General features: G+C 42.5%; 3 protein-coding genes across 6 annotated transcripts; 1 reads left to right on the top strand and 2 right to left on the bottom strand.

The window, feature by feature from the left end:
- Positions 1-41,820: 41,820 nt before the first annotated feature.
- Positions 41,821-127,868, bottom strand: PCNX1 (pecanex 1). Of its 4 annotated transcripts, none has more exons than XM_084287680.1 (36): positions 127,567-127,868; positions 119,582-119,790; positions 113,663-113,768; positions 110,764-110,809; positions 109,761-109,850; positions 106,351-108,051; positions 94,830-94,962; positions 89,686-89,870; positions 82,425-82,515; positions 80,621-80,678; positions 78,322-78,539; positions 77,097-77,250; positions 76,506-76,538; positions 74,984-75,155; positions 73,365-73,475; positions 72,812-72,903; positions 71,574-71,683; positions 70,023-70,128; positions 67,639-67,731; positions 67,091-67,241; positions 66,362-66,503; positions 64,815-64,992; positions 64,318-64,426; positions 63,601-63,730; positions 63,251-63,309; positions 62,343-62,558; positions 61,685-61,938; positions 60,516-60,746; positions 59,117-59,217; positions 58,139-58,289; positions 55,888-56,118; positions 55,268-55,542; positions 53,410-53,651; positions 51,947-52,383; positions 50,412-50,552; positions 41,821-46,805 (listed from the first exon to the last, which is right to left on the bottom strand). In XM_084287680.1, exons 1-36 carry the CDS (start codon positions 127,717-127,719, stop codon positions 46,665-46,667), a joined length of 7,050 nt encoding a protein of 2,349 aa, XP_084143806.1. In that variant the 5' UTR covers positions 127,720-127,868; the 3' UTR covers positions 41,821-46,664. The 4 variants fall into 4 exon arrangements, with proteins under 4 accessions (XP_084143806.1, XP_084143807.1, XP_084143808.1 ...); XM_084287681.1 differs by having other exon boundaries at positions 78,322-78,524; XM_084287682.1 differs by lacking the exons at positions 89,686-89,870; positions 94,830-94,962.
- Positions 127,869-149,694: 21,826 nt separating this feature from the next.
- On the top strand, positions 149,695-203,878 carry MAP3K9 (mitogen-activated protein kinase kinase kinase 9). Its single transcript, XM_084288564.1, has 12 exons — positions 149,695-150,044; positions 171,370-171,550; positions 178,048-178,196; positions 181,661-181,836; positions 184,313-184,553; positions 185,356-185,478; positions 186,212-186,365; positions 190,019-190,131; positions 190,755-191,570; positions 192,771-193,108; positions 197,305-197,424; positions 203,774-203,878. Exons 1-11 carry the CDS (start codon positions 149,813-149,815, stop codon positions 197,314-197,316), a joined length of 2,535 nt encoding a protein of 844 aa, XP_084144690.1. The 5' UTR covers positions 149,695-149,812; the 3' UTR covers positions 197,317-197,424; positions 203,774-203,878.
- Positions 203,879-225,493: 21,615 nt separating this feature from the next.
- On the bottom strand, positions 225,494-252,129 carry TTC9 (tetratricopeptide repeat domain 9). The gene is made up of 3 exons (XM_084288240.1): positions 251,689-252,129; positions 231,224-231,406; positions 225,494-226,579 (listed from the first exon to the last, which is right to left on the bottom strand). Exons 1-3 carry the CDS (start codon positions 252,086-252,088, stop codon positions 226,500-226,502), a joined length of 663 nt encoding a protein of 220 aa, XP_084144366.1. The 5' UTR covers positions 252,089-252,129; the 3' UTR covers positions 225,494-226,499.
- Between the last annotated feature and the right edge of the window lie 19,906 nt (positions 252,130-272,035).

The raw sequence follows: 272,035 nt of genomic DNA, 5'->3' as shown, positions 1-272,035 counted from the left end.
CTCTCCCTAGTTATCACTTTACAGCTGATCAGGAGCTTGGGAGAACTTCATCCCTTGGAGGAGGCTGCAGCAGGATGGAGCTCTCCTCCAAGACCTTCCTGGGCTATGGGAGCTCCCTCCCCAAGGACCTATAGACCCTTCTTAACCCGATACATCAGCAGCTTTCTGCCCCATTCTCTCCCCATTGCTGGAGTGAATGCACCATGAATATAATAATACACCAATGCTATGGAAGAGAGTGAAGAAGAAGGGGAGTAATGGCAAGAGCGAAATAAAGCCAAGCAGCATCACTGCAGGCAGAGCAGCAAGGACCTAGGACTATTGCTGTAGATATTTTGACAGAATATCCTCCTAGCTTTGGTAGCAAATCCACTACTGTGGGCATTTAGAAGGCTGCTAGCGTTACGGTGCTGGTACACCACTGCATCCACTATCTAAAGCATTCAGTTCCCGACAGTATGTCACACTTGGACATAATCCAAAGCCAGTGACAGTCTAAGACCTGTGAGTTATAAAGCCGATCCCTGCGTGCTTATTTATATTAGAAAGCTCACATTTCATCCCAAAGCCCAAAAGCAAGATATATATACCTCAACGTGCAACAAATTACAGATGACTCATGGAATCCGAGTTCAAGTCTTTTGGACTGCAGCACAAATGCTACCACCAAAGCAGCTGCTTGGCAGAAGAGTCCCTTTCTTCTGTCTTTAGGAATATCAGGAGCATCAGAAAACCCAGTGCTATTATTTTCAGCAACATCGTTTTGTTCAGAGAAAGCACAGCAAGTAGGGATTTAGCATCATCTAAAAATGAAACTTAATGCTGCAAGTGCAGTCTTTGTGGAAATCTGGAGTGCTCAGGTAACAACCTCACAGGCCAGGCTTGTTTTAATTACTTCTAAAACAGTGGAGACACATAAGGACACTTGACCAATGTACAGAACAGCTGATCCGGGCACCTCCAGAGATAAAAACATGAGTTGCTACAGTTTTGGTCAATGTGCTGTAATTATTAATTGCAATAAACATTCATCTTTGAAAACTAGCATATAAAAAGCTTACCAGGAGCATTGGTTCACAGCCTCTGATACCAATGTGAGCCAGAATTTGCCCTCAGGAGACCAAGGAGAAGGTACTTAAGAGAACATTGGGACTATGACTGCCTCATTCCTTCACAAGGGCAAAGAAAGAACAGGCTCTTCACAAGCCTCCTTCCCTGTTAAGCAGGGCACTGCTGGCAAAAACCAAGCCAGGAACATCAGGCTAGAAGGGGCTGCTGGAAGAGCCCAGCACTCTGGTTTCAGAGACATGCACCTCGTTACTCACTTCCCTTCCTGCCGAGATCAAATGAGGAATTGTCACACCTGTGGTTCCCTCAGAGCCTCACGTGAGCAACTCATTCATGAATTTCAAACCCCTCAAAGGGTCCCTGCTTTAGGCAGAGCCCGACACATGCCGCAGCCTTCCTAGTGTGTTAAAGCTTAGGGCGGTGACAACCCAGACTGACAGGGCTGAAAATTCTCCATATTGGTACCAGATATTTTTCATTATTTCTATAGCGTAAGAATTGAATTGTGAATACCAGCATTTTTGTATGACTGCACCTAGCTATGCACAAACAAAAGATCGTTTACATTATTACATTTTTTCCATGAATCTGTTGTGTAAGAGCTTCTATTCCAACAGAACAACAGTCTCTCGTCTGGCTTTTAATTTTGTGGAAACAATTAACTTAGCATACCATATTTTCTAAGAAATTTAGCCAAACCCAAGCCCCTGATTAAAATTGGATTTCCAGTCAAGCAAATTTTAATTATGTTTCTTCTATCCAGACATTTTCTATTAAGGCATATTAACTCCCTTTATTTTGCTCTCTTCCACACATAGCAATAATAATTGGGACCAAAAAAAAAAAAAAAGTATCTTAAGTTTTGCCTTTTATTGGAAATGTTTGTTGCTATGCTGATACCTCTTCATGGCCAAACTAGTAAAAATGCAGAGATTTTAAATATTTGTCAGTGTAAGTGGTGTCACTAAGCAGTTTGCATGTAGTTAGACATAGTTGGTAACAGATGTGCTTACATCAGCTCTGATAACATTCAGAAAATCATTTAACAGAGACTTCATAATGACTGCAAAATGATATTCAGAAGTAATTACTTCCCTTGCAGCATTCGGTCCATCTTGCGGCTGAATATAATCTTCACATATTAGTATATTACACATTTGGAGAGGAATTGGTGAAGTAATTGCTAGTACAGTGAGGAGTGATCATCATTCATCTTACAGTATGGCCTTGCTTTAAATAGCTATTAAAAGGACTAAGTCAAAAGAGGTAACCTACATGTAAAAAAAAAAAAAAAGTGTGAGAAATTCAGATATTTTATAATTTGGTTGGGTATGAATAACAAGTAGACTTTCTATTTGTAACACATTATTCACAGCTATGGGAAGTTATGGCACCATGCCTCCCTTTAATTTGTTGTTGCTGGGAAAGGCTGTGGAAGTTGGCTTAGCATTGATTTTTTAAACACTCTAAAGATTCAATAGATACAGATGCACTTTTTAGAAACGCCATGGGAAACGCCTGACTCTCCGTGTGCTTGTTGCCATTGCAAGAGGACGTCTCAACAGCGCAAAGCGCAGCACCGTGCCTGGTAATGGGCCTGAAAGATCAGACCTGCAGTTAGTTGCTGTGATCATTAGGCTGCTTTTTCACCTGTGTATCTCTTCTTCCCATATGTGCTCTGTAATGAAATGTAGCAGGCTGTTAAGGATGAAGAGTAATGGGAGCAGTTCTCGCTCTTTCATTTGTAATTTGGATAAAACACTTGTGACTGTAGCTCACTTGGCGATGCGGTGATTCATACAGATCATCCTGCTGAGCTTGACTCAACAGCTAACTCTTGAGCAAAATGAGCAGGCTCAAGCCCCTTTGTTCAGAGGAGAGAGCAGAGCGGTGAGGCAAAATTCAGACCCTCTGGGAACAGGATAAGGACCTGCTTAAGTTCTGTGGTGCTTTTGCTAACGCTCCTTGCAAGCAGGCTGCGGTGGCGTCTGTGACCTTGGCAGGATTGCAGAGGTCACCCATTCCTTCAGACAAACACCTGGGAACAGAGAGCTGGAGGAAGCTTTATGAGGGCTGTAAAAGCATCATAGCCTTTACAAAACATTTAATAAGATTTCAGAATGCCCCTTTTAAAAAAAAATAAAAATAAAAAATGAACCTTTAGAGGGAAAAAAAGTCAGAAATTACTGTTGTAGCTCTGGCTCCAGTTCCTACATATGAGGGTTAGAAAGTTGGATTCTGCTCTGCCTTCCCCTTGCTTGAAGCAGCAGTCTTGAATCCCATACCACTGAAGAGTTAATCCTTACTGTTTCTCCTTATTCTTGATTATTAGCTATTGCCTGCATTGCTTTTATAGTCTATCCTCTTCAGTTCTCCAAGTCATATTTTCTTCCTTCTGTGGGTGTGCTCCCCCTCCCCCCTCATTTTTCTTGCATTGCACAAGGATTTGCGTATTGTTAATATTATTTTTACCACACTTCTCCTTGTTCTCACTTTAAAAATAATTTTGTTTTCCAGAAACCATCTCACAAGGTGACCAGTCTAAGCTCTGGTTCTCTCTCCCAGATGATCATTCCCATCACCCCAACCCCATTGCCACTGCCCTGAGCGCTGGGGAGAGCAGGGCCGTGGTGGTCAAGCAGAGGTTTCTAGAGATTTTCTTGTTTCCCCAGGTGGTTTGGAGGCCCTCCTTGGGCCTGGCCTAGGATGCAGCTGTACACACATCCTGTTGCTGCCTGCCAGTGGGATGAGCAGGAGGCTGGACAGCCCCTCCTGGGCAAACAGCAGGGGCATGCATCGTGGCCTCATCTGGACTTGCTGCGGGTGGGCTGCAGAGCACAGAAGGTTCCAGCTATCCGCTCCCTAACCTCCCGACACGCACACGGAGAGGCAGGATGTAGCCCGTGGAAGGAACCGGCTGTGTTTTCACTGCACAAGGACATCACACGCTGGCCTGCGTTTCTCAGCAGTCAAGTATGTGCCTGGTGGGCTGGCTCCAAAGCTGTCTCTAGCAGCAGGGCTAGTCTGCTCCCTGCAGCCGCCGTGCTCAGCTCCTCCCCGAGCCCAGCCCTCCTCTCACGGCGTGCCAGGGAGCGCTCAGACAGCCACGCAGGACCTCACGGTTGAGCCTTCGTCCCAAAAACTCTCCTACCACCCACTCAGAGCAAACTCATTTTGTTTGCCTAACGAGAACAAAGGGCTGAGCCAGGTAACCCTGCCAAGCATACAGCCAGGATTGGAGATGTTCACATCCCATCTATAACACCTGAACCCACCCATTCAGCTAATCCCTACACAGCTATCATAAATCATCCTGTGTCACAGGCATTAAAGGGGCACTGCTTCACCTTTGCCAACTTACAAAATTAAAAAAAAAGAAGTTAAAACAGCCAGTGAAGGTAGGCACAGATCTCCTTTCTTCTTTGCATTCCAGAAAGATGTATCCTGGCAGGTACAGAAGATGCATAAGCAGGATGTGATGGATTAAGATACACTCCCTCTCCGTACTACTAACTATATAACAAAGGTATTTTGACTTAAGGAATAAAAAATAAAGGGATTTATTATGTGCTGTTAACTCAAAAACAAAACAAAGCAAAAACCTCTAGAGAAGTGTGAAAGAAAATGTGAGACAAGCTGGAGCTTAAGTCAGACATACAGCATTGCCTGCACACTGTATTGCCATTGAAATAACTTTTCTGCAGTTGTGAAAACCATATTTCCCTGAGGCTCAAAGCAGGGTGTCCAAAGCAGTGCAGGGGTGGGGACACCAAGGCGAGCAGGAGGCTGGCAGGCCTTACTGCACCCCGGGAAGCGGTCACCACCACGCTCACCACATCCCTATCTAGAATGATCAGTTAAATTCACTGACAGATCAGGTCTCTATTTAGACAACGTGCCTGCAGGTATCCCATAACACCACAAATAATCTCCTGAACATCAGTAATCCATAACGCTCGCATGCACATCACTTTACATGGCTCAGCACTGAAGTAGCAGCTTCCAAATGCAAAGGGAGAAACACGTGCTTCCAGACAAGATGATTTATTGCAGGTTAGCAGAAAAGAAACAAGGATGAGAGAAACAAAACGCGAATCTGGAGCAGAAGGAGCGGTGCCTCCATCTTGCACCCTCTCCCAGCCCCGCTGCTCCGCAGACAGACAGGCAGACTCTGCCTTTGGAGGCTGCTGCAGAGCGAGCACATGCCAGTCCCACGCAGAGATGACTAAGATCCCGACTGTTCAGTTCACTGAGCCCCTCAAAAAAAGCCCAAGTAAATACACTGCTTTCCAGAGCCCCCTCAAGGTCAAGAACTTCCCAGAGCCTCCCTTGCTGCCTGCTGCTGGCCACTTCCCTTCCAGGGGAAAGCTCGCTCCAGTAACTTTTGATCCAGCTGATCCTACAGCTTCAAAGGAGTTACTGGCATTTACGTGTCCTTGGGCCCCGTTCCCTGAGCAGTTCATTTTGGTTGTGATTTTCCATGTTTACAGTATTTTAAATGTTAATAATGCACAGAAATTGTTTACAGAAGCGAAGATGAGTGATAGCAAGAGAATTTGCAAACATGCTACAACCGAGAGTCTTTTCCGGCCTTTATCTTTTGTTTGGATGAGGGGGTGGATGAGGAATATTAAGGAAAAAGAAAATAACTTGCAGGTTTTTGTTCGCAGCTGAAGTCCGTGCTGTTACTGCTGCTCTGCTACTGGCACTTGCAGTGTTTGCCTATGGTGTGCCCGTGCTTCGAGCAGCAGCATAGATCTGTCCTTTATTTAATCACTTTGCTGTAAATTGGTTTCAAATCCACATTTTTCATTGCACACACAGAGAAGGGAGCCTAGTTCTCCCTCCTCTGTTGCTGATTGCTTCCAGCTCCCTGTCCTTCTGCCTGGCTTCTGGCCCAGGGAGGTTAGAGAACAGTCAGGGGCTGCACGTCCCCTTCGTGCCCCGGTGCACCACATGCAGGTATCAGATTCAGGTGCCATACAGAGACCTTTTTGGTCACCAGACAGATTTGTACGAATAGAGTCCATAGGAGACCCCAGATTCAAAGCTGGGAAAGAGATCCTCATGCAGAGGGCTTTCCAACACTGCATTCCTGGGCTGGATGCTAGCACAGGAGCTGGATTTGAATGTAACCTCAGCTTCCCTGGAGCTGAGGGATGCTGGTCTGTGGGACTTTGGCCTGACCAGCTGGGGGGCAGGATGCACGTTCTTACAGAAAGGAAAACATCCTGAGAGCCCAACCAGCAGGAACACAAGGCTCTCTTAAAATTTCTGGTAAATTCATTTTGGCAATAGAAAAAATACACAAACCCACCTCTCCTTGAAGGAAAGTATCTGTTAGAACTGCACGTCTAGTTCCTATGTGCTCTCCCATGAGAAAAAATACAGCGCTTCTTTCTTCCGCTCATCCTGAGGATATCTTCATTATGCTCCACTAAGAGCTCAGTATTACACGAGGATGTTGTTAATGAATGCCTCTAGGCTGCAAAGGGCAGAGTCTCGAGAGCTCTATGATTAAATGTAACTCGCAGTTCTGTAGTACCTGCCATCTGAAGATCTCGCTTGTTTGTACAGATGCCTGTGAATTAAGCTCAGTTGCTCACAAGTGAACTATTTGTGATAAACGCCAAATACCCTGACAGCAACAACACCTTCCCCAGGACTCAGAGACTGAATTTTAAGGACTTGTGATTGGGATGAGAATTGAAGCCAGGTGCCCACCATTGTGGGGAAGCCCTCCCTTCAGCAGTGTGCATGAAAGGGGGAAGAGGAGATGCTCCCACCGCACCCTGTGGCAGTTCACAAAAGAAAAAGGTGACCTCTTTGCAGCTGTTTCAGAGGAGGCCATAGGCAGTGGATCCCAGGCAGAAGAGCATGCCTTCTGGAAGACACCCAAGGAGCTGGGTTTAAGGCCTACCTACCCACAGTGCTTCCCAGCTGGTTCACTGCAGGCTGAACATGGGAAGCACCATCCTCAGGTTTGTTCAGGTCCCACAACAAAGGAAAATAAACTCCGTCCTTACACTGTATGTAAAACCCTCGCGTCTAACGCAAGGCTTTAGATTTTATGCAGTCCATTTGATCTCATTCTCCAGAGTTAAATAATTCAATAAAAGTTACCGGATGGCCTGGGAAGGCATGTCTCTCCTCTTTCTTTTGTGTCTTATTTCAGTGACTGCTTCACCTCCAGCAAAAGTGATTATTGGCAGAGTAATTTGAGACAGGAAAAATTAACACAAAGGGATGATTTTATTCTAATCAAAGTGACCAGTAAAAGCTGATAGGTTAAAAAAAACGTCACCTCTCATTATTTTAGCTGCCTTTGTTTCAGGAGTCAAAACCAAGCAGAGATTTAGCACTCAAATCCTTAAAGTAGTGGTGAAATGCCGTGACAACACTGGGCTGAAAGTTTCACTGCCAAATGCCTTAATCAAAGGTTGAAAGCCCCTGCATCAAGTAGGCTCCTTGTGCAAGTTTTTGTGAGCAAACGTCTTTAGTAGCAATGAGGTCATGGATCAAGTAGACACACGTTCAAGTTGCCAAGTTCAGATCCCTCTTTGTTCAGAGTTTGAACCATTCTAGTGTTAGCTGTTTTGAACAGGCAAGCCCACTGATCTGCAGGCTGTGGAGGTCCAGAGAAGCAGCATCACAGTAATTAGCAGGCTAGCTTTAATTAACGATGAGCTGTTCAGTAATACAATGAATCGATACAGTATATGTCATTCTTGAAGGTTTTTCCTGCATTCTTTCTAGCACTGTTCCATATACACTAGAGGCAAAATAACGAAATTTCTTTCAGCAAGATGGGAAGAGAAACACATGGTCTAGGCAGGGCAGCTGGTGAAATCCTGCCCGAGGGGGAGGTCTGAGACACTCCACATCGGCGGCTGCGGGGAAATGCATTCGCCCAGCCAATAAGAGAGACTATCCAAAGGTCATGAGGTAGCTAAGCAACAGAAAGGAAAAATCCTCCATTGTGTTACTTCCAGCTGGAAATAAAGCAAAAAAAATAAGTTGCTGGGATTTCGTGGCAGTATTGTCCAGTGGGTAGACAGCTTAGCTATGGGAGCAGGGGGGGTCTGGCTTTACTCTTTCTGCAGGCTTGCTCTGTGACACGAAGCAAATGAAGTATTTTGTATCTTGCTTTCCCCACCTGAAAAATGTATGTGGGATATCTCCATGTACATAATACACCATACCACCATAGCAGGGCTGGGAGGTCTACCTTGCTACACTCCTTTCAGATGCTCAGGTAGAAGAAGCTGCAGAAGTTGAGACGAATATAACTTTTTTCTGTTTATTTCTAATAGGTAGACACACAGTAGGAACCATTTTGACATGTGTTAGTGTAGGTGGAAATGACTCATTTGGCTGCACTGGAAGCTAGCTGCTATAGACTGGCTGCTGGTACAGTCCTAAATAAATCCCATAAAATAGGTCTTCAAAAATAAAGAGAATCTTGCCACTCTGTTACTAATCAACTTAATCTACTTAACATGTACGTAAGAGAATTTATACACATGTGAATATACATACATGTACACTCCCTGTATCGTATCCAGTCTTCAAATTGCCTGCACAATGTGCAAGAAGAGTGCCACAGAATGACCCAGTGTTTTCCTACTGTTTTTACAATATCATAAGACAACCTGGAAAACACCACACAAAAATTTCCTGAACATTGCCCACATGGTTTTTAAGAGATCTTTATATCCAGAATGGTCCTCAGCAAGAAATGTATTGTAACAGTGGGGACAAAAAATGTAAGTGACAAAACCAAGGGTCAGACCAAGACCAGAAAAGCTACAAAATCAAGTCCAGAGTTTAATTCCCACTTCTGTCAGACCTTCCTGACAAACATATGCGTCCTTTAGGGCCTTCCCCATGCTCCAGTCCGTGGATACTCCAAATTTATGCCACCCCGAATGTCGACAGAAGCAAAGCTAGTGGTGGAGGCAAGAACATTTTGATGGCAGCATATTAGTGCCTGGCTCAGGAAACAGGGCCTAACGTTTCTGTAAATTTATACAACCTAATTAGTCAATGTCTCAGAGAATGTTCCAGCTAGGAAAGGATTTTAAATGCAAAAATGTGCTTGGAGCCCACAGTTAGGTGTTGATGGCTTCCACCCCTCTCCTGTCCAGAATATCAGCATGCTACAGACAAAGCTGCTAAGCCCCCTTCCAGACCTCCTCCCACCACAGAGCCCAGAGGAGCTAACTGAGCAGACCTTCTTGCTTTGTCCTTGCCAGGAAGGAAAACTAACACTGCCAGCAGCCAGGCTACAATTATTGCATCGGTTTCACACTCATCCACTTTCAGCCTCATAGCAATGTCACCTGCCTGGGGAAGGATCTCAGAGAATTTCCCTGGCTGCAGAGCTGCGGTCGTGTTCACGTTTCGAATTCACTGTGAATCTTTCTGCAGCCCCAGGCCCCGCAGATTCTGGAAGCCACTTCATCAAAGGAGCATGGATAGCTGGAAACATAGGGCACGCAGTAACATCCTCTGAGGCACATAGCTTCCAGTCACATCAGCGGAAAGCACTCATTTCTTATAACCCACTCTTTCTTACCACTCATTTCCTATGACAAATCTTGCAGTAAAAGATAAAACCCCAAATATCCTGGAAGGGAAGGAATGGGTGTACAACACAGGTGTCCAAGGCCTACTCTAAAGGCAAGAGAATAATAGCAAAAGTCAAAACTAACCATAGCATCTGAGTGCTTCAGAAACTAAAGAACTACCCCACAAAAAGCTTGTGTCTGTGCTCTGTGTAACTACATCCCCAAATATTTTTTGTAGCAAGTAGGTCACTCCCATTTTGGCACACGAAGTAATCTGACCCACCTTACGGTGTGTGAGTAGGGGACAGCTGGGCACGTGCATTGTGACTTGCTAAAATAAGACATAAGCCCTTGAAAACAGCTTAATATAATCTTTCAGGGGTTCCATCAAGCCTTCTAATGGGGGGACTCTTATTTCTCCTTACATCTGGCTAGGACTGCACTCTTACTAATGATAAAAAAAATACCAAAAACCTTCCGTTGCTGTTTCGTTCTTGTGGAATGCATCCAAATAGAGGAGATTTCAGGCAGTGGCACTGTTTCCTCAGCCCACATTTGCCTTTTCTTCTCCAGGAAGATGCATGAGGAGGATCAGACAGGAGGAAGTGCCTTTCGCTCCAACGATCTGGGAGAGATAAAGAAAGAAACAATTTAGAAACAAAACGATCCCCAGCTGGAAAGCAGAGATTTGTCCCAAAAAGAGGCAATGTGAAGAGAAATTGCTAAACTTCTGATGGAAATAATGAAAAACACCTGCAATGTAGCTCCCTAAGGAGACTAATTAAGTGAGAAAGATTGGTGCTTATTGGAACTTACAGACTCTCAGCAAAATTTAAGGCTTTATCTCTCACATGACTGATTTGCTTCTATTTTAGGGAAACATATTTTTTCTTTTGTTATACTGATTAGGTGACAAGATTGATTGGCTTCCTATGCTACTTTGAGTGAATCATATACACCTATATCCTCCAAAACAGGCATGTGTTTAGTTACTTACACCTTCTACACATCAGTGTGCAAGAAGTCCACTCCTATGTTCAGCTGTGTGTCCAGCCTGCCACAGAAGCAGGATTGTCTGCTTATGAATGGCCTGGTTTCTTGTACAAAAAGATATGTAGATATGTGTGACCTTTTTTTTTTTTCAGGAAGGAAGGAAGGAAGGGAGGAAGGAAGGAAGGGAGGAAGGAAGGGAGGAAGGAAGGGAGGAAGGAAGGGAGGAAGGGAGGAAGGAAGGAAGGAAGGAAGGAAGGAAGGAAGGAAGGAAGGAAGGAAGGAAGGAAGGAAGGAAGGAAGGAAGAAAGAAAGAAAGAAAGAAAGAAAGAAAGGAAGAAAGAAAGAAAGAAAGAAAGAAAGAAAAGTAGGCCTTGTAGTTAATTTTCCCCTCTCCTAAAGGGAGATAGGTATTTACCTATCGCACAGGCTGTTTGAATCACTCAGAGCATATGCAGGGTGCTTTGCAAATACAGAAACCAACAGTCTTGACCCCAGGGGGTGCAATATAGAAAGAATTAAAACACGTAACAGGGAAGAGAAAAAAGACAAATCTGCAGGCAAGCAGAGCAGTCACATTGTTAATACATACCGAATTGGCTTGTTCTGTGGTTTGCCCCATTTATTTGGCAATTTATTTTTCTTTAAGTTCACTGTGCTGCTGCATTACCTGATACTTCCCTTGTGCCTGTGGCAGTGCATCTGGGACGCGTGCCACACGGTGGGCGAGAGCAGGCACAGGCCAATGTCACCACACGTCCACTCGCTGGGTGCCGTGGGACGTGCAGTCCCTCTGCAGTCTGGGCACTTGAACTCGGTGACTTCTCGTCAGCTTCTGCTCTCTACTCCTCAGCTTCGCGTTTGTGAAATACAGGTGGGGTCCTGCCACCTCGGAGGGGAAGTGAGAAAAGAGATTAGGTAGTATCTGTAAAGCAGGCAGTTACTATAGTGATAAGCAGCACAGGAAAACTCATGAGGAAAGTAATTGCCTTCAGCACGGATAGTATGCAGTCAATAAAGCGTGGAGACACGCTCCCAACAATGGAGCAGAAAACACTGAGCAGCTGCTCATTAAGTGCACGCCATCCATCTTGTGCGCTGGGTGAGGCCCGGGTCCCGAGGAGTGGTGTGTGATCATTAAATTAACAGCGGCCCCTCAGCATGTGCATGCAGGCGCTCTTAACCCTGGCATCACCAACTTTGGAAGGCTTGGCCCTCAGATCTTTTGTAGGAGGATAGAGAGGGCGCAGTGTGTAATTATCCAGGTTAGAAAAACAGAAATTTGGCATCGTGGCATCGAACTGACACACGTCACCCGAGCCACGAGGGTCCCCTACGCAGACCTCTGTCACTTGGGCCACGGGAGCAACCCACTGCAGTAACAATCCTTCATCCTCGAAGTGTGGAGCAACGGGGAGGTTCAGACACCTTCGCTTTACGTGCAGCTTCTGGGGAAGGTGATGGCTTACAGGAAAAGTCTCCTGCCCTACTTCCACCTGGTTTTGCTTTTCTCTGCCCCTTCTCTCCAGATTGTCCTTGCTTTTCTCTTCCTCCTCTCCATCTCCTGGACCAGACTTCTCCCGACCTTACCTGTGTTCCTGTGGTCAACTTCCCACCATATTCTGGCTAATGCCCTGTTTCCAATCTAGGGCACCTCGTACAATTTTGTTAGCCATCCCAGCCAATTTCTTAGTTGTCTCTCCTAACCAAGTGAACTCCGCCTCTGAATCCTGGCCTTTTGTAAGCTCTGTTTTCCCAGCTCCCAGTACTTACTATCTTTGCCAAGTCAGCTTCAGACTCCTCTTCCCCATCCCCTCCCCTGGTTCAGTTTTCATGACCACCCATTAGTTTCTATTTTCAGGAAATGGAGCTTCTCCCCAGAAGCCAATTGTAGCAATTCTGGCTAATGAAAATGCTCGGTATTGCAAGATGAGCTAAAGGTCACATGTACTGGCAACGCTGCAGACTTTGACAATTGTATTTTTTATGTGCTGAAGATACACAAATAAGTCCTGAGATCAACCCCTGTCACAGGGTGTTGTTGCGAATGCTGTATTATGGCAGTTTTCTGAGATTTTTGGTAGAACACTTCGCATATTTTGAGTATGAGGACAATCACCGCAGGCACTCAAGTCATTAGCTCTGTGTAGCTTTCCCCAAACACAATTTCCAGAAAGAAAAGAAGAGTGCTTTACTAAAACTGTTAACAGCAGTTTAGGCATGTTTGTTTTTATGTTCCCCGACAAAGATAAACTAACTCTCCCTGACCTGCCTCCTAGGAGCAGTCCTGGTAGCGGAGTGCGAGGGGAAAAAGTCTCCTTGTGACCGCCGCCTGCTTTCCACCTTCAGGACAAAGGCCTAAGGAGGTGAGAGTGGCCAGGCAGGGTGCCAGAAAAATCCAGTCTCTCAGGGCCACTGAGGCATGCTGAGGGTGCTCCAGGAAGGGCAGGCACAGGGTTATGCTGTCCCCACAACACTCTTCAGCAAGCTGCAGCTTAAGGACTTCTGGAGTTCTGCTGTGTCTGCATCCACTTAACGGCCCCTGACAGACCTTTCTACCACAAATGTAGCCAAGAAGTTGTTTTTTTCTTCTTCTTCTTTTTTAATAAGTGTATTCTTCTAGCATCCAAGGCAAACCAGAACTCAGAGCCACAAATTAATATGTTATGGGAGAAAGCACTGCGCTCTGTACATTTCCAGCGTGGCTGGGCTTGATCCTTCAGTGTGAATGCAATATTGTAAGGACTCAAGGGGGTCGGGGGAAGAGGGGTGCAGGGATCTCGATCTCATCTGGCTGTCCCACATAGTCACTGGTGTTCTCCTACCACCAGATGGGCATCCCCAGCTCTGTCACTGTTTTGCTGGGAGTTACCAGTTCTGTGTCTGTGCTAATAGTCTGCGGAGTCTCCAGGTTTCACGGCTCTGTGCAGACTCCAGGTCTCCCTCCACACTGATTTCCCTGTAATCCTATATTGGTCTTCCTCTCCTCGTCCCACAAGTATTCCAGTTACTGGCTGGACACTGACCTAAAAACCCATGAGGATGCCCACCACGATTGAATTGCTCATTACAACAAAGCTACAGAGAAAAAAAGGTGCTTGTGAGCACAGAAACAATATTCTGTGGATGCTTCCAGCCCTATTTCCATCCAGCACATCCTATCTGATGTCCTGTCCAGGACGGCGGTGTTGGGAGGCTGCAGCAGCCACCAGGAGGGTTTCGTGTGAACACCCCAGCTGCCGAATTCATTTTTGCAGTTTGCAGCTCACGATCAATCATGCGCTACTCCGCTGTTAACTTCTTTTGTTTAGATCATTTGGATAATTAAAGTACCACGAATTCCATGGTGTCAGCAGGTCTCACGCAGACCTCCTGCTGGCTCTGCAATATCTTTCAGAGATCAGAAAATAAAACAATGAATAATGCTGGAGTCCAAGTAACTCATATTTTACGTTTCATGTTTTCCTAATGACAAGGTCATATTAGCCAGCAGTGTGATCAATGCAAATACAATATGCCTTTGGAAAAAGGCCAACGTCTGCCTGTGGAAAGGGCAATTAAGGGGACTGTTTTGTAATAATGCACTTTATAGGTGGAAAGCAGAGATCTCAAAGCTCTTCACCAAAAGGAGCGAAAGACTAGTGATCCAAATTGCCAAGTTAAAAAACAAGTCAGTGGTAAGTCCCTGGATATGCGTACTTGGGCACGATGCCCTGTCCTTTGAACTCGCATCTTGCTATCACGCATGCTACATTTGTGTCAGCATCCTTTTGCTGCAGTTCAGGAACGCCTATCCTCAGCAAATATCTAGAGATAACAACTGTTCTGCATTTAGTTGACACACACATGGCTGGGCTAAGCCTGGCCAATCGCTGCTATCTCTGTTAATATGCAGAGGGGAAAAAAATATCCACAGATGTTAAATTGTGTCAGCTTTTCTAACCATTTGAAGTAGTTAATTCTGCAGAAGGTTTTTGACTAAATCTACAAAAACTACATCATCCTTCCTCTTGCTTGCTCTTTGCTTATTATGCACATTGTGTCTCTCAAGGTCAGAGAAAACACCTAAATGCTGCAGCACACACAACACCCTCAGCAGGCAAACTCCCTGCTTTTCTTAGTGCCCTCTGTGGATTTTCATGCCATGATTACAGGAACGAGCAAGGAGCTTCTCTGTCATCAGGAGTCTGTCCTTGTGATGAAGCTTTTGAAGGCAGACAGCATTTGCTTTTTCAAAACGTAGAATCGGTGAAAACAGCTGATGACAAAAGCAAGGCTAGGGACAAATAAGAGAAGGCTGTAATGAAAAGGAAGGAGCTAGAGAGAGATGGACTGCAAAGTCCACGGGAGGACCGAGGAAGCGGGAGCACTGCCCCCACGTGCCGGTGGGACAGAGCTCAAGTTTCAAGTGCTTTTAAAAATATGGATTCAATAACATACAGGCACAGAAGGGATTGTGAGTAAATGAAATTGCCCGTGCAGACAGTTGCTGAGGATTGGAGAGAAGGTAGGTGCTGGTGTTTTGTTTGGGATTTACTAACCATCAGCATGTTAAGGTGAGCTCTGGAGCCACATGGTTCTATTGGGGTTGAACATAAAACCTGCACTCTTTGCCCTCAATGTTGAGAGGATAGACTAGATAACATGACTCCTAAAAGCTCATGCCCAGAAACTAAATGCAGAGAATTTCCCTCCCTTTTCAAAATCTCTCCAATTCTGTCTTCTTTAAACATTTGGGTTTGCCACCAGCAAGCCTCATGTTCACTGGACTCTTCCCTAAAGGCCGGAAGGCTAAACTCACTGCCCAGCGAGCTGGAAATGGATGCAAAGGCCATAACTAATGCCAGAAAGGTAAATCACTGTCACAGGAATAGTTTGTGGTCAAGATGCAGTGCGCAAGTTGCATTTTAAAAAAAAAAAAAAAAAAAGAGGATGCACAAAGACTCCTCCTTTGATGAAGTGCTGGTTGAAAAAGTAAAGGAGAGTTGATTTTAATTATGAAAAAGTGAGGTTTGATTTCGATTTCTCTTTGATTCTCTCCACTGTTTTTTCTGGAAAGCTAATTTCCAGTCTTTAGCTCCAGCACTACCGGTTACCTCCTTTTCCTTTACGCTCTTCCATACAATTTCTTTTTCATATGGCTGTCTTCCCTCAGCTGCCTGTGAGCCCTGAAGCTGCTCACCCTGCTTCTCACAGCCCCATGGATGGTGGAGGACTCACATATGTCCCAGGAAATGATACTGCAAGCCTGCATCAGTCTCCTTGGGCAACTACAGAAAGACAGGAAGAGAGTGTGATGCTTGGTGAGCATCTCGAGAGGCTTGGTGTGAAGTGTATCTGCATATTTATAAATGTCTAGGAGAAAGATGGGAATGTGTTTGGCCAGCCAACCACCAAGAGGTGGAAAAGCACCAAGATACAGGTCTGCATATGGAAGCACAGCACAGGCATCGAACACAGAGGTTAAATAGCTACTGCTGATCCTCCCTGGCCAGCAGGAAAACAAAGAGATCCTCAAAAATAGCCCTGCTTTAATTATTGCATCCAGTCCTTTATGGGGACCTATCAGGAATGTGACACAGGAGAAGCTCTGAGACACAGACAACTCTGCAAAATTAAAGAAATAATAATGAATTCCCACCGTCCTTACACAGCACAAATGTCACCCTCCAAAGCCAAAGGGGTTTCATAACGCTAGTGCACATTCTCCTTGTGAAGGACTACTCACACACGGGGTATCACACTCACCCGTCCCTAGCAGATTGCCAAGCAGAGCCCAGGCCAAAACCTCCTTTTTTTTTTTCTGGTGGAAAAATCCATGGGAGAGGGCCAGGAAAACCGCGTGGCTTCTGCAACAGCTTTCTGTCTGGCAGCCCTGAGCCTCTCTCCCGAGGCCTACAAGGCAGGTTTTCAGCTAAGCGGGATTGCCACAAGTTCTGCTTCTGGCTGCTACCTTTTTGGAGGAGCATTTTAAGAGGACAAATAAGTTGGTATTAATTTGAAGCAGATTTTCAGCTGGTGTCCACAAACAGGAGCTCGTCGCAGGGTCCCCAGTCCCCACAGTGACTCTCTGGATCCCTTATGCTGCCCGGAGGGGCACAGAGGAGGAGGGAGAGCTGCAGAGGGTGGCTGAAGTCCAGCTCTCAGAGACTTAAAATTCCTCATTACAAATTATGCCTAGCAGTCTTGCATCCATTTGGAGTTCGTCCCTTTCCTGGTGAGTGTAGTTTTTCCACAGCGATGTAAAAAATGAAAATAAACAGCTTCAGGAAGGCTTTCAAGCTTCTTTTTATTATTAATATTATTTATCCCATTTGAAAAACAGCAGCACCAGAATAAATGGCCATATCCATATATCCCATGGTAGGTTTTTCAGGGAGTTTTGTGCTGTTTTGATAGCTGCAGTTCCATGCTATTAGTCCTGAAAAGTACACAGAGGTACAGACAGCCTCCAAAAACCACGAAGATGGTTGTGTCTCACCAGGCAGCGGACTGAGATCAATGCTGACGGTGACGTATTGCTGCGATATAACATCCCGGTGCCCCCACAGCAGTATAGTCACCACGTGCAGCTCAGGGCTGAAGGACAGAGCAGAACTGGGGAAGGGCAGCTAAAACAGCTGAGGGGATGGAGCCTTCTGAAAAGAGGCTAGAAAGGCTTGCACTCTCCTGTTTGGAGAGGAGAAGACTGAGGCTGAATTTGATCCAGGTTTATAAAACTATCGAGGCAGCAGATAAAACATGATGTTTGTAAAGCCTCACAATACAAGAAGCCAAAGGTCAGAGAACCCAATGAATCCAGCAGGAGGCCCATTTAAAGCAGACTTTAGAAAGTCATCCCTTACAGACAGGGCGGTGACCTTCTGGACCTCCCTGCCACAGCGGGGTGTGGAGCCAGAGAGCATCAGCAGGTTCAAGAAGGCACGAGACAAATTCGTGGACAACAGGTTCATACATGGGCACTGCAGCACCTGTGCAGGTAGATAACCTCCAGCACCCTGAATACGACAGCAGATACCTGACCAGGGGAACATTTCTCCTGTCCCTCACCTCCCTGGAGGTGCAAGCGCTGGTACGTGCTGGTATCACGGCATCTGCCTGCTCCCCAGCCCCTTGGCGCTGCCACCAGAAGGGACAGAGGTAATGAAGTTGGATGCCTTACCGCCAGCCTCCTCAAGGCTTTTAAGCTTCCACCTCACAGAAATTCATTTTGAATCCTTTTGCAACAAATAATTACATTTATAGATTTTAGCAGATGCCTTAAATAGTCTCTGTCCTCAGTGGGAAAATTACATGAATTAAAAATCAAGGCTTTTATAGTTAGGGGAAGATGTAATTGATATTAGGTTACTGAGTAAAAAGAGATCTTTTAGCATTCAGAGCTCATCTGAAATCCTGCAATTATGCAAGGTGGGGCTCTTTTGAAAGGTCTCAGAGGAACACATGCCATTCTCACCATGAAAATATGCTTCCAGCAAACAAATCAGAGCCTCTCTGCTGCTGTTGCTGCTCAGAAAGGGAAATAAGTGGAAGTCCTTTGGGGGTATTGGTGAGAAGGAAAAAAAAAAAAAAAAGAACACCAAAGCAGATGCCCTTGGAGAGACTTGTAGACAAAACCACGATCTCCATGAAGGAGCAAAATGAAAAACAGGAAGGAGTGAATCAGCAAGCCCCTGGGCCCAGTGCTCCGCTGCTGGAGCAGTATCGAGCCATGCAGGCTGTGCGGCTGAAGCCTATCTTCACCGGCTGACACGTCTCTAGTCTGTACATTTGACTAGTGTTTACTGCATCCTTTCTAATCACCTTGACAGCAGAAACGTGGGTTACATGTTGCTCTTATTCACTGGGGATGTCCCAATGAGTTGGGAGGGTAGAAGCTGGGCCTTCCAGCTGCATGCTTCGGGGCAGGAGCTTGTCATTGCTACTTGGCTCTAAAATGTCCTTCTTTGTTGTTGTCATGGTATTTTCCCAGTTGTGTGAGTAATTAGTTCCCTGTAGACATGGTATTGTTAACCCCAGCAATCTTTAACGGCTTAATTATCAGAGCCTTCCAACGAGAGGCATTGTGCTCTTTTCTTTCTGAGCCGCTGAGCTTCGTCTTCACTCTTCTCCACACTCAGACGAGCTTGGAAACAAGCACACGAGCTAATGGGCTCACCAAGCAGCTCTCTGCAGAGCCGTGCTGGTAAGGATCACCACCAAGCAGTGTGCAGCTTCAGATGTATCTTAACAAGAGAAACCATCCTTGCAAGCACAGATTCAGCCATCCCCTGCAAAACCTCTGAGCAGCCCACTTGTAGCTGGTAGGAGCCTCCTCTTCATCCCTCTGTGACTTCTCTCCCACCTCTCGGTGCTAAAAACCTGCCCAGATCTTGAAGGGTAAAGACCCTGGTCCAGGGACACAGGCTTACACCCATAAAGCCTTTAAATCACATTTACAGCGTGATTTAGAAACCTGAACCTCACTGACTTTCAGTATAACTTTGGCATCCAAACTATGTGAGAGCTTCTGAAGGTATTATTTGTTGGCGATATTTCAAAAGACTGATTTTTTTGTCCCCTAAGGAAAAGCAAGACAACTTCAGCTTATTCCTGATGCAAGATCTATGGTGCAAGTTATATCAATCCTTTAGTGATACTGAAGAGTTTGGATGAAGAAAAAAAGCAGGCATGAAAGGTATTATTATCGGATGGTATTCTGGGGCAGGTTTAATGGAAAAAGAGAAAAATGTGAACTTTTGGATCAAAATCAGAAAGAAGCATCAGAACATCCTCTATCTTATAAACAAATAATGTTTTAAAAAATATGTGGACTACAGTCACTTCATTACTGCCAATCCCTTTCTAGCTAATAAAGCACTACACGGCTAGTGCTGGTTTACAGTGACATATCTGTATGGGGTTTTTTGTGTGTTTTTTTGTTTGTTTTTTGTTGTTGTTGTTGTTACAGAGACTTCTGTAAAATCCTCCTCCGAAATTATTTTTAGCTTGCTATCAGCATGTTCATTACAAGCAGACTGGAACACGGACACCTACTTCATAAACAAATCAAAACAAAGAAAGGGGGGAAAAACACCCTGAGTCATCCCCTCGTCCTCCTGACAAGGTCTGAATGCAATGTTATGCACTGCTGCCTCAGTAAGGGGGGAATGCAGCTGATCTGTTTTTGGAGTAGGTAGCGTGGCACCGGGTTGTTAGCCGGCTGACTCACAGACAGCCAGCTGCAGATAAAACTGCGAGACCCCTCTGCTCCCTAATAAGCTCAAACGCCTGTTGTTTATTCCAGATAATTCATCTTTGTCTTCTGCAAAGTGCACGTCACCTATACCTCACTCGGGAACAGCAAACACTTACTCATTGTAATGAAGAGGATTGCCTCTGGCAGGCTAATTGCTCTCATTTCCCCCCTCACTCCTCAAGTGAAACCCAGTTTCTCTATTTTTTCTGGTTATGTTATTTCAGGGACTTCATCCAAACACTTGGCAGAAGGCAAGTGCCCCAGACACACCTTCAAATTCCAAGGTCAAGCACCTCATATTATTTAATACTTCTGTAGGCTCGGGTTAACAAATAAAGTGCTTTACAGAGCAATGTTTTCAAGGAATCCTGTTTCTTTTTTTTTTTTTTTTTCTTATTCTTTTTCAAATAGGTTATATAACACAAACCTTTCAAGGAGATATAGATATTCCTGTTCTTGGCTGTTGTATCTTTGTGAAATCCTCGCAGCAGAGGCCCCTGGAGTTTCTGGTGGTCGTAACACTTGAGTGAGCCCAGCACCCTCGACAGCAGAATGGTCGGTACCAGCCCTCTGCTCCCTTCTGAGTCATACCACGACTGCAGCTAGCACGAGCCTCAGCTGTGTCTCAGGCTGAAAGGCACAATACGGCTTCTCACAGTGCTGCAGGAGAACTTCTCCTTTCCAGAAACATGGCAGGGAGCTCTGGGATGGCCGTGGAGGACCACAGGTGGTCTATCGCAGCAGCCTGCAGCCGCTCTGTAAAGCAGTGCAGGGTGCCTGCTTGAGCACATAAGCCAACAGATTCAGGCTACAGAAGGGTTGTGTGTGCAGATGGCAGCTAAAGTAGGGCAACACCTGTGCTCTAGCTCAAGTTAATGTTGAAAAAAAATAAAAAATTAAAATATGGGTTTGAAGTAATAGATAAAGGAAGTTATATTTGAGAAACCCTATGGTCAATGATGACAAAAGAACTAGGTGATGGCTTTGGGATTATCCTCCACCAGCCCCCATTTGGATGTGCTTACTTTAGTGGTCTGCAGAACGGTGCTGTAACATTTGCAGGTCTTGCAAAGGAATTAGGGAAGGCTCATTCAACACTGCAGGATTTGCAAACCTCTTTGAAGTGTTTGGGTGGAACGGTGCATGTGCAGCACTTGCTTTTGTTCTCAATATCGCCAGCACATACTCATGAGCAGCCTTCATTGGTGGTGCTTTCTGCTTTCTGGTGAGGGGGCCCACAGCATGAGGCAGACAATCCTTTGCCTCTGGTCCCTCACGCTGGCTCGGACGTGGAGCTGTGTGAGTCCAGAAGATGGAACTGCACTCCGGGACACCACCTTCCACAGCATGGGAGGCTGGAAGGAGAAGCTGGGGTCTTACAGTTGTACAGACAACCTCAGGATCTGCAACAGTGCCTATCCCTTCCTTCTCTCTTCCACAGCTAGATAGCACTCATTTTGCTCCCAGCTTGTCTTTGCTACCTGCCAGAGCCTTTACTTTCCTGACTGTCTGTAGCCTCTGAACTTCACAGGGTTCAGCAGGGCATTTGTCTTCAGGACAGCAGAAACTGCCCCTGGTGGAGCAAGCTACGCCTTTTTTCTGGCAAAAGGCAGCAGCCTGCCACACACAGTGCAGAAAGCTGCCCGTGCTGAGGCAGCACATCTTGCCCCCGCCGGCAGCGGAAGGATGCCTCACACCTCTCTGTACAAGGCACCTTCTGTATAGTGTAACAGCAGTGTGATGAGAAACATCGCTATCTAATGATTAAAGAGACTGGAAAGGATGCTTCGTGTACCTCGAGGGCTACAAGTAAGTCGCTGCACGCTATGGGAAAACAACAAAAAAAAATCAGTACAGGAAAGAGACTGTAGGCTGCATAGGCTGTCTGTAGGATGATAGGGCTCAGCTCCCCTGGCTGGTCTGTACACAGCCCTGTGCTGCCTGTCAGTGCTCACGGTCCTCTCCCCCAACAAAGACACAGACATGACTGCCAAAACTGCCACTGAAAAGAAGGAAAAAGAAAAATGTAACTACTACTTGGGGGTCTGAGTGCCACAGGACGTTTTGAGGAGGCTCTCTTCAGGGGGTGGCTGGTCTCTGTGGGGTTCCCTGCCACCCGTCCCCAGGGCCACTGGTCGCACAGAGAACGGGACTGAAGTGCACAGGCAAGGGCACTGACGGTGATGCTCTCTCACAGTTGGGGCTGCTGCGCCGTGAGCGATGACACCTGGAAGCAGGCAAGCTCCCTGTGAACGTTCAAATCGCCTTATGAAAATAAATAGGCTTTGGAGAAAGCCCAAGGGCACATTTCAGAGCACTTTGGATTTTAGCCTGTTTCAGCCTCTCCTGCCAGCTGTCCATCTGTCCTGCTAATGCACTTCATTATGCAGCTAGGTAATGAGCCCACATCCATCTCCTTTACCAGCGGGACTGTAATTGCGAGGGGAAAGGGAGACAAACTTGTTATATAGGACTCGGGGGTAGGACCGTAAGGGGATTTTCTCATTTTGCATTCTCATTTCTCATTTTGCATTCAATCACAGTTAGAGTACATATCATTCCAGTGCAGTTACCCCATTAGTAAGAAATACATCCTTTTTCCTCGTCAGGAGGAAGCTGAACTCTGTCTCAAAGGACTTGCCACGGGGGCTCTCAGAGGTGATGTTTCATTGAAATGAATGGTGTCTGCGGATCCGGCTGTGCCACCTCAACAGTGTGTGGGAGCAGGTGGACTGACCAGGGCAAGAGGAACACATATTTCCTGTCATGTTTTCCCTACATGTTCAAAGACTGACTGTTTAGAGGCATAGCCCCGAAATGCTCCCAGTCCAGCAGTCACAGCTTGCCTTTTGTTCGTGCCTGGACACCACTCAGCTGGCACAGGTGGCTCCTGAGGTTCAGTGCAGCACAATGACACTCCAGCCAAGGGTCTGCTCCTCCACAGCTCCTCTCACCTTCCACCATTCCCCTTGCCTGAAGAGATCCCAGCAGATCCCATTTGCACAGTTCAGCCCTTCCTGGGCTGCTCCAGGAACTGTCCCCCTTGCAAAGCATTGACAGCAGGAGGCACGTACCTCCGTACCTCTGTTATCAGCCTTTACCATCCTCTACAATGGTTTGAAACTGATCTTCATGGTGGTTTATGGCTTTAGAAGCTATTGTGCTTTCAGTTAATGCCTTGATTTTATCTGCCTGAGTCATTGGTTACCCGATTGTTTTAAGCGGCTTCTATTTTGTCTTCCTTGAAATGGCATTGCCCAGCAGTTGCAGTTTACCATGAAAACTGGCTAAATTTTATAAAGGAGTCATTATATCTTGCAGTCACAGTGAAGAAAGAGGATTTGATTTATTTTGATCAGTAGTCTAAATATTTTTGTTTCAGATTTTGGCATTTCAATGCTTAAAGGGCTGCCTTTGAACTCCACTTAGCTACTGAGAAATGGTACTTAGGCTTCATGCTACTGAGGTGTCATCTTAAATAGATTTCTAATAAGTTTTGATCTGACCCACTGTGAAATCTCAATGTCAGAATGAGTTGAATGTTTTCAAGTACATTTCTCACATAGTTGCTTGCCTTACTTTAAAAGTAATAGTTAAGCTGATATTTGAGTAAGTTTACTTTAGTCTTTGATTATGAGCTTCTCAGGATTATAAAAGTCAACTAATATATTCATGGGAGCACAATTACACAAAGCTGGTGCAGCCAAAAATTAAAAGAAAAAAAGGATTAGACACACGCACACTTTTGGAAGCAGCCAAGAATAACAGAAGCTGAAAATTGTCGGCAACCTCGACAGCAGAGATCAGAGCCTTCAAGAGAGGCACACCAATACCAAGGCTTCCAAAATGAGAGGTTACTCATAAAGAGCTTGATCCAAGCGCTGTTCTCCAGGGCACGTACATACTGACCCCATGGCAGCTCGGGTCTCCAGACAATCAGCAGTGCTCTGGTTTCAAGGTAGGAGTCTCTTTCCCTTACACTATGGTGCTTCAAATGGAATCGAGTTTCCTCTAAGCGTTATGCTTGGTGGAGCGAAATAATGTTGTGATTGTTGAAAGACTGGCTATTGGCCATAGTCACTTGAAAAAATGAAAAAGGGACTGAGTTATAAAATTGACAAAAACACTTAGGCTGGCTTTAATGCCACCATCCAGGCAGACACGGTATTAGCTGTGGCTCTGCCTTTAAAAAATCACCTTGTATCCAACACTCTCAAAGAAATATTCCCCTTCAAAAGAGCCCAGTTCTCCAGCAGGACCACTCTGCTGGGAAAAATGCTGAAACAAGCATTCAGGCAAAAATGGGAAGCTGAACTGCTGTGGTTGCATGGATTGAGAAATAGAAGCCCACGCTGAAAGAACAAGGACTGCCCTGGACTGCTCAGACAGCTGATACCATACTGATAGCAGGAGGAAAAGACAAGGTGTAATTCTGCCATCAGCTGCCCGGTATAACAGCTTACAGTGGTGATCACATTCACTAAGACACAATATGTTGTATACCTTATTTCAGTCAGGACAAATACCTAATTTGGTTCATTTCCAGAGAAAATTATGACACTTATTTGTTACTTGGGTTAAGAAACAAATGTTGCATACTGTGTGTAGGCATCCTGAATGATTTATGTCACGAACTCACCACATGCTTTTGAACCTAGTTCTCTCTTCTCCCTTTGTTCACAACAAATCTTATGTCTAATGACCATCACTCTTCTGGCAGATGGTAAGTATCAAACGCCTAATGCCTAGGCCGTGATGGACAATGACAAAAGTGCCCACGTACCCTGCATTTGCATGCAGAAAGTCCCACCACTCATTCACCCTTGCTTGGGAATCCTCAGAAACCAGAGGCAGGTTGTGGGTGCCTCCCAGGGCAGCAATGTCTCTGCGTTACCAGGCTGACCTAATATTGTGGAGGACTCGGGGCACGTGAGGGACATGCAAGCTCCCACCTCTACCTACGAAGTCTCTGCTCTTCCTCTCAAATAACCCAAATCCGAGATAAGCTCTCAGGAGGGTTCTCTCTTTTCTCTGTGAAATCTCTCATGGTCCCAGTTCTCCAGGGTCTGTTTCTACCATGTTCCACAGCTATAAAAGCTTTTTCTTCATTTTTTCCCTATTTGCTTGGCTGTTTGACGCATATTTTTGTGCGCAGTGAAACCAAGCCACCACCAGCCTTCTGCAAACCCTGGAGACCAGTCGTTGTTCTCATTTGTGGGAGAGCAGAGGTGATGTTCAGCTTGGGCTCTTTATTGCTGGCACCTGCCACCTGTCCCGTCCTTGGGTTTTAGGGTCATTCCCGACAGAAGCAGGAAGGCAGCTCCAGGACATTATCATGCCACGTTGCACAAGTCCCAGCAGGGCAGCAGGCACGCGCACACTCGCTCGTCCCCTTCTGCAATTACTGTGCAAATTACTTCTCACCCCGCTGGGGCTTTGCGTGTGTTTTAACAAATGTCTCACAGCTTTAGCATTCTCTGCACATTAGGAGAGAACCAGCCTCACCTGGGAGGATGCAGCCTGGGACTGTAAGCTTTTGGATTTTCTTTTATGCTTTCAGGCTCACTTTCCACAGAAAGAATGGCTGACACACACACTCGCTGTTCCCTCAGCTCAGGTTGTCCTTTGTCCTGCCTGTGCTAGAAACAGGGACTGCAAACATGCCAGAGCAAGTTCCACCAGCATTTCCTTGATCCAGTCAAGCAGACTCGATCCCTATTGAGAATTGTTCCAGCCAAACCGCTTTAGACCCGTACTAAAGGCACCGATCGCCCTCAAACAAAGCACGAAGCTCCCTCAGCGCCAGCACTGCTCAAGTCTGATCTGCCACGGATTCGCACCCCCCGCCCTGCAGCCTTCCCCGCTGTCCCATCCCTGACCCTTACACACCCATCCACCTTCGTGCCTGCGAGGGCAAGTCCCAGCATGGGAGCTCGGAGGCTACAGCCAGGAATGGCCTCCCAGAGCGGCTGGGGCCAAGATTTTTTTGTGGTCCCACCAGCGTGTGACTCTCTCATCTACCCACACACCCAAATCACAAGCTCTGAGACCTCTGCTCCCTCTCAAATTTGTTTAAAATCATCTTGCAGATGTAGAAGGTACCAGAGCATGTGTGTGAGGGGCGGGGAGGGTAGGGCTGCAGGGACGTAGTTGCGTAAGCACAACTCCCTTAGCAAAACAAGCTAAAAATAATAAAGCTACATCATCGCATTCTTTCGCAATGCTTCAGGAGAACCAAAGTGGTGCCTGCAGCTGTGATGAGTCCCTGTTGAAACCGAAGGGAAATAGGTGAGGAAGGCAAAGCTACCTCAGTCCTGCTCCATCTGCCAGCAATGCCGAGTCAGGGTGCTCAAGCGATTTTGTATTCAGCTACACTCAACTTCAGCAAAGTTTATGTCTGAACAGTTCTCCTGTTCCTGTAGGCCTCCCTTCCCCAAGTACAAAATCATCTGCATATTCACCTCTAGTTCTCACTTTTTGTAGACAGCGCTGCTCTAGGGTGACTATTCCCTTATTGCTACCTCTCAGTACTCTGTGGTTTGGGCTCCACCATGGCTGGCACGCACAAGGCAGGCTTCTGCTGCAAACAGCTGACACAAGGCCAAGATAAGAAGTAAGGAAAGATAAGCAAGAGGCCACAATTAAATGTTCAAGTTGTATCTGTCCATATAATAGACTGTTGTCTGCCCTTTTTCTACCCACCGAAAATTTGCCGTACACAAGATGGGTAGACAATTTTAAGACACATTGCAATTAATTCCCTTCCTGAACCTAAGCTCTTCTGCCATTCAGCTGCTGCCACCTCCTATGCAGGCCCTAGCAGCAGGAGGTACTGCTCCAGACAGGGCACATACCCCTCATTTGCCTCCATCTCCTGGGGTGTCTTCATGGCCTTGGTCACTTCTAGGGGCCAGAGCACAATGGGGAGCTGAACACCGTGCCAGGGGGCTGTGCTGCATGGGGCATGGGGAAAACAGGGGAAGAAAGGGTGACAATCCATGTGGTGAGGGCTGGAGCGAAAAACAAGGCAACTCCTCTCTTTGACAGAGCCACGCTCCATCAGCTACACAGGCTTCGCAGCCAAGAGAAAGCCACATTTACTCTGGGGCAGAAAATAGCAGGCATGCACTTCTATTATCTCATTAACACCCCCTCCCTCTCCCCAGGACCATTTGGCTGCAGGTCCAGTGGCACCACGTCATGGTGTTGCCAGCAGAAACAGCTGGCACTGAGAGGGGCATGGTGTGAAATGGCTCCATCAGCAGGACACAAGCACCGTGCGAGCACGGTGGGCTGAGGAAGGGTACGTGCCCATGAAAGTACAAGAGAGGATTTGCAGCTACAGCTTCCTTTTCAGCAGCGATGGAAGGGGAGGGAGTAATAAACAGCCCCGTTAAGCTAGCCTGTTGGCTTTAAACCAAGGTAATGAGGCATGCGGGTGCTTTGACAAAGAGCCAGAAACTTCATTTGCCACCGATTTGACTTCTACCTTTTTTTGTCTCTCTTAAGCTGACAGTACATTCCTCACAGTCCACTGAGCATATCAAAATGGGGCTCAGGCTAAGTCTAATGCACAGTTAATTGGGTATATAACCTTTTAAAGTACTACTAGGAAAATAATTCACTTAATTAAATATTTCCAATTGTGGAAACCACCCTTTAGGCAAATTGCACCACCTCTTCCCCCTTTGCACACACAAGATGCAGACTGAAATTGGACTTACCCACTCTGTTCCTACACACGGCCTTTCCCACTCCTGGTCCCCCTCAGCTGTCCCTCCCACTGCTGCTTCCACAGGACAGAGATTACTTCAGCGAGGAGATCAAAGCGGGAGCAAGAGCTCCTGGCTCTGCCGCCCACGTGTTTTGAGGCCCTGGACAAATTTCTTAACCCTTCTTTGCAAGGGCTTCTGCATTTACATGGAGATGAGCAGCACCCTCCCACCTCACCGCTCTGCTCCTCGGCCTAGTGCCCGCAGAGCAGCTGAGGCCTCCCTTGGTTGGCGGTGTTAGACCAAAGAGAAGAGCACGAAGCGTTTGTACAGGCTGGCTCCCTGGGGAGGACGTCACCCAGCTGTGGGCACAGCACACAAAGCCCTGCCTCCGGGGAACCACGGCCAGCATCACCCCACCACCGGTGTGTGACCAGACCAAGGGGCCATGGAGGCCTGCACCAGCACGGTCTGTGTAGGACAGAAGCAGACAAGAAGATAGGCCCGGTTGTTCTGCACAAGGCTGCCAGATGCTTTAGACAACCTCACCACAAAAAAAAATAAAATATATTTGGTTTTGTACAGATGAGTCTCCTGAACAGGGAGCGTCAAATCTCATGCCCTCTGGCAGGAGTACTGCAGACACAGTAACATCACCGTTAGACCAAAAACGTCACCAGTGGGCTTCTGGATCCCTATCAAGGGACAAACACAAAGTTTCTACCAGAGAATAAAGCGTGTTAGTGATCTTCCAACAACCATCTCTACCTAGCTTGTGGTACTTGTCCTGTAGTCGGTAGACTCCTTACACCTAAAAGCTGCCCTGCAGGGAAAGGCTAAATCAAAACGTACCTGCTGCTTTCTGCACGGCAGCTGCTCGCTGTGTAACCCATGCCAGGTCCCCAGGCAGTTCCCAACAGCTGTATTTTGGCCAAGGGCACATCTATGCTATCACCAGTACCTGCTGGCAGTGCTTCTCTGTGACTGGAAATGTCCCCACCTCCGTGCATTTCACCTGCCTGTTGCTAGCCGTCACCACAAATATTTACAGACAACAGTTTGTAAGTGTGGAAGGCCCCACAAGTCACACACTAGATGTGCCCGTGTTGCTCACACACCCATCAGCTTGCTCTTCTGCCAGCCCACAGAGAAAGGGGAGACCCTTTCTCCAGCTATCCCTCACCTCAGCAGCGCTGGAGGCAGGTGAAACGGGGAAGCTGCATTTGAGGTCTGGGTAGAAATGTCACCATCCACTTCACCAAGAAGGGCGTTTTGTGACAGGCTCCTCACGGCACCTGCCTGTAGCTGCAGCGCGCCCTCAGCACTGCCTGCTCCATCGCTCCTTGGTGTGCCTGGACAAGGGGCTGCTTTCCTTCCCACGTCACAAGGTCACTAGAGACCGGGCTAATTTCCTCGCCTGACCTCCCGGCTAATGCAGGCCACGCAACAGCCCACATTCATTCACGCTTGAATTTATTCTACATGAAAATTAGTCTGGAGAACCACTGCAAAATTTACGCTTAGCAGCCCTCAGAAATAATAAGCCCTCAGAAAGATGTTCTAAGCCTGCTGCCGAAGCGTAGCAGTCGCTGTTTGGTTACACGGGCATATCAGAGCCCTTCATGTACGGCTATTAGGAGCTGTCATACCCGTGCCTGCTTCCAAGCAAGTTTTATGTCCATTAATTAATGCCGCATGCTGCCTCCATAGGGGAATACGAGAGTCAATTGGTGGACTCCGTGAAGAGAGTTGGTGGCTCTCAGCCCTGCTCGTGGCGGAGAGAGGTCGGCATCACCCAAAAGTCCACCCCCCAGGAGTGGCAGGGGGCCCTCTCACGTTAATGCAGACCCTCGTTACAGAGCTTTTTGTGGCAGCTGGGCAGATGTCTTTGATCTCTGCCCCCATCGGTGTGATACCTTGCACTGGCAATGAGCTGGAGCTATTTCAGGGATACAACGGGGAAACAAACCTTCCAGTGGTCTCCTTGCTTAATTGCTCTCTATTGCCTCAAGTACAATGGCTAACAGCTAAAATGGACTTCAGGGTGTTGCTTACAGAGCTCTGTAATGGTTTCCTGCTTTTTCTTTCTATTTGCAATCTATTTTGAGTTGTTTTACCTTGCCTGGGCTGCCCAAGAGGAGCTGCGCTGTGCACTTTCACCAGCTGATTCTGGGAAACGTCAGTTATGCTGTTCTTCTGTTAGCAATACATTTCTTGAACGATTTAAAAATAGCACGGTATGAAACATTTCCATCTTCTCTCTTCTGGAGGAGAACTGAGGGGGAGTTAACTCTTTTCTGCTTCGCCAGAGCAAGAAGCCTTGAAGTGCTCAGGTGCTCCTGGGCTGGAACAAGCTCCTAGTGCTGGCAGAGGCGATGCCATGAGGGCACCTGTGGCAAGCCCAAGCCGAGTGAGGCTGGAGCCATGCTGCCCCTTGCCAGAGCTGCTGGCAGTCCTGGTGTGCATGGTGGCTCACTCAGGGCTGCCCAGACAGCACCAGTACGTAGAAGCTCCTCTCTTTGTACAGCTCCAGCACATACTAGCCCCAGAGCCTGAACCTCAGGTGTATCCCCAGACATCCACATTGGCCCTAGAGCACCCATCTGCAGCATGTTGGAGCATCTCTGGCTCCACAAAGCAAGCAGGAGAAGAGAGACCCTTTAATCACCCCAGCAGCAGCAGAACGCATTCATCAAACACAACTTCCCCTATTCATCTGCACTTGCCGTGCACTTCTCCTCTGGCCTGTGTTGCCCCTTTGGGACTCCTCTGCTAACCGCGAGGTTGGGAAATAATCTTTCAACCACAAAATGCAGCTTCCTCTTTCAGACGGCAATTAACTTTTCCCCCATGCCTAAGGAAAGCCTAGAAGCACTAAAACAACAACTGGCCGCATCCTGCTCATGTAAGTACCACTGAAATGTTGGTGTAGCCCCTTGGGTCTTCTCCCTGGTGGTGTCACAGCAGCACCACCATGGTCACAGGCAGCCCAAGCAGATACAAGTATCCCCACCAGCCCCACATTGGGGTGCACTGCATCTAATTTCAGACAGGTATCATGAGTTGTACCAGGGCTCCACATTGCTTCCAGGCTGGTGTGCTGCCTTGTTTTGTTTTCTTTCTTTTCTCATAGGCAAGTATCAGTCTTGGGGAGTAACCCTTGCTTTCCTTGCCTGCCCATAACTGCTTTAAAGCATGGATTAGATATCCCAATGGTTATTAATCATGGGAGGTCTCTGATATTTCGATTGACTCAGATATCTGGCGTAATAGCTGTGGTCTTGAATGCGCTCTCCAGCAAATCCACTCGATATTGGTTTCTGTTTATTCAGCAGTGATGTCACATCAGCCTGTCTGGAGGGAGCACTCTGGCAGAGACTTGAGTTTATGAGCAAAAGTCTGGGTAGCAGAGCCAAGCTCAGCTGCGGGCAGGTGCTTGGTCAGACAGCAGGTCAGGCAGCAAAGCAGAAGGGTAACTCTCGCCTCTGTGCTCCTAGCCGGCACGCGCAGCCACCCAGTGCTCCAGCCTCAGCTCACAGGGATATGGCACCTCCGTGTTTCATTCAGCTCCACATGGAATTAAAACTGCCAAAGATCTGGTTTTCTGTTCCTCTTCCTCCTACCAGAACCGAATAAAAGTCTTACAAACATGAGGAGAAACAGAAGAAAATTATGCAAGAAAAAAATCTCTAGTAGGGAAAATACGATATTGCTAATATTTCCCAGGGGAAAAAAAAAAAAAAAAAAAAAAAAAAGAGAGAGAGAGAGAGAGAGAAAGAAAAAGAAAAGAAAAGAAAAGAAAAGAAAAGAAAAGAAAAGAAAAGAAAAGAAAAGAAAAGAAAAGAAAAGAAAAGAAAAGAAAAGAAAAGAAAAGAAAAGAAAAGAAAAGAAAAGAAAAGAAAAAAAACCACCACTTATTTTTCATGAATTTTCAAACAAGGTGAAGGAAGGTTTCCAAAGTTTCTTGGGAAGCAGCATTCATTGCATGAATACAATGCAAGGATTTTCCTGCAAGTCTACTTGCTCCCCGGGAAGCCACCGCTATTTGCCATCCTTCCACAGCCTGTGCATGAAAAAGATCAGCCAGCTGGGAACGCAGGGCTCTGAGCACCCCGGTGAAGTGTTCCTTGGGAGGCGTGGACTGGCATGGTCCTTTTTTCCACAGCTCCCTGCAGCTGAATACCTTCAGTGAATCCTCACCACTAACAGAGGAGATTGTGTCACCTTGCAGTAGCTAGCCTAGGGCTGTGAGGCATACTTCACCAAAAAGAAAAAAAAAAAAGGAAAAAAAAAAAGAAAAAAGAAAAAAAAAAAAAAAGAAAAGAAAATGAAAAAAGAGCTACATCTGCAGTATGAATTTCCTGTGATTTCCATTTCCTGGGCAATTCTGAAAACCAAATTTTCATGTAAGCACTGGAACAAAACCAAGAGTGAAGGCTGCATACAAACAGCAGCTTGCGAGGTTTAAGCATCCCTTTGCAGTCAGCTGCAATTCAGGGTTCATCCAGCACAAGCAGAACGTCCCAGGGCAGCATGAAATCGTTGTTTTTTTCCCTTCTTGGCACTCACAGGAACAGTCAGTGCTGGGCATGGATCAAGCTGACGACTCTGCCATTGCTCATCGTTTATCATCTATAGATCATTGAGGCTGCGTTATGATATATGGGTACCAGTTAGGTCTGTGCAAGGCACAGGGCTTGTGCAGCTCTTCCTGCCCCAAATGCACGATCCTCTGCAGCCAGTGCTGCCAGGGGCACTGAATCACATTGGAATTCCCTGCTGCTTCCTGCTATCCCTGGGAAACATGGTTTCTTTTTGTCTTGTACCAGAATGGGATGATCTTGCTGTAACCAAGCCTAAAAACAAGCTCTGGTCTTCTCAATGTAGCCCACCCATCCACTGTGAAGTCAAAAAGCTTATAACTAACATTCCTAACATACCCTAGCAGAGAGAAGAGTTTCTCCAGAAAGCATCTATTTATATAATCTCTGCGGTGCTCAGATACCATGGAAATAAGTGAAGGATAATATCTTGGGGGAGTCTGTAGCTCTGCAGACTTCTGCATCAGTTACTGCTTGCTGCCAAGCCTAAGCCAGTGCTCCTGCCACCAGGCCCGTCCAGTGAGTTGCCATGCTTTGGGATCATGCTGCATTTGGCTCGAATTTCCCCACGTTATTCCCAGCCCTACATCATTTTTATGAGCTCACAGGAGCCCACTGCTCCCTGTTCAGCACTTTGGGGACAGCAGTTGGATAAGAGCTATTCTCTCACCCAGGTCCTGCATGGGGATATCTGACCATTTCACACCACACATCACAGCACTGCCTGCGCTCTCCAGCAGCATTTGGCCACCAGCTATCCCTTATTAGTAGTGCTTTGGGCAGCCTTTAACATGGTAAGCCTCTGTTACAGCCAAGGCAATTTGAATGATTTTTGCAGAACTCTTTTTTAACATTTTACCGAGGCCCAAATATATTTCACCTCATCACATGCTCGCTGAATCTCCGAAGCTTGCAGTTCTAGCTGGTAGATTCATTTAAAATCCATTCTGCTGGGGCAAAACACACATTTGTCAGAGTGCTCAGCCCATACGCCGAGGCCTTCCAGGCCAGCTTCTGTCTCCGGGAAGCTGACAGCCCCGAGTCCAGAAGAGCTTAGTGGTTCACTCATTAAAAGAGATTTCATCTCCGTCTGCCGGCCGCAGGCGTCCCGCTGCCTCCTGATGGGTCCGGGGCTTGGCAGAGACGTCCACCTCCTGCTCGCTCGGCGGGACCGATGCGGCTGCCAGCTCCTGGCCCCGCTGACACTGCCAGAAGTCCGCAGAGGGACCCGTCCTCCTTCCACGCACACCTCCACACAGTGCTTACAGAGAGCTATCGTGGCTTCTTGGGGGAAAACAGCGCAGAAAAAAGCTGCGTGCTGTAGGCAGCAGCCAACGCAGAATCATTTGGGCCATTACCTGGCTGCTTGCGGACACCGCCAGCATTTAGAGGTTCGCCTGGCCAAGCAGTCTTTCCTCAGCTCGTGTCATGACAACTTGGTGGAGAGACGAACAAAGTGAGCAGTGAGCAATGGATGACTGCAAAAAAGATCAAGGCAAACTGCTATAAACAAAGCGGTTCTATTTTTTGCTTAGACCCAACATTTTGATCAGATCTTTATGCATGTATAATTAAAAATATTATTCCTCAGAAGGAAGCAAACTGCTCTATTCATGCTGAAATTAGTTTTCTCCTTGACTGTTTTTGTTGCACTTTTTTTTTTTCCCCTCTCCAAACAGTGAGTTGAAGAACAGCTTCCATCACTCCTCCTATGAGGTGGGTTTAAGGACTTGTAGCGTTGCTTCCTAAAGGCAGTGGCAAAACTTTAATTTGCTGCAAGCAGGAAAAGACCAAGCACAAAAAGTTACTGCTTGTAGCACAGTCAGCTGATGACAGGGAAGACCTAAGAGGGTTTAAATGTTATGAAGAGCAAGGAGCCCATTAGCAGAACAGACCAGGATGGAATTAGTATTCAAGGTTAAAGATAGGAGGGGAAAATGTGAAGTATGAGGCAGAGATATGCCAAACTATCTCTGAAGAGTGAAGTGGAAGAAGCTCCACTACTTGGTACGCTCAGAATTAAGTTGGACAAAGCAATATGAATACGTGTGAGATAACAGCTCTGCTTCAGCAGGCAGACAGGCTCAGGCTGTTTTCATCGGTTGCTCCTTGCAGCTGAATGTTAGCAGGGCTGTTTCTGCCAGTCCCTACTACGAATCCTGGCAATTTTAAGACCTTTTTCCAGACAGATCTTAAGAAGAACAGGAAGAACCACAAGTGCCAAGACCGCCTTTCCACTCTATGCTAAACCAAGGAAAATCCAACACAAAATTAAATTCTAAAATAGTGTGTCAGGGGCAGATATAGAAGGGGGTGGAACATGAAAAGGTGCCCACCTTTCCATGAAAAGAACATGAAAGGGCATTTATACGTATGTATTGTGAAATAATTCATTTGCTATGCAATAGACAGTCATGGAGCATCCCAGCTACAACACACACCTCTGGACTGCCGGCGATGCTCTCCCAGCTATCAGTAAATATTAGAGGCATGCACAGGAACAGGGACATTGGCAAAGAGGGCTTAGCAAAATCTGGTTAACGTTCACCATGGGGAACCAGTCACACGTGCACACACATCTATGTGTCTTTCTGGGAAAAGTCACAAGGTTATAACAGGAAAAATGGGAAAAAAAAAAAAAAAAAAAAAAATTATTTGTCAGATATATTAGCATTCTTGTTACTTCTGCCATTAATCTCATTACCTCTCCTGGCTAAGCTATTGCTTTCTTAAGCAGCTGCCTGTACCTAATTAAAGGGTAGGCTGTGTATTTCAGGTCTCACGTGCTGGCCTTTCCTTCCTTCTTTCCTGGTGAAATCATCAGGAAAGATGATTTCAAACTAAAGCATCTATTAAGTGAAGTTGGAAAGAAATTCATCCTGGCTGTTATCTTAATGATCCTTTGAATGTCACCTTTACGTTCAGAGCCTCTTGCGATAATCAGGGGCTTTCCACTGACACAGAAAGGTTTTGGCAGCTCTGCTCGTCATACCTGGCCCTTCAGGCAGCTCTAGCTCTGGGAGGCTGCACGGCCACAGGAGAAAAAGTGGCGCTTATTAGGAAGAGCATGCAAACTGATCCGCCCCGAGACTCCTGCGTCCTTCCCCGGTGACAAGGATTTCCATCTCCCCGTGACGGGCACGGAGCCTCATGAATACAGAAAACCCAGTGGATCACTCTGTCAGTCTCGCCATTTCCCTGCCCTGCCTGGAGGATAACAGAAAGCCTCCACCAGCAGCAAAAAGCCTGAGTGAAACCATCGGCGCAAACACTCAGACATCACGTATGAGAACTGATAATGAAGCACAATGAATTTGTTGTGTGTCTAGGAAAGTGTATTTGTTATTGTTACATGGAATAATCATTCCCTCCGAAACGCCCTTCTGGGCCTTGATAAAGCCTTCAGTTCAGTGCCTCATGGAAGTATGTTTCTACAACGAGCAGCAAGCGCTGTCTTATCTTTTAAGACCTGTTAGACTTACCGTACAAAAAATAAACTCCCAGGCAGAGGTGCTTACCCTGAGCAGTGCTGGGAGGCACAGGGAGAGGTGCCCACGTTGCTCCTTCGAGCACTGATGTGGCCACCACAGCTTGCCGCTGCATGGCCTCATGGTGGCCGTCAGCTTGGCTGCAAGGTGATGCTCTGGCCTAACACCGACCAGAAAGTGAGTGTGCTGAAGGGAAGGCTCAGGCTGAATTGCAACGTCATCCTCCCTCAGCGCAGGGCGCAGCGAGCTGCTGATTGAGGAAACAAGGCAGCTCTGATGAGCAGAGATGCCCGGTGCCTCCATCAGCACTTTGTCTGGGCGAGCTCTCAGCACGCGAGCGAACAGATGCCAGGTGCCCTCGGAGCAGCGTGGTGATGTCAAAAGAAATGCAGGTGGTGAGGGATAGCGAAAGCATTAAAAAAAAAATCAATTTATTTGCATCGCTTGGGAGAAATAAAGAAAGCATATCTGACACAAAAACTGGCCAGCAGCACCAGGGAAGTTGCGTTCCTGCCTGCTTTCTGCCCGTTTCAGCTAATCAGCGGTTTTCATGAAGGTCAACACGTCTTAATAATGTCAGCCCAGCCAGAGAAGCAACACTCTCTAAATTTCAGCTGTTACTTGGGAAAAACTCTGGCGAGCATCCCCGACCATTCACAAATTTGTCATCCCGTGGGAGAACCTTCAACTGGGTAGGAGGAGAGATGAAAAGCTCGTGATAAAAACTCATTAGAGCCTCCCCTCAAGGAGCAAAGCATTGCTCTTTGCAGGGAGAACAGAGCGTTTTCTGTTCCTTCCTGCTGCTTTGTTTTCATCACCATCTCACCCACGTAACTTCTTCAGGAGCTGGTGAGAAAAAGCCGGGTCTCAGGTGCCACGGCCAGGGGTTTTGCAGGTGGATATATCTGCATCCCTCGGGAGGGAGCAGCTGTGAGGGACTGCCCTCAGCACGCGCCCACGTGGAGCTCTGCTCGCCTTGGGGCAAGGGAAGGCAGAAGCCTGCACACCCGGACTAAAAGATGCCCAGAGGTGTTATGCTCCTACGGATATCCACACCTGACGTGGCAAAGCAGCCTGGCATTGTGCTGTTGTGTTACAAAGCACCACGCCAAGGATAAAACAGCTTTTCCCCCCTCTTACCTGGATCAAAGACATCTGGATTTCTTTAAATCTTTCCATCAGGTCAAACAAGCACGCTCGCCCAAGTCCCATTTACAGTGCAACCTGGGGGAAGAAGAGTCTGTATTATTTCACTGCACAGTTTACATGACGCTTATGTTGTATCTGAGTTAACCTTACAAATCCTCCTGCCTTCGGTTATAAGGTACTATATACAGTATTTAATCTAAATTGTTCACAAAATATGCATAAATTGTTTACACACCGTCATGCAATGGCCCATCCGAACTCATGCAAAACCACCTTCTCCATTAGCAGAACGATATGAGCAGTCTCACACAGAAGAACATTTTTTCCAATCTTTGCCTTGCAAAATCTGCCTCTAATGCAGCCAGCATAGACACGCACACGTACCTGCACGTGCCCCACCTCGCAGCCCAGCTGACAGAGGGTAGTTAACAGAGGGTGTGCGCATCCAGGGACAGGCCGACGGCTGTCTCTGCTGTCAGGCTGTCTCTGCTGTCATCGTGCTCCCTCAGCCTCGTTACAGCTCATTTGCAAGCCGTTGGTTTGGAAACAGAGCACGCTGTAAGGAGAGCTAAGGCAGCACTGGGCACGCTTCAGAAGCACCACGAGGGGTGGCAGAGGGGCACGCCTGGCGAGGGTGGGGAGAAGCACCCCCAGAAAGCAGCTGTGGTGAGGCTTTTGTCCCTTTACACGTGCTCTGTGCTGAGGGGCTGGGGCTGCTCAGAAATCCTTCCTGCCTCCCGGATGAGACGCTCTGAAGCTCCCATTTGCAGCACTACTGTGAAAACCCTTACAGCATGACAGACGTACATAGAAACTGCTTCCCACTGCGCTCCTCTCCCATGAGGTGGATAAAGCTGTTTTCACCTACGAGGAGGTATGACAACAGAGGTGCCAAGAGCCGAAATGATCCAAGAGGCAGCAGGGCAGGGGAGTGCCAGCTCCAGGCCCCGGTGCTTGGCTGCTTGTTCCAGCCTCTGCAGAGCAGAGCAGCCCCGGGTGCAGCAGCTGAGTGGCAGCTGGCCTTCCAGCAGCTCTCTGCAGCTGCCTGGCCCCTGCCCGGCTGCAGGTAGGCTCCCTTGGCTGCCAACATTTGTACCCTCCACAGCTTCAAGTCTGGTGAGGAAAACCATTTAGGGAAGCAGGTGGGCAGGTGCATGTTTCTGAAGGAGAGTGCAAGAGAGGCTGTGAAGTCGTGCGCAGCCCCAGGTGTTGGCTGGAAGTGGCCAGTGCCACCAGCAGGATGGCCACCAGCAATAGGGACACCTGCCCACGTGGGGGACAAGGGGACAGCAGCTGCCCAGGGGTGGGCAGGGGGCTGGCAGCGAGCGTGGGGGAGCAGGCCGCGTTACCACCTTCCTCCAAGGCTCGCTTTATTTAGCTGGTTACATAAAGCTGTGCAATTTGGCTCCTGTCGGGAGAGAAACATCGGTGTGGGCGTGCTGGTACACCACGCCGAACTGCAAAAGTCAGCTGTGTTTTTTCCCCTACTGCTGATCGCTGGCACAGCCACTGCTCAGTGCTGGGGCAGGAAAACAAAGCTCAGCTTCTCAGCATGCCCTGGCGAGCAGGCAGCCCGGGGTGGGTGCCTGGCATGGAGCCCCGTGCCATGATCCCCATGCCATGGTCCCTGCACCAGCCCGGCTTTCCTGGGCTGCCTCTGTGGCTCCCCCACGTGCAGAGCCTGCAGTGAGGCAGGGGGTGCAGTTCGCATCCATTTCTGTAATGAAAACCAGGTGTGTCAAGGATAGTTATGGAGTCACGCAGCACAGCATAACATACAGATGAACTTACAGTTGCAGCCAACGCTGCGTTCGGAGGCAATTACTCATTGCACGAGCTGCTTGCATTTGCTATCGTGCTGGAGAGGGGTTTCACAACACAAAGTGCCACAGGCAGTGACAAGGTCTGGGCAGAAATTTAGGAGGATTTCACCCAATTGCCAGTTGGCTTGATCCCACATGGTGGCTTAGCATCGGTCTCAGGCAAAACAAGACATGGAGAAAGCAAGGCCAGTGCTGGAGGCTCAGCCCAGGCTGGCGGGGGAGGCAGTGGCATGTAGGGAGGCTCGTGGCAGACGCTGCTGCTGAGCACAAAGTGCCAGGCTCTGCCCTGCAGCCAGGCACGGGGCAGGGATGTCAGCTTGGATCTTAATGGTCCTGAAGGTGTTTTCCAGAACAAAGCGCTCCCTTAACAGCGAACAACGCTGAGCCAAGGAGGATGGCAAGAGGGGAAGCTGCAGCCTGTAATTGCTCCTAATATACCTCAGAGCGCTTGTTCTTCCAGGGAAAGCTGTCGCCTTGCAATGCAGAGAGGGATAAGCTGCGAAGAATTTTGCTTTCCTCACATCTGAACTAATGTGCTCGCAACGGCACTAGCAACAAGAGACATTTCGGATGGAGTCGGCTTCCTCTCTCCGTGGGTGTCAGGGAACAATAAGGGCTAAGCACTCAGAGCGCTGGCAAATCCCAAGTGTGCGAGGAGAAGTTAACGTACCGTGGCAGCTACATGGCGGGGGGGGAGAGCTGCTTTGCTCCAAAGCCCTGATGCTCCCAGGGTGCGAAGAGGAGGACGGGAATTGCCCCTGGTGCTGGGGAACTTCCCTGGCTGTTGGTGTCACACGCGCTGCTGCCAAACTCTTGGAGTAGTATTGGCAAAGTATGTTGGAGAATGATGATGCACCATGAAATATAGGAAGCACTACGGTGAAGAAAAGGGCTTATTGTGACTTTTTTTTTAGTAGTTTCCAAGACTGGTGTTTGCTAAACCAGGATTGTATTCAAAATTAAGTGGCCCATTTGAAGAACGCACCCCGAGCTCTCTGAAACTTAGGGGTGTTGCTGTAAAGAGGCTGAGAAGCAACATGAGGGCACCTTACTTTGTCGCTTGCTGCTGCCAGAAAGATCACGGCGGTCCTCCCTCGCCTTTCGTGTCCCCATTCCTGAGATTTGTCTTCCCTATTCTCGCTGGCCCCCGCGCCTCAGCCCCGGCCGCCCTCTGGCGGCGGCTGCGCGGCCCCGTGAGGGCCCGGGCGGGCAACGCGGCCGGAGCCCCCAGCCCGCCGCCATCTTAGGGCCGGCCCGGCCCGGCGCGGTGCTGACAGGGGGCTGCGCTCTCAACGCTGTTCTGTGACTGAAACACAACCTGGCTTTACCAGATAGAAGTGCAGAGGCACACAAAAAGGACCAAAAAGCACCCGTGCAAAGCTTGCCCCTACCCACAGTCGTAGCATAACTCGGTGCATGGTTTACACAGCACAGCCCCGCAGGGTGACTCGCTAGAAAGAAGTTAAAAGAGAGCTGTTGTGCGAGGGGCTGAGCTGGGGGAGCTCATTTCCTGCAGGGCACTACCTTGAGTTTCCATCCAGCAGCAGCTGGGGACCTGGCCTCATCAATGCCATACACCCTTGACAAGGTGATCTGCAGCACTGTTTAGGAGAAAAAAATTACAAAAAAAATAAAAACAAAATGCTGCTGGCAAGGCAGAGCTAAATCCATTTAAGCTAATTCAACCTAGAGTGAAAGCTCTTAAGAAATACTAAGAGTATGTGTGATAACGTTCTGCTAAAAACTGTCACCTACTCCTTTGTGTACAAGAGTTATTTTTCATGGGAAGGCCGATTGCACACAAACTACAGGATGACCTTTGGTGCTACAAGGAAGGCATGTGATAGGGGTCATGCTAGCACTGCCCAGGAGGATGTTTTTGAAGCAATGTTCCCCCTTCCCAGCACCTTGGCTCCCACAGACACAGTCTTGGAGCACATGAATCAGGCTCTTCTCATGCAAAACTAAACCGGGACATAGGCTCCAACCACTAACTGGGATCCAGTCCACCAATTATTATCTAAACAGTTGCATTCTTTAGGCTGACACAGACAGCAAGAAACACCAAGCCACAGTGTAAATCTGTCTTCTTGTTTGCCACCCCTAAATCATTCTGGAACCTACCTCAGAAAGGAAGAAGTGCTTCTCACGTCTTCTTTTTCTTCCTTCCTTTTTTGATATTGTCACTGTTAAAAACACAGCTGCAACCTCAGGTGCTGTTTGCAAGTGTATCAGTTACAGATCTTTTGAAGTTTTCCTTACCCTTGCTCGCTTTTATTAGAAAGGACTCATGTTTCCCTACAAGCATGTGGGACACCACTTGTTACATTCGTACTCTCCCCTTTTATTGATAACCCAGAGGCCCAACACAGTTGTTGGTCAGACTACCTCATCTACTACAGGAAAACAGAAGCAAGTTCCAGGAGGTAGAAGATGATGTTTTGTTTCAGGAAAAGAGAAAGAAAAAAAAAAATCATTATTTTTCTGTAACACGTGGAGCTGTCTCTAATGAATAAATCACCGTTGTCTTTGAAAGATTCAATTCTAACTTGCAGGAAGACGATATTGTAATTCTCTGCGCTAGCATGAAGCAATTTGAGATGTCTGAGACCATACATTGTACAGATGGCAGCTGAGTATTTTTAAATTAGTATCACTGTATCAACAAGTGCCTCATGCAAGCATAGCATTCGCAGGACTTCACACAATGCTGCACTTGGCTATCAGATCAAGGACTGCAGAAAGTCTGAAGTCACCAATTAGAACACACTAGGGAAAATATTTTCCTGGGACATATGAAGAATAGAAAATTACTAAGCATAAAGCCAGTACTAAGTGTTCTATGACTTGAAAAAAAGATTCAAAGAGAAGGGAAATTACAGTAAATACAGAAGCTGCGCTTGAACAGAGACAAGAAAAACACTTTAACTGTAGGAACGGGTGCACATGGTACTCAGAATTTATGTAAGAGCATAAGAACAGGGATGGTGCAGGAGAAAAGGAACATCTGAAAAAAAAAAAAAAAACCTACAAACCAAGATTTTCCTTTCAGCTACAAAAGAAATCATTTCAGAAGAGAATCTTTCATTAAAGAGTGGTTTGAGTAAACTCAGTAGATCTTATAGGGCATCTGTGAGAATGACACCTTAGGAGAATGCAATATGCAATAAATGACAACACGTGAAAAAAGTTTTTTATTTCTCAGTGTTTCTCCACTGTCAATACTGTCCTTTTGCTGCAACACGTTGCAAAAAGCTCTCTGCCTTTTCCATTTTCAACAGCTACAATATTTACAGGCTGTTTCCAGTAACACACGCAGGCACATACACACACTCACAGACACGCAGGTACATATATCCCTATCCCTGGCAAGGTATCCATTTGCTGGTAGAGGCAATACATATATTTTTATTGTCCATTAAAACCAAAGCCATCCTCTCATTTACACTCTCCTCTCCTCTTACTCCTTTCTATTCAGCAGCTTGTTGTCACTTTTTGGGGGGTTGGTGTGAGGGGATCTTTATGCAAGTCATTAACATATCCAGCTATTTGATCGCCACCATTCAGCATTGTGGAGTAAGTGTACGGGGATTATCTTTTGAACCTGTACATACCAGAAGTCATACAAACTGCTCATATTCAGGTGTTTGTGACTGTGAGTGACGTATGTATACTCCCGAACCGTTTTGGAGCAGCCATCTTAATCACCTTTTGGAAATATGCATATCATGCTGGGGTGAAACAAGCCACATGCTTTACTTTCCACCAAGGTGTTATGTACCCACTTTTTTACTAAGGCACCAGTAATTACCAGTGTAACTTCCAAAAGAGTCCAGCTTCACTGAATGTACTGCATTAGGTTATCAAATACTAAGCCAGACAAGAAAAGAATAGACGCCTATATAATAGGTATAAAACTCCTTAATAAAATTAAGTACATAAAACCTGTGGTGGTATAACCCCAAATCCAATATAAGTAGAATAATATTTGAGTAATATTAATTGTAAGAAATGAAATCTATCCTGCTCCATTTTTGTTAATGGAGAGTCCTGTAATTGAGAAAGATCTTTAAAGCAGTGTTTCTCTATCTACACTCCTAGGTTGTATGATGTTGTGTATTATCAGAGAAATGATCTGAAGTTGGATCCGATTGTAAGGCATCTCTTCTCCCCCCTCACCCTATTCCAGGCAAAGCTTTATGGCCACTTGCCAAACAGCCAAGGGCACAGATCTGTGCCGCAGCAGTTTTCATCTTTCACCTCACCAGTCATCTAGGCTTCTCAGAAGAGTTCTTCAGTTCCCACAAGGGTTATGAATGCGGTGCTGAGGAGCGCCTTGGGGATACGTTACACAGCTGGTGGGAAAACAGAGGTCACCACTCAGAAACATGCCAGATGTCCCAGCAAAGTGGCTATAGGAACCATTCAATCTAGATGGAACTAAAAATATATATATACAATTCCTCCTTGTTCTCCTGCCTACTCTGCAATAACTTCAGAGATGCTGAATCACAAGGGAATTCAACACAATTATCACATACAGTGTAAGTGGCACAATTATAGGTATCCATAGTGTCACATACACATTTCAGTTTTTTGTTTTAAATTTCACACCATTTTTAAAAAGGATTTCACAGGCAAGTGAAGTATGAAAAGGCTTCAACAGCTTTTTTTTTTTTTTTTTTTTTTAAACTGATGGACACAAACCAATTAGTGGGGCTTTTAAGCACTTCTCTGCAATTGAGTATTTGTTGCAGGAAGCAGTAAGTATGTGTGTTTACCTAGATGCCACCTTTAAGGAAAAGTGAGAAAAAAGAGATGGGGATCTCTCTGAAAGCTAATACAACAGGACTTAACTGGAATGTTCTTATGGCAGGAGATTATCACACAATGAAAGTGGACAGAGTTAAAGCACTCATCCATCCATAAGAAGAGGTTTTCATGAAAACTTAGGAAAAAACAAACCCATTCTATGCTGAGCTCAATCTGGACTGATAGGACTACTTTGAAAATAGTCATCCTTTCTACTCCCACAACAGGAGAAAAATACCACGTGAAGACAGAAAAACAGAGAACAGAAAAAAAGACAACAAAAATATTATCTCCATCTAGAACAGTTTTCCAAAGACATCTATCCTGGGGGGGAGATAGAAGAAAACAAATGCTTTTGTCACTCTCACAATGGAACCAAGACGCAAACCTTGCACAAACCAACATACAATCATATCAACCTTGAGAGTTCTGAATGCAGGAAAACTTAGGAAAAAAGAAGTTAGTTTTCCAAAGCCTTACAGAAGAGTGAAATCACAAGTAGGTAACTTTCGTTGAGCAGATCCTGAACAGGTAGGAGCACTAAGTAAACCGCTGCACCTGCTTCACAACAGGTGTTTGCTGAATATCTGAAAGAATCTATTAACCTCGTAAGTGGCCACACTGAAATCCATCTCCTGAAGGCAACACACTAAAAGCCTTAAAGATTTTTTAAAACAGAAAGATCTATCAATTCTCTTCGTCCCTTAGGAAAAGGCTTTTTCTCATCTGCTGTTTGCTAATCTAATTCCAGGCAGTTCCACATTCTCTACAGTTGTTATGTTACCAAGTCATTAATTCCCTTCTCATCTATTACCAGCAGGACAGTGGACATTGTCATCATCCCACACTGAAGACTGTGAAATCATCACACTGAAGACTGTGAAATAGGTTGTTCAACGTCAGGGTTAACATACTGAAAGTTGCTTCAGTCAAGTTTGTAAGAGAAAACAAGTGTCTATTTTGTTTTTCAGTCATTTGTTTACCTCGAGGCTTCGGTACAGGGAAAAAACTTCTCTGCAACTAATATTAAGTGGGGGCCTATTTCCAAACAATCTCTTATTCCTAAAGAACCTTTATGAAGCAATATTCCTAATGATAAGGGAAACCCTGTAATTTACCTGTGGGAAAGGACACACAACAAAACCTTAACTAAAACATCTTCAATTTAAAACATACACATATTCTTTGTTCCTGACAGCAAGATTACCGGTCTGCTGAGCAAGGTTCATTTACAGTACTACACTTTCAGATACACAGGAGGTGAACTTAACTACACTATCATGTGCACATATGATAAACGATGTGGAACAGCAAGGTTATTTCAATGGTGGCAGACCCAGAACTGTGCATTTCTACCAGGGTTAAATACGACTGAATATACATAAGCCAAATATTGTATGTAATTGGAAAATGCACAGTACTTGGAGTATAAATTTGCATAGAGTACGATGTAAGCAAGGTCCCAGTATAATTCACTGGGAAGGTTTAACAACGGACCAGCTACCAGGCACACACCATTACCCTTTCATGGCTACAAAGCATACAGTGACTCCAGTTACAACACCAATAATTTCTAGGTAGCTGTTTTGTTTTTTTTTCCTCCTCATGCCAAATGATTTCACTCTTACATTAGGTACTTAATGGACATGGTTTCTCTGATGTCAGAGAAATAATTCCAATAACCTCTGCGGCACATCAGAAGTCTCTTCTACATTACTCAGAAAGAAGCGAAGGTGACTGGGAAGAAGATGGCTGCTCCCAAAAGCTGGTGAGGACTGTGTGCAGATTCTGCACAAAATCCTACTTAATTACAGATCAGAAACAGGAAACAATCACAACAGGTACATTTTTTTCTTATGGATTAAGAGAAGTGAGTCATAGGAACTGCAAGTCAAAACCAAACCAGTTTCCCTCTCACACTCCCATGATAGTTCTGAGTTACGTGTTTCCCTGAATACACACATTTAAAAAAATACAATAAAACCTAGGATATGTAACACATGAATAATTCAACTTCACAGTTATAAATACTCAAATTACACTTACATAGAATATATAATCACAGAAAATAAAATTCAAGTCATAGAAAAGAATGAAGACTAAAGGGAAAGAAAAGGCAAGGTGGTAAAAGTGATACAAGTTTAGGGCTGTGCCTTCTATAAAAGCCTTTTAAAAGATTTTATTTTTAATTGAACAGAATCAAAAAACCTTCAAGTATCCATGAGGGTCGTCATGGACCTGCACCTCCCCTACAAAACTCAGAGAACTCTCTGCCAGAGAAGAGCCGATGAAACAACACAGCCAGCTCTGGGTGTAAAGAAGCAAGGTAGCCAAAGCCAGCTAAGGGAGGACAGATGAAAGATAGTGTACTGGGGCCCACTTTAAAGCTGGACGTGTTGTATAGATTGGAGGTACCACTGCCACCACAATAGATTCTGATGTAGTACAGGGATACTCAGGTACATTTCTATATATTTGTTATTTTACCATTTATTGTGAAGAGAATGCAGCAAATGCACTTGTACGAAATACAGAACATAGAACCAAACCCATGGCACAGCCCTTACCATCAACATGTATATGGAGAGGGAGGGGATTAATCCCAAAGGCAATTTAAATAATGGTATTTTATATACTTATATTTATATATATAAATAAATGTTCTCAGCAATCTCAGGGTTGTTTTTAGTGCATTGCTGTAAAAAAATTAGTGCAGTTCTCATTAATGTTTTAGCTCATAAGGAATAAGAATCTATACATCTGTTCAGTCTCTTCTTGCCACTCCTGAAACCTTTACACTGTGTTTCACCAAACTGAAGGTTTGTAGTCAATTTCTTTAAAATAAGGTGGATGAATTCCACGCACTCTGTGACAAGACATGGCAATTTTTGGCAAAACAATTAGAAAAATATGAGGTGCTCTGATCTTAGAACCGAAAAGTTTGTTGATTTAAAGCATTACGCAATGCATAAACAAAATTTATAAACAAAAAGATATGTCTCAACAAATCTATCCTTCATGCAAATGTTTCTTCAGCAGCTAACAACTTAAAAATTTCTTACACTTGTTTATTTGGGGAAAGGGACTTAGACAAATCTGTGTTTCAAGTCCTTTCCTACAACTGGACCGAAGTTTTGTGTCCTGGGAGCTGCTGCTTCTGGACCCTTCTCTTTTCTGAACCGCTTGAGAAGGGGAAGTTTAAGTCTAGGAGTTTTACACTTCAGCCCCAAGTTCAAGGACTCCAGTTTCAACAACAGCAACGTATTTATCTTCAATCTGAACCAGCAGGATGGTCTTATCTATGTGGGACCGACTACTTGGATCTCTGCTGCAAGGCACCCAGCGGTGAATCACCTGGAAAAAATAAAATAAAACATGAGTTTCTTAGGCAGAGCTGCCATTTCAAAGTTGTGACTGGTAATTCAGGGCCCTTGCAGGGCACAGGGAGCAGTAATACAAGCACTGTACTGACTTAACCACTTATTTTTCAATAACCACATACCCACCGATAAGCTACTCATCTAGGTCTGGCTGGAAATCTGCAGTTTACCTGACAACAGTTAGCCTTGGATTTGAATTTCAACACAAACAACTTGACCCAAATCAGAGCCAAACAGGTCAAAGTGAATAACTGGAAAAACCGCACACAGTCATGATATTTTGAAGTAATAACCTCGCAGCTGTAGTATTTTGAAAATATTTCAGTGTTTGGCAAAACATAATGGCACATAACTGTAGTTTATCAGTAGTTAGGTGTAAAATATGTCTTCTCTAAGTCAAGTCCCTTGGTCTAATTTTGTTTCTTACCATGAATTTTAAGTTGATGTTTTAAATGATTTTTTTTAAATTTTAAAATATCTTCAAGTAGTTCATGTATTACAAAGGGGTAAGGTTTCAGAAACACTGCCACAAACTATCACCACATAGTTTCTCGGACCAAAAGAATTCAGGTATTGTGATCCAATGCCTCATACTGACCATCAGGTCTCTTCTCCATATAGGTTCTCGTATGACCAACTCCCCACTCAGCTCTTAACATACTTAAAGTCTGAATGTCCTAAAGGAACCAGAAGTATGTTCCAGTATCATAACTTTCAGTATTTCCACCTCTATAGAAATATTGAGATTGTCAGCTGTGGGAGAAGAACCCTAAATTCAAGCCAAGATAATGTAAAAAAAAAAAAATATATATATATATATACACATTATATTAAGTAAAACACAAAATCCAGGACAACAGAATTTGCAGAAGTTCTAATGATAGAGGTGGGGAAAAAAAGACAAAAATACAAGTAACCTACATCTTCCAAGATAAAATCTAAAAGAATCCCCCTCTCTCTCCCAGTCCTCCCTAAACCCAGCTGACAGCTGCAGATTTCTGACAGTGAGTAAGGAGATTCAGCTTTGTCCTTGGCATGTGATCTACTCTGCATCCATAGGGAGAACATTTCAGACAGGGAAGCACAGCATCTTTAGCTGCCCCTTGTTTGATGCAACAGCACAGTATTTAAGCAGTCTGAGTCTGACTTCATCAAATTCTGTTCAGATGAGCTTTATATGCTGTCCTATAAAGTAATATTCCATCCCAAGATGCATAAATCATTTCCCAATGAAGTCCAAGTACTATATCCTTGTTGTTCAACTTAAAACTGGTGCCTTTGAGATAGTCACGGGATGACTCCAAAAGCCTAAATATATAAAAAAAACTTTAAAATTAAGTGCATATATATGCAAAAGTTGTGCATAAATTATAACTCCCTATAACCATCCCCCTGCACACTCAGTTTTACCATCTGTTATATCATGATTAGCATTTATTTAATGCTGATAAAAGGAGCAACTCTGACATTAGTAAGAAGATTACGTTTTTAATATTTTCTATGACTGATAAAACATACAAAATGATGTCACTAGATAGTGAAGATGTGACAAGAATCTCCTGAGGGTTGCATGCTAGTGTCAGGAAAAAGAAAAAAAAAGCTCTCTAGCTCAAATATAAATCAGAATATACCTCAAAGTCCTGGAAAAAGAAGTAGCTCCAATCCAAAGACACCTGCTAAATTGAATTTCCTTGAAGAAACCTTATGATATCTTTGTGTAGTATATATACACTTGATTGTATGCTCAGCAAAATAAGAATTATAGTAGAGAAAGCATTTCTCTTAACTACGTAGAGAAGTTTTAAATAACTTAGACTACATACTGTTCACAAATTAAAAGCTTCCCCTGCATTATCACCCACAGATATAGATGAGTATTAAATAAGGGCCTTATCGTCACCATCAGCACTAACACAGCCTACTCCTCTAAATAGTTAAAACACATTTTGACACTTCAAGAAACCTGATACAGAACACACACAACTTACCGCTGTGAATCCCAACCTTTTGTTGTAACTCAACTGAATCCCTACCCTATGTTCCTATGACAAAACAATGTGTCTGTCTCTTCTCATCCATTTCCATTTTATTCCTGTCTTTTATCATTCTCTTCCCCTTCCTCTTTTGCCTACTTCTGCTTTCAACTACTGCTTCTTTTCCTTTTTTTATGCAGCAGGAAAATCTATATGCCACTCAGAACGTGGCTGTTATTATTACATAGGTAATACCAGGAAATGTATTTCTCTGCATCTGAGCTTCATACGAAGAGCACCGATATAATAACGCTCTTGCAGGTAAACAAGCAGCATTTCAACAGGTAGCAATCAGTTCTGCCTGTTTGCAGAAGGTGCGGGATCAGACAGGAAAGACCATCTTAAGAACTAATAGCTTTACTGATACTACATTCACTACAGGCAGCTGAAGCAGGCAATGGAAACTGTGTCATCAAGTTAAATCCGCTCCTCCTAATCACACATGGGATAATCCAGTGCTTTTCCCCTTTCTTCTTAGGTTAAAAGGCGTTATTCTAAAATCCTGCCACTATACTGCACCAGAAATAGGTAAGAAACATCCAGAACAGTAGCTTAATCTTTCAGTAACAATCATTGTACATGTCAACATGCTGCAGTTTGCACAATGTGCTACTGAGCTCTTAAAAAAACATACAACAGTTGTCCAGTACTAGGCAACATGATACATGATTCCAGGACACATTTCAGTATGACCTTCTACATTCATCATCTTCAGGACACTCTATCTGCAATAGCTAAAAAGGAAATCCCAGAAGCCTACTGTCTAAACCTAACTTAACTATGAATGTTCACAATAGCATTCTACTCCTAGATGTTATATACAAGTAAATCCTACTGTCTTACGGAGGGGATGTCTAAAAGCAGTATACCTCAGAAAAAAATACCCCAAGAGCTGCCTTTTCTTTTTTTTTAAACTTAAAGACAGACTAATCAGTGAATTTTTATTTCTCTATGCAGATGTAACACCCCTAGGGAAAAGGTGTCGAGTAACATGCTTTTGCAAGTTTTAGCTATAGAGTATTTCCTTGAAGGAAAGGAAACACCTATTATGTACTCATTATATAACAAATACATTTCAAGTTAATCTACTTGGCTCAATTTTCATCAGAATAATCTCAAAAACAAATACTGTTAACCATTCAAGACAACCATTCAGTCAAGGACTGGTTGGTAAATTGACCCTCAGTATTTGCTCAGGGATTAACAGTTTAAGGAAAGAAAAATGAAGGCTGGATGAGTAAACACAATGTCTGAGGTTAACAGTTCATGACAAGAGCTGGAAGAAGGCAAGGAAGGAGAGGTAGCTGACAAAATTTTAATCATCTTGTATCTTTTGGATGTAGTTACAGAAATATTCCTCTGCTCCAAATTAGAATTCTAGACTTGCTCTTCCAGCAACATTGACTTAGAAGACAGCCGCTGATCCAGCTTACTACTACATGCGTCATTGGCCTTGACATCTAGGCAGACTGCCATATAATCAAGACACTGCCTTTTTTTTCTTTTTTTTTTTAATTAGCTTGTCAACTTCTAAACAAAAAACTTACATGGCCTTCCATGCCTTCCTGAGGACTCCAATCTTTCCAGCTGTTTCTTCCAGCTTTTAGCCGTATCACCTCATCTGGCCACTGCAGCTCTTTCCTTTTTGACACGTTGATCCCTTCCAGTACTTGACTGGGATCCATTAACTATAAGTAGGAATTGAGTTTTGACTGTTAGTTCAGCCAAAATTTAAAAGAAACAGATTAACTGTAACGTTTTGCATACTTCCAGACAACTGACTTAACCCCACAAAAATGAATTTCTGATTCCAACATTGCAAACTCAAGCTCTAGACTACGAAAAAAATAAACTCGAGCAGCAGAGAATTTGGAGTTAGGCTATGGCTTCAGACAGAAACGACAATATATGGGTTTGCTGCTGTCTGGCACCCCTCCTCGCCCCTTCTTTCAGCCACACTGGTCCATGAAAGTGTCTGGACTATCACAAAACAACCATCAGCAGTACATGGTCCAGTAGCAGCAAAGAGTTTAGTGATGGCAAGCTGTTAGGACTGGCTCATTACTTCTAAGAGAATGGTATCCCAAACATGGGCTTGGAGAATTCGTTGGTATTATTGATCTGCTAGCATGGTTTGCTGAGACCCACACATTGCTTTGAAGTAAATGAGCATTTCCACAGGAGCAGCAGGAGAGAACTCCTGAAAACTTCTTCCTATTTAAGGACAGGAAGAACTGCTTAACAACCACTATACAAGGGCATGTCAACTTGGTTTAGTCCCTCTGTTTGAGGAAGATGCAATTTCATAAAAGAGTCCTCACCTGCAAACAAAAACTAAGCAGAGACCTGTAAAATCGGTTAACTTAATTTAAGTTAATTAACTTAGTTAACTATGCCTAAGGATGCAGCTTAATTTAAAATGAATGGATGTCAGCAAGGAAGCCAACTTTGTCACAATCTGTCTTATTAAATACTACTACTTGGTGTTTCCCTGCTAAATATACTGCCAAAGACACGTGAGGCTAAGAGAAGTTAGAAGGGCAAGTACACATTTCTGGATTTTGAAAGAACTAGTAAGGTTGCCAATAATTAACTTAGTAATTGGAGTACTGTTTGCTGCTCAGCAATCTAGACTTGTGGTAAAAACCCCAGAATACACATGTATGTAAAATGGAAGTGACAGCATTTTTACACATTTGTGGCAAACCTACTTGGTTTGAAAGAAAAAACCTAGTTGCTTTCAGCCCTGCAGATGAAAGTCTTCAGCTTTATACATCATCATAAATAAAAACAGACTAAGCATGGAACAAAAGTGAGTTCAGCTAATATTCTCAAAGCTGTACTACAGGAAAATAAAAAGGTAATGTCAACAGGGATGTCTAAGCATGCAGAAAACCTGCCTGTCAAGGAAATCTTTTCCTTACATTTATTCTCCAGTTGTAACTACACAACAGTTGCATATTAAGACATTCCAGGCTGTGTATGTATTTAAAAACACTGATTTCAACACCATACAAGGTAACACTAACAAAATCACACAGCTAAGGAAACACAGATTAACTTGTTCTTCCGGGCTATTCACCTGGATTCTGTAAATAACGTCATCCTTTTTGGCTTGCATTTGATTTGCAGGGCTTGCATTACCACCTGACTGAGTTTCAGTAGCATTACTTCCTCCTTCTGTCCCTAGAAAGCCCACAAGGGCATGCTGTTTACAGGCTGGGATGCTTTGGCTGGAGCTGCTAGAAGAGGGCAGGCCGTGCTGCACGCTGACCCCAGTCTGGCCAGTAGGTTCCATTTGGTTGACCATAGAGAGGCGGGACTGGATGGACGACGGGAGGTTACGAAGGGATATCTGGCTGGTGGAAGAGCGCCGACAAGGCACAAAGCCTGTTGTGGATGTGCGAAGAGATGAATGACGACTGCCGTAGCAGTAAGATGAATGGCTAGCTACTGAGGCACGGGCAGGGGAATGTCTGACAAGGCTTGACTGCACAGAGTGAGAACTGTGACTGGTGCCTAAAAATAAAGAGATACAGAATCAGTAGGGCTTGATAAACACATTAGATTTATGCTACACACAAGTTTTAGCACTTAGGTACAAAATTGATGGATTGAATCAATAGCTGAAACAGCGGTACTGCAGGAAAGGGTCCCTGCTGCACATATAGAGCAGACTATTTGAGTACATTTCATTCATCACACCTTGGAATCCCATATTCTGTTCTATTGGCAATCCCTGCAAGACAAATAGCTCAAAAAAAATGCTTCTGCCTTGCCCCTTCCACATTAACAACTTTTTCTTAGTGTTAGCATTCAAGTTCCCAATACTGAAGATAGTATAGCAGGTAGAGATGTTCATGTTTCAAAATATGAAGAGCATCTTTAAGATGCTCAAACAGACGTTCAAAAACTGGAGCACAGAATTTAATGCAAAACACAGAACATGAAGAAAACTTTAACGCTTATACTCAAACTGTTTTTTTTCCATGTAAAGTACTTTATTCCTATATTAAGCAACTGTATATACCTCTTGACAGCTGCAGACCTATATTACATTGTGTAAAAAAATTCCGAAGATTCCAGTACATTCAGCTCCATACACATACAGTTCTATTCTTTAAGCAAAGGCAGCATTTGTAAACTTTCTTCTCAGTTTTAGTGCTTATCATCTCACTAACTTCAGATCAGTACAGATTCAGCTAGAATTAGCTAAAAGACTATGGAAATAGACAATCCATTCTACTGTGTAAATAAGAACTACAAAGAATCACAAAAAGCGTCAAGCTAAAAAGTTACTTGAACTATTTTGGCAGTGTAACTAAGCTCCTCTTGGTTAAGTCTCTGTTTGGGAACTTTCCATTGCACAAAACAGCACTGTAGTTTGAGATGAGCCCAGCACGTGTTAATAATACATAATCAAGGTTGGTTTGCTTGGCTGGTTGTCTTTTCTTTTAGCCTAGGCCTGATCCAAAGAGCAGAAAAGACAGTTCTGGCTATAGCAATGCACTTGTAGAAAACTATTTTGTTTTATTTTAATGTTACCCAGAGTAGATGGATGAGTTGGTGGATGAGCTGCAGGAAGAGCTGTGGGATGAGGTGCAACAGGAGGGTGCTGTACTGCTCCAGGTCCCTGCCCTGTAATTGCATTCCCTCCTCCTTGCGACATGCTGCTCTGCGACTCGTTGATGGTGGCATTGTTACTTGTGCAAGAAGCCCCACCTCCAGCATCCGAATCTTCAATGTTTCCACCGCTGTTACAGCCAGCTCCACAACCTTTCCTTAGTCTGAAAACATAATGCAATTACATTAAGTCTGGTCACCTGAACATCAGGGTTCAAAAAAAAAGTGCTTTATGATGACAAGCAAAAGGCTTTACTCAGCACAATCTGTAGAGACAATTTTATCTGATTTTAGGGAATATTATTTTCTCAGAATAGGCTTTGTAAGTATAAATGTTGCTTTCTAGGAGATTGCCATTTTCTTCATGACAGCCATTCAAGTCACAGTTATGATAAGCCAAGAGTTTAGATAAAATAGCTTTTTAAAAAAGCCAACTCCGAAGTGATAAAATTCTAAATATAAAATGCTGGAAGAACATCTTGGTTATTTTATATCAGTTTAGTAAATTTATGCTCTTTAACATACATGTGGTCTTACACTGCAAAAGTCTTTTGTCTATTTAGATGAGCAGGAAAACAACTTTATTTTTGCTGTTTTTTGTTTTAGTTTATTTGGTTTCTTGTTACTTACAGGGACATGCAGTTGTTTGAAACATATTGCAATTATTTCAATCATCAAGTCTTGTGTGACTTTTGAACATTCAGATGATAGGTTAGCAAACATACTCCATGTATATAATCATACAGGCTTTTCACCATGTTGTTTGCACTAGTAAACCGCTGATGGACACACAGTACAGCATATTTGTTCGTCCTTTCAATTGTTACTTTTTATTCTTCCTTTCTTTCTGTCCCGCTCAAAATACACCAAGAAATCACTTCCAATTTTATTTGCCCCTGCGCTCCAGAAAAGCTTGAATCCAAACACTGTTCTGTGTTACTCTTTTACCTGCTGCTCTATCCACATGTCAGACAAGCAGATGCTGATAGAAGACATACACCTCAGACTGTAATAAATATGGCACATTCCAGGGTGAAGCAGCATGTTCTGTTTTGATGTGCTGTAGATGTCTAAGTGTACATAAGACCATCAGACAACAGCATCAGGACTGCTGCCACTGTTGCTTTTGCAGCCACTGTCGTAAGGGGCCAGAAGTGAAGTAAGAGTTCTTATGGCCTATGAAATGCATCGCAGCAAGAGTTTGTATTGGGCTACCAGGAGGTGATATGGAAAGTAGATTACATTATTAATAGTTACTTGTTCTAGCTCTGACATACAGGATATTTAAAACCATTCATACAATTTTGAACAATAACTAAAGCCTGAGTTACTATGTATAGGCATACTCTAACACCATTAATATTGGCACTTGCACACTGCACGTTTACCAGGCAGAAATTCTGCTTTTCTGATTAGACAGTAAAATTAACAGTACCAAAACAAAAGTAACACAAGTTACATTGTCTCATTATCAGATCTGACATTAGAACTGTAGTTGTAATTCTTGCACCCAGACTTTGTCCTCTGTTTTATTCTAAGCTGTCAGTCAGTTTGTAGCTTAATTCTTGTATGCCTTGAAGATCAATTCCTTCTGCCAGGGTTAATCTTCAGGTTAATCTCCACTTATCATATTCTACGGATGTACTCAAAATAAAAGTCAAAGCTTGCTTTTATGCAACTGAATACTATAAATCATGCCCTGCTGGCATGTATGAGACTAGTTAATGACATATAGCATCGTGAATACATAATGAGAATTCACTATTTTTCCTCAACTCACCTATGCCATGTAGACACTATGAAGTTTCTTATATTTCCTAAACTGATAGCTCCCCCAAGAATCTCCTTAAGCTGTTCATGACTATCTGAATAGGAAGTAGTCAAAGGTGAGACGTAGATGGGGTATCCAATTGGCTGGTCACAAGAAGAGTTGATCATATTCCTCAGAGCTTGTTTTGCATTTTGGATACTTCCTCTTTCTGGATTGCGATTGCGCAGGAAGACAAGTTCCTGCTGTTGTCCTGCCCACAGGCCACGCACACACTCCTTATTCACCTGCAAAAAAAAGCATGACAGAAGCCAAGTAAAAAAGCTGTGTCAAACTGAAACAGGGAGAGCATGAGCAGACTGCTCTGCCTTTTACAGGTTTCTACAAGTGTACATGTGAAAGAACTACACTACAGAGCTACAACCATTCATATTCACTAAAAGGCTGAACTGACAGACAGATTTCAAGTCAGGAACGGATTTCCTGATGAAATACTTCTATATGAGACAAAGCTGTCCCAGCAATGACAGGCCAGTAACAGTAAGGTAATGATCTGAGTTAACATAACAGTTTAGTATAATCAAGATATACCACAACATACTGTAATTTTGTGGAATGTACACAGAGCTTACCTTAATGACCCTGAAACTGAGATAGCGCTTATTCAGCATAATGATTTTATATTCGTTGGTGCCATCATCCATCACATGGCGCAGGGCAAGTAGGGAGGGAGAATTGGAAAGAACGGCACTCCTCCAAGCAGGGTCCCCTTCATGTGCTATAACTAGATTTTCTTCGTGGGTTGTTATGGCTTCATAGAGGACAGAAGGATCATCATATTCATCCGGAGAAGTGAAGTGATCCTGTTTCCAAGAACATGTTTGGTAAAGTATGATTGACATTTCAGATGTAACTACGTATAAAAAGAAAACCTCTTACACCTCAAAAGTTTGTTTCCTATAACATAAAACAATCATTGAAACAAGCTACCTATTATTTATTCAAGTAAATTTTAGTTCAGTTTTACACTGGATTTTATAGACTCATAGAATGATTTGGGGGTGGAACGGACCTTACAGATCACCCAGTTCCAACCCCCTGCCATGGGCAGGGACACCTCCCACCAGACCAGGCTGCCCAAAGCCCCATCCAGCCTGGCCTTGAACATCCAGACACTGGACATCCACAATTTCTCTGGACAACCCATTCTAGTTTATATTACATGTATTCATATTGAAACCAAAATGTTTTTGCAGGCAGCCTTTTAGCTTACTCATAAGCATTCAGCTGCAAAACTCACCAAGGTACTATTCACAAAGTCACAAAGTCACATACAAGTCACAAAGCACTATTAAGACTTATATGAAAATAGCTACAGGAGGAAACACGCTAAGTTTTATCTGTATTTTCTATTAAAAAGTTCGCATTAATTCTTAACGACAGACTATTTCAGCAACAGATACTATCACAGAACTTATATTACTGACAGTCAAGTAAAACCACCAAATTTGCAAGTTCAATTCAGTATTCAGGCGTGTTACTCTCAGATAAAAATGGACAGGCTAATAACTAAATTCCCAATCCTGCCCGAAGCCTCAATATGGTATTACACTGCAGGTGAATAAAATCCCATCGTAGATTAATAAAATGATGTTCAGAAAAGCTGCTTTTATTCTTCAATGTTTGTATTTTCCTCATTTTATTTTGTGACTTAAGCCTGTTCTGAACAGTAGCCCAAACATACTGAGAACATTTCTGAACTGTTCCAGGTGTACTTCTGCAGCTTTCAACCAAGATTTTGCAATTATTCCATTTTGCTACATGTACTTTTAACACTTATATGCATTCTGTTAAATTTGAGGAGTTCCTTGTGTTATGTGAAGGAGTTGAATAAATCACTGCTAACTTTGAGACTTTGAGAATGTGCAATGAAGGCAAAAACTGCAACTCTAATTACTGTTAAAAAAGACAGTTAATATTTACCTGGTTGCTGTAACTTCCAAGCACTGTTCTTCTAGAGTACCAATGCTTCCCCACACACACACCTCTAAGAACTTACTGCTCAAGTTTCTTGTACTTGCTAACCTTTGTAAACAGACTTGCTAGACAGAATTCAGGACTGTTCAACTTCACTCTCACTTACTAGAAGACCAACCCCAATTTCAGCTTATTGAAATGCTTCTTCCCACCTGAAACTTCAGACAGAATGAATGAATAACACTAAAGAGCCTGTTATTATAACACTTCAAAAGAAGAATTAAAAGCACAACTCTCCATGGACAGAGAGAGAGGGCTATGCAGCTTTGAATAGCATGATAAACTTGTAAGCCAGATACATATTTGTGGGGAGGGGAAGAGGGAGGGAAAATACCAGATAGACTGTTCATAACAGAATTATCTCTAGACAGATATGAAACAGGGTATGAAATATTCTCTGATCTACATTTTATGTAATTTTCAAGCTCTGAGCATAAACTGCATTCCCTTTTTCTCTATATCCCTTTCCAGATGAGCTGTAATAAAACAAAGGACAATATGGGATGTTTACTCATTTTCAATTGTCTGCTTCTGTAACGTGCACTTTTTTTTTCTTTTTGAGATTTTTATTTTTCTCCCTCTACTTTCCCTGGAGACTTGAATCTGATGTCTCAGTGGTAAGGTGTGATGATACAAGAACAAGTGTGCTGGCTGTCTTTATATACAGCACTACCTCCACCTACATATCTTCAGACATTAAGTTTTGGGGAAAATAGTCATCGAAGCCTGTCAATAAGAGCTGAGTGCCCTGAGTATCTCTCTGAACATTTAACCTTTAAAAGAGAGAATATACAGAAATAAAACTTATAAAAAGAGCTGGAGACAGTTTCCTGGCAAATCTCTCACCTGATGTAGTTTAAGTGACATTCGTATTCCAGGAACCACCACTTTCCTCAGCAATTCCATGTCAGCAAAGATCCATTCATCTCTAATTGATGATATACGGAAGTCACCCTTAAATAGGGCATGTAGGCCATACAAGAAGGATTCCAGATTACTGTTGAGAAGAAAAGTCAGCCCAAATATTAACACAAATATTAACATTTCCACAATTATTATCATCGACAAGAGTGCAAAAACTAAGCTGTACAGAACAACAAACAATTTTTCTCTATAGAGAAAAGAGAAGACTGGAGGAAGATGGAACATATGCATAAACATATGTGTAAACAAAGTCCGGACATGAGGTGTCTATGTACACTAAACGTGATGAAACCGCATATGCAACAGACTGTATTTATATGAACTAAAGTAAACAAACTCTGAAAAATGCCTGATTTTATTCTGGAGATTATTAAAAGATAAAACTTTTCAGGGAGTATACCATAGTGGACCAATCAAAAAGTAGATGGAGATGTAGCTTCACTTGTGGATGATTTTAGCACTGAACACAAGTTTCAACAGCTTCTTCATACTCAGTGAGATCATTTCCTTTTATGAACAGAGTGAAAAATCAAATGGTCCAAAAATTCTTGTGACTGTGTATCTACAAGACCTTCATGGGGCAATTCGCTGGTACTTAAAAGAAACAGTAAACTATTTCCATGAAAGTTAAGTAAAATAGTGATTATTTTTGTTTGTTTGAAGTCAGTATCCAGCTAACCAGTAGCTTCCACACCTGATTGTACCTATTTATTTTGTTTAAAAGCCATTACTTCGCAGTTTCCTGAAACACATAGCTATATTTACATTAGCTTTCTGTCCAGCTTAAGGAAAGATGACATTATATTTTATTTTCTTTCACAAAGAGGTATTTATCCAACATCTAACCTAGGAATCCGGAGTGATTTTGAGAAAGGCAAGCTTAGAACAAGATTTTATTACCTAGACATATGATGTGAAGCTGTTCCCAATGCTCTCCGCCCCAGAACACACAGTCCATAACAGAGTGTAACAAGGGGTGAATCTTTACTTGAATCCAGTGGCTTGCAGTAAGGAGGAAAAAAAAAACAAACAGGGTGAATGGAGTGAAAGAATTGCCACAGAACTGTTCTGACTGAAGGAATAAAAAGCCACACAAAAAATGTATCTATATGCATGTACCCACCCCACCCATCATTCTTACTCAGATTTTAATTAGAAATTCTTTTTTTAAAAAAAGTTGCAAATGCTCTGCATATTTGCAAAGGCAGATATCCATACTATATCTGAAAAAAGGAACGGTAAGATGAACAGTTGTAAGCAACTTTTCTCATGGATACTGTGTATGTTGTATGAAAACTTGTTGAATAGCAAGATTATTGCATTAAGATTAAATATTTTTAGTGAATAACACGGATTCTCATTTACTAGTTGGGAGTATATGATTGAGTTAATCCAAAGTTTCCCCAGACTACACCTTATTCAGGGAGACACTCACCCTCAGCCCAAAGCCATTTATTTGCAGCTCTTTAAGGTATATACTTACCAACAAAATAGTAGCATGCACCTAAAAGATTGAACCTGATTTTCAATACCTACACAAAATGCTTCACAAGATAATCACTTAATAGATGGAAAAGACTTTCTCTGGCTTTTTTTAAAATGGGCTACTTAAGCTTCTCACTCCAAAAGTAAAGCTCAACTCTGAAACCTCTGGCAGATCATTCAACAAGTGAAATCACTTTATATTCCTGTCCTTTAATCTCAATCGCTTCTTGCTCATTCTCAAATGCAATACTACTTAGAAAACGTTACATACAGCTTTTTGCAGAATCAAAGCATTCCTCTACTGACATACTAGTGTCCTTATTTAAAAGGTGGGAAGATTTGGAGAGAGGAAAAGAACAGGATATGGGATGATCATTCACAAGCTTACAGTTCCAGTGGTTCAAGGTAGAGGTATAATATGAATGCTAATAAAGAAGTAGTTAATCTTATAATCTGGTGACAGGTTTCTATTTTAGGGTTATTTTTGAAACACTGGCATCTGAACACCCAACATCAATTCTATAAACACACCTTTCTCTATTCAGATAAATGGCTGAGCAACTTTCAACTGATTCATTTGACTTGGTAACTGTAAAAGGCATTAGCGGACACAACTTCTGTAAGCAGTATATGATGTAGTTTAAATTCAAATCTCAAGAGCAAATGATCAAGAACAATAACCCATATACTGATGTTTCAATTATACAATCATTGCTTCAATTTTATGTATATATAAAACACTAAGTCAAGCCAACAAGGAAAAAAATGAGAATCCTCAAATAGCATATACCTTTCCTCACATATTCATACCTACCTTTTCTCTTCGAGAGCAGCAGTATTCTATCCAGTTCAAATAAATCATACAGAAACTCTCTCTTGAGATCCCTGCTAGACGGTGGTCATAATCCTCATCGATATTGGGGTTAAATGTTGGGTCTACGTCAACATAATTGCGGTCTGTGCACAACCGCAGTCCTTCCTGCATCGTCTCATTAGCTAACCATTCCTCTAACTTGGGGGAAGTTGTGACATAGTAGATGATTCCCTGAAACAGTAGTAAAAAAAAATACATGAGTCAGTATTGCAACAAAAAAGTTAATCTCAGATTTTTTCAACTCATTCATTTATTTCCTTGATAACAAACAGAAATTATACATGATAGCATTTATTTAGCTCACAGATGCAACAAATTTGGTGGCACAGAAAACACAATACAGGTTTGTATACATGCATATTTTTCAGAGACTATCAAGAGTTTGAAAACATGCACAAGGGAATAAGGAAAAACAGATTGAACAGGACTCAGGACTCACTAATTTTGAAGAAAAATAACTAAATTGGTGTTTTTATTTAGTGAATATCGACGCTTAGATAGTAAATTTCAAAATAACTCAAATATTAAAGACAAGACATTTCAATACATTTCTATTTGGAGGAAAAAAGCATTTGTGTGTATGTGTCTTGGAAATATGCCAACATGATTTTTTTCAGCTCTGAAGGAGTAGCTTACAACAGATCATGAGTAGCAGGTAAATAGATTATGTGAGGTCTACAGAAAAAATCTGCACATGTAATAGGACTTCTTTAAACAACAGAAAACCCACAAAGATGGCTATGGGCAGCTTTTGAACACTGAAGTTGCTTGGCTTTCTCTAAGAGTAACATACCAGTTACTTATCTTTTCTTTTACAACACAGCTATTGCATTTGACTAATAGCCTTTCAGCTTCTACTCAAGTCTCAGCTAGCAATAGCATCTTCACTTTGTCCAAGACTACATGGTTGTTTTCCTACTCATAAACCCAAATATGAAGTAATTATCATTACAGTGAACTCTGTCCTTTGATTAAGCTGTTTATACAACTATAACTTTTATCAGATTCTATGATTCTCTCACAAGAACTTTTAGAAGTTCAAGGCATTAAACAGCTCCTGGCTGTAATCTGGCTACCTCCACCCAAGCTTGTACTGAACTGAATTATACCTTCACGTAGTAGGTGGTGAGAATTTTCCGGAGATCAAAGACTTGAAGCATGGAAGCTGCACTGTTGTCAGTGATACTGTAACCCTCCAGAACATACTTTGTCACAAGCACTTCCCAAGCTAACCAGCGTTGCCCAAAGGCAGCATTAAAGGAAAGCATGTGAGGAAGGTGGCCAGGTTCACAGCAACAGAAACCTTCATCTTCTTCTACACCTTCAGTGATGGCCTCTACTTCTCTTTGCTGACAATAAGTTCCTTAGGAGAAAACAGGAAAAAAAAAAGTAAAAAGAGTTAAATATTTTATACAATTGTTTTAACGTTGACTTCTATTTAAAAGTGTTTAGAACCAAGCCAGTCTCCAATTATGTTTCTGTAACGACAGGTCAACTCCCTGCCAATGAACAAGAGGTGGAATGGCATATTCTAGTTAGGTTGCACTATGAATGAATTATCATAGCCATTGCACTAAAATTGAAAAAGATATAGCATCAACTCTGTTAGAGGGAGCTAGTTTTCCTCACAAGGGGTGGGAGGCATGAAGAGACCCTGAGGATCATTTTCAAAGCAATTAATTCAAAGGATGGAACTGAAAATAACTAGAGTTTCCAGAGAAGGCTACTTTGTGGCATAGATAGTTAATGATGTGTAAACACACTCACCTCTGAATTCAAGCCCTCTGAGCTGGAAGGTGACCAAGCCATTTCCTATCTCTATAAGGTGTACTAGTGCATTGAGGTAGTCAGAGGCTAGGATGAAGCAGTCCCCAGTACTGTAGTTTCCCCACCGACCCAATAACAAGTCTCCACATAGGCTGTGCTGAAGGGAACGGGTTAAGTGTTCATAGAAGATTGAATTCAGGTTGTTATCATCTGAGCCTGCAGAAAGATTCATTGAAGTTATCATTTCCATGTTCAGAAAAACTTCAAGCTTGGTTGTCAATTATCAATTCACTTCATGTGCTATGTTTTTCTTAACACTAGTGTAGTTTTCAGGTCATCAACTCCCTGTTCCTCCTTGCCCTGCCTCAAGCTTTGCAAGACAACTACTTCAAATTAATTCTAAGTGAAGCTTAAGATTTTTGACCAACATTTTTTCCTTCTTACTTCTCAATTTTCCAAATTATTATTTCAGTTTCACTCATACATTTCCCATCAATCTATTCCATATAATAATGTTCAAATGCAAATGAGCATAGAAGCTGCTCCATAATGACCGTTGTAGAGGTCTCATCACCATGACATTGAGACACTCTCAAATAATGTTTGGTTTTAGTTAACTTAAGAATAAAGAAGTTAATGCATACAATGATTATAAATGAAGAAGTAAAGCAGAGACACAAAAGTAGTGGGGAAACATGAAAAGCTTACAGGAAAGTAAAGAATAACGCAAGGAGAGATGATGCAGGAAAAAGTAACAGGAGACAACAGTGGTTTTGGAGAAGAATCACGTGACAAATTGAACATGAATCCTGTAAAAATCATCTATATCTTCGTTCCTCATGAAAGAGAGAGAAACTGTGTTGTGTATATATATAATAATTAAATAGAAAAATGACTGGGAAGGTTACCTGGATTTCGATCAAGCTGTGAAGCCAGCCTCGTATTTGAATGATCCACACGCTTTGTGCTGAAATAAAATGAAAATTGCACTTCACAATACTGTAATCTTAATGTTTAAAAAAAAAAACAAAAACTTAAAATTGCATATCTCTGAGCACAAGTTACCTACAAAGCTAAAGTAGATACTGATCAGCTTCCACACTATTTCAGAAACAAGTTCATTCAAAACATTCAGTGCTCTAAAATAATTTTCTTCGGGGAAAATAAAATAGCAGTTCTTGAAGATGAACACTTATTTTGACACAGTTACAGGTTTAAAAACAAAGGACACAAACTTTAAAGGTCTTATTTCACCTACTTGTAGTCTCTTTCCCAGAATTTGACAGGTCTGGCATAAGAAGTGATAAATATTGCACTTCCCAGGAAAGGATTCAGTGGAGTAGAGAAGAAAGCTGACACAGCTGCTTGGACAAACAACATTGCAGAATCTGTAGGATAAGGATTAAGGAAGGCAAAGCAGCAAAAACTTTTTTCAAGCTTCTATAATAGTACATTAAGTATACAGCAACACCAAGTAAACATAAAACAAACTCCAAGAATTTTTGTGCAGCAACATTTCTACAATCTCCAGCTATAGAGGGCATTTTTCTTGCTTTTACAAACAAACAGGTGACAGTTTGGCACTGGACATGCTGATAATTTTCTGAAAATTCTACAAAGAATGCTAACTTAATATTCCATTCAAACCAGTCTACACAAGCAATACTCAAAATCCCAGATCATATAGCTCATGACTCTTGAAAAAGGGAAATGATTGTCAGAAGAAAAGCTATGTCACTTTCAGAATGAAGTAACTCCTACTTTATGTTTCTTTTATGTTAGAATTCTGTTCCTGCTTTGTCTGCTAGCGTAAAACTCACATCATTGCAGCATGGTCAAAAGCATGTACAGTTTTTCATTAATGCTCATCGGATAAGCCTGCTCATTCAGTAGGTATAATACATAACCATTATAATGCAACACTGAGAATTCGTAAGACATGATTTCACAAAAAGTCAGCATTTTTAAAGGATACGTGGCACAGCAAAGGGTTGGGCAAAAGCATGGAAGGCAGATCCCCACGTGATCTGCCAGGGAGCAATGTAGGTATATACAAATCTCAACTTATAAAAGAGTTCCCAAAGCTGTGGAAAAGAAATAAAAGAAAAATAAGTTATTTTGCTAAAAATCAACATGCTTTGTAGTACAGCAATATATCCTGAGGAGTTTACTCATTCCCCCAGAGTTCTTTCCGGTCCACCAGAAGCCTTTAGACTTACAAAAAGGATGCAATGAGGAAGCAAGTGACACAATATGCACTACATCGTTCTACTAACAGAAACTCGTGAGATTTTTAGAAAGATGCATATGCTTTATCAAGCAAACAAATGCTTTGAGAAGTAGAAGTCTTAAAGGTCTTATACCATATAGATTAAAGTGCCAATAGGACTATGGATCTGGATTGGATCAGTTATCAGTTAAGAGCATAGCCAGTTTTCCCTTTTGGATGACCAGAAACAGAGAGTTAGTTACCTTGCTGAAGAGTATGGACATGAAGAAGAGATCTAGCAGCATGGTCTCAGTAAAACTTTTGTAATCAAAAGTAAAGAAGAGCACTGTGAAAATAACAGTGACATACTGGCACGTTGGGCTACTGAATGATGAACGCAGTAACTTCAAGCCAGCTATTGTGATCATTAAAGCACCCAACCTGTGAAGGAAATTCACAGAAAACAGTTATTTATCTGCTGTCTGAAGGGGTTTATAGACCACCTAAATTGTTGCTGTCTTACAATGCCAATCTCTTCAAACTCAAGGTTTAGACTTGTTCATTTGTCTTGCGTGGTGGTGGTGGTGCCTGTATTAGTTTTATTTATTCTTTAAAAGCAATTTCAGACTTTAAGAGGTTACTATCCAAGCCTGTCCATCAGCATTTTCAAGCCAATTTAGGTTAAAATAATAGTAAGTATTTGAAAGAGTCCTACTAAAGAAAATCAAAGGTGAAATATCCCTCTACTCTGAACATAAGGCCTTAAATTTAGGTCATCAATATGAAGATGCAAAAATGCTGGAATTGCTCTAGATTAATCAGCAAGAGAATGTTACTGAATACTGGGTTATTTCCAACACAACTATACTAATCTAACTTATAGTGGGAGAAACACAATGGTGATTCTTCCTCCACCTCCCAGAGCTACTGACAGCTCAGATGGTTATAAAAATAACATTATGTAAATGGCAATATTCCTACCAAAGCCCTGTAGAGTGACAAAAGTAATTAACCTAATGCTAGAACTTAATAGACCAGGGATTAAACTAAAAACAAAGCAATAAAGACCATCACCACCACACATACCTAAAAAAAAATGATTTTGTTTTAAGGTGTGTTTTTTTTTTTCCCTACAGTACGTCCATTTTAAATCAACAGAACTTCAAATCAAAAGAGGCCACCTGGTTACTGTTCTTGGACACAAAATCTGCAGGGCCTATTATTGAACTCACTTTGCTGAGACAGTCAGATACACTGCTTGAGAAATTATAATCAAGTCTCAATTTAAGAGGCAGTGTGCAATTCCATCTGGCTACAAATTGCATTAAGGGGCTGGAAGGTCCTGGGAATTTTATGATGAGTGTGGAAAGCTGCACAGGGACTGCTAGCTGGCACACCAACTGATGGGATGTTACACAAGTCTTCTGTTTACATTGGACAAAATACCTAAATGTATTGTCACTATCTTGAATTTGCAGTCTGTGTAGTTATATTGCAGACTCTCAAGATCAACGAGGAAATTCTGATATCGCACCCCTAGATAGATTGCAAATCGCAGAACTTTATTGTATACACTATGATTTGAGTAATTTATCTTTGCATTGATTCCTGATTTAAAACTGTAATACTCCATTCAGTTTAAGCCAGCATGGTGACTCGATTCTACATATGCTTTTATATAAAGAAAAATTGTATTTACTCCTTGCTGTATTTAAGGCAATAGCATCAATATCTTGCTACTGAGTCCAAAACTCACTATTTCCCACCATAGTAGACATACTTGGACTACTTCATAGCCTTTTCTACTTACTCAGTATCCAGTTTCTTTGGACTAGCAATATTCTTAGCGCTGCTACTAAGCTCATTGAGGACTATCAGTGGATAGATAACATTTTTCTCTACAAAAAGGAGCCAAATGTGAAGTTTCTCAAACCACATAACGTGTGCAGCATCTATCAGGAAATATTAAAAGGAAATCAGATTGTCAAATCAAACTCAAGTAACAGAATCCAAATTCTTGATCCAAGTCATTTATGATTAAACATTGAAGAAAAAAAATATTCATTTAGATAGAGTACAACTTTTTTGCCCAACAAGTGAACAGTATCAATAAGAATCAGGTCTATATCAAGCTCAAGTCTCCAACAGCATTAACCATATCTAATCCTCTAAAGCACTTGAAAACTCAGTATCTTAAAGAAATACCTAGTGAACAAACACTTCAACTTTGCTAAAATTCTTTAAGGCAATCATTACCACAAACTTTGAAACTTAAGATTTTGAAGACTGTGTGGAACTGCTCTGAAATACTGTAAACACATGTAATATATTTTCCTCATGCTTTGATTCCATGACACTTTATATATATATTTGAAATGATGATGCTCTGAGAAACTTAGACATAACTATATCATGTCATGAAATGCTCCACTAGAGTATAACAAATAATAAAGCAAAAATATGAAGCATATAAACAACTAATACAAATTAAGTCAGCTGCAACTGAAAATTCAAAAATAGTATCATTAATGATACTTACTTCGGACTTCGAACTGATAGTATTCCTTGGTTTTCAGCAGTGGGTGAGAAAAGCAATGCCAAGGAAGTTGCTTTCGGAGTTGAGGCAGAACATAATGGGTCACAAAGCCTACCGTACCCACCAATGCATAGAGAACATAACTTAAAATAGGCTAAACAAGAGAAGAATTGAACAAATTTAGGTTTGTGTTTTTTAAAAAAAATAAGAACCTTACATTAATAACGTAAGAGCTTTGAGCATTTTTTCCTCATTCCAAAATGATTCTGACAGTAACTTATCTGAGACAGATTAAGAAAGGGCATTTTATGTGTTAGAGACTCAAATAAAAATACAGAAGAAAAAAAAAACCCACACACCTGAGAAAGGGAAGAAGATTTCAAACACATAAAAGTGAAATGTGAAGATCTCCTGTCATGTACTTGGTACTTGTCAAATTATATATTTAAAGACCATCTAAAACTAGTCAGGAGAACGATGCATACAAGTACTACATAGCATTAGAACATTTGTATGCAGCAAACACTGGCAGATTTGATGAAACACCTTACCTGTAAAACTGTAAATACTGTACTGACATGAATTGCAAAATAGAGTACACCGATGACTATACACACAATCAGGTCAGACTGCAATCTTTCACTCTGGAAAGTGAAAACAAAATAATTTTAGAAAACACAAGCTTTGGTTTTTCTCTTCAGAATCTTAATCCTCACCAGCAATAACAGTGAAACTGCTTAAAGGATTTTCAAATGGTGCCAGTGTTAGTTACTTCCACTGAAGTTATCAGAAATTTCACAAGGTAAATCTTATGGCCAAGTGCATTAGTAAAAGGAAATTAATAACCACAAAGACACCTACTCAAAGTGGGACAAGAGAAGTCAATATACACAGTATCTTCTATCCCTCTCATTCTGGATGCTGAAGGGGTATAAGGACCCCCTCTATAGCACTAAAGAAAGAGCTAGAAGGGCTAACCAAATTTCCCATTTATGATCTACGAATTGCTACGCAGCAATTAAGAGCTCTGGAAGACAGCTGCCTAGACAAAGCTAAGTATCTGGTGGAAAAGCAATAACGCTCTCTTCCCCCCCCCCCTCCTCTACAGAAGGAGGAAGGATAGCTTTAAAATGACCCTGAGGAATGAGCTTGCATTTTCTGCTGTCCTTAAGAGAGGAATCTGTTTGTTGGGAATGGGAAGAAAACAACAAGCCGATTAGTGCCAGACTGAGTCACAAGAGGGCGATACATACTCAGGGTCACTTGAAGTCAGAATCTTCCTAGTTTAGACCTGTTCTCACTCTAAACACAGCATTAATATTTTCATACCAGGAAAACGTTACAGGATTAACTACTCTAAAACTGGCAAAATCAGTTACACGCAGCAGTTACTGCTTCAAGATCCTAAACTCTTGGCACATTGCTTATTTTTTCAGAAGACAAGAAATCCTGATTTTTAAAAACACCTAAAGAAAGAATACATCATCATCATCCTTCAGCCCTCACACTCTCCAAGCAACTAAGATATAGTTTGAGAGTTAAAGCTCCTAAGGTCTGTCTCTCAGAGTAATGGTAAAAAAAAAGACTGCAGTTCCTCTACTTTATATGTCTCCTTGCAGTTTCTATACATTAGATCTTGTTGTGCTTGTCTGCTGTATGAGGAGAAGCCTGTCTATACAGTTACTCCCCTAGAGACAGCACCCATGCAAGGTTAAACAACCGTTTGACCTTCCTTTGTTTAATTGAATTTCCTATGTCTTTTACTTACTATTCCACTGCATGTAAAATAATAATGTGCTGAAGCAAACAGAAGAGGTTACATCTGCTCTTTAAAAGCCTTTCCACCATTTCATGTTTTTGCCCTTCTGGAACACAAGCACACAGCTTTTGCTCACAATTACCAGAAATACTGAGGTACTACACTATTACTCCCATTAATCTTTCCCAGTGCACTTCCACGAGTATCTCTTGCTATTGACATGAGCTCAAAGAAAATTCAGGGATCCTTCACTGAATGTAACACTAGGGAATTCCAGCTGTTCCATGTCTTCATCTAAATAACTTAAATTGCACTATAAACATATTCTTAGTATAGTACATTGGTTCATTTGCAGATTTAAAAGAATTGTCACTTTTCTAGGTAGCACTAAAATTGTACAACAGTGCAGAGGAAGTTCTGCTTACAGAGGTTTACCTTTGTAACGAACAAGGTTTAATAACTAGATGCACGCATTTTTATACTAAGAAACTGACCCAGTATAATTCCTTAGGCTGAGTGAGCTGTGTCTGTCAAAGCAAGCATACAGTTGCAGTTTCTCTCTCAAATACTGAATTTTTAATTAAAAACAAACATTGCAACTAATTCCATTCTTAAAGATTTCTTCTCTCCAGTATCGTATACTGCATTTTCTTGCATAAAGTTCATAGGTTGCCTTTCTCAAATCTCAGCTCAGGAGTGCAGGCTTGTATATGCATGAATTCATGTATAAGTAATACAGAGCGAACTTAACCCTCTATCACAGCATGGACTAGGAGTCCTTTTTTCTGTTTTTCTTTTATATGCAATAGCATCTTTTGTGATATGGGAGCACCACCCTCCTTATCAACAAGAGTGAACTCCTCCCATAATATAAAATGAGTCTCTTTCCCTTGATACAGATTACCTGATTTTTCCAGAAATATCTAGTATTTTATCTAGAAATATCTAATATTTTCAAGAAATTGTTATTAATGGGTTGTGGGTTACATGAGCAAGATATATACTGCACTTAACATTCTTAAAGCTACTGAGACTTGAATATTATATTTGTGCTCTGATATCTAATCCTAATCAACACCATGGCAACTGACAAATGTGAGCCAAGTAAGATCCAGACTAATGCTACACTGATCAACATAAGTAAAGGCTTAGACAACAAAATGAATGTCTGCTTACCACAGAGTTTCTAAGCTTTTCAGGTAAAGGATCTTTCACTTCAGACAGAGGATCCTCAGGGTTTTTGTCTTCAGAATTAGGAAAAAATTTTGATTGCACTAAAGAGCTTAAAAAAAAAAAGGCAAAAAAAGAACCCATTGAAAAGAATGCATTGTTACTCTTTTAAAAATACATAAAGCAAAGTCAGAAGTTCTGTTAAAGTTTTATTGCAATAAAAAGCAATCCTAGCATATTAGTGTTTTTACATGGCTGACCTAATCTACAAAGATGAGATCTCAATTTTATAAATGAACCAGTTCTCTGGTTGCACACAATGGCCACCATTAGAGATAGAACTTAGATGAGCAGCCAGATCCTATTTAAACAGCAGTTTTTCCAGTACCAACAGGGGTGACTGGACAAATACTGAATTCATAAACTGACATCACACTACTCATGAAACTAAACTTCAGCATGCAACTGACAAAAAAAAGTTAACGTACTCCAAAGTTGGAGCTTATTTGTTAACACAAATCAGGGAATTCTTTGTTTCAGTTGAACTCCAATAGGGGAAAAAAAGTATTATCTGTGTTAGTCTGATTAAGTCAGGAATGAGTTACGCTGACTGAACTGTTACATTCTTATCAGACTTTGTTGGTACTAAAAACCCAAAAAAAATTGTACCTAAGTTTTCAGAACACCATATGCAGCACTGCTAGCCATACCTATATACTTCAAAGTCCCTTGCAATTATTTTTGCAATAATTACTACAACTAATTATTTATTTGCTCCCCCCAGTCTCCTTTCTGTATGAACACTCAGATAAAAACATGATCTCCCCATCCACAGAAGAGGTCCCTATCTGCTCCAGACTGCTACTTTTCTATTTCATCCAGCATTATGGCTAAATTTAAATCCAAGTTCAAGCTCTGCCTAATCCAAATACATGACAACCAAGCCTCTACTGGCTGTTCTATGGGAGGTGTTTTTCCTACTAGAACTATTTTGTTTTACATACATAATCATTAATTCAATCAGAAGTACTCTCATCAGTACTCCAACTAAGAAGAGCAATATGACTGCCTCCCCATCTTAGATGGGAGCACTAATCACCAAAACAGATTCTTATTGTTTTGTTTCCAAGATCAAATATAAATTAGTGCTTTGAGCACACATTCAACGGAAGAACACAGCAGTGAATTAAGTGAGAAAAGCACAGTTCAAAAAATCCACATGTGGCCTTCAGCTTAAGCTAGTGTTTTCAGCACCTCTTTAATTACAGAAAGGTTACAGGTTGTTCAGCACAAATGCAGCAGTAGAAAGATGGCGGCTGACTGGCAATTAGAGAAAATCAGACTTTGGCATATAAGTAACTCACCAGAAGTCACAAGGAAAGGTTGTACTTTAAAGGAGGAACCATGTGCAAATTTTGAGAATTTTTATTCAGTTACTGAACCAATATGCTATTTTTGATAATGCTGATGACTATCAGATTGGTATTTAACATCATAACTAATATCTCTTTGATAATTGCTTCTTCCTTAGGGAAAAGGGCACAAACAGTTACTTACAAAAGCACAGAAGGGTCACTACTTTGTCTGCTGAGATGATATGATATTGCCACTAACAAACCACAAAATATGGAGAAGAGAACTGGAATATGCTGCCCATCCCAAGAATCCTGGAGACAGAAATGAAATATTAATTAAAAATGAGATATGATATTTAACATTTATCTGCCATACAAGAATTACATATATCACAAAAAGAGAATGGAAAAAAAAATAACTACAACTCCACAAATACGGAACAGAAATTTCAGTCAAAAAATATTCAGCATTTACCCCTGCCTAACTATAGATCAGAAACTCTAACACAGTATACACTCCTTAAGCCCACACCATCTTAATCATTTAATAGTCACGACTTTTCATAAACCTCATGAAGAAGTTCATGCATTCCTTGAGAGCACAAGTCCTTAGAATTGCATTTTCGTCAATTATTCTGAAAATTCCCAGTGTATTTTCTAAATATTTTTTTTTCTAATGGGCTGAATGAAGATGAAACCAGTGTTTATATTTAATTTTCATAATCTGCACTGGATCTGCGAAGAGGAGACAGCGATTCTTTGCTAAAGTTTCTGTCTTTAACAGATGTGTTTACAAATAGCTAATGAGACAAACGGACAAATTCATAGAAAGCTAATAATCTGTGGGTGATAGTATCACTGGAGTATTTCCTCTAACAACTTTTTACTAACTGAGATCATTTGATCACTGTAAGACCAGAAATTAACATAGAACCAACACCACACTGTTTCAAACAATGTCCTTTTAAGGAAGGAAAGGCTTTTTTTTTTTTTTTTTTTTTTTTAAACACGTAGGCATACATCTTCACTTTGACACTACAAACCATTTCCTGGCTTCCTTTCAAGTAAATATTAATTTGAAAATGCTGTCTTTGGTTTACACCACTGGAAAAAAAAAAAAAGTAAGCCCTCTTGAGAGGTTAACACATCAATACATGTAGAGTCTACAACAAACAAGACAGTTACACAGCAGTTTTTCAAGAATCAACACAGAATAGGAGTTTTCAGCAAAAACCTGGCCTATTAGCACATAAACAAGTCACATCTTTTAATAGCAAACCTGCTTTGTTCTTACCTTCCATCTTTTCATTGACACCAGAACTAAGTATAAAACCCTACCAAATCAAACTAATATTCCTAATTCGCTTTCTGCACATTTAAGAAAAAAGTAAGCAAAGAACAAAAGACTTTAACTTATGTTGTTTTTATAGTATCACTCACCTTCAGGGCACCATAGCACAGTCCATACAACAACGCTACTGCCACAATACTACAGATAAAACTGTAAAGTGCTGCAAGCAGGCTTGTGGTAGCTGAACGGAAAAATATCAATAGGAATGTAATTAGATTAGAATATGGAAGAGGTCAGCCCCCCAAGTTCTAGCTCTCCTCTGATATAAAGCACCCAAACCATAGCATGTATTCATATTTATCTATATACATACAAAAGGGGAAAATATTATTCTTAAAAGAATGATTTATATGGCTTCATTTATCTCCTCATTTATTCAACAGCATTATCATGGGAAAGGTTAACAGCTGCAAAAGAAGCCAGTAGAGGAAGTATAATTTTCAACAGACTAATGAGTATAGTAATTCTATCTCAGTAATCAATCAGAAGAACTTTAGCCTTTTTAAAAAATACAGTAGTCTTCCATACATACAGGGCAGGAATACAGATGGTACAATCACTAAGTTGTTTTAACTAGCTTTTTAACCTGATGGCAGTTCCCAATCTAACACTTTTGCTGCTAATGTGAAAAAACACACTCACCATTGCCACCAAAGACATGAATATCCAGCTGTTCACAGAGATACATCACAAATGTATTCACCTGAGGCAGGAGACCAATGAAGAATACTATGGGGAAACATAGTGTAAACACTGTGGAAGAAAAAAATAGTTGAAAAAGTGGTGAATATGAAAAATATTACATTTTAACATACTCTTCAGTTTAAGTTCTATGGTACCACACACCATTCAACTCAAAGTGTTCCTACCATAATTTTAACGGAAAACATCCATTATGTAAATCTCTACTTCAATAACGCACAGAAGTGACTGAATATAGAGGTTACACTGACCAATATTCAGAAGTGTTTTTGTTTGTTTTTAAACATCAGCTTTAATCACTGCAATAATTCCTACAGGCCAATTCAAGCTTTTGGTTTTAGTTTAGCAAAGATCAGACAAGAATGCTTACAGATTACAAAACCAGTAAGTTTTCATTCATTGTACAATAGGTTTCCATGAGCATAGCTGTCTGTTTTTAATTACATAAGCAAACAACAGCCACTGATTTAAGAGAATCCAAGCATTTCACCTCTACATTTTCTACCACTAATATCATCTGACAATTTTACTTTTTTTTTTTTCAGAATTTGTGGAAAAATAATCAGAATATTAAAAATAATATCAAATATCTGAATATTAATATATTAATATTAAATTAATATTAGAAATAATCTGAATAATCTGAATGACCAAAAAAAAGTCTGCTAGCTTAAATAGTTTTTCCGTAACAGATACGGAACGAAGAATGGCAGTGCATGAGTAGCTCCACAAAAGCTATAGAAAAGCACCTTCAGAAATATCTGGACAATGCTGTTCCTAAATAAAAGACATTTCCCCTCTGGCCATTTAAATATAGATTTACTAACATAAAAGTAAAACTGCATGAGGCATGAAATTCAGAATGTTATTAATCAAATGATAAATATTGACTCTAGCATTCTGAGAATTAATAAGTTTGGTTCACCAACTAAGAGTTGAAAATAAAATAAAAATGTAAAGTAAGACCAAGATCTTCTTTCTCTTGGACAGAAGACTGTCCAAAACTAGAAGAAAGCAGTCAAAACAGTTAACTACTATATTCTTTCATTCACTAATATTTCCATACAGTTGAAGAGCTGCAGTGGAAAAGCAGGTGTGTTCAAAGTTACCCATTAAGATTTAATCTCTCTATAAGGTATTTAAGAAACGCGTCCATACTGTCCTATCCAACTGTTAAATGCAAATAGCCTGCTTTTAAGAGAGCTCCCGCTCATTTGTGACAAGCCCCTCTATAAAAGAGGGGGCTATGGGAGTCCAAATCAAAATATTTAATTACTGAGCAGCTAGCTCCAGGCACAGGGTAGCATATCCTGGTCCAAGTTAAGAACAAGGAATACCAGTTGCAAAGCTGAGGATGAATATATTTTATATACAGGAACAAATATATCATCTATTTCAGATTTTTAGAAAACTGAAGCTACTCTTTCCAAAGAAAATTAAATGAAGGGCTGTTAGAAAATGATGATGCAACAGTGTCACAAAAAGGTGACAACTGTAAAAAACAAAGTTATTCTACGGCAGAGAAGCAAACAATTCAAATCATTGAAAGAGTCACTCACCTATAACTAAGTCTCTGGCTGACAGCAGCAGCAATGGATTGGTGAAAGCCATTCCATACAACCTGAATCTTGTTGTAGATATGTTTCTGCTGCCATAATCCAACAGCCAAATAAGACCACAACATAAACAGAAATATACAGGCCTACTATAGGCTATGATACGATTATGACCCTGTTTATAAAAAAAAAAAAAAATTGTTTCATTATTTGCAGAAAAGTAATTGTTACCCTTCTGTTACAGGTAGCTTCAGAATCAAAATTAATTTCTATTCATGAAGTACTTCTACATTGAACAGAAGTTGGTGAGATGACAGCACAAAAAAATCCCTAAAGCCTTGTCAGGATATAAAGCAACATTTTTTTTGTGGCTCTGATATATACAATGAGTACACAATTATTAAACTAAGTTTTTTTTTACCCTTATTCCTCCCCTGAGTTTCAAAGAATGCTTCTTACAATACCAAATGTCATCAAAACTCTGCCTAGGCTTCATAAGCAACAGAAAATATATTAATTTTGAAAAAAAGCAATTGAGTTTATTACTCAGATACTGCTCCTGCTGAAAACCAATCTATATTTATGTGTCCATTAAAGCATACAACTGTAACACCTATAATATTTTGAATGACAGGCTTCAGAGAAATAAAGCTTTTTCGTACCTTAAGACTTTACAAAAAATATTGTTTTGGCAATCTAGCAGATGCACAATAGAACATAAACATATTATTCAATACAGATGCACAATAGAACATAAACATATTATTCAATAGTGGCACATTAACATTTCCATGCTCAAATGTTAACGCTCACTAGAGCATTGAATACTCAGCCTAATAGAATTGAAAAAATAAGGCTGTGTGCAAACTAGTACAACTGAGTGATTTACAAAAGACCAGAATCAAACATCTGCAAAGCTGCGTCAGTTCACGCTACCACAGGAAATTACAACATTAAGAATACCTTTCAGAATAATTGCTTGAATACTAAAGATTCATCCAGAAACCTAGAATGATAGGGCTCTACAGCACAAACCAAGTTTAAAGCTGGAGGTGGACTATTTGTTAGGGAGTACGTGATAGCACAAAGGATAATGGCTTTAAACCAGAAGAAGGGAGATTTAGATTAGATATTCAGAATAAATTATTTATTGTGCAGGTAGTGAGGCACTGGAACAGGCTGCCCAATAAATTGTGGATGCCCCATTCCTAGAAGTGTTCAAGGCCAGGTTGGATGGGGCTTGGAGCAACTTGGTCTAGAGGAAGGTGTCACAACAGGGGAGTTGGAACAGGGTGATCTTTCAACTCAAACCATTCAATGATAAAACAAAGGCCAGGATTCGCTAAATACAAACAGAAAGCATGTAAGTGAAAAATGTAGTGTGTGAGAAAGAAATCTAGAGAAAGACAAACTTCTTGTCTTATGAGAAGACAAAGATATGCCAAAACAAATCAAAAAGATCAAATTCTCTGTAGAAGTTTTACATCTGCAGGAACCGTACAAGCAGCACATGCCTATGACTTACATGTCGAGGGGAAGAAGAATCTGGCTGCACACTCTGAAACAAGAAAGAGGAAAAAGTTATCCACCCTACAGTGAGCGCATTTACCCCCTTCTCCCACCACTACTTTTCCACCTTAACAGTCCAATCACAGCTTAAGAAAGATCATTTCATTCTTTCTAACTTACTTATGCAACTGTTAACAGTAATTAATAAAAATAGCAAATAAGTAAAATTCTGATCAAAAACATGCTTAAATGCAATTGCTTAATGTGAATGCATTAAGGTGTACCCACTAAAAGAAGAAAATACACACTGAAGCTTGAAGTTCAGCTTGCAGGCTGTTTTTAACCAATAAGATTCTGTTCTTCTTTGGGAAAACAAAAAGTGCATGAGAACAACACATAAAAAGCTGTTTAACAAACACATGCAGAACTATTCTAGTAAAATGACTGAATGTGACCACCCATCAAACTGTCCATGAAGCTGAAATTTGCTCAGTCCTTTTTAAAACTATAAACAAACAAATTTTTCCTTAAAGCTCCAACTATCCTACAACTCCCAACCTAGGTTATTTCTACTGCTTATAGAAAGTGAAGATAGAAATTAAAATACCTTCAACAGTGAGTACTGACAACTGGCTATTACCAGGCAGAACTGGAAGACCCAAATATCCTTGAAAAAGCCCTCAATAAGAAGTACAGAGCCCAGAAATGCAACTAGAATAGCTAGGATGACAGCTAACACGTTTTCAAGGATCTCACGATTCCTGTATTAGAGGGAGGAAAAAAAAAAAAAAAGCATTAAAAGCTAACTATGTTTAGAAAAAGTTGCAAGAGAATAGCTAAGTCAGAAGTTAAGAAGTGATACACTGCTGTTAGCGAAGTATTTAAGGGTAGGTTTTAACACAGACTACATGAGCACACTTTTAGGCAAAGCTAGGAGGTACCAGGATTTCCAATGGTATCTGACAGCAATTACTTTCTTACAGAATTAACCTTTAAAAAGCAAAATACAAGTTTAGCATATTACTTTAGAAATAATTTAAACAATCAAAAGAAGCACGGTCTGTAATTAACCTGCATTCAAGCCCCACAAAGGATGGCTACAAGCCCATCCTCACATCCATGACAGCAAAAAATACATACATGATACCTTAGCAAAGTTACAGTATTTTTAGTTGCCTCATTATGAAGTCATGAACAACAAACTATATATATAAGCTATGTGAAGTGGGAAAAAAAATTCCATATGGCACTGATGGAACTGAATAATAAAATTAATAATTATTTCTGCCGGGACAGAATTACTACTGTATTGATTACCTCAAGGAAGGTCATTGCCAAAATTTGAATACTTAACATATTCCAAAATCTGATAACTAGAGGCTCATGTTGATTTTATTCCACTAGGTCAACAGGGCAGGGATAATAGGTTACAGTATTATATGACCCTCTGGAAAATTGCTTTGAAACAGCAAAAAAGTTTTCATCTACTTGCTAAAACAATGCAAGTGAATGCTAGTTTCTAGCACCTTTCGGTTAGTTTTTGGAGACGCTTATCCCCCAGCATTAAACATCAGTCAAAAAATGAATGATTTGTTGCTAAAAATGTCATTGTCCAACTCACACAAAGTGAGGGGGCTTTTTCTTTTCTTTTTAGCATTGCTGGAGAAAGAGGGAGAATATCTTTTGTTATTTTAGAAAAAAATGGATTTTATATTCTTCTTCCATCTTTCAGAGTACAGCGAAGTACGGTTCTCTAATGAGAGCTCACAGTTCAGTTACCATTTTATTTTTATCTTTACTTTCTGAAGACTAGTAACATACAAGGATCTCACCTATCAAATAAAGCCAGAAGAGTTAATCTATCAAAATTTATGCTAATCCAAAGTTTCGGCAGTATCCAAAAGCGATAGTACTGCTTGACTTTTTGAGCTGCTTCCTCTTGAGGTTGCATGTGGTCCTGAAGGTCAGGGCTCAGGTCAATATCTTGCTGCTCCAGCAGATCTGTATCTATGGTTAGCAGCCTGTTCAACCTGATCTGGGGAAGAGAAAGCTAAAAGAAAGTCAGGATTAACAAAATCTCGTTTTTATTATATAACTGTATTCTACTAAATATTGCTTTTAAGAACTTTCTAGAATTATTTAGCCTCCGTTTTAAGAAATTACGTTAAACAGTGTCAAATCTGTGGTTTCTACTTACTTTTCCTTTCCTCATTATGGCAAGTGAAAAGCAATAGCATACAACACAACGGTAGCACTTGCATATGCCTTATTTCAAGCAAAGTAAGGACTAAGCACATTATCCCATTTACTCTAAAAACTCCAAATCTGAAGACAAGTAAACTGATACGGAAGCAGGAATAATGCATGTAAGAACAAAAATCTGAATTAAAATAAATTATTGCCCCTTTCTTATAGTCACCTAATCTGCATGCACATCCATGCTGAATGGTTGGTTTTGCATGACAAAGCCACATATGCATGCACTGGTAGACAAACTTAAACTCGTTGAGATTAGAATATACTGAAACACACAAAAAAAATTTTTCCTTAACTAGTCCACTACACTATTTATGATTGACTGCAGTTTCTCAGGTATTCTGTAGTCTGCTACTCCACAGATCTCTGGAATTCACAGTAATACTAACCACCACACAGGATGTTTAAGGAGAGCACTCAGTTAAAAAAATTAGTATGGTGTGCATGTATGTGCTGTCTAACCATTTTATACATCTCATTAACAGGCCAAGAAACTTCTTAATGCACTGACCTTTATTCTTAAAGAGTACTATAATTAAAACATCACCATGAAAAATTGTCATGATTTTTAAAGCAGAGAGTAACATTTAAATACTCATGTCCTATTTTAAGTGTCAAAATTATACCGTTATGTATTCTATGATCTTAAACATTTTCATTTTTGAAGCTCTTTTCATAACTCCTTAAAGCAATGTACTGTAGCTATGCTCACCATGCTTTTCTTTCCTAGAAAAAAACTAATAAAAAAAAAGCAGGAACACTCACTTTCTACAGGCATTTTAAAAAATACAAGCCACCCCATTTAAGATGAGCTGTGTCAGAAAGCAGGTGCTTTTTTCACAACTTCTTAATTTTAAAAGCCTCGTGTCTTAAAAGGTAGAATCACTGTAACAGGACATTTCTCACACGAGTAATAAATTTAGGAAGTTCCCCTTTAAGCATATGGGCTAAGATTTTAAAAACATCACGAATTTGCCTTATACAGAATCACCCCCCTCATCTTCCCTCCCCAAGTGGAACCACACTGCCAAACCAACAGGTACACATTGGGGGCTGGAAATCAAAGTTCTGGCAGGCACTAGGTGAAGATATTTTTGATCAAAACCATGGTCAGGCAAACCGAAGTTTCTCATTCTTCTAAGAAATACTAAAAAAATTCATCTTTCCTCTTGACTAGGTTATTAGATACTTCCACATAGTTCACTTTAACTTCCTAATTTAAGGAATCATGACCATGTGCCATGTTTTTGTTACAGAGCAATACGACACTTCAAGCACATATACATCTGGACTCAGTAACAATATAAAAGGTTGACACCACCAAGCTAATGACATTCTAAAGCTACTTGCAGTATGAAACAGTGTAAACATCTGCTTTTCTTTTTCCCCCTCCAATCACTCCTTCCATGAGAATTCAACTTTGTACCACAGCTTGCAGTGGTAGATGTCTTAACTCCATTCAGGGAAATTGCTAACGTTTCCTTCGTTCAGAACACAAACACAAAGTTTATTCTTTCCATGACCTGCCTAACTTAGCCATGCACAGAAATACAACTCCATCCATGTTGTCCAGCAATTTCTGGAAACCACACTGAAGTATCTCAGCATATCCAATTTCCACGTGATTTAGATTCAAATTACCATGCTTTAGATCAGAAGAAGATTTATGTTTAAATTTTAAACTACCATCCAGAAATATGAATTTGCATGTACATACGAAGACAGCAAAACAGTAACAGTTTATCTCATTGAAATCCAGGCAAAAACCCTTCTTAAGAACGAAGAACTACTACATACAACGATTAATCAGTGATATAGAGAACTGGAAAGTCTTCTGATTTTTGGCATGCTTAAAAATAGATAAGAAAAACTTACTAGATCATGTGGGTAAAAGCGAACTGAGGTAGAACTCGATACGTGAGAGTCCGTGTCACTATAAGAACAGGGGGAAAGACTTCATATTATAAAACTACATTTGATTTCAAAAGGCCGCTAATTTACTAGTCTCCTAAACTAATTTTGACCACTTGCAAATTTTAGCAAAGTGTCTTCCTCTTTTTTTTTTTTTTTTCCCTTAGAACACATGTATTGTAAATACATGTATCCGGTTTGTAAAGGCCTAACAAACAACCAAGAAAGAAAATAAACCTTGATAATCATCTTGTGTACTAGGATAAATTTTGTAGCTATAGATCAGGATACTCTTATGCTTGGTATAACTTACTGAACATGTGATTTGACCAGGTAGTCCATTAGTTGTCTACAGGGATTATCATGATGGAAATTACTCCACTTTGAAAAAACAAAGATATTTTATAGTATGTTAGCTACTCATGTGCGAACACACATCACGTACCTCTAAAGGAGTGAGCTGTCTGCTGTATATTCACAGACAGTTTGTAAATTATGCTCTTTTTACCAAGTCCTAAAACTGCCAAAAATAATACATATTTAACACAAGCATACCAAGTTACTTAAACTTAAATAGCTTTAGAAAACACTTTAAGCAAAAGAAGGATAAAATTACTTTACAATTTCCATTTGTTAATGAGAAGAAATTTTTCTTGTTGTGTTATAGTCCATATCCAACTTTTTTCCCCAATTTTGTATAGCTTTTGGCTGTATGTTTTACATATAAATTACATGGCTGTAAGACTGGTATCAAACTTATGCAAGCTTCCTTCAGTTCCTTACCTTAATGTAAGATAAAAAGATCTTTGTTAATAATTTTATTTTACTCAAACTCAACTACTCTCTAAAACAGAGATCTGACTATTTGGACGTGACCCGTTTGTTCCTTCCATTAGCACGTACAGCTTCATAACAGCAGCCATCAGCAAAGCCATTGCATCTGGAACATGCAAGCAGCAGAGGCAGGCATTGGCAGCTTTGTGCAAGGAATACAGAACTTTTTCCTCAAAGTTCCACTCTACAGGAAACACTTGCACACTTTCACAGGAAAGATTTGAAGACGGGAGCTTTGAAATCCATTACTCCTTAAATCCAATAGCTATTCCACCTACATGTGGTAGGAGTTTTTAAACATTCAGCATGATGCAGTAATTTCAGAGCAGTTCTAGATAGTGAAGCAGATTTTGAAGGGAAGGCTTTGGTTTGTTTTTTCCTTCTTCTGCCTCCTGTCCCTACAGAGAAAGGAAGCGTATCTTTCCAAGAGCAGATGAACTTTCCAGTACGTAGCTGGCTATTTCAATTGTAAATCAAATTTTAACCACAGGCATGTTAAGACTTCCCTGTATTGTTTCATGCCATCTATGAACTCAAGAACAAATTTATCAGTTTACATTTGCTTCACAATTGGAAGTTCACTTTTAAATAAGTTAATAGCTCCCTACTTTCCACAAACCTGGGATAAATTCTTTAAGGAAGACTCCCATTAAGCCAATCAAAAATGCATTTGTCAAACTCTTGGTTTGGACATTTACTGCTGAAACTAATATTAATCTTCATTTTCCAGGATTTGCTTAAGTGGAAAAGATTATTTAGGCAATTAGTGTCATCTTCTACTAAAAATCACTTCGGTTTCAAAAGGAAGAACACATGGAAAACTCTTTAGACTTTTTTTTCCTGGTAGTTTGTACTAAATAACCTTTTAAAATTAAAAAAAAGATTTTGTTACAGTAAGACAAGAATCACCACTCTTGACTGGCTTCACACACACCAGATGTTAGATGCTCTTCTCGCAGCTGGCTCAAAGTTCACAAGTGACATGTCGCAGCCCCCTGTCTCGTAGAGCGTAGAACTGAACTTACCTGTTAAAGAAAAGGTCAAGAACAGGTCAAAATTTCATGGCGTTTAATCCCACTAGCACTACGTTTCTACACATTAGCTTACTAGACATTAATTTAGATATTTAAATTTATATCAGTGTCAGAATATAAAATGTGGTAACACATGAATGTGTCACCAGTGCAGACAAGATGTTAGCTACTCAGCCTTTTTTCACACAATTTTACACGACATATACACAGTAAACTGCAAAAGTTGAATTCAACTAAGAGTTCATATTTACAAGATGTCACCATTAATGCATCAGAAGTGCAATGCAAGCTCCCCCTCTCCACCCCTCCTTACAGGATAAGCAGGAAAACAACTTGCCCTGATCACCGCCTTCACTTCTCCCCCCCCCCACCCCAGGAGAACAATCAGTGAATCACACACTACTAGCATTTTGGAATCATAGCATTTAACTACAGCAGAGATTCCTCACATGTCCAAATTAAAATTCTTTTGAGGTACGTGTCTATTTGGAAAGAAACACAAAGGGTGGAAAAAAAAGTGAGCAGGCATGCTTCATTTAGTTATACCTCCAGAAAAAACACTTAAAAAAAAAAAAAAAAAAAAAAAAAGGAATGACAGGCAGAGATTTATTCTACAAACCAGAAGCAAACACTTCAGTGTAAGATCAGAAGACTGCGAACTAAGTTCAGAGATAAACCATGATGGTTAATGGAGTTCCAGAAACTGTACGTTTCCTAAAGTCATTAAAAGCTTTTTGACGGAACAGTATGAAGTCTACTCCTAAATATACAATTAACAAAGAAGTACCCTGAGATTATAACTCAAACCTTACTCACAATATGATGTTTTTACAGTGCCCTTCTCTCCACAACAGTCTGATCATAGAGATAAGCACTGCAATTTCCCCTGAAGGTCAGTTTAATATATTCCAGCTCCGAATGCAGGAAGCTGATTCTGAAGTTGTAATCACCTCATACATGGTGCCCTGCCAACTTCTCCATCTCTTCCAGCTCTAAAGCCTTCTTCACTCAACTCACAATGCAGAGTGTGCAGTATTTTAAGAACTGCTTACACAACACAAAAAAGAAATCCCACTGCGGAGCATCTCCAGCAAAAACCCTGTACATCTCTCAGCTGCACGTCCTGCAGCCCTTCCCCTTGCTGATACGGGATAACATGTAGTCCTAGGAGAAATACCCAACAAGCTAGGAGCTTCCAATCTTTCCACTGTCTGTAAGAACACAACCTGCTTCTGTTCAGTGTTGTTTTCTTTATGAAAAAGAAAAAACACTGCTTCCTACTCCAGATTCTCTTCAGACCCACAGACAATTAAGTTCCATGTATAGGAGAAACTAAACAAAAATACTGGCATATTAAAAACACCTGTACAGTTGGTTTTTTTGCCCTCAGAGGGGGCACTGTAGACCAGCTAGACACATACTGCAGCTGTGCTCAGAAAGAAAAGAGCGTTCTGACCCGAGAGCCACCCCGATCAGCAGTCACGTACACAAGGCAGTAACACAACCGCTCTCCCCCAATATTTACTTACGTCTGCTACAGATATTTGTAAGGACACACAAAGTAGAAAATTCATTTGTTAGGGTATCTGGGAGGGGGTTTCTATTTTTGACTAGTTAGGTATCCTTTGGTTTTTACAGTTGATACTGAAGTTCTACAATTAATCTAGTGCTATACATTAGGAACCTTCCTCCCCACAACTAAAAGCCTCAAAAATACAGGAGGTTTTCTAAACTGCAACAGTTAAAAAAATACAAATTCAACAGCAAACAAAGACTTCAGATAACACACTTCAGATTCTAGTCAGCACACAGTTACACATAAGCTATTAGGAAAAAGTCCCTAAAAGAAACAATCGTGTCTGGGTTATTTACATTCTTCGTGTTCCTGCACTGCTGAATTGAGAGCCTGGAAATTTAATTGATTTCTACAGTAATGAAGTGCTGGTCACAGAAACTAGACTGTATTACTTACAAGACAGAACTTCCTATTCTCTCAGGCTGAGATACATCAGCTATGTTAGTTTCAAAAGACATTTACTGAACTGTATCATACACAAAGGCTTGAAAATGCTTCAAAACTTGAACAGTTTAGCATAAAAAATCCCCATTAGGAAGTATCTACAGTTCCCTCAGACCCGATTCATTTGAGTCTATCAAAGTTTACTGCATTTCTGTTGCTGATACAAATGCTGCAGGGCTGTGGTAGGATAAAATAAAGCTGGTTAATAGGGATGTAGCAGATGATTCCAGACAGACAGCCAACTCACTTCTGATTATTCGCATTACAAATGACAAAGTGACTCAGGTTTGGCCATGCTCTCAATTCACCCCTCTGCTAAAATAGACTTCCTAATGAAAGTTGGCTCACTGTCATGGCTCCTCAATATAATAAGTGTTGCCCCCCACCTTTTTGAAAATCAAAATCCAGAAAAAAAAAAAAAATTAACTCCCCCAAAGCAGAAGAGATTACAGAACTACTCAGTGGTGCTGAGGAAGCCAGCCCTACCAAGCCATACGGTGTGACAGCAAATTGACTGAACTCCAAGTCCCATCAGTGGAACAGCTCTCACGTGGTGTGAGGTAACAGCAGCTTCCTCGCAGCAATCTCCAACTCTTCCAAGGGATCCCAATGCTCACAAAATGCACCATGCATGGATGTACCAGCATTTGTTAGTCACCCTAGTGATTCCTCTCCCACGGCATTCTCCGAAATATTTTTGACAGCATCACACTGAAGCAGCTTAAGGTTCTCTCTTTCTAAGGACTGTAGCTTTATCAAGTTGTGAACAGAGGCAGACAAAGCCATATTTTACAAATTAAGAAATATAGCCAAGGTTTGTATGCTAAACAGAAGTGCTTGTAAGTTCTCACACCCCCTTGAAAGGAGAGCTCTGAGTTCTTCCCAGCCTAAGCCACCCAAACGACGTTCTGCTTGGAGCACGTTACACAACTACCTGATGCTCAGGCACACAACCCTGAAATGCTCTTTCATTTTGACATGAGGTGAAGAAGAGATGAATGCTCTTCCTTTGAAACCAACTTTCTCGTTTCGAAGGACAAAGGTGCCTCACCTCTGAGCCCACAGACAGCCACATAACAGATCACACACTGCACACACTGATGTTCCTGCAGTTATGGGACTCCCTGAAAGCAGCAGGCTGGTGAGCGTACGGACAAAGAGGAAACCTGGAAGACTTCGGTGGCTCAACGTCTGCCTGAAGTGGTAGTCTGTTTTCAACATGTTTCCTGGTTTCCAGCTAATACATACTGCTGTTTCAAACCTCTCAAACAACTTCTGAATGTTGCTAACAGTATTTGCACATGTGAAGTCCATATCATCATTAGGATCATTAACATGTTGTAATAAATAGCGTGCAAATGTTTTTCAAATCCTATTCCTGACAACCAACAAAGCCATCCGAATTTGATTACTCTGCAGCATGCAAGGAAGTAACATTTTCAATACTGCAGCTGAAGGTAAATTTTGACCTTTGAAACTTACAAATCCTCAGTTTGGACACTTCAAAGCAGTTCTTGTTATTCTAAATGAAGTTTGTTAAAAGGGTAACTTGTCTATTATGCACAACTCCACAAACTACAACAGGGATATTTTCAATAAGAGCAATGGGAAATGAGTATTTGCCTTCTACTCATACCTTTGAAAATGTTCCCCCATCCATCCCAAATAAATTAAGTCTACTTAATTATAAAAGAAGTATTGAGAAACTGATTCTAAACTGTTTCAATCAAATAACTGATCAGCATACATATGTATTGTTAGAGGCAGCATGGGAAGCTTTGATCCTCAACAAGACCACCCAACTGCCTTTATAAATTAAAATACTTCAATAAATCTGAGATATTATCACATGCATGTATGTGATACAACCAGAACTGCCAAAAATCACAGTGCAATTATCACGCTCTAGATGATTAGATCTCTAATCACAGAAGCAATATACCTAGCAAAGAAAAAGAGAAGACCTAAGAATAACACCTAATAAAGTAAGACCTAAGAGATTACTGAAGAACAATAACCTGTTATTTCATCCCAGTTTCAGAAACTGAGCACCTCTTCTAGTAGTTCAGTACTTGGATTACAAAATACTTAAACTTTAACTGCCTTCACTGCAAGGACTCAGAAAATCCCACCCACCACCTACAACTCTCAAGACATCAATATTTGTATTGCCACTCTATGTGCTCAAGACTGTCATTCATTTAAGTCTTTTTATACATTTTGTTGTGTGCTGTACTCACATTACATTCATCATATAATCACCACATTTGGTTTAACGCCTTTCCTTTCTGTCCTGCATTCCTCTTACAGTTCACTTTATATTCATTGCTCCACATTAAGCTTCCTTCTCCACCCGATCTCAAGCTCCTTCCGCTCATGAGGCAACAACATTATTTGCAAAAAATCTTTCTACTTCAAACCTCGAAGACTAAAAACAGTGCTCAAAGCATCTCTTTCCTCACTCAGCACAACACCCAGCAACTTTTGAAGTATGTACAGTCGCTACCAGACTGAGTATAACCCAGTAAGGTTCATCTTCCTTAAAATAAGCCAACAAAATCGAGTTAACAAATATGCATCCTTAAAAACAACAAAAAAGCGCATGTCTTCAGAGCCACAGCTTTACATCAGCACATAAATGGAAAAAAAAAGTAGAAGCAGATACTGCATTTGTGGAAAAAAGCAGCTGTGTTTACATGACCTGTCTTCCTGATGAGCTGGAAAATGCTAATAAAATTTCAGTAAGAAAATAAATTATTGTGCACGTTATAGAGATATAAGTATTTCCTTATTTACTGTATTTGGCACTTATATTTCCAGTTGCTGTAAATCAGGTTTGTTTTCTGTCTCACTTCCCAGCCTTCATTTTCAGTATTTCCCTGCCCTGGTCAGTCCCAATGATTTCCAGTGGAAAAAGAAAGAAATTGGTCCTATTGTCCACGTTGCTTTGATTAGCATCACCATATAAGTTAAAAAACAGAACAACTCCACACCTTCAACCTTCCTTCTACCCAACCATACATACAAACTCTTTAAAGAAAAGTGAACAGGGTCATCATTGTGAGCTAACTTGGTACAACGGAGAAAAAACAATCGTCTGTAGACTTGAGGGAAACAGAGCAGTAGTTTTATTTCACCCCCGATTAAGGATAAAAGCCATGAACCAGCTATAAAGAAAGATAACCTCTCTCCCTGTCAATCCTGAGGGAGAAATTTGCCATGTGAAAATTTGCCCCTTTTTGTCAGCTGTTCTGCTCTAATGAAAGCATCCATCACACAAAACATACATTCTGAGGACATTAGTTCATAGTACTGAATTTTTAAAGCCTGCTGTAGAAACCAAAGTATTTGGTTTTTTTTTTAAAACAAAACCAAATCTTGGCTACAAAACCCGCCTTCACTCAGTGAAGGGTTCTAAAGAGATGCTTAGAGCTCCAAAACGAGAATAAATCCCTATTACATAGCAGATTTTAACCGAGCAGACCCTGCCAGTTTTGTGCCTCACAATGACAACATGCTGCTCCATAACAGTGCACATGATTTCAGAAAAATTCAACTATGCAGGTTTCCAAAGACACCACTGCACTCTATTCCAAGTGTACAGAGGGCTTTTCTGAGAGCCTAAATGCAACGGTGAATTTCTTAAAGAAATCACTTCAATTTTCATTAAAACATAGTAAGATAAGCACTTAAATAATTCAGAATGAAGAACCAGATTGCACATTGAAGTTCTAGAGTTAAAAATTCACCATATTTTGGATAACATGAACCATATCCTTCAAATACGACATCGGCAGCTTTAAGGGCAAGTCTTAACATTAACTTCAGACAGATATAACCAGTATCGCTGAATTTCAGTTGTATTCCCATGAATCTTTCATACAAGAAATGTCTCCAAATCAAATGACGAAGCTTGCAGTTTATGTGCATTTCTGAACAATGAAAGCTTACTACATAAAAGTCTTGATTTTTCTATCTAGAGGCATTACAGCAGCAGACTCTAAAACAAAAACCTAACTATCAGGTAAGTAGGTTGTGTGCATTTGCCAGATCTGTAGCTAAATTTTTATAACATCTCAGAGAACTTCAGGGTTGTTTTTGCTTACACTAAAATGCTATACCTTCTAGCTACAAGATAAAAGAAGAATGGCAACTTGCTAACCAAACTCTTGTTTAAAGGGCTAACAGCCTTGAAACTCATTAAATCTTTCTTGAAATCTTCCCCATTAAAGACGACGGCAAATCAATTATCTTTTAGTATGGGGTTACAGTAAGGTCTGTAACAGTCGTTTCTCATCAGTTTTGTGATCTAACCTTCCCTTTTACGTTATCACAACTGGCAGCTGTTCAAAGTACTGTCACTAGTGATCATCAGCCATAAAGATGGCCAATACAGCCATCTGAGCAGGAATTCCCTATTAATACTGAAGTCATAATCAATTCATGCTACTTACAGGTAAATGCAAAGATTTCTGCCAGGAATTTTTCCATATCGGTCCCCGCATTAGCGAGTGTCCAATCAGTCACTTACCATGGCCACCTGAACCTCCCTCTCCCTAGCCATTTTATTAACTGCAGAGAAGCTAATAAACTGTTCAGAATATTAGGATTAAGGGGCACTATTTCATTCCATGAAATAACAGCATTTGATACAATCAAGTCCAGCTATTCTTCCCATCTCCATCTCCGAGATGAAGGTGCGCATCCCTCCTTGACATGGCAATTTCATGTCTAAAAAACAACTAAGCAAGACTCATCTAAAAGATGGAAAATCAATGATTCCTAGCAGCCATAACAAGCATCCTCTCAGGAGCCAGCAGTTGGTATGACTCTCTGCCCAACTATCAGTGACAATGCAGGAAAACTTATGTATTATTACATATAATACTGTTCAAATCATGAGAGATCTCCCAGCATCACTACTCGCGCATCCTTCGAATGCTTCCCGTCGTGCGTTTGTTAAAGTGCCTGGAAATATGATTATGCTAGGCAAGGAGTTTGTGAGCAATACTGCCTTCTACGAAGCACGCCTTCAGGATTCAGAAACAAGGCTGAGGTTAACTGTTTTTCCCCGCGTTATTACCGAGATAGCTGCCGTATTAAAACTTCCATGTCACCAAGGTTACATAAGGCCTGCATACCAAGTCCATCGTGCAAACTGCTACCGCCTACAGCAGATGCAGTGGCATGTGATGCTTCTAAGTGGACACTCCCATTTCTCACCAGCAAGGAGGTGCTAGCGCTGAGCACAGCTGCCTGGGAGGGGGGGCGGGACTGCCCTTTGGCCTGCGAGGAGGGCTGCTGGCCTTGCTGACCATCTTGAAGGCTACGAGAGAACACGGATGGGGGAGACATTACCGGGAAGGAAAGAGAAATAGCTAGAAGTGAAGAAAAACAAGTCTTTTTATCATCTTGAAGAGGAGAAGTTAGAAGTATAGCACTGAGAAGCCATTTATTAGGGTTAAGATAACCTACGAGACCCGTACAACACGTTTGGACACGAGTTACACCAGTAGCTACGGAGATGCAGTTCCTTTTCTACTTCTCGGCAGTGTTACTGATCTTTGTACTTCAGGGTGAGCTGGGGAGATGTTATTCTTACAAGTCTTAATTTGTGGGTGCAAAAGCAAGCTACCAGTGGTTAGTCTAACTGTAGCCCAAGATCTCACCTCTACACACAAGTGGCTGTTCCCGTCACCTCTCAGTACTTGGGTCCTTTTTGCTCATTGAGGTGTGACTGCATCAACTGTTGTGCTTGTTGTTTGGTAGCAAGAAAGGTGGTGCTTTGACACAGACAATAGCACAGACCTCATGGATACCCACAGCTAAACCAGGAGATCCAGATTTTTATTTATTTAAATTTAAATATTTAGAATGCATATAGCAAATTATTAATTGGCAAGAGTTTTAGGTCTACTTTAAAGTTATTTTGGCAGTACTGGCCTGACAGCAGCTTTATTGCTCAGTACATCTACTACAAAGAAATTTTTCTATACCCAGACTCATACCTACACCTGGCAAACAGGATTTAAAATTCAACTTGGTCTTCAGAGAAACATGTAAGCTTAAATGTGTAAGCTTACAGACAGAGGTAGACAATGCCTGAAAACGTTATTCCTCTACGTAACCTTCACGTAGGAAAATTATTTTATGAAGCCATTTAACAAAGTTAAATAGTTTTTGTGGGTTTCATTTTTTTTAACTGCTTAATATTAAACATAGGGAAAGTCCCTGAATGCAAGTGTTATATATATAAATTTGTGTGTGTGTATATATATATACACATGCATATATATATATATATACACACACACACACACTTTGCAAGGATAGTGTTTTTACTATCCTTCATTTTCTACATTTAAAGAAGTTACATCAGTCATTAGCTGGAGGACACTTGATGAGATTAAGAAAACTTTCTATAAAAGAGATAAAGAAATTTTAACAATTTATAGAAAATGTCTCAGACCACTCCCTTTTGAAATACTGTCTTTACCACCAATTGCTTTTAACATATCACTGCTTACAGTGTGACGCCACAGTTGGCAAGGAAGCCTAAAAAGGAAGACCTCGCTCGGTTCAGGGACCTCACCTGCCTGCAGAAGAGAAGGCTCCAGGCAGAGCTCACAGCAGCCCTTTCAGTACTCAAAGGGGGCTTATAAAAAAAGATGGAGAGCAACTTCTTTTTTTTTTTTTTTTTTTTTTTTTTTTACACAGGCAGTGTAAAAGCAGGTAATAGTGGTATGACAAGGGGGAACAGTTTTAGACTAAAAGAAACAAGATTTAGATCAGATGTTAGGAAGAAGTTCTTTACTCAGGGCGGTGAGGCACTGCAGCAGGCTGCCCACAGAAGCTGTGGGTGCCCCATCCCTGGAGGTGCTCAAGGCCAGGCTGGATGGGGCTTTTTGGGCAACCTGGGCTGGTGGGAGGGATCCCTGCCCATGGCGGGGGGGGGGGGGGGGGGGTGAGGTAAAATTGGGTGATCTTTAAGGTCCCTTCCAACCCAAACCATTCTGTGATTCTATGATCTGATGTTCTAGAAATTATTATAAGCAAGTACATCTACTTTTCAGTTCTTTTGTTAGAGCATCACTGCAAAACAAGAAAATAATTATAAGAATAGGTGTTAAGAAAAGCTCATGCAAAATAAAGCAGACATGCACACAGCTGATGAGGTAAAAAAGTTGCAAGTCATTATCACCATGACATATCTGCATCTGAAGCTTCATTCAGTGCTTCGCTGCTGTAGACAAGGCTCCAAGTGAACTACATGGTAACAGAAGCCCTAAGGAAGCTCACAGCCTTGCCAGCCTTGTCTCCCTTAAGCATTATCAGCAACACCAAAACAATGCTAGCCAAGACTTCCTCCTATTAAATAGCAGCTAAGTGCCAAAAGGTACCTAAGTTGCCCTTTCAATGATTATCTGTAGCTGTCACAATAAAAACAAGGCAAAACATTGGCATTAAGATGGCATAAATGTGCAGAGAGACATTCTCTGCCTAATTAAAATTATTTTTAAAATAAAATTTTACTTGATTTTACTTGAGATAGCCACTTAAGTTCTCTTAGCAGACACACATGCATACACCACTACCTATGCAGGATGCCAATCCATACACACATTTCAAGTGGCCACAACACTATTGATGTTTAGGGTAATTGGTTGTTTTGTTTCTGCTGTTTTTGTTTGCTTAACTAACTAAACGAATTGCACATCTAATTTAGCACTGAACCAGCAGAATTTCCCAGTACAGGTTTTATTTAAGTGTCCATCACTGCCAATCATGATGGCATTATACACCTATGTCTCTTTTACTAAGATGACTCTCCTCCCACATAGGAAGGATTTGCAAAAACAGGGGAGGAAAAAAATATCAGATGCAAGTCGGTCTCTAAGGGGCCATCCCCAGGACATCCAATTTGATGCCAGGAGATTAGATGATCACCGTTTTGCTGGCAATAATGAAGGAAGAAATAATCAGGGCAACTACAGGTTAGTAAACCTAATACTGTTAGGAATTTAATATAGGAAGTCATACCGGTTAGCAATACTAGAAACTGGACAGGCAGCTTACCACTAGGGTATATGCCAGTAAAGTTGTAGTGTTTTGAAAGGATTTTGGTGGTAATTGGCTAAAAAAAAATCTGTGTGCATTTTCCTTCCTCCAGCAACGCAAAGTTCCCACTAAAATTAAGTTACCCATATAAAGGCAAGTTTTTTTCAGATTACTCATCTAGAAATCACAACTGTAAAAAATGCAAGTTTGCAGATACATTTCACAGCCTGCGGTTCAAATAGAACACGTCAGATCTGAAAGCACTTCAGTGTCTGTTCGGCCTAAGACAGTTTGGCCTGGTCTATGCCACAGGACAGTCATTTGATGTCACAAACTTTGTACAAGGCAACCTCTCTCAGTAGTAGATTCTGGACATATGTTTAATTATTTTTGATAAACGTGTGTTTCTGTGCCAGACAGCCAAAGCACAGAGTTTGATTATTTAGAAAAAAAGAGCCAGTGTAGATAACTGGAATATGCACAGCGGAAACACAAGGCTAGAATATTTGTTTTCCTTTTTCACCAAGTATCTTGTCTGAATAACAAGTTTTTGTCAAAATCATTTTTCTCATGGTCTCACACCGACATCCACCTCAAGGATGAGAGCCTCAATGACTGTGCCACCACACAAACAGGAGGCAGCTCTAAAACCCAGTTTAAAGCCAAATCCTTCACTTGCTTTCTACCTGTCTAGGAGAAGAAAAAAAATGGTGTTTTCTTGCTAATGTAGTTACGTAGCTCTCGTTAGTCTGCACAGCCTCTCATTTGACCAGCCTACAAAGCTGTAACAACCTCCTCATAAAGAGACAAAACAAGTCAGTGCATCAAGAGAAAGAGAATGCAAGAGCACAGAAATGATCTAATAGAAAGTTCAAACATCCCTCTCTACGAAGTAATTCACAGGTGTTGAACAAGCTACTTTCAGCAAGACTAGAAGCTTAACAAATTTATCTGAAATTACATGATTAACTTCCACCACACTCTGCACTCACCAGCAAGAACACCTTTAGCTCAAGACTTGATGTGGAAGAAGCCAAGCCTTTATTTGTCAGATTTTAGGCACCATTCTTGCAAACCTCTTGCCCAAGGAAAATCTAAAAACCTGTCTTCGACTTGTAACAGTTGTGTCATAAAGACGCCAAGATTGCTCCCCATCCTCTATTTTGAAGTATTTCCTTCTATCTGACCAGTTTCTGTAGCACCTTCCAGTTAAGAAAGTAACACAAATATGCCTCAAACAAAATCAGACTGCTCCTATCGTTAAAGGTTAGTTCAGCATTCCAAGTAGCGTTATTGAGAACATACAGCATATACACAATAAATATGCAGGAATAGCCTTAAGAATTACTCTCATATGCATGGCTCGATGCTCCTTTCCTCTACAGGCAGCATTCTGCTTGCCAGATTCTCCAGCATTTAGGCAACCCCTGGACTCCAAGGCTTCAAAAGCAAGTTTGCAAACAGCTTGAGGTTGCCATTTCTCCTGCTCGAGCTCACAGGCTGAACGAAGAGCTTCGGTGGGTAACATACCCATGGGCTCGTTATCGTTACCAGAGGGGCCAGTGAAGGTTATGGACTGCTGAGATGTATGTGTACACTACGTTGTCAGCATCGCAGAGGCATGCAGCGCCACAACACTGGATTTAATACTGAGCAATACTGTGCATTCCCTAACGGAGGCATTGGTATTTATTGTTTTTCTTTTTTGGGGAAAAAGTTGCAGGATGTTCACATAATGGTTTGCATTTATTTTAAATTTGGAAGCTTCGCATATACAATTTGGTTCTTTGCTGTTTATTATTTTTATTAAAGCGCTTCTCTCTCACTATCTACATACATGAAAAGTGATACTAGTCCCTAAGGCTTACTCTCTTCAAGGAAAGCAAAGCAAAATGAGGAGCGGTGAACGATCTTTTCTTGGGTCTTTTTTTCTTGCTTGAAAGCTTCTAATGCTTCTGATAAAAACATGGAGTTTGTTAGCATTAGTTTACTTTGTTATTTATCCAAAATCAACTATGACATGTTAGAGACTGGCTATCCTGATCATTTTGAAAATAGTGCCACATATACATGCACAATTCAACAGCCCACAGTGACATGCAGTGACAGCTCAAGGAGGTTATGGTGGGGAAGGAAGTAAAGTGCTTTTCTGGCAACACTGGTGGGTGTGAGGAGAAGTGGTCTGCTGCATGCATGCTAAATATGGTGGAACATTTAGATACCCTACCTGAGGGGTGATCCGATGAGCAATGTAGGAGGGGTAGGGTTACTCCCTGCATTGTGCCGGCGTCGTACTGCCTGACGCCTAAATGTGCTGCGTTCACGGCGAAATGTGACAGTCTCCTCGCTGGCTTGTGCTGCTGCATCAAGACAGACTTTAGGTCAAAGACGAACCCATCCTAGTTATGTACAAAGTAACTTTAGACTCCTTTCTTCCCACTGACCCTCCCCAAGTTAAAGAATTGACTTGCAACAAGAAAAGTAGCTTATGCACTGACTGTTCAAATAAAGTGCCTGAAGACAGGATCACCAAACACAATTGTTAGTAAAAATTTGGTGGGTGCGTGCACGTAGGGTTCTGTAAAATACAGCTCGCTGTTTTGTTTTTCCCAAATCCAAACCACCAGATTTCAAAAAAAGTCAGATATCCCAAGCCTGTTCTATTTACACAGGGCAGGAAGAGAGACTGATCTCACCGTTTCCTTCATTTAACACAATTAAAGGAGAAACGTAAAGGACAACTTTGTAATGCTGTCTATTACCCCTCGCTACAAAATTCTCATCTCAGCTTTATCACTGCTGCCAAACAGGAAGGGCTGAGGTTTACTTTATCACATCTCTTCAGGGGACAATTTGACAAAACGGTGGTGGTCCCCCCCATCCTCCCCCCGTAAGCATGAAGAGATGCATGTTGCTCCTTTTACAGCAGGAACACGACAATTTGGAGGAGCAGGTGTGTAAGATTGAGCAAGAGGATCTTCCATTTAAGGACTGGTGGGTTTGTTTTTCCAACACCTCTCTGCCAAAAAAAAAAAAAAAAAAAAAAAAAAAAAAAAAAAAAAAAGGAAGATTTGGTCCAGCAGTAGTTACACTATAAAAAGTTTGTACATATGCAAGGGAGTCATTTTTTGTTTGTTTTGGCAAATACACACACACACTCCTGAACCGCTTAGGATCCTTATATTTCAGGCTGAACAGGATCATTTTTGCAATTCTGGATTTGGCCTGCTTCGCAGTGTGCCTACGATCTCAGAGTCTTCCTCCTGAAACAAGGAGGATAATGCTCTGCATTCGAGTTGGTTAGCAGAGAGCTCCGAGGGACTGGTCACAAAGGTTTTGGCAGGCAACTGGAGGAGGAAAACAACCTCACATGAACTGAATTCCAAGGGAAAATTAAAGTCTTTAAGAGGAAAATCATAACTTGGTAGACAAAAAGCCTGTTACTAGACTTAGGAAAAACAACGATTATGTCAGGCCAAAACAAAAAGAGAAAACACAGGGAACAAAGAACTTTTTGTGGAAAGGGACCAGAAAAATCACAGGCAGAGCACTTCAAGTTATAATACATACTTGTCATTAAACTTCCAAAATTTACTAGTAAAGAATCTAACACTAGTCTACAGGGAATAGCAACCTATTACTGCTATGTACTACTGCCACGGGTCAAGCAATAAAGACTGCATGGAATAAGAGTTTGCTCCTGTCCACAAACCACAGGTTATTGAGTGAATACTGCATATGAAACTTCAATCTGTAACTTGCTTTAAAAGCAAAGAAGCTACATGAAACGATTACCTTAAGACCCATATTAAAGTTACAAGTCTTTCATTACCAAAACATCCTTAATTCAACCCTCTCCTGTATTTTCAGGAAAAACATGGGATCAATCAACTTCTCCTCACACCTCCACAACTGGTCTTCCATTCCAAGTACGGACAGTTAAGTACTTTTCAGTGTATTTCAGCAAGAATTCAAGAAAAATGAAGCATTAACCTTTACACTTTATTTTAATATACAGCCTAATTGCTTCATGGCTTTTATATTTGAAGCACTGGAAAAATTAAACACTACACAAAAGAGGATGAAACCTTACTTTTCTTCCTAGTGGATTAAAGCAACGCGCAAGAGGCCAGAACTGCCCACTAATTTCAGATGCCAATTTGTAAAGCTCAGTTTTTCCAGAGTATATATCAGGAGATAAAAATTCATATACTGAAAAGTTTCTATTGACTTCAGATGCAAAAGCAAGTCCATGCATTTCCACAAATCAGCCATGGTTAAGCACCACAGAATAAGGAACAGTGACTGATCTTAACTGAACCGTAAACATCTCAATTACCATTAAGATGGTAACCATCCCCATTACGTCTCAATTACCATTTGCAGCTCCTTAGCAAAAGCAGGTTTCAACTGCAATTCTTCAAGGCAGCATACTTAACATTGACATCTGTTTTTCTTTTGATATCCTTTAGTCAGTAAACACATCAGCTTCTGCAACAACTCAAGCATAGATTATAGAAACACCAGGGGTCTTTCCTACACAGCTCCAATTTATCACTAAAGTTTTCCTCCTGAAGGGAGGTAGACATTGCCCTTGCTGAGGCAATGCTCTTGGGGGTGGGAAGAAGAAGGATAAAAATTAAGCATAACAGAAGATTAAAACAAAAAATAAAAAATTGCCAACAACTCCGGCATTCACTAGCATTTTTATTTTTTGACTTTAGGTTTTTAAAAATAGGTTTTGGTGTAGCTTCCTACAGAACCTGCCAAGGAATTTTGGATTTATCTTAATGGTTCTGTTCAATACACATCTTCTACATACACAACTCCTGAATGTAGCTGGTGACTTCTCAGATTACTAAGCAAGTTTATTTGTTCTCTTTGAAAGACTGGAGAGCTTTTCAGCCCAGGAGCTGAGTCTCCTACTCAAGAAGCTACATGTTGAAGCCATGACTTAAAAACCAAAAGCAGCCTGCTGAGCAGAAAGGATTACTGTTTGTTTAAAGCATGGAAAGCCACTAAACTAAGCAAACAGCTTTTTGGGGGATAAACTAATTCTAAAGAGCACATAGTTTACTTGTATAATTTTTTTTATCCCATGTTAATACAGATTATTTGTGTTTCTACTTGTCTTTAAGGAGGAGGAGCAAGCAGTACAGCTGCTCCTCAGCTCAGAAGGAGGATTCAATATAAATATCCTAAAATAGCCACTAACATGCTCTAGGGGCTTTTTAATCATGAGGGAAATTGCTTTGTTTTAACATAAGCAATCTTCCTATAATAAAGTAACATGTTTTGATGTTTAAAGAAAACTAAATAGTGTATCCCAGTAGGACAGTAGCTTTTTAAATACATCTCTAGGCTACAGCTCATGCTTCTCTGATGTTACCACTTACAGCCACTTATTCTAGATTCCAAGAAGATAAGATCCAACCTCTATGCCATGTAGAAAATCTAAATCTAATAGGGAGAGATAACATAGGTTTTACTTCTCTAATGTAAAAAAAAGAAGTTAAGCCTTCCAGCTTACAGAATGTTTCTGAGGTTTATTTTTCTACTTTATTCTAGTCTTTTTTTGTTGAAACAAATTTCTTGACTTCACTGAAGTGTAAAGTATGAGTTTCTTCTGCATGTCACCATTTGTATTTGAGCCCCAAACATTAGCTGTCCTCCAAACTAGGAAAAAAAAATAAATCAGATGTTAAGTTCACAAAATGCACCTTAGGAACACAAACCAGAGATCAATAAAACAGGAGGTGGGGGCCTAAGGACAACTTGGTAACAAAATTTAACCCTCCCGTGTTTATTCCCAATAAAATAGTAGCAAGCAAGATCTTGTTTTGACTTTTGTGATAATACAACTGTGTGCATGAACACAGATTTATTAAAATCAACACTTGCTCTTTCAATTTAATTCTGATTGGAAAAAAGCCAACCCACATACACACTTAAAGACATGAGGACATCCCTTCATTATCATACATTTGGAGTGATACTTTCCCAATAAAAGGACTCAGATGTATTGTGGAGAAAACTCTAGACTAACAAATTACTCGCATCCCTCTGCCAAGTAGCTGGGAATACCTGACTACAGGTAGAACTACCCTGTTTGCAGGCTATGCCTTTCCAAAATTTCTTTGTATACTACACAAGTGTTTTGATGTAAACCTCTAACTCCTCACTTTTAGAAGGAAGACTCAGTTTCACACCATGATGTACAGCTAGCTTTAAGAAACCAACATGCAAATATTTTCTTTTGCAGAGGAACATTTATGCATACATCTGAAGTAATCATTTACATCTCCCTGCATTTATATATCACCACTCTTAATCTAAACTTAAAGATAGAAACCGATGAGGCATGAGATGAAAAAGCAGAACTTCCAAGTTTTACTGCACTAACAAGGCTCATTTCATTTGGGCTAAGAAAAAATGCTAAACCCAGTGGCTCAGATAAATTCTTCCCATGTAAGAAAATTCCTGGAAAGATACAACATGAAGGTAAAACAGCTGTAAAGTACTGACATGGCAAGCCACGGAGTTCTATGGATAAAAATCGGTTTTGTTTTCCAATGAGACCAAAGTTTGCAAAAAAAAAAAAAAAAAAAAAAAAAAAAAAAAAAGAACACACATAATGGAAGCAGTATTACTCACATTTCTCATGTGTTTCTCAAAAATACACCACTTGAAGTCTGGATTGTTTTGAACATTACTCCAATAAAACATGGGTAGACTTCTGCATGGAACCCAAGTGATATTTGCTCACTTTATTTCTCTGTCCAGCTGGAAGTTGTGATCTAACCTTTTTCAACTACTTGTATTGACCAACCCAACGAAATTTCAACTAGTTCTGAAATGAACAGTTTACAGCTCATGCATTCACATAAGGAATGAAATCTGTCTTCTAACCCTGAACACACTTCACCAAACCCAACAGCTGAAATTTCGTCCTTCTGTATCAAGCACCTCTACCTCATTTGTGTTCAAAACATAAAAAATACCTCTAACTTTTTTCTGAAAAGTATGGCAAGTAAGAATAACACATTTTGTGTCTGTCAGCAGTAACACAGCTTGGTTTCCTACACACATGCATTTATTAGTCAACGTTTTTCTCACAATCAATGCTCTTGCCAAGTTCATTCTCATGTGCCTTAATAAAATTTTAAAAACTTAAGTAGAGGAAAGGAATTAAGTCAATCTATATCTTTAGTATGCAGCTAATAGTCACCATGGATTATACACCATTATTAGACCTACAATTAAATTGCAAGGGTTTCTTAAACCTATCCAATAATAAGCAGAGCACTGGTTTACAGTATTACCACTTACTTTGGACATTTAACAAAAAGATACTCCTAATACCCATTTCTGAAGAAAGTTACAAGCGGAGATGTGGGCAGCAAAGGAGAAGCTCTAAAGAGTAGAGGGACACCTCAGAGAGAAAGTTCTGCTGGAAAACAGGGTAGTGGAAAACAGCATACTATTTAGAAAGGAAAATTATATAAAAATTTTTAAAAAAGGAGAAAAGTTAAAGAGAAGCAAGGGAATTAATGTCCAAGACTTCAGTGTTGTGGCTGAAATGTACCAACGTTGGTAAACGTTATCCACCCTTATCTCAATTACATCAAGTCAGTCACTACAGCAATCCAGAAAGCAACACCACACTGTCAAGCAGAGAATAACCACAACAATGAAACCATCTGGTTTGAGTTCTAAACCGAACATTTTTATAGACCAGCTTGATAGACAAATTTCCATACCAATACCAAAGATAGAACCAGGACTCTCAGTTCTTCTATTTCACTGTACAGGATCCTCACTTGCATTATTTCATTATTAATCACAGTCGGTGTTATCACACAGCATTCTTGACTCCAGTGTTGATGTACTAGGGGTCAAAGACCTGAAGTGATCTCCTAATCTGATCCCCTGCCCAATATAACCCCTATGTCTGGGTATCAATAGGTAGCAGTATATTCAGACAGCAGACAAGTGTTCTTATCCTACATTAATTTTTATGAAGCTTTTTATTCTTTGCATTTGGATTTATTAATCTTAAGGAAAAGATGCCTTAAATCTCTAGAACATACAGCTTTGCCTGATTAAGTGGTGTTCATTAGTATATCATATACAGAAAAGCATGTTTGCTTTGAATGGGCTGCACCATTAACTACACCATCAAATTACATCTCGGAGCTACATTTGGCAGAAGCGTGTAGCACTTCATTCCAGTACAGTGAGCTCTCCAAACTGTTCCTGGCTGTATGCCTAGCAATAAATCCAGGTACATCTATGAAAGGGCAGAAAAAGAGTGGGTTACTAACTTAAATGTAGATGCAGTTTGTTTTTTATTAACTTTATCAGAAATTCTCATGCAACTTGTTTGAGATGAATACTCAGAAAATATATCAACAACAGATGCTGTTTATCAATAAAATCCAGCCGTTCTTTCCAAATCAAGTTTAAAATTGTGAGAAGTAGTTGCACAAACACCACCAACCTAAGACGTTTAAATAACTCGCTCCCACAGCAATGCAAAGCATTTTGAAAGAACCACTACTTCTGGTTTCTTTGGGAGGTCTGAGAGAATTTAACCAAGGTCAAATTTTGCGAGCGCTATTCCCAAGGGAAAACAAACAAAGAAACCAAACAAAAGATAAAGTTTATTTTGCCTTTTTTTTTTTAGTATATGCTCTAATGCCGCAGCATGCATTTTTGTCAAGTATCTTGAATTTCCCTTATGCAGCCCCACAGACTTTAAGGGGAATATCTGCTCTTCTGTGCATGATACACTGAAGGAGCGCACTTCCATCAACTAACAGGCCAATTCTTACCAGCAGCATTCAGGGCTCTTGGCAAGCAGCTGCTCTGTTCTCAACAGCCACTGCTATGAGCTGGACAAAACCTTTTTTTTTTGTTTGTTTGTTTTTAACCCCTTCCTCATATGGAAGGATAAAATATCAGGAAAGATGTGGTCACAGGTCTTCTAATGAAAGCCCTCATGCTATGTATAAATACCACAGAGGGAACAAAACAGGCAGGACAAAATCCCATACACAGCATACTAACATTACATTTCACTTTGGTCGTTAGCAATAGACTGATTAGTAGATGCAGGAGTCATCTACATGCCATTTCACTGGCAAGTTGCAGACCTGTAGGCTGCGGTTTCACTTCAGCCTTGCGCATCACTCCTAATGCTGTTCTCATTTTTAAATGTTGAAGGTTACATCTCAGCCCTACTGGGACTTATGAAGATCCAATAAACCTCCGAGGTACTTCTGTAAGACCCAGCATTTACTTCATTGCACGCAGAAGCTATGACAGAAATGTCAATGTTACCACTTCCCAATATGTGACTGCCTAAGCACAATTTTCTTCTATTTCATTCTTGCTCCAAATGCTGGGTACATTATAGCACAATGCCAGTTGACATCTAAAAATCAGAGAAACTCACATGCAGAAGAACCCTATCTGCTGCCTAATCCTCTTGGCTTGATCCAGTTACAGGAGGGTGCTGCTGAACACACGAGTAGCTCACACACACCACTAGATCACATTAACATTGCACATTTTTCATTCACCACCATCTCTAAACTCTTCAGTTTGATTATTCCCATGCAAAACTGTTTGGTTTAGTAGTTTCAGTGTGGACTGATAATCCAGAAGAGAGACCAGAAGCCGCAGCCTGTATAATTGCATTGATTGCACACACAGCAAACACATCAGCCAAACCCCATCAGAATCACGGAAAAGCTCTACGACACAAGTAGTGACTCCAGATCACTGAAACTGGACGCAACATAAACGTAGTAGGAAAAGGGATATTTGGTAACAGCTGGCATGATCATTGGCTGCAAAGCACTAATCTCAAATACCGTTTTTAGCTTTAGAGAAGATATTATCTAGTGATTACAAGCAGATACATGAAGCATCTATGTACAAATACATGCAGACTGAAAAGCTGAACAGGTTTCCATTTGCCATATAAAATGCAAGATTCGAATCCAAGCTCACACAAACCTATTTCGCTTGTTTATAGGGATGTATCGTAGGCCACAAAACATGAAACAGGATGAGCTGTTACTTCAACGGCAATATGCAATGTACAGAAAGAAAAGTTATTACATGCAATTTTATTTCCAAAAGGTATGTAACTCAAGTACTTAAGTAAGTAAATCTGTCAAATTACAGCAAGCTGTAAAAGAAAGGAGCAACTTAAAGGGTGCATCTTTTACAGTTAAAGGACTGGAGGAGAGCACGACTTTTCAGAGCAGCTGAAGTTCCACAAAACATCACCGTGCCATGTACAGCATTACATTGGTTCTTTAAACGTTTACAGACAGCAACCCAGAAGTAGCACACATCTCGCAGAAGCCAGACAGAGTACCAAGGTGATATTTTCAAAACATCAGACATTTAACCGAAGTTTTAGACATCTAAACATCATCTATCTACCCATCAATTCACTAAGTAACCTGCACAAGTAGCTAAATAAAAAAAAAAAAAACACACCTGTTTTAAGGCATCATCTTCCACCTCATTTTTTGTTGTTATACATCAACCACATTTAATGAATTTAAGTACAAAATTTCAAAATGCTGCTTGTCTGCATTTTAATGAACTACATTTTCAAATGCACAAGTTATCATCATTTAAGAAATGAGTCAACCACCACTGCCTGGCACAATAATAAGATAGAAATGAGACTGCTAAGTTCTATCTGCTGAAGGAACACATGTACAGGTTCATAAAGCACCCTGCTTAGTAAGAGATTAAAGGCCATACCCATTACTAAACACGTTTTAGCAGTTATATAAGCAAGAATGTACTTTAGTTACTTCCCTGAAGACTTAAATATAAAATCACCAGCTGTAACTTCACTTAAGTCATATCTGAAAAATGGGAACAAATTCGCTGACTGAAAAAGGGAAAAACACATCCGTATCGGTCTTTTGGCTACCCAGTGTACACCTGTAACCACTTTGTTTCAGAAAGCTATAAAAAGCAACTCATAGAAATTCAAAAGTGTATATAAAATAATTAAATAAACCATTCAGCAGGAGCTGGAACCAGAGAACTTCTAAGAATCTGATCCAACCAATATCCTTTAATCTTATGAAAATCTGAAGCAAGTTTATTCTGCAATTCACCCACTACACATAAATAAAATAATTTCTTAATTTTCTTAAATAGCTTCTATACAAACACACATATCTGATATATATTTACATCATATGCCTTTAAAAACACTATCAAAAGATGAAGACAACTCAGTAGTGGGAAATACTGAATAACAAGTTAAAACATTTTCTTTGATTAATAGTAACCACAGGTAAGACTACAGATGAAAGCAACTTAAGATATAGCCATTACAGAACATTTTTCCCCTTCCAAATCAAGAACTTGTTACAATAAAAGAACAGTCCCAAAACAAACCAGTAGAAACAAAGGACAACTGGAAGAAATTTTTCAGATAGACCAGGAAAAGATAAATTCAAAGTAATTACTGTCTTGATGCTAGACATGACTGCATAAATATGAAGTAATGTTAAAAAGAAAAATGGTGGGTTTGTTCTGCTTTCAGGAAAAAAAAACACATAATTTCTTACAAACATAAAGGAAATGTTCCCTATTCTATTGGTAATGGGAAGCTTAGGATAAGCAAATGTTATTTGATATCATCAGGTCTGGAGAACCTGAGCCCAGATGGTTTCTCAAAAGATACCTTGAAGCCCATGGGCAGGTAAATAATAGTTGGGTGCTTTCAATTAAAAATACTAGCAACCTCAGAATAATCAATACCTAACCAAAGTTCAAAGGGGAATCTATTCAAAGGGCAATCTAAATATACTGATGTGCATAACAGCAAAGCTTCCCTGCTTAGGCTGCTACAGCTTATGTATTTGTAAGATTACAATCAGATGGTTTCAGTTTGTTCTTCCCTGTTATTTCACTCTTTAAAAGACGAAGCAAAGTATTTGGCAATATACCCCAATCAACCAAGCACTGATTCTTTCAGACTACAGATGACTGAATGTTGTCATGTTCTGTAAAACAGGGGACATTATTCCTCCTCTGCATATCAGGAGAGAACCTTAAGAGTTTTAAGCTGTTATAAACTAATATGAAATTTAATTTTGTGCTGAGGAAAGCATGCAGTCAAAACAATAAAATACATAAAGCAGACTTTATATTAGTTAAACTACTCCTAGTAAACATAGTCAAAGACCTATAATTTTAAACAAGGTGTAATAAAAACATGTGCTAAGTGTTTAGCTCAGCGTTAGTACTAAACTAGCAACCTGAACTTTTTTCTTAAAGCTACCACAGAACTCTTACTAGCAAGAACAAAAAGACAGAAAGTATTCCTACATGAAGGGCTTTGTTTGAAGTGAAGGCACCCAAACAGGTTTGAGATAACCATAAACCAGTCAAATTTGATCAGTAATCAATATACAGGACTCCAACATCACACTTTTTCCCCACATAAAGTTATTTTGATTAGTTTGCTCTTCAGTCAGTGTGAGAATAAAAGAACCATGGGTCTTATCTCACCTCCCGATGGCTTGAAGTCTCTTAAGATACTGGAGTCACTATACTTTACGGACAACTGAAACAGCGAGGACAGTAACTTTGCTACAATTTCATAGGAATATTTACGTCTTTACTCAAAGCTATTTTATGAGGCATTTATATCCTTAGCTAACAAGATCTGGATTTTCTAAACAGTATTCCTCTCAAAAAACAATCCCTGAAGTCAAAGGTAGTTAGCAAACCTGTATCACTCTCTAAACCTGTTTACATCCACCTATCTTCCACGACGTGGACACATGGAGAGCTTTCCAATTAAGGCAGTGAATCTGACTAACCAAGGAGACTGAAACATTACAAGTGATAAACTAAAGCTATTGAGCTCTAGTAAATTTTTTCCAAAGCCCTTATTAATCTATATTAACACTAGCTATTACAAGTAACTTCAGTCCTCACACTGCACCAAGCAAAGCAATAGTTACAGAGGGTAAGAGGAAGCTACACTCCTCTCTCTGAGGCAGGAAGGCAAGCGTGTTCTCATAATGAGGACCAAAAAAAAAAAAAATAATCTCGAAGTAAACAGCATTGTATAGCCAACTTGAACAATAGCAAAGCTAAGGAAAACCAAACCCCTAGAAGAATTCAGTTTAGTAAGCAGACCATCATAAGAAAGCACAATTCAAGACAGCATTGTAAGGGTTTTTCATTTTTTTGATACCACCTCTCCAGAGTTCATCCACCTGCTAGAGCCCCTCTAAGAGGGGAGTCACTTCAAACAAGCAGTTCTATGTTCTAACCTGAACCATCTTTTGAACAAAAAGAGTCTCAATTTTATTGTTAGCTTTTGAAGTAGTACACAAATTGAAAATTTTGACTAATACAATGGAGCAGGTCTATAGTAACTATATATAAATATAGTATATAAGTATATATAAATTATATATATATTAAATTATATATGTAAGTAGTGTAAATAGTAACTGTAAAATATAGCTCTGAATTAACAAAGACCACCAGTAACACCTCTCTATATATTTCATAACATTTGTTTGAATTCAACACATTTCTGTAGATCTTCCAGGAGAGGATGATGGAAATGCTTTGCCAGTTTTACTGGGCAAGAATAGAGGAACAGAAAGCCATTTAAATAGAGCTGTAACTGAAATTCATTAACAAAGAGCGGCAAGGTTACTTCTGGTAGGCCATTTACTTACCTCCACTTGCTGATTCTTGCTCTTCCCCTTCAGGAAACGTAGCCTGGCTTGGTAAGCTATTCCTAGAACGAGTGACTGACTCTAAGTGTGAAGCCCTTCCCAGCAGAGATAGCTCATCTAGCACCTCTCCCTCTTTGGCTTCCAAATCAGATTTTGAAGTGGTTAACTGTTTTATGTTACCTGGTGCCATTAGACTATTTGGGTCATTTAAGCAAGCTACAGTACCACTGTCCAGGCTCAATACTCTGGCACGATTCTTGGCACTGTTAGTGCTAGAAGTCCGACGCGTGGATCGCTTTTTGCTAATTCCTTCAGAGCTTACGTGGGCTTTGTGAGCATTTTCAGCGTCTGTGCCCCCACGTTCTTTAGTAACGTATTTGGTCTTTAGAGCACTGTACTTTCCCTCAGGAGACTGGCATGAATGGGATGTGGTGCTGGAAGAGCTATCACTGCTGAACTGGTGAGCTGACTGCATACTTGATGTCCTGCTTAAGTCACTTTGATCACTGGAGTCCTCATCATGACAAAACACAGCACTGTGGGGTTTAGTACCAGATACACCTCGGAAGGAAACGTATTCCCTGTGCCGACTTGAATCAAAACTACTAGCCCGTTTTTTTCCTGTCCGTCTCCGGCTGGACTTGTGGGTAGAGGCCGTTCGATGTATTAAGCTAGAAGACTTTGGTCGAACATCTCCTTCTTTTTGTTTCCCACCAGTTTCTTTACAAGCTCTGGAGTCTACTAGCACAGCTAGTTTCTCACTCTGCTCATCTCTTTGTTCAGCAGCCTTCCCAGGTGTCCTGTCAGCTTGTGTAATCAGTTCATTGGCGTGTGGGTTCTTATTGGCCTCTTCTGAAGCAGAGGCACTAAGACCTTTCTGACCGTGCAGCTCATCAGATCCATTAGAACCCTTTACCTCTTGGACACCACTGTTAGAGCTCACTTCCACAGCAGTCCTTTCGCTACTAGTCCTTTTGTCAGTAGTAGAACTACTGTCATCCTCTGAGTCAACACCACAGTCCTTTTTCTTACCACCCTTTTTTTCTTCTCTGGGAGACTCTTCCTCATGCTCCGACAGCACACTTTCTATGTGCGTTGAGCTAGTATGTTCACTTTTATAGCTACTGATGGTACTGTTAGTGTCACGATCAGTCCCACTGCAGTAGCTTTCTGTTGAACCACTGCTTCTAGTACTCAGGCTTCTCAGACTGTCCACGCTTTTGTCTGCTTTCAAGGATTTACCCTTCCCACTCTTAGTCAATGGTTGAGGGCTGCTACTTTTCAGAATGTCATCTAACTGAAAAACTCCTGAAATACAAGAGTTCTCAGCCAAGGACTCTCTGGATCCAGAAGGGGGCTTGGAAGCTTCTAACTCACTGACAGGATCTAGTCCTCGTCTTTGTTGATAGAGAGGGAAGTCATTCAATGAAGCATCTGGAAAAGCGACAGCAGAGCTAGAAGTCCTTGGTACGCCTCGTGGCCTGTGCTCCTTTCTATAGGAGTGAGAATGCAGAGTTATAAGCGAAGCTACTTCTGTATCACATGCACTAGTTTTAGACTGGTCCACAAGCTGGTTGTTCGAGAGGCACACTTTATCACTGTTGTCTCTTGGCAAATCCTGTCCAGAGGATAGTGAAGGCTGGATGGAGACAAACGAGTCATTCGACACCAGACGAAAAAGCTTCCGATCAGTTGCCAAATCTGTTGGAGTATATATTTAGAAATATTCATGTAGAATGTTCAATTAAGTTATACAATTTATTTTACAATTGCTGTTCATATCAGATAAAATAAACTGAAAAATCCCTTTGCAAGTACTACACATTATATAACCATAAAAAAAATAACTCCCCAGCACCTGGACAAGCCTGACAAGTGACTAAATTTAAGGAACTATAACACCTACTTAATCTCAACAGCTAATAAACAACAAATTCTGATTAGTTCCCTACTACTTCTCTTGCTTATGCACCTCAGACCTTGTTTTTATGTATCCCAGAGTTGTTTGTTTTTTGTCATTTAAGTTACAAGAGGCTCTAACCTTGCATTTTGTCTCACCTCCTACATACAATAAACTGTTTGTTTCACAAACATTACTGATTAAATAACCCCCATCAACTCTCAAGTAAATATATATATATATCCACAAAAGAAAACTACCTTTCCTAACAGATACCAAGTAAACTCACAACTGATCCAGTTCATCAGGACTACAACAAAACTCCAGGAAGTTACTGAGTTTGCTCTTAACAGTGATGAATTCTAGTTTTAAGAAGAACAAGTATTGGCTGCTCTTTCAAAACTGATATCCTACTTCTAACACTGGCTCCGTCAAAGCAAATCTCGAGTATTTGCTGTCAGTTCTTGCTCAGAATCATTGTTTCTGTTATCCATCACAAGATGTCTCCTGTTTAAATGTCCACCTGGAGGGAGTGTAAAGTCAAGCTGTGTTTTCTTTTTTAATACTGGTGCCAAAGTAAGACCTGGAGGTCAGGTTAGGTTACTATAATTCTTAAAGTCTGTCATGGAGTGTATTACCACATGTGTAACTCGAAAGACTTTGCAAACAGTTCCATTACTGAGCTAAAAGAAGCTATCTATTACAATAGCACTGCCACCTGTAATATTATATCTTAAACATACTTTCTGCACTGGATCACGCAGACATCACTGGATATGCCTAAGGAACCTAGCAGTCCAACTAGGCTGGCCAAAAACAAACTACAGTATTTCCAGAGTTAACTTCCTGCTAATCAACAGGTACTTGAAAATCAGCAGACAAAAGATTTCCCTATGGCTTTATGTTCTATTTTAGTATGAGCAGACTTTTTCCTGGCAATAAAGCTAAATAGAAAATGAGGTCTGAAACAAAACCGGACAACTAAAGAATGCAAGCTAGCAGTTTTCTTACAGATCAGGAGAACGCAATTACTAAACTCTGTTAGCTTGCATATTAGAAGCAGTCTAGAGCGCCAGCAACAGAACTCTGCAGGCTTATTTGCTTCACTGAAAAAGCACATCTTATTTGGAAAATGTCCTTTGGCTGTACTGGAAAGCAAAGCAATTAGTCTACAGTGAAGTCCATGAATCCCAGGCCACTTTCAGTAAAAGAGAAAGAGGGAGAGAGAGGCAAGAGACATACAAGCTAGCTATCTTTCATCGGAAAGGAGACAAAGTATTTATAATCTCCTAGAAAATGCCAGAACAAGAAACTCATAGCCAAAGAATAAAGTTTGAAGGATTTAAGCTATGTATCCCAGGAACCATGAGTAATTAAGAGAAGAAACAGAGCTTCAAGATAGTCTTTCTTAGATTCTATCACAAAATCGCATGAATATATTTAGCATGTTAAGCAAAGGGTCATTTGTAACAAAACACCACATTTAATATGCAGGAAGAAGAAATTTTACCTTGTTCTTCACTCCCTTCTTTACATAGGCTAGAACTCTGTCCAAGACTTAAACTGATATCATCAGAGGTCTTGGCAGTGTCAGTATCTCCTGTAAATTTTAAGAAAGAAGAGTACTAGTGCTCAAAGTATTGACACACATATCTACATGCACCGCAAGGTCTTCACCTGTCAGCTTGTTACCTTTACATCTTCATGTGAAGGTAAATAACAGTAATTACAAGTCACAAGATCTCCTTTTATCTTATAGAGGTAAATATTGCATACTTATTTCTTTTTTTGTGTGTGTGTATAAGAGTTGTTTTCATTCTACTACACAAAACTCCAGTAGAAAGACTGGTAAGGCATCTTAAAAGCCAATGAAAATAAATACATTTTCTTTAAACATTTATCTATTTGAATACTCCTTTTTGCACCATTGGCAATTAAAATGAGTGGTAGAATGTAATGAAATTTGTAAAGTTAAAAAAAAAGTAAAGAAAAAAATCAGGGAGGTGGGAAAAAAAAACCACACCTTGTTTTCTTTTGTCTTATTACCAGCTTAGCAAATTTACAAAAGAGCAACTTTCCATGACAGAAACTATTCAACTTTTCCTCTCAGAGGAGTTCACAATGTCTGTCTTGGACAATACTTTTGCTTGACGCCAAGTAATCAGAAATAATCAAGTCATTGAAACCTCAATACCAGAAGGATCACTGGTTAAACAGAACTCAAAACGGTAGGAAGAACTCCACTCAAATCACCCCCTAGGCTCACCATTTACAAGAAAAATAAAACCTTGCAGGGAAAACAGCACATATCCTAGGATATTCTCTCCTAGTGTTTTAGGCACTTTATTTGTAGCTCCCAGGTAGCCTTCTTCCACTTCTTAAATGCTGTACTTACCTCCCCAAAAGAGTTTTGAGGGTAAACAAGGTAGTCAGTATTTGGAAACAAAGTAAACAACATTATTGGTTTGAAATGCTACCACAAAGCGATTGTAAGTAGCAGCCAAAAATCTCACCTTTGATTGTTGCTGCTGTTCCCAGACGGGAGAACCCAGATCCAACCTAGAAACAGGGAATTACGTAGAAAGCCGTAAGCTTACAGGAATTACTCAACTGTTTCCTATTATGCATGCATTTGTCTATACACCTAAGGGAGAGTTTGGAAGGCACAAAAGCTTCCAACAATAGCACAACATTGTAGAGTTGTTTCTGCCTCGGGATGTTTCCGCTGCAAACTGACACAGCAAGACATCTAATTATGCATCCAACTACCCCACCATTACTTTGTTTTACGATGAACATGCTTAGGGATTTTACTATGTTGATTTCAAAAACCACAATTTGTAATCTGGGAGTTTTCCTTGAAAATACCCTGTGCGGGGGAAAAAAAAATTACTAGTGTGGTGATACACTAATAACTGCTCTTGTGAAGCTGAACGTTCGATGCAGTATCCATGGTTGCCTAAAACACTCGAGGGAAATATCACCTGAATATGAAACTTCTGTTCAAATTTGTAAATACCACCTATTTAGAATACTAAATATTAGTAAATTAGATCAATTTAACCTAATAATTTTTCCGGTATCTTGCTCCTCCCTCTTTTTCCTGAAATTGCTGTTTTCTTTTGAATGCAATTTCTGAGTACACAGAGTACAGCCACTTCAAGGCAAGTGAACTGCTTAGTGAAAGACTGCAGCATTTCTTGAATTATTCTTAGATATTAGTTACCACCACATTTTAAGTTTTATAATCTGATTTTTAGCCATGTTCAAAGGCCAATCAGCAGGCATATATCTCCTTATTTAAAAACTAGCTAGCCATTTAGGATTACAGTCTGCCTTTCTACAAACCTGCTATAATCTCTAGCAAGTATTTTGCAGGGCACTATGGATTACTTATCTCTTCTTTAATAGTATTTCCACTATCACCTCTCTCAAAGAGCTTTGATTGTCATGAAAAACAGCATAACTGTCATATAATTAAATCACTCAAACAGGATAAGCAAAGGGCATTCAAAGGCAGGCAATGAACCCCTGAGAAATTCAAAATAATAAATGGCAAATCAACTTGATTGTATACTCTTTACAATGCTGTTTTTCAGAAGTCCTTAATTCAAGTGACTCAGGGAAAAAAAGCATACATCTAATTCTACCTTAAATTTGCTGTACTTAAAAGAAATTTGAGCTCGTGTGCAGATTTTATTCAACCATACTACAGCAGAACAGCTTTGCTATGTGTAATACAGTAGAGCAGCAGAAGCTTGTTTAATTCATTTTCTTTACTACACTGTCATGCACATTTTTAGTTAGTCATTTTGCTATATTTTAACATTTTTCCCCTTCAGTAATATGCCTTGCCTTCAGATGCTACAGATGAATGCAATGCATCAGCACATGAAAGTTGAACAGAACTCAGCTGCTTACTGTTCACATACCCTTCTGATGCTGCAAATTCAGTCACAGGGGACTAGCAAGCACTGATTTCTATCAGTAGCTTTACCTGTGTTCTAGCATCAGCATTAAAACACACAGCAAAGAACACGGATCTTAATACAGGAACATCAAAACTGTTGAGTGTTGAAAAAGCTATTCCAAACAAAGCCCAGCCAAAGAAACATGAACCTCAGTCTACTCATCTCGTCCCACATGGACCATCACCACCTATTCCTTTGAACACTACAAAACACTCACTTTCTTCAAATGAGAAAAATCTCTTAGAGCCGATCTATGCTGTGTAACAAAGCATTATGCAGCTAAAACATCAACATCAGCATAACACTAGACTGTGTACTGCTTGAGCACAGAGCTAATTAGAAGGACTCAATGTTGTAATACCAAGCCAAGGATTTCCACTTCATCCAAAAATAGCTTCTATATCTTTAATACAACACTGCACTGCTCACTGTCAACATAATGTTACTGTCTGGCCAGTCAAATCAACTCACTCTTGAGGAGTTGGTAGAAGAAAGATGCCACAACTGGCTAAACATCACAAGCCAAATAAAAGGAACTGTACAGGAAGCACTGTACAAGTCAAATGCATACATCTAGCAGACATAATAAGGAAGCAGATCAGCTTCCCCAGTGAAACTGAAGACAAATAGAGCATAATGAAGATGCATTGCAACCTAAAAAGGCCAAGTTCCAGCCCCTCCATCTGGTATACAGCAGCCCCTATTTATTGCTTTCTTCCTGACCCTGAGTTATCAAAACAGTGAAGATTTTGCTAAGGCTATCAAAAAATTAGCAGTTTTAGTCTTTTTATTTCCACCAATATATCTTGCTTCATGCTCTATCAAATCAATGTTTTTAAATTGCAGACTCTGAACTGCCAGGAATAATGACTTTCAAAAACCAATTTAGCATGGCAAGAGATAATCAATAGTGCAAACATCTTAAGACTTAACAGAAGCCTCCTAAGAAATCAGCGCAACTGAAGTTTGCCAATAAAGTATCTAGAAGACAGATCAAACAGATGTAGGGGAGGGAAAACAAAGAACACAAGGATGAAGTTACAGTCTGAGCTATGCAGCGACTTGCTGATACCAAAACGATGACAGGATCCCATGACAGCAGGTCTTGGCATTTATATCTGACCATGCTCTGAGCCATTTTGATCTACTAAATCAGAAGAAGGCTAAAAGAGCAAAAAGAATACTTTCTGCTATGTTGCCACATAAAATCCAGCTATTCCTAGAACAAACACGAAATGGGAATGAGCAAGAACTATGCAGCTGGGAGAATGGAGTTCCATCCCAAAAAAGCAGTTAAGCAGTACAGAAAGGTAGAGTTGCTGATCCTAGTACAATCAAAAAAAAAAGTAAAACTAAATTAGAAAAATATCAGCAAGGATTACACTACAGGTTGCAAAGCCAGCAGTACTAAAGCAGCAACTGTGAGAGCATTAATTCTTACCTGGTTGTTTGGATCTATTCCAGCATAAGAATTGCGTGAGCTACAGCCAACAGGAGGAGTGGCTTCTCGTATGAACTCTGACATCTCAATCCCTCCACCAGGGTCACTGAGAGAAAGATTAAAAATAATTAACCTACCAGTTAAACATAGAAAAAGTCTGTCTACACTGAGTAGCAATTCAAAACTTTTTTTTTTTTTTTTTTTTTAAATTTCAAATGTCAGGAGCTCAAATAAATCCCAGTTCTTTAGATAAATACTGCCAATGTGATGCAGAAACCTCCAGGAGAGCTGGAACACCTCATTACCTAGTACAGAAGCTGCTTGCTTTCTTGCAGCTTCACTGTCACTGGCCAGAACACAAGTGTGAAGAATTAGGAACTCATACGTATTTGGAAATGCTGGCATATGGAATTCTCTCCCTGTCTACACGCAGACACACATAACTTTTGGATCATCTATCCAGAAGTGAATATCCAGAAATCAGAAAAAGTCCCAAATAAAAAAGCAGGGGAAAGAGTCCAATTGAAGGGATTTGCCATTATCCAGATGAAAAAGTTTACCTTAGACTGGACCTAGGAGCAAAAGTAAGGATGGGTTAACCAAGTAGCCACACGCTCTCAGTGAAAGTTATTGGAAAGGCACAAAGATAGAGGGCCTAAGGGCACAAGCCACTTCTTCCTACCAGGAAGAATTCTTCAGAAAGTTGGCATGCCCTACCAAGAAACATTTTAAGTTGCAATACATATATTATATGTCCTAGTGATTTAACCATTTCAAGATTAATGAGTATTGATTTAAAAGTATTTTCTGGACCAACATCACCAAATTATAATTCACCATAATTCAGTTTGTTTTGTAAACACCTGCCTTTGACAAGAGCAAGCTGGGCCTGTGACAAGTCCACTCCAGCATTTTGCTGGAGAAATAATCCGTGTCTGATCCTTCTCCCTTTGGAAAAGGAAACTAAAGATGTAACCCTGTGTTACTTCTGGAGAACGAGAAACAGACAGGAAGCACAGCAGGCCTTAGTTAATATACAGCTCGTCTCATAGATGCAGTAAGTCCGACACGTAATAGCTTTTTTTTTTTTAAACGCAAGAACATCAAGCTAGGGTATTATAAACTATGTCAATAGACTGAAGGACCTGAAACACAATTTATACCTTAGTATGACATTTCAAGCTGTTGTAATCTCAGAGAAAAGAGCACAATGTTGGGGCACAACCCTGGGAACCATTCCAGATCATGCAGAGGCCACTCAATCCCTAACTCTACAACCTGAATGTTCCTACATCGAAGGGTTAAAAACAGTCATCTCTGTAGTTCAGAATATATTACATTAGTAAAAAATAAGCCAGCTTAAGAGACAACCAGCCATGACTCAGCAGAACAATATGGTCCTGGTCCAAGTCCAGCAAATCAAAAAGAGTTACCATTTTGGTACAGCTCAGCAGCATGACATAAGCATGCTCTTATTGCTGATTGTTTACCAAGCCCTTTCTGACCTAATCTTATCAATAATGCTAAAGGAGAATCAGGTAAAAACAAAAAACACAAGATGCAGAATTCAGCTTAATTTCCATCAGCTGTAGCCAGAGAATGCCTTAAGTAAACATTTTAAGAACACTTAAGGGCATAATAAAAAGTTTAGTTTTAACTAAAACCTTCTTAAACATATAAGTTCAGCTTATATTATTATCTCTACAGAAATAACATATAATGCCTTTCACAAAAAAAAAAAAGAAGTTTCTTCCTCGTTTGAGTAATTTATTCAGAAACACTCCAAATGATAGTTAGGGACGAGGGGAGGAGGCAATTTTGTTTAAGAGTGAACCACCAGGTATCAGCATAAGCAACAATACAACACAAGAGGAGTCTATGCACAGCTGCTGCGTTCTGTGACGGCACACAGAAACTAAAGGATTAACAAGAGTTAGTAACAAACAAAACAGAAACGTCTGCAGGAACAAGCAGGAAGTACAGATTTCCAGGATTAACTATTGTACGCACAGAAGACTCCAAATGCCATTGTAGCCCACATCCTTAAGAGTCATTTCACTGCCAGCACAGTTGCTATTTGTTCCTGCTATCACGTCTTACAATCAATTTCTAACAGTTTGCTAACTTTATACCTTAGAGCAAATGGTTGCTTGCAAAGTGAAAAGAATAGTAACGAGACAGCAGTGAAGTTACTACACAAACTGGTAAGAGTGAATAAATTATGTCCAGCTACCTGCAACCAAGATTGCTGCAGAGGAGGCATCCAGAGCCTGCACATTTACTACATGCAGCTATTTTATTAGTGTGTCAAACTGAAAGCCTTAAGAAGCTGCCAGCCTAAATTAATTCAGTTTAATACCTGACTTAGGCTGATTAGCTGAAGAGATCTGATGTTCAGACCATAACTTTCAGAGAGAATTTAGAACGAACAATTTTGATCTCAGTACAAAGCAGAAGGAGGGTTTCATTCTTTTCTTTTGAACATTTTCCTCTGCCCATAGAGCTCCTTTCCTTCCATCCTGCAGACCCATGAAATTGTACCTGAAATACATATGACTTCAGAATATACTGCCTTTAAGAAAGCATTCTCCATCATCTTCTGGAAGGCTGGGTGAGGGGAGTTAAAAACCCTCATTGTTAAAAATATCCTCCTCACTTTACTGTTTTCTGCAGGTACTTAGACAGTCCCGGAATGGGCCCGGTTAAAGACTGAGATGGACCAGACTTGACTAGAAAAATGAGGCCAGGCTAAAGGTAAAGTTGCTATTATATGAGAAGGATCACAGTGTGTACTGAATATGCTAGATCACAACAATTTCAAGTATTAAGAGACTTTTTCTTTAAAGCTTGAAGTAGTAGTTATAAACTCAAAAAAAAGCAAAACAACTCTGAGATCAAGAAGAGGTCTGCCAGGCACAGAAAAAATGCAAGGAGGAAAAAATAGAGATATAAGCAAGAGTTAGAGATTACCATTTTTTATTTTTTATTTTTTTTCCTTGCTCTACTTGTTTAAGCAGTGTATGCAACGCCAAGGCAATGAATTAAGAAACCACATGCTCCAGCTGCCAGTTTTCTTTTGGAGAAGTACATGTGAAATTCAGCTCTCCCACACTGACTGATGTCAAGGACAGCAACGTCTCCAGGTTAATGCTTTCTTTATCCTACTCTAAGTCATAGCAGTCACTGGCACAAGAAGCCATGTTCTTATCCTCAAATGCAAGACTACAAGTTAAGTGTTTTAAGACATCTATTTGGGTCCACTGATACTCTCTAACAGCTTACACTTGCACTGTTTCTCAGACACAAGATTAGGAGCCTGTATTCCCAATATTTATTTGGTTTATCGAAACCCCACACAAGCTGAAGCGTAATTAACACCACCCTGTCAAGTATAAAGTCAATCGTACTAGAAGTTACAGAACCAAGACAACAACTCAGTCCTATCTTTGAAGCACACAACCTTCTTTCAGAGATATTAACTAGAGAATTTCGAATTCACAAGGAGTATGAGAAATGGTAAACAATCACCTCTTAAGAAACAGCAAGTTGTTCTTTGCTTAACTAAGCTAGTGGGTTTTTTTTGAAAGATTAGAAACCCTCCTGAGTTTGATCCTATTCAGACACTAATGTGAACAGATGATAAAAAAGCAGTCCATGTAAGCCTCCAAATGACAGCACACCATTTTTGTCAGAAACCTGAAAGCACTATTTCACAAATAAACTTTTCTTCAGAATGAAAAAAGAGCAGTTCTTAGAAGCTAAACAGAATCGACAATGCATTTTTGGAGCAGAAACTAATCCATCACTTAATTCCTCAAAAATATCAATAGCAATATCTGAAGTGGTCCCTATAAGGGTCTGTGTGGGGTGAAAAAATCTAGTACATCTTTGCAGACTGTATTACCCTATCTCCCTTATACCCTACCTATGCTAGGAAAGCAGAATTAAAACAAAAAAAACACTACAACAAAATCCTATACACAGTTTCTTCAAAAAAGTTTTTCCCATTACTGTTCTGATTTAACTCCATAGTCTCAACATTCAAACCTCACCCTATATCTCCTCTACTGGTTTGAATGTTACCCCAGTGTTCTTGTGAGCTTCCAGGCAAAGATTAGTATATACTGCACATCCCACTTACCAAAAAGTAACTCCGTAATTTCTGCATTGACCTTGTTCCCAGTTCTAGTTAAGAGACCTGAAAGTGGGAACAAGGATCATATAAAGTTAATGAAACTTTAGTTGGCAAGCAGGACACACAGAAAACTAACCTCTACGTCTGAGCTCACAAATGCTTATAGTGTAGTAACTTGGCCCACAATCACTGCTCCTCAGAAAAAAACAGAACTTCTGAAATATCCAAACCATAATTCACGATACTAGAACAAGAAAGTTCATGCCAAGTCCTGGCAACTGTTTTGGAAGCAAAACCTACATGGCTTATAAAAAAATTACAATCCAAGGACCACATCTAAAACACACATCAGCAAGGTTGCATTCACACAGAACAGACCACTAGTTTACTTCCATGAATTTTATTAAGCAGAATCAACATTAGTATACATTTAGGCAAGCATTCTGCCAAAACAACTTAATTCAGTTTTAGTAGGGTGTATGGTAACCTCAATGGAGTCACAATTGAAGTCAGCAGGTTCAGTTACCAAACACACAATGGAAAAAGGGTCAGGTTATAAAAGATTGATACAGCAAGTTACTGTATACCAGCTTTAAAGGAATCGAAGACATGGTTTTTGTGAGCAATACTAAGCTGAGAGCAGATATAGAAGAACTTAAGACCCATCCCTAGAGAAGCTACCCCTATGCACAGTGAAATCCTTTCCCTTCTACGCTAAAGATTTTAAAGAACACCACATGAACACTTCCTTTCGTTAAGCCTAATACACAGGATAAGAGGCTTCTTTTAATTACATTTCTGTATAACATAGTGCCTCTATTTAAAAGTTTCAGGGTTTTGAGGTGTATTAATTTAAAACAAAAAAAAAACATCAACACAACTATTTTAAGTCAAGACAGTCTATCAAATCCCTCACTCCGAAAACAACTCATAGGACCTGAAACTTGAAGAAAAGAGAAAGGTCTTTAAGAAGCTAAGAATTCGAGATTGATTTATTTCACATAGTCTAACTCTTAGGATGCCCTCAATTAACTGCAGCCAAGCAGAGGCCTGGATAACAGAGCTCACAACACATCCGCAGTCTGATCAGACTGGTTAGGCTGCCCTTGCTGATGAGTCATCTTTTGCTCTTCACATTGACTGGTCAGAGGAGGGAAGCCTCTTTTTTAATGCTGGCAACAGCAAAGATCTGTTGAAAGGAATCACCTCCTATTGACAGTACTTCAGAAACATCACCGTCATTACTGAGCTGAGCAATTCCAGGATTTCTGAGTAGAGAGGACAGTGTTCTTCCGAAGAAAGCCTACAACTGGAGTCAAGCATTGCCTCTGATCTTGCTTTTACAAAACTAAGCAAACTAAATCCAGATCAGATGTTACTTTTGGTGATAAAATGATTAGCATGTAGTCTTTGACAGCATGATTTTTAAAAACAAGTCTATTGTTGAAATAAGATTACTTGTTCTGGTTGCGTTCATTAAGTATTTAGCAACCTAATCAGCACATATTTTCCATGCTGTTGTTTCAATGCTTCCAACGCTTTCAATACTGTTCTAGAACTCCTCTGGGGGAAGAACCAGGAAATTAACATGAAGCCATCATTTCAAACCTAACACATAAGAAAGTCTGGTCTTTAAGATTACACTTCAGCACTGAGGAATACAGATGCAGACCTCTGTGGTTCTGAAGGACTGGTTATTTCGATCACCATTCCGGTTACACATCTGATGGAAGTGTTTACTGCTGTAAACAATAAACAGTTACAAGCATTGGCAGACACCTTACCTGGGCCCATTGCTGTCTTTCCTCTTGGCCGAAACATTGCTTTGTTCTGTTTTTGCACCTCTGTCCATACGCTCAGTGGCATTCCTCTCCACAATTTCTCCCTCATCCAGCGCCCTGTGCAAGCGGTAATTCACCATCTTCAAAACGATAAAGAGTGCTGCTATTACCGGGCAGTAGACAGCTACTATCATCATGGAAGAAGGAAGGGCCTTTCAAAAGAAGAGCAGAAGAAGAGTTAGTGAATATGAGATCAAACATCCATATGAATACATACAGCCACCTGGAGTTTAACAGTTTCCTTCATTCAGGATATTGTGAACTTATTAAAAATTAAAGATAAAAAGCCATATACACACTATAAAGGTAAACCCTGCATGGAGATAATTAGAAGTCCAGCAAGATTTTTAAAAACCTTGGACTACAAGATACCAAAGCACCACAGTAGCTTGCTAAGTAGACTAACCACTCATGTTTGAGAGCCAAATTTAAGTCTCATTCTTGTTCTCTGTTGGGCCAAGACTAGGAGATCTACAGCTAGCATGATTTTTATGTCACCATATTTTCAATTACTTTTTCTAAGCAAGAGGGAGAGATTTTAAGCAACTTGAAGACTAAGCTAAGCACAGAGTGAGACTTTGTTTTAGGGCTAGCACACAATATCAATTCCATTTTTTGGAGAAAAAAAAAAGTGACAGCATGGTGGATGGGAGAAAATTGCTCAACTACCCCAACTAGATGTTTTAACTTAGCTTGTCAGCTTCCAACAGCTACTCTTGCATGACGAGATATGGATCAGTCACAAAAGGCTAGCTTTCCCCTACCTGCATACAAAAGAGGTCTGTTTACATTCATGGCTCACACTTTGAAGCAGAAGCCCACATCAGCCTGCAAGACCACATGCTACAAGGCGCATTTGTACTCGACCATTACATGCCCAAGGAAAGGCAGCCAACGCAGATCTTCTGAAGAGAACTTTTCAGCTGTGTCAGAGGTGGCCAAAAGCCATACAAATAACCTCAGTCCTAAATTCAACTTAGGAAATTCCACTTAAAATTAAGACTTCTCACACAGCTTTTGCTGAGACCCACAAGGCTTTTACAGATCAGTCACTTCAGCAGCAGACACTAAGCGCAGCCTGAGAGCTGTTGGAGAAGCGTTCAGGATACTGGTCAAGCTCCAGTTTTCCCTTCAAGGCTTCTACCTTTCTAATTCACCTTTTATTTGCATTTATACTTTTGCCACTTCATTCGCCCAGTCGCTAAATGAAATGAAGTATTAATTCTCAGATGCCACCCACAAACACACCTTGTTCCTCACAAAAGCAACACCGGGTTGGGTACTCAAATATTCTGCTACATCACTGTCCTTTACCCTGCTGCTAGTAGTTTCATATCACATTCTGAACATTTAAGCCTATATACAGACAAATGACAATAGGAATTGAACAGCATTTGTTATCCAGCACAAACATGAACTCAGCAGAAGAGAAGAATAAGTAAGCTGCCTTTTTAGACCTCTATTTTAAGGTTAAGCCCAGCTTGTTTCATACATCTCTTCACCCTCCCTTATAACCCTCAGCAACTGAGGGGTCTTTATGGCAATCAAAGGCCCATGCACGTGCTGCAGAAAGGGAACATGACCAGAAAGTACGACAGAAAGCCCTCTACACCTTGCACATTGAGCTAATTTTAGTCACTTTTGACAGAGATGTGATTAAAACATTAGTATTTCTACATATTCAAGAGAATGTCCTGAAAGAACTGGAAGTCGTTTGAGCTGGGAGTTTAGCAAAAACACTGTTCGAAGAGATTTCTAAATACAAAATACTGTAGTAACAAAAGGGGTAAAGGAATAATTATTCCTAAATACTGCACCAACTGTTGACTTCAGAACAAAACCAATCCCTAATCTGGTTGCTGACTTTCTGGCAGGAATCAAAACCAATCAGTCAACACAACATTTCCCAAACCAAGCAAGTATAAATAATTGAGTCTAGAATCTATCAGGGGGGAGGTTACTCGTTACGATTTCTTTTCTTAAAGAGATCAAGTTTAACCCACATCCCATCCTCTAAAACAAGTCAACACCTAATACAGCATTTGAAAGGGGACAGGCAAACTAAGCTGAGGTATGCTGACTTCGATGTTGCCTGCCATGGTTCATGCTGAGCTGGACAAGACCCCATGGATAGGGAAAGATTCACTTACCAAACACCACCTCAGGAGGAGAAAGAGGAAACAAAGACATACAAAAAAAGGCATCAATAAGCAACCAGGAGCCGCAGCGATGCTAACGGCTTCTATAACCCCTGGAGCAACACAACAAGGGTTTCCTCCAGAAACGCAACGCTTCAGAGGCAGCTAGCTTTCTGCAAGCACGGGCAAGCCCATTAACTCTGGCAAAATGTTTAATCTTCCTGTACCTGCTAAGCCGTCTGCTACCAAATCACAAACACGAGTTCGATTGGCCTCTCCTTTACAAGCGCCCACTGTTCAGAAGCCATTTCTGCAATCAGCTTAACACTACGTGACCAAAGTTAGTCCGTAAGAGACAAGCCTATACTTTCTAGCTATCTGGAGAGCTCTTAAATTTCTTTTCCTCCTATCCATCAGCGGCCAGGTCACACACTGTATCCAGGTTATCCTGTGAAATGCAAGATCTATGATCCCTTTCTGCAAAGGAAAGCTTTGAGAACAAGATACAAAACATGGAAAATGAATGCAACTTGCATCAAACCCAACAAAGATTTAAAGGGTGCTTTTTCCTCACATCCCATTTCCACAGGACTTCAGAGTATTCAAAATAACACAATAAATTAACTCAATATTTTTCACTCTTTGTATGTATTAGGACTTACTCCTCTCTGGATAGGATGTATATTCTGGGAATAGAAGAAACTTGAGCATGTCCAGCATTCTTTGCTCTCTGATCGTAGCTCAGCTCAGCCTCATGCTGTGGCACAGCAGCACTACCCGTGGTACCAGCAACTTCTCTGCATCCTAGCCTCGAGAGGTAGCTTTACTTCACCTCAACCTAAACCACTGGTGCCTTCCCTGTTCTTCTTTGCCAAACTTATAAACACCCAGCTTCCATTTGGGGTCTTTTCTCCACAAGCCACGGCTACTTAAAATGACATTACTGCACCAGGGGAGGTTTAGATCAGACATTAGGAAGAATTTCTTCATGAAGAGGGTGGCCAAGCATTGGCACAGGCTGCCCAGGGCAGTGGTGGAGGCATTTAAGAGACATGTGGATGTGGCACTAAGGGATGTGATGGCACTTGGTAGTGCCAGTCAGTTAAGAGTCAGCTTTGAGGATCCTGAAGATCCTTTCCAACCTAATATAACCATAGTGTAATTTACGTAGTATGTGACATTTTACCCCATTTGCTGAGACCAGTGTAAGTGAGTATCCTACACAACAGGATCGTCAAGATTGTAATAGGAATGCAGAAATCCTGTAAGTCTCCAGCTAGCTCTCATTGCAGTTGTTTTCATAAGAAATTTCACAAGCATTTTTACTGGGCCCAACAGACTAAAATCCTCAGGTTATAACTAGTGAGTGCCTGCTAACAAGCTCTAGGTCTGTACCTGCTGCAGTATTTCACAGAAACACTCCTTTTACTGCACATCACTAAGGACACATTCATTGGCACCAGAAGAAAACAGACAGCAAACAGCACCAGTCGCACCTGAAGCTCTAATAGGAGAAAAGAGAGCTAGACATGACCATACAAAAACTGCCTGCTTTAATTACATTCTGTTGAAAACATCAGCCATCCTGTGTTTGAACAAGTCAAATAAAAAATTAGATCAACTCTAAGCTAAAAGTATTTCCCTGTACCTTAAAGGGAAGTCAAGTTCTGTCAAGAACACGGGGTGGGGAGGAAAGCAGCAGGGCAGACACCAGCTTTCTAACACCTTTCCCTCAGCATTCACTTTCAAAATTTATACCTTTCAAGACAACTTATGAAATGCATACTGATATATGTGGACTCTTATCTCAAAATAATCAGTTATTTCAAGACTGGCTACTCTGGCTTTCATCTTTCCCCTACATGATAAAAACTATATACACAGAGCAGAGAACTGTACCCCATTTTTACTCTCTCCTATTCTAAAGCACACATTACAAGGCATGATTTGGGTGTGATCTTAAACTAAAACTGCAAGTCTGCTGTACTGGCAAGGAAAAGCATGGTCCCACTCCCTGCAGCAGGGTACTTGCTCCCCTAGGCAGGTAGGGAGAAACCTGTAACTGGCAACCAGTGGTCTACTGCTGCACCTTCCTGAAACACCTGAGGTTTAATGCAAGGGGAGTAAAACTTGTTGGTCAGATAAATAAAGAGCAGTGAATAAAGTTAAGATGCAGCAGTGCACAGTTCTGAGGGGTAGGGCTGTCCTTTCTGGAAACAGAGGCTGCAAGGCCATCTCAGCTGTGCCACAGCACGCCCTTTGTGACAGGGTGGGTGGCAAACACCTGAGCACTCCTAGACATCAGATGTCAACCTAGAACAGAGCAGAAGCCTCAGACCACCAGTCATGGGGCTTTAAAACACTCCCATTTAAACCACAAAGGTGTCTGTACCTTGAGTCACCATTTCAAACACAGAAGTGCCAGGAAACAGAGGAAGTTCCACCTCATCACAGCTTGTGCTGCACTTACGAAGAATCAAAGGCAACTTTATGGATCTTCTCAAGACACATCCAGCTTTAGCTAGGCACCACAGATAAGATGAAGTTTCCCAATTACTTGGGGAATAGAGGTGTAGGTGTTAGCTGTTAAGAACATTCATAGGACTCTCTCCCAGTCCAAATCAGATTGGAAGTCCTTATGTAAGTGACATCAATCAAATATTCATTTAACTATAACAGTTGCCTTGTAAAATGCTCTGAAGTTCCAGCATTTTAAGGCCAGTATTTTACAGACACAATCATAATGGAGAAGAGGAAAGATGATCCAGAAACAGCAGATCTGTCACCGTTTGTTTATGAACAGCCAGAGCCCTGAGGAACTGCTGCTATCTGGAAGCACGTTCACTTACAAGTTATCCAATTTTTGACTGAAACTTGGAACATACAAACGAAACCTGTACTAGCCAAGACACTAGATGTGGCTTAGAACAACGTGAGATACAGGGGTTCTCATCACACAGCCAAGTACTCAAACTCTCCATTTAAGAAACGACATTTATCTCAGGGAACTCCTCTAGAGAAGACTTTCACACGAAGCTGCATTTGCATGACCTACTCCTATAGCTATTTACACAGGTCAGGAAATCAGAAGTCTTAAGTGAACTCTTGTGTAAATGCGCCTGAGAGACGAGCTGTGTAGGTACGAGCCCATCACCCCAAGCAAGGTACGCTCCTGGCTCATCACCAGCCCCTGGCAAAGTTTCCCAGGTGCGGGAGCCAAGACTTCGCCCCCTCCTGCACACGTGGTGGGGCCGGGACAGCATTCCGGCCGGGGAAGCCTCTGGCAGCCTCCTCCCCTCTCCTCCCCCTTGCAACACCGGTACACAACATCAGCCTCTGGATTTAGGGCATCTTTTTGCAGCGCTACCACTGTATTTTGCAACCCAGCTGTGCAGTCTCCTCATGTTCTGGCATATTTTCTTCTCCCAACCTGAGTTTTGGATTCACCTAAAACCAGGGACCAGCTCTTATGACAGAAACACAGAACAAGAGCATCCTGATCTGTAATACCAATGCATGGATGCATCTGTTTGTCTGCTCTCCTTCACCGAGGGCACAGACCACAGACTTCCATGTGTCCAAACTCAGAAGGCAGAAAAAAAACAGAGCAAGGAAAAAAGGCTAGCTAAATTTGGCTGCTAATTCCTTCAACTGGTTAGCACCTCACGTTAAACTCATCAGCCCTACGAGCACTGGCACACACAAGCCAAGAAACACACAGATACACAACTTGGTAACCACAACCACTACCAAATTCTGTTCTGAAGACAGGGGACCAACGGGCTGAATGCACAGATGGAAGATTATCAGCGCTTGGTGCAACAAACCATGTCTTTATGGTTTCACAAGCGCATCTGAATTGCCAGAGTCAAAAAAGATCACGTTCTGATCCTGTTTGGGAACAAATAACACTTGAAAGAAGTGATTAGCTTCATGTAAGGTGCATTCAGTCTTGAGAACCCGTTACTGGCTAAGTTCTGAAGGGATTCTACTGCCTTTGTTGCTACTTGAACAACTTGGAACTATCTACACTTCCTGCTGCCCTCGTGCACCAAAGCAGCACTCTGGTCTTGGAATTCCTTACGTGAGGTAGTTTGATATGGAATGTAAGACCTGCCAGCATGTTAGGTCTTTATATATACTTTATTTTTTAAACACACAGGGTTGTCTGCCAGCAACAAGTCATTTGAAGCTAGCTTAGAAACTCCCTCCTACACAGCAGTGAGCCACACTCAGAATTCAGATTACGATTACCTAAGACTTTTTAGCGACTTCTGCTTATTTATGTACGTCCTACAGCTATGCAACATTTACCCCTTTTTAGCCTGACAAGAAGTTAAGAGATGCTAAAGGACTAAGATGACCATCACTGTTCTGCCTGTTTAGTTTATGTCTAGACAACACTTAAACTGCAGAGGGTGGAAAGAGGGAAAACAGCCAAATACGATTCAATCTGCTTCAACTTGTGACTAATCTCCCTACTTTTTCTCAGGGAAGTTGGCACTTGTTGTTGCATCTTTAACTTGTCCAGAGCTATGAAGCAAGAGAATTTCTCTGACCTCAACAAAACCTGAAGCAGCTTGCTTTTGCTCATCTTTTCCCTGTGCACAGGGAAAGAAACAAGTTTAAGCAAACACTGAAGTTTACCCCATACTACGAGCAACCGAAACCCAACTGCTGCTTCGAGAGCAGCAGGAGATCCCAACACTGGTCTGGATTTATCAGCTGACAGCAGACTGGCATGTTAAATAAATCAGACCCTCCTCAAAAGTCTCCTGCCATGCGGCACATAGTTCACTTTACCTTTATAAGCAGCCTTCAGTGCAAGGTAGCACTAACTACCTATTCTGCTGTGCTAACAAACTATTTTTCCCAAACAGAAGAGAACTACTTCTGAAAAAGCTGCATTTGAGACCAGGAGGTCTCTCTCCTTCCCATCTTCAGCAGAACTCTGAGTAGATACAGATTCTCAGTTTTTATTGCGGGTGGATCTGCTTAGTGGAAAGTTTTATCTAACTGTTGTCACATCAACTTTGGTTTTAAAAGCAGTTTGTCTCAGCCTGCGGTTTCCTTGCCAGCAGTCTAAAGTTTTCAAACAAAAAGCCTTGGAGCTACCTTTTCCAAGACACAGCAGTATGAACTCAGAACTGCACGGGGCTGTAACCTCCTCTCCCACAGTAGCTAATTCGCAGCATTTCACATTCCAGATCTAAATATTGCTTTTTTCACAAAGCAAACACCAGGCCCAAGAGCTCTAAACCTTCACAACTGCGCTCGTGCGGAGTTTTTCCTCCAAGGTGTCATTTGCTAGCTCATATTTTTTTACAAGGCAGTTTCTACTTTATGTTCCCAGAGCCTCTGGACCTGGCAGATTTGCAAACTGCGTTCTGTGTCACGCCCAGGACGGGTCCCATCACACCCAAAATGATCACATTGTTCTAACGAGAAACCTGAGGCGAAATATTAGTACTTTAACTTATGTACAACACAGGAGGGGCAACAGAAAGAAGCCTCCTCCTGCCACAGCTGGCTGCACCCTTCCTGAAGCCAACTCCACACACCGGGAGCACTCCTAGCTCTGAAGGTCAGCGCTTTTAATCACCGCGATCCCAGCACCGGGTACATTTAACGCGAAATCACCCCAAAAACGCCGGGGCCGCCCCGCAGCCGGCACAAGCGGGGATTTCTCGCGCTGCCCGTCCCGAGGGCCGGCGGCTCCGCCAGCCCCCGCGGGCAGGGCTGAGGCCAGCAGCCCCCCGCCGCGGCGCGGCCCCGCTCCGCTCCGCTCACCATGTAGAGGGTGAAGGGGAAGCCGAGCAGGAAGAGCCACAGGTAGAGGTGCAGCGCGTTGACCCCGGCGCCCTGGTGCGGGTCCTGGTACCAGCCGCCGCTCAGCGCCGCCCACACGCCCTGGCGCAGGATCTGCAGCACCTGCGAGCCCATGGCGGCGCCTGCTCCGCCCGCCGGGCCCCGCTCTATCCGCCCTGCGAGCCCGGGCAGAGCCGCGCACCGCCCGCGCTCCGCGACAGCCCGCACGGCCGCAAGCGCCGCCGCCGCCTCCCCAGCAACGCCGCCGCCATCTTATGTCCGGGCCCCGGGCCGCCCGCCCGCCCCCGCGCCGCCGGCAGCCCGGCAGCCCTTGCGGAGGGGGCCGCACCGCGCCTGCGCACGGCCCCGCGCAGCGCCCCCCGGCGGCGCGGAGGGAAGGGGGGAGGGTGGTGGTGGTGGTGGTGGTGGTGGGGTGAGGCCCGCTGGAAAACGGCCCTCAGGGTCGGGCAGCTGGTTCTGTGAAATAAAAGAAAGAAAATCGCCTCCCCCTTCTCACTGCACGTCCATTTCCTGTCAGTGCCAGAGCTCACCAAGCGCCCAGAGTGCCTTGTCCCCCGCCACACGGCTCCTTTTAGTGTTCTTTTAGTGTTTTCACCGCACACAAAGTCAGTTGGGTCCTTAACGCTCATCGTGCCCCAGCTCTTCAAGCTTCGCCCTAAATAAGCACATCCCCAACGCCCTGCATCAGGTGGAAAGGAAGATTAGGGAAGGGGGGTTGAGAGCGCCTCCGAGCACTTCACAACCTACAGGTACATAGTGCTGAAGATCCTTCATTAAACGACTTGATTACAGTCATGTTTTGGGAAAACTAGCTTTAAAGGCACATTATTATACCATCACTCCTGTGGCAGAAGCCCCCCAGGTTCTGTCCTGAACCCCACCCAGCCCCTCTCCCCTCCAACAGGTATAAGGCCGGGAGCTCATCCGCCCTAACGAGGAGGAATTGCAGTGCAAAACACCCAAACACGCAGCCATGACTCACAGCGAGCACACATTTGGACCCGTGTTTTCAAGAGACTGTGCTACTGGCACAGCCCGCGTTTTCCTCCCCAACAGCTAGCTAACCAATGGCAGCATCTGGCTATTCTTGGAAAACCAGAAGATAGAAGCGACTGACTCAAAACAGATGTAGTTGATCTATTTTTTTTTTTTGTTTGTTTCCCCAGCAGGGGAGTAGGCAGAAGGGATGGACACAAAACCCCCAACCATATCGGTTCTCTTCTCTGTTATTAACAAACAATTTTGATCTTTTTTATTCAAATATTGTATTTCTGAATAAGTGGCTGCTCATGGTATTTTGCAGAGGAACTTAAAAAATACTGTCTAATGGTGTGGAAATCTGAAAGGAAAAAAGGATGTCAGAGGGGATGAAAAACAAAACAAGAACCAGAAAAAATCACAGAAGATTGTCATGGGTGAGGAGAAGGTATTCCCTCTGTTGGGAACAAAGCCAATTGTGACAAGCATCATTTACAGTAGACTCAGAAGAAAACAGAACTATGAAGCCTATATTTCAACAACATCATTTGCCAAAATACCTTTTAGAGTTACAAACACAGCTGTTAAAAGATGGAGTTCTTAGGATGTGTTACCCATAAATACACTGTGATAATGTAACCATCAGGATTACGAAGCGTTAGTTCTTCCAGCTGCTGTTTCATTAACGTTACATAAAAGCCATTCACCTTCTCCACAGCAAGGAGGAAAGAGGGATAACGTTCATTAATAATGTGCCTGAAGGCTGCACTAAATGCTGTAAAAACCTTTATACTTCTCTTTAGGAGCCATTGATTGAATTTGGAGAGATTAGCCTCAGCCTTACAGTAATGATTCACGTTAAACAGTATTCCTGTATGAGAAGACGGAATTCCCTAACCCTGCTCCTAGAATATTACTGGCTCTACCCTGATCCACAGCAGCATAACCTAGTTTAATAGAGACAGCCCTGTTCAAGAGAACTGGGTCCTGGGAATATTTAGTCTGAGTCCAGTAAAATAAGCCAAAGAATCTGACATGCTTGAGAGGACAATTAAATTTCGTTGTTTAGCCACTTAAATGCAGGCAGGCTGAAAACATTAAGACACAAGATGGGAAATAATATTACTGGAATCCATCCATGCCTGAAGGTAAAACTGATAATGAGGCCAGATGTAGGCAGCATCATTAACAAAGTACAAAAAAAATCATGACTAGCTTTTAAGAGAAACAAACAAACTATCTTGCAACAGCAGTAGACTCAGTCTATGCATTGAATCTCTGCAATACAGCAAATAACTGGCTTGTCTTCTGTACCCTACTTTAGCCTTACAGTATTTCTTTAGGGTGATGGATATTACTCCCTGTACAAGAAAAAGAACGTACTCTAGGAAAATTACAACTCAATGTTGGTGAAGAATGTGTGATTTTTAGATAAAATATTTAAAAAGGGGCATTAAGTCAGATGACTGGAGAGCAACCTATTTTTAATCCAGCATTTCTTTTATAATTTAGTATGCCCAGACTGAGGTAAAGAAGTCATTTTGCTGCATAAGCCAGCGGTACACAGGAGGATGACGACTCAAAATTGCAACTGTTATTTTGGCCAGATAGTAATCCAGTTTCCTCACATTCTCAGCATATGTACACAATCAAGTGCCCTCCTAACATATGCAGGTGATTTCAAAGACTTCTGCAGCAAATGGATATTATTGGTTCTCTTTGCATATGCCATCATAATACAGATGTGGCTGTTCGGATTTGGCCAAGGAAGAATGATCTGTTAATCACATGCAGCAATGTTTTTCTTTACTTCAAGCCACACTCCAGCGGACTGAAAGGGCATTTGCCAAATCAGGGCAGTACAATATGTGGTACACAGTACAATGTAGATTATACCAAATACTCAGATGAGGTGATGACAATTTCTTGACCAATCTTATAAATACACTTTTTTTTTTTTCTTTTAGTGTATGATATTACTAGAATGGGAAGTTAATCAAGACTAACAAAACACTGGAATCTGCCACAGAAATACTTCAACGTGTTACCATTTCTAATAATAATATTGTAGCATGCTTTAGACTATAAGTAGCACTTCAGTCTCTTTTACCTTTGCATTCAAGGAACTTAAGCTTTACACTTTCCCCCCCACCAGACATCTTCTGTGGAATACCCCGAATTATAATTTTAAAATTAGTTATCAAGAAAATTCCTAATTTTTATGACAAGGTAGCTTAGATATTTAGGACGAGAGGTAAAACCAAGTTAAAGTTTTACCTAAATTTGGTGCATTTTTTTTTTTTATGTCCAGAAACAAGCTTATGATTGGCACTTCCTTGTAATTTTCATTGAAGTCATCATCACAGTTTGATACCAAGCTGTAAGTAGCTAATCAAACAATCAGCAGAAAATAAAAAAAAAAACACTGATTTACTCACTTTACAATTAGGACAGTTGGTACTTCTAGTCTCCATGTTGGGCACAGTGTTTGTTTTCAGATGAAGATTGACAAACTAGGCCTTTGTGGCTCATCACCAACTTTTATTTACTTCTCCCTATTGATTCCTTGTCTCAGGATCTATAGCTAGACAGCAATATTACAACCCCAACCTTCAGATCTTGCCGACACATGTCTTTCTGTGGATTAGACACAGTATCCAAAGCTACAATTCTGACAAAATATAAAATTGAAGAAGACGAAACTCGATTCACCATGCAATTCATCAACCTAGGAGAGAAACGTATCTAGCTTTTGATTTCTTGAAGAAGCAGTAGTTAAAATATTTATTTGCTTCTTGGTCATTAGCTGTCTTTGCACAATTTTATGTCCTGATTTTATTTCCACCATTTGCTTGAAATTGCAACCTGGTTAAAAGGGGGCTTATCTGAACCGAGTATCATCATAAATGGCAATAAATGTGTTTTGTTCTTTCACATGAGAAATAAGAAGTAAGCTCATTTACAAGCATGATAGAAAGCAGAAAGTCATTCTACAATACTATTTGCTAGCCGGGTTTCACTGTAAGATAGTTTTCCTATAAAACCTGTCAGGAGTTGTTTGGTTTTTTTCTAGATTTGTTCTTAGTTATAGTAGAATAGCTTTCACCAACTGCAAGACTCCACGGAGTACATTGCCATTATGTTTACATCTGGTAGCAGCTTATCTGCTCTTTTCACAGTTTTTAAGCAAACTTCTAAGCAAGAGCCAGATCTTTCACAGACCAGACTCCCTCACCAGCAGCTCTGTTCCCCAGTTCACCAAAACTTTTAGTGAGAAGTCACACCGGATTCAGTCTTACAAAGGGATCACGTTGAAATCAGCCCTGTACACTACTCCAACTCCCAGCTGGAACATAGCCTCTTCAGACCCCAGAAGAAGCATACACTTTCTCTAGCATTTCTGTGCAGATCAGGCAGGATCTACCAGCGGGAAGGTTACATGCCAGGAGACCTCCTCTCCCTGCTGTGCTGGCAGGTTATTATTCACATCACGAAGTGCAGCCCCAGCTGTGTGCCAGGGTACAGCCTGCACCCACCTGTATCACGGTCACCGTACAACACACTCCCAGGTCCAGCTGCCCTTCCAGGAGGCACCCTCTCCAGACAGACGCGGGCACACATCACACCATTCCCTCTCCCTCAGGGTGAAAGAACACCCTTCTTTCCCTCAAATACCAAGAAATGGGAAAAAAAGTGTCATTTCCCCACATACACACCTCTATGACTAATAGGGCTCTCTGTAGTATTTCACAGTGCTGCTTGGGGAGAGATCAATACAGTGAGTGAAGGATGCTAATTGCTGGCCTGCAAACAGCTGAACCACGAAGCTCACTGTGCTGTTAATCCTGCCCTTGTAGTTTGTCTCAGCTGCCTGCTGCACCTTTCCAGTATGTAAGCTCTTTTCACACACTCTGAACCCCTGTGGTTTTCTCAAAACAAAATACAGAGACCAAAGTGAGATTCTCCCCTGAAGAAGAGCTCCTACATCAGTTTTTGTTATCAGGGAGTGCAGAAAAGCAGAAAATATTTAAAATTAGACTCACAGAGACCAAAAAACTCTGTAAGAACTAACAAAAAAAAGAATTTTTACTAACTTGTTGATAGCAACCTTTTGTAACTTGCTACTAGAACAACACTATCTCCATCTCCCCTCCTTTCCCCTTGCCAGCTAGAAATTCCCTCTATATACCTTTTCAGCAGCTAGGTGGGCCCCAGGCTCGTTATGCTAACCTCTTCCAGCTGCTTCAACATGGTTGAAAAATCACTTTGAATGGCTTAACGCTCCCATTGCTAGAGACAGAGTGCAGTTTGAAGAGGTTTTCTTCCTAAATTTCTTCCTAGGGATGGTTCTGGTAGCGTTTCTTGCAAGAAAATTGTGGCAGCGTCCACTTTCATACTACGGGGCCTAATTCTGTGAACGTGTCCATGCAGAAGTCACACAGAGAAGTGTCATCAGTGTCCCAGTGACTGCAAGGTCTCTGTGAACAAAGAGGCATCTGCTGGCCTTACTGGTACAAGAATTGCCTAAAAACGCCATGGAGATGAAACATAATAAACAAGGCTAAAATTAGAAAATCCAAACAGTAAGCTGACAGTATTTTAGCAGCATTTATACCACATTCTTTAAAGTACAGCACAGCAGTGCCTCACTGTAAGAAATTTCTCCCAAACAATGATTCATGATACCACTGGGATAAAATTCTAATTAAGATCTTTGTTTGCAGTTAAAACTCTCTGTCTGAAGTACAAAGCTCTCATAGCATGAGGATGAGTCCACCCAAGACCATTTTCTCCATTTAAAGGATTTCCTCTCTCTCGTGGCTCTTTTTAGCCATTTCTCTAAGAAACTTGTTCCTATAGAATTGGTGGGTCCCAGCCTAGGAAAGGGTTTCAGTTTTAAACCAATTGTCAGAAGGGGAAAATTTTAAAATTAAATTAAATTAAATGCCTATGAATTTTGGGGTAATGAAAAGAGGCCAAAATGAGGGCCCACAAAGAGGCAGTGTGGAGAACAGTCATAAAATGGCTGTCTTATCAACAGGCATGTAACTTCATGTTATCCACGGCACGGATTATGTCTTGCACAGCTAACAGGCTAAAAATATGTGGACAGAGAACGTGGGGTGGGGATATTATTGCAGGGAGCTATGGAGGAAGCCATGACTTTGTGGGGAGGCCTGGGAAGAAGCTGAGCATAACGCGCACTTATGGGAGCTGAGGAACATAAGTCACAATTTCACTTGACTGGATTTCATACGAGCACAAGGGCCTGCTCAGGCAGATTAGTTCCGAGGCCCTGATGCCTCGGCAGTTTCCCTGGATCTCTCTTAGATTTCAGCTTCATTCTGAATAAACAGAGCACTAACTTTACATTTCTGTCTGATTTCAACGCCTTTACCAACTGCGTATGTAAGGCTCCTCAGTGAATACAGCCTTGTCTGAAGTGGAATATGGCAGTGACTGTGTGCTTTAGTAGGAGGTGTGAAGAATAATTTTGACATTCGAGACTATTGGAAACAGTATGTAATTCATTGCCTTGAGATGGAATGCGGCCATAGTTAACAACCTGAATCTGAGAAAAGAACTACAGGATCTCAGTCTGAAATCCCTTTCAGAAGGTAGCATCTTTAGTCACACACCGCCTCATCACCAATATAGGTCAGCCTCCGAAAAAGCGGTGCCATTTTTTGAGCAGCCAGGTTTAAATTCCCAGAGACGTCTTATGATTTATACTGGCATGAGATCTCAGCCGCATCACAAAATCTGCTCCTTCCTGTATTCTTTCTGTTCTCTGGAGGTCTCCCAGATGAATATTGAGCAAGTCCGACCTGCTTAGTGCAGAAGATCTGATGAAATCATCCCCTGAGGTGTTGTGACTACTATTTTTGCATTTGCTTGAATTGGCAATGCCTGAAGGTACCAGTTGACAGATTTCAGAATGTGAAAATGATTAATCTGGGGGGGAGTGCCCTGAAACACTGCCACTTTATGGCAGTTCTAACGTAACCTGCATTCCAGCAACCCTTTAAAGAGCTATTTAAAAAGAAAACCCATCTGAGCTACCCAGTGAGCAGCATTCCATGAATCACTGAAGCACAGACCCAGGCTGTCCCAGACAGTCGTGCCTTTTTCTCTAGGCCACATTTTCACTAAGCACTAGCTAAGGGAAGCCATCATCCTGCAGCCACACCGCTGCACAAACCAAGTGAAATCAGGCATAAGTACAGCAGAGCGAGGCAAGCCTGAAGGAGGTGTGATGAGAGCTTTATTAGAGAGGACATATGGTTTTTAAAGAAAGGGTCTTCGGCAGTCAGCTGGAGGTGGCATAATTATTCATCAGGAAAACAACAGCAGCTACCAAGATCTTCTCCCTCCCCTGCTGGCTGAATAGATTTCTTGCAGCCCTTCAGTGGGCAACTGGTTTTAACCTACCCTCTGTAAACAACATTTCAGATTAGGTTGATTTAGGAGGAAGCTCTTACTGTCAAACAAATCATATATATATACATACACATATATAAAACATATAAAACGTATATACACACATAGTCAACTCAACTTCTTGCACCCCCTACTTTCAGACACCTTTTGGCTACAACCCAGCAAGACGATCCCTGTGAACACAGAGCACACGTACTTGTTCGTGTGCGCTCGTGCACGTACATAGATACAACACTTTGTAACCTTTGTAACGGTGTTAATACTGCAAGCCTTTTCTTGGTACAGAGGCAAGCCGGTGGGATGAAGCTCAGGCTGTTCATTCCTCCTCTATATTTGTTTGTCACATGAGATTGTTCCCTGCTTCATATCAAGTAGCGGTGGCGTGTACAGATCAGAGGACCGCAAGCAGGTTCATTCCAAGTCTTGGCCAGCCAAAGGGTTTTCCTACAAACACTACTTCTTGGTCCATCCCCACAAGAGACGCTGTGAGAGGGCGTAGCTAAAAGGGAACAACCCTTGGCAGAGTTCCTTCCTGACCATTTGCTCAGGAATGAGGGATGCCCATCATGGAGCAGCTCGTAAATCTTTTATGGCAAATTCCTCAGGATTTTCAGGCATCCAGAGGGATCTGTGTTTCCTGAGGCCACTTGTAGGGATGCCTTGTGCAGCTGCCAGGCTCTTGGCTCCAAGTTTGGCTCCCGAGCATTGTCCACATTAAAAGCATTACCCTATTTATTTCCTCGGTGCGTTCTTTATCAGACCTTGGCATGGAAAGATACATTCAGCCCCCAGGGAAATCTTTGATGGATTTAGCATTGAAAATGAATAGGGAGAAAACTGTTAAAGAGTAAAGGAATTAGGCAGAGGTGTGTGATGCTGATGGCAGTTATTCATAAATTTCTGACCACATCTTCCTGGGAAACATATAACCTTTATCTGTTCATAGGCCTTCCCAGAATAGTGATGACTGCAAAATGGCCTGGAAACGCTTTTCTGGAGATAAACAATGGAAATGATCTAACATTAAAAATAACCCTAAAGGCGAAAAATCAGAAATGACTTTGAAACAAAGGAAGGGTGGAGTAAGCAACCCTTTTGGAGAGATTCATACCCTGCTTCATTAGGCTTATAGAGCCCAGGAATGCCAGGGAAGGTTGCATCAGAAATCTCTAAGATATCTGCCTGTATGTTATAAAAAAAAAAAAAAAGTTCTAAACTTATAGGAATTAGTGAACCTATTGCAAAATTCGCAGCAGTTAAAATTAGATTTTGAGTGATTTATCTTTTTGCCATTGTTTCAGCATGTGACATGACATGACAAGAGGAGATTTTCTTGCAAACAGTATTTGAACCACAAAAAGCTATTTTGCAGTAGAGAATGTACTTCCAAGATTTAATTCAATACTGAGTGTTACACAAATCATATGAAAAACAGCCTTGCTGTGGTAACAGCACAATTAAGCACAGGTGGCCAAAGTATTTTGACTCCTGGACTGAATTTTGAATTTCTGGTACACGCTGCTGCTTCACAGTTTTGTCAGTACCAATGCAGCTGCATGCTTTCTTGTAAATCTATACCTGGCATGTGACAGAAAATGAGCAGAACATTCTAAACTGAAAAAAAAAATAATAAAAAAAAATGGAAGTCAAAGCTTCAGGCATAATTTTGCAAGCTAGTAACTAAAAAGCATCTTTATTCACAGCTGTTATTTCTATTGACATCAGGAAACTGCAAACAAGTTTTTGTTGTTGTTGTTTGTTTTTCTTTTTTCATTTTTTTTCTTCTCCCACACAGAAGGTCTGTAGGATCTGCGTCTCCCAAGTGAACAGTTCAGAGTTCATAGTCATCCAACTTTTCACTAGCCTGCCTAATGCGTCACGCCTGACACCAGATCTAAACAACACATACGTTCTCAAAAGGGCTTCGTTGTGATTGGCAGGCCTGCGAGGAGTTGCTGTCAGATGCTATGCACATAGCTAATTGCATCTCCCGGTTCTGTGAAACCCATCAGCTCATAAACTTTGAAACACATGCTTAGTGTTGTCAGATTTGCTCATAAATACAACAGATAAATTGCAAGAGACTGAGTTTAATGGAGTGATGGAAGAACATCAGCTCCAGGCTAGAAGTGTTTAGTAGGAGTGAGACTGATAGCTCCGGAAAAACCATCAAATTTAGTTAGCTAGATTGACCTTCAAGGAAATTATGTAGGAGGTGGCTGCATAGGCAGTGTGTGGCCTTGTGTAGTCTGCAGGAAGAAGAGAGAGTGCATTACTGAGAGCCTATCCTTTATCATAACACGTCTCTTCTTCTTCCCACTGATAAGATAGCAACCGCCATTCTCTTTGTCGTCTTTCTTTCTAACACTTCCATCCAAAATAAGGATAAAATGTGCTGAGAATTATTTGGTTGTTGTGGAAATAAACCTGGGAACTGTCATGTTCTCTGAACCATTTGGTAGCGAAGCTGACGAAAAAAGCCAGGAGTCCTAGACGTGCATGTAGTTACATCTGAATTACAATTAATTCAAACTTAAAATGAAAACTTACTAACCCACACAATCTTTAAGGAAAATAAACAAGTTTACATCCCCAAAGCATGTGTCTCTTTTTTCTCACCCTTACAGTACTATCACAATTTGTAATAGCACGTAGAAGACCCATAGACTAAAAAGGTTAAACTGGAAGACAAACAGGAAAGAGATGAACTCAACTCCCAATTTCAGAGGGTGAAAGGTGTTGGACTGAAGAGGAGCTGGAAGAAAATTATGGTGAGAGGAGTAAGAAGTATGGACCATGCGAAGAGGTCTGCCGAGGAGGCACAGAGTGTTGCAGGGAGCCTGTCTTCCCATCTCCCAAGCCTCCTGGTGGACCTAGAAGAGGCTGGACTGAGTGGTGTCATTAGCAATAAAATGCAGGTAAGGAGATTTTTAATGCTTCTGTTGCAGGCTGCCATGAGCTCGATACACCCTTCTATATCCCATGCTATCCCCCCAGCAGGGCTCACTGCAGTAGATACAGTCTGGGCCTGGCAACCTCCCCACAATGGGCAAGAGCTCGGCCAGCCAAGGAGCCTGGAGCCTGTGTGTGCTGTGACTCACAGTGCCTCATTCCTCCAGGGTTACGCAATTAGCCTTTTTTTTTTTTTTCCTCCATAGCAAGGTTTTCTTCCACATTCTTTCAGTGGTTTTGTTTCCCTTCAGTAAAAGTGCCCGCCTTTGTCATGATTTCACCCAAAGTGTGCAGGAAATTAAATAATGCAGCCTGGCCCAGTACCAAGGGCCCATTTTCTCAAGGGGAACAGGAAAAGGTGATAATGGTTTCAGGAACTGGAAAACAAATACGTTCTATGAGGCCTGCAATTGTTTCATGTGAGTGAATAAAAACAATGAGCCTTGAGGCCTGAGGAAGCAGCGTGTGGCTCCAGCAGGACCAAAAATAGCTCGGGCAAGAATTTCTTCGCTGTTACCGCAGAATGGAAAAATAAAACCGCGTTTAACAGGCGGCATATGAGGCAGGGGACGACATTGCTGCGATGCCGATGCGAAGCCCGGGCGGGCCGGCGGGGCGCAGGCCGCAGGCGAGGCCCGGTCCAGGCGGGGGCAGCACCAGCGGCCCGCCGGGCCCCACCGGCCGCGGCTCCGCGGCGCCCCCCGGCGGCAGCTGCGCGGCGCCGGCCGCCGCCGCCACGCGAGGCCCCGGCTTCGGGCCGCGCTCGGGCCCAGGGCAGGCCCGGCCCCAGCCCAGTGCCCTCAGGGGGCGTGTGAGGGAGAGCGAAAATTTGGCAGTTAAAGCATGGATGCTTTCTGCTAGGAATAGACTGAACAATTCATGTGCTAATATTCAATAAAATGAATCATTTCTTACTGCTTTTACACGAATTCTTTGCTTGCGGTGAAGAAGCTACTACTCTGTACTAGACAGGGTAACTGAAAATGGGGAAATGAACTTTTTGTAGCTATCCAAATGGTCTGACTGTGACATGTTTTTCATATGATTTTAACAAAACAAAACAAAACAATCAAACAAAACAAAACAAACAAACAAAAAACAGAGCAAATAGCATACTAGCTTTTCCTGCAGTTTATTATTAAATGGTGGATTTGGGTCAGATTTTAAATCCCACTAGGTACCTGTCCACCATCCCTGGCAGGCGCTTGCTTGTGTTAGAGGCTTCGAGCATTTCAATCTTCCATAGCAGCACCGTGCAATCTAACAAGAGTGGATACTGTTGTGGAGTAGTCTTTGCTGGCATGAATTTGAGGTGAATGCTTAACAAGCATTAAAGCTGTGAGTGAATTACGTAGCTCATTCTATTGAGTTCTGGCTCATCTTATCCCATTTGCCATTAGTTTGACGTAAGTTACAGAAAAATAGATATTACAAAAAAAAAAAAAAATCTAAGAACTGTAAAATGTCCCTTTTCCAAATCCCTTCTTCCTTTAAAGCTGTCTTACTTGTTTTGAATAGAAGTGTCAAAGCTGACTTCAGGAAAGGTCTGATTATTACTTATCTATGCATAAACTGAAAATTCTGGAGTCTAACTGAGACTTTTGGGAACAGAAGCTGAGACTCTCCACTTCCCTGTGATACAAAATTCCAGATGCTACCACCAGTGGAGCAGGAAAACTTATGCTTGAGGAATAGTTATGTGAAGAAAGCCTATCATACAGGGCCTTTCAATAGGCGTTCATTTGGAGGCAAAACACAACACCATGAGAAATTAGGAGGCATGTATCTTTCAGGACTTAATTTTGTTTAATATTATATTTTGAAAACTACTCAGGTACCAATTAGAGTAAAAGGCACTCAGGAGTCTGCAGTCTGGGGCTGATTTGTGTAGGATACCTCCATGAATCCTATTTCTCTCATGTTCTTCAGAAGCTTCAACTGTACAGAGCTGTACGGTGTCTTCACAGTGTGCAGAACCAGAGCCAACCAATTAGGGAAAGCAAAAAAAAAAAAAATAGATAAAGTAAATTAATTTTGGAACGTAAAGGTACATGCCTCCAGATAACTGCAATAGTGTAACATGAAATTCGTGCTCACTGAGCTGATGTCTCTGACTGTCCATGGATCTGGTGCTGCCAGTACTAAGAGATGGCATTCGAATAAAAACATTACATGTCTTTCTGCCCACTTACTGAAAGATCAAAATACAATTAGGTCCATTTCCATGTAAGTACAAGGAAATCCCCCTCCAGTTGCCTTATGAAGTACTGAATGGATACAGAGTCATATCTGAGCTTAGTCACTAGATATAGGGTAGACACAATATAGGAAAATGTAGACAGGAAATTTTCCAGTGAAGAGTGATACATTTTCTGAAAGAGGCTGCTCTGACTAATTCTTCTAAGAATTAAAACCATGATTGCAAATAAAAGGAGACAGCAGGCAAATATTGCTTATTCCTGCAAAATAACATGAGTAAAACCAATTACTACTGCACTGACCTATCTGGTTTTATTTTAGATTGAATTGTTACTCTGAATAGTAAGTTAACTTACTGAATACACATGAAAGAAAAACACACACACACATCAGCATGAATAAACAAAAGGATTGTTTTACTCCAAATGAAAAGGCTATATATTTCATCTCCATTACTTTGCAATGGAGATTTATTGGAGTTATGGTTTGAGTATAAAGTTATGATTTAGGTATGAATACTGGTATCTCTAATGGATGTTGCATGTCTTTGTATGTTGTAATGCTAAAGCACCATTAGAGTTAGGAACAAGGTCATCCGTCTGCTATGGTTTGAGTTCACATGCAGGATTCTTCATTTTTGTGTTGTATTTCTGAAGCTATTCGAGGATGGCTTCAGCAGCCTGAAAACTGGCCCATACACTTTGTTTGACAAAGTTAAAACCTAAACAAAACCATGGGCTAGTTCATATCTTGGTTTTGATCTTCTTTTTGTTATTTCCAAACAAAACCTCACTGCCCTTACAAAGGAGACTTGGTCTTTCCTTGGGCTGAAGGCCTCAAGGGGAAGCCAAGGTACCGGGGGCAGTGCTGGCATTGTGGTAGGAAGCTGAACACGCTGAGGGACTGTTGAACCATATGCTGACAGTGCCACTGAAGTGTATCGGGCTGCTGCTTCAATTTTCACATGCAATAAAAAAGGGAAGAATTGTGGTTTAACAGATTTCAGGGCTCTTTCCTGAAAGGTCTGCTTTAGTGTCTTTGCTGAGCTTCACTGGGACCATTTGCATTGCACTGATTACACTATTCAAATTGGTTTTATTATTGTTCCGCACATTTTCGAAACTGTGGCAAGATGTTACCCGTGTGTCAGTACAGGTGTTCCTCTGCAGGAGTGGCAGCTCACCAATGCCAAGTGAAATAATGGCTATAAATGTGGCTTGGATTGGAACAATATACAGCATGTAAATGGACATAATTACTAAACCAAAATTACACATAATTTCTGTTAACTGTGTATGTTTTACTGTAGGCAGAAAGCTCATTTGAAAGTCTTTCTCTGTTTCATTTTTTCTTCTATGGATGTTGATAAATGTGTCGGTGCTATGTGGTATGTGTGAAATTATACTATGACCTGTGAATTTAAAAGCTGAATCTGTCTGTGATATCCATAGGGAAGTCCGAGATTTTATCCCAGAATTTCCACTATCCAATGTTTTTAGTCTTGTTTTATTTTCAGGTCATCTGTTCCATGAAGAAAGAAGATACAGCCATCTGGGAGATTAGCATATATATTTTACGAAGCAGAGCAGAACTCTCTCTTCTACTGACTCAGATGCTAAAGACACAGATTCACAGCCTCGCTCCTAGCCAGCACAGCACAGTTTCCAAAGCTGATGTTGCCAGTGGCTTACTTCTCTCCCTTGCAGTGACATTGGCGAAGCAGTTCTTTTCTAAAGTGGGAAAAAAAACACAGTCCAGTTTTACAGCCATGCAGAGAAGTAATTTATAGTGATAGAAGAATCAATTTGTCAGTAGAGATTACATTATTTGAGGAGACATTATCCGTGATTGATCAAATAACTGTCTACTGGCATAACACACATCTCCAGAGTGCTTTATGTGGCTCTAGCTGTGGGTATAACCATGGAACACAGCTGAGATACATCTCTGGGAATGAGAGCATTAGTGCTGAGGTAATTTAAGATGCAAATATGAATGACCATGGAATGTAAAAGGAGCGAGCTGCACTAAGGAGACACACCAAGGAGCATCTCCTTAATGTTTTATATTTATGTACTGTGCTGGTAGAGATGTGCTTTCATCAAAGCTATAGTTGGTAAAACAGTAGTGGTCTTGTACTGTTGACTGTTTCTGTTCCAGTACTTTTTCTTCCTTTTGGATCTTCTCTTTTATTTTTTTATTTTTATTTTTTTTTTGTAACATCTTGATTTTTGCTCTCACAGAGCACACAGACTAGGAGCCTAGAGTGCCAAGTTTTTGATATCCAATGTAGTTTTATAACTATGGACTGGCACAGTAGTAAGATGTTGTTACAGAGCAGCTAGGTCCAGTGAAGAGGGAGGAAAGGTTTCAGTTCAAAGAAAAAGTACTAGTTTAATAGTCTGCATAAATATACCAGAGAAGATACGGCAAAGGTTGTCCTAAATATATATGAATGATGAAATGGAGTCAGCAGAGCACTTTCCTTAGCTTCTTAAAACAAGAACTAGGAGTAGAATGGTCTTTTTTTTTTTTTCTCCTTTTTTTATTTTCTTCTTTTTTTTTTTTTTTTTTCTTCTTTTTTTCCTCCTCTAAACAATGTTTAGTGTTATTTTCTTCTTCCTTTTGCCAGATACGGAAATATTAACTTAACATTTACTCTGATCCTTCTTTCTACCTTGATCACAAGAACAGCCTTTCCAATCTGGCCAAATCTTTTCATTCAGAAACCACTTTCTGACACGGCTGGTTAAAGATGCCAAGAGAAATCTGTGAAAAGGGTAAAAACCGATCAGGGCTCTTCCCGAGCATTTCCCTGGACACTCTCCCAGCTCCAGGCACTTGTTGTTCTAGGCTCCCTGAGCAAGCCAGACCGTCTCCGTAGAAACAAACACATCGCAGGGAAAGGAAAAAGGGGCAGAAAATAAAAAAAAGAAAAAAAAAAAAAAGGCAAAAAAGCAAGATCTCTTTCACAAGACGACTGTTTATCACAATACCAAGGCAATCCACAAGAGGGCAGGGTTCTGTCTCGTTAGGTCGCTGCAGCAGACAACCCGAGCTTGGCCTGAAGTCCATTTTTCTCATCATTTTCACCATCAGCAATGTAACTCTCTGCTTTAAAGCTTTCAGTGTTCCGCAGCGGTGATCTAAATAAGTTTTAAACAGCTGAAAGACAGGAGACTTCTATTTTATATCTCACTAAAATTTTTATACTACAATTTTTAAAGCTTTGAACTATATTTGTATGTTTTTGTTGTTTTTTAATTATTTTCCTTAAATGTAATTGCACAGAAAAATATTGCATGCAACTGTGGCTGTTTTTAAATAGGGACATTAAAATCAGTCCTTCAGATTTCATCTCAGTCATCTGTTATTTGAACTCCAAAAATTAAAATACAGCTATTTGTTAACCCTCAGCTTCTAAACGCAGGCTGTTGCTGACAGGGAGAAGTCTGCTGTCCCCTTCCCCATCCTGCTCTACTTCCCCACATTGTGCTGGCTTTAATGATCATGTGTATGTACAGTCGTAACGTGAGTCAGATCAACCTGAAATGCTGACTGAAATCTAACCGCCTTTCCTTGGTGGCTTAGCTTTCAGCTAGATAAATGAGCTGAAACGACTCTAGAGCCACGCAGTCACTGCTGGTGGAATCAGGAAAGCAGGTCAAGCATGACAGGGGACAGGGAAGTCCCTTTCAGCATCAGCATCTGAATAAGAGGAAGCACTTCTCTGCTGGTGGGCGGCAGAGCACTGGCACAGGCTGCCCGGAGAGGCTGTGGGGTCTCCTTCTCTGGAGATACTCCCAACCCGCCTGGATGCCGTCCTGTGCAGCCTGCCCTAGGTGGCCCTGCCTGGCAGGGGGAGGCAGCTCTCTCCAGGGGTCCCTTCCAACATCGGCCATCCTGTGCCTGGGCTCAGTAATACGGGATAAGCTTATACTGATTGTGAAAACGCACCGTTAAGTAACAAAGGAATTGTGGAGCACCATCAGATCTACCCTCACTGGCAAGAATAGATGGAGATATCATAAAATCTACTCCACATTTCTTAGACAAGTCTGATTTGAATACTAGTATTGAAACATGCCTAAATCTTGCATGTCACATTGAAGTGTTCTCAGCTCAAGCATGTATTTTTTGCTTTTAAATTCCTTTATAAAATAACAGATGTTGATGTGTCTGTTTTCTCTAGGTGAGGTGTATTTGCTTCCTACCAGAAATAAAGGCTGTTTGTGAAAAAAGGCACTTGAAAGTCCTCAGTTCCATGCAGGGTTCTCTGAGATACTTTCTCAGATTACTAAGATTCTTTATTAAAGGAATTAAATCTTTATTAAATTTTTACTATATTTCAGGGGATGTGCTTTCCCAGAACACAAGACTAGCCAATTCATGTATTTTACAGGCACCAGTAGGGATTCTGAGCGCCACGTTTCACTCAGAGCACGCTCTCCTTAAGGCCCCCATCCTCCTGCCACCGCCACAGCGGCCGCGGCGCCTCACGGCGCAAGATGGCGGCGGGCGGGAACACGGCCGCTCGCCCGCCCCCTACCGGGGGCCGCCCCCCCTCCGCGGGACCCGCCGCGCGCATGTCTGGCCCCGCCCCTCCGCCAACACCGCTCTGCCATTGGCCAGCGGCGCCGCCGACCGGAGAGGGTGGCCCCGCCCCCTCGGCGCGCCCCGCCTTCAGCCCTCTCCGCGCCGTGCTACCCTCCGCAGCCAATGAGAAGCGGCGCGGTGGGCGGGCCTCGCCGCGCTTAACTGACAGGCGCCGCGCGGCCAATCGGAAGCGAGGGCTGGCGGGGCGGGGGCCAATCGCGAGGCCGCCGGTGAGTGCGCGACTCCGGCGCGAGGGGGGCGGGCGGGCGTGTCCGCGCGGGCGAGCCCCCGCCAATCGGACGCGAGGAAGCCTTGACGGGCGGCGGCGACGCCCAATAGCGGCGAGGAGCCGGAACGGCCCCTCCCCTCCGCCCGCCGAAGCTGCCAGAGAGTCAGGTGGCTCCGGGATGCGCGGCGGCGGCGGGCGGCGGCGGCGGCGGCCGGGGCGGGGGACGCGGCCGCGGTGGCGGCGGCCCGGCGGCAGGCGCTGCCCGGCCTCGCCTCTCCCCGCGCTGGGCTGAGGCGGCCCCCCCCCCGGCAGCTCGGCGGCGCCGGGGCCGCATGAACAATAGGCGGCCCGCCCGGCCCCGCCGCCCCCCGCCGCGCCCGGCTGCCGCGGGCGGCCCCCCCTATGGAGCAGCCTGGCCATGGAGCCCCTGAGAGCGGAGGGCGGGGAGGCGGCGGGCGGCGGGCCGCTCTGGACGGCCGTCTTCGAGTACGAGGCGTGCGGCGAGGACGAGCTGAGCCTGCGGCCGGGGGACGTGGTGCAGGTGCTGTCCCGGGACTCGCAGGTGTCCGGCGACGAGGGCTGGTGGACGGGCAAGATCGACCAGCGCGTCGGCATCTTCCCCAGCAACTACGTGAGCAGCGGCGTGCAGGGGGCCGGCCCCGAGCTGCGGGCCCGCTACCCGCCGCCCCCCGCCATACAGCGTAAGGAGGACGGGCACCGGGGGGGGGGGGGGGACCCGTGTGGCCCTAATGAGCCGCGGTGGGAGCGGGGAGGCCCCGGCCTGGCCCTGCTGGGAGCCCGGCAGCAGCCCGGTGGGGGAAGGCCCGGCCCTTTTCCCACCCCTCCGGCGCCCTTCTGTCTTGCAGGCTCGCCGTTCTCTCCGGGGAGGCCAAAGCTGGATCCCCGTGGTAGCGTTTTGCTGGTGCCGGGAGCTGTTTCCCTTTGTTAAGCGCTGCGTTTCTAGGGGCTGGTGAATTTTCACGAAATGAATGAAGCTCCGTGGCTAGGCAGTGGTGGAGGCGCCGGGGGCTCTCCCTTCAAGAACATCCTTAAGGAGACGTTGCTCGATGGGACACGGTTGCTTTCCGCAGTGTTGATTCACTGCTAATACTTACTCAATACATTCCTTGCTCCTAACCAAAAGTCACTATTTTTTATGTAAAATAAACCCTATGTTAATTTGTGTTATCAGCTTCCCACTTGCCATTTACCTTCTTACAAATTCTGTTCTAAAACATACCCAATGAGTCTTACACGAATTGGGATTTTTGGGCCTGAGAGTTGCTTGATTCAGGTGTGATGCTGAAGGCATGAAGGGATTGGCTTGTTCCTAATTTCAGTGCTGTTTTGAAGCCTTTGGAGCCAGGCTTCAAGCCATTTTTTTCTGCTGATTTTAAGTGCTGTGTACGGTTGTGGAAAGAGAAACAGTAAGGAATGAATGTTGCTAGATCCTGTTTCTCTATCAATATTGACAATTCAGGCACGAATAAAGCTTTGGGGGTGTGGGGTGAAGATAAATCATCAGATTAGTAGGTTTTTCTAGAAAGTGAAAAGAGTAAAAAAGATGCTTTGTCCTATCTAGGACATATCTCCAAGGAATACAACTAATACCTTCTTTTCTCATTCTTTGTCTCCTTGAAAGCATTTAAGTAAAAAACTCAGTAATTCATAGCATTGCCCTTGGAACTGTGAAGGGACTAGGTTGGGCAGTGGGGGTGCTTTCCTTCCTGCTGGAACAGCATAGATTTTCCTTTCTCCATATGCAGAAAACACTGCAAACGTTTAGTGGGTTTAGTGTTTGAGGTAGTTGTGAAGAACTATTTCTTCAGAAATTCTTGAAGCCTCAGCTTCCCTCCTGTTTTGCCTGTTTTGTTTTTTGCCTGCTTTTGCAGTCTTTGTAAATGTGGCCTTCCTGCCCTATTACACTTCTCATGGCTGGGGATGGTTCAGGACCAGTTGTGGAGTTGCACCTTCCCCCTTTACCCTTGTCTTACCCTTCTGCTGCCCTAACAGGAGCGCACTACCTCTGTTCTCTCAAGTCAGCAGCCATATGTTCATGACGGAATAGAACTTGTTCCCCTGCAGTGAGTTTTTAATATTCTAAGGGGCTGTGGTGTTTTTTTTTTTTTTTTTTTTTTTTTGTTTGTTTTTGTTTTTTTTATAGAAGCAATGATTTGGACAGGTGGTTAGGTTGGTTGCTGTTGAATTGAATTTCCAAGTTTAACGTTATAAACCTCTCTGCCCTTTGCAAGGACTGAGGCTCACTTTAGGGCTGTAGTTAGTTTGAAAGCTGTTTGGAGTAACAATCTACTGGCTCACTGGAGTAAGAGTCTTCTGTGGCAGTAGTGCAGGGAGTAACTACAGAGATGTACACCTCCGTGGAGATGCTCTTTTTAGTTGCTTTCCTAAAGTTTATCTTCATGTTTCATGAAGGTGTTGGAGTGCAAGTCCTTGAGATTTTGTTTCTGCTGAGAGCTGTGATAGCAGGTAGCGGCGTGCTGGCTTTCAGCCGTCAGGGTAGCACGCTTGAATCTTACCTCAAGGGTACCCTGACGGTACAAGTGTGCTCCCCCTGCGGTGCCTGTCGAGGCTGTCAGCAATAGGCAGGTCTGGAGGACCCTTGTCTGCACTGCGGGCTCTTACACACTGCAGACCATGCTAAATAGCTTAATCACACAGTATAATAAATAACAATTAAATAGCAGCTACTTCGCAGTTGGGTGATGAGGCGCTGGAACAGGTTGCCCGGAGAGGTGGTGGGGGTTGTGGATGCCCCATCCCTGGAGGTGCTCAGCGCCAGGTTGGGTGAGGCCCTGGGCAACCTGCTCTGCTGGGTGGCGTCCCTACCCGTGGCAGGGGGTTGGAACCGGGTGAGCTTTGAGGCTCCTTCCAACTTGAACCGTTCTGTGACGTGGCCACTGGTTCGTGGCTGTGATTCCTTATCAGTCCCCAGAGGAGTGATAGCACTTCACTTAAATTCTACAGCAATAAAACCAGCCTGTTAAATGCCCCCATTGCCTGGACAGTGTAGTGCAGCAAGTCCGACAAATGAAACTGGAGTTTAGAAAAGGGATTTGAGTGCTTAGAAATGTGAGGAAAATGAGTCTTTTGTGCACTAGGGTAGCTGTGAAGATAAAGAAACTAACTCAACATGAAATACCTTTTTAAAAAACAAACAAAAACAAAACTTGGCAGCATATGGCCTGTTTTCCTGGTGAAGCTACCCGTGAGGGTGAGGTAGCTGGTCTGAGTTAAAGAAACACATTCGAGCTAAAGCAAAGAGCGTGCTTGCATGTGAAAGAAATTTTAGAATAATTGCATACATTTCAGTGCAACATATCTGACTTCACATGGAAGCATAAGCCTCTGGCCTGGTGCCCCGGAGTGACTCTGGTTCCTGTGTGAACCCAGCAGGAGCGTGGTGCTCCTGAGGTGCGGCTTGTCCGGGGCTGCTCCTGGAGCCGTGCCCGGAGCTGTCCGTTCAGCACCGCGGGAGGCGGCGGGAGAGCACCCGCTGTCCTCGGAGCCTGTTTTGCCCGGGACTGCCAGCTCCTTTTGTGTGTTTTCAGCAACACGGTCCTCTCTCTGGTGTCCGTAGTTACTGTCGTCATAGTCTTGTTCTAAAAGTTCTGTGCTTCTGGTCAGAACTTATGCCTTTGTCTTCGCTCAGCTGCAGCTCCTGAGTTTTTGAACACCAGGACTCTTACTGTAGGAGCAAAACCTTTTTTGGCTTTAAATCAGTGTGTGTAAATCCGTGGAGTTCAAAATCTTAACCAAAAGATGCATTCAAGTAGTGGACAAGAAGTGCTCTGGATGGGAAAGGAAGGGTCTTTCCCCTTTTGGAAAACTTCCTGGTCAGTTTTTTAACATTATTTCCCACCAACCTGTTGTTTGTGGAACGCTAAAAGAACCCAGGCATCCTTATTATGCGCTATATATAATATGTATTAGTCAAAAAGGTTTTTCTTATTGCTACCCCAGAATACTCAGTATGCACAGTCTGATCCATCTGTTTGTTGCACTGTTGTACGTAATGTCAGAGCTGGCTGACAGAGCTCATGGGGAACAAGTCTGCACAGCTTGTAGAAGTGTGGAAGAATCAGCTTGGTTTGGGAAGGACTACAAGATCGCTAGTGACAGTTGAAAAAAAAAAACAACATTAAAATACAGGACAAATGCAGAAGATTCATTTGAGGTCAACTTTCAGCTCTATTGTATTAAGTACTGTAGTCCTGTCAGTGAAGATTAGGCTGTGGGTGTCTCTTGTGTTATTTTTCAGAATCTTGTGCTGTCATCGAGGGCAAGAAATGAGGGTTTATCCTTAACAGGGTTTCAGTGTGTTAAGATGATGATATTTGAAGTGTATCATTGACGACTGTGATGTCAAAGCCATCACCATTCACAGGGAATGCTTTGCACTGGTTTTTATCATAGTGCAGGATCTGTCTTACCACTCTATTTCTTAATGGAAGATTGCCAGAAAGGACGTTTACTTTCATTTGTATTATTTTGAATAAAAATTGGCTCTTCTTCTAAGGGTAAGGGTGAGGTTGGGCAATGTGGACCTTGAGCTGATCTTCAGGCTGCACAGTTGCTAAATGTTTACGTCTCTTTTTCTCTCTTTTTCTAGTCCTGGAGATCGACTTCTCAGAGCTTGTTCTGGAGGAAATCATTGGCATAGGGGGCTTTGGGAAAGTGTATCGAGCTGTGTGGATAGGAGATGAGGTTGCCGTCAAGGCAGCTCGCTATGACCCCGACGAGGACATCAGCCAGACCATTGAGAATGTCCGCCAAGAGGCCAAGCTCTTTGCCATGTTGAAGCATCCCAACATCATCGCCCTCCGGGGTGTATGTTTGAAGGAACCGAACCTTTGCTTGATCATGGAGTTTGCCCGTGGAGGATCGCTAAATAGAGTGTTGTCTGGTAAAAGGATACCTCCGGACATATTGGTGAACTGGGCAGTGCAGATTGCGAGGGGAATGAACTACCTGCACGAGGAAGCGATTGTTCCCATTATTCACCGTGACCTGAAGTCCAGCAACAGTAAGTGCTACACAGAGAGCAGGCAGGGTTTCGGGAAGAAATAGCGTGTAGCAAAGAGGGGAATAATGTTAATTTCACAGTCCTTTCTCGTGAACCACTGTATCCTCTAATTCAGTCCCAGAGGGCTTTAGCTGTGTAAAATATGGTGCTGTAGACCACAGAAAACAGACAAATGCTTTCACTTTATAGAAGCAACTTTTAAATGACTGAATGCAAAAGCAGCTATAATTGGAGCATGCTTCTGTCGTAGTCCTCATATTTATGATGTCTCAGTTTTATTGGCATTTCAGCAGACTCTGATATGTTGGAATGTGCTGTTGAAATTAAAATGTGCATCCTCCTTTTGCTTTTTTGGAAGGATGAGGGCTCCTTTTGGAAAGATGAATGCACCCAAGCTTTTATTTTACTTGTTAGATTTTTCTGTGTAGATGAGATATAAGCCTGATCTCCTTCTGGGAGATGTTACGCCATCTCTGCCAGATGGCAACTTCTCCCTGCCCCTCATGGACTGGTGTTGACAGATGATTTAAATGAACCAGTACACCTATGTCGTGAGCTGACGTTTGTGATGCTTCACACGGGATGCAGCTGACCCATGAGAGCGTGGGGCCTAAAGCTCTGGTGCTTATCGTTTTGGATTCCACTCCATGATCATAATGGCACTGTCGTCTTCAATCTGAGTATTTTTGGTAATGTATCTATTTTTTCCAAGCTTAAAACTGCCTTGAAGTCAGATGCACCTATAGAACCACTGTTTGTGATGTGGGAACAAACTGCTGCAGTGACCTAAAGATCTCCCTTCCTGATGCCTGCATGCAGCTATTTGGACTTCCTTTCTGCTTGTCTCTGTCTAGATGGCAAGAGGAAAGAGATCCCTGCGTGTTAGTTGCAGTGGTGTAGTAGGTGTGCTAGTGAGAATTCATTTTTATTTACAGCTTGAGTTATGAAGTGCTATGAACTGGGTGGCTGAGATGCAGGCGCATGCCCTCCTTTGCTTTGAGGGCAGTAACATCTAGCAAAGAGGTCTGACAGATGGGAATTTTAATATCTTAAATAGATTTGCCAGAGCTAGCATTAACCATTACAATGCTATAAATTTCCAGTCCACGTAGACTCTCCCTACACTTTTTTGGCATCAGGTCTTGTGGCAGTGAATTTCCATAGTTTGTTGTGAAGGAAAAAATAAGTATTAATAACTGCAGTTAGTGAGTTTGAAAATAGGAACTCTTGAGTTTTTAAGTTGGTTTGTATAATATTATTTTTATACTACTAAAGTTTCCCTTTTCATTAAAAAGTCAAGGCAATCTCAATATCTATTAGGATTTCCCAGTATCTGACCTTTCTCCTTCCCTTACAAATGGCAGTATGAGTATAAAATATGAGGATGTTGATAAATGGAGAAGAGGGAGTGATTGATTGGCTTGATTAACGGAGGACAGGCTTCATCTGTGAATCAGAAATAATTGACTTAAGAATGGGGCCTCCTACCCTTACCTAAGTAAATATTTACTGGCTTGTTTCCCTAATAGGCTGTTAAGAGCTTATTGCTAAACATTTTTGAGGTTTAGAACAAAAGCTACGTGTATTTCTAAAATAAAGTGCTGTTAGTTCCAGGCATTGCACTGGTTCATTCGAACTAGAGACTGCTAGTTGTAGAAGGGACCTGTACCAAGCAGAGTAACTGGGCAAACCGAAGGGACACCAGTGCACGGTGTTGCCAACCAAACCCATGCATGGGTGCTAGAAAACATCTGTTTTGGCAGCAACAAGAGTAAATGTCTCCTGTCACAGTGATTCAGCAGTATGTGGCTTGTGCTGCACTGCAAATCCTCAGTGAGAAGTGGAGGGCTTCGCTAAATATGTTACTGGAAATTTTCTCATTTGGGAAGAATCGATAGGAAAAGAAGAGGAACAGTGGGTGGGAATGTCTGTGGGAGACTTCAAAGACGTGTTTGGAGCAGAGAGGACAAGAATTGTATCAGTAGATTGCTATGGTGGCGTGGAACTTTTTGGGCTGGGTGTTGGTCTTTTTTTTTTTTGGTGGGAAATTGCCCCCTAAGTTTATATTACCTATATGTTCAGGTAGGCTTAACTCATGGTTAGCTGTAAGATAAACAACTTTGGAGTTTCAACTCACGTCTTTCCCGAATACCATGTTACTGCAATGCTAATGTTCCTTTCCCACTGTACATAATGCACATCGGAGGAATTGCTCTGCCCTGTTTGCTTTCTGCGACTTTTGTAAAGATTAGTAGACCATGTTATTGCATATTATATGTGGTTTGCATTTTGTTTGTTCTTCTAATGTACTTAGTTTTTTTTCCATTACTGTGGATAATCAAGAACAAATGAGGTTTTTAGCTGTGTGGCTGGAGAATTACAAGCCTGTAGCATTTTCTTTGGCCAAGTTACCACCCGCCGACTGATAGACACTAACGTGTCTCTGGAGAAGGAACAGCTTCTGCTTGCAAGAACTTGGAAAAGATACTTGCAGGCAACTTCTGTCACATACTGAACATCTACAAGTGCTGTAGAGCTGTCATGGGAACATCAGCTGCATTGGTCTACTGATTTGTACTGCCTCGGTTTAGTAATAGGCACTTGTGTGACTGATGCATCTCACCTCCAAGAACCAGCTGGTAGCTGGGACTTGCGTTGTCTGCCTGAAGCTGCAGGAGGAGTCAGTCTGAGAGCTAGGGAACAAGATGGAGGAGTGGGAAAGAACAGCTGCCTTATTTAAAATCAAATTTTTTACTGGAATAGGAGAAAATGAGAGAATGGCTTGCTTTCAGAATCTGCTTGTATTCAGGCAGATACAGATTGCATGAGGACAGTACTTCGTGCTGAACCTTCTAAAAATGTGTTACGTTTTGAACAGTGAAATGAATCAAGTGGGCACCTTAATGGAAGTCTGAGAAATTGCCCCACTATACACACGGTAGGATTTGAAAAAATCCTTTTTAACCTGAGTTATTGCAGCTTTATCCGTGGACTCAACTAGTAGGTACCCAAAAAAGTCTCAGAATAGTTCTCAACCTTTTGGATGGCAGAATATATAGCAAGGTTTTGATTGACTTTGGGAAGTAAGTTCCACTTGTAGAGAGGCTGAATATTGTGGGGTTATTTGAAAAAGTCTCAAGGAACAGACACCTGGAATATTCAATCAAAAAGCACTTTCCAAACTGATTGTCTCTTCTGTTAATCAAAAATGTGAGCATCTTATTTCTGTTCCACATTTTTTTCTTCATTTCTTTCTTTTTTTTTTTTTTTTATTATCTTGGCTTTCTAATGCATTTACAGTGTAGGAAGTGTCCTGAAAGTTTAAAATGCAGTGTTCTTTTGAGGCCGATTTTTAATGTAAACTTTGCAGGTTCTGAGCTGCCTGTTTTCATTGCTTTGTGGATGTTATCAGGAAATGAGTATGTAAAATCTTTACGGAACAAATTGCATACCTGCTATTTATTTTATTACACAGAACTGAAATTCTTTTGCTATGTGTCAGTTCAGTTGGCAGCGAGTCTGGCAGTTCCAGTGGAATTACCATTTCACATGTTACTCATATAACTACAGAAGGGAAAGAGGATAACCCAGGAAAGCTGTTTAGTTCTGCTGCGAGGAGATGATTTTTTTTTTTTTTTCCCTTGGCATTTGATTCAAGAGACTCAATTTGTTTCATGTAAGAAATTATTTTAATCTGTTGACAGATTCATCTCTGGCTTCCTTCTTTTAGTCTGGTGATACTGCTAACCTTTGCCTATTCGCCTGCATTTTGGTGCTTCACTGAGCATCTGCTACGGAATTGGTAGTAGACCTCTCCCAGTGCAGAGGCTCCTAAATAATGTCAATACTGAACTAGAGGAGGGCAAAGAAAAAAAAAAAGGCAACTGGGAATACCTGCTGAAGTCAGCATCATTGTGTTTAGAACAGCTCTTGGAGTTCCCTGTACTTCTCTCATCCGATTTGAATCTCATTTCTGGCCAGGGAAAGGTGTTTGCTTAGGATCAGAAAGGGCAGTCCTGTTGGTTTTAGGGAAGTATTGTAAATAGCGAAGCTGGTTCTGTTTGTTTCTGTTTGTCTGTCAATGTTAGATGTGCCAGCATTGCTTTAGGAATAATGCCAGTTAACTAATGCTGCAGAGAACTAGCAAGAACATTTGCTTTTTTTTTTTTTTTGGTTGGCTCAGCAAAGCATGTTTATTCTTTGCACTACACGGAAAGATTTTGCTGAGGGTGTTCATGCCAGTTAGCAAAATGCATTATAAAAGCCTCTGTGTTCCTCAGAGTGGCACAGAAGATTAGCAGAAAAGTGACAAGGCCAAGGTCAAAGAAAGAGGTAAGAACAGAGCTCAAAAGAAAGTCCAACAGTGCTGATTCAGTCAAGTTAGTAGTTTTTCCCTTCTAGTTCTTTGAAGGTGTTTACTTCTCTGATTTCTTGGAGCACCAAGGATAAGTCTGTGGTAGCTCGAGTCAAAGCTCAAGCTTTCTAAAGGTCTACTAAGTCCACTATAGGTTTGCCTGTTTCTTTTAAGCAGTTTAAGCCTTTTTCTATTTGCAAAATGCTGATAGAATTGACTCTGTTATGGTCTCTGGACAGTTGTTCTTAAGTCTTAAAATTTTCCTTGTTCTTTTTTACTAGTTCAAATACAACCCCAGGACAACAGGACTTGAATATTACAAAGCAGTCTTGCTAATGTGATTAGTTATGTCATTCTTGCTGCAGTATTTGAATCCCAATCCAGTCATAAATGACGTTGTTCTTGCTGGTCTTTTCTGAGAAGGAAAAGTGCTTAATGTAAACCTCTTGCTCGTTCTGACAGAAGAGAGGTTTCACAGGGTCTGGTTAAAGTATGTTGGTGGAGCAGTTTGCACTCCTGTCACTGCTTCTAGTACTTGAGTGTAATTTGCTGACTAACTTGCCAATGTTGTACCTTCTACCAGAAAGGATTTCCTTTGTCAGTGCAATTAACTGAGCATGAGTAATGCTTCATGTAAATCATAGTGAAACTATTTTAAGGGCATCTAAGTGCATTATACTGGGTGTATTATTGATCTGGCCTTAGTTGGTTGATCCCTTCTTCCGTGAGAGGAAAAGAAAGAACGTAATTTTTTGGACAACACCCAGGAGATTAATTTTATGCAAACATTCTCAGGTTTAGTTCAGGGAGCATAAAAATCAAGCTTTTTTTAAGATTAAAAAAGTACATGCAGTAGAAATCAAGCCTTTCAAACTGTCAGAATATCCTCTTAAAGGTGACTTGGATGACTTTTCAGGCTCTGCACTTCAGCAATTACCAGATTCTGTGGACACGCTCCGTGATACTGCTAATGGTGCGTTACTCCTGGTGCTGGCTGCCGTGTGCCTTCCTCCGACTCCCCAGAGCAGCAGCCGCTGTGCTGACGTTCTGCTCGCTTCTCCTGTGCTTAGCAAATTCCAGAGAACTGGGAACCTGCTGCCCGCACTCATACGATGCAATTCGTGCCAGTAATATTACAACTTTCTGTCAAACAGAATGCAATAAAGTATTTCAATTTCATGTGTTATTAGCTCAGAAGAGGTAAATCATCCTTGAAGGCAATGCTAACTCTTAAGCTATTGAAACATTGAGAATTCACAGAAGTAGGGAGATGGTTTACTTTTTTTTTTCTTAGCTTGTTTAAGTCAGTGCAGCCACTTTTTTCTCAGAGATTGGACAGATGTTTTCATGCTGCAGACATCTTTCAGTATGTGTTAGCAGGTTTCTGAGAGCTACAGGACATGTTTTTATGTTGGAAGTGTTTTATTTTAGTTGAATATTAATTGCTGTCTTCACTGTGCATTGCAGTTCAGAAAAAGAGTGATTTATTTTTTTTTTTAAATAACTGTAACATCTGCAAGAACACTGTGGGATACTCCTGCTCCACCATGCAGCAAAAAATCAGATTTCTAAGTGGAATCCCCTATTTTTGTAGACAAGAATGGAGTTTGTCACTTTTAGAAGTGAAACTGTCTGTTCCTTTAAAAAAGAAGTCTCACGTAATGTCCTTTCCATGTCTCTATGCCACTCTATATATTTTTCTGCAGGGTTCTTTCCCCCCCAAAGAAGAATGTAACCACGTGTTGTGTACCAAGCACTGTCTCCAAACTGTTGGAACCATAGAGCAGATAGGAACAGACTTAACCCCCCTCATGTGGGAAGTGTACCTAGGCATCTGTGTGCTGATCCCTTGGCTTCGCATCGGACCATCTGTGACAGAGCTATGATAAATCTGGTTTTCTGAAATCTCTCTCGAAGCAGTAAGTCAAGAATGAGAACAGCTTTGTGGCATTTCAGGGAAGCTAGAATAACTTTTTCAGCTGCATCATTTTGTGTTGCTTCAACATCAATAAACTTGATTTGAATTTTGAGAGACTTCTGTCAGCAGCTTCATTTTGCTTTTCTCATCCAACAATTCTTTCAGAATTTCAACAGATTCAAGGCAAACAAACTCACTTTTAAAGGATCAAAACTTAAGCACGGGTTTGCTTTTTGAAATGATGAATCATCACTGAAGACGATTGCTTGATTTTGGCAATAACCCTTTCATTTTAGAGATGGTGTGTCTTTTATGATGAGAGAAGAAAAGCGTTATGTTGCTGGAAAGATCACAGGATGTGATGTAGGTAGTTTCTTTTTGTTACATGCTTGCTTTCTGTGTCAAAGATAGTTTCTTAGGTTGGTGTGACCTTGATTTCCAAAAGGTTGTCAAAGTTAACTGTGATAGCTGATAATTGCTTATTGTCAGTCAACTAATAGGAAGCTAAATTCAGCCTCCCTGGCAGACCTAGGCTTTTTCCAGATATGAAAAAGTAATAACAAAAGCATACACTAAGAGGAGAAATTACCACAATGTATCAGGATTTATAATTACATTGTGTGGTTTAATCATTATTTCTTAAACCAGGGAGAAGAATGCTTATTTGCTTAATAGTAAATCTTTGGATCCCAGCCTGCAGAATAATCGTTACAGCGTTAATGGCAGCATGGTGCAGCATTGTTTCCTCATCTTTTCAAAAGGAATTAGTCAAAGGATAGGTAGCCTCCCTGTGATCTGCTTGTGTTACAAACTTTCCACCTCCCCTTTCTAAAAACTTTCTTACATTACTCGAGCATTTTTTGTAACACCAATTAAAAAAAAAATAATATTTAAAAAGCTTCTCTGAATGTCAGACTTCAGCTTATGAGTATATCGATGTCAAATAATTCCTGAAATCCTGTGTGTGCTTTGAGTACTGTAGCGAAGTCCAGGGTGATACTTTGGAGGTACAAGCCAGGCTCCTAGTTCGCTATACCACATCTTCCTCTGATCCTACCTCAGACAGGCTTCTGGAGTTTGCTTTGGCTGTTGAGAAATACTAATGGATTAGCTGTTCGTGTTACAACTGGAAATGTTCACTTAAAATGCGAGCATGACTTCAGCCTTGTTGACTTAGGGACTTGCTGTTTGTGTAGCAAAGGATAGTGTCGGATTGCTCCGTGCTCCAGTGGCTGCGGGAAGTATTTCTGCCACTACTACACTTACTGCAGCGCTTGGGGATTGAACTGGGGATTCCTGCAGCACGCCAGGGGCACTACAAAGAACTGCTGGTACGGATAACAGTAAAAGGGCTGGAAAGCATGAGCTGTGAAGAAAGGCTGTGGACACTGGGTCCCTCTAATTTGGAGAAACGGGCCAAGAGGCCACGTGATCCATCTGCCTCAACAATATTAAAGGATTCCTATTGTTCTCCTGCTTGGGTATGTGCCTAGGAAAAGATGTTTGAGAGAATAGCCTTTAGTTGCCTTTGACTTTACGTCATTAAATGATGCTGAAAATAATCAGTTACAGAATTTTTCTTATAAGTAGAATTTTGTGCCTAATTCTACTTGTTATCAATCTCGCTTTTGGATTTATTGGTTGTATTTTTTTTTGCTTTGTTCACATAATGATATGGTTATGGTCATCTGGCGACTGGGGGAGTAATGTTTTATTAGGCATTAATGTGCCTAATCTTTTATCAGGGTACTGTGTAGCTCACCCTGTAATCAGAGTCTAAGTCAGAAATAACAGGAATCTAACAGCTCAGAAAGTGGCAGCTTTCTGACAGTTTTGCTCTATGAGCTGTTGTCTTGCATGGAGTCATGCAGCAGTGCAGGACTTCCCTCTCTCTGCAGCTGGCAAGGTGTTCTGCTCAGCGTCATGTAAAATTGCACTACTGAAGGAAGTCAGGATATTGGTGTAGTCAGCTGTAGCTTTGTGGTGATGGTGCTTCTCTGAGCCTTTTCACGTTTGCTCGGATTAATGGCAATATGTGTGTGTTTGCTTAATGTTTGCACTAAAATCTGACTTTAAAAAACTTCTCATGTGTTTTTTGTTGCAGCCTATGGAGTTTTCAGGTCTCCCATACCGTCTTTGTTTTGGAGAAGTGATTCCAGAAATGAATGAATACTTGGTATTATTGACTGTTTCATAGAAATGGCTTAATTGAAGCCAAAGGAATGGTTCTGTGCTAGTTTTTCATCGTTGGTTTCATGTTTCTATTTTTCCCCCTGAACCAGCACTATTATTAATCCTCTTCTCGGAAGGTCTCTCGGGTGACAATTAGTATGAATGTCATTCATGTGATTCCTCTTCCCCACTCCGTTGCTGTTGCCTAGGACTGTTCTTATACTTGATTTGTTGCAAGCCTTCAAACTGATACGATTTGGCAAAGCGTGGTGTTTGGTACAGATTTAATTATATTTTTCCTTGGAGCATTTAACTGATTATGAAGAGTAAAATAACCTTTCTCAGGCATGGGTTGTCCCAGTGTAAGCGGTGTAGTCGGATTTAACCTGAAACCAGAGCCGAACAGCCCCATTTTCCCAGGAAACTCACCTTAGTGTTCTCCAGGAGCACTCAGTGTTTTGTACCAGATCATTAAAGCGTTAAGGCTTCTTTCAGCTTGGCTTGGGGATGGGATCGATTCTAAATATATCATGGCTCTGGAGGCCTTTCCTACCCCCTCCCCCATTATGCATTAGCTCTGTAGAGTAACTGTACTGCGCGGCTTAAAATCCGAGAACTGCTGGGCTGTCACATCCATCACCTCTTCTAGGTTGATAGAAGAAGACAGTTGGTCAGCTTTATGGCTTTACTGAACCCTCGCATACCCAATAATTAAAATGCTTTTGCTTCAAAGGTGTGTGTGTGTGTATTTTAATGTGATTTTGCAGAATGGTTAACAATAAAAGCAAAAATGCGTATTACCAGGGGCAACATTTGGTTCTCCTTCCAAGATGCAAGATTTTGAGCAAGACCTGAGTTCTGTGGTGTACAGGATCTTATGCAACACTTAGCCTTCTGCACCACAAACAAATCTTACAATGAAGATGTTTTTCTGAGCTGTGCAGCAGAGTACCCAACAGAAGGTGCGTGAAGGCTACATGCGGAAAGCCCGGACTCAGTCCACGTGCAGATCTGTTAATCACTTTAAGTTCTTTGAATGCAGGATCAAGAGCAGATTGCTCATTATCTGGATACTTGTGAAGCAAAGCTGTGCAGGCTGACTGCGGAAAGTAGAGCTAAAATTGCAGTCTAGATTTTGGCAAACCACTACGATACAAGATCTTATTTTGGAGCAAGTGTTTGAAAGCCTTTCCCAAAAGCTTAGTTCTGTGCTCAGGACACTATGCCAGTGTACTGCCAATAGACTTAATAATTAAAGAAAAAACACAACACCTGGCAGGCTTAGTTCCTTGTCCCTCTTGCAGTAACAGTGCTTTTTTGTCTGGTTAGTCAAACTGCAGGCTTACAAGTTGCTGGCTGTGAGACCATGACTCTCAGAGAACACAGCAGCATGAAGAAATATATTAAGGCTGTCCTTTTATTTAACTGTCTGACATGCACTTCCCTCCCCTCACCCCATCTGAGCTGATATTTATCTTGGTTTTGCTTATTCGTGGGAGGGGAGAATGGGACTGGAACAATCATAGGAAGTTGAGTGAAACCATCCTTTCCTATGCAAAAGCATTTTCATTTGACCTATAGGTACTTTTTTTCCTTCAAATAAGGACTGCTCAAAAGGTATGGGACTAAAATTTATAGTTGCCATTGCTATAGTACTTTTTAAGTAAGAGCCTTGAAGATTTGTCAGAATGAATTGCATTTCTTCAGAGTACAGTGGAAGTTTCTATCCCTTTTTTCAGGTAAAAGCAAACATTAAGACATAATTGGCCCATGCAAGACACAAAAGATACTTATCTAATTTTTCTGAATTGGTCTCCACTTAATAAAAATAAAACCATATTGGAAAAACCATATGGGAATGAACTTTAAAGACTTTAAAAACTTTAAAGGAAATAGAGAAGGCAATCAGAGGGACTTGGACAGAGTGAAATTTATACCTAGGTTGTAGGGAGATGAGTACAGAAAATACAATAAACTGAACTTGGCTGCCCCAATTGTAAAATTCCAGTGTGCATGTGTCAAATTTGAGTGTGGGATTAACATTAGTGTTTGTGGACCCTTTGCTAGGAGTGGTACTTCTCAGAAAGTGCCCTGAGAGCTTTCCTAGCTTGGATTCTGTAGTCTGGAGAACAAGTCCTTAGAAATCACACCGAATGGAGTGAGGAGATTTTGTTCAAGATAAGGCTTCCTGTAATGGATTGCCATGTTCTGCTATGGGTTAGGTGGGAGGGTTTGGTTCCTGTGATATTAGATTTTTTGTCCTCTGGTATTCCTTCAGCTTCAGTCAGCCTTTAACTGACTTCTGAAACTTGTGTATTTTTTTTTTCTTATAAACTTGGAACTTCCTTCGGAGAAGTAAACAGAATATCCTCTGTTTTCTTCAACTCTTGTGCACTTGAGGAGAGTTCTGCTCTATTGCTGACAGGCAGAAGTTTAATTGTAGTGCTCCCTCATAGTGGTCTGGATTGTTTTTAAATCTGTCCATGGAAAAGCCTTACGGCTTTTAAACTGAAGCTTGGTTATATTGTGCATTTAGAGATTTCAAACTGAAACAGCCTTGTTTTCCTTAAAGGTTGGATTCTGTTCTTTTATTTCTACAAAGTTCTTGCACCTGGCACTTGATGGCCTCAATATCTGATACATTTCCATACACTACTGAAATTATCTAAACAGAGGAAGTGAATGGGCCGATGCTTATCCACTATCTGATGAAACTTGTCATTTTGCATTTTGGAAAGTGACACCTCGGTAAGCTGTTCTGTTTGCAGGCTGGAGGAAGAAATAAAATGTGTCCGATATTCCCACCCACAGTGAGTGCTCATCTGCAGCAGCGGTCTTTCATGCCCCAGCTTTTACTGGGGAAGCGTTAGTTCCCCACTTGTAGCTTCCTGCTGACCTTTACTGCTGTCAAAAACAGCGATCGTACAGTGACAGTGAGTCAGATATGCACAGATGAGCAAAGGCCTATTGGGGGAAAAATATCTGTTAGTAGGCTGTTTTATCTGTACAGGTGGTTGAGTTCCTCTGGAATGATTTGCAAAAACATCCAACCACAGCAAAAATTTGTGATACTGTTTTGAGATTGGAAAAAAATAGAGCTACTTAGGCAGAGTAGTGTCGTTCTGTATGGGTTGAGTTCCTCTGCCATTTTTAAGCCTTACAGTTTTTAAGCAGTGGTCTTCTCACTTTTATGCCTAAAGAAATAATAACAGATATGGTGAAATAGTGAGAATAAGGCAGAAAGCTGAGAATCTGGGGGACTAGGGAATAAATTTCACTAAGTCTGCGTGAGTAATTGGATGGCTCCTTAATGATTTAAATATTGAAGTTAAATATTTCTGCATCAAGTAACATAACAAAGATGACTTTCTGATCTTATTTGTAGTCCTCTTAGTAGTGTATTCCACCCACCACTGTTACTGCCATCTAGCTCTTTTACTGTGTAACCAGATGATAGTGGCTCCAAGGAGGCAGTACAGCACAAAATCAAGAGTAAAGGCAGTTGGGGCTGGATGTGAGTGGGATGTGCTTGTGGGAGTTCTGCTAGAATTCTTCCTTGTGACTTGGTCTGATTGCTTTCCTCATTCCTGAGTAAATTTTCTTTTGGAATCTTGGATGGCCAAGCATTCGACCATGGCAGTGCTAGCGCTGGTGAAGACCGAAACAGCACTACAGAAGTGCACTGACACTGAGAGGTATTCAAAGATTTCTACTGTTTTTAGATATTTCAGGCCTTCTAAGCTCTACCTCACGTGGTTCTGTGTTTGTCGGCAGAGCCTCTATCCAGAGGAGATGTAGTTTACATAACCCAGGAACTACCACTGGCACCTTTAACACCAATTCTCTGTATGACATCAGTAACACTTCCATATCTGTGCCCACACCAGGGCATTTGCAGGCACAGTAATATTGTCTACTGTGTATGAATTCTGATAGTTTGCAGTCAGGACTTTACCTTGGATCCCCATCACCCCTCTGTTCCTAGGTCCACGAGCTCCTTTTAAGTGCAGGATAATCTGATGTAACTCCATAATCATTTTTTTTCATTTCTGGCAAACAAGTTTTGACACTTCAGATTTTCCCAACCTGTTTGAAAGCACCACCATCCTTCCAAGCATGTCAGAAGCACTGTTAATGGCAGGCATCTCTTCAACAGCTATGAAGACTTGACAAAGATAACGTCAAAATGTAACAATAGAACACATGACTTAATGTTGTTTTATCACTAATTAGTAGTCCTGCTGTTTCGTGATCTGCCCAGAACTGTAGAATTTAAGTAAGAGTGGCAGGTCTGCTGGCACTACAATTCCGTGTTGTCTTAATTGGGGAAAAACGATATGGAAGTTAAATGTGAAGCCATCAATCATCCATCAAGGCAGTGATAATCAGTGTACCACAGGCGACAAGCCCTGCTTTTTCTGCACCCGCAGTAGGGATCCTGGTCTTCTAGCCTGCTTCCTTCCATATTTCTTCCTGTGTGTTTGTAATTCACGTTGTACTTTGTACCTCATTATTTTACCTCCTTCACTTAATGATTGTCAACCATTCCCATCAGGCTTGATTGTTTATTAGCTAATAGATTTCTGGTTTTGTGTGCCAGGCTGAGTAGCATCATGCACAGGCAAATGATTTGGAGTGAACTGTAAACTGGACCATATAAAAGACTGTCTTGGATTTATTTGTAATTTCTCTCCTGTTTCTTAAAAACAGATCATCTGGCCTGGGAAAGGGAACAGGCAGTTGCTGATAGAACTGTGTCATGATCCATGGGAGTGATGGGCAGTTTGCTTAATTACTGTGGCAGTACTGCAAGATAATCTTGATTTCCTTGTTCTGACTTGCAATTTTTCTCTCTGAGGAAGGGATTTTTCAATTTTCTTGGTGTGCAGGAGCCCCTTTCCTCTACCTTCATGTATAAATGTGTGGTATTTTTACTGTGAATGATCATTGTAATGGTTTTCCTGGAATGTTCTGCTTTTGAAATGATTACTTTTAGCACAAGTAAAGGTGTGTTCAGTTCAGCACTACGCTGTACAGAGAAAACAGAAAAAGAGATTACATAACCCTATTTTGCTGCGTTGCCACTTAATTTTGACCGTGAGGTGAAATGAGGAGCTACTTTTTACCAGTTCTTTGATGTTAGGAGCAAATGGACTAGCATGGGTTCAAGTGTTGATTTTTTTTTCCCTCTTGCTCCTTCACGATACTTTGTTGTAATGGAGAGTAAAAATGCAACTTTGTCTGACCTAACTGTCCAAAAGTGTAGCTGGAAAACCCTCCAAACAAGTGAAAAATGTGACAGTGTTACTGCCTTCCCCGGGAAGTTTGTTTGAGAGGTGTGTTCTGCTGGCATAATATGCGAAGAACAGAGGATTAAAACAGCAGCTGTTAATGTGGTTGCCAAGAAAAGTTGGATTGCCCATGTGAAGGCTTGCTGCCTGTGAAAGTAATCTACCTCTTAGGGCTTCTCATGGATACTGGAGGTAGCGTAGTGCAGGATGGAAAACATAGTTGTTGTCTTACTGGGGTTTGATAAAGTGAGCAGCACAGAAGCTAAATAAAGTTTTACCGTGTTTGTTTAAGCTGTCAGTTTGAAAGATTCAGTGGAAATGTTTTTTTTTTTTATCATTTTTTTAGGGGAGTGTGTTTGGAAGAAGATTTGATGGGTGTGAGATCTGAAGGCAACAAAAGGAAAGAGATAGGAAACGCATACGTTCTGGCAGAAGGAAAGGGACCCAGGCCAGTTAGTGCTTCCAGAATAATTGGACAACAAAAAACGTGTAACAGGAACGAGTTGGGTTAAACAGGAGGAAAAATGTATCAACCGTGCAGTTACTTGGATTGGAACGCTAATGTAAAGATGAGAACATGCCCAAATCAGTTTGCTCAGCAATTTTGTCCTCCTTATTGTGATGGCTAATAAGCAGGAGTGGTTGCTGATGCATTGAGTGTGATTTACCTAGCCAGCTCTGGGTTTGCTTACAGTGCATGCAGAATTCTTGCATATGAGTAGATCAAAAATCATACAGCTTTATGCCCCTGCCTTTACCTTGTCACTCTGTATCCCATGTATTTCTGGTAGATGTGTGAGTAATGAAAATGAGTTCTTCCTCGCAGTCAGGTTTTGTGCATTTAACAAAGGTATTTACCACTGACTTTTCAATCAATTCAGAGGTCATTAAGGCAAGTGGTGCAAAAGCAATGAATTATGACCTCCAGCTGCCAGCATGGGCCTACGGACAGTTTTATTTAAGACTAATTTAACAGCAGTACCATTCTGACTTAGATTAGCCGTCCTACTAATAGTACAAAATATTTCTGGAAACTTAATTTAAAAAATTTCAGAGTGCTGACATAATCTTGCAGCGATGAGTACCCGGGTTTTCACCAGATGGCTCTCTAACATCTGGTGTTCCAGGCTTGGCGGTGCTGGAGAGCTCCTCTAATTGAAATTGCTTCCTTAGAGCGGCCTTAAGGAGAGGTTCACACAGTGTGAGTCTGGGCACTTAACGCAGAAATGTTTCTAGTTGAGAGGTTCCTGTAGAGAGTAATTCAGACTATGTATACTAGTCTTAGGCCTTGAATGTTTTTCTGGAGAGGCTTTGTCTTTCCAGGTTATCTGATTCCCAATTGTCTTTTGCACACGTGAGGTTATGGGAGGTGTGCATCTCTGTCATGCATGCAAGATGGTATTTTGTCTCAACAAAAGCGTACATCGTTTGCCTCTAGGGCAGCCCTTCTCTAGTTCTATAGTTCATAGCAGAATTGAAACCTTACTAGTGTTTTATCTGTGCATTTTTTCAGTTTGTCTGTATTCCTTCAGAATCCATTTGTTCCTCTGTTTTGCCTACTTAGAACTGACAACTGCTGTGGGGAACTAATACAGGATGTTTGTGGTAAGAAAATTTAAAGCTGCAAGTTTCACTGTTTTTACTGCAGTGATACCCCATTCTGTATGGACACAGAATAGTCCTGGATACATATAGTCCTGATCCTAAACATTGCAGTGAAAATTGGTAAGTTGCTAGGGAAAGTTTGGTGTTCTAATGCGAAACCCAACCATTGGAACTGTCCTTAAACGTCTCATTAGAACAACAGCGGTCTTAAGGCCATTCTGTCAGGAGCTAATCCTGCATTGTCTAATGCCCCATGGAGCAGGCATCTCTGTAATGACTTGTAATGACAAGACAGAACTGGCAGATCTGTACTTGCAGCTATGTGAAGGCTGAAGGATATAATGGTATCTTAGAAATCTCAATCAAGTTGCTTTTTGTATTGCTTTGAATACAAAGGCCGATGTTTCTGTCTTTTGTGAAACACAATAATGGAATCCTGTGTGGAGCAGGAAGGGCTTGTGTCAGTCATACTTCAGGCGGTCCATGTCTGTCATGTCTAACTTCAGTACAAATCTTGGTTTAAACAAAAGCATTTGAGTTGGCCCTGGCTCTAGAAAATGTCACTAATATACAACTGTGCCTTATAAAACTGAGAACTGTTCCCTTTGGGATCCGTTACCAGTGGGAGGGATCTGTGTGCTTCTGAAGACTTGCTTACTGTCAGCAAGTCTGACGTTCTCTGTCAAAAGCATGCTAGCTCTTAAGACATGTAAAAAATGTTACTTAAACTGGAGAAAGTAAGCTGGCTTCACCTGACCTCAAGAAACCCATTTTTATCACTTCTAACTCTTTGCTAGAAAAGCTGCTAGCTCAGGTCACAAACAAGGATAAACCACGAAGATCTTAGGTATGTCATCAGTTGTTCCTCCCTCCTTACTAAAAAACCATCTCTAAATGGTACCAGTACTGGATAATTTAATTCCCCATCACTCTTGGTTTATACAGAGATTGGCATCTCTATCAGGAAAGTATCTAACGACACTTCCGTTGCAGCAGCTGGTATTGCTTACTAGCTGAACACTGTTGGGCATGGTGCAAGGTCTGGTTAATGGCCACCATTTGGGCACCTGCAGAATGTACTGAATGTATCACGCAGACAGAACTTTTTCAGTGCTAAAAAGCACTGAAAACAGTAAGTTGTCATGTTAGACAGAATGAGTAGGAACTTCACCAGGCAGAGTCTTTTCAAGTGGTCTTTGTGTTCTGCCAGTTTGTCTTACAGTCAAAGCAATAAATGTTGACTCGTTACCTAACCCACCTCTCCATTTATATGGTGCATTCTTTTCATTGCACTTCAGGAAGCCTTCTCACAAGAGTGACATGAAAAATATCCTTGGTGCCTCTTGTGAGGCACAAAATAAGTTCTTAAAGAATACATGACAACCTCAACAGCCATCTTTTTTCATTTCAGAGAAAGAAGACTGGTCTTCGTGACCTAGATAAGAGGAGACGCAGTGTTCAGTTTGTACCTGTTCTGTCTCCCTAAGCTGTCCTCTAAAGTGCCTGGCTCGTTTGTTGTCTTTCAGGACTTGCATTTTGCCCATCTCTCAAGAAACCAAGTGGTGGGGTTGAGTCACTAATGATTCAATTAATGATTCTTGAGAGTCTGCCGGTAATGAAGTTTATTAATAAAACCCCAGCGGTGGCAATTGCCCATCTGAATGGTGTACCTGTGTCTGGATGATCGCCTGCTCAAGGACAGGGGCTGCTGGGGATGCTGAGGCCTACTGGGGTCATGTCCCTTTCTTATTCTCTCAGCTGGGACACCCTCAGATATGGAAGGCTTGTCTGCTGGGCAGCATTCATCTGACCTGTAATTAATTTCTCACTGGCAAGCACTTCTTTTCTGATGGACAAGTTCAGAGTCTTTCAGGAATATATGCAGATACATGTGAGCACTTCTGGATTGCTATTCCTGTCAGCATACATGTTCATGATACCCCTTACCCAAAGTTGCTAGCAGCTAGTTGAAGCCACCACATTTTGCTTTGTACTTGCGTTAGGCAATAGACGTGGTATTGGTGATTTGCTGCTGATCAACCAAGCTTTATTAAGTTGTTTGTTTAGCGGCTGGATCCTCAAAGCTTTTTGATGTGCTTGCAATACCCGCTTCTGTTCACCAGTCCCTTCTGCACACTGCCAGTTGCTTCCCACCTGTGCTGCTTACAATTGGCATTTAACCTGTGCTGTCAGAGAAGCAGGAGAGAAGTGGTTTTGAGTTGTTACAAGCAGTACTAAATAACATACCTTCACCTACAGCTTGGCTAGCTCTGTGTGCCCGCAGGAAGAGATTTCTTGCCCAGACCCTGGTCTGTTCTCCCACGTGCCTGGTGACAGGACGAGGGGGAATGGGCTTAAGTTGAGCCAGGGGAGTTTTAGGTTAGATGTTAGGAAGAACTTCTTCACTGAAAGGGTTGTGAGGCACTGGAACAGGCTGCCCAGGGAAGTGGTGCAGTCACCATCCCTGGAGGTCTTTAAAAGACGTTTAGATGTAGAGCTTAGGGAAATGGTTTAGTGGGGACTGTTAGCGTTAGGTCAGAGGTTGGACTCGATGACCTTGAGGTCTCTTCCAACCTAGAAAATTCTGTGATTCTGTGATTCTGTGACCCTGCTGGAGGAGGAAGCAGTGAGCCTCTGCCAAGCAGCTGACATGCATTCGGCGTGTGTCTGCTGATGCAGCTCTTGTTCTTCCCCAGTTGCCTGAAAACAAGGCCCAATATCTTGACTGCCAAACAGCTCCTTTCTTTAAGAGAATTTTAATTTCACTTTATACCTTGCTTTCCTTCCTTTTAAGCACTTGCTCTTATCAGATCTTTTTAAACATGAGACCGGAATGAGAATATTGCCTTGGTAGATCAGCTGAGGTTTTGGTGTAGGTGCTTTATATCTCTCTGGATTTTGCCAGACTGATGATAAACGATTATTTCTGATAAATTTGGCGACTGTTAGTTCTGTCCTGAGTGGTCACATCTGTTCAAATCGGACAGTTATGTTAACTCTGCAATTGCTGTAAATGTACAAATTATTGCACTTACATGTGCTACGTGCTGTGCTGGATTCTAGCAAGTGCAGAAGGAATAGTGCCTTCTGAAGAGAACCTACACTAATAGCATTAAATGGGAGGTAATAACTGGTTATAGATCAAGCTCACAAGAAGGAGACCATATTGATTTGCAAGAGTGAAATGCATTTGCTGTGTCCTAGCAACCTGGCCTGTGTTAACTATAAGGGAGATTAAGGTGGAAAGTGAAAGGAATTGATATTTCACCTATTTACAAGATGCTTCTTGGAAATCTGAATGAGCACAAGAGGAAGAGTCAAGGCTTTTGGTCTGAAAATCTGACAAATAGACTAGGGAGACTCCTAGCAATGGGAAGTGAGCTTATTGATGCTGACCAAGATGAAGAGAAATTGAAAATATGCTGCAGAGAGCTATAATCCTTAAAATTAATTTCTACGGTTTTGGGTTGCAGGATTATTATCTCAAGCAGTTATTACAATGAAATAATGGGGGATGTAACTAAGGTATCAAGGACTTGCAATATATGCAGCTCTTTCATTGTCCTTCCCTGTGTTTTTTTTTGTTATGGTAATTTATCTCAGTGTACATCTGACAAAAGAACAAGTTCACGGATACAATAGGTCTGTGTAAGTACTAATTATTTTGTTAGGTCTTAATGCAAATAAAGGCAATTAGATTTAAATAACCTCTTGCCAGGAAGGTGTGTCCAACCCAACCATGGTATTTGGTGCTCTGTCCTGCTGTTGAGCAGATTCAGACAATATGAGCTGCCTTGTGAAGAGCAAATTTGCTTGCACTTGTGATTCTGAATGGAAGCAAAAGCACGCCCAAAGCCTACGCTTTTTTGTTTCAGAATGCTGCTTTTCCTTTACAACTTCGTTATGTCTCTGGATCGCTGCAGTTAAATTTAAAACTAGATTGTATTGTTCTGCCGGTTGTTTAAGCACAATGAGTACAGGCTAGAAAGAAAAACTTTTATGTCCTAGGAAGTTTCTCACACTTGCAATCAGTGAGAGACTGGTTAGCAATAGCTGTTAATAATTCTTTGGCTGCTAGGGAAAATGAAGGGAAAAAAAATCTAGCTAGAAGAGACCCAAAGGAAAGCTACCTTTGTACCTCCAATTCTTGTGGTCCATACTGAAGTATGGCTCTAAAAGTGCATCTGGCTTTGCCCAATTGAAGAGGATGTTAGTTATGAAGCTCTTGCAGCCTTATTTATTGCTGTCAGAAAGCTTCATGAAATGGATCACTTCAGCATCCCCTAGTACTAGCTGGTTTCTAGTAATTGACATGTTTTTTTCAAATAATGTTTGTGCTCTCTGTAGGGTTGTGCTCAAACTCCTCCATCCTTTGTGAACAGGAAAATGGAGCATTCGGTAATGTTAGAAAGGAATTCTTCAAAAGAAGCAGGAACCAAGAGCTTAACCATAAGTCTAGTTTATTCACAACTTGAGTTGGCCAACAAAAACCTTTAAAAAAGTAGTATTTTGTGACTTATGAATGTCTTATAGAAAGGGTAGTTGTTTTTGTTTTTTTTTTTTTAAATTTCAGGGAACAGATTCTGTGTAAGCTTCATTACAGTGAATGTAATATTTTAACACTTAGATGTACTATACATGTATATTATACAGAAGGTATTCAAATAACGTTTATGCTTTTATTTCATTGGAAATCTCATTTTGGTTATTAGAGGGGAGTATGAAAATAAACAGATTAAATTTAAAGAAACTGTTAGCTTTAGGCTGACACAGGAGTTTTTTCATGGGTTGCTAAAAATGGTCCTGAAGATGATTATGTACTCTATTTTTTGTGGTGCTTTTGCATTTTAGCTGTTTCATTATGTTCCATGACTGTGGTTTTGTTTGTTTTTCAATTCATGCATATACAGTACACCATAACGTCTTGTTTTCCAAGAGCTGGTGTCTGTAATGACATTAAAAATAATAACAGGGTAGCTGCATAATGATGCTGTGTTAGTGGCTTGATTTTTTTTTTTTTTTTTCCTGCTCTGAAGTCATTAGATTAATGAAGTGGCTGAAAGTCACTTCATAGGTTTATGGCTACTTTATGTCTGGAAGTTTAGTAGGCTGTTATATTCTGTTGCTTGATCATTGCTCTGCACTTTGTGTGGTTGTTTCATCTTAAGATAAGGAGGGTAATAGGTGCTGTTAACCAGAAGTAGCTGTTCTGCTTTTCCACCCATTTCACAGTGGTGTGACAGCTCAGCTTGCTGGGTAAAGGTGCCTGTGTGCCTTGTACCAAAGCATTTTTGAGTTCTGCCTCCCCGTGCCTTAAATTCTTGAGTGTAGACTCCTTTGCTGCTGCAATGCCATAGAAACTTTGTTAGCTTAACTAAAAATTGTTTAATAATGATGGGGGGGAGTGTAACATGGGAGTGTTTATGGAGTCTTGGACTGGCCATGCTGTTACTGATCATCAATGAGTTTTTTAATTTGCACTTCAAAAAATCTGCATATGTAGAGCTTGCACTTCTAATTCATTTACTTGAAAGGTATATCCAGCCTGTGTGCGTACTTGGGTTTAAAAAAAAAAAAGTCCTCTAAGCAGTTTGAGAAAAAGATTCTATTACTGGCTTGCTGAGAGAGGATTAATTAGGAAATGTCTTCCCTTATCTGGGTTTCTAGAAGTTACAGTGGTTCACTTCCTTTTAGCAGACAATTATTATATAGAATAACAGTAGGTACTGCATTAAATTGTCATCTTATTTGTTTATTCTCTGGGGTTTGATATTTTGGTTAAATTCAAAGCTATTTGCTAGACAGATGTTCATTTATTACATGAAGGGATTAGCTTGAAATATCTTGTAACAGAGGGCAGTATGTTTGAATAACTAAAGTCAGGGAGAATTTTGAACTTTGGGAGTTCTCCAGGAGGATCTTTTTGCATAAATACTAGCCTTACTCTGCATATCTTTTGTTCCCCCCCCCCCGCCTCTTCTCCAGTACTGATACTCGAAAAGGTGGAAAATGGAGATCTGAGCAACAAGATACTGAAGATCACGGATTTTGGCTTGGCCAGGGAATGGCATAAAACTACCAAAATGAGCGCAGCGGGGACATACGCCTGGATGGCTCCTGAAGTCATTCGCTCCTCCATGTTCTCCAAAGGCAGCGATGTGTGGAGGTACTGAGTTGGTGTTAAGTGACTGGGTACTAAACAGTAACTAGATCTGCCGTGGAACCGATGTTATGTTTAAGAATGAGTAACAATGAACCATATATTCTGGGTTTAAGAAAACTTTATCCACTGGCTTTCCATCCACCTAACTCCAAGACTACTTTGGTATTAATTGTAAATGCTTTTTCTGTAGGAAGTGGTAGACCAGCTCCTGCACGCCTACAAATTTTTGTTCTTCCTTACATTTGCATTCAGATTATTTTAGGATTCAGAGCCTCCCTTCAGCTATTGGCTGACATAACCAAAGGCCATAAAACAAAGCTATGAAATCCTTGAAGTTGCTACTTTTTTAATGTTTTACTAAGAGCAAAATCATTTTTTTTATAGTAATCTGTCACTGATGCTTATGTACACGAGCACACTGTACCTCATGAAATTGTCTCTGCAGTTTCAGCCTGAATGCAATTGTTAAGAAGTTTAAATTAATTCTACCCTCTCAGACTTTTCCATAAAGTGATAAATCTCTTCTGTAAGTCAGTCTGAGTATGTAATCCATAAGTAGCAATTTGAATGCATGTGTTGTCTTCTCCGTTCAGGCAATGAGATTTTGAGAGTAAGAGCTATTTTGGTAGGAAAGAGCATGAAGATTGCGCTCGTAGACTTGCAAAAATAGAGTTTGAATGTAACTCTTAAGTGCATTGGTAAATCCAGAATTCAGTAAATAACTTGTTATTGTTGTCCTAGGATATTGACTTTCCTGGATGCTGTGAAATACAGAATTAGTACTGAACATCAGAAACAAAGTAGATGAATATTTTTTTCTTGTGAGGGGAGAGGTATAGAAATGTCAAGCTGACTGGGTCTTCAGGGTAATAAGAATTTGTCGTTGGCCAGCAGTGCTCACACGCAGTGTGTGCATGTTGTGAAATCTGTCAGGATAAAGAAATATCCCAGCTGGAAGAGTTGTCTGGCTGTTATGGAAGATATTTGTGGTGATTTTCATTGTCCTTACCTAGTTGTGCAGAATAGATAATGTATTGCCTTGTGGATAAATGTGTGAACTTAATTTGCATGCTAATAGTATGGATTAAACGCTGACTGTCATTAAATGTGGTAGCCTGTGTAGTTAACCTGAGAAGAATTGTGCAAGAAGCAGGCTTTTACTCTGAGTGAAGCCTGGTAGAAATGAAAACCTGACAATACTGGTTTGTATTTAGCTTTCCATACCCAAACCTCAGTTTTCACCTCTGAAAAGCAGTGCCGGGAATGGCATTTAAGGGAGGAGGGAGGAAGGGAGAAGGAAGGGGAAGGAAGTTACAATCACAACTCCTCTGTGATTGTAACTTCACTAATCCAGGCATGCTGAACAGGTCAGTAGATATTCTGTACCAGCATGACCTAATTTTTAAAAAGATAAGAATTATTAGGGTCAGTTGATGATTTTCATCATGATAGTTTAAGAGCCTCTATACCTGTGCAAAAATATTAGTTTGGTCATTGATTTAGGTTGTCAATTACTTAAATATTTTTTAGCTTTTCAGAAGAATATTTTCAAGATTTATTCATTGCTTTATTTCTGTACAGTTACCAGTCTTTCCCTCAAAATAGGTTGAGTTCTTCTCAGTGCTCTTCCTTAAACAGAGGGCCATCACCGTTAAGAGAGCTATAATATATTGTCTCTGAACAGAAGACCTCTCTCCAAGGTGGCCAAAACCTTGAATCATAGTTAAATTTGCTGGAAAGAACACGGCACTTGAGGCATGTATGCAGAGGACAGATTCGTGCCAGTGCAGTCACTACTAGCTCGTCAGTCTCTTAGTCCGTCATAAGCACTGGATTTTATAAAGGCAGGAATGGACATGTATAACAAATCCTGTCCCCCCCCAAGGATGCAACCTGAAATTCGTAACAGGATGAACTTTTATATCCTATTAGGCTTGCCCTTCCTCTTGTCTCCTTCAACCTCTTGGTTAATCACTGGCATTGAGAGAGCTTTTTGCCTGATAACCAACCTTCAAGTTAGTGTGTCTACCATCAACAGAAATGGATATTTCTGTCTCTGACATTGACAGACCCTTTTATTTCAACACCTTTTCTGAAAAGCTCATTAGAATAATACAGCTGGCTGAAATGTTGCCTAGCCTTTCAACAAGAATCTTGTTCTGCCTGTGTTCTTGCTGCACAAATGCAAATAGCTGCTGGTGAAGATGCTTGCCAGGACTGAAATTTCCTGAGTCAGTCTTTTATTCCATCATAAATAACTGCTTCATGCAATTCCTTTCAATACTGTATCAAGCTCTGTTTAAAAAAAAAAAAATAAAAAAGATCAGGTTTTTGTACCAATATACAGGAGGATTGGCAAAGATCTTAACAAGGCAGAAGAATCCTATGTGCTGGTGTTTATCACTACGATTTTGGCCACTTTAAAGCTTGCTGGTAATAGCACTTCGTACATCTTGCTAGTAAAAATGTGTTGCTATGATTTTTTTGTGCTGCACCCTCAAATTTTAGGTGGATAGCAGAACCATTGTGCTTATATTGCACAGAGAACAAAGAAACTACCTTTTTATTTATATGCAATTTAACATACAATTTCTGTGAGTCTAATGATGTTTTTGAGAGGAGAGTTAGGAATTTTTGAATTTCTAGGGGATAAATTGAAGGACAGATATCGCAGCTTATTCAGTGTTGCACAGCAAGCTAGTGTTAGTAGGCATATAATTTGAAGTTCCACGTCATTTTAAATGCTTAAATACAGTTCTTGTTTACAGCCCACTTCATTTTTGACTTATGCGGTTAAAAAAACAAAAAACAAAAAACAAAGAAACTCAAAACATATCAATATGATTGGTATGAAGAAGGTAAGGCCACGATACAACCTTCATCTGCGTTCCCTGTGTTCTTCAGTTCAGACACTTAAAAGATGCACCTGCTCTGAGACCAATGAAATAAGTAAGAATTAAATTTTAATTTAGGAATGGAATACTAGAACTACTTCAAAAATGCCTGATTAGCATATCAAGATGTTTCAAGCATTCGGTGGTGTAGAAATTTTGGTCATTAGAATATTTCATAAATATAGAAGCATACACATTAAGCTGCTATGATATAAGTAATGTCATCTCTGGAGCTACCAGTTGAATAACATACAAAAATACTAACTGTTAATTGCCGTTAAAAATATAACAGTTTTTTTTTTTTGTCATAACAAAAGCAATATTTTGGTTGCTGTTGCTGCTAGAATCTCCTTGTTGTGCTGATAGTCCCTTTTTTATGGAAAGTGCTGGACCTGGGACACTGCAGAAGAGGAACCTACAGTACAAATACCATTGAGTAATAATGGTGTGAGGAAGTTAGTAGTTTTTCTAATTTCACACGTCTGCAAGAGAGGTGGGAAGATCACACGTGAAATCCTGCTGACCTCCAGCCTCCTCCCTGAAAATCCAATGTGTAGGATTGAACCCAGTGTTAAATGGCTTAAGGGATTACTGGATCGCTGGTAGATGGTTAATTATTCATACAAGTGTCAGTTGACTTGAACACGTGGTCTGTTATCACATGGTTCTTTTTGTAATTGAAGTCCAAAAATTACTAGTGAGTGCCAGAAGAATAAATGAGCTTGATCAGTTTTTTCTTCCCAGCTGAGAATGTGTAGAGCTCCTTGAATCTTTCTTCCCAGGCCTTTTTTTTTTTTTTTTTTTTTTTTTTTATAAATCTCCTCTGTCTCTGTTCTTTTACATTATAATTCCCAGTCCCTTGGTTGAGAATTAATGGAAAACACTCTTCTCAGCAGCCGCTCTCTCACTGCTTAATCAGTTGGGGTGATTTTTATTAAAACACCACTAATTTTGTGGAAGTGTTTTATCGTGTTTGGATTTTGGATACTTATGTTGTGTTTGGATTTCTAAAAACTTTCTAAAACCTTTTATCAAAAGCTTTTAGAGAAAGTAAATGTGTTAAACATAATCAAAAGTGATTTTAAAAAGCGATAAATGGTTAGGTAACAACATACACTAATACCAAGTTATTCAGGATAAAAAAAAATAATGTACTGCAGATAGCTGAGGAAAAAATATGCTATACTGAATGATAAAACAGATGAAAGTAATAAATGCAGAATAGTACATGTAGGAGAATTTTACTTGTGCAATGATGGGCTCTAAATTATTCTATTAAGATTCAATAAAAAGATGTTGGAGTTGTTGTGGATAACCTAGCTCATTTTGTAAGGACTCAGAAAGGTAAGGGACAAGTTAAAATTTAATAGGGAAGAATGAGAGAACTAAACGGGAAATACTGTGCTTCTCCCCAAATTGGTCAAACTTTGATGTTTTGTCATTCCTACAAAAAGGTTAATATGGAATTAATATACAAAAGACATCAATGTCAAGCAAAGATGAAATGGCTTCTGTTTGAGAGTAACTAGATTTAGATTTAGCTAGATCAGGATTTGGGGAGCTGGAAAGAAGATTTGGATGTAGTGGGAACCTTTGAAATTGTGGCATGGAAGGACCTAAGAGGAAACATACTCACTGTTCCTGGCATTGAGAGAACTAGGGAAGCAAATGAAGTTATCAAATGGCAAGCTCAAAACAAATAAGCAACTATTTTTTAGCATTGCATCCTTAAATTGTTGAACTCGTTGCCACAGAAATTAGAGAAGAGTGAATGGGTTCAAAAGAGTAGGACGGGTCAATGGAAGAAACACTTGTCAGCTTGCTCTGAAGGAGCTGTCTCTGGCTAGGGTTTCCCAAAAGGAGAGAGAATGTAGTGGGATTGGGTTGTTTGAGGGAAGGAGCTTGAGCCACCTGTGGCAGTGTGGCCAGCCAGTCAATGTATTTACAGTTCGCCTGATGCATGTGCCATCCAGAAGCACGGCCAGATCTCAATGATACCCCTCTGCTAGCACACAAGGGAGAAGGCCATGCTTGTCTTGGTTTCTGCCAGGATTCACCAGGTTTTATGAAGCGTATGCAGACCTCCAACCTGGTGCTTGAGATGCTCCCTGTCAGGCTGCCGCAGGGGTTATGCTACTGGTGAGCCTTGAAGATGTGGTTCTGTGGTGCAGAAGGGGTGGGAAGTTCCTCTAGCTTTACAAATAATAGCACAGCATGTTGTGGGGGTAGAATTAACTAAAGAAACCACTGAACAACAAGAGCTGCTTGGTATTTAAGGTCTCATGAAATAAATCGCTGAAGAAATTAACATTACACTCTAGGAATTTGTAGTGATCTGATGTTATCTTCAGCTCTTGAAAACTGCCTTAACAGCAATCATTTTTAATACATAATTGCTTCTTTGACTTTGGCAGCTTAATTTGTAACAATCTTTAAAAATTTATATTTCTGGAGTACATCTTTCTTTTAGGATCCAGATGACGTAAAAGTGTTGGAATTAATATATTAATGTTTGGCACAGAAATGCATGACTACTAACTGGAGAAAGAGGATAGAAAGTTTAAGATGTACAGGTCCATACAGATGGTTTTCTTCTCTATTTTTTTTTTTTTGGAAGAATTGTTTGAGAAGATAAAACCCTTGCAGTGATTTTTATTAAATATGCTGAGTAGATTTACTTTTTAAAATTAATGTATTTCTGCCTGACTGGCAGTGTCCATTTTCACTGAAGTGTTTTACATTATCATGTCCTGAATTCAGGAGAATGAAGTTACCCAATTGTATGGAAAAAAAATGTTCAGTTTTGCAAAGTTTCCTAAATGTTGTGACTGCTGTAGGGACAGTTTTGGATTGCTCGGTGAAACAGTTAAAATGAATGTCAATACATTAATTCATCTGAGGATGTATACATGTGAAGACATTCAGATAATGTTTTTTAAAGACAATAAGTTTTTACGTAAGTCTCATTTGCTTTGTTTTTAAACCTAAGCAAAGTTAGAAACCGCAGAAGCATACAGTGCAACTCCTGTGCTTAAGAGTGACTGATTTTGAAGAGGGGAGATGCTAAGAATGGATTCTTCCTTCAGGAAGAATCAGGATTCCAGAGGAAGAATCTGCTATGTAATCTTACTATCAGCCTCCGTTATAATTGTTATCATAATCAAATCAGCAAAACTCCTGTTTCTGTTGCTTGATATTCACATTATAAATTCAGAATTAGGAATGTAGAGGTGGGGATTGTTGGATTACCGTCTGACAATTTCACTGGAGTTTTTTTTTTGAAAATGTGCTAGCAATTACAAAAAGGAAAGCTGACACACAGCTTTTACAAATACAAATAAATACACTTTGGGTGACCTTTTATTATTTGCCCCCACTTCCAATTTTTTTTTTTTTTTAACTGATCACTGAAGTCATCTTAAACCATGTCTTATTATTAAAAGGAGGTAAAATAAGGCAATTTACCATGACAATCACCATGAGCTTACCCAGAAAACTGCAAATTCTTCAGCATACCAGAATCACTCTGATAGGTTTGCGTGCTGTCTTGCTGCCTAACAAAGAATACCTTTAAGTCACTTATTCTCTTTTATCTTTTCTTGATAGCTACGGCGTGCTGCTTTGGGAGCTGCTAACAGGGGAAGTACCATTCCGAGGAATTGATGGACTTGCAGTAGCATACGGTGTTGCCATGAATAAACTTGCCCTTCCAATCCCTTCCACGTGTCCAGAGCCTTTTGCCAAACTGATGGAAGGTAAGCCAGCTCTTGTGTGAGTATGGTTAGTATGGTTTGTGCTGTTGAGTATTGCCTCCTGGTTTTGGTTTGATACGCAAGAGCACAGATTTCTCACGTGACTTTATTCAATGCTGCAAGTTGTTGTGGGACCCTAGCTTGGCTGTTATCATACTGTGATGGTTGTTAATCTCTTACAACAGTAGTATGTGAAAGAAATTCCCTGGCCGCTTTTTTATCAGCAGGCTTAACTGTGAAAATGGGAGCTACTGTTGTCATCATCTAGCTTGTTGCTTTCTAGTAGTGAAAATGCAATGGCACTAAAGCTTCACATAGTTGGCTCTAGTTTGAAACCTTCAACTTGTTTTGAAATTCATAGCTTGAACACTTTGCTAGGCATTGTCAGGTTGATTTAGAATGAAACTGTGTCCTACTGACATTTCAGGGAGAGGTTTTAAATGTGGCTTTGACAACTGAAAATAACCCAGATTTTCCTTCAGAATGGTGTCTTTTCTGCCTTGCATGTGGAGATAGTTTTTGCCCAAAGCAGCCCATGTACGAATGAAAGAAATCAAATGTTGTCAGCAGAGCTTCTGTAGTTCTTAAAAAGGATTCAGTGAGGTAGCTTTTGGGGTGCACCTTTGTGACCCGGTGTTCTGGCAATTGCAACTGCTTGTGTATCTCCCAATCTATATGCTTCTGTCTGTCTTCCCTTCCTCATCCTCCATCCCTCTCTTTGAGTACAAAGAACTTGTAGTGTTTTGTTTTTTTCCATCATTCTATTCCCAAGGGTTTCAAATGGTTATATATAAGCATTTTTGTCTTTATTTCTCAGAAAGAAAAGCTGAGTTAGAGAAATCAAGCATGTTCTATAGCCTTAGTGAGCAAAGAGTGAGATCGAACGTAGAATTTATATTCTGGGGCCTCCGGTGGTGTTTTAACCCCAAGAAAGGAATTTTTCATGTAAGAAAATGTTTCTGATGGATTTCTCTGCATTGGGAATAGTTTTCCATTTCTCTGATCTTTTCTGTATCTGACAAGCTTCAGTTAAGTGAAGTAGAACATCACACTTGCTGTTTTGCTATAAAGGTATCTTACCGGATAGTAGACAGCAGTGGAGCTGCAGGTGTAGTAGCTCAAAGGAATGCAAAGCAAGAAATTGTATCTGAAACAACTGATGGAATCGACAACGTAGTGTTTTGCCAGGGTAGTTTATTTTGGCATGGCTCCCTAAAACAAGGACCCTGAATTTCTTAAACATAAGTATCTGCTGATGGGGTTAAAAATAATGCCCTCTATTGGGAAAGTCAGGTAGAGGCGTATGGCCCGTGCTTGAACCCAGCAGCACAGGGGTAAGCACACATTTGGCTCTGGAATGCTCAGCTTCTCCATGTGCGGGGAGAAAAGGAGAACAAGAAAACAATTACTTTCTGCCCCTTCACCAAAACTGTTTCTCAGACTGGCTGTTTCTCGACTGGGTGAACTCTTGTTCCCCTAATGCTGCTTTTGCTTTTGAATTACTGCTCTGGTGGTCTTCACTGAGACAACAAAGCTGAACTTTCCCTCTTCACAGAAAAGATTTGTATGTTACAACTGTCCTCATTAGTGCAAATAATGGCAGATCTAGGCCTGGGAAAATAAAAGCCACAGGCCACCTGCGTAGTTATCCTGTTCACTCATTCATGCATTTGGCTGGCTGCAGCATTTTGTTTTACTTTGGGTCATGTTTGCTTTGCCATGCTTAAAACCTGGGCTGAAGGGGTAGGGATTATGCCACTGACAGTCCAGCTGTATCACCCGTTGCTGCTAATTGGTCAGCAGCAGGGGACCTTGGGAGCACTCTTAATATCCTCAATTCTCTATTTTGATAAGAGAAGCAATTTGAAATCCATAAACACAAATGTGTTCCAGCTTATGCCTCCTGGAACTTGATCAGATACTTAAATACCAGCATCTTGATACCAGCAGTTTCAAAAACAAAGCTCCCAAATGTCAGTAACGCTAAAATCAAAGCAGAGAAGATCTGCAAAACCAAGCCTCAGCAGTTGCACAGATTTTGCAAAATGTTATTTTTTTTTTAATTACAGCTGCTCCTTGTTGTGTTTCAGTCCATAGAAATGATGAGTGCGTACTTCTTAGGACATTGCCAGAAATTAAGAATAATGCTACCTTTTTCCCAACAGCAAAGCCTAGAAAACCTTAGAACAAGTTTATAATTCTTGCTTCCTAACGTAGCAATGTATGTCTCGAATCCAGTGACCATTTAGAGCACTGATAGTACAGTATGAGCATACTGAGAGAGGTCCATGTACTAGTTACTCCAACTCACAGAGCTGTTGTCCCTAGCTGTGCGAAAAGTGTTTGAATGTTAAGTTTTCCTGTTTCCTTGTTGTCAAACTTTGGCATATAGGTATTCTGCAGTACTAAAGTGAATTAAGGATATATGTTGAACAAGAACCTGTGTTAAGGGTCAATATGGGACAATATAGAATGAGGGAGTGATGTTCGCTACGGGAGTTGAAATAAGGCTGAAGTTAGAAGACTGAATGAATACAGATATCCTACTCAAAAGTGTTGCAAAGTCACACATTTTGACCTAGTAGCTTTAAAAAACATGATCTTAATGATTTTATAGATGGAGATGTTATTCCACACCATTTTCTATTTCCATGTCTGTTCTCAATGTTCAATTCAAATGGGTAACCAAAAGTCTGTATTTCTAGAGATCTGTAATTGGGTAAGTCACTGATTGCATTAGATTGTAAATTAAAAAAACAAACAAACAAACAACAAAAAAAAAACTCTTTTATCTATGGTTTCTCTTAAAAGCAAAAGAAAAAATCCCAATCAATTTTCTCTGGATAGTTAGAAGAATCATAAATGTACTATTTGGTGTCATTATTTACTTGAACCTCCTATTTTCACTCAATTTGCCCAGTATTTTCACTCCAGTATGCCCAGGCTGCTTTGTAGGAGTTTTGCAGTTCTGTGGGAGATTCATAATGACTCAGCTTAGCATTAGAAAGAGCTCTGATAGATATTCTTTTACAATATGGCTGTTAACTTCGCAGAGGAAGGGTGCTAAAAGAACTGTGTATGAGGGTCTTGCATATTATCTTTACTCAGCACATACAAATTAAAGCCAAATATTTAAGGAAATCATATGCTAATTTTTATACAAAATTGGAAACGTAACAGTAGAATTAGTAAACCTCTATTTTACCTGAGGTTTTATTGCAATACAACCTCGTAACCAGGTAGTTCAAAATTTTAAGTGATATTGAATATTGTATAAGCGTGAAAGCATGAATTCCGTACTTGATTTATGATCAGTGAATAGTCAGTGACAGTGAGAAATAAGAAAGACAGAGTAACGCAGTGTGCATGCCATTGTCAGCCACTGGGGATCAGTAAAGTACTACTCATAGTCTCAAGTCTTCTTACTAAGAGATGCTTAATAGTTGCTTGTCTTTGTCCTGTTCTAGATTGTTGGAACCCTGACCCACACTCACGACCTTCCTTTACCAGTATCCTAGGCCATCTCACTGCCATAGAAGAGTCTGGTTTCTTTGAAATGCCCAAAGATTCCTTCCACTCCCTGCAGGAAGACTGGAAACAAGAGATCCAAGAGATGTTTGATCAGCTCAGAGCCAAAGAAAAGGTGAGTAAAAAAAAAAAAAAAGTCCTTGCTTATGTTCTCTGGATTATAGTTCTTCTATTTCATCATTTAAACAGGGATCATCGTTTCGTGCATCCCAGTACTAGATTTGTTTATGCTTTACTGCAGCTTGTAATAAGTCCTTGTGTCAATAGCAGGTTATGATGCACACTAGTGTAGAATCATAAGTCAAATACATGTCTGCATCTTTAAATACACGGCTGCATCCTTAGCTGCTGCTCAATACTGTGGTGAGTATTGTGTCCATTATACGCTGTGCAAATTGCTGTGATGAGTTGTCTTCATTGTTTAATATATCTGATAACTATTTCACTATGGTATCTTAATGAAGAACTCCAATAATAATTGTTAATAAAAATAGGAGGGATAATTCCAGATGATATACTCCAGCAAGCATTGCATCTTTGATTCTGTCAGGTTTGTGTTTCCTAGGTTGTGGGCACAGCCAAAGTGTGTTAACTGTAATAAACATGAGCCCTAATAGGGGAATGGTCCAACAGCTGCTGTAACTGAAATCCATTTGGGTAAATAGCAGGGAATGAAGGTCCTAGCAGGAATAAAGGGAACTGTGATCATGAGTCTCAAGGAGTAGAAGTTAAGCAAAGAGGATGAAGTTTTGTTTTTCAAAAATACTGTTAGAAAGAAAATGCAGTTTGCTGCATCTGCGTTAAGGTCCTTACAGACTGTGCAGATGTTGGAATGAAGCACTGCAGTGGAATTATTACTGAAGTAGTTGTAGTTAGCTGCCTCTCACCTGAAAACATTTATTTTTAACACCCAACTTGATTTAGGCTCAGAAGTTGGGTTTAGGAGGTATGTGTGTGAGGGGAATGATCTTGAGTTTAGGGGAGAGAAGCCCCAAAACAGTTCTTAAAACATTTCTATGCACATACTATAGTAGCTTTTGGAGGAAAAAGAAAAGGTAATAGGTGTTTCCCTGCTGCACAATGTGGTCCCTTAGCGTAAATGTGTTGGAACAGTTCTTGAAAAACAGAAACTGCAACAGAGAAACAGATGACAAAAACAGAAGTATCTAGACTGCTCTCATATTATGAGTACTGTTTTCCTCTACAACAGTGGGGAAAGAGATTTAATATCCTATTCACCCCGTGAGTACCTTTGTAGTGATGGCACAAGTAACAATGAAATTATTTTAAAAATAAACATCTATCTGATGTTATGAGTTCAAATTGAAGTTGTTTTTGAATTGAAGATGAGTTCAAAATGAGTTCAAATTGAACTTCATCTTATTTTTTTTACCTTCTGTGGTGGAAGTAGCCAGCTGGAGATAATTATTCTGAGTGCTGAATTCTTTTGTGCTTGTGGTGAGAGGAGTGCAGTGAGAAGAGCAAAATATTTTGAGATCTCAAGGACCATTTCAGTTGATTCATTTCCTCAACAAAGGAGAGGTCAAAAACTTTGCAATATGGTTCTTTATGCTTGAGAAGCAACCATGCTTGGTGGAAATTGATGGGAATGGCCTCTTCACAATGTTTTCTTTATTGATTTTTATGTTAGAGTTGGGTTTTGTGCTATTTTATGATGCATGGCTTTGAAAGGTTATTTTTAAACAGTTTAAGTCAATACTGAAGCTAACATATGTACTTACTGAACAAGAAAGTAAGGATTACTTCTTTTCAGAGTTAAAAATAAATACTGCAAAATCGGTTCCCGTGTACATGGTATTCTCCAGTGGTACTTGAAAACATGTGCATGTCAGGATATCCAGCATCTTTTGTCATGACGTTAAATTTAGGATTTAGTGCCTTTTCACAAAGTCACAGAGTGTTTGAGGTTGGGAGGGACCTCTGGATGTCATCTGGTCCAGCCCTGCTGCTAAGGCAGAGCCACCTACAGCAGGCTGCTCAGGACCATGCCCAGGCAGCTTCTGAATACTGGTGTTTTTTGAATAACATGTGCATGCCCATTGCTTCTTGTACTGTCACTGGGCACCCCTGAGCAGAGTCTGTCATCTTTGCACTCTCCCTTCAGGTAATTATAGACATTGATGATATCCCCCTGAGCCTTCTTCTCTCCAGGCTGAAGAGTCCTGGCTCTCTAAACCTTTCCCCATAGGAGAGGTGCTCCAGTCCCTTCAGCATCTTGGTGGCTCTTGGACTCTCTCAATTATGTCCATGCCTCTCGTGTGCTGAGGAGCCCAGAATGAGGGACGGTACTCCAGGTGTGGCCTCACCACAGAGTAGAGAATTCGGACGTATATTTTTGAAGAAATTTTAATGCAAAATGTTAATACTGATTAGAAGGGCCTTGAATGGCAAGCGCTGAGTTCTTTAGCATTATTTTTAGTTTTTTGGCTTTCAGCTGAGCCTTTAAACAGTGGTGCTAGCAGTGCAGTGAACATAAGTCACTGCTGCTGTACTTTCAGAGTGGGTAGTAGTAGTCTAAATGCCCAGATCATGAGGTAGCTTTTCTTTTCTTCTTTCTGATCTCCCTGCAGGAGCTTCGCACATGGGAAGAAGAGCTGACTCGTGCTGCTGTTGAACAGAAGAACCATGAGGAGTTGCTCCGAAGGCGGGAACAGGAGCTAGCAGAGCGTGAGATTGATATCCTGGAAAGGGAACTCAACATCATCATCCACCAGCTGTGTCAGGAGAAGCCCCGGGTGAAGAAACGCATGGGGAAGTTCAAGAAGAATCGGCTCAAGTTAAAAGATGGCAATAATATCAGCCTGCCTTCAGGTTGGTGATGCAGGCAATGTCAGGTGTAATGGGAGGAACAAGCAAACCTGTAACTTTGGTGCCTCCTTTGTGCTGACACTTAGCATTAGGAAGTACTGGATGTACTTTGGGAGAAAAAATACCTCTGGCATCAAGAAACTAAGTTTGATGCTCTTGTGGCTAGCATTCCCCAAAGGCAACAGTTCAAAGTATATAGGAAAAAAGTGAGTTTGAGATGTTACACTTTTACTTGAAAGGCTGTATGTGGCTCATAGCAAAAATGTTGAGGTTGCAGTTTAGTGTGTTGCAGTTTAGCATGTCACAGCTCAAAATGATCAGTTTAATAAAGATTGTACCTTTTTCTTTAAAAAAAAAAAAAGTATGTTGCTGCTTTGGGAATATTTTACAGAATGCAGCAGAAACCATAAGCTACTGGATTTTTTTGCTGCAGGAATCTTAAAAAAAGAGAAAAAGTAATACCAAAAACAATCTTAATAGCTGTGAGACTACAGCACTACACAGCTAGTTCATACGTGAACTCAAGTTAACACACAAGTGATCTCTAACACAACCCTGAAAGAAGCGTTAGCTACTGCTGAGGTATCTGGGATGTCAGAATGTCTTCATGACTGTGAGCATGTCTTTGTCATGAAGGAACTGTGTGAAAAATGAGCAGCAATTAGCTGTACACAGTTTTACGTGGGTCCTGTAAATTTCACACTTTGAAGGTTATGATAAACGATTTATTCTTCTTTCTTATATTTAAAAAAATGTAACTGTGTCTTTCTGCTTATGTTTTGAATTCTTTTCTTTTGATAAACAGATTTCCAGCATAAATTCACTGTGCAGGCTTCTCCAACGATGGATAAAAGGAAAAGCTTGATCAGTAGCTGCTCCAGCCCTCCTGCAAGTCCTACCATTATTCCCAGACTCAGGGCCATACAGTGTAAGGAGCTCAATGTAGTATTGAATTTGGGAAATGTGCAGTCTGTCAGCGTGGTAAGATGCCAAGATTCCATATCTAGGACAGGACTGTAAAAAATGTTCCTAAAATGTTGGCCTTGTGCCCTGCATGTATGAATTTAGAGAGAAAAATAGCGTATGTTGGCAAGTGGGAGTGGGGAGTTGGGTTTTGTGTTCTTTGGAGTCTAAGCCTCACCTATGTTCTTGAAAGATTGCTGCTGTACTGTACAGAAAATACATTCCTTGGATGTATAGGCTGATCTTTAGAAGACTAAATTTGCAGAGTAGATCTGTGAAACGCAGTTGAAGATGATTAAGTTACTGCTGGAAGGACAGAAAAACAAGGATGTTGCCATGAAAATGGTGTTCCCATAATAACACAGAATTAGGGAGATAAATGTGTACCAGAAGTATGAAAGGAATGTTAGCGGATGTGTAGTGTTTGTATCAGATAGTGTCACATTTGTGTTTCTAGTATCAAAATGGTATTTCTAAAAGGGAAACCAGTGGAGAAATAAAGTCATAAAGCCTGTCTACAGTAATTTGAAGGGATCTGGTTGTTAGATTAGTGTTGATACATGCTGAGAATTATGTGGAAGAACCCCAACTGGACACTAGTTACTATTCTTCTGGCCTGTGTTCTTTGTGTTGTTTTGGGACCAACTTGGTTATCTGTTTTTTTCCCCATTTTCTCTCTGTTTTTCCCACTTGTTTAGTGACTCCTGCTGAAAGCAGTAAAACATGGGGACGAAACTCAGTCCTTCCAAAGGAGGAAGGAGAGGAAGAAGAGAAGAGAGGCCAGAAGAAGAAAGGGCGCACGTGGGGACCAAGCTCACTTTGTCACAAGGAGCTAGGTGCAGGAGAAGATGGGTAAGAAGAGAGGGCCTGGAGTCAGGCTGGTGTCCAGGTTCTGAAGCTGGTTATGAGCTGGCTCACAGGAGATTTGCCTGCCTTCTTGCAAGCACTTTTCTGCTTACAGATGTGCTGTGCCTGAGGTGTTAGAGATCCAAAACAGAGATCCATGTTGTATTCATTGCCTTGCTAGAGGTCCAGTACAGACCTGATGATTTTGCTGCCCACTATTACCTCACGTGTTATTTTAAGCAGTAAAACTTACTTTTACACAGCTCCTTAGCTGCATAAAACTATTTCTTTTCTAGGTTTTCTTTATTTTCAGGCTCAGTTTATTGTAATTTCATATCATATCTGCAAATACTTATTTTACAATTCTCAACTATAATTTTTAGAAAGATTTTCCATGATGCTGTTTAAAAAGTATCTGTAGAGCCAGTCAAACATCGTCTTTTCCAGCTTTTTTAAAGGACACATGTACCTTCAGTGAATATGCCCTAAAAGTGATATTCTACGGAGATGTGAGTTGCACCTGGCCCTTTTTTGTAGATTCTTGTTCTATGGCACCATTTTTTTCTCCTGTGAATTATTTCTGCCCATCCTCAGATTATTGCTGAAATGCTGCTTAAAAAAGAGGAATATTTTAATGATCTAAGACTTGTGAGAGGTTTCAATGCCTCGTGATTTTTAGTGGAATTTGAAGTTTATTCCGCAGCTAAATTGATAGGTTGACCTTTGCCATATTTTCAGCAGGGGAAAATAAGATAACTAATAAGATATTTTTTCTTTAATATTATGTGCTCAGGTGTGAAACTCTTAGCAAATAGATGTTTATATAATGTATCACCACTGCAGTATTCTGCAGGAGGGCTTAATCTAAGCATTCAGTGCTGAAGAAATATTCCGATAATTCCCTCAATAATAGGCTTTAACTTTTGGTTTGCCATGAAGTGGTCATGCAGTTGGACTAGAGGATCTTTTAAGGTCCCTTAGAACTGAACTATTTTATTCTATTCCAGTGAACCACTTTCTTCATTCACAGTACTCTTGACATATGCTAACAGGGCAATGTGGAGGAAACTTCTTTGCCTGTGCTTTATCTGTACTGTAGACAGAGCATTGCATTCTTCAGAATTAAAACATGCTATATTTTACAGTCATTAATTATTCAAAAAATAAAAAGGTCAGGAGATTACTGAAGCTGGTAGAGAAACACTTCTGCCTTGAAGTAATAATTAGAATTTGGGGAATAAATCTTTTTTTTTTTCTGTTTTTCTGGTCCTTCCTGTGCAGTCTGAAGAACTGCTTTTGAGTACAGACAGCTGAAAAGGAGTTACATGCTAACTGTGCCTGCTCTTAAAATTATCCTGTTCTCTTGAAAACTGTGATGATCTGTACTATTCATCACCTTTTCCAGGAAAGCATTGTAAGACCATAGCATTTTGCAAAGTATCTGAAATATGATAGTGTTACTGAGAGGGCAGTGTGGTTAGCATACAATGAACTGCTGCTTCTCACTGACTTCATGCCAGACTCAGATTATTGAAAAGGGATAGGGTTGCAGTAAATATTAGTACCTTGGTTGATAGAGTGCTTGCTCTTCTTTTTTTTTTTTTTTTTTTTGGTCTGATTTGGGAGAATAGGGATAAAAAATAAGTTAATCGAAGAGCTAAACTTAGCATAGAAAAGTCCAGTGTAAGCTTTCCCCATGACACTGCTGGTAACAGCACTGCTGCTGTTCCATCTGCTTATGCAACTCTGTGATGAAGCCAACTTGAATCTTCATCTTTACCATCCCTTTCAATGTATTTTCCATAGGATGTAATCAAAAGTTTAGGCAGGAATTACACTACAGCAATTGCTGTGAGATTCTCTAGCATGAGTTAATTTACCTATAATTAAGTAAAGTCACGAACTGATTAGAGTCATTATTCACCCTTCTGCATTTATCTTTGGGCATAAGAAATAGTAGCAGCAGAAAGTAGCATAAGAAGTAATGAGCAGCAGAAAGTTGTAGCATATTCTCAAGGATATCCTCTGCACAGGTCTTCAGGGTCTCCTGGTAGTGTTTCATTACATAGCTGAGTGTAGTGTGGAGGGAATAAATTGCAAAATTGTAAAATCATGTGGTTTGTCTTTCTCAACGAGTAGGATTCAGTACTGTGCTGTCTGGGTTCAAGTTCATAGCAGGGTACTGCATATGCCAGAACAATTAATGGTGGGAAAATGACGAACTTTTGAGACAAGTGAGACCTGTGTAGGCTGCTTTTAGTGAAATCTAAAACTATTCCAGAATGTTGGAAACAGCGAGTACTTTTGAAAAGTAATGTCTATAGAATGGTGATCAACCAACTGAACTCATGCTGAATCAAGCTTAAACCTTGTGACCTTGCTATAGTGATATTGTTTGTCTGATGACAAGCATGGCTTCCCAGTTAGGTAGAGAATAAAGGAAAAAATACATACCGAGTATGTATAACCTTGAAATCCTGGCATGGAAGTCATCTTAGACATGCAGAATGATTCTTGTGAAAAATTAGAATCATGAGAGAGTTCATTACAATCCTTCCCTTACAGAGAAAGGAGGATAAGAGTGTATACAAGCTGTCTCTTTTCAAAGAACAATACAAGTTAGTCACGCAGCTACAAGAGGTCTCTCTTACTAATTTTTCAGTTCACTCAGTAACAAAGAGATTCTGTAGTATGTCCAGTTGGGATCATTCAGACTATACATAGATATTTTTGTCTCCTTTCACTTCAAGTGCTGACTGCCCAAAGTGCTTTTTAGGCTTTTCGCCAGCGCTGACACGTTTCATGTTGGAGTTTGTAGAAAGGCACCGTAGATATCCCAGTTCAGAGAACATTAACTGAAGAATAAAATGTTGTTGACTTGTTGATGTGTCAAAAAATTGTGCAATATACTGTGGTTGTTCCTGATGTCATGAAAGTATTGCAGGGAACGAATAGGATGGTGATAATGAAGATCTATGAATAGGGACTACTAATGAGCTCAGGTGCAAAGTAAAATGCCTTTGAACTCAGATGACTTGAAAGCAGGGATTTATTTATTTATTTATTATTTGTTTGGTTTGATTTTTTGGTCTATAACTAAAAAGCAATGGCATGATATATGGTGTTTAGTTACCTGTTTTTCCATAATCTGTAGCTTATGCTTTTAACTGCCTGTACTTGAATGCAGTGTTTCCTTTAAGGGAAAGTGTTGGGTCTTATAATATAGAGGCATCTAACTCCGCTGTTTTAATGACTTCAGCGTTTTGCATTCCCATTAAGTTATCTTTGATTTTCATTGTTTATTTGTATTTCACATGGAAATGTTTTTGTAGATATTTTTTCCCTCCTCCTGCTGAGCGCTTTTTGTACTTGCCATGGTAGGTTTGCCTTGATTTAAAATGAAAATATCTAATTTCTTTAGTGGTGCTTTGTATTATTCTTCATTCATAGCTGTTGTTTATCAGCAGTGATCTTTTGGCAGCTATGCTATTACAAATGAGGGAGCTGTTGTAAAATGCCTTGCTATGGGAGGACCTTAAGTCTACATAATTAAGGTAGATACATGCATGACCTAAATAGAGCAGTAGAGAATATAGAGGGAAGGAATGAAAGGTTATTGTCAGCATTGTACATTTTATCCTGTCTTTCTATTATTTCAGTCTAAAAGCTCTGGTAGAAGGATACAAACAGTGGTCATCCAGTGCACCAAACCTAGGGAAGATCCAGAGAACTGCACCTGCTTTTCCAGGATTCACCAGCTTAGCGGAGATGGGTAAAGGATTTCCCTGGGCTTCTGATCTCCACTTCCGTTAACATTTGAATGAACTTTTCCTTTCCTGACCTTTACCTGGTATCTTACAGCAGTGTTTTCATTTTGGTAGCATCTGGCTTTTCTTTATTCTGTGTGAAATAACTTTCTCCTTCTGGATTTTCTTTTTCTTCATCTCTGTTCTTGCATTTCTTATCTGTCAAGCTTCTCTTAATTCCCTCTTAACTCCAAGTTACCTTTCAACTCATTTGCTGTTAATATTTAGGTGAGCAGTATGGTTACACCTTTACTTGCTGGGAGAGATCCTTATCATTTTCCTACCTGTTCACTCCTGACTCCCAAACTAGTAACTGAAATGCGGATTTCTTCTGATACGCTGTTCCTTAATTGATCCTGAACAGATCAGCAAGCCAGTAACTTCCACTGGGATAGCGTTTTCCAGCTACTTGTCTCAGCTTACCTGTTTGGAGACAGTAGTTTGTGTTTGGCAATTGGTGAATGGTGCTTGTGAAGAGAAGGATGGTTGCATCTTCTGAGAAGAAGTTTCTCATGTGTATTTGTAAGACATGGAATTTTGCCCATGAATCTTATATCAATGCAAAGTATTTCTTGTGTTTGATTTTCAGATGATGAAGACAGCGAATGTCTTAATGGGGAGGGCAAAGTGCACCCTTCACCTGGGCACAACCAGTCATACCTCTGCATCCCATTTCAGAAGAATGAAGACTGGGATGGGCCTTCTAGTGATGCCAATGATGAGTCCACCCCTGTGAACTCTGCTACTAGCACCCCACAGCTGACACCCACCAACAGCCTCAAACGTAGTGGCTCCCACCACAAACGGTGTGAGGTTGCCTTGCTTGGCTGTGGAGCGGTGCTGGCTGCTGCAGGCCTGGGGTTTGATTTGCTAGAAGCAGGGAAGTGCCAGCTGCTGATTGAAGAGGAGCCAGAGCCACCCAAGGAGGAGAAGAAAAAGCGTGATAGCATTTTCCAGCGAGCTGGACGCCCGCGCAGGAGCACTAGCCCACCTTCCCGAAAAATCTTCAAAAAAGACGAGCCCATGTTGTTGCTAGGCGAGCCATCCACATCCCTCACCCTTCTTTCCCTGTCTTCCATTTCCGAATGTAATTCCACCCGGTCCCTGCTGCGCTCAGACAGTGATGAGATTGTGGTGTATGAAATGCCTGTCAGCCCTGTGACGGTCAAGGCTCCCTTGCCAGCCATTAACAACCCGTTAGTCAATGTCCAGATTGAGAGGTTCAAACAAGACCCCAACCAGTCCCTGACTCCCACTCATGTGACGGTCTCTTCCCACACCCAGCAAGGCGGGCACAGGCGCACACCTTCTGATGGGGCCATCAAAGGGACCGGACTAGTTGTCAATGGGTGCCCAACCAGTGGATGCCCTTCCAGTAGCTGTTTAACTGGAGCACTGGGAGCAGGTAGGTTTTCAGCCATCTTCCTTTTCCTCTTCAGAAGAAGGGCCCAAACAGTATAATTACAAGTTAGGAAGTAAACGTGTTGCTTATACAGCATCTGTGGTGATGGCCAGTCCACAAGAAGGGCTCGTGGATGCTGTCTTTACACAAATAATGAATGGAGCAATGCAGTAACAATCTGTTCCATCATCTCTACACCAAGGAACTCTGCTTCACGATGCCGTGAGGTAGAGTATGTTGTTTCTTAGACAAAGATGATATCAAGGTGCAACTGCTGTTCATTTTTAGAAGTTCTTCAGAATTCCATCTGTTGCCTTTATACACTTGTTTGTATTGGTGTTATAATTTCAAAGCATAATTTCTAATCTTTATGGTAGTGAAGACTGAATCTCTTAAAGTAGTGTGGGGCTGAGCCACTGTTGCTCTTACTGCTTTGCAAGCAAGAGGGATTTTCCTAGGTAGGTAGTGTTTTGTTTGTTGCAGTCTTTAGGAGTGGCTGTGACTTGATAAGTTAATAAATGCTTTCCTGTTTTTCTGCCCTAGTAATTTAGGGAAAAAGAGGACTAGAATATGAAATTAAAGCCTGATTTAATTAGACTTTTCCCAATGGTAGAACAAAATATGAGGTTGTCTGTTGAAAGGCAGTCTGCAGTAAAATGTGGGTTAATGCAGCCGAGAATACTCATTAAAATACTAATGAAAGTTTATCTTGTGTTTTAAAAACAACCAAACAAAACCAGGAAGTGTCCGCAGTAGATTTTGTTAAATGACTCTTCCAGGGAATTTGTCCAGCTCACTGCAAACAGGTGTCGCACATCCTGCTGTGCAAGTGTCTCCCTGATCCATTCAAGCTGTTAATGGTAAAGTACCCTCCAAAGGATTTAGAGAGTCCTCACCTCTGATAGGAGGCCAAATCCATGCTCTCCAGTCTGAGGATGAAGAAAACAAATCAGGAACGAACAAAATACTTTGCCTATGCTAGGCAAATGAAACAGGTGTTCCACAATGTGTTGAGAATGATGTAGGAATAAAGAAACCAGTTATTCGCTTCAGTCTTGAAGATGTGGAGGTTTTAGATTCTGAATGGAGGCTTTCTGCTTTCAGAATATTTTCACAGTGTACATACAATAAGATCTGTTGGAACCTTTTAGCAGTGACATCTAACATGTTTCCCTCTTCTTTCACCTTCTCCGTTTTGGATAGGTGTATTAAAAACACCTAGTCCAAGTAGAGATCCAAATGAGGTCCCTCGCCTGCCAGACCCCAACCTTGTTTTTCCTCCAACCCCGAGACGATGGAATGCACAGCAGGACCCCACACTGGAAAGACCCAAGACGTTGGAGTTCCTGCCTCGGCCTCGTCCCGCAGCCAGCCGACAGCGGCTCGATCCCTGGTGGTTTGTGTCACCCAGCAATGCCAAGGGTGAATCTTCTGCCAACAGCTCAAGTACTGACACTCCGAGCAATCTGGACTCTTGTTTTGCGAGTAGCAGCAGCACTGTGGAAGAGAGACCCGGACTTCCCGCACTGCTTCCTTTCCAGGTGGGTCTTCCTGTAGAGGAGCGGACACTGTTGGACATAGATGCTGAGGGGCAGAGCCAGGACAGCACCATTCCGCTATGCAGAAGTGAACTTAACACACACAAAGCTGCAGCATATGAACTCAAGCAAGAATTCTGGTCTTAGTATGAAATCCACTGGGGACAGTAAGCCTCTCTAAATTCACTCCTACTTTTTGCACTGAGAATGCACTTTGAAGACAGATGAGATGGAGGGATGCTACGGAGATCATATGGTGCTGCCTCTGCTGAAGATGTTGTTCGACTGCCTGATTGTTGTCTGCAGTTGGATGTAACTTAGCAACTCAAAGCTGCTGACCTTTGCTGTGGGGTTTTTCTGTAGTCTTCCCTGTCCTCTTATTGCAGTTTGTATCTGCAGTAAGCTAAAATTATCATATCAAAGTCTTTGTTACTGACCTTATAGGATTTGGCACTTGCAGTAAGTATACTGGTATCTATCCTGGTATTAATCAGTATTTTCAAAACTCAAGTACTATGATACAGCAGACACCAGTGTGTATTTTCCCAAAGATTCCAGGACAGAAACAAGTTGTTATCTGGAGACTACCTTCTCTAAAATGTATCATTAGTTAGGCCTGGAAATCGTGGTGTCCCCACTGAAGGAGCAGAAATAGCTATCTTAACACTTGCTTGCCCCGTTTTGCTCATGTGCTAGTGCAAGGTGGAACAGATTGCCGAGGAAGGGCATGGCATCTCCATCGATGGAGGTCTTTGAGAGCAGTCCAGGCTGTTGGGAATGAGTAGATAAGTTGATCCTGGCTTCAAGGTGGGGTGGATGGACTTTGATCTCTTGAGGTCCCTCTCAGCCCTATTTTTCCATGACCCTTTGCTTTCAAAATGATGAAGGGGAATAGTATGACCACTCTAGCTTGCTTTTTTGTTTTGAGCTTTGGTTCCATCAGCCTCCTTTTTTTCCCCCTGTATTGCAGGCTCATAGTCAAGCTGCATCAGCTTTGGGAAGGGAATTGGCAGGAATTCTTTCTTTAAAGCTGTGTTGGCTTGCAGAAGTCAGTTATGTCCCTTCGTTCTTTTTTTCTTCCTGTTCTTCCTCCTTTCTTACTCTTTTTAAGGAGTGGCCCTTGAAACCCAAGACTGCTCTTGTGCACACTGATATTTGTTGCAGGCTCTTTTGAAATTGAGACTTGTGTTGTTAGTAGTTGGATTGTGCAAATAGGAATCGGAACATCTGGATTCTGTCTTATTTAGTCACTGACTCACTGTGTGACCTTGGGCAAATAATGTAACCTCTCCGTGCCTGAATTTCCCCATCTGTAAATAATAGGGTTAATACCTACCTCACGGGGGGGGGATGGGACCTATGTAATTTGTATAAAGTCCTTTGACATCTTTGCGTGGAAGGCATTATAGACATGTAAAACATTTTTGTTTAAATCTGTAGAAACTCCTAACTCTGGTCAAGGAACAGACCCCTCTCTTGCAGGAGGAAGTCACACAACTAAGGTGTGCCTATGATCACAGTTTTCTTTAGAGACTGCAAGCGTGTCTGTGCCCAACAAGTCTATCTTACAACTTTAATGAGAGTTTCACTCTTGCCCAGTTTCAGCATCATACATTAGGGATGTGGCCTTTACGTGAGATGATTAGGGTAGTCTGCTTTATTGCAGGGTGCAGCGTATCTGTTCAGTTTTTTGTACAGATCTCTGCTCATTCTGCCAATCTGCTAACCACTCGGGTGCAAATGACTGACTTTACGGTGCTGCCAGTGCTGCACCCACCCCATTAGGGAAGTCTATCCCTGTAGTGAAGGCAGTGTAGCTGAAGGCTTTCCTGCAGCAGCACAGACAACATGATTGTTCAGATGTTTGCAACCTTATGTTAAAAACCAGCATGTGTGGGGAAGTATTGTCTTTAGTTGATTTTTTAATTCTCTCTGAGGGCTAAACCCAGCATGTTGCCATTAGTCAAGTGCACCCTCTTATCAAGCAAATACAGTATGTTACCACAGAGAAAAGTCACATTTCTTTGCTCATCTCGTTCCATGAAACTTGTTTTATGGCAGAATTACTCTTTGTTGCCTGTTCCATTGAATGATCCAGCATTAGCCTAGGTGATGTTACGATGGCTGCTGAAGCTGGATGGATGGTTGACTGCGTAGGCAAGGTACTCTAGTGTGGGGCTAAGAAACTTTAAAAAGAAAACTTATGTTTCTGGCACTTGTGTTAAACGTATGGCTTAAGCATTTTGGGTTTCTTAAACCTGAGGGAGGAGGGGAAGGGGAACCCCACAAACAGATGGTTAATCTCCATTGTGCTATAGAAACAAACTCAAGGAAAGAAGCCTGGTCAGAAGTTGGGTCAGAGGGACTTAAAGCAAGAGATTAAAACTACTGAGTTTTCATGGTCTCCCTAACCCTTCTAGAGAGTCTGAAGCAAAACTGGATCAGCTGTTCTGAAGAGTTTAGCTTTCTATGCAAGAAGTGTCACTACAAAAGTCATAGGAAGCGGCCTCTGCTCTCCGAAGACATCATCCAGAATAGCTCTTGTGTGTAGGAAAGTTAAAGAAAAAACAAAATCCTTTCCTTCTCTCTCTCTTTTAGGTAATCACTTGGTGAAGGTGGTGTGTAGCTAACCTGTTAGAAGTATTTTGTTCCAAAGGGCATCTTCCCTAACACCAAACGAACAGCAAAAGAACTGGGTAGGCTAGGTGACATGGTTTAAGGATCCAGGTTAGGGTTTCCAGTTTAGATATTCCGTATTCCAGAGCTGCCAGAATGATTGCGTAGGACCATAACGCTTTCCAAATGTTCCTCGGATGATGCAGTTATCTTAATTGAATCTAGCACGTGAAATAAAACCAGGTAGTCTCTTTGAGCATCAACCCATAGATGAGTCTTCCACCTGTGATCGATCCCTGGACTAACCTGAGGTGTCAGGCACGAGGTGTCTGTTGTCAAACAAAGCTGTAGGCGTTAGCAAGTGGTGGGATATTCTCTGACAGGCAGAGGGCTCTCAAGGCAAAGAGTTGTCAGTTGTTTTACTGTATGCAACCTGAAAGCTGAGGCCATGCGCATGTTAAAGCCAGGCGGAACCTTTCCCTATATCCATCTTGGCATGACATCCTGGCTTGATTTCTCTCCTGCCTTCATCTGTTTGTTATTTTTGCATCCCAGCTGTGGGTGCCGAGGTTCCCCAAATCCCCAAAAGAGTGCTTCACTATAGCCCACTAGGTACTGAGAAGAAACGAGCCGGTCAGGAAGCTCAGATCTTTTTTTTACTGGTTATTAGTATTCCCATTTCTCAGTGAGACAAAAGTTTCATTATTGACACACCTTCCTAGCAGCGTTCTTGAGAAAGATGATGGTGAAAATCTTGCTATAAAAATAAATGCATTTTTTCCTTAAATACCTGAATAAGTTGCACTTTTTTGCTATGAAGCAGAAAAAGAGAACACAAAATCACAAAACCACTGAGCTGTTTTTAAAACAATGAGAAAAGAATGGAATAAAATGTGTTAAAGTAATTACAGGGCTCACAAAGAGGAAATGACATTTTGTAACTGATACTAAGAGTAGTAAGATTGTTGCTGTGAAAAAAATTAAGTTTGGAAATACATATGTATTTTCTTTTAAATAGCTCGTTGGCAATATATGTCACTAATTTATGTAACTGATTTAGGAATTTAGAATATTTTTGCCAACCCTTCAAAATACGCTATCCCTGTATTCTGTTTTTCCTGTAAAATAGAGGGGAAAGCACAGATGTAGCGACAATGCAAAAAAAAAAAATACATTTTTTTTACTAAATTTCTACTGGTTTCACAGAAATTGAATGTGGGACATGTAGAGAGAAGAAAGCTTTTGTGTCAAAACTAAGGCGGTAATAGTTATGGATTTTTTGTAATATTGTTGCTTCCTATGGACTGCACAATGCTCTGTCTTGCCATCAAGGAGGTCTCATCTCCTTTGATCCTTTTCAGAGGTGCAAATGTAACTTTTTATAGGGTATCTTTTTTCCTTCAGATTATTATTGCAGTGGGTTGATATTCAGTATGGGGCAGGGAACCTCAATGAAAATATTCTTTTTGTAATGGGTTTCTAACAAAATGAGTATTTTCAAAGTGATTTTTTCATTATTGATGTGGAAAGACCTGTTCTGGTTTGGTATGCTTTTATGATGAAGTATTTTTCTGTACCTCTAGGAACGGGAGTAGTTGCCTTCCTCTTCATAGCATGCTGTTATCTTAAGACTTTATGGACAATACTGCGTAGAGATGTTACTTCGATTGTCATGCAACTGGATACCTCTCACTCTGTTGAAGGTGAGGCAGTAATGGTTGAGTAGAGAAAGGTCTTTACCATCTGGAGTGTTTTACTAAGGAGAAAATGACAGGAAACCTCCTAACATGAGCCACCTTTCTATCTTTTACCTAACTTTTATTTGAAACTTAATTCATCTCTGTGGGATGAATATGGGAACTGGAGACCCATTACATATATAGAACCAAACCTAATATAATATCCCCAAATTCAGTGTTAGTTTGTTGCTTTTGTAAGTAATTTTAAGCTAGTATCTTTTTTTTTTTTTTTTGAAACCTTTCCTCTTGGAAAAAGATGCTTATTGCTTTCTAAGCTTTTCCATGCATTTTGGGACTACTCTTAAGAACTATTCAACTCTGTGGCAAATAGGAAGTTATATCTTGCACAGTGATATAAGTCCTCCTTTTAGCTTCAGTTTTTTCAACATAAAACAAAGAAATCTATATTTGGAAATGAAGATATCTGATCCTTGTTGCTACAGGGTAGTTGCTTTGCTTCAGTATTTATAACTCACTTAAGGCTATAATTTGGGTAAAACTGGATACTAACTGAGGGGAGAGGCATGTGTTAAAATACAGTTGCAAACCAGCAATAAGTACAGTGTGTATGTTCAAACAGAACCAAAACACACTCATGCTGTCACGGAGGATAACATTAAGGTTTCCTAAACCTTTGGTTCATTATATAATTAAGATATCTTTAAGAAATAATGCCTTCCTGTGTTTTTCTTTTAAGTTTACTATGGTAAGACTAGAATAAGGTGGTTAGCACAGCCAGTGGTCCTGTATCTAGCTGGAGAGAAGGTATTTTTAATCAGATGTTTATCACTTTTCTATTTCTATATCCAGTATTGTGGTTTAGATTTTCCTTTTTTATCGTGGTTAGCAAACAAAAGAGTCTTAAGAACTTGTGTTGGTTTCCTCAGCTCTGCTTTCACAGTTTCACAAAGCAGTACTGAAATGCATTTATAGCTTATTTTGCTGCTCCCTCTTATGAACACACTAGTAGAATGTCACATGCTGCAGTGTTAATGTGCATTTGCTTTTGTTTTTTCTCGTGCTCAGCTTTTTTTAAGCAGCTTTGCCATTGGTCAGAGATGAATACAGCTTCTGAAATCGCCTACATCAGCTTTATTTTTGTATTTTAAAAACATTCATTCCCAAGCTAAGAAGCATGTGCTTGATTATAAGGTAATTTCCCACTGGTGACTGGGTGGTGGATCTCAAGTAGCTACCAGTCTTCTTGTTCCTTCCTAACAAGTATCCTTTTTTTTCCCCACTAGAGAATCTTCAGCACTTCATCAACATTGTATACAAGAAACATGTTTCACCTCTTTCTGTACATTAAAACAAACAAACAAACTTTTTCCTTTGTTCCAAATGACCAGGAACATCATTTTCCTACTGAGTGTGACTTTTGGGGCTGCTCTTTTTTAAGCCTGTGAATCACCTATGTGTATTCTAGGTGCATCTGTATTCCTAGGTGCCTTCTGCTTCACATGCATCCTTGCTAGGGCCTTAGGTTGTTTTTTTTGGAGGGAACTCTTGGATTTGGCTTTCAGTACTGTAGTGTTATCATACATCAGGCCAAACACCAGCACTGCAAACATTTTGTGTCCTCCCATTTGCTGACTTGCGTACACCCCTGTGGAAACAAGTGCGCTGTCATTAGCTCTCCTTATCTCTTGGATAGAATTCTAAACACATTATTTCAGTGGCTGTCACTTTCCCATCTTAATCAGTTATTAATTCTTGGTACTATCATATTATGGGGCCCAAGGCAGAAAACAACACTTGTTTTAGGTGTTCTTTGACCTGAAATATTTTCAAGGTAGAAACATAAAACACAGCTAGGGGAAGTGAAGGTGGAAGTTGACAGAAAATAACCAATACATGGGTAAAATTATCATTCTTTTGTAGTAAAACAGTTGGAGGATAGAGGATACTAGCTGCTTGGTAATCTCTGGGCATCATAGGTAAGTTGGGTCCTAAAGAAGAATTTGAGGGTTGTGTAGTGACTTTGTTTCTGGTTATCTTTGTTTTACCCTGAGCTACCTCATTTGTAGAGTTGGAGTATGAAGAAAGGATAAAAGGGTGTTGGTGTTTTTTGACGGGAACTGTTCTAGGTAGGCAGTTGAGGCTGGAATGATGAGAGGACAGAGGAAAACACTTGGTTTTGGCTCTCTGGCACTCAGATTCCCAATGGAAAAACGAAACCAGCAGTTCAGGTTGATAAGTTAAGGTTATGCTTGCTTTTACTATGTAGGTCTCCAAAATAAACAGTAAATGACAAGGCAGAGGGCATGTTTCCTGATGGTTTTCAACCCGTGGAAGAGCTGAACGTCTGCAGTGTGGAAAGGTGGTGATTTCATATTGGTCACTGCTGCTGTTAAAGGGGAAAGTATGTTTTTTGAAACAGATTTTTTTATACTCTTGTGTTCTTTAAGTGAACCTGTATGCAGTCCTGCTTTCCTGTATTCGCAGTTGTTTTCCTAATATATTTGATTTTAATGTAGTTCTCATGTCTGAATGCTAACAATGTGCAGACAGTCTGATATAGCTAATACTAAGAAACCATGACACATTTTTAGTGTGTAATATAGTGGATTTATAAGGTTGAAGTGGGCAACTTTTGGGTCTGTAGCTTATGGGTCAGTCAGATCCTAGCCCAGATAACAAATGGAGGCTTAGCCCAGATCTGCAGAAGGAATGCCGAAGTTGTTTAGAAGTTGCTTAGAATAAGTTACTTGAAAAATAATAATGCTAAGGAAAAATGTTCCTTCATTACCTAAAGTACTTTTCTAGGATCTTGTCCATGCTTGAAGTTAAGCTTCCAGCTAGTGAGAGCCCACATTGTTTCTAAAAGTAGTTGGCTGAAGCCCCAGCATAAGACCAGGATAAAGTATTTATTTATGCTATTTAGGAGTGATTAGCACTGTCTCCTTGTTCTACCTTGATTGTTCTGATTTAGTATTTTCTTGAGAACAGATGCTGAGGTTGGGTAAAACTAACCTTCTTGCCTTGAAGCAGGAGGGGGAGAGACACGGGTGTGAGAAAGAAGAAGCATTGCTCTAGCCATGCCCTAGTGCTTTCTCTTAGTAGCAGAGGTTATAACGGAGCAGAAAGACATACCGGTGCTTTTTCAGGCTTCATTGATAAGAATGCTGCTAACATGAGATTTCAGAATATAATCAAGTTCTTTGGGAACCCTTGTAATTGGTTTCTTGTCACTGAGTTTCAAAACAAATGGGGTCTCTGATTACTGTTTAGCTTAGCACAGTTGCACACTGATCTTGGAGGCGAACTGAGCTTTTTCCTTGGGTTTTTCTGGAATTTCATAGATGTGGCCACTTCTCAACGTGGGGGTAAGGTGCTGGGATGTTTCTTCCCAGACACAGTTTGTGTCACAAAATGAGTTCTCTTGACTGATTGCCCAGATATTCATAGTAGGCTTGTATTTCTGTCTTGCATGCTTTAGTGAGCAGCTCTTAAAATGTCACCACGGTTAGCATTTGTATCTGAATAGGGCAGCTAGTACCTCCGAGCTGATTGTTCTGTTCACTCTGCATCTAAAGCAGATGTTACTGCATCAGTTCTGCCATTGCTGTTTTCAAGGTTATCTTGGCAACCGTAACATCCAGAAATCCTGGGCTGTACAGAATAACTCAGCAGCAAAAAAAAAAATTAAAAAAATAAAAAATAAAAAACAAAGCATACCAGTGTTTGCCAGTGGAGCAGTTGAGTTTGGCCAGTGCTCTTTACAGAGAGTAAAAGCCATTTTTGTGCGGCATAAGTCTGTCGGAGAGACAGCTAAATTCCAAGTGGAGAATATACCTAGGTCTGCTTAAAATCAGTGCCCCTCATAGTTGTCAGTTTTAATGAGAAACCATGTAAAGCTAAGAACATCTAGTAGTAAGAATTTGTATTTGGGGCACTGCCTTTTAACTAGAAGGGCAAGAGGCCTCAATTCAAGGAAGCTATTCATCTCATAACTAAACATCACTGGAATCAATGGAATGTATCTGGGTCCAAATACACGAGACCCCAAGTCAGCAAAGCTATTCTAATCTGAACTGGGGTGTCTGTAGAGATTCATGGTGAAGGACCGGCCTCCATACTTCGTCAGAGGAAGTTCCTTCACAGCTTTCTGGGTTTGATTGCTCTGATTCGTGTGGCCTTTCCATGCCTGCATTTGCCATGCCTGTTTGACTGCTAGTTCTTAACCATAAACAAGGGAAGCTTTGAGAGAATGTTCTGACACAGGAGGGAAAGAGCAATGGCTTCTGCACTAGCAGATTGCTAGCTGCAAAGGGGCAATGAGTGGTGTGTGGAGTTTGTACATACAAATGCTGGTGTTAAACCCGAGGCTTCTTCTCAGTTTTGTTTTTCCATTTCAAAAATGCATCCTTCCAGGCTGATGGACAGACCTGACAAGTTCGATAGTGATCAGCATCCACCACCATTGTTAGGTTCTTGGGTTCTCGTTTGTCAGCTGTTGGCCCAGCATTTTGTGCTGGTGTGTATGATTGCTTTGCTATAAATGCAGAACAAGCTGGGAATTTTGGAGATATTTTGCGTAACTTAGGTTGGGAGGCTTATATGGAGTGGGGAGGGCAACAGTGGTAGAAAAATCAGGGAAACTACCTGTGCTTTTAACAATGTCTCTTCTGTGGCTTTGAAAGTCCAAGAATTTCTAAGCCAGAGAATGTATTTCCTCCCTCTTTTTATAAGCTACGTCTTTCTTTTGCCTTATTAATTGTGGATCTGCTCCTGCTTCTGTTTAAATCCAGCTGCAAAAATCAGTGACCTGACTTCCTAGGTACAATGTTGTAAATCTGAAGAACCAGGTGAGTAGATTACACCCAGTGTAAGATCATGCCCACATGTCCATTCTTTTGAGGTATGGGATAGTTCCTGCTTGTGTTGAAATTCCTTTGTGGAGCGTGTTAGGTACTTTGTAAGAAACTCCAAACTCTGCAGGACTGGGATTCATCTTACGATGCTAAGTATTTCAGTCCTTTTGTGGAGACCTCCTGTACGTCTTCTCTTCTGTTCACGGTGTTCAAAAGTCTTTGCTATGGAAGTAGCACCTGAGGGTGTGTTTTGCCTGAAGAACCTGCAATGAAGCAGTTGCGTTAGCAAGTGGTAACGTACCCCAGAGTTGAGTAAACTAATGGAAGCCACCGGGTTTTTCTTGTTTGTGTGATGAAATGTTGTCAAATGAAGTGATTTGTTGGAGCCTTCCTTTAACCTCTGTACAGCAGTAAGCTTAGGGGAAAATAAGATTGCGTTATTTTTTAAAAAGCTTTATTTGTGACCCGGCCTTGTTGCCTCTGACCCTCTTGGGCTTAAATAGTTAAATTATATTAATGTCCAGTTTGTTTCACTGTAGGTAACACATCAACTGAATACTCTTGTGCATAATCTACTGTATCTTTCCTCTGTTCTGTGTCAATGTATTATGTGTATTTGGATTACAGTTCTTTTTTTGTATTAAATTATTTTATGTTATAGAACAATATTTAAGCAAAGCAAAGAGCTAATGAAAGTTGTTGGCGTTCTGAGATTTTTTTTCTCTTTGCTTTTTTTTGGATGTACTGTAAATTGTAAACCAAGGATGCCAAGCAGGCTTGGTTCAATGGCTAAAATTATTGTATTACAGTGTAATGCTGATCTAGGCCTTGTCTCAACACTAGAGCACACAGACTTGAATAAAACTGTTATAAAAGTGATCATCTTTAGGTCTGGAGTTCTTGTCTTTGTGCTTCGGATAATTTTGAACAGGTATTTAGAACAATGGTGTCATTACCTTGCTACGAGGAACACCTTCTTTTCCTAGTGCCAGCACAGGCTTATTTTTTTTGCTAGTCATCTTGGTTCTGATGGGCTGTTCCAGCCCTGTTTGTGCTAACCCCCACACAGTGTAATATCAGACTTGGCACACAGTACCTGTCTGCTAACACACTTCTAGCTCCAAACAGGGTAATTAATTGCATACCATTTTAATTAAGGTTAATATTTCTGTTCTGTTAGTTTAAGATTTTTGTACTCTGTATTTAGCATCACAGCCAGAAGATGTATCTGAATGCCTGGATCTGGGGCGAATGCAGTAACACATTTTTTGCATGATGACATTTAACAGATGGTTCAGATTCACTTCTGATGCAATGCCTTTGTCCTTGCCACCTTACTGAATAAGGCTCTGTTGCTGGAACCAGCACCCCTTCAAGATCTTTCATTTACTGCCAGTGTGAAAGACTACATGGTTTTGATTCCGAGGTTGTGTGTTTGAGTCCTGGATTATGTGCTGTTGTCTGATACAAAACCATCATTTAACTTTCTCTTTTTTAAGGAACGTAGCTGCACTGATGAAGGGCTATGCATTACAAGAGCCTGTGTTTCATAATTTCCTTTGAGAAGAGATTTTTCTCTAATGTGATTATGTGCAAGAAATCCGACAACCTTCCAGCAGGTATGGAGACTGGAACAATGCATAGATAGTATCACTGCCTGTATTCTATTCAAAGTGCTAGAGTGGTGGTTTTTGTCATAGGCTGAGAAGAGAGTGGACAGGCTGTCAATTAAGTTTAGTTGAAAATAATGACGTGCAAAATGAGTTGTCTTTTCACTCATTTTAACAAGGGTGTCCTGCAATAGATGGTTTCAAGCATTCCCTCCTCCCCTCCAATTCCTGAATGCTTCAGTCTAAGACTGGTATTTCTACCTTCTGTAGTGTTTGCACAATGCATTTCTGTTGTAAAAGAATCAGATTTTCTAGCTGGATTTGCTCGCCTGTCACAACCATGAGGTTGTTGTAATGTTCAGGCTGACCTCATCAGGAACAAAAATCTGGATGCATCATGGCAGATAAATTTCTGCTACTGAATGCATCTTCTGTAGAGAACAGCAGGAACACAAAGCAGCGCAGCAGAACATAAAAATAAAGTTTTCTCAGTAGAGGAATCTAACCACTTCTTGCAGAAAGTGAGGATCCTAAATGAAAGCTGCCACGGTCAGCACAGATCCAAAATAAACATGCCAGCAGATGTTTTAGGCTGAGTAACTTAGATTTTCTTTTGTTGATATGTAGGCGAGGGTTGGGTATACAGATTCTATGGCACAAATTTTAGTTGGCCTTTAGCTGTGTATGTATATAAACCCAAGTGAGCAAATCACCACGTTGTGTTACAATATTCCTTGATGACGTGCTGGGAACAGCACATGGAAGTGGTGCTTTGAAAGCCCACCACACACCTTGATGAAACTTCTAGTAGCCTTCTGCGGCCATGCACATTAATAGGTGTGGAGGCTCTGCAGCTGGGGCTGCTGGAGCAGTGCTCACAGCCTGTGCTCCCCCTGCCTGCCACAAGCAGATGCCTGCTCCCTCTGGCTGTCCAGACTGCCCAGCCTGGGCCCGAGTTCTCATCAGGAAAGTGACATGACTGGGAAATGACTCTGAGGCTGATGGCTGGGTCCATGCAGGTGTGCAGGGGGATGGCTGCCTAGCCACAGGTGAATCAAATGTGCAAATTCCCCTTGGTGGCCTTCCTGAGTCTCACACCTAGCTCATATCCCTCAAAGATCCCCTCCATCTGCAATTACAGGTGTGTCCCTGCCTTTGATTTTTGATACAGATCAGTGACAGTGCTACTTATTTGCCCTGTGCAAGGAGTGAACAAGGGTTTAATCTGCATCCTGACATCAGGCTGGAGTTGAAGGTATGTGCATTAAGCATTTTATAGCTAGAGGGACAGACAAAATATATTGTTTTGAACATGCAAGGTGTACAGGATTCATTATCTGTGATAAAATTTCATGCTCGTGACGCACTAGGAAAGAGTCAGCACTAGGTCTCCCTGAAATTCACCATCCTGCCTCCATAGTTTTCTTCCTTTCTAGTAAGAAGGTTTTTGGTGAACATTATGCTGCTGCAGCTAGGAACAGGGCTTAAAATAACACTGAGGCTCTGGCTTGGATTGGTAGCCTCTGGCAGCTGTAGATTGCCAGGAAGAAATTGTTTGCATCCTCGAACTGTAGGGGATGTTCCTACTGGTGCAGAAATATTATTAATTGCTTTGTGCTGTGGCAGGCTTGTAAGGAGGTGGATTTTCTGTGGAAAAAGACAACCCAGGGGACAGGCAGCAGGTGTGTGCTGCTGTGAGGCTGGATGACTCAGGCTGTGATGGTCTGTGTCCTGACTAAGAACTTGAAGGACAAAATTTGCTGCAATGACTCTTTCATTTTGTCACTTTAATGCTGGAGAAAATTTACCACATCAATGTTTCTGCACTATGCTCAGTCAGTAACAGGCCAAAAATAAACCAGTTTGTTTTATTGCATGGGCATTAGACAGTGTAAAAAGAAGCCTCACTCAGGCAGGTCATTGGTTTTAATTTGCTTCGGGCCATCTGGTAAGCAGCCATCCTTCTTGGGCACCGAGCACTGGGGGGCTGCATGCTATGCTCATTTGGTTTCAGCACACAGAATCACTGTGGTTTGGGTTGGAAACAACCCTAGAGATCATCTAGTTCCAACCCCCTGCCATGGGCAGGACACCTCCCACCAGACCAGGCTGCCCAAAGCCCCATCCAGCCTGGCCTTGAGCACCTCCAGGGATGGGGCACCCACAGCTGCTCTGGGCAGCCTGTGCCAGGGCCTCACCACCCTCTAAGAATTTCTTCCAAATAACTAACTTAAATCTACCCTTTTTTAAAGCCATTACCCCTTCTCCTGCTGCTACATTTCCTGACAAAGAGTCCCTCCCCAGCTCTCCTACAGGCCCCCTTCAAGTACTTGAAGGCCACAATAAGGTCTCGCCGGAGCCTTCTCTTCTCCAGGCTGAACAACCCCAACTCTCTCAGCCTCTCTCCATTGGAGGGGTGCTCCAGCCCTCGGAGCGTCAGCCACAACTCAGAAGCCACCACCTGTTTCAGGTGTAATTGATAGACTGGTCTATCAATTTTTCTCCCTGGAAAAAAAAAAAAAAAAAAAAAAGGGAGGGGAGGAGGAGTCCTGCTCCCTCCCAGGAGATGCATGAGGATGGAGAGCTCTCTGTGGGAGCAAGGCGTATCTTGTCTCTCGGTCCTTTTCCCTTGCTGGTAGGTGTGATGGTGCCTTGTAATTACAGCAGGTTGCATGCTCTTTTTACTGCAAATTGCCTTGCTCCTGGGAAGTGCTGAAGTAGGCTGCCTGGATGGGGCTGAAGACATTTGTCCTAGGGCTGAAAACTCCAGGAGTGTGCACCACCTCTGAACAGCAGGAGACAACACCATGTGTGTTGTCTCACAGCAGTTCCCTGACTTCCACCCCGGACACGGCACGCGGTGGGGATGTTCCTTGGTGAGGAAACAACTCAGGCTCTTCAAAGGGTCACCCAGCTGCATGCGGGCAGATAAGGGCTGCAAACAGGAGTGAGGCTCCCGTGTGCCTGTGTCCCTGATGTCTGTGGCTGATAAAGAGACTTGCTGATTGTCTTCCTGTCAGCATCCCTGTGAATCTTTGGCAGCTGAAAGATAAAAGGGCTTCTGTGTGTAGGAAGGGAAATATCCAGAGCTCCCATCTGGGTTCTGCAGCCTGAATCATGCTGGAGCTGGGCTCTACAGAGAAAGGTGATGTTATAAAGGATCCTGGGGAGAAATAAGCTCTGGCCCAACCTGTGTCACCCCGGCAGGTGGTCAGAAAAGGAGTGTGCACTTCGTCTCTGCAGTGGGATTCAGCACTTGCTGCCCTCTCACCACTGGGTGTACAACTTGTGTGGAAATTGCATTTCACAGAAAGCTTCAATTTTTACAGCAGGCATTCGGCAGCTTGCCAGCACGCAGCTACTGCCTTCAAAGAGCTGCCAAGCGCCAGCTTTCTTGGGTTCCACCGAGCTTTAGGTGCTTCTTGTTCTTACTTCTAAAGCAACCTTACACGTAGGTCAGGAGTGAATGGTCCCATCCCGATCTGGTGCCTGGACACCACGAAGCCCTGTGTCCTGTCACCAACATCAGGAGCTAGGAGCTCCCCGTGTGTTCCCTGTACGCCCTTCCTTTCCCCCTCTTGCTTCCACGAGGGCGTGCTCATTTTCCTGATTCCCACCTGACCTTGTTATGTGCCTTCTCAAGTGCATTTCCAGGGCATCATCTGCTGTCATTCAGTTTTGCAGCTTGCGTAGCTGTACTTTTTCCTTTATTTTCTAGTGGATGAGATACTAATTGCTACAGACCACATCTATTTCCAGCTGAGCTTACTCCTTGTGTTTATAGGAGCCAATCACAAGCTGGTAACAAGGTACCAAATAATAACCCAGGTGAGCATATGACCATCACAGAACTGTGTTTTCCTCTGGCTCCTGCTTAAATTTTGATTCTGTAATGGCTTTTCCTCTCTGATTTTCTAAATTAATTTAATGAGCTATTAGCCGTAATTAGGCTACCATTGCACATCTTTGAAATAGTAAAGCCATAACACATTTCCAAAGCAAGAACTTGTGTTTTCTCTAGATTCAAGGAGAGAGGCAGGTAAGTGCAGATCACTGAAACAAGTTGCCTTCCTTCAAGAAAGGGGGCTGTGGAAACATGGGAGTGCACTGCCCTCAGCTCCTTCCCAGCCGTGTAGCTAGGTGATCAGAAGTACCTGGAAGCTACACAGAAGAAGTGCATGGCAGGTGTTTCTAGGTGCTAATTTCCTTTCCTTAAAGTATGTGATGGGGAAAACAATCATCACCTCACTGTCTTTACAGCTGGAATAGCTTTCTTGAGTATCCATCACGGATGTCTTTGGCTACCTCTTAAATAAGTGCAAGTAACGACCAAAAAAGGAGGAAAAACTCATGAGAATTAAAACTGGGGGAAGGAAGATAAGTGAAGGAAATGGTTAAAATGGTCGTTTGGGAATAGAAGTGTTGTGATTAAGGGGCATAAGCAGTGCAGACCTACTCTACTGTGTGTACGTAGGGTAGGAAGGCTCTGCAGGAGGATCTGGATAGGCTGCACCGATGGGCTGAGGTCAACTGCATGAAGTTCAACAAGGCCAAGTGCCAGGTCCTGCACCTGGGGCGCAATAACCACAAGCAGAGCTACAGGCTGGGAGAGGAATGGTTGGAGAGCTGCCAGGCAGAGAAGGACCTGGGAGTAATGGTGGATAGTCGGCTGAATATGAGCCAGCAGTGTGCTCAGGTGGCCAAGAAGGCCAACAGCATCCTGGCTTGTATCAGGAACAGCGTGACCAGCAGGGCTAGGGAGGTGATCGTCCCCCTGTACTCAGCTCTGGTGAGGCCGCACCTCGAGTACTGTGTTCAGTTTTGGGCCCCTCGCTACAAGAAGGACATCGAGGTGCTTGAGCGGGTGCAGAGAAGGGCGACGAAGCTGGTGAGGGGCCTGGAGAACAAGTCCTACGAGGAGCAGCTGAGGGAGCTGGGCTTGTTCAGCCTGGAGAAGAGGAGGCTCAGGGGCGACCTTATCGCTCTTTTTAGGTACCTCAAGGGAGGCTGTAGCGAGGTGGGGGTTGGCCTGTTCTCCCACGTGCCTGGTGACAGGACGAGGGGGAATGGGCTTAAGTTGAGCCAGGGGAGTTTTAGGTTAGATGTTAGGAAGAACTTCTTCACTGAAAGGGTTGTGAGGCACTGGAACAGGCTGCCCAGGGAAGTGGTGGAGTCACCATCCCTGGAAGTCTTCAAAAGACATTTAGATGTAGAGCTTAGGGATATGGTTTAGTGGGGACTGTTAGCGTTAGGTCAGAGGTTGGACTCGATGACCTTGAGGTCTCTTCCAACCTAGAAAATTCTGTGATTCTGTGATTCTGTGATACGTGCACTTAGCACCTTAAATCCAGGCTCTTTGCAAACACGGTTTAGTATTCCAAATAAGCCTCCTAAGTGGGTCATTCTGCAATTCAGAAACTGAGGCAAAAGGAAGGTAAAAACCTTTCCAAAGGTGCAAGTGCTAAGCAGAACTGAAAGTAGTGCCTTGGAGTCTTGCCTCTTAATTCTCTTCTCTGACGGCAGCTCTCTTCTTAGATCTTCTGCAAGTGTTTTTTTGGTTGAGGTACATTAGGCTTGATACAGTGGGCTTGGACAATTACATTCAGTTGTTAGCAAGGATAATGATATTAAAACAAAGCAGCTAGGTATCTCTAGAGGTCTGCAAGGAAGCATGCAATGCTCCAGTAAGAGCAGCACTACCAGGAAAGTGATGAATGCCATGGCTAGGTATGGAGTAATAGAGCACAAGAACCAGCCTTTTAATGGCCCATTAAGGAGAAAAATTATGTACAGAAGTTGAGGCTGTTTTTGATAATAGTTTCCAAAGAAAATGTTGCATTCTACCCCTGGGATCAGTTGAGCAGTTTGTTTTGACTTTTGTGGTCTCCAGCTAATAAAACAGAGCTTACTGACAGGTGTGAGTGCAGGATGAGTGAACATTTCCCTCGGTCAAAGCTTAAAACCTCCAGACAGTGCCAGCATCCCTCAGAGGTCCTGTACATTTCATGTAGCATCTCTGACCCAGAGGCTGCCTGTTTGCTTTCCATCCTCCTCCTGCTCCGGTTTGGCTGCCTGCCTGATGTTACGGGCATGGGAGGGGGCAGGTACTAGTCCTTCAGCGAGTGATACCCGCGCTGCTCACAGTAGCACATCACACACTTTAGTACCGACATCCAGAGGTCAGTGCTCAAGAACCCCTTCTGATTGAAAAATACTTCAGATAAATTAGGCGGATCTAATGAGTTTGGATATACTGGGAGGCAGAGAGCTACCAAGCTGGCCATCTCAAAGGCCTGTTGCATGCAGAGGCTGGGCATATACTTTGATTAAGTGCATCTTCCTTTCTCAGCATTTCATGTGAGTGTAATCAGACCTGCTAAGGGTCAAAGCTGGTAATGCCACTCTTCAAGGGGAGAGAAGAAGTGTGCAGATATAAAATCTATGAGCTGCAGAAAAGATATGGATTCAGTAAGATGAGGTTTGGTGAAATAAATACTGAGTGGTCAAATGTTTTCCTTCTGTACTATATTTACCTCTTGCAGCAGTTTGTCCCAGATACAGGCCATGGTCTGGAGTTATTCACAGGCGTTTGAGGATGCAGTTTCTATGAAAGATGCCGTCCTAAATAAAGCTGTATTGATTCAGAGGGAAGGAATAAGCTTTACAGACATTAAAGGAGCAGGGAAATGCTGGTTGAGAAGCAGAACCTCTGAAAGGGATCTGAGGCTGGAAATAGAGTTGCCCATGGATTAGCAAATAATACTAACACAAAAGTGGAAATGTCAAAATACCATTTGGTGGAGAAAGGAGCATAACCTGGGGAAGAAAATCCTATTCTGTTCTGCAGCTCCACACTCAGCAGCTAAAGGAGGTGAATGCTTCAGGAGCGGGGGACTGAAGTTGCAAGCTGAAGTTGAACATTGCCTGCCACCAACAGGGAAATGGGTGAGGGGGTAGGTGCCTGGGGAATGAAAAGGGCTTTTGCTTTTGCACATGGCGTACCCTGGAAGTGTCTTTATCCCAGGAGCTGGTCCTTAATGCTCTTCTGCACATTGGAGATGGGCTTTACTTTGTGAGGAACCAAATGTTCCTAAAAGTTACCCTTAGCTGAGGGTATTATTTGAGGAAAATAATTTCTCACCTTCCCTAGCAGGTAGGTGGTGGTTGTGCTAGGTAGCATCCTCTTTTCCCACTGCAGATGTAGATGGGAAAGAGGGAAGCAAGGCACAACTTTAAAGGAGAGAAAAGAAACATCTCATTTTGAATGGTAAGAGGAAGAAGAGATTCCCTCTCTTCCTGAGCATGCTCTCTTCTGCCTATGCCATTGCCTTCTCTTCCCCTTGTACTTTCAATAAAGACTTCTCTGCTGAGACAGATGATATTCAGAGCCTCGCTCCAGTACCTCAGGCTCATATCAAAGAACAGCAAAATGCAGAAGGTTTGGCACTCCAGTAACATTGCCTGGGGTACGAGTGAGGGCAGAGTGGAAATAACTGAGGTGGTGAAAAATTGGCCAAGGAGACACCTGCTGCTCTGGGACGTACAGGAACACAGGGACCTAGTGGTGTTGCTGTGACACCCATCAACGTGAAACTTGACCTACGTGAGGGGAAGTCAGATGCAGAATTAAGATCAGCTGAAGTGAGGGAGCAAATGTCTAAGGAAAGTCTGGGATAGCTGCACACTGAGCTGCAGAGGCAGGATTCAACACTTTCCTTTTGCAGAGAGAATAGGGTTGAGGGATATATAAAACACCATGGAAGTGTGCACATGCCTATGCATCCACGTCCTTTCCCACATATGCACACCAGCGTGTGTGTGTTGGGGAGGCATCTGCACCTAGCTCACAGCAGAAATTCTGTGTGGCTTCCAAGAGAGCATTATAGCTGGTGTCACAGCAGCTGCTAGAAAACAACCCACAACCACTGTGCTATGCTTTTCAAAAGATCACACATCAACACATCATGAATTAAAACAAAATTCCTCATTCCTAATAGTGTTAATGCTTTTAGTAGCTCTTGTTATAGAATACAATTCTAAAAAGGCAGTTTACTTTTGCTGTTTTTTCTACGCTTCTAGGGAATGTCTGTTTTCAGGCTGTAAGACTTCATTTACATTAAATGTGGTGACAAACAGGAAAAAAAAAAAGAATTAAAAAAACAACAACAACAACAAACAGAAGTAAAGGATTTAGCAGCTTTCTGGATCATACTTCAGGAGTTTGCTTCCATAACATGGTGGGTCCTCCTACAGCTGGAAAGGGGCAGTGCAGAGACTGGACCAATGGAGATGATTTCACCACGTCTGCCCCACTCCTGCAGTCAGTAGGGCTCAGACTGAACACTGGAAGCCAAAAATCCCATCTATTTTTGCTAGTGACTGTGGTATAAGAGCGTGGAATCTGGGGAGGAGCTCACAAACCTGGTAGAAAACCCAAGGCACCCCTCTAAGAAGTGCTCTGGCAGCGGAAGGAGAGCTTGAAGACCTCTGCCTTAGGACAGAAAGGGCTCTGGCACTGCAGGCAAAGCATGCAGGAGGATCGGGATGGTTCTGTGTGAGCGAGGGTGCTCTGGGAAGGAAGTTGTCAGCCTTTCAGTGGGCTGCAGCATTTCAGGAAGCACAACCACATTATGATCAAACATTCTCTTCATTGCAACAGATGACAAGACGGTTTTTCAGCAGACATTCAATTATTGTTTGAAATAGATGGTTGGGTATAAGGGGAAAGTTCTCTTTTTAGATGAAGCTGCGTTTCACTTGGGACTTCTGCAATCAGAAAATGCATTTGTAGCAGCTGGATCCTCCTGCCTCTGAGCTTTCTGGATCTACATCCGAATTTCAAAAGTACAGGCTGTTTAAAATATCTGAGATGCTGGACTGTATTGTCAGCCTGAAGTATGTAACATACTGCAGCGTAGGTAAATAATAAATAACATCTTTCCAATGCTGTCACCTTCTTAATAGGAACAGTAGAAAAAAAAATAGTGCTCCTTTTCTGCTAAATTTATCACCCTTCAGTGATGCCTGGGTGAAATCCACTGGTTATACAAGGAGCAAAAATTTACACTCTTCCTGCCTGCTCCTGGGCTCACACAGCAGGCTGGGCTGAGCAGGCTGCAGGCTTGATGGTCGCTTTCAGGCTGCTCGGAAAGTTTCACAGGGGCTCTTCTTGCCGTGCTGAGATTGCCTCTGATTCACAGAGCAGCGTGCCCATAAGCCTGCCCTTGGAAGACCATGTTTGGATGTCCTGCACGAGCTATTCCGAGCAGATATCCTGCTTCACCTTTGGGAAGGAAGGTCCCAGCTGCCACAAAATGAAGGGATTAACCCCTTCTTGGTCACTTGGGCTTGTCCAGCTTCCTTTGCTCGTGTCCATGTTTGTGAGATATGGAATATCCCAAACCTCCAGGCCATCATCATCTCTCACATGCCATCATTGTGCCTGCAAATCTGCCAGGGCAATGGCAAACCCACGGCAACATGCAGGCATGGGTCAGGGTGAGCAAGCACAGCAGCAGAGCTGGCCAAGGTAGGTCACGATCCAAGGCAGCAAAACTACCTGCAATCTTCCTGTATTACATGGTGAGAGGCTTTAAATAAAAAGTCTCCCAAAAGAAGTACATGGACAAAAAATGATGAGAAACCTTTCCAGAGGTAGTAAATGCAGAGGTTCCTGGATTCCCTCACTTGTTTGTGGGATTCAGCAATAGAAACTGGTGCAGAGGTTTGGAGTTCAATATTTGCCTGGAAGTGGATTAGCTGTTTAAGGTATCTCCTGCCAGCCAAATCAAAACAGATTATTCATCAGGCATATGTGTGTGCGTGCCTATCCCATAATACACTCAATTTCTGAGATTTTAACAGAAAAATTCTCATTGCAAAGTCACTGTTTGTGTTCAGCCTGAAATATTTTCTCTCTTCTGCTGCGGTCAGCCTCTGTGCCCTGGCAGCACGACCTGAGGAGTGCCACAGCACAGGTGAAAGCAAGCCATGTCCTCCGTACCACCCTGAAAGACAGGTCAGGGAGTTATGGCTTCGGGAGACAAGGAGATGAAACAGTCTCCATGTTTCTTGAGCAGGCATTACAGGCGACAGGGTGATGAGCTCATTTTCTGTTGTCTCGAATCTAGCTGTAAAAATGCCATCCGAGGGTTTATTGTTTATTCTTTCTCAGCGCCGTTTCCCCATCAAATGTGTTCAGCTTGCAAGTAAACATTGCCTTGGATCTGAGCAGGAAGGCAACTCAGAAAGTGAAAACCTGTTCAATCTGCCTCTGACTGTTATCTGCAATAAGATTTCTAATGTTCAGGCTTAGGTGACCAGATTACAGAGCTAAATCAGGATGTTGAAAAGCTAAGAGCAGTTTTGCTGCATTGCTGAGGCTACCTCTGTTTATTGCTGCTGTATTAGCTCCTGCAGGCAGCATCTCGTGGAGACTTGTTTGGATTCCTTCCCGTTTAAATGCGTGTACGGGTGAGAGTAAATGGATGGATTTTCATCCTGCAGAGCAAACCCATGCTCGCTGAAGGGCCTTTTCTTTCTCTGATATCTAATCCTTTCCTTTGGCAAAGTAAATAATGAGACACTTCTGCAGATCTGATTAAGCTCCTGGTCCCTTTTTAAATGACAGAAGATCAATACTATTACCAAATCCATTAAACAGTTCTTCACACTTCAGTTCTGCTCTCTCTGTGATATATGAGAAAGAACAGAGGGGCATTTTGGCTATTCTATGGAAAATGCATGCTAGAGCCTCTTCTGTTCCCCTGGCTCCAAGCCACTTGCATCCTGCAGGCTGCCCAGCCCTCACACTCAGCCTCGCCGGCCAGAAGTCACCAGGGAACTGGGATGTGGGAGGGACTTCTGCCTCTCCATCTCCTAAGGCAGGCTGGGATCCATCAGTGCTATCTGGAAGCTCTGTCTTACAGTTATTTCATGATGACAAGTGAGCTGAAGTAGGTCTCCATTAATGTTTTTGTTTTCTTGTCTGTTTTCTGCTGCTACACTGATCACTTCTGAGGTCCTCACGGGAGAATTGGGGCACCACAGCTCTGTGCCCGTAAATGACACGGTGTCCTCAGTAGTGTCCCAATGTGGTGTGTTTGTTGGGAGTGGTCTGCTCTCCCCATTTCTCCCATAAGGAAAGCCAATATTGATGGGACAGGACAGTACCTCCCAGGCAGTACCAGTCTCCTACAGTCTTACAAGAGAGATCAGGTACCAGAAATGCTGGGGACACTGAAACCCCTTTCTCCACCTGGGATGGTCCCTCCAAGTCAGGCGGTGCTTGAGAGAAGAGCGTAACTTTCTGTTGCCGATGGATGTGCCGCTGTTCCCTTAACTGTTCTGAGATCAAATATATTAACTTTGCAACAGTATAAAGATGTAAGTGCAATGTGACAGGTCTACTGTAAGAAGGTGAACAGAGGTGGGTAGCAATAGGGACTGAGGCAGCCAGGGAAAGGAGCCTGGGGATGACTCTATTTGGCCTGTGTGTTGTAAGGCATGGAGACGGAAAGCAAAGCAACTCAGTGCTTAACAATGCCCTGAAATCCTAAAATGTGCCATGAGGAGGGATGGTGAGTGGGAACAGGCTCAGGATCTTAGGGCAGGAGCCAGGGTTTGATATTTCTTTTCTGCGCTGCAACTCTCTCTACCACCACATGCATTAGGCTTTTGGACCTTGGCTTTGCTCATTTGTGAAGCAGAACTGAAAACCTGCAGGGGTGCTGTGAGGATGTAATCGGTCTGTTACACGCCTTGAGATCTCGGAGGTTAACGGCAAAGTGTTACAATAAATCTGAGAACGAGGTAGGCAACCCGACGTGCATTCACTCCCGGCTGTGGCATGACAGCCCCGCCAGCCAACCTGAGGGCTCCATCTGCATCCCGCTCCCCAGAACCGCGTTGTAATTATGCCTCATTGTGCTGCTTTTTTGTTCAACAACTTGCTGGCTGTTTCTCGCGTCAAATGAATTATTCAGCAGCAGACTGTGTTCTTGTTTTTAACAACAGCAGCAACAATACTTCATGCTCATGGAGTCCCTTCAAAAGTGTGCTGGAAGCATTAATTCCATAAGCAGCGACGTGAGATGGGGTGAGCTCGGTGCACTGAGAAATGAGACTCAGCTCTGTGACATGGGCCAAGTAATGCTGCGAGCTGCAGATCTAGGAGAAGAGTCCAGCTTCTACTGCTCTGCACAGTTTTTCTACCCCTCTGAGCTACTTTTCAGCAATGTTGTCGCAAGCCAGATCCTCAGCTGGTATAATCAGCGTTATTGCCTTGGATGCCACATGGAAATGGCAGCTTTTGTCTGGAGCCATCCAGCCCACATTTTCAGGCTGAAGTCCCATGGACTTCCCATGGATAACTTGACATCTTTTAGATGTCGTTAGCTCACTGCTGCCATCAGGAGTGGTGAGTGTTTGGATTAGTTCCTCTCTGGGCAGAAGCTGAACCCCACCAAGCTGGCATATGAGGACAGGCTGAGTTTGCATGTGCAGCAGGTTGTTCAGTGAATGATGCATGCTTGTGCCTGGCCACTTCACCTGCACTTCAGAGGTACTCTTAGATCTCATGCTTGCCTGAAGATCTGACATAGTGGGCTTTATAGCATCACTGATATGGAAAGTCAGGGACTTAACTACCCTGCAAGCAATGATCTGGACTCAGCAATCAACACCTTTAAGCATGAACCCAGGCATGGAGCCTGCAGTGGGTAGGGAGTTCTGGCTGCATCCTACAGCACAGTTCAATGTAACTAAGCGGCTACAGGTTTGAGTTTGTTCTTGCCATGGGTCTCCTATAGAGTATCAGATCCAATTCAAAGCTGGCTTTTCCCTGGGCTTAAGATACTCAATGATATTAGATCACTAAGATCACATCAAAGTCCTCAGAAACCTCACATTGCTTGTGACTTGTGCATGGCACATTCCTTTGGTGTTTTTAAAGAAGGAAATGCTGGAATGTGTGTATTCAAATCCTACAGAGTACCAAGCCCAGTCTTCAGCTGTACACACTTTCTGTTGTTGAAAAAGAGCAAACTGCAAGCAAATGTCTGTGGTACTTACTACCTGTGAGTGTGGAATAAAAATCTGTGAAGGAAAAATAGAGGATGCAGAACATAATCTTCACTGGAATCTGTACAAATGTTGATTAACGTTTTCCCATTTTTCCACTTTTTACCCTTAATCATCACTTTTATCAAGCACCTTCTGTTTTTCTGTTGGTGTTCAGGAGCATGAGCTGCTGACAAAACAAGACACCCAAGAGAGCTGGGGGTTCAGACCTGTGGGTCTCACTGCCTGTGCCTTCAACTTAGAAGTTTTTTGACCAAAATGTCTATCTTTTGTCTGACTGGGAGATGCTGGGGAAAGAACTTGCAGAACAACACAATTCCTTTGGATTTTTGTGCCATTCTTAAATGCTCACATTTTGCTCAGGCTTTATTAATCCTGCTTGATCTGGATGATCTGAATGTGCCTGGCTCTGTAGGTGATCTAAAAGAGCAGTAGGAGTTGCTTTGCCTGGTGAAAGACAACTGCAAATGATGTTCCCAACAGACTGTGACTCTCAGCCATCAAGCAGTGTTTTTTCTTAAATGCTAAAGGACTGCAGAGACCTTTTAAGTGCAGATCTTTTTAGCAACACCACAAAAATGGAACAGGTATATTGATTCTCCCCACCCCACCCAAAAGCTGGTACTTTATGACAGAATCTCACTTTTGCTTTGTCTTAAACTTTAACTATGTGTATCCTTTAAAAATAGAGAGAGATACAGATCTGTTCATTGTGTGGAAAAAGAATCGTGATTTGGCATTTCCTGGAATGTAATTGTTTCTCAGTCAAATAGGATGCAACCCAGTAAGGAGTGTTAAAGACAGAATTAAACCTGGATAAGAAAAGCAGTTTGGGGTGAGACTTGAATGTGAGCCAAAGTAGTCTTGCTACTGCAAGGAATGCAAAACTTCCTACTGGAATGTATAAGTGGGCCTATCGTATACAGGACATCTGAAATAATGCTTCTGCTCTGTCTTGTGCTGGAAGACCCCACCTGGAGGACTGTCCTGTTCTCAGCAGCGCACTCCAGTAAAGATGGAAACCACCTGGAAGAAATCCAGAGGCGAGCCAGGAGAACAACCAGAGAGCCAGAAAACTCGCTCAGTTGAAGAAATGTTGAGAAAAGCTGCAAGATCAGGGTTCTAGAGAAGAGTCTTTCACAAATATCAGAGATTTCTGCAAAGAGAAAATATACATTTGTTGTATTTGCTGTAGCCAAAACGGGAATTAATTGGTTTAAGTCACTGCAAAGGAGACTTATTTTAAGCTTTAGTAAAAAGTCTCTTAACTTTCCATCTCTGAAGGCTGTGATATTCTGTCACAGGAGGCGTGTAAGAACAGGTTAGACAAACATCTCTCAGGAGCAGATTAACTTAATCTGACCTAATTGCCTTAAGGCAATGGGGTGATGTAGATGCTCTCTTGAGGATCTTTTCCAGTCCTATTTTCGGAGTTAGTATTGCCTCAGCTTTATGGTGTGAGATGACACGGCTTGGCTGGCACATCATCAACAGAGCTGTGGTATTCCTGCAGGGAATCTGTATTACACTGCTGATGAGTGAAAGGAGAGATTACATCTTTTATTAGAGAGCCCTCCTTTATTAATGAACTAAGTCCATCTGACATTGGATCACAGAGATGTAAAAATTTGGGATCCCTAGAGCTTCACATCAGTCTCTAGACAAATAACAGTTGGAATAGGAAATGGTGCCCCAGATCACTGAAAATAAGGGAGAGCCCTTACTACTCAGATTTAAGGAACTTCTCTAAAAATTGACCTATTCCTACACCAGGATGGCTGTGTAGTCCCAAAGACTGTGAGAGTCACGAATTGGCAGTCAGCAATGGGGATATGGCAGTCAGAGGTCACCCTGGCTTTCTGAGCCACCCCTCCAGCTTGTGGGGCTGGTGTCAGACACCAGCTTCTGGACCCATTTTGTGAGCATCCAGACCTCACCGGAGATCCAAAGAGCGCTGTGAAAGGGCTTGCAGTTTGGTTTGCTACACTTATTTCAGGGAGCAGGCTTATGATTTCTCCCTGAGTCAATGCTCAGAACTTGCCAACAGGCAGGCAAGCCTCAGAGATAACCTACTGAAGTCAGCAAGCTGTTGGTTGGATCTAATTCAGCCCCAGCAAGATTCAGGAGACCAGCTCTGAGTGAGGGAATATGCCATTTACATGTGGCCATTTTTCTAACCAGGAGTTTGTAGGAGGCAGTATGAGACAGCTGGGTTTTATCTGATGCCAAAAGATTTGCTGTGGCACAGTACTGCTACTGTGTGAGGAGAAGAGAAGATGCAGTCTGCAGCTCTGTCAGCCCTTTTTGGGGAGCTGGTGCCACAGTCCCTTCAGCCCATCACTGTCCCCTGAGCCTGCTGCAGGCTATGCTAAGCTGCCTTCTCCGGGTTGCCATCAACTGAATGAGAATAACTGGCAGCCAGGCTGGCTACAAACCACCCATTGTTGCTTAAAGGAAGTGAAAATCCTCGTGTTCCCAGCTGTAAATCCCCCAGCTGGCTTGGATAAGCACAATCAAAGAAACACTTAGTCCATATGTGTCATTCTGGGTAATCTGAACGTGTACTTTTCCTAGAGACCACTAAAACACATTTTAATTGAGTATGATAAGCATGGCAACAGCTTCTGTCTAGTTCAAGAGTTGAAGACACTGCTGCAGAAGAGAAACAAGGTGGGACTGCATCTGAGTTTGAATCACTGCTGAAACAGGAATGACAGCAAAATTTTCTCCCCAGTGGACTGAAACAGCAGCCAGCTTTATGGACAACTTTGGCAAAAGGGCTGAAGTGATCAAGGAAATCACACTCCTTGTCAGCCTTGAAAAACAAAGCTCTCATTTGTTTTGTTTCAGGTCCCCAAACAATTCTGCCCTCAAAGCAGATAGTAAAGGTGGGTTACCACTTCCAGACAATACAGGTTTTAAAATAGCAACCTTTTGCATATCTCCTCACCCCAGTGCTGCTTCAATGTGTTTAAAAATATAGTAAGATGAGGCCAGTTGGTCTGCCTCTTGGTTCACCATGTGAAAAGCAATACAAAGGCCAGTTGAAGGGTTCAGCATGTAAAGATCCAGCAGACAGCTGCTGCCTGAGTTCTCCTACTCATGTCCTCAGGAAGATGTCAGTCAGTCTCACTCCAGGGTCTCAGCTATGGTAGGGTCTGGTCGCCTGGATGACCAAGTCCTACTTGGCGGGTAAGTGTGTCACAGGCAGGAAGACTTGCTACCAGCTCCATCTTTTTATTTTTTTCTACCATATTTTGCTTCCCTATTTCCTCTCTCTTTTGTGTTTTACTCCCTGCTGAGTCTCCTGTTCCAAAATTTCCCTTGTCTGGGAAAGAGAGAGGATGAGACTAAGGCTATTCACATTGAATTGTCCGGTTTAGAACTCAGTAGGCCTTTGGGACATGAAAAAGCAGTTACTGTGGGGAAACGTCGGTGACTGGATATTAATGTCTAACAATGACCCCCCATGGGAAAAGCTTTCAAAAAAACAAAACAACAATAACACTTCCTGCACTTCAAGACTTTGCCAGGATGGCATTTCAGCTTGAGATTTTTGTTGTTTCCCCATTTACCTGAAAAATACTCCTTTTATTTTAGAAAGTGACCTTATCTGTTTGCGGTGACTGCTGGGCTCAGTCCTCCCTGCAGAGCAGAGGGTCTGTGATGCTGCCACCCCTCAGCAAGAGATGTGTCCTGCTGCCTGGTGTCTGCTCAGTGCTTGTGAGACAAAAAATTGTAGGAGACACAGAAGAGTCAAGGGCATGTTTCTGGCTGTCAAGCTGGTCCAGCTTGGTTAGAAAATACCATGTGGTGGGCTGGGCTGGGCAGCCTCACAAGGCCTGGTCCCACTCTGCCTTGTGCAGCTCTGCCCGCAGGGCTGAGCCCACAGCCACCTTGTGGCCCGCCCCCCCCCCCCCCATGGGCTGGGGAATGCCTCCAGAAGTGATGGAAACAACATAGTTGGGCGAGATGTGTTAATATTAAATCTAGTTTCAGTTACACGCAAGCAGGTCTTTTCCTTTCCCTCATAAGGCTTTTTGTTTTGTTTTGTTTTGTTTTCTTGGCAGAGTTTATGTAAAGGTTTTCTGCCATCTTCGGTGCCCATAGTTTGCATTATGGATGTCAGCATTTCACAGCAGTCAACACCGAGCCTTTGACAGCACTGAGGTAAGCTGGGGCCTGGTACAGAAAATGTACAGTTTCATATGAATCACAGTTTTGATTTGTAGACCTGACAATAGACAAGAGAACATATGCTCAGATGCTTCTGTTAGCCCAGCTCTGAGGGGAAAACAGTGTAATGAGGAGAGCACAGTGGTGATTCACCCTTCCTTCAGCTCATCTTCCCTCCCTGCTGCAGGCTGCGGTGGGCACCAGGGAGCTCTTGTCAGGGTGTGTGACGCCCCCGAGTCCCACCCAAGCGTGGGACAAAGGCCTGTGTGTGTGACAGGACTCAGAGCACGGGCAATCAGGGAAAATCTGGTGGCACGAATCATATGAGGATTCATGTGGGCTCCACAGTCCCAGCCAAGTCCACCTTCGTCTCCCCAAATCCCCTCGCCAGCTCCAGCTGGCTGCGCTCCGGGTGATTTCCTCACCAGTGGCGGGCCGCTACCAGCTGGCAGGGGTTCACAGGCCCCGGCAGGCAAAGGGACCAAAGGGGAGCCCTCTGGAAGGAAGCAGAGGTTGTGGAAGTTAGTTACGGCAGGACTGACGCTATTTATAAAACTTGGCTGGCGATGAAGGAAGGAGGAAGGCTGTGGGTCGGGCCTGTGAAGCCAGCCTTTCTGGCAGCGCGGCTTCCTTCTCCCCTGCCATGGCTGGATAGCGCAGCACGTGGGGCTCACAGCTACAGCCACGACATTTTTCCCCATCTAATACCACTAATAATTTTGCTACCTAATTCTGTCAGTGAGCCCCGGCATGTGCTGCTCGTTGCAGAGTGGAGGGGGAAATTCGGAAGGGATTTCTCCTGCTCCCCATTTCTGGCAGCAGGGACAATTTGTTAAAGCGGTCCCTGTATCAGCAGGTGAAAAAGATTTGGGAATTCATTCGGTGAGTTTGCTGCTATACAGTTGTCCTAAGAATAAAGAGAAAAAAGCATATTGTGTTTCTTTCCATCCTGCCTCATTTCCCCTCCTCCCCCTTGCTCTCTTGTCTGCCCATGTAACGCAACAGATGTTTTCCATAGGATAATGAGTGGGCATGAAGCGAGGGTAGCAAGGCAATTTCCTGGGCACCACGCAATCTATTTGTTTCCTGATTCCCCACCATAACCACTGCTGGAAACAGTTGCTGCAGGCACAGCCTTCCGAGCTGAACGAGTTTGAGCTGGCCCCTCGCTGTGACAAAGGGAGATCGGTCTCTGAGATGCAAAAAAAAAGAGTCTTATCCCCTCCCTGCACCTGTGGGACCACTCACACCCCCTTCCGCCTCACAGGCTGCTAACTGCCTCTAAGTCGTGTGTTAACACAGGTTTCCTCTCATGTTCTTATCTGCTATCTATGAATGTACCTTCCCTAAGCTGTAGCTGGGGGAGGACTCATGCAGCCAGGAGGGCGGCTTGCCTTTCCGTCACCTTCACTGAGGCAGCAGGGAGGCTGCCGGTGTGGCAGCACGGCCTGCAGCATTTAGCAGCTGAGGAGCTCATCAAAGATCCGCTCAGAACAACCTCTGGAAACCTCCTCGTACCAGCTGCAGTGATACAAAGTCCTACTAATTGGTTATGCAAATCCATGAATAGTATTAAGGAACCTTATAATTAACTGCACCCTCCCAAGCATCCCATCTGGGTGGCATACTGGCCTACCACTGTGCCTCTTTATTTAAATAACCCCTGCCCGAGCTTCCCAACCACTGCACGGAGCTTCACAGAAGCAGCTCGGGAGGAACATCAGTGCTTCAGGATGCAGGAGCAAAGCTGAGTAAACAGGCGGAGAAGCGGGGTAGTCAGCAGGTCCTGTGTGGATTTGGTGTGAATTCCCATTGCCCACACATACTCATCCCCTTCCCTTCTCCTGCCCTCAGAAATAGAAAAGAGAGGGTACGATCAAGGGATTCAGCATAAAGAAAACAAGGCAGACAAAGCCTCTGGAGATCTCACATAAACTGCCACAAGAACACAACTGCTTTGTAGTCAGCTGGGCTGAATTTTGGGGACATCAATCACACAGGTGAAACTTGCAGAGAAATTCTGGGAAAGTGAAATGGAGATACACTGCTCAAGATCTTCATTTTCATTTTACAGGCACCTGGGTTCTCCAGCAAGCCAGAACAGCCAGACCTTTGCCTTCCCATCAATCCTGAAAACCAGTCATACCCTCTTCTTAATTTAAACAAAGGCTTCTGCCCTGTCCAGGCCACTTTTTCCAACTGCAGTGTGGTTAACACGTACTTGGAAAAATTCTGCAGCCAGCATATGTTTGTCTTCTCACAGTTTCAAAAATGATTTTGCTGGAGGAAGGAAGCCTCCCCCTTCGTTGCCCCCTCCAGCTGGAAAATCACCTCTAATCTTACTGTCCTTTTTCCTGCTCTGTATCCTGCCAATTAAAACTGGGTCCTGTTATTAACTGCAAATAATGTGGCTAAGCCTTTGGTAGTTTTTTTGTTTTGTTTTGTTTGTTTTTGTTTTTTATTTAATAGTTTCATTCTCATTCTGCCCATGAACCTAGGTTTGGCTTGTAGTTTGCATCTCATGATCAGCTCAGCCCTCTCCCATTTCAGCCTCAGTTCTTGCTTGCTCTCCGCTTTCCTCCTGTTCAGCCAGGCACCTGCCATGTCATTTTGTTCCTGCTGTTTTCACATGTGATGGGTGTATGGACTCATTTCCTATTGCACTGGACACATTTTAATCCTGCTGGGTACTTGGAGGGGCCTGTGTCCATTCCCCCATGTACTGCATGATGAGGACATCTGCATATGCCACCTGGCTGAGCTGGAGCGTTGTTTGCTTGTTTTGGCTGTGGGGATTTGTATTCCTACATTGCCATTTGACTGCTCAACATAAAAATACCATCAACTTGTAGTAGACATTGCAACCTTCAGCAGAGGTTGTCTGTTCACGGTGTCACCAACTCCCTACAGCTGTGGGTAGGAAACTTTTGTGGGGTTGGGTGGCTCCTGCCCATACATCATCAGCTGGCTGGTAAGGACTGCGCACTGGAAAAAACTCTACAAGGCAGAGCTGGCCGCTGTGGGGAGAGTGCAGTCCACAGGAGCTCTGTGGCCTTGGTGGCAGTGCTGCTCTCTCCCTCCTTGACATGCACAGGGCTACCTCACGGAGTTTTGTGCATGTTTCTCTCAAGCTCTATGTTATGTGGAAGCACACAGATGCTACATAGCTGGCAAAACAGTCCCTGACTCTGTTTTCTTTCTGTTGACTTCCTTCTTTTAGCTTCTGGTGTGTGTGCACTGGTTGGAGGTACCAAGTGTCAAGGTACATAGGGACAACCACTTCCTGAAGAAAGTATCTTCTTGTGTAGCACCTGGAGGCTCTTGGAGATCTTTTTCATATGCACGTTCACAAATTTCCTACTTTCTCACATACTTTTTTATAGTCCTGGAGAAAAAGTGGCTCAGAACTGAGGAGTCTGTACTTTGGAGTGTGCTGTGCCCCCTTTATACTAACATAAGCTTGGGACTGATGTGGTGACACTATGCCATTGAAGCCATTTCAAGGGCTAAAACTGTTTCCAGACAAAGTGATAGGGCCATGGACCTCCATCTCCAATGACTGGAAGATGCCTTTCCTCTTATTTTACAGCCATGAGTGACAAGCCTGCCTCTGCTCACCTGCAGGTTCCTGCAACAGAGACTGTGTAGGTGGTGTCCTCTCCCCTTGCATGGCCTGCAGGATGAACCCTCAGGTCACTCCTAGAGGAGTGATATAATACATGGGGAGTGAATAATACAAATTCACTTTTTTTTTTTTCTGAGACAATGATAAAGATTTGCCTTTTCCCTTGATGTTTCTCTATCAACTCTTCCAAATTTTGGCTGGAAAAAATTGTGGCAAGGTACCACAGCAGGAATATGGATGCCATAGCTGCTGGGACCAGAGCACACAGCACTCATCTGAACTTCACATGTTCAGCTTTCTGTGTTTCAATCTGTACATGTCATCCAAAAGGGCTGATTGAACTATGGGTACAATGAGCTTCACACTGACCACCATGGGATGAGAAGCACACATGTTCACCCTGCAGCTGGGAGCAGTTCCCTGTGGGCCACTGGAGATGTGTTTGTGGCACTTACTGATCTCATTACTGGCAGATCCAGAAAAGGATCCTTGAGCCAAGGAGCCCGAGCTCTCAGAACTGATCACACTGCTGCAGTAGGTCTAAAAGGCTGTATGGGCTGCTGAAATAGCCTCCAAAGCTGTTGGTCCTGCCCTGTTTGTCAGCACCACGTTCTGCTAAAAAAAGAAGAAAACAGGACACAGGAAGCACCAACACGAGGTGGGAGAATCGAGACCTCAATCCAATGTACTAATAATACTTTGCACTGTACATCACTGTACTGGTACTTACAGACATTAACTGGTAAATCCTCACAACACCCCTGCGAGGTAGGGAAGTATTATTATCCCCAGTGTACAGATGGGGAAACCGAGGCACAGAGAGGCTAAGTGACTTGCCCAAGAGCACACAGCAAGGCATGGCAGAGCCCATACACGAATGGAGACGTCTCTGTTGCCCACCCTATGCTGCCCCCACTAGACAATGTTGCCTGTCTGGATACGGGGAACCCACAGGTCCCTTCTAAAAGCAATGGCTGGACTTGTTGCCTATTAATAATTTTTATTTGCCTTTAATGAATTATTTCACAGTTTTTCCCTCATACTGTACACCACGCTTTCACAGTCTGTTCAGCCTTCTGTGGTACCCCACAGCCTTCTCCTCCGGTACTGGGACAGCTTCGGGGGTATCGTAGGGTGCTCTGTGCTTTCGTTAAGAGGATGTTTAGAAACAGTTTCACTGGCGTTGGACTGGGAGCACGTGAGCTCTCACTGGAGACTGGTAGCACACACTGGAGAAGCAGGCAGGGGGAGCTGATGGTGAAAAGGCATTTGCTATCCCCTGTGAAATGACCAGTGGCTCTCTTGGTTTCTTGGCTCTTCTAAGCTCCAGTGATCACCCGGAGTGGAAACTGCTTGTCTCCAGCTTGCCTGGCCAGGACGTAGTTGTTTGGGGGTTGCTTCCCTACGGGTTGTAAGCAGGCAGCTCAGGACCAGAGGGGTCCCCCAGCGCTGCCTGCTCCAGGTGTGTGACGCTGCCTTGGAACGAGGCTGGCTGTAGCCATTGTGCTCTCCTGCCATGGGGAAGGGGGATTACCATGGTTGGCAATGGTAATTGCCGCAGCCATATCCAGTGTCTGAGTCTTTTTTTTTCAAAACCAGGATTCGATGAAGAGCGAGGGAGAGTGGATGGATGAGGAGATGGGGATGAGGCAGAGCAAACAGGAAAATCCACCAAATGGGCTTCTAGGAAGGAAATGTTCCCCTTTGGGCACTTCAGCTGAAGCAGCTTCATTTTCACAAGGCTTCCTTCTCTCTCTGGGAACATCTGCTGAGCTTCATCTCTGTCAGCTGGATATATCGTATGACATTGGTATCTGCAGGGAAAGAGCACACAGACACATGCACAGTGGTTACAACTCCCTGGAAAGATGGACACACCGCACCTTTCATCCGTGGTGCACCTCCGGGTCCTGCCTGCAGGAACAGCCCCAGTGGGAGGCGGCTCTGAACCAAACCCTGCTGATTTGGTTTTAGTGAACCTGCTCTGATTTGGGCTCACCATCCCTGTTGCTCACGATCTTGCCTCAGTTTTTACCTTCTCTGGCTACTCTTGGTCACCACAGTTGAATTCACACAGGTGAAGCCATCTAGTTCATCCCTGCCTGTTCCTCTGGAACAACATCTCCCCTGGTTTCCCTGCCCTCAGTGCTTGGATACAAGACTCTAAAGGCACCTTCTCTACAGACATGCTCTTCTTTTTCATCTTCCTATTCATTTTACAGCCTATTTCACTCTTCTCACAATTTTCTGTGATGAGCTGATGTGGGAAGAGCACTGTTCATGTTCTTTCAGCACCCTTGCTCTCCTTAAGTTTCACGTTTGGGAGTCCTTCCACAATGACACTGTATCTGCATTTTTGTCATTCACTGTCTGCTGCACACTGCCTTATCTATCCTAATAAAGTTCCTGGGGGCATAGAACCACATTTCATCTCTGTACAGAGCTGTGAGACCCCAATCCTGTGCAGGCAGTAAGCTCAGCCCTCTTCTTCCTTCCAGTATTTCAGTGTACAAGCACTGTGCACACACAACATGTGAATTTTGCTTTACTTCCAGGCCCTTGCAGGGAGGGAGCCCGTTCACCCTGAGGCACAGGTTGATGTGCACAATAAGTGTGTGTCTCCAGACAGACCCCGTGCTTCTGCAGCCATGGCCACCCCTTTCTCAAATCGTGTTGATTTACTTTCACAAGGGCAACTTCCCACCAGCACGGCGTCTACATGGTGGAAAACACCATGTGGTATCAGAAGCAAGCAAGCATAAGAAAATAACTGCTTTCACTTATGTATTAATTTTAAAATGGTTCTTTGCTCACAGCCTTGCTCAGAAGGCCAGCCACGGCCAGCTTTGTCCATTATAAGTTATTAGAGATTCAAAAATCAATGTGATGCACACAGCAATCCATTCTGCCCACAGTCAGGGAGCAATTTCACCTCCTCCTCATCCAAATTGCCCCACACCAGCTATTAAGTAGGTGCCTGAGCTTCCAAAAGATGAGTACATTGCTGGTCACGTGCCCACTGCTAGAAAGCACAGGTATTTCCCCCACTAGAGGAGCTGTGGGTGCAGAGTTCCCTGTAAAAATGAGAAGGGGAGGCCTCTGTTGTGCCATCAGCTGGAGTGGAGGCAATGGGAGATGGTTTAGCTTCCCTTCACATAGAACTCTGCACAAACACGTAGCAATGCTGCTGTCACTTCCCAAGCTGTCCCTGGTGAGGTAGGTCTCCCTGCTAAGTCTTCTGCATGTTCAGTAGCATCATCCTGGTCCCTTCAGGGGGTGGCAGTCAGTGATTAAGATACTTGCCCCATCTGGGGGATTTTTAGTGAATCGAGTTCTGCTCTCACTTGTGTTAAACAAGGAGCACCAGCATCCAGAACTGGTAACGTGCTAGCATTTCAAACCAGCCTAATGAATTCTGAGGGAACCTTTTGTACCAGAAATGGTTTCAGCTGCACAGCCTCCAGGAATGGAGCAACTCAGCTGAGGGGCTGGCTCTGAATTTTTGATCTCCCTGCTCCGTACCCTCCAAGCACCTGATGTGCTGCAGCACAGGTGAATGTCCTTGCAGCTGCATTTTCACGTCGGAGGCCTGCCTGGTGCAGGTGACAAGCAGTAACTGAGGAGGCATGGTAGGAAACTGCACCTGCCCGGGCCTGCAGGGACTGTGTGCACGGTGACAGAGGAGGAGGAGGTGGGTCTCGGTGCGAGGAGGGCAGCAGAAGGCTGCCAGCTGCCTTGGGCCTGAGGGTGAGGCAGCGAGCTGCTGATGGCACGGCTTCACTCACCTGGGAGATTACCACATGCACGGGGAGCCAGGGGCAAAACAAGGTGCAGCTGACAGGGGGCGGGAGAAACTCTGATTGCAAGTTAGCAAAAAATCTCCCGGCAGGTTTGGGCATGTGGGGTCTTCTCTTTGAGGGCTGCTGCTTCACCAGAGAGGAGTGGTGAGTGGCACCTTGCTCGTGGAAGGAGCCCTGTCTTTTCCAAGTCTTTTCCATAAAATGATACTGTGCCACCACAGCTCTGTCTGCAGAAGTATTTCAAAGCTAAATGTTAATGAGCAGAAGGCTCTGGTCCCTCAGCGAGGAAGTGCTGATGTGGGAATGGCAGGTAAGGACAGCTCAGTAAGTGATGCTGGCAGTGCTGCAAAGGAATGTGTCTCCTGGCTCTTTTGAGTGTTCCTGTGTTCCTGCTGCGCTGAAGGCTGTTCCTGCTTCTCCCAGTGGCTTCAGAGCCTGGTTGTTCATCTGCTGGGCAGGCACCATGGTCTGGGTATTATTCCTGAGGACTGGGAATTTGGGACGCCAGCTCCTTCTGTGCAGTGTGGGAACCTTAACAGTGGCTTTCCTTTTCCTTTCTAAGATCCTGCTCAGTAAGGAGTGCTGTACAGTTATCTTGCATTATTTCAACCTGCTTTTGTGATTTTGTGTTGTTTTTGTTTGGAGGTAGTAGAAGAATTGGGGCCAGACCCTACCCTCACTGTTGAAAGACAGTAAATGGCCATAAGGAACGTGTTGTGATGACAGACCTGTAGAGCTGTAAGCCCCTTTCCTAACTAATTCCTCTTTACCACTTAAAATTCCCCCCAGCAAAGAGACAGACAGTGATTTGAGCCCAAAACATTCCTTTTTAGAGGAGGAGAAAAAAGGCAGAGCATGACTGTAATAATAACTTAGTGCTTTACCAGTGAGCCTAGCAAAACCTCGGATAACAGAAAACAATCGCATTTTGCAGATGGAGACACTGAGTTATTCCAGGTCACAAAATAATTCTTGCTAGTGTCACCTGATTCCTACTGCTGTGTTTTAGCAGCCGCATCCTTTCTTGCTGCACGCATTCGCTTCTTTCCTTAAGATCTCAATAATCATAAATAAAACAGTGCAACAATGGCCTTGGATGGTCTAACAATAACAGACAGAAGCCTCTGATGCAGAGCTGAAGGCCAGAATTGTTTTTTTTGTATACATTAAGGGCCTTTGGGGACAGTTTCTGGTATGTCTTTGCAGTAAGCAGCAGTATTTGAAGCTTTTGCTCTTGAATACATTAGTATTTATTTCAGGAAGGAATGAGAGATACCAAATAAATAGTATCACTGAGGGAGAGGGGGGGAAAAAGCATAAAAATACATATTTTAAAAATAGAAACAAAGTGGTTGAGCTAAAAGGACTTTTTCGCATCTGAGCCTCATCAGAAGCCCAAGGTTAAGATATTTCCTTATTTGCCTCCAACTGTTTTTCTCTGCATAGGTCTCGCCATCCCCTGGTTCTGGCACAGGCTGGAAGCAGAAGGGCGCACTGTAAGCTGAACAGGCTGAACTGAGCTTTTAGGCACGTTTGCTCAGTGAGTGTAGGGCGTGCAGCTGTGCTGTCAGACTGCCCGGGGCCAGGCACAGCAGATGGGACCGGCCGCCTGTATGGGAGCTGGGAGCAGAGCGCGATCCCGGTGCTCCTCTGGGGCGCTGTCACTGCAGGAGCCCAGTGCCTACAGGACACTGCACACTCCAGCCACCTCCCTCACCTCCTCTAGCTTGAGGCACACCAACCCCACTGTCTTTGCTCCTGTTTCGTGCCCAGCTTTCTCTCCCTGCACACACAAGTGCAGGTGGAAGAGCTGCTCTGTGTGGTTCCCTTTGTGTGCGGCTTCTGTTTGGCTTTCTCACAGTCCTTTAATTTTTCTGCATGTATTGTAAAGTTCCTTTAACAGGAATGGGCTGAACAACCATGTGGATTTTATCTCATCAGGCAGTATTTTTCAAAAAAATCAAAGCACTGTCTCTGCACTGTAGCCTTTTACCTGCCCTCTGAGTTGGGGTGGGTTAGCAGGAAGGTGGTTGCTCTGACCGGGCTAAGTTATTTGCACACACAATTTCTTTGCTGCTTGAAATTAATTCTTTTTGTTTTGGACATATGGATGGCAAGTAGTTGAACAAGGCATGTGACTGCCTTTGTGGCACAAGTTGAAGCATCCTGTTGAGTGCTTTGTGAGTACATGTCTGTCCTATCAGAGAAAGATACTATTCCTTTACTGAGATGGTGGAAGGCATGGCTGTTGGGGACTACAAACAGTCTACTCATTTTGCTAAGTGGAAAAATATCTCAGATCCAGAAAATATAATGGTTTAATGGTTGGGATGTATTCTTCCTCATCCTGCTTCCTTCTCCAAAAATAAGATGGGAGGGGAAAGAGGCAGGATCCCTTCCCCACAGACAGGATTCCAGCAGCACTGACAGCACCCAGCTCGTGCTGCAGCCTCTGCAACATTTAGTTAACAGTTAATGCCTTAAGGCAATGTCACTGCAAACCTGCTGCCCTAGGGGAGAGCCCTTGATGGGAAGTAGGACTAAGGGTGCAGTCATGCTCATCCCTGTGGAGATCAATGGAAACAAATCGGGGACAAAGTCTCGTGAAAATAAATGTGCAAGCACTCAGCACTGGGTCAGGCTCCTGCCCCCCCGTACCTGTTGGCTGGCGGGACCTTGCCTCTTTCAAGTAGTAGAGTGCCTTGTTGTAGTCACCCAGGTGGTAAAACGCGACGCCCGACCGGTAGAGTGCCTTGAAGTTCTCTCCTTCTTTCTGCAGCACCTTGAGGCAGTACTCCTTGACGCGCTCGTAGTTGACCAGCTCGGCCTGGAGCAGGCAGGCTGCAGGGGAGAGAGACAGAGCCGGGAGTGTTACTGCTGCCTTTCTGCTCCCGCATCCGCGCGGGCGAGGAGAGCAGCCTAGGTGAGGGAAGTGACTCAGGCTCGTGATTCAGAACGGGTGCAGTCCTACAGATTGTTTGCCAAATCTGATTGTTCACAATTTAAATGCCCGTGCTTCTATTTCTGGCGTTTCAAGCTGATGGGATTGTGTTTGTTCTGGGGGGCTGGGGGGGAAAACGAGAACGTAAACATCCCTCTGGAGCTCCACATGATCCCACGGTAGTGAATGTAGTAAAATCACCTCTCAGCTGAGGACTAGGGCTCAGAAAAGTACAAAAAGATGGTCAAGGAATAGTTATCGGGGGAATTAAATTAGCCCAAATTTTGTATTGGGGTTAATAATCCAAAGGTGCTGGATTTACAAACATAATGTATTGCCTTTTCTGCAGGAGGTCCCGTGTGGAGTTGTGCTGTAGGAAGCACCCGGGGTCTGTGCTCCCTTGAAATGCGCTGTTAGTAAACCAGAGGCACCTGGAGCTAAAGCACAGGGTAAAAAAATGTGCTAGGCTGCGTGCTTTTTGCAAAGTATTGCAGCAAAAGTTCAGCACCAGAGGTCAGTTCTGCTGACTTCCCAAAGGAAAAGGTAAACAGCGGTGAAGAAACAGCCTGCTGAGGGCTCTGTGCCCAAGGACAACTGCTGCATAAATGTCAAGGAGCTGACAAAAATCCCCAAAGTGAGTTTCCCACAGCTAGGTGTGGAGCAAGGGGGAGATCCCTGAGACATGCATTACAGCCGCATTTGTCCTCACTTAGGCACCAGAAACACCTTTGCTGGCAGTGAGCTTGAATGGGAGGCAGGAATTCCTGGGCTAGGGTGGATGGCATGCTGGATGTGCCTCCGGGGCTGACTGTAGTGTGCACTCTGGGCTAATTTTTTTTAGGCTTACTGGGTGTTAAGAAAGGTTTTGGGGAACACTGGTGAGAAAAGAACGTGCTGCAGCCACAGTCTTAAGGGGAATGAAGAAAGCTGTTCTATTCACAAGCTCTTCTGGTGCCACAATCCAAGGCAACCCTGGGAATGACATGGTTTGGGGAGGAGGGAAGGGGAAGGAAGGCAGGATGCTATGCAAGGATCTGTTCAGGGGCAGGCAGTGCCAAGTGCCAGGGCATGGAGAGAAACTTCCCATGGCAGGTGGTGTTACTCAGTGTGTCTCTGGCAAGGAGGAGACTCGCTGCTCCTGGAAACCCAAGCAGTCACAGTTCAGATGTCACCAATGAACAGCCAGACTTCATTTTTTGCATGGTAACTGTTGCTGGGAGGGTATGATGCTGGATCAGGAATAGGATAGTTCTTGGTCCCCTTCCCCTGCACCCTCTCTGTAGCTTGCTTTACATTTCATGGGCAGGAGGACAGCTTAGATGACCTCCAGAGATTCCTTCCAACCTAAATTAGTCTGAGCCTTTGATCAGTTAACACGGACAGAATGCATCCCTCACCCAGGCATGCATTTACAGCTTAAATAGCGAACTGGAACCGACCACAAACAGCCTTCTGCCAGTGAAGAACTCACGGTACAGATGTGTTGGGCAAGGACTGCAGATCCAGCCCCGCTGCTGCTGAGCTTGGTTAAGTGACACAGCACTTCCAAATCAGATCTTTGTCCCATTTACTGTAATGAGGGACTTCCTATGAATTTTAACAGATTCTGACACTGGAGCGCATAGGTATTACAAAGGCATCTGGCTGTTTGTTCACCAGTTAAAAAACACAGCTTTCTAAAAGCTTCGTAGCGTTTCCTTACCCAGAATTTGTCCCCTCCTATTTGTCAAACATTGATTTTTCTCACTCTGTTTCTAATGGAGCTTGAAATGACTGTGCTTTGTTTTCCTTTATTTTTCAAAGCTATTAAAAAGATGGCTGTGTAAATTTACTGCTGGCTTCACAGCCCTGGAAACTGGATTGCTTTGTTTGTCTGCTGACCAGTAGCAGGTACAGCAGTGGCAGTAGCTTTCTGCACGCTGCCAATCTGCTCCGGCCTTTCACGTCCTGGGGAAATGCCTTGCAGAGCAACTGGATGGGGGATTTTTGGTCTCTGTTTGTTTACTACTTGGTATTTCCAGCTATAGTCACAGAAATTACCCTGAAAATGACAGGCAGTCAGACCGTGCATATTAACTCCATAATTCCATATTGGACTTGCTTCATGGATTGGTTATAAAGTATCCCAAATCCTGCTAATTCGTAAGCCCAAATGGGCTTCCAGATATCCAGCTGGGTTCTTTCTGTGACTCATTTTCACAGCAAAGGCTCTGCAAGGTACTGCTGTAACTCTGCACGTGGCAGAGAGAAGTCAGTACCACCGGGCTAGCAGGAGAGATGCGTTAGTCTGAACAAAACGAGCAGATGGATGTGCAGGAAACAGTTCTGCTGGAAGAGCTGGCCATTTGGAGAGCCAGCGTTGGAAGTGGCTGCTGCAAAGGAACCTGGAGGGAGAACCTCACTTATAAATATTTAGAGGTGTGAGCTTTTGGTTCTTCGTGCACTGAAATGACCTTAGTGGGTTGTGATTCACCCTGAATACAGAGGTGGTTCGTAATGCAGCTCTCAAAACTGGAAGATACGTGGTACCCTTGTACTTCCTAGCCAGTTCAGTCAGAGGAGTTGTTCTGAAAATGCATCCCTTTCCTTAACAGATGTGTCTCTGGCTGGTAGCATTTGTTTAGCACATCAAACACTTATCACCCTCTTTCTCAGTTCATAACAGGCCCACAGTGAATCCTTCTGAGGAACAGAGCTAACTCAAAGACCAAACCAAGAGAGGCTTATCCAGCTTCTGCTTTCTTCAAGGAGAACGGGGTTGATCCCACACAGCACCATCTCTAATGGCTCTTTGGCAATTAGGAGAGTGCCCTTCACAAGCAGATGCAGACCTCCAGTCACCCAGCCCCTGCAGATTTTACCCCATAACGCAGCATCCATCCAGCAGCTACATCTCTCCAGCTCAGACCTCAGGGTGTCCTGTTGCATCTCAGTGTTATTGTTCTCAGTTTGGTAAGTGATGTACTGTGTCAGCTTGAGCAACAAATAATTCCTAATTTTTTAAATCATGTATGTCACATGGTGACGAGGAGCCCCCATTTGCTGTAAGAACAAGCAGTTCTGAAACTCCTGTGTGAAATGTGCTGTGGGGAGCAGAGAAGGCTATTCCTTTTAGCTCTGGTGGAGGATCCCTGTCCATCTCACTTCCCAGCTGACTGCTGATGTTTAAGCAAGGAAATAGGTAGCCTGGCTGCTTTTCTTCTTCCTCGGAGTATTAAATCCAGGTTTCTAAATTTTAATTCCTGGACTGAATCTATGCCAGCCAGCTCTGAGTTACAACTATTTGAGAGCTGCAGCACAGCTCTGTTATCATTAGAAAATGGTACCGTGAGAGCTAACTTGTGTGACCCTGCTTAGCACCAGGTTAGACAAAACAAAGATTAAAACATCCGTAGAGCCAAAATACATCTACTCCTTTAACCCTTAGCTGTGGACAGCAGTGGTGGGAAGTTTTAATTGAATTCTTGACTGTTCAGGGGTTTGGATACTAGTTTATTGTACCCTGAATTAATTCTGAATTCCAGTATATCTTTTAGGGAGGTAACTCTTAAATAGCCTGCACGAAGATGTGCCTGGAGCTGCTTACTAAACACCTCACGTTTCTCAGCTTTCATCACTTCTATAGCTGTTGTGTGAACCTTCAAAATGAAATTCAGCTGAAAATGCTGTTGGTTAGCATCTTGCCAGGGAAACCTCTCCTGTGTGCAAACCTCTCCAGGTTATGAAAATAGCTCAGTTTGGCCCAAACGTTTGGCTTCTAATTTTGGCTGGACCAAGATCTAAGTCTGGAAGTAGGGTGTATAGATTTTAACGTGGAATTTCAAACAATATGAGAAGCCTTGCCTACCTGGAAACTTTTCCCAAAGGGTAAATCTGCGTGCTGGAACATTCCTGCAGACACAGTTTTGTAACAGTGGCCAAAGTCCCACTGTAGGCAAGGCTCAGCACCTATCCACGCTACAGAAAACTAAGCCAAATCACCACGCAGGCAGTGTTAGCGCGTTCCTTCCCTGTGGCACGCTCGTTTGGTTCAGCACGTGGCATTAGTCATAACAGGAATGCCATTTACAGCTTTTCTGGGGAATGAGCTTGCCCTGGCCCTTCAGGAATGTCTTGGGTTGCAAGTTTGTATTTCACAAAGTCCAGTCTTGTTTGCAGTTCACTGACACCCAGGTAAGCTGGTAGCATTGCCTGTTCTTACGACTGCCTCGTCCCTTCCATTTTAGGGGAGAATCGACTGCTTGTAACTTCGGTCTTTTAAGTTTTTGGACTAAAATATTCCATATGCGATGTCTGCTTTTGAAGTCTGCTTTTAGAAAATGTCAGCCAAAACTGTTCAGGTATTTTTGAAAAGCAGGCTAGGGAAATGTATCTTATTTTTCCCTTGTTAAAGATCTCTGGTGACTGTCTCTTTGGATTTGTCTCATGTCCTCTCAACGTTTGGCTTTGCAAACTGAAATCTGGCAGATATCATTTGTGTCAAGCAGGTGCCTTCTGTTATCCCTGGGGTAATCCAGAGCCGGCCAACTGATAACTTTCTGAAAATAAAACCAATATAGTACTGCGTACAGTACTCAGAAGAGGTGCCTTAGAATTTGGTATCCAAATCCACTGAATATTTTGTCTACCTTGGGCACAACCCAGTCTAGGAAAAGTGGGACTTTAGAAACTTTGAGCCAACAGGAGAAGTTTCCTGCTCTCTCTCAACAAGAAAGAGGAGTGGAAAGTGGAAATCAAGCTGAGAGGAGCTGTCTTACCTATGACAGAAAGACAAGGAGACTGATGCTGGCAAGGAGAGGAGATCGGGGCTGAGAGCCGTGTGGGGATGAAGATGCAGAACGGCTGTGGTGGTGAGAGGGGTGTATGAGTGGGGGGCTGAGGTCTACCAGGAGGCAAAGTCTGAGGGCAGAAGTGGAGTTAAGAGTTTGGGATGAGGTGCTGGGAATACAGAGGTGCAGGGCAGCCAGCCTGAGGAGCAGGAGTGGCATTTCTAATTATGAAACTGAAGCACAGGAGAGTAGTCTCGCTAGGTGTGCATGACAGCAGCTCCTCTAGCAAATGACTTACCCACCCTTGCACTCCTGCTCAGAGTTCTTTCTCTGTTGATTATACAAAACTGAGGGACACTGATCTGCAGTGCCTGAAGCTGGCCTTTGCCAATATCCCCTGGAGTCTGGAACAGGTGTCCTGTGCAAGAGCTAATAGTAGGTCTTGTGGTTGAACCACTCATATGCTCAGGCAAGAGCCTGAATCCAAATGATTTTTGTTTTCCACTCCTTAAAATGAAAATCTAGATTTGTATTTCATAAAAATGTGAGTGCATTTAACCTACTTTGAAGAGTTTACCATGAAGTGAACAGGATAAATGACTGTTCTACGATAGCCACTGGTTCAGGAAAAAAACACCTAAAACCCAACTTGTATTGATTTGGTTGGTTTCAAAACAGCAAGGAGTAGTAGTTAAACCCATTGCTGTTCAAACCTGATGTATTTATTTTTGATTCTAACATTGGTGTTTAACAGCTTATGTGTGGATTATTACTCCTTAACGAGTGCTAGGTACTCCAACCACTATGAACTCGACGTGTATTTCACAAACTGACAGTGTCATTCCCAGAAATAGCCATGATTAAACTCTGCAAAATACTTTGCTTTCTGATATGATCTCACCCCAAGCATAGCAGCCAACAGCTCACTTAAAATCTGTTTAAATCACAGGAAGATGGAACATATTCTTGTTCTAGTTCTATTTTGGAAAACACATGATTGATGCTTTGATATAACTACTTCAGGGTTTTATTCAGACATATGATTAAGACCTTGATGTATCATTGAGCAGGCTTCGTCCTCTTACTTCTTTAGGACTCAAAATAATAGGGCAGACTACAAGAGTCTCATAATACTTCTTTTATTTCAGAAGGCTTGGCATCCTTTATAGTGATGCTCTTTCTCAGAAGAAAAAACATGCTAGCAATAAATCTTGGTTTAAGCATTTGGGAAGAAAAATTGTTAGGACGTAACTAAAAAAAATCAGGGATTTTTTTTCTTAAAAACAAGGTTTGCTTTGGAATAGACAGCAGTCTTCTAATAATGCCCCTGATGGATGTACCATTAATCTGCGTGCTGCAGTCTCTGTAACTGGTTTTTATAAAAGCATGTGGAGTATATGGTGTCCACTGGCGGAATTAAAGTGGATACCGTTACTAAATGACATTGGAAATTTCAGCCATGTGTTAGTAATTTAGATTATAATTAACTTCTAATATCAGGTAAGATATCTGTCATAAGATGATGCTGAGGATGTAAAGGTTTACCTGAGATTGAAAGTCACCTTGGCATTAAACTACTTGAATTTTCATGTACAGCATAAGAAGATGTGGACTATTGCAATACTTCAATCCAAATTTCTCTGATGTTGAAGTTACTCATCTAGAGGGTGCAGACTGCACAGGTGAAGAGGATGGCACAGCACAGTTTTTAGCCTGTGTTAAATTTCCCTAATTGGCACTGACAGGAGCTGTATCATGTGAGGGAATGCAAGAAGCCTAAACCAAGGAACAGAACACATTGTAAACCATCCACATCTGCACTGAGCCCCCTGTGGGCTGTGCCTTTCAAGAATGCAACGCAGTGTCCCTCCAAAGGGGGTTTTTGGAAGCATCTTTTTTTTTTTTCAGAGAAATGCCATGTACAGTTTCACTACAGGGCTGAGACACTAATTAGGATCTGCAGTTTCCAAACAATCTCTTCCATGAAATATTTCTCTTTTCTCTATAGTCCAAGCTTGCAAACAAAGAGGATTTTCTGGCTTCTCACCAATAAGAAGCTAATTATAGACAGCTTGATAATGTCTGGCAATAATCTGATCAGCTGACTCCCAGTTCCCGGACAATCTTAATGGGATAAAAAGGGAATATCAGAATGACAGCACAACTTTACAGTCAGCGGCCCTCATTTATTCCTCTCCAGGTACCAGAAAGACTTAAATATGCCCGTATGTTTCTGCTTGCGGGGAAATGTGTGGAAAATTAAAAACTAAACTGTATGATGGGCTGCCCCTCTCTGTAGGGAGGGATTAATGCTAAATGAGGCGTGGATCCACAAATGTTTGGAGAACCCAAGGTGTCACCTCTTCCAAGCTGCCTTCCCCTTCTTCTCAGCCTGACTCCCAACTTGTAAACAGATGCCAACCTTTCCTCCCCTTTCTGCCTTCTTGGCCATGCTTTCCTTTCAATATACAGTGTGGTCTCCTTCAGTTCTCTGCTGCCCCTGTCCTTCACACCTCTTCCAGGAAAAGGATCCTGACTTCTAGGACAGAGACACTGATGTAGTGACCATGCTGATGCTTCCACCACCATGCATGTTAAGAGGCATCTAGCAGCTTTTAGGGGAGCTGCTAAGCCTCTGTGAGGCCTTTTGTGGCTGACAGCCCACTCTGGGACCCTTCCTGTTGCCACCCCTTTAGAGGCTTGGAGAGCACAGGGTTGACAACAAGCAGATACCTAACAGATAATGTGAGCTGTCAAAACAAATCAGTTTAATTTCAGACTGATAGGACAATCAATCCTGAAGATAAAGGTGAAACAGTAGACGTTACATATCTTGGCTTTTACAATAGTCAAATGACAAATTCTAGTGACATTTTCTTAAGCAAATTGAGGGAGAACAGTCTAAATGAATAGGCTTAACTCTGTTATCAAAGCAGAAGGCAATATTAAGCGGGGTTCTGCACTGATCTGTCCTAGGTCCCATGGTATTTGGCGTCCTCAATAAAGACCTCAATGACTGACTGTGGGCTGCCTGTCCATTGGCAGGTAACACCACGATGCAGGGAGCAGCTGGGATATGTTGGAAGGCAGGGCTGTGATTCCAAGGGGTCCTCATGGACCGGAGCAGTGTCCTGACAAAAACAGGATGTGATCTGGCAGGGGCAAGTAAAAGGTACTGAAGTTAGGCAGGAAACAAATGAACAAAAACCACTGATAGAGAGCAGGAATGGTTGGCTGAAATAATTCTGCAGAAGATGATCTGTGTTGCAGTGTAGATCACCAGATGAAGTTAGCAAGGCTACTTGGTTAATGAAGGAAAACGCGCGCTAGCATGTATGACAAGAAATTTGCAAGAAGTGTGAGTACTGTGTCTGATTTTTGGATACTAGTCTTGAAAGAAAATGTGGATGCATGCCAGGAGGACCCTGACAATAACGAGCAGAATGGAGAACACAGACTGTAAGCCCTGAAGAAGACAGGGAGGGAAGGCAGGCTTACAGTGTTCACATGTAAAAAAGTAAAAACCCTGTCATACAAAGTAGGGCATAACCAGAATGCAATCTGTTCTTGTGCTCGGGAAACCAGAAGAGGGCTTAAACTTCAGCAGGGAAGAATCTTACTAGGAAGAACTTTCTAATAGCGACAAGGCAGAAGCACTGTAGACTCTTTGGGGAAGTTGCGGAGGATCCTAGCTTTGGAAGTGTGTAAGAACAGCCTGAATAAATGCTGCCTGGGATACGCAGTATCTATACCCTTGTACCATGCAGTGGTATGGATAGAAGACTCCTGAATTCCTGTCCAGCTCTGCAGTCCCCTTACTGATTGTGCTCTAACACCCGGGGCACGAACGGTCCTTGGCTCTCCCTAAGAGCCACCATTTACTGCAAATTCCTGTCAGAAGGTCCTGTGGAAGGACGTTGCTGTGACATCCCCAGGCTAGGCATTTGAATATATAAGCACTTAAGTAACAGCAGGCATGAATGATTCCTGCCTTTGCTGTGTTTATGTTCTCATATCTCACTCTTTTCTAATTTTCTAGAGTGCAGTTCTTTAGGAGTGTTCATTATTTCTAAATGATTCCTAAGCTACTTTAAGGCAAATTAGTGGTGATTTATGCTTTTTTTGGTCACAAATCCAGTGATATAACACTGAAGTTTTCCTTCAAAGGGACAAACCTTTGGGAAGCAAAGAACTGCAGACAATTTTTCATCTGATCATCATAACTTCTGTTTTGAAAGAGTATTTTGAGCTCCTAGTTCCTGCAGTTCTTCAAATTAAAACGAGAGGCTTACTGAAAATTCTTAGCAATGGTAAAATTAAAGTATTAGAAGCTTAGATGTCAAGCAAACAAGAAGTGTTTTCTGAAGCTAGAATTCATGCTCAGCTGTGGATCAGCAAATCTTTATTCAACTAAAATAAAGAGATCTCCATATTGCACCTTCTGATCTCCATGCCTTTGATTTTCCCAGCCAGGAGATGTAGGAGCAAAGTCCTAGTAAACCAGTGGTGGAACAAGAGCTTCGGTCAGCTTTTAATGCCTGGATCATTTTGATTCTGCAACCTCCACAAATGCTTGCTCCTCCTGCAGCCGCGTTAGGGGAGCTGGGAATCTGTCCCGTTTGTTTTTGCCAAGGCTGTTGTTGTGGATCTGCCAGGTTAAATCCCCTGGAGGTTTCCTCTGCTCTGGCTTTGTACTTACCTAGTGGTCTTTGACCTGCCTTTATCTTCTAGAATCAGTACTCAGCTGGCCCAGCCTGGTCCAGTCAATGTGCCTTTAGATGTCTGACCTTCAGATCTGCTGTTCCAGGTGCTATTTATTCCACCGCCCCTTCCTTGCTGTTTGTTTTTGTCGTGCCTTTCACCTTGCATTGCTTTGTCCTCGCACTGCTGTGCCCTCTCCACGTTGGATCTTTCCTCCTCTGGCCTTCTGTTGCTATCGACACCCACCAGAGGAGGAATCTGGTCTCGGGTCGTTTGCATGGGGGAAAAGCACACACAACTGTCTCAGAGATCAGTAATATCAGATGCTATGCAGTGAAATTTGGGTCTCAGTGGAAAGGTGGCTTTTGTAACCCTGTCTGCGACCAGGAAGGTATTTCTGTGAGCAGGGAGAAGCTCTGGAGGAAGAGCTGGATCTCAAGCTGCTTCTCTGCTGAGGGGTGAAGCCTCTGCTTGGGGGCTCACCAAATAAACAACTGACAGCGGGAGCGTGAAATGCGGCTGGAGCAGCTTGGAGGCTCTCAGATGAAGTCACTGACGGTCGTGCATGCCACGATTGCCTCCAGCCTGGCTTACTGCAGCGTGCTTGGTTCGGGATGAAAGCTAGTGCTTTATCCTGTGCCACGGCAGGGCTGGCTGACGTGGCTGCCTAACATCTGTGTGCTGTGCCCCGCGGTGCTGAGCCACGGCTCGCCTCCCGGGACACGTGGAAGAGCTGACAGCTGCGGAGTCTGCTACGGGGTGGGGAGCTGGCTGAGGGCACCGCCTCGTGTCCTCATCCCATGTATAATTGATAGGGACTGAAATGGTTTTTGTATTTTTTTTTTCCTGAGTTCTCCCTAGTTGAAGACTCTTACTGGCAAGAAGGGGAGAGGCTGAGCAGGGAGGAACATTTCCTTCATTACAATAATAACCCTATCAGGTGTTTTATCCAGGTCCTGCATAGCCCAAAGCCCTTCCATTTTAATGATGTTTTGAAACAGAAAGCAGCCTTTATGGCCTCTGAGGGAGAGATGGAGAGAACGAGAACAGGCAGAATCAGAGGCAGAGGATGCCAAAGTCACTGTTTTCTAACTAACTGAAGAGTGAGGGGTATTAATCAGAGCTCTGAAAACACTGTTTGCATTAAAAATGCGCTAAAGAAGAGTGACTTTTCAGCCACAGAGCTGACTGACCCTGGTTGTGTCACGCTGTGTCACCTGGCTGAGCTCCGATTGCCAATGCAAACTGGGCTTAAGCTTTGCCCTCTTGTGTGGCTGGGCTTCTGGTGTCCTTGCCTCTTCCCTGCCCTCCGGTTAGACCGTATGAACTTGGCACCTTTGAGATATCTGCCTCTCCATCAAATCCAGCTAGTCAACAGGTTTGAAAGTTACCCAGAGTGGACTGACGGGCTGACTACAGAAAACATACTTGCTTATGACTCATTTCCTTTAGAAATCAGGCTGAAAACGAATAAACTGAAGACCTGAGTAATGATTCAGTGTATTATTTGCTTGAGAAGGCCAGGGTTTGAAATGTGCAGGAGCTTAAGCTGGTCCTCTAATAAGATAACTGCTCTTTAATACAAGCTGTGGCAAAGTGCTTCAGGTTAAGTTCATTCAGATCATTCCCAACCCTTCCATAAACCAGGTCAGTGCAGTGTGCTGCTGGCAGTGGAAGGAGGAGGTAGGACTGTGTGTCTGATTTGAAGAATATGGAGGGGAACCTTTACCCCAGGTAAGGAGCTTGTTTTCAGACCAGGGGCACAAGAATCATTGTAATGGTTCAGGCTAATGATGCAGTTCCTTGTCTAGACTGTGCCTTTTCAATTAAGCTAGAGGATATGAAGATATACTAAGAATGATGTGATGGCTAAAGAATTTGTAGTGGGTTCTGCTGAGAGACGTATCAGTTAGAGACCACTAGAAGAATGCTGCAGGAATTAATTTCACAATTGAACTTGTCTAATGCTTCTGTTAATTGTCCTGATGTAAAAGAAAGAGCACCTACTGACACTGTGAAGTTGGAAGGTATCCTCAAAAAGGATAAGGATGGCAGCATCATAAAAAGAGCTACATCACCTGGTGGACAGCGTTAAATTTATTTGGGATGGAGATCAGTAACACAAAACTTACAATCATACTCTTTGGGATTTAAAGCAAGGATTTCTGCTAGAATTTGTGAGCTCATGAGCTGGAAATAGCCAAAGAGGAAAAGGATCTGAATATGCTAGTTGGTCACAGGATGACTGAGTCATTTATGTGACATGGCCGTGGACAGGGAAATTAAAATCTCTGAGAAGTTTATTCATAAATCCAAACCAGTTAGCAGTGGTTCTCAAGCATGAAAATGTAATATTTGCTTTACAGTTTTTATCCTATCTAATATAGCAGTGAATGTGCTGATTAGTTATGTGTCTAAGCCTTCTTTTCTAACCTTATTATGGTCTTTAACTCCATGATACCTTCTGGCACTGCGCTCCAAGTTAATCAGCCCTGGGTTTTAAAAATTATTTTGTATTCATCTACTAATTTAATTTACCCTCCACCCTATGAGCAAAGCTCCTGAGCTGCCTCAGTTTGAGCTCCATCACAGTTGTTAGAGAACATACAAAGGAAAGTGAGCGTATTTACTTTGTACTTGCAGCATAGGTGAGGATCTTGTGCTGCTCTGGTTTCTTTGCAACGTGAATGCACTACTGCATCTTGAGCAATTAATCACTGCAAATCATTTAAGAGGCTAGTAATCTAGGATTTGAATTATGCTGGTATTAAAACATATGGTGACTGAAGAGCGCACTGAGGCTTTATTTGCACCATGCTGTCTGATGAGAGAATCATTCCTAGTGGCATGGGGCAGGAGCTCTTTTTTTTTGTTTGTTTTTTAGAAATATGAGTGGGGGAAAAAAAGGTGCTATTGCAGGGCAACAGCTAGTGCTGACTTACAGCAATCATCCAGGAATAACAGACTCCTTCCCTCATGGTTCTCCTTTTGCAAGGTTAACTGATGGCCTCCACAGGTAGCTCCTGTTTGGGAGAGGCTACAGCTATTGTGTGGAGCCCACCTGTTTTCTGAAAGAGTGGAAGAAATGTAGGTCTTTGACCTTTCCCCCCCTCTGGGAGCAGGAGTGGGGCAAAACAATATGAATTCTCACAGCTTCTTCCCTGCAGTTGATTGAAAGATTGTTCTTTATATCATACAGATGCTGTTCATAGGGGGTGAATTGGTGGGTTAGATGGTGACTGCAGGGATGGCACTGCACGCTGGAGGTACAAGTTGGTTAGTCACACCAGCCCAGGAATAGCCAAAGGAAGTGCTAAGGGTCTAACATAAATTATCAAGTCCCAGACACCTCCTCTGCTTTTAATTTGCTTTCGGGAGTAAGTTTGTTCTCCCACACACCACACTGGGGAGTGTGCAGGACAAAGATACACTAGTGCATGTCTTCTATTCTCCCTCCATCTGCTTCAGGTAGCAGGAAACAATTCTGCTGCCTGGAGTTGGGAGTGAAGTCTTTTGAGTTGGAAAAGATCTAGGATAAGCAGTATCCAGCTGGGCTGACCTGAGATCAGCCTGTGCATGTTAGGCTGAGCCTCACAGATCTGTAAGATGGGCAGCAAATCTTCACCACTGCGTGATGAGGTTCTACCAAGAGGGCCCCCAACGCTCCTGCTTTACAGAGCAAGGAGACTTGCAGCAAGGTAGAGACCTCACTTGAGTTTCCTCGAGTATGAAATGAGCCATTTAGTCCCTGATGTTGCCGGGCCAGGCTAACACCAGAAGCATGAAGACTGACAGCTGTAATCAGGGCATCAGAGGAGATTTGGAATCAAAATTTGAGGAAAACGAGTTTGGTGGCTGCTTGCTGGCTGACCTAGCTGCTCCTTTCCAGCAGCTCCTAGGAAACCAGATCGACGGCTAGATTAGCGGAGTTTTGCTGCCTGCCACTCCGATCTGAAAGGAGGTGCTGCTGCCGCTGATGCAGAACAATCTACGTGACAGCCCCCTAAACTGGCAGCAAGGAGACGCAACAGACAGTGCTCCCACTAAAGCAGGATCGGGAATACTGAACAGTGGCTAGGGAAGTATGTGCTTTGGTAAGGCAGAAGTTTTACCTGTCGAAAATGGATGTGCTGGAGAGGGTGTCACAGCAGAGATGGGTCCTAAGGAGAGCCAGGGAGGAGAAAAGGTCCAGCCTGAACTGATATACAACAGGTAATAAAATCAGCTCCAATGAATCAGGTGCACCGAGATGCTGTGGGGCAGAGCCTGAGAACACAGGGGATGAGAGGGCAATGCTGGCAGAACAGACGGGGCCTGCAAAGGGCCACAACTCTGCCTGGGAGGTCAGAAAGTCTGCCACAGCTGCAGTGCAACTGGGGGAGCCAGCAGAGGAGCTCGAGCAGAAAAGGCACCGAGTGCGTAAGCAGCCCCGGCTCCTGGGCTGAGAAACGCGATGGGGGAACTGGGAACACAGGACAAAGCCAAGGAGAAGCAGATGGTGCTGTGCAGCCGATGAGCCTCGGGGTGACGGCGTGTCAAGAATTTTGGAGAGTGGGGAGAGCAGAGTGCATTTTGAAGTAAAGATCGTGACATTAGCTATTGCCTATGGACAGTAACAGATGAGCTCTGGCACATCAAACTATGACAGATAAAATCATCGCTCCCAGCTGGCCCTTCTGCCATGGGTTACTGCAGAGAGAAAACGTGACTGTGCCGAATTCGCTCCACGAATTGTCCTAGTATGGTTTCCAGCACAGTCCTAAGCTCAGAACGGCTGTAGCAAGATATGACCCCAGCTTACACGGCTGCCAAGTGGCCAGCAAGGCAAGTAAGTGTACAAGAAGGGGGCCAGCCACGGGGCCTTCCTGCCATCTCCTAGCCTTGCACAATGCGAGCGTGCCCCAGCTGAAGGTACCGCCAGCAATTCCAGCCAGGCTCCCAGAAACCACACCAACTCTACAGTCCTGGTTAAAGAAAGAGGAGCAGTAACACTGAGACACCACAAAAGGATTTACCTGCATTCATCTATCAATGTCTTATGTTTACTGTTTCCCATCCAAGATGCAGAGCAGGAATGAACAAAAGGAGACGGATTCCTGAGCAGCCGCGAGTAACAGCTTCCTGGTTAATGATGGTTCGCAGTGACTTCTTCAAAACATTCTTAACCCTCAGTATTAGTCACTGGCACGGCTACCTGAGTAAGCTGAAATCAAGACTAATAAACAGTTGTCTTCCTTCTACATCAGTTTCTTACCCGTGAAGTGAGAGAAGACAGAAGGAAAAAAAAAAAAAGCCAGTAAATTTCCTCAAAACCTCATTATGTAGTTCCTCCCTATCTTAATTGTTTCCTCAGTGTCATACTCTGTCATGCTATTTTCTGTAAGATGGCATGATGTCAAGAAGAAACCAGGATCTGGCAACATTTAGACCTCCCCTTTCATTTATACCCTTTTCTTTTGCTGTTTCATTCTTTACACCAATCTACTGGGTGTGCAATAGATCTAAAATCCCAATGTGAAATCTTCTGATGGCCTTCCATACTTGCAGCATCAATCCCACCGCTCACAGGATGCTGAGGGGAAACCAGGGATGCGCTGCTGAATTGTTAGGCAGCTCTAGGAGAAGGGCTGGAGAAGCAGGGCTGGAGTCAGGTTAGAAACTTCTAGGTCTGAGCCCAAGTGAACAGGAGGAAGAGAAAGATGCTCCACTTGCTGAACCATGGAAAGGTGGCAGAGCTCACAGGAAAAAAAAAAAATAAGGTAACCATGGGGCTCATGGGTGTATTTAGCAATAGATGGGGAACCAGCTGTGATTGTCACACAAGGCTTTACTGAAGCACCTGAACCATCTCCAGCACAGCACTGATGGTAACATGGGGAGGTGTAAGAGGCTGTGACACACTGCGGGACTTTTTCTGATGAAAACTCCAGGACAGCAGATCAGAAGGGGATGGAGTAAAGCTGGCAGGAGGTGCTACTACAGACCTCTCAGAAAGCACACCAGTGCAAATCTCATGGCGGAGAACAATCAATACTCTTTAGGTAAACAGATTAACCACTACTCTGTGCTCTTGAAAAAGCTTTCTGATTTTTCATACTTCCTGCTTCACCTCCAGTGATGAGCTTTCTTCTCCAGCTGATGAACTTTGTCCTCCAAAATAAAAGGGAACAGGCAAATACAGAGTATTTTACAGACTAATTCATTGCGATGGCAATGCAAATGAGGATTGGGCCTATTGCTAAAATGCTTTGGTCACCTGCATTCACTCTGCTGCAAGTGCATCTGCATGGAGCATCAGGCCTGTAAAACATTCCCATGCACTGTGGCTGGGCAGATGCATCTAAAACAGGAGTGTCAGGAAGCTCCCACCTCAGCTAGTGAAAACACAGGCCCCGTCCTGCTGTCATCTGCTGCTGTCTCTCTTTCCCATTGCATGGCAGCCTTACAGAGTGTGTTTTTTGTTGATGCAGCACATAAAAAAAAAAAAAAAAACAACTTCACATCAAGCAACAATCCAAGCCTGCTTTAACACCCACAGCACCATGTGCCCTGGTAGAGTGTGTACTTGTTAACTGCTATATACTGGGATGGGATTTTAGAAACTCCTTTTGAGGAGTCCTAGTGGGTGGTCAGCAGAGACGAGTTTTAGCAGCTTTTCTGCTATTTAGTCATATTTTCACTTGGATTAAGGCTCCTTGTCTCAGTGGAACTACTCACTGAAGTCTGTACACAACTGGTGACTGTTGGGAGCAGTACCTACAACCCCGTCCAGAGCCCGAGGGTGTTAGCAAGCTGGAGTGCTGTGTTTGGTGGGGCTGTGGCTGTGACCTTTGCGTAGTTGTGAACTTCTGCCACGGCACGAGGCCAACCTGTGCTGCTTAGGCTGAGACCTACCACGGACAGCTACGCTTTGTAAGGCTCTGCAGGTATGTGTGCCCTCCTGCCAAGGTACAAAACTGCACGTGTCTGAATGGGGATATAAATGTGTTGTGTTTAATTGACATTCGTGTAATTAACAAAGCCTTCCAGCACTCCCAAGAGGTCAGAAACGCAGACGAATAAACTGAGGTTCAAAGAATGAAAGATTTGGTGAAGATAATACAGTTAGTCAGCACAGAGAGGCAGGATGAAAAATCTCTATCTCCCAGCATCACTCCTCGTCCCCGGTTCTGTCTCCGGTTCTGTTTTTCCTGCCAGGATTAGCTCTACTATTTCTGTGTGCTTAGGAAAACTGACAAAGGTTTGCTTATCGCACTGCAACATTCCCTCATAAGAGAAAAAAAAAAAAAAAAAAAGGCTTGAAACTCTGCTTACCCTTGGCATTTTGCTGCTTTGGAAGGACCAGGACTTGCTTCTCTCTGCAGAGCAGGCACAGTCCTTTTGATCCTGTAAACTTTTAGGCAGTAATGCTGGAATAAAATGATGATTGCATTTAATGAGGGTAGTGGTTGCGTTAGTAGCAGGTGGATGATCCCTACCTGCTTGCAGTTCATAAGGCATTTGAGCTTCATCTAGATCCAAGATGTTACATGAGTGGAAAGGAGACTAAGACATGAGTGGTATTTGGCCAGCTTGTTTTTCTGCAGGCATTGTTCCTACGTTCATCTTTATTTTCAAAGAATACAAACCACTGACTTGGGAAAACTCGGTTGAATGCACCATCGGGATCGTCTCGTGGTTCCTGTTCTTTATTTTTCAATTGGGCTGAGAGAGGCAAAAGGAGGTCAAGTGACTTCCTCAAGGTCAGAGCCCGTCAGTGAGTCATAAAGAAATGACTGTTTGCCTCACAGCCCTGCATTCATTCTGCGAGGCTCTGTGCTGCTGGTAGGATTTTTCTCTGCCCTCCCCAGCAATTTCTGGGGGCCCAGGCCACGCTGCTGCCCTTGCATCTGGTGACATTTGTCAAAGGGACTTACGGCAAAAATGGCAAAATGAAGGGCTATCGGCGCGCCTGTGCAAGAACATAGCAGTGCTGGATTTTGCAGATGTGAGGGTGAGTGCCTTTAAGGCAAAACTCGTGGAGCTTACATGGCAGCCCAGCTAGTGGCTTAGCGAAAAAAATGTGAGAGACACTGCCAGTGGCAAGCGGTGAAAATCCTAGGCTGATTTAAAATATATATAAAAAAAAAAATCACAAGAATTTTAAAACCAGCGTGTTCTAGAATCCTTTGCAATGGGCTAAGGATAGTTTAGGTCATAGGGGTGCCACACAGTTCTCTTTAGAAAATACACTGAATATTGTGGGGCTCTGAGTAAATACAAGGGTTAGCCACCCTGCTTTGTGGTATGGGAATTGCCTGCTGAAGGTGCTCCACAGAAGAAGCAGAACTAAAAACCAATCTGCGCTGTAATTTACGTTCTGCAAGGTGGTAAATGTACTGACAACAGATCTGTGTTTGTCCACACGTTCTTACTCATGTCATCAGTCAGATTAAAACAAAAACCAACCCCAGTTGTAGTCAGCGTGTGCACAGTTCTCACCTGAAAGACTGCCCCAGATCCCCTTTGGGTGTGTATTTCCTACCTGCTTATTTGGCTAAGTGCACGGCTAACTAGAGTTGATGAGCTCCTCTGGCTGGATCTAAATAAGTAACTGTGTGCACGCTTCTATCTTTGCCATGCAAAACACCTCCGACAGGTGCGTGTGTGGCAGCAACGTGAAAACGGCAGTGCAAAACCAAGGTGGGCTTCCTAAATGCTAAGCTCAGGCAGTACACGGAGGTGCTAAAAGAACTTGGTAATAAGGACACTCAGATGACAGCTGCTCATGCTATCGGGTATAAATCAGAGCTCAGTGAAAAACTGACTTCTCTAGAATTAACATGCATGGCTGTTATGCTCTCTGCACTAGGCAATGCAGATTTATTTATTTTAAAGACAGCTCTAGGCATCCAGTCAGTGCTCAGAAGCGAAACGCCCTGCATCTCCTCTCTTCCCCAGCCGAATACCGCTGACTTCTGCTGCCACAACAGGCACTGGTGCCTGCGCTAGAGCCCACCGTGTAGAGAAGCTGGTGGCTTCTGCTGCACCACGCTGTTACAAAATAGTCTCACTGCTGCACCCCTTGAAGTTCCTATTAGAAAGGCGTACTAATTATTGTGACAGTTGTGGAGAAGCTCCCTCCCATCGCTTTCCTCTCCTTCAGATGCTAATTCACGGATCCTCCTGCTAGAATGGGAGCTCTGGAGCTGGGCTAGGAGGAGCAACGCTGCGGTTTGTTTAACTGCACGCTCCCTTCTTCAGCAAGCAGGGCATTGCTTTAACATTGCTTGCAGACAGAGCAGCAGACACACAAAACTAAACATTTCCAAGACCAATCCTGTTCTCCGCTCTGTGCCTGCCCATCTACCGAAAACACACAGCTGAGTGCAGAATGACACCCTGACCTGCTCTGAGGTTATCTCAGGAGAAGCACTGCTCGCCTCTCCAGGGTTAATCACATTCATCTCCTCTTGTGTTCTCACCAGTTAAATTTAGGTAAAATCTGTTCGCATCTAGGTTGAAGATGGAGCAGGTTTCTCACGCTGTCTGACTGCTACTGCCGACAAGATCAAATCAACAGCGAAAAAAGCTCCCTGCTCAAAGCAGCAGCAGTAAATAAACGCGGTGGACAGCGGCCATTCTGCAGGACAGCTCTGTCCCCACGGGTGTAAACATTTCCAGCAAGTGGAACTTGTGTACGCAGCAGGAAGAGCCACGGCAGCACAGCCCATCCCTCCCTCCCTCCTCATTTACCTTCTACCACGTCCCATTTGTACCTCCGCACCGGGGGCTGGCGGAGACGTTTCCTGCGAGTACTTGTGCAAGCCCAGCACCACTCTACGCGGTAATGTTCATAGTATTGCGGGCTCTTTGTATAACCCTGCCAACCTAAATGAGCCTTGCCAGATACAATGGATTTTAATAAACCTGCGAACAGAAATTTTGAGAGAGACGAAATTACAGCTGTGCAATTATGCTATCACTCGGGGATCTCGCCTGCCTCTCCCTACTCAGGATTTCGACAGGCTTCTGAAGGAAGAACAGTTGAAAACGTGATAAAATCGTGCCTTCCATTACATCCCAAAAGCCACATTGAGATTGGCATGGATTAAGCCAAGGGAAGATCCTGGCTTGGCGCTTCAAACCCCATTTGCTTTATGCTGCATCCTTTTTAGCCCTAGACAGCAGGAAGCAAAGCTAGCCAAGTGTCTCGAAAGCCAAAAGCCAAGCGATGGTGACAGCTGACACACCAGCGCCCTGATTTTTGCCATTTCCCCCCCGAGGGAAGCGAGTGACCCTTCATCCTTGTGCAAAGCAGCAGAGCCGCGTTACCGTGGCATTTTGTGCACCTTCTCCAGGTTACAACCCTCCTTACCCTCTACGTACGTAGGCACAACTTTTTGTTTCGGAGCTGCGTTTGGGCTCGGAAAGAAAAAAATAAAAAAAGAAAAAACCACTTGGGACCCAAAATAACCCCTGCCAAGATGCAGCGCCCCGGCCGCTGGCAACTTTTGCAGCCGGGAGGCCGAGAGCACCTTGCGGTGCCAGTGCCAGTGCCAGCCCCTGCCGTGCCGAGGGGACCGGGGGCTGCGGGGAAGCCCCCGGGAAGGGCTGGGAAGGGAAAGGGAAGGGAAGGGAAGGGCCGGGGGGCGCCGCCGGGCCCTGCCGCCGGGCTGGGGTGCAGATGGAAGGCGCTGCGGGAGGAGAGGGGAAGGGGGGTGCCCGCTGACCTGCCAGGCTGTTGTAGCAGTCGACCTCGATGGCCTCCACCGCCTGCCGCTGCTCCTCGCTCAGCCCGGCGCTGGCAGGGCGCTGCCCGCCCGGCTCCTGGCTCAGCAGCAGCAGCAGCGCCTTGAGCTCCAGCAGGGCGCGGTGGTACTTGCCGATGGCCTCGCGGAATTTCTTGTCCTTGTAGCACTGCGCCCCTTCGCTCTTGAAATCCAGCGCCCGCCCGATCAGCTCGCCCGGCTCCGCGCTTCCTCCTCCTCCTCCTCCTCCTCCTCCTCCTCCCGCTGCCGCCGCCGCCGCCGCCGTGGCCCGGGGCTGGCTGCCCCCCGCGGGGCCGTGCCCATCGCCCGCCCCGCGGCCGCCGGCGTTCAGCTTCCCCGCCGCCGGGCTCGCCCTCTCCATGGCCGTGGCGCCGCCCGCCTCCCGCGCCGCCCTACGCGGGCGCTGCCGCCGCGCCGCCGCCCGTGCCCCCGCGCCGCGCCCCGGCTCCGCCGCCCGCTCCCATCCTCCGCCGCCCTCTCCCTCCGCCGCCCTCCGCCGCTCCTCCTCCTCCTCTTCCTCCTCCTCCTCCGCCACCGCGGGGCGACCGCCCCCGACCGCCCCCAACGCCCGCAGCGGGCGCCGCCGCCGCCCCCCGCCAGCCCCACGCGAGGGGCGCGGGCCTGAGGGCAGCGTCCTGCCTCAGGGTGCCTGGCAGCCGGGGCCTCGGGGCTACTGACGGGTCCCTGGTGTCCCTACCCGGCCCCCTGTGCCCCTAACGGGTCCCTTGTGCCCCTAACAGGCTCCCTGTGCCCCCCCTCAGCCCGCTGCCCATCCTGCTTCCCCCCTCAGCCCCGCTGCCCCCTCAGCATCGCTGACCCCTCATCCCCACCGCCCCCCTCCCTCACCTCACCCAGGTCCCAGCAGGGTGTTTTTGGGGCACGACCCTGTGTCCTTGTGTACCCTGTGTCCTTGTGAGGGTTTTGAGAGCCTGCGCCCAGCAACTCAGCAGCCCCCTGGCACCTGCTGCACAGGGACTTTGCTTTTTCCCCCAAATCCCTTTTTCCCATGTGCTTCGGGAAAATGGGTTGGTGCGTACTGGTGCCTGGGATGTTTCTAGGTTTTGGGGGAGTGGTGGGGAGTGGCCCTGGTCTTGCAGAATAACAGAGGGAGCGCTGCTTTGGCAGGCTGAGCTCGCTGTCTGCAGCACGCACTGGAGAGGTTTGGTGTAGGTTGGGTGCGTTGGTGCGCCAAGATGCTTTGTAGGTCACACCTCATGCCTAAAAGTCAGTAGACGGATGAAAATACAGAGGGATTTTGTTCCTCAATAGTGTATTGGGAGACGGCTTTCCATTAGCCATGTAACTTCCACATGTTAACGCTGCAGATGTGGTGCAGTGTGTTCGTTCAAGCCACCCTTCACAGCCATGAGGGCATTTTAAAATGGAGACCTGAGCTTCTCTAACACACGCCCAGCCTGGTGTGGTGGCTGGTAGCGCAGTGCTGGCGAAACAGCTCCCTGTAAAGGCACTTGGTGCGCTGGAACTGTGTCTGGATAATTCCTCGTTAGCAGGACTAATAAGTCGCGCTTTATGCCTTGGTGTTGTGAGTCTGCTGCTGCTAGGCTGCTGGGCCTCACCAAGGCTGTGGGTGCTGTGGGGAGCAGACATCTGCTCAAATCCAAGAGCTAGAGCCTCAAGGAGAAGAAAATAGCACCGCCATACTCTTGGTAAAAGCATAATCTTGAAAGTACTTGCATGAGAGAAATAAGATATTCAGATGTGATTAAATGATTTCAAGTGTTTTGATTTTCAGGTGCCCTACCAGACACATCTTCAGGAAGCCTCCCTTTCGGAAAATGGATGCTCAGCGTTTTCAGGTACCTCAAGGCAAGAATAAGGCAAGTCATTTACAAATCTTGCTCAAAGTACGCGTGGTCTAGAAATCAGGAAATCCTGGGACGCAGGGAGGGGGATGTTAGTCACAAAGCTAGAGTGGAATTTATGTGTGGAACCCAAAAATTCAGGAAGGAAAATTCCTGCTGGGTAATTGTTGTGTGTGTCTGCTAGACATATTGCGCAATGTGAGTTTGAGTAACTGCAGAGGTTTCATCTTACTGATATTGATTCCTGTTCAGGAGATTTCACAAGGACAATGTGTGTCTCGTGCTGGAACTCTGACTTTACCAGAGGAAAGGGGAATGGTACAGACATTTGGCTCCTCAGATCTGGGAAGCTGAGAAGCAGGGAAGGGACTGGTCTCTCGGTGGGTGTGTGGCAAAGTGGGGTTGGGAGCTGATGTTGATGCCTTCTTTCAGAGTTTGCCTGGACCCATGAACACATGCAGGCAAGGGGGCACTGAGACATGGATGACTGTTCCTTCTCTTCCTCCCTACACATTAGTCTTTAAGGAAATCTTTGAGATGTCTTCCTTTGGTCATCAGTGGATGGCTGAAGCAAGCTATACAGAGCTGAATCATTTCTTACATAAAAGTCTGGTGGTGGTCACCGCCGCTAAGGGTGCGGGTGTGATTGGCAAAGCTCACAAAACGTTGATGAAATGGGGTGCTCCTCTCATAATGAGCTGTACTGGGTATCCTGAGCTGTGGCTTAGTCCCGAATGTTGCCTATGCACCCAAACGAGTTTTCCATCCTGTAGTTCTTCCAGAAATGTCCAGGCTCTCTTCCTGACAGATTGCTGGTGAATATGAAGAGGCATGTCATAACTGTGTAAATCCCAAAATAGACAGTGACAGAAGTGTCTGAATGATTGCTATTTGTTGTCCAACTTAGGCTCTGTGTTGATACCAAACAGTATCCCTCAGCTGAGAGCTGGATCTCTCCGCCAGATAATTTAAAGCTGCCGTAAGATTTGTGTAGGATGACTGGCAAAGGTCATTCTAGCCCATCAGCTCTTTCCTCCCAGAGAGGAGCTAAGTAAGGCACTGGCTGCACTGAAACATCTGAGAAACACCGTGGTGTCAGTCAGAGGGTCACCACACAGACCGTTCTTGTGAGGGGCTGTTTTTGTGCATTTCTATTTCAAGGGCAATGTGGTCCTCGAGGGAAAACACAAGGAGCTATCACCTTCCCAAGTCAGGATGATTTGTGCGTGAGAGATGCCTCACATTTCATTTAATATAGGCCGTGATGTCCAGATCCCGATTTCAACTGCCTGGATCCCATTAGACTCCCCGTACAGCCTCAGGGATGGTCAACACCTCTACTGATAATTAGCTTGCAAGTCTGACAGGGGCCTGAAAGCACCAGGAAGAGTGGCTTTATGTATCACCTGGATGCACTGCACGTGAAATGAGGCATACTCAGATAAAATGGAGCCGGTTCGTAGTCCTTAGCAGTGTGCGGTGAGACGAGTAATGGCACTGGTCAGTATCCGCTCCTGTGCCTGTCTTTTGTCTGTCGGTGGGGTTTTTGGTAGGATCAGAACGTGCTTATCTGTCTCGTGCCGTGAGCTGGGGCGTGCCTGTCTGCCTGGGTGCCCCTAGGTGCCGCGAGCGTCTGCGACTGCCTGGGTGTGCCTGTCTCTCCTCCTCCACACCGTGGAGGATTTCCTTAGCACATTCCAAAAGCGTACACTCGCATTGCTCTATTATTATTATTATTATGCAGCAGTCACATGCCTCATAGTGATATTTTAGGATCTCTGACTCACTAAACCGTAATTTATTGCTCATGCTCACCTGAAGAAAATCGTCTTTGTGGGGTCCCGCTCGCAGCAGGGAGATACATTTTTGGGTGAAACCGTAAATACCGAGAAAGGAACTGGACACATAGCCATGAGATCTTCAGACCCTTCTCTAGCTGCGATAGATTGTCTCTGGCCAATTGGATGGTTAATTTACAGGAGGTGTAGGACAGATTCCTCACATTTCAGGACAGCGCTATAAAGAACCGGGATGGCTTCTGAGGAGAGCTATGCAGGCAGGGCACCTGGGCTTTGTGGAGGCGTTATTCTAGCTGGATGTGAATGTGCCGTGTCGTTTCTGGTGTTGGGTTAGATTTTTACCAATTACAACTTTAAGGGCCGCTATGAGGGCTCGAGTCTATATACATTTGAAAACAGATATCAATTTGGAGAGAAGCACAGGCTGTACGGCCTCAGTCCAGCTCTCCTTGTGCATTCATTGACTTTGATGGGACTGTTGGCTGTGCGAGGATTGTTTCATCAAGTCCTTTATGAATAGTTACAGAGGCAAACCAGAAGCTTCACCCCTTTCCAAATGGGCCAAAACCAGATTGTGCTGAAAATGGTGTCGAGCCCTTGTGCAAGGGAGAAGAGTTTCCTGACTGCCTCTGTTCAGCTGGAAAGCGAATCCCCAAGCTGCAGCTAGCTTCCAGCACACACAGCTGCTGCTGCTGCAGTCTGTCACCAGCTTAGTCAATCATCCATTATTTATTTCCAAATCGTATGTAAAGCTCTACGCCATAGCCTTCAGTCCATCTATGGGGAAAAGAAGAGACAGAGCTTTTGAAAGAACTGGGAAAACAAAAGCAGAGAAGCCTCTGAAATCGCTTGCTTGGGAGATTGTCACATGTAGTTACATCTAAGGAAGAGAGGAAAGGGAAATAAAATCATATGCAAGAAGAGGTTGCAACCTTCGTACGTATTCCTCTGATCTCTCCGAGTCATTTGTTGTAGTCAATTTCTTTTAGCACAAGAGATCCTTTGTTTACAAGTGCTCATCAGATGCAAGGCACTTCACTCAGAGTGTGTTTATTGTGCGTCTGTTTCCTCCCACAGCCTGGGCTGTGTGGTTGGTCAGTTGATCCTGCCGGGCTGTTTGATGCCTGCTGATTGCCTGCTCAAGAACAGTTCATCAGGACGGCAGCGAATTTCCCAGCAATAGTGTACAATCAGGGAAGAATAGTGAACAGCAATGTTTGCAGGCAAACAGGAGCATCTCCGTGACAAGCCCTTCTTTGGGTGTGTGTATGAGCAGCAGAAATGTGTGCTGATAAAAAATATGAAGAGGTAGATGGTTAAACAGAACAGCTGCTCAGAGTGAAGATGTGTTCCAAATTCTGCTTTAACGTGCTGGATTCTTTCTTTCTTTTTCATAAAGACGATGGCAAAGTGCTAACTAAGAGCCTTAGCTATGGAGGTTAAAGGAACCAGGCTGGGCCAAATCAAACTCTGTATCATCATTCCTGGTGTTTCATTTTGCACTTTAATTATAAATGAGTACTCTGATTTGTAGAACTATTCAGTTGCACGGGAAGAGAGGGGAATATTGCTGACAAAGTTTGAGGAAGGCTTTTAATCTCTTAAAAACTGTTGTTGACAGCACATCTGCAGGCTGCAGTTACGATCTGGCAAGCCAGCCCCTGTGTTCTGGAAACACTCTTGCACTGTACTCAGACTGGACTGAAGAGGGGTGAGGTTGATTCCTCTGCTTTGTGTGAAAAGTGTAGATTTTGGGGAAAAAAAAAACACACACACACCACCTGTCTTCCCAGGCAGATATTGAGAATTACAGAGTAGGCGCTCCTACATCTTTCAGCTCTCGTTTTTCCTTCACCTTATCTAGCAGCATCCAAGACTGTCCTCATTCTGAAGGTACATCCACACCAGACAAAAGAGCACAGTGTGAGGCTTCTGAACTGGCAGTGACATAGATCTGAGTTAAGAACAAAGGTTTGCTGAGACCCTAAGGAAGCAGACCCTCTCTCTGACTGCTATTACTGCCCCAGGAAGACCTGCAGAACTGCTGGATGTTACGCCACAGAGTATGGATGCACGTCACTGTGCATCAGCTGCTCCACTGCAACTGGCGGGGTGCCTGCGTGGGCCCTTCACGAAGGTGAAGTCGCTCACCCCTTGTTCCTGCAAGACTGAAAGGCTGCATATTGTGCAGCATTAAGGGGGAATAAGAGGCTGCACAAAAGCCGTTCCTGCAGGGCTGCTCTTGCTGGGCATCCTCTGACTGCTGAGGTAAATGGTGGTTCAATGCTGGTGAAGATCACATCACTGTAAGAGGTGGACCAGGGGACACTTGGCATTCAGATCTGTACAGGAGTGAGGAGTAAGCACTTGAGTGCATCACACTCAGTCTGTGAGTATAACTGGAGTTTGAATTACTGAACAACACAAAAAGCATCCTAAAATTCACTGACACCCCATAAATCTTGACCTGCTGGTACTAGGAAGAGAGACGCCATCCCATGACCACCAGCAGTGAAGCCAACTCAGTTTACACATCTGTGCTAGGACTGTCTCCTGGTTTTTACGTTGTGCTCATACCTCCGGGATGAAGCAGTGATTGCAAGTGCACTCCAGGATGTGTGTGTATTTTTCATTACTTGCCCATTACTAACATAAGTAACATCAGAACCACTGGGCTTAATGCGCAAGTCTGGCTGTAACTCTCATTCAGCTGAATTCTTCCACAGGAACATACAGGAATAAAGTGTACATCAAACTACCCCTAAGCTTGAAAAAAGGTCCCTCTCACTTCTGTGGCTCGATCCAATCTCTGTTTATGAGATTGAAAATGAAGCGTGGGAGCAAATGGGGACGTTTGTGCTTCTAATTGCTTGCTTTGTGCGGCAGCCAGATAGTGCGAGGCACAGCTATTCAGGGCTGATCTTACAGCTGAGCTGCAAGAGGAAAACTGTGAGTGCTAATTTTACGGAGCAAGCAGACCTGCTAGGGAAGCAACCGCCTTTTTAATATCTGTCCCAGCAGCGTGTGAAGGAGTTAAGATCTCACAACAAGCAGGGTTGTCTGGAAAGTTCCTAGTTTAGATAAGTCTTCAAAAAAATGGGATTTACGTGAATTGTCTCACACATGGCATTTTTTTGTATCGTTTTATGCTATGGGGCAGTCCTTGCTAAGGTGAAGATGCAGTAGGTGGCCACTTTGTCGTGCTGGACTGCAAGCAAAGCAGTGGCCTCCGGGAAGGCTGTTACTGTGCTAACCGTAGCTGGCTGGACTGATGGCAACGGGAGGGACTCCACTGCTTCCCTGTCTGTTCTCAGGAGTCCCTGCAGGTCGGAGATGGTGATCAACCGAGCGGCCCCCAAGGAAACACAGGCTATTTCAGGAAGTGTGGCTGACGATGCAGTAAATGGTACTCTCCCCTAAGCGAGTACTTAGCCAGTCTATCCGCAGATCAGGAGGCCCTGCAGTTCAGTTAGCTGTGCTATCTTTGGGAGAGAGGTGAGATTAAGGTGTTTTACGCTCCCTACCTTTAATGCACTTGTGCCGTTACTGAGTTTGAAGTGTAGGCTGCAGGGCCTGGGTCAAATTTCAGTGTAAATGCATTCCCATTTGCTTTTCCAGTTGGATACAGTTAGCCTGCTTGCTTTCCTCTCTGTCCTAACGTGCTGAGGGTGCTGCAGTGCACAGCTAAGCAGATGGCTCACTTCAGCCTAGCGACAGATCCATTTCTGAGCATGGAGATTCTTGTAGCTAAAGAAGTGCTTGAGTGAAACCACTTGAGTGTAAGCTACAGTGTAAACTGAAGATATTTAAGGTCATTTTCCACATCACAGTTATGGATGATCTGCCCACAGGAAAGCAGCAGAGATAGGGAGATAGGCTCCAAAAAAAAATAATTCATCATCCTGCATCAGCATCTGGGGTCTTCCTGAGGACATACAGATTTGCTAGTAACAAATCTGTGAGGTCTGGGGCGTGCAAAGCCCCAGACAGCATGGTGACAAGCTTACCATCTCTGCAGTTCACAGGTGAGGTTCTCAGCTTTGTTCTTGTCTGTTCCCCACCCTGGCAGCTTTGCAGACCAGACCCCATCTCCCAGGACACTGCAGTGATGGAAGGTGGCCAGTGCAGTGTGGTATCCATTTAATTCTATGCACAGCAGGAGCTTAAGTGAACATTAAGTGAGGTAAGATCATTGCTTCATCTCGCAAAGAGAAGTTCTAATGGGCCTTGGTCTGTGAAAGGCTTTCAAACTCATTTGGAGGGGCCACGTGATACTGCAGATGTAAGGTCCCAGTTGTGGCCATGTAGAGATTATCATTGTCACTACTTAAGCAAAGCTCCCCGAGGATTTCACTGCAGAAAATCAGCGTTTATTTCGTGATTCCTGCAGCACGCTGTTGTTGCATTGTTATACTGATGTAAAAGGTATTTCTCCTCCCATTAGCTCCTGGGCACAGTTTATATACGCAGGAACGCCCTGAGGAGAGTCAGAAGAGCAGCCTTTATGGCCCTACTTGTCTGAGCCTGGCTGTCACAAGAACTTCTTAGCCCTGAGCAGGAGTGTCCTGGCAGCTCAGGAAAGGAAAGCTTCCTGTTGTTGAGAAGATTTTGGCTGCTGTTATGGCTTTTGCATTTTCTCTAGTGTTTTGAGATTGCTCCTTGTTGCTGCCTGCCTTGGGACTGTCATCTATGATTTCCTCAGCTAATCCGTGTTTCCCAGCCTTCCTGATTTTCCTCTGCCTTGCCTCAAAATTCCCCAGTCCCACCCATTGCTGAATTGCTTGTTAGCTAAATTCCTGCTGACAGATACTTGTCCTCCTCCTCTCAGTCCTTTCAGTGGTCCACGGATCCTCACTTCTGCATTTTCTAGGGCACTGAAATGATCCTTGGCCTGGTGGTTTGGCTCCCAGACGTCACTCAGAGGCAATATGCGAAAACTTTGGTGGAATGTCTTTGGTGAATGTAGGGAAACAAGTCTGCATACGTACAGGTGTATGTGTACATACACACACAGGAATTACAAGTCCTTAGCTAAGCTGGCAGCAATAGGATTACAGTCCAAAAACTTCGGTTCCTACTCTAAATGATTGCCATTATAAAGTGTCATTTTTCAGCATTACACTCATGCAGCTCTACCCGGGCTGTTTCTAAATTAGGGAGCATTGAAAAGTCATGTAAACTGTGGGCAAACTGTAGCGAGAGTCAGTTTTGGTCTGGAGAAACTATATTGTACTTACTTTAAGAAAGTATCTTAATAACTCAGATATTAAAAGGTTAAATGGCACAAGCTTTGGAATACTGTGTGATTGCTAGGGCAATATAAAAATATTTGATCGGAAAATGACAGGTAGAACAAGGTAATTTCAGTGCAGTGTTTCCAAATTTCTCGAAGAGGAAGACCCTTGTGAGCTATATTCATGATCCTCTTTCCCTACGCTGCACTTGCCTTGGAGGATAAGAGTATGAAAATCCTTAAAAATACAGCACATGCTGTCAGAGGACTATGGGAAGTTGTTGCTATGAGCATCTCAAGCTGGAAATTCCTTTGTCTTGGACTGCAGCTATAAGCTTCCTGTCTCAAAACATCAATAACATGTTTCCTCCTTCATAATGTCACATTTTAAAACTTTAATATATACAGCTTCTACTAAAAACAGAGATATAGTCCTGATATATGTTGGATGTGGAGGATGGAAGTAATTTTTTTTATTCCAAGCTTCCAATGTTTGTTTAAAATACTGCATGGTGTCAAGGCAGATAGCCTTCCCTAGCTAGGGAAAGGAGCAAATATATTTCCAGCAAGGATTTTAAAAACAGGAAATCAATGGTCTTGAGAGCATCAGATGCGCCAGTGAAGGAGCTGAACAGGTGCTCTGAAATCAGAGGCAGCGAGAATAGAGAAGAACAAAGATAGAGTGGAAAAAGGAAAAGAAGAAGCAAAAGGATGTCTTGGATGAGGAAATGAAAGGAAAAATCTACAATAAAAACAGTACCCATTTACTTCAGGGAGGAAGCAATGGATATTTGAAGATGGAGATGGTGCAGCTTCTTGAAAGATGAGCTGGTGGCTGGAGCCCTTGTGCAAACGGTGGTATCTGGAGCAGGGCCACAGCAGCACAGGGGCAAGGAAGCAAAGCTGAGCATCAGTGGCAGTGAAAAATCCATGTTGAGCCATAAATAGGCAAAATGTGCAAAACCCTTTTATCTGTCATTATTCTACAGGTAGTATTTGGTATCTAGACAACTGTCATCTGGAGAAACCAATTTAAAAGTAGATACTATTGCCAAATAAGTAGCCAGATTTACCAGGATGGGCACAGTGCAGAGAGGTGGTTAAGGAGAAAACCCATTTTCCAAATGGGGACAAAGAGCTTTAGGGACCAAAAGGATCTTTGATTGCCTTTTTGGAAAACCATGAGTACATGTAAGCAGAAGTACAAATACCTGTTTTTCTTCTACTGCATATGTTCTGAAGTAGCAGAATAAGAAAAGCACAGTAATTGCAGCCCTCTAGTTCTACCACATCTGGTCCTGAACACATGTAGAGAATGGAGTAGCACGCAGCCTGATTGTTCATTACTGTGGCTTGACCTGCTCCAGCTAAAGTCAGTAAGACACTACTACAAAACATGGACCTCCAAAATCCTTCCTGCATACATTCAGAGGTCTGTGCGTATGACAGTGAAGTATATGGGCATATGGGACAGACTTTCTGGGAGCCTGTCTGCAAACCTGCCAAATCTACAAGCAGATAACAGACTTTGCAGCTCTCTAGGATTTTCTCATGCCGAGGTCAGGCACAGCTTATGAAGAATTCATCTAAAATCAGACTGTAAGCCAAGAACAGGCCTGACATTAAAACATGACCTTTTCTTGTTCTCATTATTCCACAAATTTATATTAACCAAATATACATTGACCGAACAGAGAAAAAAATGGACACTTATCTGCTAAAATGAAAATATATATGTTAATGTAAATTATAAAATTGCTTGTATGACCTCAAAATTTGTAATGCAGAGTCTTTGAGCTGATTTGGCACTTGTCAAATCTTGGAGCTCAAAAGGCAAATGATGTCACCAAAACACCCCAGATAATAGGCAATGGGTAACCAATGGGTACATAAGCAATAGATTCCTCATTTTTCAGCACACAGCTGGAACTTTGTTTGCAAGTGGCAATATTGCTCAACATACTGCATTTCATATTCACAGTTATAAAAGAGAGACTATGCTGTTGTGGTCATCTGCTCTGATTTCCTTTGTAACACAGGTAATGTAATCTTAACTGATAATCTGTGATTAGTTTCTTACTTTTATTTGAGCTCTGACATATATTTATGAAGACATTGGGTCCTGACAAAATCTGCAAGGAGTGGAAAGTCTTCAGGGGTTCTTGATGGCTTATTCTAGTTGCTGATTACCAACATTTTATTTTACTGATTTCAGCTTCTAATCATCAGATCTTGATGTATTTTTTTCTGCTAGATTGCACAGTCAACTACTGTAACAAAAAATCTTTTGTCTTAACAGCTATTTGTTGATTTATTGTGGTATATTTGTGGCTTCTTTTGGTTAAACTGAATAGACCAAGTTACTCTTGCTGAAATCCCTTGCTGAAAATGGAGGTTTTCTAAATTACTGATCAGTTCTGTAGCTCTTTTCTGAACTCCTTTCTCAAACACCCTTTAAGTGCAAACACTCGAACTAAGCTTAGTTTTCATCGATGATCTCATTTTTCCCCAATTCTTCCCAACAATCCTTGCTTCAAAATTAGGTATTACACTCACATTTTTTTCTTTTTAAGATTCTGGGCAGAACTGCTTTTTGCATAGTGTTTTGTTTGTTTGTTTGTTGCTGTTGTTGTTGACGTTACAATTTCATAAAGGGCAAACGTAAATGCCATACCAGAATATACATGTGTTAAATAAGACTGATCTCATTTCTCAGCCAATTTTGCAGCTTCTTTAAGAATCATACCAAGTTTGTCTGGAGAGATTTCCTTTGCAACAAACCAAGTTGATTGGTATCGACCATGCCTCTGTTTGTTTCTGTGATTTTGTCTCCCGTCAGCTAGCCCCTGATTCCGCTGGGATCAGGGTCAATCTAACTAGTCTGGAGTCACTCTGATACTTATGTCTGTCCTTTTTAAGAACAGACAAAACAAGACTATTCTTCAATATCTAAACACTGTGGAAATTCAAAAAGATCTCAAAAGGAAAAAAAAGGAAAAAAGAAAAAAAGGAAAAAATCAATAGTAGTAGTGCTACTAGCTCTTAAGTCAACTCATATAATAATCTCTTTTGATACCTTGGAGAGTAACGAAATCAGACAGGAAGCAATACAGGCTTATGCCATAAAATACCTTGTTAGGACTTGCCACTGTGACAATGAGTCGAGTTGCTATAATCAAAGGTGTGACTTGGAAACATCTGTTTTCATTTTTGATTCTTAGACCGGTGGCATTCACTGAAATCTCAAGGATTTCCACAATTCCAGTCATTTGTGTGTGTCGGCTGTGTGGCACCAAAGCTTTAAAATGAAAAGAAAGGTCATTCCAGTGACTTCGGATAGTTTCTGCAGTATGTGGAAATATATATTAATTTAGGAGCATAGGACAGGCAGGATCGGTATGAGTAATAGCTTCAGTGTCCAGATTTCATTTAATTCTTAATCCATCGGTTTTCAATTAAGGACTGTTTGCACATGAAGACCAGCCTAGAAAAATCTCTCACTGGGCTGTTGCCTTTCTTTACGAAATTGTATAATTATTTAAGAGCATTGTCATCACAATGCTAAGCTGAGAAACACCAGTACTGAAAAATGTAGAGCCATTAGAAGAATAAGCTATGCTTAACCTTATTAGCAAGATCACTCATTCTGTAGTGCGAGGCTTTGGGGACGGTGGGAATTGGGCCAGCCTGCTGGGAGTCACGGGATGTGCTGCAACTGTCTTCTGGTTGTTTACTTGCTATGCCATTTAATACTTAGTTTAGTTTATTGATTATTCCTTTTTCTTTCTGTTTAAGTGTTCTTCCTACAGTAACTCATCTACTTATCTATCTAAATATATATATATAATATATACATATATTTATCTTTGGGAATGTGATCTATGTGACAGAGACACAAGGTTAAAGTCCAACGTCTTAGCAGCACCCCTGTGTTTCTCAACCAAATTATCTTCTCCACTTCTCTCCCCTGACTCCCACTTTTCCCAGCAGACCCAACCCCTCTTACATATCCCGTAGCACCACCTACTGGGATGAGGATTCCCAGATGAATCTGGTTCAGGAGGCTGGGGATAAGGTCCACTATCAGCGTACATATGACTCTACCTTATAAATGTATAATGTGTTTTTAGCATTTTACTAGTGAGAGGTGGGATGAAGAGATGACAGGCACAGACAAAGTACTTAGAAACTTGCCTCTAACTATTTACCGTATGCATTAAGAGCGCTTTATAGTTATGATGGATGCTGAAATGAGATATTTGAGCTGCATTAAGGATATAGGAATTGATACAATCACTTAGTGTCGTGCTCACATTACAAATCAGATCATTGTGAAACATGTTCTTCTACAGATTGAAAGCAAGCAGGCCACTTTTATATCACAGCAAATATTTTATGAAACAGTTGATTTGTGTAGACTGGATAAGCAGCAATGACTGTGTAGCTTTGTAGACGATTTTTTTTTTCTTTTATTTGATGGGTGATATTCTGACATGCCCTTGTACAAACAAATACAGTGCTTATCCTCCCACCTGACTGACTTCTCAGGGTTATAGAAATGAGGAACACAGCTCCCCGAAAGGACTAGATTCTGGTTGTCACTGAGACAACAGACAAACATTGAAAATCGGTATGGGAGATGACACAGTTAGTGTCTGGAAAGCAAGTGCCTCATGTAGTCACTTCCACTGAAGGTAGTCAGGCTTCAGAAAAGTAGTACTCGCAAATGCAAAAGTCAACATTTCCTAGCTTGAAAAATCTGAGATCTTTGGGGTGAGAAACAAGAATTTACATAATTCAATGTATTCTCTATTTTTTCCTGTAGACAAACTGAAAGAAATTTTAAAATATGTTGATAAATCTGACAAATAATGACCATGAAGGATAGATAGACATGACTTTTAACAAGTAAGACTCACAGAGAGAGAGAAATGTGTAATGAATACAGCTTTCCATGTCTACTTTTGTAAATGTTCAAAGACAGAGGAGACATTTGATCTGCCATAAAAGCCACTGTGGAAGAGAAAGTAAAAAACCCATGAGCAATACAAAAATTCAGTCTACAGCTTCTGTATCCTTGATACTTGCCTGAGATACGGTTTGAAACGATTGGTTAGTCTGCTGAGAACAGAGCCCAAAGTTTCATCTCAACAGCTAGTAAGTCATAAGCCACAAAATGTTTCCCTCTACTCACCCTTCCCTTTTAGGAAAGAACAACCATATTGAGTTGCATAGGTGGATAATGCACATAGAAAAGATACTCCAGTCAACCTGGAGCTGAAGACTGAAGGACACTGCTCTCACCATAGCTCTGATACAGATTTAAAAAGAGAAAGAAACTCATTTAACTCAACCTTAAATCCAAATCCTGTTATAACATAGAATCAAAAAAGCCATTTAACACGATTGCAAGGTTTGATAAAGAGGTGTAGAGCAAACAAGGATTAATTGTATATTTGGGGAATGGGTGGAGAAGACAGTATGGCTTAGTAAGGCTCATAGTGCCCTTTTTCATAGCCCAGGTTGATTATGCTCAATGTGTGAATGAAACACTTTGCTGCAGATTTATCCTATAATGGGGAAAGCTGTCCTGGAGAAACAGCCCTATTGATGGAGGGTGCTCATTGCCCTGCTCTACCTTCTGTTCCCTCAGACAACAGTCTGCACTTTGTGGCACTGAATCAAGCCGTGAAGGTCAGTCATGTGCTGTATTTCTGATGGTAAATGTTAATTTTGGACAGATTTGTAGGATGTATAACATGTCTGCATTTGTCTCCTGATGTTCCTATTATTATTTATCACTGGATCATGATAGCTTTAGAGTCCCAGTGGAGCCCCACTGTGCTAAGTACTATAGAAACACATGCCCAGCTTTCTCATTTTGGCTTCACTCCAGTAGATCAGTTCTATTTGTGTATCTCCTGCCTTGCTATCTTGATTTTTTTCTTCTTCAACAAGGAGGATATTTAAAACACTGGGGAGAGGGGAGCATGGGGAAATGATCACTTGAGATCTTTTGCTTGTTAATCTGTAGGTGCCCTAGCTCTATTCTCCATTGCACTGACAGAAAAATGTGACTAGTTCTTTGCTAGATGTGCAACTCTCACAGCATATTCTGTAAGTTGCCACATACCTACTGACTCTAACACGATGTGCAAGGCAGGGAGGTGCTGTGGTGCTTTCAATTATACGGGTGAAGCTCTGGTACAAAACAGGTCTGTCATTTGCTTGGAGCACATGGTGAATCTCTGCAATGTGAGCTCAATTGATTTAACTTGCTCTTTCCTATCAAAGTCTTATGCAGAATACTCACAAGTGGACCACTCTTGGCTGATCTGGTCAAGGTGATATCCCCAGAAGGAGGTTTCTCCTATGTGCAGAATGTGCTGGAAAGTGTCCCCTTGCCAAGCTAGGTGGTTTCCATCATTGTATGTTGTGAGGGCAGGGTCACGCCTACAGCCTCCTAAGGTGCTGTGAAGTGGCACAGCAAGGCTAATATCTCATTCTTTGGTGATGGGGAGTGCAGCACCAGTGTGATGGCTTGATATTTTTCTGTTACCCAGGGGACCAACCTTGCTTCCTTGGGAACATACTGAAGCCAAGATGAGATAGATTCTTTGAGAAGAAAAACCCATCATTTTTTAAACACAGCTTATGATAGGAAGTATGTTACTCCTGCAGGAAGAAGGGATGGATGCTCCTGAGAATGGGATTCCTCTGCAAATTGCAGTGCAAAACATTTGAACTGACTTCTGGAGCATCTGTAATAGTTCCAAGAGCCCACGCTGAGCACTGATTCAGCTGTAGTTCCCCACCACATCGAGGACCTTCTAACTTAGAGCTCAGAGGGCAGTAAGGTGAGGCTGATAGTGATTCTCTCTGCAGCACCTTCTGAATGGAAAGGACGAGGAATCTGTACTTTCTCAGGCTCACCTGTAGTGACCAGGTGAATCCCCTCTCTAAAAGCACCTTGTACAAACTAAGCAGCCAAAGGTCCTATTTCGCTGTCAAGCTGAAAGGCTCCCACAAACTCGTGCCCTGTTGTGCCACCTGTATACTGACCTGGAACTTTCCTCTGTGCAGAGCAGTATCCAGTTACCTGACAGACAAATCTTCGATGATGCTGTATTACCTGACTGAGGGGAACACTTCACTCTAGTGCCTTCGTGCAGAGACCAGTGGCCCAGGAGTCAGAGCTGACTGGTAGTGACCAGGTCAAGTCATCTGCTCAACCTGCTGTGCCAACCTTTGTTCATCCTCACAGAAAAGATTGTGGGCAAGGATCCTAATCCAACTCGGGCACTAAAAAATTAGCCTGGGATCAACATCTGGGCGACTTGTCCATCTTCAGTATTGTGTGGTGTGAAAGCACCGATGAAGGAGCAACGTACCGGTCAGGTCAGAAATGTTTTTTATCGCTACCTGCAGGGGGAAATGTGTAAAAATACTGGGAAGGAAGCACAGGTGTTAGGGTTTCCAGGCAACCAACACCAGTAAAAAATAACGTGAAAGGAGAGCGGGGAAGAAGTGATCCAATCAAAGACCTGCCCGGCCAATTAGGTGCCCAAGACAGTGATGAAGTGAGCACATTAAGATTTCATAGCAGGTGAAGAAATCTGCTTTAGGTGGACAGAAGGTGTAGAAAAAAATTGTATGTGACTAAATAGACACGGCGGAGATGAAAACCATTTCACTGGAATAAAATCCTTTATTTTAATTATTATAAAACCTGGAGTTGTTCAAGCAGAGAGATTATTAGCGGTTTCATTTATATTCTGCCCCCGATGTTGCTTGTTTGCTTTTGCAGCTCTTTTGGAACAATGAAATTAAGCTTTTCTTTTTCGTTTCCTGATCTGGTCAGCCCCTCCGTGTTTTGCTTCCTCCCACCGGGCTGCAATAAGCGCTGCCACTGTGTAACCCAGGGCTCACTGCCAAAGCAGAGCCCTGTTTTTAGCAGGAAACACAGCTAACCAGGAAAGCAAATCCTGATTTTGTTCATCAGATGAGAAAGACTCTGTATTCTTCTAAAACCTTCTTTCAGATCAGCCAAATGCCTAAGGGCATAAAAATTGAGGACAATTTGGCCATATTATGTTTATAAAGCACTGCAAAACATTGGTATTCAAGCCTCCTGAATGATATTCAGTGTCTGTGTCTGTCTCCAAACCTGTGCATTTTTCAGGATGAGGTGCAACTTCTGGTTTTTCCACCAGTCCCACCTGCCCCGGGAGGTGACCCCACACCTGCAGATCATGTCTGATGCTTTCTTTTCTGTCGTAGGCTCCCGTGCTGACAATCTCAGCACAGCAGCAGAAATACAATGACTTTACAGATGTCTGCAGAAACTAGAGGGCCAGCATCCTGAGTTACAGTGACGCTTTAATAAGAGATCGTGTGCTAGAGGACATAGCTGGTGCTTCTTTGCTTAGGATCTCATTTCCTCTCCTGCCTGCAGTTGTCGGCAGCCATGTGACATCCTGACATTTCTTCTTTATTAACTTCTTGACAGATAGCCTTCTGGGGTTTATTATGAGACTAATTGTTTTCAAGAAGCCTTTAGGATGTTAGCAAGGTTTTATCTTTATTTTTTTTTCCTGTGCCTTTGAACACGTGACTCTATAAAGCACTATGAGATGTGTTAAAATGCTCTGAGGATGCCAGCAGTCGTACTCGTACCGTCCCTCTGCTTCCCTGCTGCTTGCAGCAAAGAGCTGATAGCAGTGAGGGGGACCCAGTTTTGAAGAGGGCACCAGCTGCACCCATCATTGCAGCCACTTCAGTTAGATCTTCCCTGTGGCATTTTTCCAGTAGAAAAAAAAAAAAAGAGCACACAAGCCTGGCTATTTTTTTCTACAGTCAATGCATGTGATTAGCAGTATTTATAAAAACTGTGCATAAAACAGTAGCTCAGGAAAAGGAAAAGGAAAAGTACAGGCAGATGCGCTGAACAAAAGAAGAAATTAACAGACTTTGAAGTCAGCAGAAGTGCCTGATTAAGGATGTAAAGAACAGATTTTGCACTTTGTCCATGTTATGTGTTTCTAAAGCATCATTCCACAATGCATTTTGAGGCCTGTGGGAAGCTATGCTGTAAAGGACTACATGTGTAGTATCGTCTAAAGATACCGTGGACATTGTCACTCTTTTTAGGGTGGATACAAGGAAATCTCACCAGCAAAAATGTTAAAGCAAAATAAGGGGAACAAACTCAATCACTTAAACCTCCCTTTTTCCCTTTAAAATGTTGTGTTTTCAGCATTTTCTTTGCATTACCTGTAATTTTCTAGCACCGTTTTTATTACCCATAAATTTCTAGCACCATTTTTTTTATCAAAACAAAGATAAAAGCATTTAAAATAACATTTTCCTATTCCTATTTACTATAAAATCAGTAGCAACTCACTCATTTCATATGTAATTGAAGCCCTGCAATTTTGCATTAGCATAGGAATTTAAATTTCCCTTGCAATTCACATGAGAGCTAGGTTTGCACAGAACAGTTAATAGGACTTGGAGCTTGTTACTATCAAACTGTGAATTCAAACATAGGCTGGCAGAATCCAAAATGCCGTGATGATCTCGCTGTTCAGCAGCCTCTAATATGTTTTGGAAACTGCCCAGAATATAATGAGAAGGATACAGAGACAGTGCTTTTTACCTGATGGCATATAGCTAGTTTGTTTTTTCTGCCACTGCAGTCTACTAGAGATGTGCAGAGAGACAGCTTTCCTTCCATTTGTAGATGCAGTCCTCTCAATTTAGCTGTGTTTATTTGAGACAATAAAGGGAGTCCTTGCAAGTGTCCCCGTTGTACCCATAATGCGATCGGAGCATTCAGCACTACCGGTCCTGCATCCACTGGAGATACAGCAAATTGTAAATTAGGAGCAGTCTCTTTTGTTGTATGTATTCTATGTATAGATATGCCTAGCAGAGAGGGTCACATTAGGACACGATTCCTCATTAGCTCTGATGGGAGAAGTACATAGGAATAATTCTGCTGGGGGGAGGATGATATTAAATGACATCCAAACAGAGGGGCATGAAAGGATGCCAATTTTTATCCAAGTATTTTATGCATTTTTAAAACACACAGATAAATCCCTTGTGATTATGTCTAGATATCCATTCCTTAAGGTGCCTTTCTTTGACATTAAAAGCTGCGTGCATAAATTCCTCATTTTACCTACAGCATTCATCAGATCTCCATCCGTAATCCACACCTCCTGCTAACAAAGACAGAACAGAAATACTCATTAGGAGTCCTGCTTCAAAGAAGGCCGAGAGAAAAAAAAAAATCCTAGACTTTTATCCCATGGTAGAAGGTGAAAATGTTACCAGATGAACAATTCTTTCCAGCAGTGCTTCAGCTAATCTCACCATGTAATGGAAGATTTATTATAAGCCATCAAACACCATTATTTCCAATACAGGAGTCTTTGCTTTTCAGCCCCTCACGCATCCAAAGACATACTTGCTCAGGAGAGGTGCAGAGTCAGCAGGAAAGATGGACAACATGAATAATTTAAGTGGAAGTCAAGTTCCCATTTGCTGCTTCGGAGAAATGGTTTGCACAAAAATGTAACGAGTTGGGGCATCACATAAACTCCAGAAAGTTGGCTATTATTTGGCATTTACACTCTCAAGAAGGATTGGTCATGACAGGGATATTTAAAATTTGTGGTTTAGAATGGCAACCTATCATAATATTGTTTGGAAACACTCTGCTGTGGATAACTTTGGAGAGAAGTGTTTGACCAAGACATGGAACTGCTAACAATTAGCAGTAAACTGAGGAATGGGGGTCTGCAGTGCATGTGCACATGTGAATTACATGGTGGGAAAATATGTCTACAAATGTTATCTCAGTAACAAGGGCTCAGCTGGCAAAGCTGAAAAATTAAGATTAGCTTTGATTTTTTACGCAATTAAAGACTGTCATGTGCTGTTAAAGACTGTATCATGTGCCAGGTTTTCATGGATTCCTTCTACATTCAGAGTTCAGGATAGATGGTGCTTTTCTGTTCAATACTTTGTTTTCTGCCACTGTTTAATCATGTTTATTTATGCACATTATTTTTTTGCACATTAAGCAAATCCTGCTTTGAAGAGAGAATTATTAATTTCCTCGTGACACTCACCACCCCAGCATCATTATGTTTTTTTGAGACATTAATACATTTATTTCCACAAACCTCTCTGAGTTAAGGGACCTGATATCACACCCCCCCCCCCAACCCCCATTTCAGAGATGCAGCCTCGAGGCACAGAGATTACAAATATCTCATTTGGGGGTTTAAAATGAGATGGATATCAGTGAACTTGGCTTCTCAGAGTACAGAGAATTATAAAACATGCAAAATATGACAACTATAACTTTTTTTGCAGTGGGTGCTCAGCACATCTATAAGTCAGTTCCCTGGTGTCTGTCTCCAACAGGTGACGAACGAGAT

This window comes from Netta rufina (assembly GCF_964035555.1).
Source record: "Netta rufina genome assembly, chromosome: 5".
Classification (NCBI taxonomy): Eukaryota; Metazoa; Chordata; class Aves; order Anseriformes; family Anatidae; genus Netta; species Netta rufina.
This window is presented reverse-complemented; position numbering and strand designations above follow the sequence as displayed.

Bases quoted from the DNA above. Each gene is read 5' to 3' on its own strand.
- PCNX1 (XM_084287680.1), bottom strand. From the start codon at position 127,719: ATGGGCTCGCAGGTGCTGCAGATCCTGCGCCAGGGCGTGTGGGCGGCG. The intron at 64,427-64,814 runs GTAACTAACTCT...TCTTTTCCACAG, and splicing joins TGTCCATACTCTTCAGCAAG to CTTTGGGAACTCTTTTATAA. The intron at 60,747-61,684 runs GTATAATTCAGT...CTACTGTTTCAG, and splicing joins TCACCACCTACTACGTGAAG to GGAATCATCTACTATGTCAC.
- MAP3K9 (XM_084288564.1), top strand. From the start codon at position 149,813: ATGTTGAAGCATCCCAACATCATCGCCCTCCGGGGTGTATGTTTGAAG. The intron at 178,197-181,660 runs GTAAGCCAGCTC...GTCCTGTTCTAG, and splicing joins TTTTGCCAAACTGATGGAAG to ATTGTTGGAACCCTGACCCA. The intron at 181,837-184,312 runs GTGAGTAAAAAA...ATCTCCCTGCAG, and splicing joins AGCTCAGAGCCAAAGAAAAG to GAGCTTCGCACATGGGAAGA.
- TTC9 (XM_084288240.1), bottom strand. From the start codon at position 252,088: ATGGAGAGGGCGAGCCCGGCGGCGGGGAAGCTGAACGCCGGCGGCCGC. The intron at 231,407-251,688 runs GTCAGCGGGCAC...TCTCCCCTGCAG, and splicing joins CTGCTACAACAGCCTGGCAG to CCTGCCTGCTCCAGGCCGAG. The intron at 226,580-231,223 runs GTACGGGGGGGC...CTTTCCCTGCAG, and splicing joins AAGGTCCCGCCAGCCAACAG to ATACCAATGTCATACGATAT.